General features: G+C 40.8%; 5 protein-coding genes and 1 pseudogene across 12 annotated transcripts; 3 read left to right on the top strand and 3 right to left on the bottom strand.

The window, feature by feature from the left end:
- Window positions 1–13,152: 13,152 nt before the first annotated feature.
- LOC306655273 (disintegrin and metalloproteinase domain-containing protein 20-like) lies at window positions 13,153–26,838 on the top strand (the record flags this gene model as incomplete). Its single annotated transcript, XM_079129669.1, has 3 exons — window positions 13,153–15,358; window positions 15,723–15,781; window positions 26,458–26,838. 3 exons carry the CDS (start codon window positions 13,153–13,155, stop codon window positions 26,836–26,838), a joined length of 2,646 nt encoding a protein of 881 aa, XP_078985795.1.
- Window positions 26,839–52,573: 25,735 nt separating this feature from the next.
- ADAM21 (ADAM metallopeptidase domain 21) lies at window positions 52,574–54,806 on the bottom strand (the record flags this gene model as incomplete). The annotated part of the gene is made up of 1 exon (XM_079126523.1): window positions 52,574–54,806. One exon carries the CDS (start codon window positions 54,804–54,806, stop codon window positions 52,644–52,646), a length of 2,163 nt encoding a protein of 720 aa, XP_078982649.1. The 3' UTR covers window positions 52,574–52,643.
- An 8,774-nt stretch (window positions 54,807–63,580) lies between these two features.
- Window positions 63,581–65,198, top strand: LOC306653277 (large ribosomal subunit protein uL30-like; annotated as a pseudogene). Its single transcript has one exon. The product of its transcript is annotated as a large ribosomal subunit protein uL30-like (transcript).
- Window positions 65,199–99,993: 34,795 nt separating this feature from the next.
- On the bottom strand, window positions 99,994–102,738 carry ADAM20 (ADAM metallopeptidase domain 20). The gene has a single exon (XM_079120704.1). It carries the CDS (start codon window positions 102,585–102,587, stop codon window positions 100,368–100,370), a length of 2,220 nt encoding a protein of 739 aa, XP_078976830.1. The 5' UTR covers window positions 102,588–102,738; the 3' UTR covers window positions 99,994–100,367.
- A 21,526-nt stretch (window positions 102,739–124,264) lies between these two features.
- On the bottom strand, window positions 124,265–194,752 carry MED6 (mediator complex subunit 6). Of its 7 annotated transcripts, none has more exons than XM_079127155.1 (9): window positions 194,622–194,752; window positions 138,500–138,659; window positions 137,245–137,336; window positions 135,517–135,599; window positions 134,823–134,931; window positions 132,330–132,445; window positions 127,948–127,974; window positions 125,268–125,295; window positions 124,265–124,662 (listed from the first exon to the last, which is right to left on the bottom strand). In XM_079127155.1, the coding sequence occupies exons 2-9, from the start codon at window positions 138,526–138,528 to the stop codon at window positions 124,466–124,468; spliced, it is 681 nt and encodes a 226-aa protein (XP_078983281.1). In that variant the 5' UTR covers window positions 138,529–138,659; window positions 194,622–194,752; the 3' UTR covers window positions 124,265–124,465. The 7 variants fall into 7 exon arrangements, with proteins under 7 accessions (XP_078983281.1, XP_078983278.1, XP_078983275.1 ...); XM_079127152.1 differs by lacking the exon at window positions 194,622–194,752 and adding an exon at window positions 143,716–143,955 and having other exon boundaries at window positions 124,265–124,670; XM_079127149.1 differs by lacking the exon at window positions 194,622–194,752 and adding an exon at window positions 143,716–143,954.
- Window positions 194,753–199,764: 5,012 nt separating this feature from the next.
- TTC9 (tetratricopeptide repeat domain 9) lies at window positions 199,765–232,224 on the top strand. The gene is made up of 3 exons (XM_079127161.1): window positions 199,765–200,373; window positions 226,676–226,858; window positions 228,981–232,224. The coding sequence occupies exons 1-3, from the start codon at window positions 199,968–199,970 to the stop codon at window positions 229,058–229,060; spliced, it is 669 nt and encodes a 222-aa protein (XP_078983287.1). The 5' UTR covers window positions 199,765–199,967; the 3' UTR covers window positions 229,061–232,224.
- Window positions 232,225–282,574: the final 50,350 nt, after the last annotated feature.

Here is a 282,574-nt window from a genome sequence, read left to right as displayed (position 1 = left end):
TAGATTATAAGAGCTGTAACCTAATATGAGGAAATCCATTTGATGGATTAATAATTTGAAAGGATCATTGCACTGGGTGTCAACTGTAAACTTGTAGATCACAGTCGTGAGCCTTTGGGGTTTTATATTTTATCCTTGATGATTTGCCTGCTCTCTGCTTCCCTGCTACCATGAGGTGTTCAGCTTTCCTCTGCCATACCCTTATGCCGTGATGTTCTGCCTCATCCCAGGCTTGGAGCAGTGGTCCAGCTGACGATGAACTAAACCTCTGAAAGGACTGAACCTCTGAAATCGTGAGCACAAAGTAAACTTTCCTTTCTCTAAATTGTTCTTTTCATGGGTTTGGAGCATAGCTGCTAAAAGCTGACTAACACAGCTAGCCTCTCTCAGGACCCTGAGATTTATTGTCTTTCTGCCACCCTGTGTCCTTCTGTTCACAGAACATGAAAGGGAAGGACTCCTACATGGATGCCACCATTGCTATGGGGAGTAAGGGCGGAGGTAGAGTAAGAGGCCTTTCCCAAACCCATACTCTTTGTTGGACATCTATAGCTTGGTAAGTGGCTTGCCTGACTATATTCTTTGTTCTTGCTAATATGATATACTGTAGAAGAGAGTAACATTTTCTCCACAAGATTAGCATCATTCAATGAATTTAACATTATACCAAGCATTTTGAAGCAGCAGGCCATTACCACTCCTCTAGTCATAACTTTGGACTCAAGAGTACAAGGAGCTGTTCAGAGATGCCCCAGTTCACTATTGGGAAGCACTATTTCCTCTAACAAACCCTAATTATTCTATTAAGGATATCTTGGCATGGATTTGCCAACCAATCATATCAATGACTCCCTTAGTGCCTAAGAACTGGCTTATCACAGACAAAATGGTGGCAGTCCCTATCACCCATCCTGAAAATTCATCCTGTTCCCAGGTCACTAGATAAGTCCCTAAGCATCAGGAGGATCCCTAGATGGGTTTTTTGGTTTTTTTTTTTTTTTTTTTTTTTTTTTAATGGTTTTTGTTTTCATTTTTTGACTGTTTCACAATATAGGGGTCCTCGACCATTTCATTTTAAGCAAAATGCCTACATTGCTCTAATTACTTCTGAACTATTCCAGGACAACCAGTGCCAGATACCCTTAGCCATCAATGCCCATTTGAGAGTTTGTAGCATGTCCGTGAGAGACATCCTGTCTTCAGGTAATGATAACTTTTACAGCATACCCCCCACCCTGCCCCCAGCAAAAGCCCTAGGTGTCTGTAACTTCCCTGAACCCTTGCCACTGTCAGAGGACAGTTGTTTGCCTACCAACAACCATGTTGGTATATTGGGATCCTCACAGTGATCAGAATTTCCTAACTTTATTAAGCACAGGAATATAATTAACCTTAAATTAAAAAGGGGGTTCCAGCTGATCTTCGGGGACCTCAGGCAACACAGTAAGGGGTCTACAATTCCTAATGGACATCACTCTGTGCCACAGAACTTCTCCATTTCCCTGTGGTTATCTTCTTCCTTCCCCCTACTGTTTCCTGTGGTGGGAATGAATGCCATTTTGGGCCACTAGGTCCATGTAATTAAGACCTAGCCCTTACAAAGCAATAGTAACAAAAACGGCATGGTATTGGTACCAAAATAGACAGGTAGATCAATGGTACAGAATAGAGGACACGGACACAAACCCAAATAAATACTAGACAAAGGGGCCAAAAATATGCAATAGAGAAAAGATAGCCTCTTCAACAAATGGTGCTGGGAAAACTGGCAATCCATATGCAACAGAATGAAACTAAACCCATATCTCTCACCCTGCACAAAAATCAACTCACAATAGATCAAGGACCTTGAAATAAGACCAGAGACCCTGCAGATTATAGAAGAAAAAGTAGGTCCAGATCTTCAACATGTTGGCTTAGGATCAGACTTCCTCAACAAGATTCCCATAGCACAGGAAATAAAAGCAAGAATCAACCACTGGGATAGATTCAAACTAAAAAGCTTTCTCTCAGCAAAGGAAACTATCAGCAATGTGAAGAGAGAACCTACAGAGTGGGAGAAAATCTTTGCCAATCATACTTCAGAGAGAGCACTAATCTCCAGAATATATAAAGAACTCAAAAAACTCTACACCAAGAATACAAATAACCCAATCGACAAATGGGCTAAGGAAATGAACGGACACTTCACAGAAGAAGATCTACAAGCAGTCAACAAACATATGAAAAAATGTTCAACATCTCTAGTAATAAGAGAAATGCAAATCAAACGACCCTAAGATTCCATCTCACCCCAATTGGAATGGTGATTATCAAGAACACAAGCAACAATAGGTGTTAGAGAGGATGTGGGGGAAAAGGTACACTCATACATTGCTGGTGGGGCTGCAAATTAGTGCAGCCACTCTGGAAAGCAGTGTGGAGATTCCTTAGAAAACTTGGAATGAACCCACCATTTGACCCAGCTATCCCACTCCTCGGCCTACACCCAAAGGACTTAAAGTCAGCATACTACAGAGATACAGCCACATCAATGTTCATAGCTGCTCAATTCACAATAGCCAGATTGTGGAACCAACCTAGATGCCCTTGAACTGATGAATGGGTAAAGAAACTGTGGTATATATATACAATGGAATATTACTCAGCCATAAAGAATGATAAAATTATGGCAGTTGCAGGCAAATGGATGAAATTGGAGAATATCATGCTAAGTGAGATAAGCCAATCTCAAAAAACCAAAGGACGAATGATCTCGCTGATAAGTGGATGATGACACATAATGGGGGGTGGGAGGGGTTAGTGTTAGGATTAGAGTTAGGGTTAGGGAGGGGGGCAAAAATGGAGGAAGGAAGGACTGTACAGAGGGAAAAGAGGGGTGGGAGGGGTGGGGGGAAGGGAAAAAATAACAGAATGAATCAAACCACATTACTCTATGTAAATTTATGATTACACAAATGGTACACCTTTACTCCATATACAAACAGAGAAACAACATGTATCCCATTTGTTTACAATAAAAAAAAAAAAAGACCTAGCCCTACTGAGGGTCCTTGTAAAATGGGACCTGGTTCATCCTCTATTACCAGTTAAGATAATCAACATTTTTCAGTATTTTCTCAACAATGCTCTGAACTCACCAAGACTCTAAAGATCTCCACCAGTCATTTAAGACCTTCTGAAAGAAGGAGTCATTGTCTTCCCTTCTCTCCCTTTAAATACCCAGCATTTAAATTAACAGAGGTAATAGTTAACCATTGAAACCTCAGTGCTCTGGTCTTTCCCCACAAAGTCCTCTTCCCTAATATTATTAAAATGAAAGGTGATATCTAGCATGCCCCTGTCATTGATCTAACAAATATGCTTTTTCAAACCTCATCTCTGAGACCAACCTCCCAATTTTTCTTCTTTGAAGGGATACAGTATATCTTTACATAACTGCCTATGAGATATTTAAATAGTCCAGTAGTGGCACATAAGTTATGCCAGCAAGATCTTAATCAGATGACACTGAACTGCTCAATGCCAATATGACATTCTCTTAGGATCTGGTTCACCAGCCATACTCCAACAGGATCTGACTACCAGATGATCAGTCTTCAAAATAGGGACAGGGCTTTGCCCCAAATAAAGTCAAGAGTCTGCTTCTTCATTCAACTTATTAGGCATTATTTGGACCTCTGAAGATAAATTAATTCCTTATATGTTCAAACAACAGCTTGTTATTTTGGTAGCTCCCCACATGCTCAATTGGTCTGACATGACATGTATTTGACCCTTTCAACATGTACTTCACTTATCACTCCTTTGAGACAAGTTGACAAGGTAATCCTAAAATCCATCACATTCAAATAGAAGTTCTGGACACAGCAAGACTCTGAACTAGACCAGTTGGTCACATAATAGTCTCTTCCTTTGATACCACCATGTACCAACTAGTCAAGTCACCAGCCACTAAGAAATATACCTTATGGTTTAGAGCCAAGTATGCCACCATATGGGGGCCCATGGGAGTTTGTCTAGATTACTTCTAGCATACTGTTGCTGCAAGCCCTTGGAATGCCAACTCCTGGCAGCATATTGGGAACTACTAGAGCATATGAACTTCCAGTTAGTGAGAATCAGAACCTAAAATCCCCTCATGCTTTGGGTCAGTGAGAGCCCTCGCTGCTCAATGCAGCAACTAAGTCACTGCTAAATTGAAAATGATAGATTCAGAAAAGGGCTAACCCTAATAGAAGAGTCCTTTTGAAACTACAGAAGGAAATGGCCTCCTATGTAATCAGTTCTTTATTAATCTGCAGGGGTGTCTCCAGTGGCACCCCTTTGCCACCACCCTCAATTCAGTGGGGAGCTTGAGTCCAACTGTTTGAAGCAAAAGAGGACGTTTTTAGAATTTAGTGATGATAGCATGTCCATCAGATTATGTAACTTGCTGGCGAGTGCCAATGTAACTCCTGGTCATAGGTACATTATGAGCAAGGAGGCCTAACTGGCTGAATTAGTGTCCACCAGCCTAGCTAGGAAATAATAAAGTAGGGATTTAAGGAGATGTATGTCCACTCACTGACTCCTAGGCCACAGTCAATTCCCACAAGATTTTCTTATCCAGGGTCATGCTATGGGGCCATACTAGCTGGAAAAACTGATAGTTGTCTTTTGGTCATTTGGGTAACCCATGTTTTGACCTAGACTATAGCCAATATCCTATAGACCCAGTTTAACACACAAGAATATAGAATTGGTGCAAATTGTGAGGTTGAAAGCTCAGGTCAACTTCTGTTACACAGTTCTACCCCCAATAGACTATTTCTCAACCATGCCCATGCTATTTGTGAAATGAAATGAACACTTAGAACTCTAGGCCACTGAGTTAGTGCCCTGTCTAAATAGACACAAACTCAAGGTGTCACTCTCAGTCCCATCTTGGCAAAAATGCACTATTGCAATGTGACCTATGTGCTCAAATAAGATACTAGCATTTGACCCAGGTACCATTCCTAGAAGGGCCTTACTTAACAGTCAATTATATTGGGCTTCCCTCATCCTTCATGGACACAATCACCATGTCCTTACCAAGGTTGACTCTTACACTGGCTTCCTGCTGGCCATACCACCAAAGCTATATTAACATACTTCAGAGTCCCAGATGTCAATGACTGGGATCAAGACTCCAATTTTATAGCCCAGACAATTTAAAAAGAGCTCTTAAAACAGGAATACAATGAAATGTCTCCCTCAAAGTTCAATACAGTGTGATTAATCAAAAGCCATATCATGGAATATTAACTTCTCTTCAAACTACAGGACTGCAGCCAGTAAATGAACCTCTAGTTAAGTGTCACTGTTGCCTGAGGTATTGAGCTCTGACTCACTGCGGATACAATCTCTATTTCAAGGAGACACCAATTGTCCTTTTTTGTAAGAAGAGGAAGGTGACAGTCCATTTTTGGAAGATTACCTTGCCATATACCCCATGAATGTCAGTTTGACCTATATATTCATGGACATTTTGTCCTGCTCCCATCTAAACATGGTTAGAGGCTAAATAGAGGGAAGATTGTCAGTTGTTACCCCTTAATCATAGAGGCTTAGTGGTTACTCTGCTTATTCTGGATTCCCAAAATATCCCCGTATCCAAAGTCAAGACTCTATCAAAATAGGATACAAAGACTGACTAACTCCAGTGCCCCCTCAGATCTCTCACAAGCTTTAGAAATTATAGCTCAGCTTCATTTCACAGTGTGGATAGCCAAGAGAGATGACCAAACTCCACAACTAGTTAATGGAACCAGATTTGCCAATAATGTCACTGGAAACAGCAGCACATCCTTACTGAGGGTCCCCTCAAACCCGGAAAGAAAACAAAACCCAAGGGACCCCGAAATAGTCATGCAAGTCCCAGGGAGGGGGAAAACATCAAGAAAGATGGTTGAATATAGCTGTATATTGTTATAGGTTGCAGTATTGTTTTTATTATTATGTTGGATTCTAGCTCTCATGTGCAATTCTCAGTTTCTAATCATGTAGCCTAACGAATGCTGTAACTGTTCATGGAACATGTTGAGACCCAGGCCTGGCTCTTACACTTAATTATGGGAAGTGGCACCCAAGACTCACTGGGGTGAAAAACTAACATATGAAAACAAACAATAACAAACTGGAAAATTGTAAGCCCAGGTAAACGAAATGTCAGACAGAGTAAATCCCCCAAAATATATTTATTTAGTCAACCTCAAGCAGGCTTTCCTTGTTGCCTCAACCTTACCCTGTAGCCTGGTTCTGGAGATCACCTTAAATGAGGACACTTACATTGACAAGAATGTGTATACCACAGCAACATCTGAATCACTTGCAAATGCATATCTAATCTCTCTACCCTCTAGAACTCTTCTGGCAGTGTCTGGGAGGCCAGTCCAATGTTTGCAATGTATGCCCTGGAGGAGCTCTAAATTCTGTAGGAAATATGCAAAACTTCATAGATCTTTTACTAGGACCCCCCCCCAAAAAAAGTACAGAAACTTCTCATCATGGTCTACTACAGACATAACTCCAGAATATCTGAGTCCTGCAAAAATACTTTAGCATCAGCCAAAGACATTGCTGGACAAGGATACTTCTTCCAGTGACCTTCCCTACTACAGAACTTACAACCAAACACACCACTCACTCACCAGTCACAGGCTGTTAAACATCACAATGCCTGCTATATTGGATCCAAATACAGTCTGCTTTTAAAACTTTGATATCCTGCTAACCATATCATTTTTATTTTTGATGCCTTTGTAAATGGATTGTTTTATTCATTTCTTTTATGAATAATTTAGGGTTAGTGTATAAAACTGCTATTGATTTTTGTATGTTGATTTTGTAACTCACAACTTTACTGAATTTATCAGTTCTCAGAGTCTTTTGGTGGAGTCTTCTTATGCATAAGCTCATGTCAGGAGCAAATGTCTCCCAGACACAGGAGAGACATTACTTTCACCTCTTCCTTTCATGTATATATGTATGTATGTATGTATGTATATATGTATGTATGTATGTATTTTTATGCCTAATTGCTCTGGACTTACAATACATGTTGAATAGAAATGGCAAGAATGGACAGCCTTCTTTGTTCATGATCTTGGAGGAAAAGTTTTCAGTTTTTCACAGTTGAGTATGATGTTTGCTTGGGAGTAAATTTAAATAAGGGGGTGAAAGATTCATACACCGAAAACTATAAAATATTTATGAAAGAATCTGGAGAAGACCTACATATGGAAATACATCCCATGTTCCTGGATTGAATTAATATTATTAAAATGTCTGTACTAACCAAAGCCATCTACAGTTTCAATTCAATCCTTCTCCAATGTAATTTTCCCCCACCTAAATAGAAAACAGAAAAAATGATCCTAAAATGTGTATGGACAGGAAAGATGCTAAATAGTTAAAGTAATGTTAAGTGCATACACACAAAACTTTATCACATTCTCTGATTTCAAAATTATAGTTAATCAAAACAATATAATACTAGCATAAAAATACAATGGAACAGGGTACTTCCTAGAAATAAACCCAAGTATTGATAGACAGTGATTTTTGACAAAGATGCCAAACACACAATGAAGAAGGAAAAGTATCTTCAATAAGTGGTGTCGAGGAACTGGATATCTATCTGTGTGCAGAGGAATAAAAAGAATCCTTATCTCACACCATCTACAAAGGTCAATTGGACATAAATAAAAGACTTTTCCTGAAAGTGGAAATTTACTAGAAGAAAACAGGGGAAGCACTCTGTGACACTGGCTTGGGCAATGGTTAATTAATAGGACTCCAAAAGCACAGGCAAAAATAGACAAGTGTGATTGCATAAACAAAAAATTTTACCAGTATAAAAGACTATCCATGAATTGGGAGAAAATGTTTGCAAACCATACATATGATAAAGGACTAATATTTAGAATAATAAGGAACTCAAACAACTCCATATCAAGAAAACAAATAACCCAATTTAAAAATTAGGAAATATCTGAATAGTCATTTCTCAAAATAAGAGATACAAATGATCTACAGACACATGAAAAAAAAAAAACACTCAATATCCTTAATCATCAGGGAAATGCAAAACCATGAGATATCACTTTACACATGTAGAAGTGATATTACAAAAGAAATGAATAAAGTGTGTTGTCAAGAAGAAGAGGGAAGCTTTGTACTTTGTTGATATGAATGTAAATTAGTAAAGCCATTTTGGAGAAGAGTATAGATGTTTCTAAAACAAGACAAACAAAAAGTAAAAATAGAATTAACATAATCCAGAAATTCCACTTCAGTATTTGTTTTTGCTATTATTTGAGTGAGTTCTCCCCAAATTCCTGTGTTGGGAATTTAACTCTAAATTCATATGTTAATGTATTTGGAGGTGGTTTCTTTGGGAAGTAATGTAGATTAGATGAAGTCAGTTGTGGTGGTGAGGCCCCATGATAACATTAGTGACTTTGTAAGAAGAGGGACCTGAGCTAACACACTTGCTCTAGCTCATCATATGATGCCTTCCACCATGTTATGATGCAGCAAAGCCTTCACTGGTTGTTAAGCAGATTCTCCTAGATTTCCCAACCTCCAGATCCATGAGCCAAATAAATTTCTATTCTAAGTTACCCAGTTTTGGGTATTTTGTTACAGTTACAGAAAATGTACTGATAATACCCAAAATAATTGAAATTGGTATGTTGAAGATTTATCTGCACTCCCATGTTCCTTTCAGCATTATTCACAATTGTTAAGATGTCAAAGCAACCAAAGTGTTCATCACTGCAGGAATGAATAAACATAGTGTGTGACAGGAAATACCTTGAGACTCCTGCTTCTCCGACATTAGAGGTCCAGGTGGCTCTACTGTAGTCTCTGTCACTGTGACCTGCAGGCACTGAGAAATCTGTAGGGAGTACCAGGACACCATAGAAAATGGGAAATCAATGATTCAAGATAATGAAATAGAGATACCTAGAATTCTAATCTTCCTTCCCACCAAATAACCAAAGTAACAAGTGACTAGGTGAGAACATCACAAAGAGAGTGTTGTAGTTCCTGCATTTTGAGGTGAGTGATCATGGGATAACCCTGGAGATAAGCAAGAGAGACACTAAGACCTTGTAAGGTTCAGAGACCTGGGACATCAGCATAATATGAGGGGAAAAAGCACCCTGGTATCTGCCACCTCTTCCACACAGTTGGGAGGATTCTTCCCTTTGAAGGGGTAAGGGTAAAAGAGTCCTAGAAAACTCTCTTGGTATGGATGCTGGTGATAATAGCTACTGGAAAGTGTCACAATCCTTGTAGCTCACTTAGATAAGCAACCTGAAATCTACATAGTAGCTTTATTTGGAAAAGAATCTCACATTATCATCCAATAAACTCTCAGAGTACTGTAACCAGGAGCCATCTTGGGACGTGAATTGTTGTCTGAGTTTAGGCTGCCACAGTGGTCAGAAAACCCCTGCATATTTCCATCTCAGCTACCTCACAGATACTCTGTGGCCCTGGCTTGGGGATAGCTGCCTCATGAACCCAACTTAGCCTTACAGAGTGACTGTGACCTAAGCCCATTTGTTGCCCTAAACTGTAGGAGACAAATGCAACACACAGGAGAATGGAAGGCACTGTCCTCATACCAGGAGATTGGTGCACTTGCCCTCTAAGACCAAGGGTGTGGCCAGGAGCATGTGGACTACTCAAGCTAATGCCAGGCCTGATGTCAGGTTTTCATGTGGTTCCTGCTGCCTCTGCCTCTTGTGCTGCATTCAGGTGCCTGTTGAGGGCAAGATGGAGAGGGAACACAGCAGTCCCCACTGCCGCTTTGTTTTCAGGAACATACTGAAAAGGCTTGAGCACTCTAGCCATCACCTTGCCCTGGGCATGCGTAGACAGGGGGCTTAAGCAGAACTTTGCCCTGCTCTGGCTGTGGTCCTATTCCTGCGTGGGCACCATCACCCAAGCACCAGAGAGAAACATGGTTCTTGCTGTTACTCCACCTACATGGTCTCCCCAACACCTCACCCCCACACTTTGTCTGACCATGCACTATTGTCAGGAATAGGTGTGAGCACCACAAAGGGGGTATTGCAGTTCCTGCCACCACCTCTTCCCATGCAGCATCTGGGTCTGCACCACTGGTTGGAAGACAAGTGATGCAGGACCCTCACCACTGATGGGGCCTCCAGTGCTTTTGCTAGTAGCAACAGTGCCTGAGGAAACCCCCATTTGATCATGTTGGGCTTACCCATGAGTTTCTATAAACATTCTTAATATCTGGCCTCCCATCAAATAAATAGGACTTCATTCTGTATTCCTCTGCACACGGGGCTGCCACCATACTGGGCACCACTAACTTAGTTCAACAATAAAAGATCATTACCACCAACCAGCCAATGGCCATAGACCTATCGTCATACATGCACAAAGACTTCTGAGCCCTAAGGGTCTCATTCTCAGGATTTCAGACATGGAAATTTTGAAACATTTTTCTTCCATCTTCATTCAAAGCTGGCTATTCTGAATTTTTCTGGAGCAGGCTTACCTCTTCCCAGGTGGGAGCTTGTGTTGCTTAGTAATAAGACTTTGAGTACCATAGGCAAGACTAGGTGTGTAACTTCCTAGGACTGGAATTTTTTTTTTTTTTTAAATAGGACCTTCAGCTATTTCACTGCTGTGACTAAAGGACCCAACCAGAGCAATTGTAGAGGAGGAAACGTTCATTTCAGGATTCATGTTTTTAGAAGTCTTAGTCCATAGAAGGCCAACTTCATTTCTCAGGACTTGAGGTAAGGCAGGTCATCATGGCAGAAGAATGTGGTGGAGGGAAACAGCTCACATGATGATCAGGAAGTAGAGAGAGACTCCACTCTTCAGATACAAAATATATACCCCATAGCCACACCCCCAATGAGCTACTACCTCTAGCCACACCCTACCTGCCTCCAGTTTCCATTCAGTTAATCCCAGCAGTGATTAATTCACTGATTAGGTTAAGGCCATAACCCAATCATTTCTCCTCCAAATCTTGAATTGTATCACACATGAGCTTTTGGGGACACTGATCTAAACTATAACAGAACCAAAACTTTATTTAGTACAGTAGGATAGAAAATTGTTTTCCAAATTCTCTAATACAGCAATTTCACTGTTAGAAATTTTTTTCTATGAATATACTTTCTACTATACTCCAAAATATATGTTACAAGGATATTCTCACAGTAGTTTGTAAGAACCAAACAAAATAGGAAGTAAGCTCAAAGTTCATTATTAGGAGACTTCTTGAATACATCTATATGAAAGAACACGAAGAGACCACTGAAAGTGAGGTGAATCTGTAAATGATACCACAAAATGCTCTTCAAGACACATGAAAAAGTCACCCTGCCGCCCGCTGCAGTGAGTTTGCCGCCAGAACACCACTAAGAAAACTATCACTAAATCAGAGCCCAAATGGGAAAGTAGAAAACTTCAATGTAGTTATCTTTGGACACATAAGTTTGGGCAAATCTATCACTGCTGGCCATCTGATCTATGAATGTGATGGGATCAACCAAAAGAATCATTAAAAAAAAATTGAGAAGGAGGTTGCTGAGTTGGGAAAGGGCTCCTTCAAGTACACCTGGGTCTTAGAGAAGCAGAAAGCTGAGCGTGAACATGGAATCACTATCATTTCCCTGTGGAAATTTGAGACCAGGAAGTATTGTATGACTATCATTGATGCCCCAGGACACAGAGACTTTATCAAAAACATAATGACAGGCACATCTCAGGCTGATTGCTGATTATTGCTGCTAGTGCTGGTAAATTTGAAGCTGGTAGCTTCAAGAATGGGCAGACCCATGACATGCCCTTCTGGCTTACACACTGGGTATGAAACAACTAATTATTGGTGTTAACAAAATGGATTCCACTGAGTCACCCTTTCAGGACTGGAATTTTTTGATCATTTTGTAGGTAAGGTTGAATTTGATAAGAAACTTGTTTCACATCCTATATGTTTTCATTTCCTGACATGTGCTCACACTTACACTGCATCAATCACCCCCAACTCAATTCAATTTCCATGAATGCTAACTCTTCCCTCTAAAATCCTGAAGAGATGAGGGTAAGCGCAAAAGGACGGGAGGCAGACCCTGATGAATTCAGAGAAGCCTTTATTCCTTCACGGACTCAAGCGCCGGTGGGACCCATTTTCCGGAAGGGGAAAATGGCCCCCAGATACAGAGAGGATTTAGGTTTTATAGGGTACAGTGATGCATGTGTACGTGCAGTTTTAACCGTCAGAGGCTAGTTGTGCTGGTTAAAACTTTATCACAGGAGGGTGGTTGTAAAAAGGTCAAAACTCATTGTTCTTTCTCTGGGATCCATTGTTTCCCAGAGTTTCAGTATTTGCTGTGCCTCCATTTAGGGCTAATTTGCAATGGGGGACCATCTAAGTTTAGGGCCCATTGTTATTAGGAGAGGGTGCACTGGGAGAGGTTTAATGTTTGGCCAATTTCCCCTCCCTCCTCCTGAGCCACCCAATTCCTCCATTTTTCTTGGGAAACTGTCTTTTGGGAATATTATTTTCCATAACCTTTCAATTAGCATCTACTCTCCATTTTTTAAGATTCCTGACTTAATTACCTGTTGAACCCTTAACTCATACAGGTTTGAAAAACTTCATGTCTTATACCAAAATTACACAAAATCCATGTATTCTTCCCCCACTTATGACTTTATTGTTTACTGTTTCACTTTTTTAATTACAGTGATCACTTGGTTCATTCTAGTTTGGGAGAAAGCTGATAACTGTACAAACATTGCACCAAATCAACTTATTCTTCCCCTGCTTATGAATTCCCTTTAGAATTGGAGATATTTCAGCTCAGATATACACTACCTTTTTTCCAAATACAGCCCCACTTTTTTTCCCTTCCCAAGAAGTCTCAATCCTCAGAGTAAGTAGGTCACTGAGCACAGCATTGTTATGTAATAGCCTCACCCTCCCCGCCACTTCTCAGGGTTGGTCAGGCCTAGAGTCACTGCTGTCCTCCTATCTACCTTCACAGCAAAGTGGATACCTTAGGGACGGTCTTGCCTGCCTCCCACTTGACCTTATTGGCTTTGGGCAAAGCTTCCTTATTCATGGGGCCTGCCTGGGCCCAGAAACCACTGATGGGACTTCTCTGGCTGCATGTCCTCTGGGTACTCCTTTCCCCTGTCTGCTGCTTCCACGTCTTCCCAGGATGGCGCTTCACATCATCTGAGGTTGTGATTCCCAGGAAGGTGCCCCACAGGAGGGGCGAAATTAAAATGCCAAACCAGCTCACCTACAGCATTCGCTTCCGGGGCCAAAGACATGTGATCCACATGAAGCTCAAGAAGAACCTGATGCCCAGACATTTTCCTGTTATTACTGATAACGACCAAGGGGCCATGCAAGAGGACTACCCCTATGTCCCTCAAGATTGTTACTACTACAGTTACCTGGAAGGAGTTCCTGGGTCCATGGCCACCCTGGACACCTGCTATGGAGGTCTTCGTGGAATGCTGCAGATAGATGACTTCACTTATGAAATCAAGCCATTGGAGGCTTCTTCCAAATTTGAGCATGTGGTTTCTCTGCTTGTCTCAGAACACAGATCAGAAGATGAAAGGTGTACAATTGAAGAGGAACAGATAGATGAAGTACTTGAAGAGGTAAACTTAGCTGAAAGTGCTAGAGCAGGCCCTGTTTATTTGTGGCGGTTACACATGAAACACTTGAAACTTCATTACACAATTGCTTCCTCATTATATAAACTGAACCCAAATCAATCCAAGACAATAGACAATGTAGTGATTATAAATAACATCCTAGATTCCATTTTCAAACCCGTCAGTTTTCATGTCTACATACGTATTCTGTGCATTTGGAAGAACACAGATTCATATGATTTGAGAGGCCATGCTATTTCAGCTACGCATGATTTTGGTTTATGGAAATTTTATAACCTGTGGAAATTTTTTCCACATGACACTTCAGTAATTTATACAGCAACTAAGTTGAGAGGTCCAAACTATTATGCCTCCCTTGGAGGAGTATGCAACCCCAACTGGGGAGCATCATATGTGCATGTCTCAAATTATCACATATTTGCGGCTGCGACTCTTACAGCACACACACTTGGTCACGGCATGAGCGTAAAACACGACCACCGAGACTGTGTTTGTTTTCGAAGACATTCTTGTGTTATGAATCCTACGCCTGGTCTTCTAGATATGTTCAGCAATTGCTCTTATGATGATTTGCATCATCAAATACATAAATGGGATCCTTGCCACAGTGTACCTAATATACCATACAAAAATTTTCCTTATGAGGCTAATCGTTGTGGCGACAAGTCTGTAACTCTGAATGAGCAATGCGACTGTGGCTCCCTTAAGGAATGTGCCAATGACTCCTGTTGTGCTACCAACTGTGTCTTCACTACTGGCAGTACGTGTAATGCAGGAACTTGCTGCGAAAACTGTAAATTCTCTCGCGCAGGAAGGACTTGCAGAGACATACTTGGTATCTGTGACCTTCCAGAGTTCTGTGATGGGAAAACACAGAATTGCCCAGAGGACTTCTACGTCCAGGATGGAACCCCATGTTCACCAATGGCTGTTTGTGTGAAAGGAAACTGCAGTGACCGGGATATGCAGTGTCAAGCCCTTTTTGGATACCAAGTAAAAGATGGTTCGCCTGTATGCTATGAAAAATTGAATATAAAAGGCGATCGATTTGGAAACTGTGGACTTAAGGTGATAAGAGGGGGAAGTAAACCTGTGAAATGTGAATCAGATGATGTTTTATGTGGAATGTTGCACTGCGGTGATGTTCGAGAAGTTCCTGGTGCAGATGAGCACACCACATTTCATCACATATTAGTAGGTGACACCAAGGTGGAATCGTGTTTTGGATTTGATACGCACCACGGTGGAGAACTGCCGGAAATGGGGCTTGTAGTGGATGGTGCGACCTGTGGACCAGCCCAGTACTGTCTACAAAAAAACTGCACTTTTTTTCAAGATTTGCCTTTTAACTGTGATGTGAAGACATGCAATTTCAAAGGAGTGTGCAACAATTTGAAAAACTGCCACTGTTTGTATGGTTGGGCACCACCAAATTGTGACCAGAAAGGAGTCGGTGGTAGTGTAGATAGTGGGCCTGCACCAGACTTAATATTAGATCTGCGTACCAAAATACATCTCAGTATAAACAAGATACTAGTTGTAACCCTTGCTCGTATCACTGCTTTTTTTGTTGCAATTTTCTCTGGTGTAGCTTCAAAAGCAGTAACAGTTGTAGATGAGAGAAAGGACAAAGGTAAAAAATAAATACTAATGGGACTCACTGTATGGAGAAACTTACAATGGCACTTGCTGGAAGAAATGATTACTCTCACAACTTCATAATTTTTTCATTCTGAGGTTAGCATCTTGAAGTTGACATCTTGAAATAAAACCACTAGAAAATTAAAAATGGTTTTCTGTGCTTAAATTCACTTAATACTTCATGTCTGATCATATTTGTGAGTGAGTGGGAGAGAGAGAGAGAGAGATAGGGGTGGGGGAAGAGAAAGAATGTGTGTTTTGCTGGGAATTGAACCCAGGGCCTTGCAAATACCAGGCAAGAGCTTGACCTCTGAGCAACACCCACTAACAAGACCATATCCTTAATACTCCTATAGGTGAAACAAATTCTTCGGTTCACTGGAAAGAGAAACTTATTGAAGATGTGGATTCTAAGGTTTCCTATATGTGCCTATTCTGAATCCTGGTCATGCTAGGATGTTCTAGTTTTCACACTGTAACAATCTGTTTCCAATTGGTAAGCATTGGGTTTTTGTTATTTTTATTGTTAGTGGAAAACCAGTGAGCATTAGACTTGTCAGAGATCTGGAGGGAAGACTAAAACAAGCGTGTTACAGGCATCATCAATTTCAACAGCAGTTCTGATACCTGCTGACGAAGGGATTTTAGAGAAAGTGCTAATCTTTCAGAATCTTGAGGACTACATTTAACATGGGAGACATGAAATGTACTTCTCCATAAGCAATCAAAAGGGATGATGGCACCTAAGTAAAGCCTGGCGCATTTTAGCACTGAGTACATGCCAGTGGCCATCAGTCTCATTATCCTTTTATTTTTATTCTTAGCTTGTGCTCAACCTGTGATGTTCTGTGCCTAAAGTCTTTGACACTTTATTGATAACAATCACATGAAAAATCATGGGCCATAATAGAACACTTCTTAATGCTTCTCATGATTGAAGTCATAGGCTGGCACATACAAAATGCCAAGGATTGCAAAAAAACGGCCTGTCTACAAATTGCAGGATGCAGCTAAGCATGGGGCACAAAGAACCACTTCAGAAACAGTGCACATGTTTGGAGTCTGGCCAGTGGTCAGGGTAATACATTCCTCCTTTTTAAGTGACAAGGGTCTCATTTCAAATTTGTCCTCTTCACAGGGAATCTGGATTAGGGTGACCACCAGAGGGGAGAAGAAGGATGCAGAAGGAGAGAATCAGTGGGGTTGCTATGGTGACATTAGGGTCTGTCCATCTTTCTAGAGTTCTGTCAGCCAGCAGTTCTTGCCCAGGTGGCTTATGTACTAGAGCAAGCAGGATGCTACCCTCCAAGAAGGGGCTGAGTCCCTGCTCACTGAGGCTTCCTCACATATCAGTAGGCACATTTGCACCAGTACCTACTGAAAGCAAGAGTGGATGCCCATTTGCAAAGTAGGGATGTTTCTTCTTGATCCAAAGGCAATAAATGAAACTAGAGCCTGTCATCCTAGAAGGACAGTCATGTAGGCTCTGTCTGAGCCTCTTGTTTGCCAAAGCATAACTGTGGGCCTGGACCCCTGCACCTCTTCCTTTCCTCTTTCTCCATATGGGTTGATTTCTTTTCTTTTCTTTCTTTCTTTCTTTCTTTCTTTCTTTCTTTCTTTCTTTCTTTCTTTCTTTCTTTCTTTCCTTCCTTCCTTCCTTCCTTCCTTCCTTCCTTCCTTCCTTCCTTCCTTCCTTCCTTCCTTCCTTCCTTCCTTCCTTCCTTCCTTCCTTCCTTCCTTCCTTCCTTCCTTCCTTCCTTCCTTCCTTCCTCCTTCCTTCCTTCCTTCCTTCCTTCCTTCCTTCCTTCTTTCCTTCCTTCCTTCCTTCCTTCCTCCTTCCTCCTTCCTTCCTTCCTTCCTTCCTTCCTTCCTTCCTCCTTCCTCCTTCCTTCCTTCCTTCCTTCCTTCCTTCCTTCCTTCCTTCCTTCCTTCCTTCCTCCTTCCTTCCTTCCTTCCTTCCTTCCTTCCTTCCTTCCTTCCTTCTTTCTTTCTTTCTTTCTTTCTTTCTTTCTTTCTTTCTCTCTTCCCTTTCTTTCTTTCTTTCTTTCTTTCTTTCTTCCCTTTCTTTCTTTCTTCTTTCTTTCTTTCTTTCTTTCTTTCTTTCTTTCTTTCTTTCTTTTTTCTTTCTTTCTTTCTTTCTTTCTTTCTTTCTTTCTTTCTTTCTTTCTTTCTTTCTTTCTTTCTTCCCTTTCTTTCTTTCTTCTTTCTTTCTTTCTTTCTTTCTTTCTTTCTTTCTTTCTTTCTTTCTTTCTTTCTTTCTTTCTTTCTTTCTTTCTTTCTTTCTTTCTTTCTTTCTTTCTTTCTTTCTTTCTTTCTTTCTTTCTTTCTTTCTTTCTTTCTTTCTTTGCTGGGGATTGAACCCAGGGCCTTGTCTATGCAAGGCAAGCACTCTACCAACTGAGCTATACCCAGCCCCTGATATCTTTATTGATGTGGTTTGTGTTTACGAAGGCCTCCTTGTTTCCCTCAAGCCATTACTGTACTCTGTACTATGGGAAGTTTGTGCCAGTATGGTTTTCTTGATGTTTATCATGTAGTCTTCAAGATAGTAAGCAAACTGTTGTACCTAGGGGCAGCTGTGATCTGCCAGTGTATCTGATATTTCTGAGTAGTATTTGATAATTCAGTTTGCAGATCATAAGCCAAAAAGGCAGCAGTGCCAGATGAGGTGTTACCTGAGTAGTCCCAAAAAGCGGGATCTGATTGGTGCCAGGGATTTGAGACAGACTTATCTGTCATACCCTTGTCAACACATTTTCATTTTCTTAGTCAACATAAAGGAAGGAAACTTCAGAATAAGCCTTTACAGGACTCCCCCACCCCATTTCTAGGACCCTGTCATGTACAGTGGGAGTTCATGTTTTAGGTCCAATGATAATACTAATAATGTATAATAGGGATATGGCAAGGAACCACAAAGAAGACCAAGATCAAGTCTTATTCCTGTGGGAATAGTGAGATTGTAAGAGAAAGAAACAAAGTAGATAGAAGAGGACAGGTATTTGGGAGGGATAGAATAGCAAACTTGTTGAAAAGAGGCCTCCAAAGACCAGAGCCTGTCTCCAAGTTTTCTTGGCTTGGTTCCTTCCTATCAACTGAAATAAGCTGTCCATGGTGAGTCACCTACCACATTACCCTTCTGAGGCGCTACAGGAATGCACAGTGTGTTGTGCTCCAATAACGAAAGGTGTGCTGTAGTTCACCATGGTGCTGTCTGAAATCATGCCATGTAGGGAGAAGAAAGTGATCAGAACTACACACAGAAACTTTGTGCCAGAACATATGTCTAGCCCAGATCTTGCCAGGAGATTGGGTTGATTGGGTTGATTGGGAATTTCTATGGTACAAGCCGTTGGAGATAGCAGGAGAGCCTACCTCTATCTTTGAATTTAGGGAAATCACCTAAACTCTCTGCTCATCCAAAGAACTCCTAAAAACAAATGTAAAATACTGAATTTGGTCTAAAGAAAGGTTGACCAAAAATGATCAGAGCCTGCAATCTCCTTGTTGTGAAAATAATCTGCAAACAGCAGCAGGTCTGACCTCTCCACTGAAGGAATTCATGTTTCTCTGATACATGCTGTTCTTGACCTCAAACCTCCCCGTGTTAGGGGTTTGTCTGCATTTCAAGTAATGAGTTTCCCACAGAGAAGTTAAAGGCTTAATTCATTTGAGAAAATGAGGTGTCATGCCAAGTGAACCACCATCACTTGTGATGAACCCCCATCAGGGCTCATGGTTTCAGAGTTCTCAGTTCATAGATGGCCAATTTCATCCCTTGGGGCCTGAGATGAGGCAGAACATCATAGCAGAAGTGTGTGGTGGAGGAAAGCAACTGGGGACAAGGATACCAAGAAGCGGGGTGGGAGCGTGGAGGGAGGGGAAACTAAGTTCAGCTAACAAAATATATACCCTAAAGGCATGCCCCCAATAATCCACCTCCTTAAGCCATACCCTACCTGCTTACAATTACCACTCAGTTGCCATCCTATCAGGGCGCCAGTGTACTGCTTAGGTTAAGGCATTCATAGCTCAAACAATTCACCTCTAAATTTTCTTGCACTGCCTCATACATGAGTTTTTGGGGGGCACCACACATTCAAACCATAACCCTACCAAAAGCAATGTACAGATTCAATACAAATCTCCATCAAAATACCAATGGCATTCTTTACAGAACTAGAAAAAATAATCCTAAAATTCGTTTGGTGGGGGGGGGGGGGGGAGAAGATCTAGAATAGCCAAAGCAATCCTAAGCCAAAAAGTAGTGCTGGAAGCATCATAATACCTGATTTCAAGTGATATTATAAGCCATAGTAACAAACTGCTTGATACTGGCATTAAAACAGACAGGTAAATTAATGGAACAGCAAGACAGAGACAAACCCATTTAGATACAGTGCTCTAATCCCTGGCAAAGATGTTGAAAATAGACATTGGAGACAAGGCACCCCTTTTAACAAATGTTGCTGGGAAATCTGGTTATCCATATGTAGAATAATGAGCCTACATCTTTTCTCTCACCCTGTGCAGAAGTCAACACAAAAGAATCAAAATCTAGGAATTAGACCAGAAATTATGCAATTCCTGGAGGAAAACATAAGGTTGACACTCCAATGTGGAGGTGCAGACAACAACTTTCTCAATAGAACCCCTAAAGCTCAGGAAATAATGCCGGGAGTTAATAAATGGGATGGCATCAAATTAAAAAGCTTCACAGCAGAGGAAACAAGTAAGAATGTGAAAAGAGCCTACATAATGGGGAGGATTCTTTACTAGCTGCTCTTCTGGCAGAGGATTAATATCCAGAACTCAAAGCTTGAAACCAAAAACAAACAGAAAAACAAAAAGCCAACAATAACCAATGAGCAAATGGGCAAATGAACTACACAGACACTTCTCAAAAGAAAAAATATAAATGGCTAGCAAATATATGAAAAAATGTTCAGCATCATTAGCAATTAGAAAAATGCAGATCAAAGCTACTTTGAGATTCCACCTCACTCCAGTTAGAATGGCAGCTAATAAGAACACAAAGAATAATAAATGCTGGAGAGGATGCGAAGAAAAAGACATTTTCACACTGCTGGTGGGATTGTTAATTAGTATAAACACTCTGAGTTTGAGTATGGAGTTTCCTCTGGAAATATCCTATGTCCTAGCTATAGCACTCCTTGAAGTTTATCCTAAAGAATTAAAGTCCACATACTATAGTGATATATACATACCTGTGTGTATAGCAGTGCGTTTCATAATAGAGAAAATATGGAACCAGCCTATATGTCTATCACTGGGTGAATGGATAAAGAAAATGTAGTGTTTATATACACAATGGAGCTTTATTCAGCCATGAAAAAGAATGAAAACATGTCCTTTGAATGAAAACAGTTGGAACTTGAGTACCTTATATTAAGCAAAATAAGCCAAAGTCAGAAAGTCAAGGGTCATAAGTGGAAGCTAAAGAGGAAAAAGAAAGTGGGAGGATCTTATGAAAATCTAAGGAAGATCAGTAGAGTAGAAGAAAGGGGCCAGGGAAGGGAAGAGTGGAGGGATGGGGAAATACTGGGGAATGATATTGGCCAAATCATATTGTTCAATTGTGTGCATGTTCAAATATGTAACAATGAATCCCACCGTTATGTCTGACTATGAGGCACCAATAAAAGTATGGAAATAAAGAATAAGCTTTAATTTCCATATATCTGTATAATTTCCAAAGTTTTCCTTGTATTTTTAGTTTTATTTCAACGTGGTTGGAAAAGATGATTGATGATTTCAATTTTAAAAAATTTATTGAGATTTGTTTTGTAGCCTATCACATGCATATATATATATATATATATATACATATATATTCTCAATTTGTTGGAGGGAATATATTGTTGATGTTTCTTAGGACCATTTCTTGTAAGTACAATTTAACTCTGCTGCTTCTATGTTTATTTTCTGTGTGAGTCATCTGTCCATTGACAAAAGTAGGCTCTTAAAAATCCCTATTCCAACTGCAACTTAGCATTCCTTTAGGACAGCTAATATTTGCTTTAAAATATTTGGGTGTTCTCACATTGGGTGCATATATATTTAGAATTGTTATTTCTTCTTGCCAAATGTATCCCTTGGTCATTATATAATGATCTTGTCTCTTTTTACTGCTTTTGATTAAAAGTCTATGTTTTCTAATGTAAGTATGGCTTACATTACAAATGCTTTTTCATAGATTCACATTCACTTAGCATATCTTTCTGTCCATCACTTTCAGTTTACACAAGTCTTCAGAGTTGGAATTTCTTTTAAGCCACATATAGTTAAGTATTATAAATTTTATTCATTCAGTTGTTCTATGAATTTTTATCAGAGAATTCAATCCATTTCATTTAGTTTAATTGTTGGTAAGTAATAACTAGATTAATCATAGTTCCAAACTTTCTCCCTCTCTTACAGACTTACTTTGTGGTTAAATTACATACTCAGTAATGTATTTTGATTTATTGTTCATTATTTATTTCTTTATTAGTGCATTATAATTGTGCAGTGAGGTTGATGCAATCAAATGGGCAAAGGAACTGAACAGACACTTCACAGAAGAAATATGATTGTTCAACAAATATATAAAAAATCTTCAACATCTACAGCAATTAGAGAAATGCAAATTAAAATCCACTGAGATTCCATCTCACTCCAGTCAGAATGGCAATTATCAAGAATACAAGCAACAATAAATATTGGTGAAGATGTGGGGAGAAAGGTACTCTCAGACATTGCTGGTGGTACTGCAAATTGGTGCAACCACTCTGGAAAGCAGTATGGAGATTCCTCAGAAAAGTAGGAAAATGGAACCACCATTTAGCCCATTATCCCAGTCCTCAGCGAATACCCAAAGGACGGAAAATCAGCATATTATACTGATGTGGCCACATCAATGTTTAAGCAGCACAATTCACAGTAGCTAAGCTATGGAACCAACCTAGGTACCCTTCAACAGATGAATGGATAAAGAAAATGTGGTAAATACACACAGTGGAATATTACTCAGCCATAAAGAAGAATGAGATTATGGTATTTGCCAGTAAATGGATAGACCTGAAGACTATCATGCTAAGTGAAATTAGCCAATCCCAAAACACCAAAGACCAAGTGTTCTCTCTGATAAGTGGGTGCTAACACACAATAAGGTGGGGGAAAGAACAGAAGTACTCTGTATTAGACAAGGGGGAATGAAGGGACGAGAGGGCAGATGGGAATAGAAAAGACAGTGGAATGAATTGGACATAAACTTCTTATGTTCATATATGGAATACATGACTAGTATAATTCCAATCATGTACAACCACAGAATGGGAAGTTATACTCCATGTATGTATGTCTACTGTCATCTATAACCAAAAAGAACAAATTAATTTTTTTAAGTCGTGGGATTCATGTATATTCATAACATAATTGATCCATTTCATTCCTCAGTATTTTCCTATTTCCCTTCTCTCCTCCCTCCCTCTCCTCCCTTTCTTTACTATAATGGTCTTCTTTATTTGTTTTTAAATTGGTGCATTATAATTATACATGAAAATGGTATTCATTTCATGAATATTCTCACAAGGATTTAGCATAATTTGGTCAATTTCATTCCACAATTTCTTCCCTTCCTATCCCCTCTTCCCTTCCCCTTGATTTCCCTCTTTACTGTTCTCTCTTCTACTTTCATGAGGTCCCCTTTTTATTCCTTCTTTCTCTGTAGATTCTGCATATGAGAAAAAACCTTCAATATCTGACTTGCTTATTATTATGTTTATTATAAAGTTTTGCTTTGTGATTATCATGGACCTTACAAAAATCTTTGAATCAACAACCTATTCTGAAATGATAGAAACATCATAATCACAAAGATTCAAAAAGAAGCATAAAAAACAGAGAAAATATACTTATACATTCAAACTCCAGTACTCAGCCCATTTTGACTTTGGGATGTTCTATTTTATATCTTTCTATCATGCTAATCTCCTAACATATTCATGTGGTACTCTTTAAGTTGTGTTTTCAGTCTTCAATTTTAATGGCTTATGCCCTAAATTTACAATATTAGAACATTTTGAATTTGTCAGTCTAGTTAGTTGTTTTTACCATTGAGTTTTATACATTTTGATGTTCTCTTCTTACCCATCAAAGTCTCTTTCTTTGGGTTCAAACTCCCTTTAGCATTTCTTGCAGGAGAGGTCAGATGGAGATATATTCTCGCGTCTTTTGTTTGGGAATATGCAAAGATAGTTTTACTGGGTACAGTATCCTTGGTTGTTAGTTTCATTCCCTCCAGTACTGTGAAAAATCTCATGTTACACTCTGCTGGTCCATAAAGTTTCTGTCCAGTAGTCTGCTGTCAGGTTAATTGTGTGTTGCTTCTTTTCTCTTGCTGCCTAAAATGATCTTATCTTCAACATTTGAGAGTTTTTATATTACATCTTGGGGTAGACTTGTTGAGTTAAATATGATGGATGACAATGGGCCTTCCTGGACCTGATATTTTTATATTTCTCCAGGTTTGGGTAGTTTTCTTTTGTTACCTTTTTGAATGAACTTTCTACTCCTTGGGCATTCTGAAGTCCCTTATTTGCTCTCTGAAAGCTGACCCCAATGCCCATATACTTTCTTCATTCCTCTTCATTCACTTTCTTTCTTTCTTTTTTTTGACCTCTTTTGTATTTAAGAAGCTGTCTTCAAGCTCACACATTCTTTATTCCGTTTTATCTATTCTGCTATTGATGCCTTCTATCGTGTTTTTGATTTTGCTTAGTACATTTTTCAGCTCGATTATCATTTGATTTTAAGTTGTTTTCATCTGTGTTAGGCTGTTAGGCGGTTGGTGTCGTCTCAAAACTCATCAAGTTTCCTTGAAAGAGTTGTTTCCAATTCTCCGTCTGAGAGTCACTCACAGGGGTTATTGTGTGGTCAGTTTGGTATCTTGTTTTGATGGTTAGGTGAGGTCATGTTTCCCCAAAATTCTTGATTCTTGTTAGTATTCAGCACAAAACGGGGGAATACTTAGAAAGAGTAGTCCATTCCCATAAGTGTCTCTCTGTGTTTAGAGCGAACCCAGAAGTCTCATTAGCAGTCACCAGCCTGAGCGCGGGCACTGCAGAATTTTGCCCAGCTCTGGGCATAATATCATGGGCAGGATATTAAAACAGCCAGCTTGCTTCCCAAGGCATGCCACTAACACGACAAGATTGTGTCACATTCCAAAACTACAGTCTGCCAAGACTACAGTAGCTCTAGAAAATGACCAAGGGCCACAGTGAAATGGACCTATTGCTAAGGTGGACTCAGGAACAAGGCTACTGTAAGAAGGTACAGGTGATGCTGGTTGGAATAAAATCTGAATAGACTGGAGCTACAAGTCTGTGCCTGGCACTGGGACTGTTCCAGAGTCTCTATTGGCTGGCCTGGGAATGGGGGCTGTTAAGACCTGTCCACTACTGAGTTTCCCAGCCCAGCATTGAGTTCCAGGACCAAGTCCTGTACTTTCTACCCCATTACTCACAGCAAATGAGATCTTGCATTATTCTATGCTGCATGATATTGACGTGCCAGTGTGTTGCTCACCGAGGGTGACACTAAGCTTCACCTGACCGCACAGCTGGAAGGACCTGCACAGTCTCAGTTTTGCAGCAGTCCCAGGCTATGGGTAGCAGTGATATAGGAAGAAACGTGCGTGCACACACTGGGGCTCAGGTCTGCCAGGAGCAAGGCAGATGAAGTCCTTCTGAGAACACTGGCCTGGGGATAGCTGTGTTTCTGGACATAGGGACAGTGGTGTCAGATGAAGTCCCCTGAACTCCAAGGCTGACATTAAATTGAGTCACACAGCCATAGACACCTGTGAAGTTGCGGGTGAGAGGGCTTGTGTTCCAGACCACTCCAAACTCTAGCTGTCCCACAGGGGCACAGGTTTCTTCCTGATGCTGGAACAGGTGTAAAGGGTCTCTCTGTGAGCTCTGTCCCGAGTAGAGTTCTCACTAAATTGGCCTGGCTCTGAGCTCCAGGGCAAAGTCCTGTGCTACCTTTTGCACCCTGCCCCCAAGTAGGTGGAGTCCTGCGATCCCTCTGCTCCCCAGTGTTGTGGAAGGGTGGTGGAGGCAGTCCCTTGGTCACCTGACTGAGTTTCAGCAGCTCAGTCTGTGGGTAACGGCAGGAATCCTGGGGCTCTGTTGGCACCAGGTTGCACAGCATTGTGCCTGGTGCTGGGTATTAACACTAAGGCTTGGGAAGAATCAGTTCTCCCTCCACTAAGTGGAAGACATAAGCCTTTCCATGCTGCATTGATTGGAATTGGGGGAGAAGTGATCAGGACAACTCTTTCCTTAGTGCCTTCCTCAATGTGTCTTTCACTATTGTACTAAAATCAGGCACTATGTTCTTTCATCTGACTTCCTTCGCTCTTGTGAAGATAGTTTCTTGGGTGAATACCTGTTCAAACGGGCATGTCTGTGGGGAAGACGATTACTGTAGGGTCTTATTCAGTCACCACACTGGTCCACTTTTTTGCTTAGTTTGTGGAATAAACTTATCAATAATGCAGATGTGAACATTCATAGACAAGACTCCATGTATATGTTCTTAGAACTGAAATTTGCAGATCACAGAGTACGTATTGGTTTTACTTGATACAAACATCTATTAGTGGAGAGCAGGCTGTGCCCAGCTCTGAATTACTCTGTGTTGTACAGAAAAGCAAATTTCAGGCTGCACAGATCCCTGAATTACTCCATTTTATAAAGCAGTAGTTTCCCCTGTGTTACTCCACGGAGCGCAAGTACTATGGTTGAATGAGTTGGTCACGTGTATGGGTGAGCAGATAACCTGCAGATGCAGGACATACAGAACATGTCAAAAGGAATAATCACCAGCTGCACAGCACAATCATTAGACACAAACTGATAAATGAATCATGCTAATAAAAAATGACCACCTGTGAACTTATAAAATTAAACCAGAAGCACATGAATACATGGGTGTATCAAACTCATATCAGAGAAAGGCCTGCCAGCTTACCAAACAGACCAGAAGACTGAATGGTGAAACCCTCTCACCTGAAATGTAAAGGACAGGCACTTGCGGCACTGGTACACACCAACTTGTCACGTTATCGGTCTGCCTGATGAACGTGTCGTGAACGCGACAGGTGGGGAACTGCTGGCTCTGAGCCTGGGGCCTCTCTCAGCTCTACCTCCTGCTGAACTTGGCCGACATCACGACTGCCTGCCCAACTGCCTGCTGCAGGAGCTGGCCTTCCCTCGAGCAGCTCCCCGCTTGAAAACTCTGCCCCTCGACAAGTTCCATGCCCTCCACAAGGTCCCTGGCGGCGCTGTCCCTTATTTGACCACCTTCAGTGACTCTTGCATCCCTCCCCGTGCTTTGCCTTTGCTTTTGGTTCTGTCTTCAAGCCCCAGGGTCACCGTTATCGCTTTCACAGTCACACCTTGACACATATATCATTTTGTAAACTGTGCCTCATGTACTGTAGTATTAGTAATGAAGATTGGAATGAGATAAGAGAACTTATAATTGCCACAGTCATGACACCAAGGGAACTATGAGGAGTCAGAATGAATGTGCTCAAAACTGCCTTTGTCAGTGCATCTCAGTTGACGCTAACCACCTGAGGCGGCTCTGCCAGTGAAGCTGTGACAGGCAGTGACCTGCAGTAACTGAGGGATTAGTAGAGAGGACAGCAGAACACCCTGGAATGGGCTTGGTGGCCTTAGAGGATATGGTCATTGGGCTTCACCCAGGAGGAGTGGGCTCTGGTGGACCCTTCCCAGAAGAAATGCTACAGAAATGTGATGCGGGAAACCTACAGCAATGAGGTCTATCTAGGAAAAAAAGTGTAAAGACAAGAACTTTGAAGATTACTACAACAACAGGACAGGGTGGTTTAAGTTCTCATGTTTTACAGTAATAACAATGGAGGGAAAGCTGTGGAAGTCAAGACCATTCTCACAGTGGACAAATCTTTAGCCAGGTTCCAAATCCTAATCTAAGCAAAAGAAGTCCTATTGGAGTAAAATGATATGAATGCATTGTACCTGGAATATTCTTCATGCGTCACTCATCCCTTAATGGGAAGCACTTTGCTGATAGAAACTGGACACATTCTATATGAAACTCAGGACATATAACTAAGAAATGCAGGAAGGCTTCGGTGATCTTCACTTCTTTCAAAGGCATGAAAGAACAGAGTGGAGAGAAATTCTATGATCATAAGGAAGTGCGGAATCAACTTTTTCTCTTGAAAGTTTTAAAAGGTACATGATATTGCACACTGGAGATGGAACTTATGGATGGAACTTCTGTGGGTAAACCTTTAATTCTCCTAGTTCAGTTTTATGGCACACAGGACTCATACTGGGAGGAAACCCTATGAATATAAAGAATGTAGGAAAGATCTCAGTGATTCTAGCTTACTTAAAAGCAATATTTTTATTGTTGCCAGATATGGTGGTGTGTGCCTATAATCCCAGCAACCAGAGAGGCTGAAGCAGGTGGATTACGGGTTTGAGACCAGTTTTGGGAATTTAGCAAGACCATGTCTGTCGGGTTCTTAAGCCCCCTCTTGCTCTTCTCGACCAGTGGCAAGGGAAGGGGACACTCCCCAACAAGGTCAGACCAGAAAAGGTAGGGCTGACTGACAGCCTGCTCCCAGCCCCCCCCTCCCCCCCAGGACAATCTGACGCATGAGGGAGACCAGTCACAGCAGGAACTCATTTATTGAGGAAGTCACACAGCTTTTATGTAGGGTGGAGGCTAGGCGGGAGCCAATCAGCTTAAAGGTCAGCAAGGCATGGGGGGTTCACGCAGGTGAGAGTCCCATAGGACTGTATGGCAAGCACGAGCTGATCAAGTTTGCGGAACTGTTGTTAACCAATCCCTGATGGTGGTCCGATTATCGTCATTAGCCTTTGAAACCGCCTTTGAGGCCTTGATCTTGTTCACTCGCCAGGGAGTAAGGAGTCAGCCTGAGTTAGTTAACATGCCATTAGTCCCAACATATGTCTCAAAATAAGAAATCAAGAAATCATAAGGGCTGGGAATGTAGCTCAGTAGTAAAGCATTCCTAGCTTCAAACTTCGGTACTGCCCCCCACCGCATGCACAAAACCCATATGTATACTTTTACACACACATACATATTCATATGTGTCTATGAATTTGTAATTACACATGATACTAATTATATATAATGTGATTGTAATATACATAACACAGTCTTAATTGTGATATATTCCTACCTCCACACGGCATAATTTGGTCTTTTTCATTACCCTCTGCCCCCCCTTTCCCTCTCATCTCCCCTCCCCCAAATCCCCATTCTCTATTCTACTTGTCTCCCTTCTATTTTTTAAAATTCTTCCCCACTGTCTTTCCCCTGCTCTGCTTCTATATATGCAATAAGACTTATAACCCTTGACTTTCAGGGTCTGACTTACTTCACTTAGCATGATGTTCTCCAGTTCCATCCATTTTCCTCGTGACTGCATGAAGACTCCTCTATCAACTTTGGCTGGTTTGGGTTAGAGCTGAGAACTTTTTGTACAGAGAAAGGTGCCTAATGGGCAGATATCCTATAAATATCAAAATGTGAAAAAGCCTTAAAAAAGTTCAAAGTCATAAGAGCAATCACTTTAGTGAGAGTCTCCAAGAATATTCACAGTTTGTCAATACTTATGGTGGCTACATCCTGACAAAAATATATGATTACACAGATTATGGAAACATTATTAATTTTTCCAATGCAGGAACGTTTTTCATTTTAACCAATATTTTAAGTCCCACGAAAAATCACACTGGAGAGAGATTTTATCCATGCAAGTAATACCAAAAAACCTATTAAAAACCAATTCATGTGTAATTTCCTAAAAAATTTGCAATATGAAAAAATATGGTAAAAGTTATAAATATATCATGTTCTATAGTGGCTAATTTTTAATATGAATTTATTAAGGTAGGAAGATTAGCCTTGTCTCAGGCCCCAACCCCACTGATTAGCAGAACTGATGTGAGGCTAAGGACCTCCCTTCCACCCTGCCTGCTTGCTGTTACCAGAGGAGCTATAGTCCCCAAAGTGTAAACAGCAAGATGCTGTTTTTCAACAAGATTGTCTGACCACTGTGAGGAGCGTGCTCAGAAACCCAAGTTGGGTCTAGAGGTACCTAATAAGGGAGAGCCCCCCTTTAAGACCTGATGCATATTACTTGCATCTCATACATCTAGGTAAATCTAGGGAAGCAGGTTTTGGTGTACAAACAACAAGCATTTTGGGCAAGGCACAGGAATCTGTCATCCCTTGTTCAGCATAAACCACTCCTAGCACAAAGCCCACCAAAGACAGAGAACTCAGAAGCATATATAAGCCCAGCCACTCTGAGTGGGCTGGCAGACATCTCTGTTCTCTGCACCTATGGTGGCTGGTGCAGCATATCTCCTGCCAATAAACTCTTTTAACTGCTTTCCTTTGTCTTGGTGAATTCTTCTCACTCCCGCAGAAACACTGGCCTTCATCTAAGGTCCTGGGACATCTATGTACATTTAATTTCTTCTTCTTTTTGCAAATAAGATTACATAATCTTTAAGCAATAGTAGATGGATTTAATAGTAGGGGGTGTTTTTGTGATTTTCTTAAGTGAGTTAGTACAATTTTTCTCTTTCTATATGTGGGTTGGGTGAATTACAATGTGTTTCATCATTTTTATTTTTATTTTTACAGACTGCATTTTGATTCATTGTACACAAATGGGGTACAGCTTTTCACTTCTATGATTGTACATGCTGTGAATTAATACCATTCATGTACTCATACATGTACATGGAGTAATGATATTTATCTCATCCCACCATCTTTCATACCTCCATCCCTGCTCCCCTCATGTCCCTTTACACAATCCAGTGCTCCTCCATTCTTCCTTTACCCCCTCCACCCCCTCCTGTTATGTGTCAGCATCCACTTATCAGAGAAAACATTTGGGCTTTGGTTTTTTGGGGTTGGCTTATTTCACTTAGCATGATATTCTCCAACTCCATCCATTTACCTGCAAATGCCATAATTTTATTATTCTTTATGGCTGAGTAATAGTCCATTGTGTATATATACCATAGTTTCTTTACCCATTCATTTATTGAAGGACGTCTAGGTTGGTTCCACAATCTGGCTATTGTGAATTGAGTTGCCATAAACATTGATGTGGCTGCGTTACTATAATATGCTGATTTTAAGTTCTTTGGGTGTAAACTGAGGAGTGGGATAGTTGGGTCAAATGGTGGTTCCATTCCTAGTTTTCCGAGGAATCTCTATACTGCTTTTCAGAGTGGTTGCACCAGTTTGCACCTCCACCAACAACATATGAGCGTACCTTTTCCCCCACATCCTCGCCAACACCTATTATTGCTTATATTCTTAATAATAGCCATTCTAATTGGAGTGAGATGAAATCTTTGGATGGTTTTGATTTGCATTTCTCTAATTACTAGAGACGTTGAACATTTTTTTATGTATTTGTTGATCGCTTGTTTGTCTTCTTCTGTGAAGTGTCCGCTCAGTTCCTTAGTCCATTTATTGATTGGGTTCTTTGTATTTTTGATGTAAAGGTTTTTAAGTTCTTTAAAAATTTTGGAGATTAGTGCTCTATCTGAAGTGCATGTGGAAAAGATTTTCTCCCACTCTGTAGGCTCTCTTTTCACATTTTTGATTGTTTCATTTGCTGAGAAAAAGCTTTTTAGTTTGAATCTATCCCATTTATTGATTCTTGCTTTCATTTCTTGTGCTCTGGGAGTCTTGTTAAGAAATTCTTAACAATGGTGCTGGAAAACTGGAAATCTATAAGCAGTAAAATGAAATTAAAGCCCTCCTATCTCTCACCTTGCACAAAACTCAACATGGATCAAGGACCTCGGAATTAGACCAGAGACCCTGTACCAAATAAAGTGTGTTTCCAATATGGTGTTAGGTTGTGAAAGAGTAGAGACCTCCTTATAAAAAGAAAAAGGGAGAGACCCTCTGATATAAAACAAATATATCTAGTTAAGATTGACCAAGCCAAAATGGGTGCAAATAAAATCTTTGAGTTGTGCTGCTGTGGTAAATACAAGGACAGTACCCGAGATAAAAATAATGTGGCCATGAATTAAGGTCACTGTGACCGTTTCTGTGAAACAACCCATCCCTCTGGAGGCCCCAGAAGTTGCCGGCTTCAGATACGGATAGCGTGGCTCCCCGCCTAGCCCACGCTGCTAACCGCCAGGTGCCGCCTGAAATAGATAAACTGAAGATTGCTGTTTGCATTTCTTGAAAAAAGACCCCTGTTGTAAACCTGCCAAAAGTTTTGTGGTTTTCACTTTTAAAACCAGCCTGCTGGAGTCGCTCCCTTACTTTGGAGCTGTTGCCCTAATGCATCAGCCTGCTTCTTCTCTTTCCCCAAAATAAATTTTTCTCTATAGTCTCTGGTGGTCTCACTATGCGTCGATAACCTGACCCCACAACAAGATTTAATATTTACATAGCTTGTTTTGTGAGTAATGGGCTATTGTAAAATTATTTATTGTTAGTTGTTGTGATTTTCTTACCGGCCTGTGTGACAAGTAACCAATATCCCATTCTTTTTTGGGGAAAAAACTATTTTTACAAAAAAAAAAAAAAAAAAGTGGGGGGACAGAAATAGGTTTGTTTCATTTTCCTTCCTAATAAATTGTAACCTTCAATTTCTAACTATGTAGTGTTTTTTCATGTAGTCTTAATGTTAATTATTATTTTCATTCTTTACTGATAAACTCAAAAATACATAAATGTAAGATCAGATGTGGGTAGCCAAAAAGGAGTCAGATCAAAAGTGGCTGAACAAAGTTTTATTGGGATGGGTTCTCAGCTCTCTCCGCTGGGCGACGCTTTTGTAGTGCGGGGTCGGTGGGAAGCTTGAGGGTTTCTCGTCCTCCTGGGGTTGGCTGGAGATCCCGCTGACTGGCAGGCGGTTGCCAGGCGCCATTACGGTTTATCTGTCAGTGCCTGATTGATTGATCCTCCAAGCATGCGCCAGCGCCTGAAACCGACCTAACATCAAACTCACTTCTCAAAAAATGCTGATGAATGTTATATAACTGATGAATTTATTGTTATTCAATAAATTCTGACATTGTGGAAGTGAGGCAAGAGCTAGATTATGCACAGGAAGATGGAAATGGGGACTTCAGAGACTAGGGGCCCCACCACACCAGATTAAAGCTAAAGGCTAAAGCTAGTTCTGTTTTGTTTTTTGTTTTTAGCTGCCTGACTGGAAAGTTCCACTCCCACCTGGGTACCGGTACATTCTGTCATTAGCCCAGGAAGGCAAGGATACAGTGGTAATGATGTTTCCTTGACTACCCTAACATTAGTCAACCTCAAAGAGTCGATTTTAACTGAAGAAGTTCCTTTGTTTTAAGGAACAAGTACAGGACAAACTCAGGTAAACAAAGACATTAAACCATCCCAAGACAAGAACAAGAAATTCAAATTGCACACTTTCAGTTGAGTCAAAAGGAGAACAAACAAGAGAGACTTTTCGCTGAAAGGTTGTTCCTCATCAGTGGAGTATAATAACCTCCAGACAACAGGCAGGGGTTGGCGTCTCTCTCTTCCGACTCCTCTCTCTTCCCGGGGGGTGGGGGGGGGGGGGGGGGGGGGTCTGCTTTCTTTCTCCTGCTCTCATAAATCCTGTTGCTTATCTTTCTCTCTCTCTTACCCCTGTGTCCATGGATTTCATTCTTCAAATTCACAAGACAGCGCTTGCTTCAGCAGCACATATACTAAAATTAGAATGATACAGAGAAGACCCCGGCCCCTGTGTGTGGATGACATGCAAATTCATGAAGTGCTCCATATTTTTGATAGTGAACCCCGATCTCTCACCCTGCATAAAAATCAACTCCAAGTGGATCAGAGACATAGGAATTAGATCAGAAACCCCGCACATAGTAGAAGAAAATGTAGGCCTAACGTTTCAACACATTGGCACAGAAACTGACTTCCTTAGCAGGACTCCTAAAGCATAATAAATAAAATTTAAAAATCAATGAATTGATGGAATCAAACTAAAAAGCTTCTTCACAGCAAAAGAAACAATTGGGAGCGCTAAGAGAGAGCCTACAGAATGGGAGAAAATCTTTGCCACCTATACCTCAGATATGGCATTAATTTTTAGGATATACGAACAACTCAAAAAGCTTAACAACAACAACAAAAACACCCACAAAAAAACACCCCAATCAATAAATGGGCAAGGGAACTGAACAGCCCTTCTCAAAAGAAGAAATACAAATGATCAACAAATACATGAAAAAATGTTCAATATCTCCAGCATTTAGAGAAATGCAAATTAAAACCACACTGAGATTCCATCTCACTCCAGTCAGAATGGCAATTATCAAGAATACAAGTAACAATAGAAAGTGGGGGAAAAGGGATGCTTACATTGTTGGTGGGGCTGCGAATTGGTGCAATCACTCTGGAAAGCAGTATGGAGATTCCTCAGAAAACTAGGAATGGAATCATCATTTGACCCTGTTATCTCACTCCTCTGCATATATCCAAAGGACTTCAAAACAGTACTATAGTGGCACAGCCACATCAATGTTTATAGCAGCTTAATTCATAATAGCTAAGTTATGGACCCAACCTAGATGCCCTTCAACAGATGAACGGATAAAATGTGGTACATAGGCACAATAGAATATTACTCAGCTATAAAGAAGAATGACTTTATGACATTTGCCGGTAAATGGATGGATCTGAAGACTATTATTCTAAGTGAAATAAGTCAATCCCAAAAGACCAAAGGTTGAATGTTTTCATTGATATGTGGAAGCTAAACCACAATAAAGGGAGGGGGAGAACAATGGGAACCAAAGGAAGGGAGGGGGAAAGAAATTGGAAAGACAGTAAATTTAACATAATTTTCCTATGTGCACATATGAAAATACCTAAGTAATCCCACCATTGTGCCCACCCACAATAATGGGGTCCTAATTAGAATAAGATATATGCCATGCTTATATAATTTTATCAAAAAGGAGTCTACTGTCATGTATAAGAAGAACCAATTTTTAAAAAATCATGTGACAACCCACCCATTCACACTCTGTGTTACAGAAGGACACAAATGTGTCTGGACTCTGTTAATGGCATATCTTCCTAGGGACACTAGGGTGTTGTTATACACCCTCATTTCCCAAATGGAACATTTCATCAGTCGCCCCAACGCCATTCAATTTCTACAAACTCCAATTCTCCCCTCTCAAAATTTCTGTGAAGAGGAGTGTACACTCTCCTTGCTACTAATTAAAGGTGTGTTTTACTTACAAACGATCCCTTGATTCATTTCTTTTTTACAAAATCATGAATTATCCTAAAATTACACCAAACTCATTTATTATTCCCCTACTTATCACTTCTCTTTGCAGCAAGACTTTATAGCCCAGAGATATACTAACTTTCCCGAATACCTCTTCTTTTCCTCCCCTCTCTCTTTTCTCTAGGGCCTCTGCCCTAGGGTATCCAGCTCAAGAGCACAGCCTCCCCTGAGGAGCACAGCATTGTTATGTCACAGCCTGGCCCTCCCCTTCTTCTCTTAGGGGGTGCGAAGCCTATGCCCTCTCTCTGACCTCCACAAGACCATCTCATGATGAAACCTGGTGCTTCAAGAATAGTCTTGCCTGCCTCCCACTTGGCAGCATTTTTCAGGTCCCAGGATCCCTCATTTGTGGGGCCTGACCCTCTGACAGGTACTCTCTGGCTGCCCGTTCTCTGGGGACTCCTCTCCTCTGTCTGCTGCTCCCTGCCGCATCAGGGGGGTGCTTCACTTCGGCTGAGGTTGTGATTCCCTGGAAGGTGCCCCACAGATAGGGTAGCAGTGGGATGCTAAAACCATCTCCCCTATAGCATTTGCTTCTGGGGCCAAAGACATGATCCCTGTACTAATGATGACCAAGGGGCCACGCAGGAAGACTTACCCCTTGCCCCTCAAGACTGTCACTACCTGGAAAGAGTTCCTGGGTCCAAAGCCACACGGGACACCTGTGATGGAGGTCTGTGTGGCATGCTGCAGGTGGATGACTTTCCTTTTCAAATCAAACCATTGGAGGCTCCTTCCAAATCTGAGCACGTGGTTTCTCTGCTTGTGTCAGAAGAGAGAAGCTGAAAGGTGTGACGTTAAAGAGGAAAAGAGAGATCAAGCATTTAAAGAAGGTAAAACTTGCCAAAAGTCCTAGAGCAAGCACGGTTCATTTGTGGCAAGCGTGAAACATTCAAGCTTTATTATACACTTTCTAACTCACTGCACATAATAAATATCACACATATAATATAGAGTGTAGTGAGTATAAACTACAAAATGTATTCTATTTGCTACACAACTTGTGTGAATGCTTACATATATCTCCCATGCTTTTTGGATTGCAAAAATATGTTGTATGCAGATAGAGTTCGATATCTATAATTGCTTTTGTTTTGTGGAAATATTAAGGATGTTTTGGATCGATTCCTCATGATATTTCACTGCTTCTTAGAGAAGATGGAAGGTTGGGAGGCTCAGATTTGGCTTCATTTGTTTGTTATTTCCACAATCCCACAGTGCTGGGGACTCGAACCCCGGCCTCTAGCATGCGAGGCAGGCACTCTATGAGATGGGCTATATGGCCTTCTCACTGCTTCTTAGAGGGCAAGGAATCTTAGGGGTCTCACTTTCTTTTCATCATTTTGGAGTATGCAGCCCAAACTTACAAGTATCATCTATGTTTTTAATCAAGGTATCACTTATTTCTTGACTGAAGTCTTTCAACACAGGCTACAGATGTCCTTGGCTTCAGACATGATGAACTTAATTGTTATTGTTTTGAACAGACATCTATTTCGTGGACCCTGTGTCTGTTCTTTTGTTTATGCCGAGAAATTTTTCTTTTGACAAACTGCACGATAAGCTTTATTCTTGGGATCTCTGCTTGCATGAGTCAAATATTCCATACGATGGTATTCATTGTGTAGCTCCTCATGGTAAAGACAAGATGATAAATCGGAAAAAAGGACTACGGCTTCTTAAAAGGATATACTAGTTGTGAGTGACACGAGACCCGTGGTGCCCCACCCTTGGCACTGTCATGTGAAATGGAAGGCTGCTGCGTGGACCAAAGTCGTGTCTTCCCTGTCGTGAGCTGCAGAGACACAGTTTGCATTTGTGAGCTTCCAGAACACTGAGGTGCCCACAGGCTTTTATATCTAGGGGGAAACTCTAGTTCAGCCTCAGATGTGTGAAAAGAAACTGCAGTGATCACGAAGTGCATGTTAGTCTTCCTTTACTAGACAATGAAAGACGGCCGACCGGCACTCTTGCGAAGTTAGTTCAATGGGAGATCAATGTGGAAACTGCAAGGCGACGCTGGCCCTGGAGGGATGAGCACTCTGAAGTGTGACAGCAATCGTCTTTTATGTCCAGTGCTGCACTGTGGTAGTGTCACACATGTTCCTGGGGAAGGTGAGCACGCTCACCTTGGGGCAGAACTGGTCTGGCGGCTCACTTCTCACTCCACCCAGTCTGTGGGACACCGTCCTGGGGGCCAGAATTCCAGAGGAAGAGAAGTGCCATCATGGTGGGACACGGGAGTGGCAGACAGGGGACAGAAGTTCCCAGAACACTAAGCCCAGGCAGGCCCCATGAGCAAAGGAGTAGATGGCGTAATATTTGGCCCAGGAAAAAAAACTATATATAACAGAATTGTATTTATTAGAAAGATACAGGGTGTTACTGTGATGTGAACTGAAGCAATTTCAGTGGGGTATGTAACAAGAAATAAAATCGCTGCTGTCTTCGTGGTTGTAGACTGACCTTTTGTGACGGGGTAGTATAGACAGTGGACTCCAACCAACAGATAACATGGCACTTGATTCAATGTAGTCCATGGTTTAAAATCTTTAACAGGTTTACTATTTACAGTATTTCTGTTTAACTGTTTCTGTTTTCACTTTTTCTTGTTGCCCTTATGAATATAAATATTATATTATATTATTTATTATATTTATTATATTTATATTAATTATAAATATTATTATAGAAAACATTCAGATAAACTGAAACGTTAGGAGAAAAAACAGAAAAACTTCCAAAATGAATGAAACTTAAAGACCCTCAGGAAAAAAATCCTTTAAGTCAGAAAGATCATGTATGTCTTTTAAATGCTAATGGAAGACCACTTATTAGAGGGGAAGAATCCTAGGGGAAGGATCATTAGTCGCTTTGCTAATCACATAAACCTTTAGCCACTCTGAGGTTGTCAGCTTGAAATAAAATGTCTTGGTAATTAAAATGGGATTTCTGGTTTTTCAAAAAAAATTATTGGTGAATAATAATTGTACAGAATAAGTTGGATTGTGGCACGTTCATATATGCACATGACATGATTTGATTAATTTCATTCCCCACTACCTCCTTTTGCCCTCCCCTCCTCCCTCTCCCATTCCTTTCTCTACCCTACTGGTCTCCCTCCTGTTTCCATGAGATCCTTTTTTTTTTTTTTCCTCTCTAGCTTCTGCATTTGAGAGAAAACATATGAGCTTTGTCTTTCTGACTCTAGCTTATTTCACTCTGAATCCCAGCAACTGGGGGAGGTGTTCACACACCTACATCAGGGCCAACAGTACCTATCTAGCCTGCCCTTCTTTAGTGTGTCAGAGATGGCTCTGAAGGTCTGGCCATGAATCCCAGCAACTGCTGCAGGGGTGTGTGTGCACCTGTGCACTTGCCTGTCACCCCAGGGTTCACAGTACCTAACTAGCCCTGCCCTTCTCCTCTGCAGCATCTGTGGTTCTAAAAGCTCTGCAACAGATCCTACTGCTTGAGTTCTGGACAGATTTAAAAGCTCCAGACTGCAGATAATGTGCACAGGCCCTTGTAGATCTAAACTGTCCATTTTAAAGGTCCTGCTGTCACTCTGTCACAGTCTAGAGTTTCCAACAGTTTGTACCATAATCTCATTTTATGGGCCTGGGATGCTTTTTGGTCAGGGCACTTGTCAACCAAAAACCAAAGGAAAAGGAGGATGTGTTGGTTATTGGGGATACAAAAAAAATAAGAAATTTTTTTTTTAAGTGTAGGGATTTCTGATCTCCCATGCAGACAGCCTAGATGGCTGCCATGATGTCCCTTTTAAGAGGTTCACTTTCCCAGTTCTCACTGAATTCTGAGGGAATTGCCTGGGATTACAGGTATGTTCCTCAACCATGCAGTCTTATGATGCTGTATCTAAATCTCCTTTCTGCTCAGTCTGCTCACCTGCCCTATTGGTAAAGTCAGCATTTCTTGAAATATTTGATTCCTTTTTCTCAGCTCTCCAAGAATTTCTGTTTTAACTAAAACTTTACATCTGTTCATATTCTTTTTTTCCCCCAAAGTCATAGTAAATGCAGATTCAGTAAAAAAGGGAACTGTGCTGATTTAAAATTTGATCTTAATTTTATATGAATATCCTTTTGAAGAATAAAACACTGATGCACTTGTTTCATTGGTTTAAGAACTTACTTTCCAATTGGTGATGTGACAGATTTTTATTAATTATTCATTGTATTGTTAAAATTTAATGAATAAGCATAAAAGTAACATTTTGCAACATGACACAGTAGAAAGATCAAAAATTATGTCATAGAGATGTAAATTACAACAATGGTTCTTCTACCTGCTAACTGTATGATCTTGGAAGGGCATGTAGTCTTAGAGTTTTAAGGTCCACATTTTACATTTAGGGATGAAATGCAATTTTTAAAGTTTTCGTGACAGTCAAAAGAAAACAGCTAAGCAGAGCCCAGAACATTCAGGTACCTAATGTATGCAAGCTACCATCATTATAATTATTTGCATTATTATTCTTGAATTGTGCTAAACCTTGAATATGCCTACTATAATTTCTTTTGGAGTTTTGTCTACATTATAAAACTATCACAATAAGGAGAAATTAGCCACTGATAGATCTCTTAATTCTTTTGGTTATTTAAGTCATGGTATCACTTGTTTAAAATCTTAGCAAATATTGGCAAAGCACAGCCTATTAATTACACAGTATAGATAACTATCTAATATAAATAATGGCACAAAAATATAGGTAAGAGGAAACAGCAAGATAATACATCAGAAATAGTGCACAATAATAGAGTTAGATTTATGCTGTTTAATATCTCAAGCCTCACATCAACTCTGCTTTTGGAAATTTGGAGTCAGCTTGCAGGTAGCCAACATGGGGCAGATAAAGGATGCAGAAGCAGAGAATAGGTTTGCCATTTATGAGAGTGAAGACAATTCATCTTTTATAGAGCACTGTGATCCAGCCTCTCTTGTATTCAGGTTGTATATCTATGAAAATAACCTAGATCTTCATCCATGACAAGTCTGAGCTCCTGTTAATTGTGCCCTTGTAAAACCGTGGCTGCTGCCTGTGCACTTGGTACTAGTACTAAGAACCATGCTAGATAACCATTTACAGACAGGGTTATTTCTTGGTAATCCAAAAACAATTGTGGAAACCAGAGTATGCATTCATAATAGAGAAGTCTTTTCTTTGTGTTTGAGTGGCCTATTGGGACAGTTAGGAGCACAGGGTCTATTTAGGCCTCTCCTCCTCCCTCCACCCTTCCCCTCTCACCCTTCCCATATCTGCATGCATTCCTCTTGATCTGAATTATATTCCTGTAGAGTCTTTTGTTTTTTCTTTGTTTGTCATGCTCTCTTCAAAATGGTGAAATAAATGTTGAAACTTGAGAATGGATATGGTCGGTTGGCTTATTTTATCTTTCTGAACAGTATCTAATATTGGCTTTAGACCTGAAGTACAGTTGATGGAGGCCTCACTAGAGGTATAATTGTAAGACTTAACCTTATTGCCTAAAAGTGGTTCATAGTTGGTTTCTAAAGTATGAGACAAAATTGTCATGCCCTTGTCAACAAGATTGGATTTTCTCCCAGATAGCATCATGGCAAAAATTTCAGGAATGGTATGGTTTGAATATATTTTGTTCCTTCCAAAACCCATATTGAATTCTAAGCCACGTTGTGAGGTTTTAAGAAGGTAGAAACTTAATCTCTGATCTTCACAGGTGGGACATTTAAGAGGTAATTAGGATTAGATATGGTCATTAAAAGCCCCCGTGAGTGAATACTAGCGACTTTATAAGAGGGAGAGACCACATCCCTTGTAAGCACCATTGAAGCATCAACTCCTTCCTAAGATGTTCATTTAAGAAAAAAATGCCTTTATTTGTTTATTTTTAATGTGGTGCTAAGGATCGAACCCAGTGCCTCACACATCCTGGGTAAGCACACTGCCACTGAGCCCCAGCCCCAGCCCTAGATGTTCATTTTTATCTGTTAATAGCTGCAACCTGCTTGTTTCTGCTTCTGTAATCATGCTTGCTTAGAAGCTGCAGCAGGAACCACAGTTGCCTGAAGATGGGGAGAAAAATCAAAGCTACTTGCATGAGAAATTCTTGAAACCTGAAAGTCTGTACTTTATAAAAGATACTGGGAACAAAGAGCTGTGAGAAGACTGCTGAGCCCGCACCAGTGCTGAATTAACCTTGCTCTTCTACATCTCAAGTGCCGCTTGCCTCTTTCCAGTGCCATAATTTTCCATATTTTTCCTTGACATCTTTTGGTGTGTTGGCTGGGAATTTGACAACCATAGTCAGGGAACTGGAGAAAGCTGTGGCTGCTAGACTGGTGACAGATGGATAGGTGCCACCCAGCCACTTGCCGCATTCCGACTCTCAAGTGGCGCTGGCCCCAGCTCCCACTGCTTTCTGAACAAACTTGGAAGCAGAACAAAAGCAGGTGTCAGGATAGGACATCAAAATGGTGAATCCCCTGGAGGCATCTGCCTAAGTAAGGTCCCACCCTATGGTGGAAGGTGAACTGATTGTTGGGACTAATGAGTAACTCAGGCTGACTCCTTACTCCCTGGCGAGTAAGCAAAATCAAGGCCTCAAAGGTGGCTTCAATAATGACGATAAATCGGACCACCATCAGGGATTGGTTAACAACAGTTCCACGAACGTGATCAGCTCGTGCTTGCTTGCCATATAGTCCTATGGGACTCTCGCCTGCGTGAACCCCCCATGCCTTGTTGACCTTTAAGCTGATTGGTTCCCATCTAGCCTCCATCCTACATAAAAACTGTGTGACTTCCTCAATAAAAGAGTTCCTGCTGTGACTGGTCTCCCTGATGCGTCTGATTGTCCTCCGCCCGAGGACTGGAGGACAGTTTGACCTTGTTGAGGAGTGTCCCCTTCCCTTGTTGCTGGTGAGAAGAACAAGGGGGCTAAAGACCCCGACACTGATCATTTCCCAGTGACCAGAGTGTCACTCAGTACAGGGTCTGCTTCCTTAGGAGGTCTGTTTGTCAATTCTATTGTGTGTGTATAGTGGGAAGGGGGCAGGGGCTGGAGTGAACAAAAGTCCCTGTTCCACTATTTTCAGTCTACAGACTCTGAGTGAGTACTAACCTGCTATTCTGTGGTGACCTTATAAGGCCTAAGGCAGTGCCAACCCCTGGGGGATCAAGAGTCCCTTCCTGAAGTGTTGGTCCAGGTCAGGGGCTTATACTGACCTGCCATTGATGCTAAGAGGCCCCTAAATCTCTGTGAAGAGAATAGCCTGGCAGAGGAAGGTAGAGAAAAAGGATGCTGGCAGGGGAAAAGACACCAAAACTCCTGTAGATATCCCTCTGAGTCTTATGTTAAAATATTTTTAAAAGTCCTAGGATAAAAGGGAAAAAGAACTTATGATATGATAGAATACTGTTGATTTTTTTGGACTCTTAAAGCCTTCAATATTCTGACTCAAACTTTAGGCCTTCTCAAGGCCAAAACTCCCTGACTTCTGCCTTCAGGGTTGATGCCAACAATAAGGGGGGAAGAAAATCTGAGCCAGCTACACTGGCTTCCACTCCTCCACCTGCCCTGTCTCCTTCCCCATTCATGCTAAGGAAGGAATTAAAGCAATGCCAAAAGAATATTCAGATTTTATTTCAGGGGAAGAACAAGAAATGATTTGGAGGACAACAATAACAGTTTGGGAGTAATTATGGTCATGCCATTTTTTCCCTCAAAACCTGTCTTGTTTAAGCTCATGGTTTCTGTGATAAATTTACATTTGGTCCTGCATACCTAAATTAATATGTTTTGCTCCAATTAGTCTTGTTTTGTTCAACTTGAGTTTTTAGTCCTTTGTTTTTTCCTGCTGTCTTTGTTCAGGTCAGTTACTCAAGGAAAATATATAAAGTCTTTGTTTCCTGATGGTTTTTATATGTCTGTGTACATCTGTGTATTATATTTCTCTCTCTCTCTATATATATATATATGTATAATATATATAATATAATTTGTATATAATATATAGATATATATCTCATGTATATGTATCAAAATTGACTTATAGATAAATGAGTACTCATAAATTTAATAAAAGGATCCAAGTACTTCTTAGTCCACATGACTTAAACATTTAAGAAAAAATTCAGTTTAAATTGGTTAAACAGATAAGAATAAAAATGTCTTTAAAATTACAAAGCCGTATATTTTTCTAGGTGATCAATCAATAGAGTGTTTGGTTTCTGTAAAATGTTTAAAGATGTAATATCCATTGCTTCTAGGATTTTTCTTTAGCAGGAACAGATGGTTTGTACTGTTAGCTACATTGTCTGTTATCTTCATTTTTATGGTAGCCTAAAGTAAAATTAAGTAAATTAAATTAAACATAAAAGGGCTTAGTATTCCTAAATGTGTTTGTTAGAGGAGACATTTAGTTAATTTGCCAGGTTAAAATACTAAAATATCAATTGCTAAATATAAACTCCAGTACTCCTGACTTCTTGAATTCCATACGATAATATATTTAAGTATTATATGTTTTCATAAATTGGTAAATAAAAAAGGAAAATGTCCCTAATGCTTCAAGAGAAACCACATGTGGTTAATAAGACCCTGACATCCTGACTGATGACACAACTGGTAGAGAAAACTAAAGGAGCTGAGAAGCTTCTCACTAGTCACCAAGAGAAATCCCCTGAAGGATCTTAGCTGACTTTTAACAGTAGATAGGAACTGACCTGAACAAGGTCAATTATGACCAACTTGGTCTTAAACACCTAGAAGGAGAGTTAAAACCAAAGCACAGGTGTACATGTGTTGGTGTTCATTCTAAGGTGACACAATTGGTGATAAAGGGGTTGAAGATCATCTGGAAGTTACAACTAAGCAAACCATGTTAGGAAACCCACCTACACTAGATCAAGCCTTGTCAACTGCTTTGCTAAGGATTAGGTCTCGCCCGAGACAGACACCCCAGAGGCCCCTGAGGACAACAGCCCTGCTTTAGTCACTTTGGGAGCTGACCGATCTACATAGAGCATAAGCTTGAAAAAGCAACTGTTGACTGGAAGAAATAGACGACTCTATGTTTGTCTATTTACCGTGATGTTTTGACACTGCCATGCTTTACACATCTCAGTTGCCACAGTCTTAACCTCAGTTTTCACTTTAGGATTATCAGCAACTGTCCCAGCTGGTTGGCATTGGTTGAAAAGCTTCTGCTAGCAGAACTTTACCTCCTTTTGACGGGATGCTTTGTGACTATTAGCGGTGTTTGATCTGGCACCTATTGTGGACCTGACTCTCTCACCTTGTGAACCCATGTCTTCATGTGACTTGATCAGGCCAAGGTATCGCCACAACCCTCCTTTATCATACCCATTTCTCCTACCGGGAAACTATCTCAGGAACCTACAAGTCGGTTAAAAAGGTCACCCACATCCCAGTCCAGACCTGAACAGTTTAAAACCCCAACAAATTATTTGGAAGATGGTTTCCAACTTTTGGGGAAATTCAAGAGTCTTATAAGTATTGTGGTTTTTGTGTTAGGGGTCTGCCTTCTCCTGCCTTGCCTGGATCTATTTCTAGTTTCATAGAGGTTCTAAGTAAAGGAAAAATGACTGCTCATGATGTTATATAAATATAAACCATTAAATCAGGATGATGCCCTTTGACCCTAAAAGGATCTGAACATCAGGGGGAATATGGTAGAGATTTCTTCAAAGCACAAAAAAAGATACCATGATGCCATCAGTATCAATGTGACCCTTCCACAACTCAGCTGTAACATTATTTTGCCTTCAAATGAAACCCACTCATGGGAACTAAGAAGTCACTCACTTGGAGGAGACTCCCTCAGGAGTTCAAGAACTCCCTTACACTCTTTGGCATAGCCTTGACCACTGACTCAGTTGGTTTCCAGGTCAGGAACTAAACTGTGTCTTACACAATAGGTTGATGACCTTCTGCTGGCCAGCTCAACACAGTCTCAATGCCTACAAGGAACAAAGGCCCTCATTTCCCTGCTATAAGAGGTAGGCTATCAAGTATCAAAGAACAGGCACAAATCTGTCAGAGGCAGGTTTAATACTTAGGTTTTAACATCATGCAGGGACTAAAAGAAAACATGCAATTTGTGGTATCCCTACCTTCACCAGGCATGAAAAAGTCCAAGAATTCCTAGGAGCAACAGGGTTCTGCAAAATATGGGTTCCTGGATTCTTGGACTTGGCCAGACCCCTGTATGATGACTGAAAAGGAGAGAAAAAGGACCAAGCTAGGAGTTGATGTTTCAAATAATCAAGGCCAAAGTCTCCAAGGTCCCAACCCTAGGGTTTCCCAATGTAACCAGAGTTTTCAACCTCTTTGTTCATGAAAAGAAAGGAATAGCCTTGGGAGTCCTAACCTGACTCCATCATGGCCAGATGGCCGCCCTGCCTCAGAGCACTGGTAGCCACTGTCTTGCTGATAAGGGAAGCTGAACAACCTAACACTGGGACAAAAACCTCAATAAAGTTAAAGTCTCATACTCAGTTGTAACCCTGATGGACAACAGAAGGTCACCACTAGCTCACAAATGCAGAAATGGCTCAATATTAAGGGTTGCTATATAAAAATCCAGGGGTAAAACTGGAAGTTGTACAAACTGTAAACCCAGCTACCTTCCTGCTGGGCAAAACAGGGTCCCCTGACCATAACTATTTAAAAGGACTGGAAAAAATATTTTCCAAAAGATCAGACTTGACTGATAGACTGCTCTAGAACAGACTTGATCCTAATTACTGATAAAAGTAGTTTTATGGAAAATAAAAAGAGGATGGCTGGGTATGCTGTGTGTCTGACTCTAAAGTGGTGGAAGCAGAGGCACTTCCCCAGGGATGATCTGTACAAAGAGCAGAATTATGGACATTAATTAGGACATTAGAACTCAGCCAAGACCAGTGGGTCAACATCTAAACCAACTCATATTGTGCCTTTGCTTCTCTACATGTCCATGGAGACCTACACAAGAAAAGAGGACTCCTTACTGCAGAAGGGAGAGGAATCAAAAAACAAGCTGAGGACTGAGGAGATAGCTCAGTTGGTAGAGTGCTTGCCTTGCAAGCATAAGGCCCTGGGTTCAATCCCCAGCACCGCCAGAAAAAAAAAAAAAAAAAGCTGAAAATCTGAAACTTCTAGAAGTAGTATGGGAGCCAAAGGAGGTGACAGTTATCCCCTGCAAGTGTCACCAAAAGGGAGATGACCCAGTCACAAAAGGGAACCTCCATGCTGATGCTGCCACAAAAAAAAAAAAAAAAAAAAAAAAAATCCAAAGTCTTGCTACCACCAGAAAATGCTAGCTCTTCCCAGGTGCTCTCCCTAGGAAGGGAAATAGATTTTAAAAAAAGGAGGAGACAAGGTCAAGACAAGTCGGTGGCTCACATGAGACCACCAAGTTTATATTTCAGAACAACTAGCTTACAGACTGGTCCACCAACATGAACTGACCCACATGGGGAAAGCTGCCATGGGAACCTTATTAGGCCAGTTCTCCCTCATTGCTCATCTCCCAACACTCTGCTGCTGTCTCCCAGTGCTATACGACCCGCTTTCAAAACAATGCTCACCAGGGACCTAATACACCAGCGGGAACACAGCACTGTGGACTGTCCCTGTTTGAGGATATAGAAGTGAACTTCACTGAACTCACCCTGAGCCGAGGATATAAATACTTATTAATATACTGTATATACTTATATATATAGTTTTCATCTGCACCTTCTCAAATGGATGGAAGTCTTTTAACCCTAACTAAGAAGACAAAAAAGTAACGAAGGCTCTTTTGAGGGATGTTATTCCCAGATATGGGAGCCTCTCACTATAGGGTTAGACAATGGACCAGCATTTGTGGCTAAGACAGTACAACAGGTGACGAGGGCTTTAAAATTTTGGTGGAAACTACATGCTGCCCATCGCTCTCTTAAAAATAAGATGTTTGCCCCAGGTAAGCATAGAATTTTTGCCATTTAAAACCCTGTATGGGCAACCACCTCTGCTGGTCAGCTTAAGGGAGACACCAAAGATTCAGGAGACTTAAATTTACATAAACAGCTACAAAGATTGGGGCTCACTATCTTACAAATACGTAAGCGGGTCACAGATAGAATACCCATATCCTTGGGCATAACTCTTCACCTTCATAAACCTGGGGACCAAATACAGATAAAAGACTGAAAAAAGGAGTCCTTAAAATCATTGTGGAAGGGGCCTCACACTGTAGTCTTAACCACCCCTACTGCTCTCAAATTAACAGGAATTGATACCTGGATCTACCACTCCAGAGCCAAACCCACTGGCCCAACTGAGGATCAGGGGAAATGGAAGACAGTCCTTAATCTGGAGAGACCCCTGCACCTGATGCTACAAATAAGAGACAAAGATCTCAAAGCCCAGCTCTGGCCACACTGGAAGCTGGTCAGTCAACGTGCAGCTGAAGCTTGAGGAGCTGACTGGTGAAAGAAATGAACTGTTTTATTCTCTACAAATATTTCCTTACTATTGTATACTGTCTTCCTATTCTCAGTATGTATGCTTACAGCTATTGTTTGCTGTTATTAATTTGGTCCCCCACAGTCCTACCAGATTCCACCTCCTCATGTGACCTACGTATCTGAGTAACTGGATCCAACCAGGGAGGTGCATGGAACCGAGTAACTTATTCACAAATAGATAACCCAGGGAAAGGTATAGAAGAGATCACAGATTGTATGGTGAAAATTGCCCATGTGCCTGTACAGACTTGGAAAGAAAGGGACGCAGATAACTTCTTTGGAGAATGGGTCTTTTAGATAGGAAGAACTAAGACAATAATGGGGGAGATTTGGGCTATATCTTCTGGGTGTCTACTTATTCCTTTCCTCCTGCTCCTTCTAATCAGCATCATAAGGAATTTAGTAAAAACAGTTGTTAAAAAAGAGAAAGCCTCTCATCTATTACTCATGAGAGGATGCCAATAAATGCAAAATGATGCTCTCTGAAGCCTGCAGATGCATCCTGAGCATCAAGAGGGGGGATGGAGGATGGGGTTGTGACTCAGTGGTAGAGCACCTGCCTAGCATGTGTGAGGCACTAGGTTCGAAACTCAGCATCACATAAAAATAAATAAAGTTATCTACAACTAAAAATATTTTTTTAAAAAAGTGGAGGAATGAGGTGGCAACTCAACTCCTTCCTAAGATGTTTATTTTTATCTCTGTGAATAGTTTCATCCTGCTAGTTTCTGCTTCTTTAATTGTGCTTGCTTAGCAGTTGTGGCAGGAACCCGAGCTGCCTGGAGATAAGGGGTGGGGGGAATCACAGCTACTTGCATGAGAAAGTCTTGAATCCCAGAAGTCTGTACTATATAAAATATACCAAGAACAAAGGGCTGCACTAAACTTTTGGAGAAGACTCCGTTGAACCTACACCAGTGCAGAATAAATCTTGCTCTTCTATATCTTCAAGTGCCGCTTGTCTCTTTCCAGTGCCATAACTTTCTGTATTTTTCCATAAACAACACAATGCTCTGAGTTAACTTCAGACTCTGCCAGCAGGATTTGCCTCCATGCTTTACAAAATTACTCCATGACTACTCCAGCTGTGGTTCAACAAATCTAAAAATGACTTCTTGTCATCACTTTGAAGGGAGCAAGAGACAGACCTTGGCATTCATAGGGTTCTGATTCTGCAGATGCACAAAATGCAAGAGGTGTGGGGTCTTGGCAGTTTCCAATGAGATTTCAAAGGAAAGACTGGGAGGCCATGCAGAGACACAGTATATGGGCCAATCTGTCACAGAGGTTCTCCACCAGAATGCCTAGTGAAGCCATGGTGGGTAGGACTGCCATTCCTGAGACCTCAGGAAGGTAGAGTATTCAAAAGTATCCCACGTCAGTCTTGGAAGGCCACAGGCATAAGTCACAGAACAGCAATGTGGAATGCAGACAGCCAAGCCATGGGGACAGGGATGCCCAAGGCCTTCGAGGCCCACCTCCCATTGCAGTGTGCACAGGATGCATAACGTGGACCCTTAAGATTTTATCAGAAAAAAAAAAAACCACACAATATATTAAAAAAATATTAATGTCTGCCCTATTGGGTTTGGATCTTTCTTTGGTCTGATTACTCTTTAGTACTTACCTATTCCTTCCTTTTGAAATGGGAATGTGTACTCTATGCCTGTTCCACCATGGTACATTGGGAGTAGGTAATTTTGATTATATAGGTTCAGAGCTGGAGGAGTTTGCCTTGAGTCTCAGATGACACTTGGTATTTTGGAGTCTGAAATTAATGCTAAAATGAGCTAATACTTTGGGACTATTGGATCGAACAATTGTACTTTGCATGTGAGGTCATGAATTTGAGCGTGGGGCAGGAACCAAATGCTGTGGTTTGAATTGTGGTCTGACCTCTCCAAAACTCATGTTGAAATAAATTTATTTTGTATTGGGGATTGAACCCAGGGGCACTTAACCCCTGAGCCACATCCTAGTCCATTTATTATTATTATTACTATTTTAATTTAGAGACAGGGTCTCACCAAGTTGCTTAGGGCCTTGCTAAGTTGCTGTAGCTGGCTTTGAACTCACGATCCTCCTGCTTCAGCCTTCCAAGCCACTGGAATTATAGGTATGTGCCACTGACCCCAGTTTCTTTTTTTTATTTTTTTATTTTTTATTTATTTATTTTTTCTGACCCCAGTTTCATGTTGAAATTTAATCCTCATTGTAAGATATTGAGAAGGTAGAAGTTTAATCCAACTATGATGTTTAGAGGTAGGTCCTCTGGGAAGTGATTAGGATTATATGAGATCATCAGAACAAAGGCACCATGATTGAATACTGGTGGTTCTTTTTATTTCCTCAAATATTTAACATGATAAATCCTCAAACACTGATCATTTCTTTGAGGGGAAAACATTCAAAATCCTATAAGCAATAGGTCAGTGATTGATCCCAGTCTGAAAAAAATGGGCAAGAGCTGCCCATGGCAGAAAGTAGCATCAGTCTACTGATCATAAACTTTTTAACTATTTTGGTAATAAAAGACAAAAAAAATGTTCTTATTGTATGGCCATCTGTCTCAACCCTAGGAATACCAAAATTTTTAAGGCATGACCATAAATACATTTAAGTCAGGGCCTAGTGTTTGCCTTGCCTGTCTTGTTGCCCATTACAGTAATTATGTCCATCTTGTTTCTGTTAACGATTACTAGCTTTATTTCTACTATTCTGGAATGTTATCACCTCCACTGACACTAGGAAACCTAGTTCTATAACACCACGTCCTTTCAAAATTCCCAGCCGATAAAGACAGTGACATAAGGTTCCTAATGATACCTGTACCCATCTTCCTAGTTCATTTCTTAATGTTTACAGTAGTGCCCCCTAAGAGTACCCCCTAAGTAGTGCCTCTCCAGAAAGAAAGTCAGTAGTCCTTTCTTTAGTCTTTTGTAATAAATCTATTCTAAAATGCCTGCCTCCCTGAGTATTCTGACCTCCATCACATTTGGGCCAAAAGAGTTCTAGCAACTTCACCTTGATGATTACAATCTATTGACATAGCTAAGTCTCAAAGATGCAATAATTTCAGAATCATGTTAGGATAAGTTCAGGGCATCTTTGTAAAGATGTTCAATCCTAAGTGATCCCTTATTTAAAAAGTTTTCTCCTGTATAATCTTATATTGTGATTTCCAAGTAAACTAACTCTACCTAAATCCTTGTCTCTGGGTCAACTTTTGGGGGAATACAAATTAAAACAGTAGATTAGACCCCTGGGTTTCTCATAAGTAAGTTAATTCTACTCAATAATCTTGATAAAATTGATCTAGCCTGAATTAACTCAACCAATATCAAATAACTACACACCCACAAAATGTGCTGCATCTTATAAAAGTTTACAAAATGATTGATTCTAATACATTATCAGTAAATTCCAATTTATCAGAAAATCCATGAAAAATGGCTTATTAAATAAATTGTATTAGGACAACGGACTACTGATTTGGAAAAGTATGTGGTTGGAGTCCTGCCTCATTGCTTATAGCAAGGTAAATTCCAAATTTATGTATAAAGATTGAAGCCAACATTATCCCAAGGGAAAAATGGATTATTTCAAAGTAATCTCAAGCAGAAATAAAAAACCCAGAAAATATGAAAGTAGACTAGATTGGATAAATCTGACCAAAACTCGACTTCAAATATTTTTTACAACAAATAATTAAAAAAAAAAAAAAGAATCAACCAATTGGAGCACTGATCTTTTGTCTCCGTACAAACACACTTAAAGCATGTGAATCTCTGATGCATCTTTTAGGGCCAAGCTTAATCAGATTCTTTTCTTGGTCCATTCTGCCCTGTTTCTATGGCTTCACTCCTAATTCTTTCCTTCTTTCTATCCCTGGCTGGTACATTGTTAGGCCCTCTCCTCAGTCTTTCCTACAGTGCCTCAAACCATAAGAGTGACCACAAAGTGACAGGGGCACATTTATGGAACGATTAGCATTGCATAAAGAAAACACTCTCTCCCAAATATGACATCTAACCTCTATGGAGACAAAAGCAGGAATTTCCCAGGGCCAAGGAGTGGGGGAGAATCGTGAACAACAGTCTGAGAATGGCCGCTGGGCGTACAGATAAATTTGCAGAGGATAATGCAGCCAACACAGCCTAAACGGAAAACGATTGGAGATGCAACGTGGGTGAAGTGCAGTGGGAAAGTCTACCAAAAAGGTCACTTGGCTCACTTCACAGAGTGCCATTCAGAAGGTATCTGGCTAATGAAAAGGGTATCTGATTAGATCTATGTTTTCAAAAGGTAGGCTTTAAAAAAGTGCTGAGGATAGACTGAGGAGAAGACAAATTGGGTACAAAACAGCTAGCAAATTGTATCAGGTACAAATGGGAGCCTTTTAAATGAGCGTATCTTAAATAATCACAGTTGAAGCGTAGTAGTTTTGGAAAGAGGACTAGAGTGATGTCCCTAAGGTGGGGAGATAAAGCATTATTTTAACTTTTCCTAATTTCATACTCCATTTAAATTCATGACCTCACTCAAATATTTGTGTATAAGGCACTGATTCTGGCGTTGGGGATATGAGAGTGAGCAAAACAAATTAAAATAATCCCTTGAGGAGTTTATACTTTGATATTCAATCAAATTCTCCAAAAGGATACCAAAACTGCCAACTTAAGGCAAAGAGAAAGAATAGGCAAGCTTGTCTAGGAAGCACACAAGAAACAAGGTTAGGAGCTTTTATTAAATAAACAACAACTTGTTTACATTTAATAAGAATTCACTTCTCCCTGTTGGTTATCAACTAAACCTAATGAGTTGGGTGGAACAATCATTACCATCCCTCTTTCCAGATTTTTAAACAGAATACCAGAAAATTTAAATAATTTGCCCAAATTTCTAAATGGCAGCAGAGAGGAAGACTCACCCCTGGGCACAATGATGTCTATCTCTTGCCTTTCCCATGAATCAAAAGAGGCAGACAGGTAGCGGGGAAGTGCTGAGGAGTGATATTGGCAAAATTATATTGTTATAGTGTGTGCGCATGTGAATATGTAACAACAAATCCCATCGTTAGGTACAACTCTAAATGTATAATTAGAATGCAGAGAAAAAACACAAAAAAGGACTAATTTGGTTCCCTGGGGAGGGACTGGAGCTTTATTTGTTGCTTAAAATAATGAACAGTAGGTAAGAACATGTCAGGAACTACCTATACTTAACGACAATGCTTCTGTAGACTCTCAGGAATGTGCTCAGTTTCAGGCATGTGCTAACATTTCTGCTGCCAAGAAACTAAAACTTAATGTGTGGGACATCAAATTGGAGATCTTAACTTGATGAGTGGGCATTAGTCTCCTTGGGACTACAATGTATTCGAGGACACATGTAAAGCCTAAGAGTCAACAGAAAAATCAAAACAGACAATAAAAGAATTACAATTTGTGGTACGAAAACTCTTCTTTTTTCAAATGGTGGGCCACTGTCAACACTACCTCCGTAGCCACTATGCAGGCAGTTGGGCGGGGACCACCCATAACCACAGTGGCAGTGATGTTTGTTATTGCAGATCCCCTTCATGTTGCAGGTCTCAGGAAGGCAGTCCTGTGACAGGACAGACAAACTGACACACTTTTTGTGGATGCAGATCTTTCCTGTCCCACAGGCAGTGCCATCTTTCACTTCACCAATGTCAGGTACACCCACCCCTAAATGATGGACTGTACTCCAGCAGGTGACCCCGTCAATGTCAGTGTGCTGCAAAACATAATGATCCTGGAGATGGGGAATGTCGTCCACATTTTCACACTGAACTCTACCACAAAAGATGTCAGACATATTACATTTTAGGTATATTGTGCCATTTATACCACAGTGGCCAAACTGGTTTCCCTGGGAGTTGATTTTTTGGTAGCAATTCTGAGATGCACTCTTTGCACCTTTGCCAAAAATCTCCCTGCACTGTTGGTCACGGTTATTACATCTCTTTTGATAGCAGTAGGCACTGTCACTACAGGGGATCCCGTCCTGCACATACTCATCTTCTGGGCACTGATGGGATGTCCCATTACACCACTCTGGAAGGTCACATTCATTGACCTGTTGTCTACAGAGTCTCCCTGATGGTATGAATTTGCAGTCTTTGCAACAAAGCCCAAAAGCACAAGCAGCCCCAGGCCTCAGAGTGCAGTTCAACAGACAACAAGGATCTTGCTCACACTGCTGTACGGATCCACAGTCACACTCCTCTTCTTTTTCAACTGCACCATTTCCACAGCGCTTCAGCAAAAAGAATTTCCCTTGTTTTGGATGGTTGTGCAGGCATGATCCTTGGTTTAAAGTGGTCTTCCTAAAATCAGTATAACTGCAGTTGGTGAATTTCTCTGCTGGTACTCTGAAAGCACTCATAATGCAACCTTTTTCCCCACAAAAACAGAAAGCCTTATCATGTTGCATACCCAAAGTATGGCCTAATTCATGGGCCACAGTGTTAGCAAAGAGAGACCAGGGGTCTTCTTGGAAATTATCAACTCCACAATCAATAGGAGGACGACATATTCCTGCAACATAGGCTAGACCAAGTATACTTATATGTGAGTTTTTTATGAAAATATGTGCAGCATCATGCTTTAGCTGGGAAAGACTGACTTTTTTCCACTGAGAAAAATCTTCTAAAACCTGTTCTATGTTTTTCATTGGGAAAGCATTTCTTTGATTCCAAATCTCAATGCCAACCAAAATTACATAAGTGCTCAACTGCTGATACAAAGAATCCACTAAATTGACAATAAGAACTACATCCTCTTGCACCTTTGACAAGTTGCTTTGAGAGTAAATGAAGAAATCATGATCTATCACTACAAACAGCTCCAGAAACCATGTGTGGTTCCACCAGGCCCCAGTAGAATTTTGTTTCAGATCTGAGCTCTCAATCATTTCAAATTCCAATTGTTGGCGTGCTATTTCCTTCTCTGTTAAACCACAGGGTGGAAACTGTGTCTCGTTACTGTGCAATCTATAAACCAGGTGTTCAAACGTGGAAGAGTGCCTAATAGGTTCGATTTCATAAGTGAGGTCATTTATTTGTAACACTCCCCGAAAGCCCCCAAAACAGGTACTGAAAACAACTAGAGACTGGGGGGCCCCCTCCACATAACCATGATAGTAACAGTCATCCGGGATGAAGGGGTGGTCTTCCAGGAGGGTGTGCTGCTCTGTGTAGGTGAGCACAGGAAGATGTGCAGCAACCAAGAGCTTCTTGACCCTAATATGGACAATGTGTTTCTGGCCCCCAAATAGCAGGCTGTAGGAAAGCCATCCTGGAATCCTTGCACCTCTGCCCCTGCTAGTCACCTTCAAGGGGATCACCACTTCTGGGGAACTGAGATGTTGGGCGGGCCCAGCTTGGGAGAGGTCAGAAGGGGACAGAGACACTTCGAGCCACAGCAGCAGAAGAGTGATTCTCATGGACGCTCCATCCTCCACCCCCACCATTATGGAGCCATCTGTCCGGAGCAAAAGAGGACAGAATGTGAGGCACTGCTTGTGTGGCTCCTCCCGCTGAGCCTCTCAGCCTGCAGGGCTGGCCTTTCCGGATTTGTGTCCTGGCAGAGTTGGATCATCAGAGTTGCACTGCTGAAAGTGAGAATAAAAACAATGAAATAAATTAAAAGAAAAGGTCGGGGCAAGTGGTAGGACTGGGTGAGGAAAGCAGGAGAGAAAAAGACTGGATTAGCAGAAAGAAAAAAGTGAGTCATGAGTCAGGATACTGGTTTGCATTTGCTTTTTAAAAATGAATTAGAGAGTTGGAGAGTAGAGATACGTCGATACTGGCCATATATTGACAATGGTTGAAATTAGAAGATGGGAACTTACATGATTATCTCAATAATAGTATGAAAATGTCAGTAAAAAGAGAAAAAATAAAGAGACTCTATCTCAAATTGTGCGACATTTGGTTTATATCTGTTGTACTCATGTAGGACATTATTGATAGTGTCCCAATTTGTTTACAACAAAACTGGAGACATCAAAAACAATCACAATAATTCTATGTTGATTTAAATGGCCTTATGATTAACACTGTTTTCCTTTATTTAGAATCTCATTATATTCTCCATTTTTCATAACTCTGTCAGACTACAAGGCCCTTGACTACAGGTGTAATGACTTTCCTTAGTCATTAAAACAGCTCAAATTATCTGTTTGCTGATGACATGATCCTATCTTTAGAAAACCCAAGAAGTCCAGAAGACTTCTAGAGCTGATAAATTTAGTAAAGTAGCAAGATACAAGATCAACACACATAAATTAATCACTTTCCGATACTTAATAATGAATCTGTTGAAATTTGGAAAACTATTCCATTAACAATAACCTCAAAAAAGAAAACCTTGAGAATTATCTAATGAAGGATGTGAAGAACCTACACAATGAAAACTATAGAACACTGAAGAAAGGAATTGAAGAAGACCTTGGATGGAAAGATCTCTCAGGTTCTTAGGCAGAATTCATATATCAAAATTACCTTACTACCAAAAGCATTGTACAGATTCAATGCGATTCCCATCAAAATACCAATGAAATTCTTCACAGAACTGGAAAAAGCAGTTCATTTGGAAAAATAAGATGCTCAGGGCAGGCCAAAGAAATCCTGAGCAAAAAGAGCGATGCTGGCGGCATCATGATACCAGACGCCAAATTATACCACCAAGCCATGGCAACCAAACCAGCTTGGAACTGGAAGAGAAGAGAATACAGAGATTAGCACGTTATCTGATACTAGAAAAAGTTTCCCAAAGCACACATTGGAGAAAAGATAGCATTTTTTAATAAATGGTGCTGGGAAAACTGGATATCCATAGTAGTAGAATGAAAATTGACCCCGTCTCTCATCCTGCATGAAAGTCAACTTAAAGTAGATCAAAGATCTAAGAATTAGACCAGAAACCCTGCAACGGCTACAATAAAATGTAGGCCGATACTCCAACATTTTGGCAGAGGAACTGACTTCCTTAGCAAGACTCCTGAAGCATAAGAAATAAAACCAAAAATCAATAAGTGGGAGGGCATCAAGTTAAAAAACTTCTGCCCAGCAAAGGAAATGATAATATGCACAGAGAACCTACATTATGGGAGAAGATCGTTGCCACCTGCACCTCAGACAGGTAATTAATATCCAGAATATGTAAATAATGCAAAAAGCTTAACACAAAAATGAATAATCTAATTAATAAATGGGCAAAATAACTAAACAGACATCTAAAGGAAGAAATACAAATGGTCAATAAAAACATGAAAAAGTGTTCAACATCTCTAGCAATTAGGGAAATGCAAATTAAAACTACAACTGAGGTTTTATCTCACTCCAGTCAAGAATGCAAATAATAATAAGTGTTGGCAAGAAAGTGGGGGAAAAGGTACACTCATAAATTGCTGGTGGTTGCAAATTAGTGCCACCACTCTGGAAACCAGTATGAAGATTCCTCAGGAAAAAAAGAAAAAGAAAAAAAGAAAACCAGAAATGGAACCACCATATGACCCAACTATCCCACTCTTCAGTATATATCCAAAAGATCTAAAATCAGCATACTACAGTGTCAGAGCCACATCAGTGTTTACAGCAGTGCAATGCATAATAGCCAAGCTATGGAACCAAACTAAGTGCCCTTCAACAAATTAATGGATAAAGAAAATGTGGTATGTATATATAATGGAGTATTATTCAGCCTTAAAGAAGAATGAAATTATGTCATTTGCAAGCAAATGGATAAAGCTGGAGAATATCATGCTAAGTGAAAATATAATATAATATATAATAATTTTAATGTTAATATATAACAGTGTCACAGTATAGCAAAGCACTTCTCATAAGGGAAGCAATTAAGTACATAATTTAAAAGTATAAAGAAAGCATATTATAGAAATGTGTCAGGAATTAATGTAAGTATTTGGGGAGTTTCAAATTTTGTGATAATTTATGGTGTTTTTAACCTTACAAATTTTTAAATTCATAATTTGTTGTGATTTTTCTTATGCTAAATAAATGTTTATTTGCTTATTTATTTTTACATTTGTAATTTTGTGGTCTTTTTTTTGTGTGGGCACCCCATCCTGTAGATAGGTCAAGTCCAAAACTTGATTCCATTCCTATGATAAACCTATTGCCAGATGTTAAGTTTAGTTTCTCATAAGAACATGATTTCTCAAATCAAAGTGGATCAAGGACCTAGGTAGTAGACCAGAGACCCTTCTTCACAGAAGAACTACAAATGGTCAAAAAATATATGAACAAATCTTCAAAATCTACAGCAATTAGATAAATGCAAATTGAAACTACTCTGAGACTCCATCTCACTCCAGTCAGAATGACAGTGATCAAGAATACAAGCAACAATAAATGTTGGTGAGGATGTGGGGGAAAAGGTATTCTCATACATTGCTGGTGGGAATGCAAATTGGTGCAACTACTCTGGAAAGCAGTGTGGAGATTTCTTAGAAAACTTGAAATGGAACCACTATTTGACCCAGCTATCCCACTCCTCAGTCTATACCCAGAGGACTTAAAATCAGCATCCTACAGTGATACAGCCACACAATAGCCAAGTTTGGAACCAACCTAGGTGCCCTTCAATAGATGAATGGGTAAAGAAAATGTGGTGTGTGTGTGTGTGTGTGTGTGTGTATACACAATGGAATATTACTCAGCCATAAAGAAGAATGAAATTAGGCATTTGCTGGTAAATGGATAGAAATGGAGATTAAGTGAAATAAGCTAATCCCCCTCCAAAAAAGGGGATTCTCTCTGTTATGTGGATGCTAACCCACATCAATGGAGGGTGGGGAGGGGAAGAATAGAAGTCAATTGGATTAGACAAAGGGGAATGAAGGGAAGGAAGAGGGAAGAGGGAAAAGAAGGACAGTAGAATTAATTGGACGTAACTTTCCTACACTTATATTTGAATACATGACAAGGGTAACTCCTCATCATGTACAACCACAAGAATAGGATCTTAATTAGAATAAGTCATACTCCATGTATGTAGACCAAAATGCATTCTATTGTCATGTATATCCAAAAAGAACAAATAAAATAAGATATAAAGAGAGGGCTATGGCTCAGCAGCAGAATGCTTGTCTAGCATGTGTGAGGCACTGGGTTTGATCCTTAGCACCACATAAAAATAAATAAATAAAATAAAGGCATTCTCTCCATTTACAACTACAAAAAAATTTTTAATAAAAAGAACACAGCACAGTTTCTTATGGCATCTTTAATCACATCAGTCTGAAAGCCTTGAACAGGATACATGAAAAAGGAAGATCACTAACCTAGTATTAATTAGCGCCTGGACTCCTGGACTCTGAATCCATTCCCAGGCAATGCTTTCTTTACCCTGACTCAACATCCTCTACACCGCCATACACCTTTCCCCATGCCCTCTGGAGACTTCCTTTTATGACAAAGGGAGAGAGAGAGGGAGGAAGGGGAGACAGAATAAAGGAGAGTACGAGACTAAACTTCATCTTCAACCTCCTTATGGAACGCTCCCTACATCTACTAAATGTATTAAACTGAAGCTTCAGTAGAAATTACTGCTCACCTGAAGACTCACTCTAAAGAAACCCCATTCCCAGAAGCCCACACACTACATGATCTAGGCTCCTGTCCTCCACAGCCTACAGAATCAACACCACATCATTCGTCCTCTGACATCTGACTACACTTACTTTTACATTTCCCATCAACCACCCCATCACCCTGGCACAAATGTCATAGGCTTTGACACCAAACTGATAAAATTATTCTCCACCAAAAATCCTTCCCTTATCCTAGCTAATATCCACAAGTAAACAATTTGTCTGAAAATCAAGTTTTTCATTTTAACCTTTTCAATTCTTCTTCAGTGCTTTTTAGTTTACTTGCTCACAACTACAATCTCTCACACCTGCATGAAATTCTTATATCCTATTCAATTTACCAACAATTTAAATCTATCTACTCTCCCTTGTTCCTGCAATTACCTATTCCTCAAATAGTTGTCTTTCATTGTCTCTCAATCTTGTGCACTTGTTCTCTATTCTGCTTGAGCTAAAGTTACCAGTTCCATCACTTCAACCACTATGCTAAAACCTCTAACTCCCTAAAGTCTTACTGCTATAGTTTAGATATTGAATGACCCTAAAGATTTATGTTTTAAAGGTATTATCTCCCAGGATGACACTATTGGGAGGTGCTGTGAACATTTTGAAGATTGGACCTAGAGGAAGGTCCTTAGATCATGGGGGGGGTTTGCCCTTATGTGGGATTGTGGGACCCTAGCCTATCTTCTTTCTCGTCCTCTTCACTCCTTGGCTTGTGGTTTTGTTCTGCTGTGTGCTTCCCACCAGAGCCATCCAGCATGCCCACCAGATGCCTAAAACAATGGGTTTACCTAATCATGAAATAAACACCAAAACTGTGAGCCAAAATAAACCTTTTCTCTTTCTAAGTCACTTATCTCAGGTATTTTATTACAGTGATGGAAAACTGTCTAATACACAGACTCAGTACAAATTTGGGGGCATAATTCTGGCTACATACTTTTTCTAGTCCCACATAAAAGCTATCCATGGTCAAGTTATCTACTTCTTTAAAAAGGAAATCAAAACAAAAATTAAGAATTTTCACATTATCCAATGCTCTATTCTGGATACCAAACTCATGCATAGAGCCAAACTTATGAATGACTTACCAGTAGAAAAAAAAAAATAGTAATTTCCTTGGTCCTCTCTGTCCAGGTAATTCATACAATCCTTGTCAATGAACAAAGATGTGTAACTGAGACCACAGAGAACTCAGGTGATTAAGCACTAGATTCAGCTGCTTAGCCACAAGAATTTTTCACTACTATATAAGCAACAACTGACATCTTGCTCTGGCTCTACCATTTCTATAGAACTTTATTTCTGAATTCAATACTCTTAGAATTGGATAGCCTTCTTAACTTCAGCTTATGTTCCCCTAGAGTGTTGATTCACTTATGCTTCATAAATTTGTTCATATTATTACACCGGGGAAGACTGATTAATTATTTTTCACTATTGAAAGAAATTATAATTTTCTACAGCAAGATCAAATTCCACCTCTATCATCAAATCTTTTTAGAAATAATATAGACATTAATACTTAATACCCTCTAACATCTTTGTAATTATCATATTCAATACATTTTATATTATAAAATCTGCAAACCTGCTACTTTGTTTTATATACAAATTTTTAAATTGCATCTCCCATTAGACTATTTTTTAAAAATATGCTCAAATGGGTAGTTAAGAATTTATGGAATATTTTATTTATGCTACATATAAATAAAGTAACATTTCCAAAATGTCCATTGTGAAGTTATTAATGTTCAAGTGACAAGTGATAAACATTATACAGTTTAAATGAATTAACAGAACTAAAAAGCTAATTATGGATCAACAGACTGCTATGAACCTTACAATGTTCATTTACTTTTTTGAAATTTTTAGTGAAATGTGTACCTTAGCCTAACTGAACTGTGGTTTTGGAAGCAATGAAAGCTTCCAAAAGATGTTTGATTTGATCTCTCTAGCTTTAGAAAGGAGTAATTTGGTTTTTCAATTTTTTTTTTTTTTTTTTTACTTTTAACATTAATTTTAAAAAGGACTTCTGGTTCCAGACAAGGTAGACATACTTCTATTAGTCCTGCTAGGTACAGATAAAGATATTGTAACTTAAACATGAGAAGGGTCTGAAAGGTGGGAAAAGGATGCAGACAAGCTATGTACCTTGGGTGCTAAGCATTAACACTGGTGATTTCTCTGGATTTTCTTTTAACCTTATTGCAGTCAGGAGAAGCCTGTAACAATTGCCAACGCATACCAAAAATCCCTAAGCAAAGTTTACTTACTCCTGCCAAAGAACCCCAAAAGAAGCAGTCTTGCAAGACAGAAAATTTAGAAAACAACCACCTTCTCCAGCCAAATATCGAAGGAAAACTTGTATCTCCACACGCACCTTCATAAGCAAAGATATGTGAGTTAGACTTCCAAATTCACCCAGTTTAAAAAGGTGCCTCTCTGCTCCCCCAAATCGGACTAGTGTCAAAGAAAGCAGAACAGAGCCCTGAGATTTTCATCCCTGACATGTAGCAATGAGGTCCTCATTGCGGTGTCAGAAGAGGGCATTAGGGCAGCTTTGATGAGTCATCTTTGAACCTCCCAGCTAGGTATCAAAGACCTAGAGGAGAGTCTGAACTTTCATATCTAAACAGCAGATATATGAGATGGCTCAAACCCCTGGCATATCAACAAACATTAGGTGACAAATCAGGACATACACTTATCCTACTAGTGCAACATCGGAGGATTACTGATAAAAAGAAAAATTTAATAACACCTAGTTATTAAATCTGGGTGTTTAATAACACCCAAAATATTCAGAATGTAATGGAAAATACACTTTATACAAAGAATCAGGAAAGCCTCAACTTAAATGAGAATGAACAATGAACAGATGCTGACTCTGAGATAAATACAGATACTGGTGATAATCGACTTTAAAATTGACATAATAAAATTGCTCTACAAACATAACTGAAACAAAAGGTGGGAAAGAGTTTTAAAAAAAGAATTAATATCAAAAACAAACCTGAGAGTGATATCAGCAAGATGGTGGAATATGATTTTCCAATGCCTATCCCTTTAAGAAACGTAAGTTTGAACAACTATCCAGGAGACAAGGAAACAAGGTGAGAGACTACAGACATATGCATAGCACAGAATAAGAAGACACAGAGAAGAGCGTATGAGGAGCATTTTCACATTATTACATCACCTCTTTCTAGCCCCAGGCTGACAGCCGAAAACCCTCCAAGTGGTGAAAGAGAGGGAGGCAAGTACCAGACTGGGTCAGATCCCAATGCTAGGCCCACTCCAGTAAAATCCATTGTCAGGCAGCCCCCTTTGCCTCACACTTCATAAACTACATCCACAGGCCTGGCCCTGAGGTTCATCCCAGCTCCAAGCTGGTCCCTACAAACCTATACTCTAAGTTGGCAACTACAGACCCCCAGATCCAGACCAAGACCTCAGACTCAGGCTCCAAGCCCACCTCAGACTCCAGACTGAATGAAAACAAGGCCAACCCACATGACCCAGGCTTCAGGTCTGTTCCAAAACTGGGCAAGCCCCTGTAGCCTCATATTCTAAGCCATCTCCAGCCCCACCCCAGTGCTAGTCATCATCTGCAGATAAGCTTTTAAGCCAGACCCTCCAGATACATCTCCAGGCCTTTCCAGTGTCAGGCAGACCACCATAGTCCCATGCTCCAGAATAACTAGTTCCCAGGCCTGTTACAGCAGACTCAGAGTCAAGGCCCATGCTAATAGACTCCATCACAGGCATACTTACCACAGACCCAGGGTCCAGGACTGCCATTGTTGAACTAGCCTCCAGGCTGGCCCTGGTAACCCCAGGATACAACCAAGCACATCCACATGGATCCAGCCTCGAGGCCCACCCCAGAGCCAAGCCAGACCCTATGGCTTTAGGCTCCAGGATAGCCCACACAGCTTCAGGTTCCAGGTCATCCCTTTTAGTTCTTTATCTGAAAGCACCAGGTCTCTAGGCTGGTCCCCATAGCCCCAGGGTCCAGAGACCCTAGAGGGTTTTGGCACCAGGCCATCCACACAGGCTAAGTTTCCAGAACCACCTCTGCAGATCCAGGCTTTAGGGCCCACCCCAACACCATGCTGTTTCCTATAGATTCAGACTCTAAGTTTACCCACATAAAAACAAGCATCAGATCCACCCCAGTGCCTGACCAGCCTCTGTGCTCAGCCTTAAGACCCATAAAATGCCAGGTTAGCCCCTGTGAAATCAGGCTTCAGGCTGTCTCACGTGAATATAGACTCTAGGCACATCCTAGTAGTGGACCCAATATCCAAACCCATCCCTGCTAACCTGAGTTCAAGAACTGTCCCCAGTGGATTGGATCAAGGTCAATGATCCCTAGACCTGTTGACCTGGCCAGTAGGCCTGAGAACTAAGCAGCAAGCCAACCAATGGACCATACCAAAAACAAAAAACAAAAAAAAAAAAAAAAAAAACTGCTCAGAATCTCTGAACAGGCTAAATGATAAAAGACTTTCCCAACCAAACCCAGTCTGCAAAGACTTAAACAAGTCCTTACTTCAAATGTGCAGATAGCAACATCTGACCAGAAGAATCATGAACTGCCTCTTTTTCTGGTTGGAACCATGGAGACTGCCAAAGAGAAGAAAAAGAAGGTTCCTGCTATGACAGAAACCCTTAAGAAAAAGTGAAGGAATTATGCAGAGCTGAAGATAAAGTGCCTGAGGAAGAAGTTTGCCCAAAAGATGCTTCAAAAGGCAAGGAGGAAGCTTATCTATGAAAAAACCAAGCATTACCACAAGGAACACAGGCAGATGTACAGTATGGAGATTTGAATGGCTAGGATGGCAAGAAAAGCTGGCAACTTCTATGTACCTGCAGAACCCAAACTGGCATTTGTCATCAGGATCAGGGGTATCAATGGTGTGAGCCCAAAGGTTCGTAAGGTGTTACAACTTCTTGGCCTTCGCCATATCTTCAATGGCACCTTCATTAAGCTCAACAAGGCTTCAATTAACATGCTGAGGATCGTGGAACCATATATTGTATGGGGGTACCCAAACCTGAAGTCAGTGAATGAACTAATCTACACGTGTGGCTATGGCAAAATCAGTAAGAAACAAATTGCCTTGACAGATAACGCTTTCGTTGCATGATCTCTTGGTAAATATGGCATCGTCTGCATAGAGGATCTGATTCATGAGATCTACACTGTTGGAAAATGCTTCAAAGAAGCAAATAACTGGGGGTTTCAAGATGGCAGACTAGAGGGTGGCTGCATTTCATGTTGCTCCAGGACTGAGGATTCAAAAGAGGAGATATTGAGAGACTTGGGACCAACTCAGAGCCGCCGGGTGAGTCTCTCCCGTTGGGGAGGCATCCCAGATGGGGCAGTAGTCCCGGAACGCAGGGAACTTTGTGAAGTAGAGCTGCCCGGCGAGACATCCCTCCCCCCGGTGGAGCAGTGAACTCGGACAACTGGGAGCATCGTAGAGGACGCCACTCAGCACAGCGCTGGGACTCAGAGCAACCACTGGGGCTCTGGGCAGCTGCCCAGAGGAGGAGCTGCATGGAGAGCTGTTTGGACTCAGAGCGACCGCTCCTGAACACCGGGGGGCTGCCTGGAGGAGGAGCGCGGTGGGTTGCTTGGACTCGGAGTGACTGCTCCTGAACACCCGGGGGGCGGCCCGGAGGAGGAGGAGAAGAGCAGCAGGTCACTTGGACTCGGAGTAACTGCCCAGGGCTATGGGCGGTTGGCGGGAGGAGGAGGTGCGCAGTGAGTTCCTTGGCCTCCTAGCGACCGCACCAAACACCTGGCGGCTGACCAGAGGAAGAGGTGTGTGGTGGGTCGCTGGGACTTGGAGTGACTGTATGGGGCTCCAGGTGGCTGCTCAGAGAAGGGGCCACAGAGCCAGGCAATTAGGTGCAGAGCAGGGTCCCAGGACCTAGGAGGCTTCTTGGTGGAAGAGCCCCACAGAGACACGCTTAGGAGCGGAGCGAAGGTTCCAGGACTGCGGGCAGATTCTCTGAGGAGAGGCAGCCTAAGGAGACTCGTCTGTGAAGGGTGAGTCTCCCAGATCCAGGAGGTAGGTCCGGGCCCCTGAGAATGTTGCAGAGGAAGGCAACCCAGCCCAGGCGGTAGTTGTGGATTGAGGGGAACCTCTAGGAGGAGAACTGACCAGCGAGACCTTCCCACCAGGTGAGTCTTCCCTGCTGGGTGAGGTTTTCCCACAAGGATGGTAAAATCAGAAATACAGGCCCAAACAGGCCTTGCCTCAGCCTGCAGCCTAGTTCCCCTTTGAATGACCATTGGTCAACAAGTGGTGGCACCTCTGCCCACTAGCAGGGAATATACCCCACCTGAAGGCCACCACCCCTGGAGAGGCAACTTCCTTGTGGAGCACCGCACTATCAACTTCCTCCAAGACTTCAGCCTACTGAAGGCTAAGAGGGGAAATACTAGAAATCTTCAAGGATACTGTAAGTCAATAGAGGAAATCTGCAATATCTCAGCAGTCCACTGATACCTGAACAATATGAGAAAACAAGGAAAGAAAATGCCCCAAACAAATCTAGATGTTACCTCAATAAAATCCAATGACAGCATGGCAGAAGAAATGACAGAAAGGGAGTTCAGAATGTACATAATTAAAATGATCAGGGAAGCAAACGATGAGATGAAAGAGCAAATGCAGGCATTGAATGATGAGATGAAAGAGCAAATGCAGACATTGAATGATCGCACCAATCGACAATTAAAAGAGCAAATACAGGAAGCAAAAGATCATTTCAATAAAGAGTTAGAGATATTGAAAAAAAAACAAACAGAAATCCTTGACATGAAGGAAACAATAAACCAAATTAAGAACTCCATAGAAAGCATATCCAGTAGGATAGAACACCTGGAAGACAGAACCTCAGACATTGAAGACAAAATATTTAATCTTGAAAACAAAGTTGAACGAACAGAGAATATGGTAAGAAATGATGAACAGAATCTACAAGAATTATTGGATATCAAGAAAAGGCCAAATTTAAGAATTATTGGGATTGAGGAAGGCCTATAGAAACAAACCAAAGGAATGAACAATCTATTCAATGAAATAATATCAGAAAATTTCCCAAATCTGAAGAATGAAATGGAAAATCAAGTTCAAGAGGCTTATAGGACTCCAAATACACAAAATTACAACAGACCCACACCAAGGCATATTATAATGAAAATACCGAACATACAAAATAAAGACAGAATTTTAAAGGCTGTGAGAGAAAAGAACCAAATTACATTCAGGGGGAAACCAATACAGATATCAGCAGATTTTTCAATCCAGACCCTAAAAGCTAGAAGGGCCTGGAACAACATTTTTCAAGCCCTGAAAGAAAATGGATGCCAACCAAGAATCTTATACCCAGCAAAACTTACCTTCAAATTTGACGATGAAATAAAATGCTTCCATGATAAACAAAAGCTAAAAGAATTTACAAAAAGAAAGCCAGCATTACAGAACATTCTCAGCAAAATATTCCATGAAGAAGAGATGAAAAACAAAGAGGCAAATCAGCAAAGGGAGGAATTATCCTAAAGGAATTGTCAAATAAAGGAGGAACCAAGTCATGTCAAAAATAAATAAATAAATAAATAAATAAATAAAATTTTAAAAATGAACCAAATGACTGGGAATACTAATCATATCTCAATAATAACCTTGAATGTTAATGGCCTGAATATATCAATCAAAAGACATAGACTGGCAGATTGGATTAAAAAGAAAGATCCAACAATATGTTGCCTGCAAGAGACTCACCTCATAGAAATAGATACCCACAGACTAGAGGTGAAAGGATGGGGAAAAACATACCATGCACATGGACTCAGCAAAAAAGCTGGAGTATCCATCCTCATTTCAGATAATGTGGACTTCAAGCCAAAGTTAGTCAGAAGGGATAGAGAAGGACATTTCATACTGCTTAAAGGAAGCATAAATCAGCAAGACATAACAATCATAAACATCTATGCCCCAAACAGTGGCTCATCCATGTATGTCAAACAAATCCTTCTCAATTTCAGAAACCAAATAGACCATAACACAATAATACTAGGTGATTTTAACATGCCTCTCTCACCAATGGACAGATCTTCCAAACAAAAATTGAACATAGAAACCATAGATCTCAATAACACAATCAATAATTTAGACTTAACTGACTTATATAGAATATACCATCCAACAAAGAGGGAATACACTTTCTTCTCAGCAGCACATGGATCCTTCTCTAAAATAGACCATATATTATGCCACAAAGCTAATGTTAGCAAATACAAGAAGATAGAGACACTATCTTGTATTCTATCAGATCATAATGGATTGAAGTTAGAAATAAATGAGAGTAAAAAAACAGAAATTACTCCAACACCTGGAGATTAAACAATATGCTATTATATGATGAACGGATAACAGAAGATATTAGGAAGGAAATTAAAAAATTCTTAGAGGTAAATGAGAACAAAGAAACATCATATCAAAATCTTCGGGACACTATGAAAGCTGTACTTAGAGGAAAATTTATTTCATGGAGCGCATTCAATAAAAGAAGTAAAACTCAACAAATAAACGACCCAACACTACAGCTCAAAGCCCTAGAAAAAGAAGAACAGACCAACACCAAAAGTAGTAGAAGACAGGAAATAGTTAAACTCAGAGCTGATATCAACGAAATTGAAACAAAAGAAACAATACAAAAAATTGACAAAATAAATAGTTGGTTCTTCGAAAAATTAACAAAATTGATAAACCATTAGCCACACTAACAAAGAGAAGATGAGAGAAAACCCAAATCTCTAAAATTCGGAATGAACAAGGTAATATCACAACAGACAGGTTGAAATACAAAACATAATTAGAAGCTATTTTGAAAATCTATACTCCAACAAAATAGAAAATTTCGAAGACATCAACAGGTTTCTAGAGACATATGAATTGCCTAAACTGAACGAGGAGGACATACACAATTTAAATAGACCAATTTCAAGTACTGAAATAGAAGAAGTCATCAAAAGTCTACCAACAAAGAAAAGTCCAGGACCAGATGGGTTCTCAGCCGAGTTCTACAAAACCTTTGAAGAAGAGCTCATTCCAATACTTCTCAAAGTATCCATAAAATAGAAGAGGAGGGAACCCTCCCAAACTCATTCTATGAAGTCAATATCACCCTGATACCTAAACCAGGCAGAGACACATCGAGGAAAGAAAATTTCAGACCAATATCCTTAATGAACATCGACGCAAAAATTCTCAACAAAATTCTAGCAAATCACATACAAAAACATATTAAAAAGATAGAGCACCATGATCAAATGGGTTTCATCCCAGGGATGCAAGGTTGGTTCAACATCAGGAAATCAATAAATGTAATTCACCATATCAGTAGACTTAAAGTCAAGAATCACGTGATTATTTGAATAGATGCAGAAAAAGCATTTGATAAAATACAGCACCCCTTCATGCTCAAAACACTAGAAAAAATAGGGATAGTGGGAACATTCCTTAACATTGTAAAGGCCATCTATGCTAAGCCCATGGCTAATAACATTCTAAATGGTGAAAAACTGAAAGCATTCCCCCTAAAAACTGGAACAAGGCAGGGATGCCCTCTTTCACCACTTCTATTCAATATCGTCCTTGAAACTCTAGCCAGAGCAATTAGACAGAACAAAGAAAATAAAGGGATACGAATAGGAAAAGAAGAACTCAAACTATCCCTATTTGCTGATATTATGATTATATACTTAAAGGAACCAGGAAATTCCACCAGAAAGCTTTTAGAACTCATAAGTGAATTCAGTAAAGTAGCAGGATATAAGATCAATGCACATAAATCTAATGCATTTTTATACATAAGTGATGAATCTTTGGAAAGAATAATTAGGAAAACTACCCCATTCACAATAGGTTCGAAAAAAATAAAATACTTGGGAATCAATCTCACAAAAGAGGTGAAAGACCTCTACAATGAGAACTACAGAACACTAAAGAAAGAAATTAAAGAAAACCTTAGAAGATGGAAAGATCTCCGATGTTCTTGGATAGGAAGAATTAATATTGTCAAAATGGCCATACTACCTAAAGTGCTATACAAATTCAATGCAATTCCAATTAAAATCTCAATGACGTACCTAACAGAAATAGAACAAGCAATCATGAAATTCATCTGGAAGAATAAGAAACCGAGAATAGCTAAAGCAATCCTTAGCAGAAAGAGTGAAGCAGGAGGTATCACAATACCAGATATTCAACTCTACTACAAAGCAATAGTAACAAAGACGGCATGGTATTGGTACCAAAATAGAAAGGTAGATCAATGGTGCAGAATAGAGGACACGGACGCAAACCCAAATAAATACAATTTTCTCATACTAGACAAAGGGGCCAAAAATATGCAATGGAGAAAAGATAGCCTCTTCAACAAATGGTGCTGGGAAAATTGGGAATCCATGTGCAACAGAATGAAACTAAACCCATATCTCTCACCATGCACGAAACTAAACTCTAAATGGATTAAGGATCTCGGATTCAGACCAGAGACCCTGCATCTTATAGAAGAAAAAGTAGGTTCAGATCTTCAACATGTTGGCGTAGGACCAGACTTCCTCAACAGGACTCCCATAGCACAAGAAATAAAAGCAAGAATCAACAACTGGGATAGATTCAAACTAAAAAGCTTTCTCTCAGTAAAGGAAACTATCAGCAATGCGACGAAAGAGCCTACAGAGTGGGGGAAAATCTTTGCCAATCATACTTCAGATAGAGCACTAATCTCCAGAATCTATAAAGAACTCAAAAAACTACACCAAGAATGCAAATAATTCAATCAACAAATGGGCTAAGGAAATGAACAGGCACTTCACAGAAGATGATTTACAAGCAATCAACAAACATGGAAAAATGTTCAACATCTCTAGTAATAAGAGAAATGCAAATCAAAACCACCCTAAGATTCCACCTCACCCCAATTAGAATGGCGATTATCAAGCATATGAGCAACAACAGGTGTTGGCGAGGATGTGGGGAGAAAGGTACACTCATACACTGCTGGTGGGGTTGCAAATTAGTGCAGCCACTCTGGAAAGCAGTGTGGAGGTTCCTTAGAAAACTTGGAATGGACCCACCATTTGACCCAGCTATCCCCCTCCTTGGCCTATACCCAAAAGACTTAAAATCAGCATACTACAGAGATACAGCCACATCAGTTTTCATAGTTGCTTAAATCACAATAGCCAGATTGTGGAACCAACCTAGATGCCCTTCAATTGATGAATGGATAAAGAAACTGTGGTATATATATACAATGGAATATTACTCAGCCATAAAGAATGATAAAATTATGGCATTTGCAGGCAAAGGGATGAAATTGGAGAATATCATGCTAAGTGAGATAAGCCAATCTAAAAAAAACCAAAGGACAAATAATATTGCTAATAAGTGGATGATAACACATAATGGGGGGTGGGAGGGGTTAGTGTCAGGGTTAGAGTTAGGGTTAGGGAGGGGGGCAAGAATGGAGGAAGGAAGGACTGTATAGAGGGAAAAGAGGGGTGGGAGGGGTGGGGGGAAGGGAAAAAAATAACAGAATGAATCAAACAACATTACCCTATGTAAATTTATGATTACACAAATGGTACACCTTTACTCCATGTACAAACAGAGAAACAACATGTATCCCATTTGTTTACAATAAAAAAAAGAAAGAAATATGAAAAAAAAGAAGCAAATAACTTCCACTGGCCCTTCAAATTATCTTCTCCAAGAGGTGGAATGAAGAAAAAAAAAAAAAAAGACACCCATTTTGTAGAAGGTGGAGATACTGGCAACAGGGAAGACTAGATTACAGGACTTATTAGAAGGATGACCTAATGTATCAACCATCATATTTTTTTGTAATCTGGTCAGTTAATAAAACAGTACCTGCTCTCAATGTATTGGTGAGAAAAAAATAAATAAAAGGATCATGAACACTCAGGAAACATGATACAACCAAAGGAACAAAATAATACTCCAGTGATTAACTATAAGAAATGAAGGTTTACAAACTTCCCAACAAATAATTAAAATGAATCATCTCAAAGAAGTTCAGTTCACTACATGAAACTAGAACAACTAAATGAAAGACAAGAAAATAATATATGAATAAAATTAGAAACTTAACAAAGAAACCATGAATTTTTAGAGTTATAGAACACAATGATTTTTTTAAAAATGCTATAGAAAGCTTCAACAGAGACACAATCAAGTAGAATTGTCAAGCTCAAAGATAAGTTAAAATTGCTCAAAGAAACAAAAGTTAAAATGAATTTAAAAATTAAAAAAGATCAAGGGAACCAATATACACAATGGATGTTTCAGACAACAAAGAAAGAAAATGGAATAGACTTCATAAATAATAAAAATATTCAGTTAGAAGGTACAGAGCCCTCAATTCAGTACAATCCAAAACCAGACTACACCAAGACATAATAAAAATGTCAAAAATTAAGGACACAGGATTCTCAAATCAGCAAGGAAAGAAAGACATATAAAATATAACACAACTCCAATAAGACACATTTCTCAGCAGAAACAATTCAGCCTAAGAAAACATGGAATGATATATTCAAAGTATTATTGAAAAATAAAAAACCCTGTAGAAAAGCTATCCTTCAGTAATAAAGCATGCAGAAAGAATTCCCCAGAAAAATAAATGAGGGAGTGCACCATCACTAGCACTGCTTTACAAGCAATGCTAAAGGAAATTCATCAATTTAAAAGAAAACGATGCTAATTAGTAACATGAAAACACATTAAACTATAAAACTGCTGGCAAAATTAAGTATATAGTCAAATTTAGAATGCTCCAATATTACTATGTTAATGTATAAAATATATCGTTAGTATATAGGTTAAAAGAGAAAAAAATTACAATAATTAAAAGCTACAAAAATTTGTTAAAGGATAAATAATACAAAAATTAATAAATTATGATATAAAAATATAAAACAGGAGGGTAAAACTAGCATTTTGTATGCAATCTAACTTAAAGTTTTAACAGTTAAAATAGCTTGTCATAAGATGTTTGATGTAAGCCGCATGGTAACCACAAAGCAAAAACTTACAGCAGATGAACAAGAGTTAAAAAATAATAGGACAACTTTATCACCAAAATAGTAGATAGAATTTATCTGGCTTCACTTTTCCCGACAGGCAACCAATTACAATTACTAATGGCCCAGTTATCATCTGGAAATCCCAGATCTCAAACCTGAGGCTATGATGATTCCTTGGGTTGCAGGGCACTGACACACTGTAAGTAGATAGTAAGAAAAATGGATCTTTCTAACCATTATCTACCTTCTCAAAGCTCAACAGAACCATGAAGAGAAGCCCCTTTGTACTCACAGTGTCTAAACTGGAAAAACTGAGATTGAGGTAGGCTGCAGTAATACCTACCATCCTATATTACTTTGTCAAAAAAATTCCTTTTTCAGTCCATAGGAAGCATCAGGAATGTTCACAGGGTTAAAACTCCTATCAATAACAGAATGAATCAAACAACATTACTCTATGTAAATTTATGATTACACAAATGGTATGCCTTTACTCCATGTACAAACAGAGAAACAACATGTATCCCATTTGTTTACAATAAAAAAAAAAAACTCCTATAATCAGCTAGAGACAGAGTACTGGTGGGGCTAACAACACTCAGTGTAGAGCACTCTTGTTCTATATTTTGGTCAGAGAAGAGGCCAAATCAGGCTGAACAGCAACAGTAAGAAACAGGTTGCATGTTCCACAGATGCTGGCAAAAATCACTAAGAGGCTTTCCCACGAATGGTCTAGGTACCCATTTGTGATCCTCTCAGGTCCACCCGGGTTGAATACAACACCACAGAGAATCAGTATAACCCCACAGCAATCTTGGAATTAGGGTGTCATCTAATGCTCAACAGTTAACCTACACAGGACCTCAGACAGATGAATCCTGGAAAGATAAACAAAGCTATCCAACAAAGAATGGGATAAATACTTAATTCTTGAAGACAAAGATGTGTATACGTAAGAATTTAGAGCAAAGAGAGAACCAAGATCTCAACAAATGGAAAAAACTAGGTGCCAGTGACTGACGCTAATGATATGGTATTGTGTGCTTTGATGCCAAGAATATAAGTAGCAGCTTGAGGAAACTCAGCTAACTCCAAAAGAATACATAAAAAACAATTCAGAAATTTATAAGACAAATTTAATAAAAAGATTGAAATTTTTTAAATTAAACAGAAATCCTGGAGCTGAAGAGTAAGTAAACAAAAAGAAGAATGCAATGGAGAGCCTCAGTGGCAGAATTGATCAAGCAGAAGAAAGAACCAGTGATTCTGCAGACAGGTTGAAAATACATAGTTAGACTAGAAAAGAGAATAAAAAGAAGCAAAACTGATGGAATCTATAGGACACATCAGAGATAAACATAAGGATCATTTTGGGTTCAAGAGAGACTTTAAAAGTGACAAAATGGCAGAAAGTATTCAAGGAAGTAATATAGAAAGCTTTCAAAACATCAAGAACAGGTGACTCTACTTTCTGTACAACCAGAGAAATGAAAAGCTATAACCCATGTGTGTACGATTAATCAAAAAATAATAATAAAAAATAAAGTACACTTATTTTCCACATTAAATAAAACAAAAAGAAAGATTTAAATATTCAGGTACAGAAAAGTCGTCACTAAACAGATGCAATCCAATGTGACAAACCTAAGACATATCATAATCAAACTCTCTAAGCTTCAAGACAGAGAGGCTTCTCAAAGTCTCAAAATAAAAAGAAGGAAATAAGATGTAAAAGATGCCCAATGTGCCTGTTAAGATATATCTTCACAGAAACCTTGTGAGTCAGTAGGGAAAGGGATGATATATTCAGTGATAAAAGGAAAAAAAAAATGCCAACAAATAATACTGTGTCCAGAAAATATAGTCTTCAGAAATACAGGAAAGATAAAAGACTTTTTCAGAAAAACAAGGAGGAAATTTATCATCACATGACCCTCCTACAAGATAATGTCAAAGGGAATTCTCCAAAGTGAGAGAATAGGGACCTTGATGTGTAACATGAAAACAAAATTAAAATTTACTGGTTGAAGTATACAAATTCAGAATACTCCAATATGGTAACTATTAAACACAAAACCAAGGAGAAGGAATATAATGGCAATGATTTGCAAAGAGACAAGCAATATTAAAAGATGTAAACTAATATGTCAAAAATTCAAAATGTTGTTGAGTTTTGTGTCCTTTATTTTTATCAAAGTTGTGTCAGTTTAGAGTAACTTGTTTTAAGATTTTTTTGTAAGCCTCATGTTAACCACAAAGTAAGCACGTAGATACTCTGCAGATAAAATGAATCCAAACCATCTTACTAATGCAAATCATTTAACCACAAAGGAACATGATAAAGAAGAAGAAAACAGGATATTATCTTCAAAACAACTAGGAAACAAGTAATAAAATGACTGTAATAGGTCCTTACCTATTACTGATTATCTTGAATGCAAATGAATTGAATTATCCAATTAAAAGACAGAGTGACTGGAAGAAGGAGGAGAAGGAGGAGGAGGAGGAGGAGGGAGGAGGGGGAGGAGAAAATGACTCATTTCACTAGAAGGATATGCATAGGATAAAAATGAAGGATATAAAAAACATGTAAATGGAAACCCAAAAGTGTCAGGAGTAGCTGTACATGCATCAGACTTTAACAAAAGAACTATTAAAAGAGATTAAGAAGGGCATTATATAATGATAAAGGAGTCAAATACGCAGAGGACAAAACAATGATAAATACATATGCACCTAACACAGAGCACCTAAATACAAAAACTGAATACTAACAGGCTTAATGGGAAAGATAGACAGCAATACAGTAATAATGGGAGGGGGCTTCAACACCCTCAGTATCAGCAATGGATAGATTATACACAGAAAAATCAACAAAGAAACTTCTGAGTTATACTGTACTGTAAAACAAATGGACCTAATACACATTTATAGAATGTTCCATCCCCAATATAAATAATACACATTCTCAACAGTATATGGGACAGTCTCCAGGATAAATCTGTCACAAATCCAGTCTCAATAAATGTATTAAAAAATTGGAATCCTATAAAGCAACTTTTCTGCCACAAGGCAATAAAATTAGATATCAATAATGAGAGGAATGGTGGAAACTCTGCAAATACATGGAAATCAAGAAACAACCAATAGGTTGATGAAGAACTTACAAAGGAAATTTTAAAATTTTCTTAAGGCAAGTTAAATGAAAACATAGCATGCTCAAATATATGTAATATAGCAAAAGCAGTGCTAGGAGGGGAGTTTATAGCTTTACATGCCTACATCAAAAAACAGAAAGATCTCACACTAATATTGCACCTCCAGGAACTAAAAACACAAGAACAAAATCCATAGAAGGAAAGAAATAACAAGTAACAGAACAAAAATAAATGAAATAGAGACTTAAAAAACAATGCAAAATGACCAAGAAAACAAGAGTTGGTTCCTTGAAAAGACTGACAATTAGATTTAAAAAAAGGACTCGTAAAATAAAAATTATAAAGAAAAATGAAACATTACAACTGATAATACAGAAGTATATGGATCATAAGCGACTGTTGTGAATAACTTTATGGCCATCAACTACAAAACCCATAGCAAGTGGAAAAACTCCTGAACACATACCAAAATTGAATCACGAAGAAACAGAAAACCTGAACGGTCAATCATGAGTAAGAAGATTGCATCAGATATAAACAAAAACAAAACAAATGAACAGACACACAAGCAAACAAAAAACCAGGGCTCCATGAGAGAAAAGCCCAGGACCTGGGGCTTCACTGCTGAATCCAACCAAACATTTAAACAAGAACTAATACCAAATTTTCACAAACTATTGGAAAGGAAAAAGAAACCGCAGTAAAGGAGGCAGTTCTTTTCAGTTTAACAGTAAACTCATGATATGAGGTCAGCAACACCCTTTACAAAACAGACAAGTTCACACACACACACATACACACACACACACACACACAATTATGGGCAAATATCCCTGATGAATACAAACACAAAAATATCTTCAACAGAACACTAGCAAACCAAATTCAATGTCATATTAAAAAGCTGATTCATCATATCATATGGGATTAATCCATGGAATAGAGCAACATATGCAAATCAATAAATGCTGATTTTGCATCAGTAGAATGAAGGGATACCCCATGTGATCATTTCAATAGACATAAAAAGCATGTGATAAAATTCAACATCCCTTTATAATTAAAAACTCTTGTAGGGCATGGTGACACAGGTAATCCCAGTGACCCAGGAGGCTGAGGCAGGAGGATTGCAAGTTCCAGGCCAACTTTAGCAACTCCGCAAGGCCCCAAGCAACTTAAAAAGATTCTCTCAAAATTTAAAAAATAATAATAATAATGAGATGTAGCTCAGTGGTAAAGCACTCCTGGATTCAATCCTGGGAGCAAAAAGCAATAACAAAAACCTTCTCAACAAACTAAGAATAGAAAAAAAAAAAAGACACCTTAACCTACTGAAAACCATATAAACCAAATCCACAGCTAAGACCACATTCAATGGGGAAAAACTGAAAACTTTTTCCCCAAAATCCGGAACAAACAAGGATTCCTACTCTCATCACTTTTATTCAACATAGTACTGGAAGTCTTACCCAGTGAAATTTTGTAAGTGAAACAACAGGCATCAAACTTGCAAACAAGGAAATCAAATTGTCTCTATTTGTGATTCTTACATGTAGAAATCCCTAAAAATTCTACAAAAAATTACCCTGTTAGAATTAATCAGCAAATTTAATAAAGTTGAATGATACAAAATCAACACGCAAAAATTAGTAGCATTTGTATATAAAAACAGTAAATTAATAGAAAATTTTAAAAGGAAACAGTTACATTAACTATAAAAAAAAACTAGTAATAAATTTAAGAGGTTAAAGATCTCCAAAATGACAACTACAAAACACTGAAGAAAACTGAAAAGAACACAAATAAGTGGAAAGACATCCATGTCCATTCAACCTAAAGATATCTGCCAACACATCCCTAACAAAATACCACACTTAAACTGAAATTTTTAAAAATGGCATACTTTACTGAAATAAAAAAATTTCTCAGATTTATGTGGAACCATAAAAGTCCCAAAATAGGACAACTAAAGCAATTTTGAACAAAATGCAAAAAACTGGAGGCATCATAATATTTGACTTCAAAATATACTACAAAACTATAGTAATCAAAACAGCATGGTACTGGCATGAAAACAGACACAGAGACAAACTGAACAGAATAGGTAATCCTGAAATGAACCCATACATTATTAAGTCCATGATTTTTTACAAAAGTGCCAACAATACATATCTGGGAAAACCCAGATAAATAATAAATGTTGCTGGGAAAACCAGATATCTTGTGCCATTTGTAGAAACATAACACTAGACTCCATCCCTCACAATATAAAAATATCAACTCAACATGGATTGTAGATATAAATGTAAAACCCCAAACTATGAAACTATTAGGGGCTGAGGTTGCAGCTCAGTGGTAGAGCATTTACCTAGCATGTGTGAGGCACTGGGGTCAATTCTCAGCACCACATATAAATAAATGAATAAAATAAAGATCCATCAACAATTTAAAAATTTTTTAAATAAAATAAAACTATTAGAAGCAAACAGGAGAAATGCTCTATGATATTGGTCTAGACTATGAATTTTTATTCAGTAACTTAAAAGCATAGGCTACAAATACAAAAATAGAAAAATGGGGTCATATTAAACCAAAAAAAGTCTGCACGCCAAAGGAGACAATTGCAGAGTGTGGAAACAACCTACAGAATGGGAGAAAATATTTGTAAGTGGTACATCTAAAAGGGGATTGATATCCAGAATACAGGGAACTCAATAGTCCATACCAATAATAATAATACAATAAAACAGGCAAAATAGCTGATTAGATACCTCTTAAAACAAGACATATAAATGACCAACAGGTACTTAAAAATTCTTAATATAATCAACAGGGAAATGGAAATCAAAACCACAGTGAAATATCACCTCACTCTAGTTAGAATGGTATTATCAAAGACAAATGGTAAATGCTATCAAGGGTATGGAGAAAGGAGACCTTTTATATACTACTGGTTGGAATGCAAATTAGAATAGCCATTATGAAAAACAATACAGCAATTTCTCAAAAAATTAAAATAGAACTATTATATGATTCAGCAATTCCACTACTGGAAATGTACCCAAAGGGCATGAAATCAGTATGGTGAAGAGATATCTGCACTCCCATATTTATTGCAGCACTATTCACAATAGCCAAGAAATGGAATCACCATAACTGCCATGGACACATGAATGGATAAAGAAATTTGTTATATATACACAATGAGATACTATTCAGCAATAAAAAGGAATGAAATTCTATTGTTTATGAGAACAGGGATGAACCTGGAGGACAAAATGTTAAGTGAAATGTGCCAGATACAGAAAGACAAATACTACATGACTTCACCCATATGTAGAATCTAAAACTAAGATCTCATAAAAGTAGAAATAAAACAGTGGTTATCAGAGGCTGGAGAACAATATAGGAAAAATTGATTAGTAAGTATAAAGTCATAGCTAGATAGGAGGAATAAGTTCTGCTGTATTATTACCAAGAAGGGTAACTATAGATAATAATAATGTATCATATATCTCAAAATAGCTAGAAGAGAGGATGTTGAATATTCTCATTTCAAAGAAGTGATAAATATTTGAAATGATGGACAAGTTAGTCTCATTTGTTCAATGAGCAATATATCCATGTATCAAAACATCACACTGTAACCCATAGATGTAGTTATTGTATGTTGATTAAAAAGGAAAGAACAAAAATTAAAGCATACCATTATGGAATATCAAAGAAACAAACAAAAAAAGAAACAAAAGATCTATAAAACAGCTCCCCAAAAATCCATTAATATGACAGTAGCAAGTCCCTATCAATAATTACCTTAAATATAAATGGATTAAATTCTTCAATCAAAGACAGGTGATGAAAAGATCAGAAAAAAACAAAACCTAACTATATGCTGACTCCAAGATACTCAATCACCTATAAAGACAGGCATAGGATGAAAGTAAAGGAACAGAAAAGATATTCCATGTAAATGGAAATTTTAAAAAAACAGCACAAGGGGCTGAGATTGTGGCTCAGTGGTAGAGCACTTGCCTTGCATGTGTGAGGCACTGGATTTGATTCTCAACACTGCATATAAATTAATGAATAAACGGTCCATCAACAACTAAAAAAATATTTTAAAAATAAATAAGTCTCATTTTAAAAAAACAGCAGGAGTAGCTATTTTTTATTTTTTAGGTAAAATAGACTTTAGGTAAAAAACTGTAAAAAGAGAAAAATAGGTTATTATATAATGATAAAAGGATTAAATCAAGAGGAGATAACAATTATAAATGTATATGCACTCAACATTAGAGCACCTAAAAGATTAATAGATCTGAAGGGATAGATAATTGGCAATACAATAATAGAGGCTTTCAATAATGAACAGATCATCCATACAGGAAATCAATAAGAAACACTGGTCTCAAACTACACTTTCGACCAAATGAACCTCTTAGACATGTACAGAACATTTCATTCAAAAATGACAGGATACACATTCTTCTCAAGCACACACAGACCATGATCGAGGAAAAATCATGTGTTAGGCCACAAAACAAGTCTTAAAAGAATTTTAATGACTGAAATCATCTTAAGTGCCTTTTCTGACCATTAGGTTGCCAAATTGGAAATAAAAATCAAGAGGAATTTTAGAAAAGTCAAATAAACAAATATTTAAAATTAAACAAAATGTTCTTGAACAACAAAGGAATCAAAGAAAACATTAGAAAAGTTTAAAGATTGAAATCACATGAAAATGGAACATAACATACCAAAACCTGTAAGATAGAACAAACATAATACTAAGAGGGATGCTTATAGCAATAAGTATATACATTAAAAAAAAAAACAATAGGTCTCAATAAATAGCCTATTGATGTGTCCCAAGGTCTTAGATAAACAAGAACAAACTAAACTCAAAATCAATAGAAATAATAATGGAGATCAGAGTAGAAATAAATGAAATAGAGACTAAAATAACAATACAAAGGATCAATGAAATTAAGAGTTAGTTCTTTGAAAAGATGAAAAAAACTGAAAAATTCTTAGCTAAACTAACCTAGAGAGAGATGATCCAAATAAATAAAATTAAAGATGAAAAACAAGACATTATAATAGGTACCACTGAAATTTCAAAGAATCGATAGGGAATATTTTGAAAAACTGTATGTCAATAAAATGGAAAATATAGAAGAAATGGACAGATTTCTGGACAATATGACCTAACAAAATTGAAGAGGACATAAAAAAGCCTAACTAGTTTGATAATAAGTAACGAGATTAAGGTAATGATAAAAAGTCTCCAGATGAAGTAAAGTCAGTTATGGCAGCCAGGAAGGAGAGAGGAAGACAGACAGGAAGATACAAGAAGGGTACAGGAACAGATATAGTGACCAAGGACATACCTCCCAGAAGTGATCTATCTCTTTAAGACACCCCTCCACTTGCCTATAATTTTTACCACCTTCCTGTAAATCCATTAAAATTACTAATCCATTTGTCTAATTCACTGAACTTCTGTCCCCACCCCTCTGCTTATTGTGTGTTAGCATTCACATATCAGAGAAAACATTCAACTTTTGGTTTTGGGGGTTAGCTTATTTCACTTAGCATGAGTCTCCAGATCATCCATTTACCAGTGGACATCATAAAGTCAGTATAACTAAAAAGAACCAATAAAAAAAAAACCAAACACCTGATGTTAGCTGGTTTTTAACCTGCTATGTCAACTATGACACATGAAAGACATATGTTCATCGGGAGACATACTGCAAACTTTGAATGGAACTAGAAACTATAGTGTTTTGTTTTGTATTGTTTTGTTTGGTACTAGGGATTAAACCCAGGGTGCTTAACCATTGAGCCACATCCGCAGTCCTTTTTAGTTTTTATTTTGAGACAGGGACTCACTTAGTTGCTTAGGGCCTCACTAAGTTGCTGAGACTGGTGTTGAACTCAACAGCCTCCTGCCTCAAGTTCTTGAGCTGCTGGAATTATAGGCATGCGCCACCATGACCAGTGAAACTATGGTCTTTATTAGAGCCAAATGCATTCATTTAGCTTAGATTATTGACAGTATGACTAGGCTCACTGCTCTTAAAACAAATACATCCAGGAAAATTGAAAAAAAAAATTACTAATCCATCAAATAGATTAATCCACCAATGAGGTCAGAGTTCTCATGATCCAATCATCTCACCGCTGAATATTAATGGCTACATTGCATCAGCTTTTGGGGCACATTCGAGATCCAAACCATAATATAGCTACTATGGAAAACAGTATAGAGGTTCCTCAAAAAAACTAAAAATAGAACTTCCATGTGATTTAGCTATCCCACTTCTGGATACACAGTTGACGGAAATGAAGTCATCATATAAAAGAGACACCTGCATACTCTTTTATTGTAGCACTATTCACTATAACCTTGCAGCCTAGGGGTCTGTCAACAAATGAATGGATAAAGATAATATGGTAATATGGTACATACACACAATGGAGTATTATCCAATCATAAAAAATAAAATCAGGGCACAGGCGTTGTTGCTCAGTGGCAGTGAGCTGTAGCTCAGTGGCTGAGCACTCGTCTAGAATGCATGAGGCACTGGGCTAGATCCTCAGCACCACATAAAAATAAATAAATAAAATAGAGGTATTGTGTCCATTTACAACTAAAAATATTTTTTTAAAAAAGAATATCATGTCATTCATAGAAAAAATAGATGGAACTAGAGATCATCATATTAAGTGAAATACAGTCAGACACAGAAAAACGAAGATCACCTCATTTTCTCTCATATGTGGAATCTAGAATTTTAAAAAGATGATCTGAAAGTAACAGACTACTAGGGAAGGGCAAAGGGGACTGGAAAGAAGGGGGAAAGAAAAAAGAATAAGAAAGGATAACAGAAAAGAAGGATACAACCAAAGCACAATTATGCATGTATGGAAATGTCAGTGAAATCCATTAATAACTAATAGGGTTAATAATAATAATAATAATAATAATAATAAATATTTATAGAAAACAAAAGGAAGATTTTCCTGAGTCAGTATATTAATAAGCTTTTCATTACTATAATGAAATACCTGACACAGACCATTTAGGAAGAAAAAAGGTTTATTTTAGCTCAGAGTTTTGGAAACTGAAAAGTCCAAATGGTATAACACAAACAAGGCCTCAACTCAACAGCATTACCTCATGCCATGGAATACACTAATGGCAGGAGCATGTTTCAGGTGTAAGAAAGTGTTTTCATCTTAAGCCAGGAGCAGAGAGAGCTCAGTGGAACCAGGCTTGATCCTTTTATAACAACACTCTCATGAGAACTCAAGGGACCCTATGAGAACTACCTTCCAAGAGCATGTCCCCAGCGAACTAAGAAACTCTCAACTAGGTCCCATCTCCCAGTAGTAGCACATCACTGTGGACTAAAAAATATACAGAGGTGAGGCTTAAAGCAAAGTGCACTTGTCCTCTGTTTCTGGCTTTAAAGAAATCATTTCCCATGAGTTCTATAGCTGTGAGAAAATGAAACATGCAATTAGCTTGGAAGTAGGTATCTCCCCAGTACAGCCTTTGCTAAGACTGCGGCTTGGCTGGCACCTTCACTGTAGTCTTGTGGGACCCTGAGACAAGGACCTAGATAACCCATGCTCAGATTCCTCACCCAGGGAAACTGTAAGGAAATAAATGTATGTAATTTTAAGCTGCTAAGTTTGTGGTAATTTCATAGCATAGAAAATGAACATACCGGTTTCAAGATGGCGGCCTAGAGGGTGGCTGCATTTCATGTTGCTCCAGGACTCAGGATTCAAAAGAGGAGATATTGAGAGACTTGGGACCAACTCAAAGCAGCTGGGTGAGTCTCTCCCGTTGGGGAGGCGTCCCAGATGGGGCGGTCATCCCGGAACGCAGGGAACTTTGTGAAGTAGAGCTGCCGGCGAGACACCCCTCCCCCCGCTGGAGCAGTGAACTCAGACAACTGGGAGCATCGTAGAGGAGGCCGCTCAGCACAGCAGCAACCACTGGGGCTCTGGTGGCTGCCCAGGAGAGGAGCGAGGAGGAGAGCTGTGTGGACTCAGAACACCGGGGCGTGCCCTGAGGAGGAGGAGGAGGAGCGCAGCCACTTGGATTCGGAGTGACTACACCAGAGCTACAGGCGGTTGCCAGAGGAGGAGCTGCGTGGCGAGCTGTTTGGACTCAGAGCGACTGCTTCTGAACACCGGGGCCTGCCCTGAGGAGGAGGAGGAGAAAGAGGAGGAGGAGTGCGGCGGGTCATTTGGACTCACAGTGACTGCATTAGAGCTCCAGGCGGCTGCTCAGAGGAGGAGGCGATTGGTGAGTTGTTTGGACTTAAAGTGACTGCTCCTGAACACAGGGGGGCTGCCTGGAGGAGGAGCACGGTGGGTCGCTTGGTCTCGAGTGGCCGCACCAGAGCTCCGGGCGGCTACCCAGAGGAGGCGTGCAGCAGGTCACGTGGATTCAGAGCCACTCAGAGCCACCGCTCCTGAACACCTGGGGGGTTACCTGGAGGAGGAGGAGGAACGGGGCAGGTCACTTCAACTTGGAGTGATTGCCCAGGGCTACGGGCGGTTGGTGGGAGGAGGAGGCACGCAGTGAGTTCCTTGGACTCCTAGTGACCGCACCGGAATACTGGGCAGCTCTCTGGAGGAAGAGGAGTGCGGCGGATCTCTGGGACTCAGAGCGATTGTATGGGGCCCCAGGTGGCTGCTCAGAGGAGGGGCCGCATAGCCAGGCGATTAGATGCAGAGCAGGGTCCCAGGATCTAGGAGGCTTCTTGGTGGAAGAGCCACACAGAGACACGCTTAGGGGCGAAGCGAAGGTTCCAGGACTGCAGGCAGATTCTCTGAGGAGGGGCAGCCTAAGGAGATTCATCTGCGAAGGGTGAGGCTCCCAGGCCCAGGAGGTAGGGCCGGGCCCCTGGGAATTTTGCAGAGGAAGGCAGCCCAGCCCAGGTGGTAGCTGTAAATTGAGGGGAACCTCTAGAAGGGGAACTGACCAGCGAGATCTCCCCACCAGGTGAGTTTTCCCTGCCGGGTGAGGTTTCCCCAAAAGGACAGTAAAACCAGAGACACAGGCCCAAACAGGCCTTGCCTCAGCCCGCAGCCTAATTCCCCTTTGCATGACTATTGGTCAACAAGTGGAGGCACCTCTGCCCACTAGCAGGGATTATACCCCACCTGAAGGCCACCACTCCTAGAGAGGCAGCTTCCTTGTGGAGCACCGCATTATCAACTTCCTCCAAGACTTCAGCCTACTGAAGGCTAAGAGGGGATATATATAGAAATCTTCAAGGACATTGTAAGTCAATAGAGGAAATCTGCAATATCTCAGCAGTCCACTGATACCTGAACAATATGAGAAAACAAGGAAAGAAAATGCCGCAAACAAATCTAGATGTTACATCAATAAAACCCAATGACAGCATGGCAGAAGAAATGACAGAAAAGGAGTTCAGAATGTACATAATTAAAATGATCAGGGAAGCAAACGATGAGATGAAAGAGCAAATGCATGCACTCAATGATGAGATGAAAGAGCAAATTCAGGCATTGAATGATCACACCAATCGACAATTAAAAGAGCAAATACAGGAAGCAAAAGACCATTTCAATAAAGAGTTAGAGATATTGAAAAAAAACCAAACAGAAATCCTTGACATGAAGGAAACAATAAACCAAATTAAGAACTCCATAGAAAGCATATCCAGTAGGATAGAACACCTGGAAGACAGAACCTCAGACATTGAAGACAAAATATTTAATCTTGAAAACAAAGTTGAACAAACAGAGAAGATGGTAAGAAATGATGAACAGAATCTACAAGAATTATTGGATATCAAGAAAAGGCCAAATTTAAGAATTATTGGGATTGAGGAAGGCCTATAGAAACAAACCAAAGGAATGAACAATCTATTCAATGAAATAATATCAGAAAATTTCCCAAATCTGAAGAATGAAATGGAAAATCAAGTTCAAGAGGCTTATAGGACTCCAAATACACAAAATTACAACAGACCCACACCAAGGCACATTATAATGAAAATACCTAACATACAAAATAAAGACAGAATTTTAAAGGCTGTGAGAGAAAAGAACCAAATTACATTCAGGGGGAAACCAATATGGATATCAGCAGATTTTTCAATCCAGACCCTAAAAGCTAGAAGGGCCTGGAACAACATTTTTCAAGCCCTGAAAGAAAATGGATGCCAACCAAGAATCTTATACCCAGCAAAACTTACCTTCAAATTTGACGATGAAATAAAATGCTTCCATGATAAACAAAAGCTAAAAGAATTTACAAAAAGAAAGCCAGCATTACAGAATATTCTCAGCAAAATATTCCATGAGGAAGAGATGAAAAACAAAGAGGCAAATCAGCAAAGGGAGGAATTATCCTAAAGGAATTGTCAAATAAAGGAGGAACCAAGTAGTGTCAAATAAATAAATAAATAAAATTTAAAAAATGAACCATATGACCGGGAAACCAAATCATATCTCAATAATAACCCTGACTGTTAATGGCCTGAATTCATCAATCAAAAGACATAGACTGGCAGATTGGATTAAAAAGAAAGATCCAACAATATGTTGCCTACAAGAGACTCACCTCATAGAAAAAGATACCCATAGACTAAAGGTGAAAGGATGGGAAAAAACATACCATGCACATGGACTCAGCAAAAAAGCTGGAGTATCCATCCTCATTTCAGATAATGTGGACTTCAAGCCAAAGTTAGTCAGAAGGGATAAAGAAGGTCATTTCATACTGCTAAAGGGAAGCATAAATCAGCAAGATATAATAATCATAAACATCTATGCCCCAAACAGTGGCTCATCCATGTATACAAATCCTTCTCAATTTCAGAAACCAAACAGACCATAACACAATATACTAGGTGATTTTAACACACCTCTCTCACCATTGGACAGATCTTCCAGACAAGAATTGAACAAAGAAACCATAGATCTCAATAACACAATCAATAATTTAGACTTAACGGACATTTATAGAATATACCATCCAACCAAGAGCGAATACACTTTCTTCTCAGCAGCACATGGATCCTTCTCTAAAATAGACCATATATTATGCCACAAAGCTAATGTTAGCAAATACAAGAAGATAGAGACACTACCTTGTATTCTATCAGATCATAATGGATTGAAGGTAGAAATAAATGAAAGAGTAAAACACAGAAACTATTCCAACATCTGGAGATTAAACAATATGCTATTATATGATGAATGGATAATAGAAGATATTAGGAAGGAAATTAAAAAATTCTTAGAGGTAAATGAGAACAAAGAAACATCATATCAAAATCTCTGGGACACTATGAAAGCAGTACTTAGAGGGAAATTTATTTCATGGAGCACATTTAATAAAAGAAGTAAAACTCAACAAAAAAACAACTTAACACTACAGCTCAAAGCCCTAGAAAAAGAAGAACAGACCAGCACCAAAAGTAGTAGAAGACAGGAAATAGTTAAACTCAGAGCTGAAATCAATGAAATTGAAACAAAAGAAACAATATAAAAAATTGACAAAATAAATAGTTGGTTCTTCGAAAAAATAAACAAAATTGATAAACCTTTAGCCACACTAACAAAGAGAAGATGAGAGAAAACCCAAATCTCTAAAATTCGGAATGAACAAGGTAATATCACAACAGACAGGTTGAAATACAAAACATAATTAGAAGCTATTTTGAAAATCTATACTCCAACAAAATAGAAAATTTCGAAGACATCAACAGGTTTCTAGAGACATATGAATTGCCTAAACTGAACGAGGAGGACATACACAATTTAAATAGACCAATTTCAAGTACTGAAATAGAAGAAGTCATGAAAAACCTACCAACAAAGAAAAGTCCGGGACCAGATGGGTTCTCAGCCGAGTTCTACAAAATCTTTAAAGAAGAGCTCATTCCAATACTTCTCAAAGTATTCCATAAAATAGAAGAGGAGGGAACCCTCCCAAACTCATTCTATGAAGCCAATATCACACTGATACCTAAACCAGACAGAGACTCATCAAGGAAAGAAAATTTCAGACCAATATCCTTAATGAACATTGATGCAAAAATTCTCAACAAAATTTTAGCAAATTGCATGCAAAAACATATTAAAAAGATAGTGCACCATGATCAAATGGGTTTCATCCCAGGGATGCAAGGTTGGTTCAACATCAGGAAATCAATAAATGTAATTCACCATATCAGTAGACTTAAAGTCAAGAATCACATGATTATTTGAATGATGCAGAAAAAGCATTTGATAAAATACAGCATCCCTTCATGCTCAAAACACTAGAAAAAATAGGGATAGTGGGAACATTCCTTAACATTGTAAAGGCCATCTATGCTAAGCCCGTGGCTAATATCATTCTAAATGGTGAAAAACTGAAAGCATTCCCCCTAAAAACTGGAACAAGGCAGGGATGCCCTCTTTCATCACTTCTATTCAACATCATTCTTGAGACTCTAGCCAGAGCAATTAGACAAATCAAAGAAATTAAAGGGATACGAATAGGAAAAGAAGAACTCAAACTATCCCTATTTGTTGATGACATGATTATATATTTAGAGGAACCTGGAAATTCCACCAGAAAATTCTTAGAACTCATTAAGTGAATTCAGTAAAGTAGCGGGATATAAGATCAATGCACATAAATCTAATGCATTTTTATACATAAGTGATGAATCTTTGGAAAGAATAATTAGGAAAACTACCCCATTCACAATAGCCTCGAAAAAAATAAAATACTTGGGAATCAATCTCACAAAAGAGGTGAAAGACCTCTACAATGAGAACTACAGAACACTAAAGAAAGAAATTAAAGAACACCTTAGAAGATGGAAACATCTCCCATGTTCTTGGATAGGAAGAATTAATATTGTCAAAATGGCCATACGACCTAAAGTGCTATACAAATTCAATGCAATTCCAATTAAAATCCCAATGACGTATCTTACAGAAATAGAGCAAGCAATTATGAAACTCATCTGGAAGAATAAGAAACCCAGAATAGCTAAAGCAATACTTAGCAGGAAGAGTGAAACAGGGGGTATTGCAATACCAGATCTTCAACTCTACTACAAAGCAATAGTAACAAAGACGGCATGGTATTGGTACCAAAATAGAAAGGTAGATCAATGGTACAGAATAGAGGACACGGACACAAACCCAAATAAATACAATTTTCTCATACTAGACAAAGGGGCCAAAAATATGCAATGGAGAAAAGATAGCCTCTTCAACAAATGGTGCTGGGAGAATTGGAAATCCGTATGCAACAGAATGAAACTAAACCCATATCTCTCACCATGCACGAAACTAAACTCAAAATGGATTAAGGACCTCGGAATCAGACCAGAGACCCTGCATCTTATAGAAGAAAAAGTAGGTTCAGATCTTCAACATGTCGGCTTAGGACCAGACTTCCTTAACAGGACTCCCATAGCACAAGAAATAAAGGCAAGAATCAATAACTGCGATAGATTCAAACTAAAAAGCTTTCTCTCAGCAAAGGAAACTATCAGCAATGCGAAGAGAGAGCCTACAGAGTGGGAGAATATCTTTGCCAATCATATTTCAGATAGAGCACTAATCTCCAGAATCTATAAAGAACTCAAAAAACTCTACTCCAAGAATACAAATAATCCAGTTGACAAATGGGCTAAGGAAATGAACGGACACTTCACAGAAGAAGATCTACAAGCAATCAAACATATGAAAAAATGTTCAACATCTCTAGTAATAAGAGAAATGCAAATCAAAACCACCCTATTGTTCCATCTCACCCCAATTAGAATGGCGATTATCAAGAACACAATGAACAACAGGTGTTGGAGAGGATGTGGGGAGAAAGGTACACTCATACATTGGTGGTGGGGCTGCAAATTAGTGCAGCCACTCTGGAAAGCAGTGTGGAGATTCCTTAGAAAACTTGGAATGAACCCACCATTTGACCCAGCTATCCCACTCCTTAGCCTATACCCAAAGGACTTAAAATCAGCATACTACAGAGATACAGCCACATCAATGTTCATAGCTGCTCAATTCACAATAGTCAGATAGTGGAAGCAACCTAGATGTCCTTCAACTGATGAATGGATAAAGAAACTGTGATATATATATATATATATATATATATATATATATACACACAATGTGTGTATATATATATATATATACACAATGGAATATTACTCAGCCATAAAGAATGATAAAACTATGGCATTTGCAGGCAAATGGATGAAATTGGAGAATATCATGCTAAGTGAGATAAGCCAATCTCAAAAAGCCAAAGGACAAATGATATCGCTAATAAGTGGATGATGACACATAACGGGGGGAGGGAAGGGTTAGTGTTAGGCTTAGAGTTAGGGTTAGGGAGGGGGGCAAGTATGGGGGAAGGAAGGACTGTATAGAGGAAAAAGAGGGGTGAGAAGGGTGGGGGAAAGGGAAAAAATAACAGAATGAATCAAACAACATTACTCTATGTAAATTTATGATTACACAAATGGTATGCCTTTACGCCATGTACAAACAGAGAAACAACATGTATCCCATTTGTTTACAATAAAAAAAATACATTATAAAAAAAAAAGAAAAGAAAAGAAAATAAGCTTCCAGATGGCAAAAGCAAAAATGGAAAAAAAAAAAAAAAAAGAAAAGAAAATGAACATACTGCTGGGTACGGTGGCACATGCCTGTGGTCCCAAGCAGCTTGGGAGGCTGAGGCAGGAGGAATGAGAGTTCAAAGCCAGTCTCAGCAAAAGCAAGGTGCTAGGCAACTCAGTGAGACCCTGTCTCTAAATAAAATACAAAATAGGTCTGGGGATGTGGCTCAGGGGTTGAGTGCCCCTGAGTTCAATCCCCATACCAAAACAAAACAAAACAAAACAAAACAAAAACACAATAAAACAAAACAAACAAAAAACAACAACAAAAACACCTCAAACACTTCACATATCTCATCTGCCAATAATTTCTTTTCCAGGGACATACTATCCCAACTCATCACTCATTGCAGTTTTAACCACTAGAACACCCATCTTGTGCCAGGGCAAGAGGGTCCCTATGCCAGTTCCCTCCCTGCAGCTGCATCAGAGTCTGAAGCCACTAAAAGCTAGCCTCTAATCTCAGAATAGTGGAGACAATGCAACTTACACACAAGAGCAAAGAATAGGCAGTTATCCTGTATGGATAATAAAATGGCAAAATATTGGAAAGGGAAAAATGTATTGCCTTAGGCACACTGTACTACCTTATGGGACTGCACACTCTTGGCAAAACCTCAAGAAATAGTGCAAACTTGCTCCTGGAATGGCTTCTAGAAGCATAGAAAAAGAATGTCCACATAGTGCAACTGGAATACCTGAATTGGCGTGATGGATGATGAAGGGATTAAAAGATTCTTAGAAATGAGCATGGTGAAATAGATTTGTTAACTTTTTTTTTTTTTCAGTATCAGGGAATGAACCCAGGGATGCTTAACCACTGAGCCACATCCCCCAGCCCTTTTAATATTTTATTTAGAGACAGGTCTCACTAAGTTACTGAGGCTGGCTTAGAACTTGCAATCCTTCTGCCTCAGCCTTCTGAGTGGCTGGGATTACAGGCATGTGCCACCACCCCCAGCTAAAATAGATTTGTTACATATGACCAAAAGGGCCATCAGATATAAATGTTCTGTGCAAATGTCCACAGAACACATCATTTACCAGGGGCATAAAGAATGTGCTGGTGATAGGAATACCAGAACTACTGAAATGTCCAGTGCCGACTCTGCAGGCCAGGCCTGAGTGTGAGAGGATATGACAAAATTCGGCTATTCACTATTGCTATTAGTGACAATATGACTCAGACACAATAGAAGTCAGGGAGCAATACCTAACCATTCTTATCATAAAGAATGGCTAGATCAGAATGGCAAGTAAGACTTAAGGACATGGTTAATACAAGGATCCTTAAGGACAAAATAGATGGGGATCCAAGAATGACACTATTTTATTCTAGTCGAATAAGGCAAGGAGAGATGACAGGTGACTGGCAAGTAGAGAGCAATAATCTCCCCCCAATTTAATCACTTGTCCTATTTCTGGACCTGAACTTCTTTCCAACATGACACCACTGTCTGAAGAGGTAAACAGGACCCTAGAAAAGATTCTGCATCACCATGGCAAATATAAGCAATAAGGATTCCCCCATCCCTTCACCAAAGGCAACTATGGCTACTTACTCAGATAACTGTGCAGGGGAAAGGGATTGCCCAGAAGGCTCAGGGCTATTGGACACAGGGACAGAACTGACAGTGATATTCAGGAACTCAAAGCATTATGATGGTCTTCCTGTTAGAATGAGGCTTATGAGTACCAGGTAATAAATAGAGTTAGCAACATTCCAACTTACAGTGGGCCAATGGTCATATGAACCCAGGGATATGAAAATTCTCTCACCCTCTGTCATAATTTAGCATACAGAACAGACTGTATGGATACCCTGTAAAATATCATGCTCATCTAGTATAGATTTCTTGATAAAGGGGTACTAGAGATGGTGATCACACTGAAGGTCTTGATAAGACACATGATTTTAGAAGGTAGAAGCTACTCTGTGAAGAATAAATTGTGACCAGTGATAGGCTACATCAGTTAAAAAAAAAAAATTCTTTTCTTCTTCTCCTTCTTCCTCCTCCTCCCCCTCCTCCTCCTCCTTTTTTTTTTTTTTTTTTTTTTTTTTTTTTTTTTTTTTTTGGTACTAAGGATTGAACCCAGAGGCCTTTTACCACTGAACACATCCCTAGCCTTTTTTATTTATTTTTTTAAGACAGGGTCTCATTAAGTTGCTTAGAGCCTCCCTAAATTGCTTAGGCTAGCTTTGAACTTGTGGTTCTCCTGTCTCCACCTCTTGAGCAGCTGGAATTACTGATCCCCAGATGTTGGGACTAATGACAGGTTAACTAACTCAGGCTGACTCCTTACTCCCTGGCAAGTGAGCAAGATCAAGGCCTCAAAGGCGTTTTCAATAATTAATGATGATGAATCAGACCACCGTCAGGGATTGGTTAACAACAGTTCCGCGAACTTGATCAGCTCGTGCTTGCCATATAGTCCTATGGGACTCTCGCCTGCATGAACCCCCCTGCCTTGCTGACCTTTAAGCTGATCAGTTCCCACCTAGCCCCCACCCTACATAAAAGCTGTGCGATTTCCTCAATAAACGAGTTCCTGCTGTGATGGGTCTCCCTGACGCGTCTGATTGTCCTCCGCCTGGAGGGCTGGGAGCGGGTGGTCAGTCGGCCCTACCTATCCCGGTCTGACCTTGTTGGGGAGTGTCCCCTTCCCTTGCCAGTGGTCGAGAAGAGCAAGGGGGCTTAAGACCCCGACACCCAGATCAGTAAATTTTTTAATTATCTAAGTCTCTGGAGTATGCTAGGTTAACCCTTCCGAGGATGAAACTATTACATATTTCCCACCATGAAGAAGGAAACACAATGCCTAGGGACTGCTTTGGTTTACAAAGGTAGCAAATTCTGTATTTAGGACTCAGCTTTGGTCCTTATATTTAATAACATAAAAGGCCACCAGTTTGGGGCTGTGGATGTAGCACTGTTGTAGAGAACTTGACTATCACACATAAGACCCTGGGTTCAATATCCACTCTTGGAGGTGGTGGGGTAGGCTGCCAATTTTGAGAGGAATCCAGAAAAGGAAAGCTCTGTACTGCTCCAGGCTGTAATACTAACAGGCCTTAACTTGACCCTATGAGGTTGATGCTATCAGTGGCAGAAAGTATTCTGAGTGGAGTTTATGGCAAGCCTGAGTAGGGGAATCACAGAATATGTCTCTAGGGTTCTGTACAAGCGTATGTCTTCTGCAGAAAAAAAAAAAAATCTGCTTTTTGAAGAACTCCTGGCATGCTACGTGGCCACTTGACAACATCAAGTGACTATGTGATCACAGAAGGTACCTGACCATGGAAAACCAAGTGGTCATATGGTCAGAAATATCAGTTATGAGTTGGGTTCTATCAGTTCTATCAAGTCATAAAGTTTGTCAGTAATAATCTCTCATAAGAAGTGGCAAATGCAGGTTCAAATGTAAGCAGGACCAAAGAACATTACAGGGTGTCTGAGCAGGTAACCAAAGCTCCATTGCATGGGCCCCCTCCTTCAACCTAAGTTCCCTGCCATAGGGGGAACTGTACATAAATTACTGAAGAAGAAAAGTCCAGTGTGGGTTTATGGATGAGTCAGCACAATATGCACATATAACTAGCGATGACGATCAGTTTTATCACATAGGCTGTCTCAGAACTGGATTTAGACAAATGCAAGAGAGGCAAAGGGAGACAAGGGTTTTTAAAGGTAAAAGTAATATTATATAAATTACTTTTAGGGGCTGGGGAGATCGCTCAGTTGGTAAGGTGCTTGCCTTATAAGCACAGGGCCCTGGGTTCGATCCCCAGCACCAAAAAAACAAAACAAATTACTTTAAAACAATCATCCATGTATAAAAGGATCAATAATAAAATTGGACAGGATTGCTGTGCAGATGTCCTGGCAGAAGTATTTTCTATATAAGGATGCAGTAATCTTTGTGCGAGGTAGTGTTCTGGGCAGACTCTTGTGGCAGTTCTTGTTATTGTGCATGGGAACCCTCCTTTCATGGCCTTGCCCAGCTCCATTTGTCAGGATTTGACATAAGTGACTCCAATTGGAAACTTTTCCAATAGATTAAAGACTTAAATGTAGGACCTGAGATTGTAAAAATTCTAGAAGAAAATAGAAGGAAAAAACTTCTTGACTGGCCGTGGCACCAAAAGTATAGCTAACAAAAGGAAAAACAGACAACTGAAACTACATTAAAAAGCTTCTGCACCACACACATGTGAGCTTGTGCACACACATATAATCTCTTACAACTTAACAGCAAAACAACCAAATAACCTGATTTTTATATGTTAAAAAAATAATTTTTCTCCAAAGAAGATTTACAGTATGTTTTCCTCTAATTTGGGATTGAGCTATTCCTCCACCAAAAGTGACAATAAATTCTAGCCTTAACCTATTGGAAGGTCCAGGGGATTTGGTCATGAATCCTTATAGTGTGCCTTTGACTTCTTTATGCTGGCAGATGGCTTAATGTCATGGCGTCCAACCCATGACCAGGTGTCTCTCACGGGAAACTTGTTTACATGGCAAATGACTTTGTAGCTCTTGTCTGCCCTATGTCTAGTTTACTACTGCCAAAGTACCTATTCTACAAAAGAGCCCTGACCAGTAGAAAATATTCTGTTGTGGTAGTCAGATGAAACAGAGAGGAGGCAACTTATCAACATATGTGAAATAACAAGCAATTTCAGAGAGAAGAGGGCAGCATACCTCACAGCCAAGGTGAAGGAGAAAGCTGTACAGGACATATACACTCAACCAACAGGTGAGGAACAAGAGATGAAACAAGAGATCTAGGGCCTAAGTCTTTATTGGGGTCCAGAGTGCTACCCAAGCACATTTCCCATGGGAAGTTCTAACAGTGGGCTTACAGCAACCAAGTACAATTTCTATGGAGTCACTGTGACTAAGAAGTGATCACTATGACATATTTGCACAGTCCAAATAGGTTATGTGGGGGATGGGTCAGTGGGGCAAGACAAGTAGGCAATCACATAGGGAAATATCAACCGGAGCCTGTTATATAAGGCAAACCTCTGGATTGATCACAGTGAAAACTGGGGAAAAGTAGAAAAATGGGAACTGTGTCAAGGGAAGAATGAATCAATTAACACTGATCAAAGGGTACACAGTTTCACCTTCAAGATGAATAAGTCCTGGAGACCTACTATAAAGCACACTATAATACTTAGTTAACTATATTGTACTGTATTTATAAAAATTTGTTAAGAGGACAGATTGTATGTTAAATGTTCTTTAAAAAAGGAGGAAAGAAGGAATTTCTAGCGACAATAGTTCATTTCAGGGAACTGTATAAAATGATTTTATTGGTATACAACTTATCAAACTCACCAAGAAGTTCCATCATGTACAGTTTTTTGTACTGTAATAATATCTCCATTTTTTGATAGTCTGGATATCAACTGTCCATCTCTGAAAGGACTTCTAAGTTTCCTGCTATCTGGTTCCAAGATTCAAAAAAATGCCTTTAAGGAATTTCTTTTATGGTTCAATCTTAAATTGCTTCTGTTATTTCACATACTTTGAGTTGCCTCCTGTCTGTCTGACCTAACTGCAGCACCAGGGTCTCCATGCATGCAACTGCCCGGAACACCTTCCAGTGGGATGAGGTGTGGAGGTGGAAGCTAGTGATAACAGGATCCTAACCCTGTGCAGGTCTGGGCTAATATATGTGCTTGTGTCTTAGATTTTTCCAAAAAAAAAAAAAAAAAAAAAAAGTTGACCAATAAAAAAGAGAGTTTAAAAAGTTGAAATAGAAAAGTGCTTATAGAATATAGATGTAAAAGAAAAAAATATTGTGTAGCTAGAAGTCAATGTGTGATTTAAACTAAGTGTTCTGACAAGTCAGAAAGTTAAAAACATTTTAGTTTACAAAGTCAAAGTAACCTAAAGTTACTTTATTATTGAAACTATAATGTACTCAAAATAAATATTTTTTAAATTAAAAAATATTATGAAGAAAGAAAAATATCTTTTATAAATGAAGCATGGCCTAGGTGTCATGGCTCCAGCAGTGCAAAGCACTGTCCCAGGCCACTGCATTCACTCACTGCTCACTGACAGACCAACTTCCAGTCTTACAAGTCCAATTCAAGGTAAGAGACCTCTGAAAGTTTATGATTTTTTCTCTTTTACACTGCACTTTTAATGTATCTTTTCTGTGTTTAGATACAAAAGAATAATTGCCACCATCTACAGTATCAGTACAGGAACATGCTGTCCTTGGAACAGAAGCCACAGACTAGCCTAGAGCCTGGGTGTAGGAGGCTACACCATCTGGTCTATACCAGTTCACTCTATGATGTTCTCTCTAGGACAAAGATCCCTCATGGCACATTCTTCAGGACATATCCTGTCATTAAGTGACGCATGACTGCGCTGAAAATGGGCCGTAACTTCTTCACAGAAACCTACAGCCGATATTGAGCATGATGGTACCACCAGGAAAGTGAAATATCCACACATTTCAGGGATTACTAATCATGTCTGAAATGACAAGTTCACTGGGGCACAAACCACCATTCATACTGGAACTAATTGTTACTCTAACAATTAATGGAGCTGGGGCTCAAGCTTGTTTCAAATGGGGCTTGGTGGGCTTGAAGGCCCTCAAGGGGTAGGTCGCCACAGTTCCTGAACTCAAAATGGGAATACTCATGCTTAACAACAGGAAAAATCTCCCACTAAATACTGGACCCATGGTGTGGCGTCTCTTTTAGTCAAAAAGATCACACGTGTGTGCCTCATGTCCCCTCGCCTGCATTCAAGCCAGTAGACTTACAGAAATGCTGAATTTTAGGGAACTGCAGAAACTACTCCCTTTCAGACTTAGAAGATATGGGTAATGACACGTATTTGATATGTGCGATGCACAATAACCATCATGATGCAAATATATTTAACCAGTAGGTAACTATAATTACATTCCCTGTTTTAGACATAGTATGTTAACTAAACAAACCAACATAGCCAGAGTCAGCTATGTAACTACTTCTCAGAAAATGCCTTTTCCTCTATACAATTTTAAATGCAACCAGGAGTTGTCTGAAGTACCCTGGCTAGACCACTGATACATTTTTAAGGTCTCCTATCAGCTCTCCTGATATTTGCCACAACTTCTTCTCTAGTCATCCTTCAGAACATCACATTGGTTCACTCCTTTAATTATATTAGTATGACTGGATCAGATACATGTGCAGAGTGTTGTTCTGATTATCAGGACATGCAATAAACATGTCTGTGGAAGATACATGGAAACTCTATGCTAAAGAAAAACACACTTAAAACATAAAACACGTCTTTGAAGAAAAATAGCATAAAGAGATACACCATGAAAACATTAACCAAAAGAAAGCTGATTTAAAACCACATCATAGCAAGGCACAGTGACATACACTTGCAATCCAAGCTATTTGAGAAGCTGAGGCAGGAGGACTTCAAGTTCAAGGCTATCCTTGACAACTCAGCAAGACCCTGTCTCAGGATAAAAAATGTAAAAGGAGCTGAGGATGTAGCTCTGTGGTAGAGGGCCACTGGGCTCAATTCCCCATATATACTCCCCCCAAGAGGGGGGAAGGGTTGGAATTGGCTCAGTGGTAAAGGGCCCCTGGGTTCTAGCCTCAGTGCCAGGTGTGTGTGTGTGTGGGATACATATTAGTGATAGAAAAGGTTAAATATTAACAGGATAAAAGAGGTATATGTTTATGGTAAGAGTGATGATTCAAGAGGATTTTGTATATACTCAAAAAATATTTTCAAAATATCCTAAATAAGCCAGGTACAATGGCATAGGCTCAAATCCCTTGGGAGGCTAAGGCAGGTAGATTTCAAGTTCAAAGCCAGCCTCAGCAACTTAGTGAGGCCTAAGCAACTTTATGACACCCTGTCTCAAAATAAAAAATAATAAGGGCTGGGGATGTGTTCAGTGGTAAAGTACCTCTGGGTTCAATCCCTAGTACCGGAAAAAAAGAAAAAAAGAAGAGATTTTTAAAAAAAAGAGGAAAAAGAAAAAGAAAAAATGGGAACATCAAAAAGTAGACACAGGAAAATTCAAAACTTAGTGGAAGATGTTAATACATCTTCCACGGCCACAAATAGAAAATATGAAAAACTATTTTTTGGAAAGAATAGTTAAGCAACAGTAATCAAATTAATCTAGACACACACATTCACCCCAAAACACTATGTCAAACAAATATAGAATATGCATTATTTTCATATTCACCTGGGATATTTACCAAAATTAATTCTCAGCTATTGCCATACTCAGTAAATGTCAAAGAATAAAATTGAATATATGTTTCTTAATCACTGCAGAATTAAAAACTATAACAAGGAACAAGACAAAAAAGTAGCCAGATGTTTTAAAATTAAAGAAACACCTAAATAGCCCATGTTTGAAACAAAAAATCAGAATGGATAATGGAGGATATTTGGACTGAGTGCTACTGAACGAAATCACATTAAAAAAAAAAAAAAAAAAAAAAAAAAAAAACCTTGCGGGATGTGGCAATGGCCATGAATACATAGATGGAGAATTTTAGCTTTCAGGGTACGTATCAGAAAAATCTTTAAATTGAAAATATTTTATCTGAGCTATAACCAACAAATTAGAGACACGAGAGTCAAATAAAACTTTAACAGAGATATAAGTACAAAACAGAGACATTAAAAGCAAACATAAAATGGGAAAAATCAATGTAGCCAAAGCTGGTTGCTTGAATAGAATAATCTTGATAAATCACTAGCAAAACTACTTCAAGACAACACTAAGAAAACACAAGCAGATAGCATCAGGAAGGAATGAGGAAATGCCACTGTATTTCCCACAGGCATATGAAAAGATATTCTGAAAAAAAATATGCCAACAAATAGGAAAGCATAAGTGTCTCGGATTAATTCCTTGAAAACCACAATTTAATAAACTAGGTATACGAATAAACAAAAACTAAAGAGCTCTCCATCTCTGAAAGAGAATTAATCTGTAAACACAGATTTCACAAAAGACCCTTATCAAACTTAGAACTTCAAGGAAACAATCACACGGAACAACAATGAAGGGAGAAGACCAGAACAATTTATGCCGTATAACTTTCATACCAGAGCACAGGTATGAAGACCCTGCCACTGTGGTCCAGGGAGGAAAACATCTGAGACACAACATTTTCTCCATTATGTTTACCCACATTGGCTAAAGCAAGTTTGAGGCCTGAAACATAATTTAATTTCTTTGTCTGCAAAAACTGGCTTCATTGCCATCCAATACCTGACCTTTCCAAATCTTCATCTCTAATAAACATCTTGCATTCTAAATTCCAATTCACTGCCTGTTTCTGGAGCACTCAACCTACCGGAATGATAACTACAAGAAAGCACCAAACATGCCCAGTGTCAGGAGAACACAGGGAAAGGTTGGGTTCATTAGAGTAGAGGTGATTAAAGGAAGACCCCTGCAGAACAGGTACCCGAATCTTGGAGGAGGGTACTGGTGCTTCAGGTAGTCAGAGGAAAACCACTCAGCTAACCCCAGAGCTGCAACACAGATCTCTGAGGGGCCAGTGGTCAACCTCTGCTGGTACATCTTTGAAAATATGAGAGTGGTTCTACTAGTGACAACCAAATGGAATCCAAAGCCAAACAGGGCTACTGTAAATGAACGCAATCAAATTAATGCCGATGGTAATATTAAGTACTCAGGAAAGAGGTAAGAAAACCCTCTTCTCCCCTCATCCACCTCTCCAGGCCTATTTCTTTTGCCCCTTTTTGACAAAGCTAAATGTGCCAGACACAAATGGGTTTTAGAGGCACATCCTGGGAATACATAGAATAAAGAACTGAGGGGGGCTGGGGAGATAGCTCAGTCGGTAGAGTGCTTGCCTTGTAAGCACAAGGCCCTGGGTTCGATCTCCAGCACCCAAAAAAAAAAAAAAAAAAAAAAAAAAAAAGAACTGAGAGGTCTGGAATAGAAGGACAAGAGCTTAAAATCGTCTTTGGTCAGAAAACAAAAAGATAACTTCTGTCCAAGTGTGGGTTGCATGCCTGTAATCCTAGTAGGTTGGGAATTTGAGGCAGGAGAATTGCCAGTTCAAGCCAGCTTCAGCAACTTTGTGAGACCCTGTCTCAAAATCAAAAACTAAATGGGTTGGGGATGTGGCTCAGTGCAGAGACCCTGGGTTTGATCCCTGATGTCCCCAAACCTCAACAAAGACAAATCTGGGGAAAATGAACCTTTAATGTTGCTTAATACGCTAAAGAATATGTAAGAACAGGGTGGGAGTCCTTTGCCGTAATGCCTACAGCTTATGATCCTAACATGACAGACCTGTGAATTTTTGTTGAGAAAGGCATGTCCTCATATTTCTCCATATTAAAAATTAGAGATCATTTAAATATGAACCTTAGCCTTCTTCTTCTTCTTCTTCTCTCTTTTCTTCCTCTTTTTTCTCTTCACCTTCTTTCTTTTTCACTCCCATACAAGGCATAAAGAAACAGCATAAAAATAGAATAATCAAAATAAGGAACCATAAAAACACTTGGCTCCAGTTTCCTATCCCATTTCCAGTCACATTTAACTCTGGCTTGTGGTTCTCAGGAGCTGGACCACTATCTTCACTTCCTCCATTGCCTTTGTTCTTACAGTCCGGAGGTGACCAGCCCCAGTCGCAGTGACAGTGCTGTTTATTATTACAGACCCCTCTCTTGTTGCAGGTCTCAGGCTGACAGGTTTGGGGCAGTTGAACAATACTGGCACACTTCTTACGGATGCAGATCTTTCCTGGAGCACATGATGTGCCATCTTTTACTTGACCAATATCAGGTATGGACATCCCTAAATGATAATCAGTGCCCCAGCAAATGTTATCATGCAAGTGAAATTGATACACTGTAGAATGTTGTGGGAGAATGGGAATTTTGCTCACATTTTCACACTGAACTCTTCCACACATGATATCAGGTTTGAAACATTTGGTATATATTGTGCCCACAATATCACAGTGTCCAAAACGATTTCCTTGGGTGTTGATTTCACTGTAGCAACTCTGAGACGCACTCCTTGCACCTGTACCAAAAATCTCTTTACACTGTATATCATGGCTATTACATCCCTTTTTGTAGCAGAAGTCACTTGCAGTACAGGGGATTCCATCCTGTACATACACATCATCTGGGCATTGATGGGATGTCCCATTGCACCACTCTGGAAGGTCACATTCACTGACCTGTTGTCTACATAAAGTCCCTGGTGGCATGAGTTTACAGTTTTTGCAACAAAGACCAGAAGCACAGGAGGCTCCAGGACTCAAAGTGCAGTTAAACAGACAACAGGGATCTTTTGCACACTGATGTACAGTTCCACAATCACACTCCTCTCCTTCCTCAGCTACTTGGTTTCCACAGTACTTCAAAGTAAGGATATTCCCTGCATAAGGAGGAGGATAAATACATGCATTTAAAGTATTGTCCCAAAAATCGGCATAACTGCAGTTGCTAAATTTATTTGACACCTTTCTGTAGGGATACATTATGCACCACTCTAATGCACACACACACAACTTAGTGTCATGCAACATACCTAAATTATGACCAAGCTCATGGGCCACAGTAAGTGCAAAAAGGGACACTCTTTCGTTTTCAAAAACATCTACTCCAGCGTTATAAGGATTTTGGCATATTCCGCTAACATAGGCAACACCAAGTTTTGCGCCAATCAGTTCTTTTATGAAAAGATGTGCAACATCATGTTGAAGACGGGCATTAAGTTGAAACTGTTTCCAAACTGTAAACGCCTCCACAACTAGGTCTAAGTCATCACTGGTAGAAATTGGGTTTCTTGTACTCCAGATTTCAAGCCCAGTCAAAATTACATCAACTTCCAAAGGGTAATATAACGAATCCACTATATTGACAGCATTAAATACATCCAACTGCACTATTGACACATTACTTTGAGAGAAAAGATATCTAACATGGTCCACAACCACTACTAGCTCAATAAACCGCTTGTGGGTCCACCAGCCCACATAAGAACTTTGTTTCAGAGTGAAATTATATGACAATTGCAATTCCAGTTGACGTGTTATTTTCTCTTCTGTTAACCCACATCTCATAGGTGGGAACTGTGTCTCATTAATGTCTATCTTATACACCAAGTGTTCAAATGTAGCAGAAAGCTTAATTGGCTCAATTTCATAGGCAAGTTCGTTTATCTGTAGCATTCCTTGAAAGCCCCCAGAACAAGCACTGAGGGCAACCATGGACTCAGGGACCCCCTCCACAAAACCATGATAGAAGCAGTCATCCTGGACAAAGGGCTGATCCTGATGGAGGACATGCTGCTCTGCGTAAGTGAGCACTGGGAGGTGTGGAGAAAGTAACAGCTTCTTGGCCTTCATGTGCACAACATGTCTGTGGCCTCCAAACCGCAGACTATAGGAGAGCCAACCCAGAGCCTCTGCACCTTTGCCCCCGGTGATAACCTTCAAGGGGATCACCACTTCTGGGGAGGTGAAATACTGGGAGGGCCTGGCCTGGGAGAGGCCAGGAATGCACAGAGATATCCCAATCCAGAGCAGTAGAAAAGTGACCCTGAGGTGCACCAGAGTCTCATCCACTGCCATTATGGAGCTGTCATTGTGGAGCCATCTGTCCAGAGAAAAAGGCAGAGCATGAGGAACTGCTGGTCTGGCTCCTCCCTCTGAGCTGCTCAGAGTGCTGGGCTGATCTTTACGGGTCGGTTTCCTGGTAGAGCTGGACCATCGGAGCTGTAGTACTGAAAGTGAAAAGAACAAGAGCTGGAATGGGGTGGGTGCAACAGGAAATGTGGAGCTTTGAAGAAATAACATGCATGGGATTCACATATTCCAATGTAAATGTACATATCTATGTATATGTCTGTGTGTGTTTCTGTATAGAAACACATATACATATATATGTGGGCTCCCAGAGATATAGGAAAATGTGACATAGGCAGATGACTGTCAAACCTGGATCTTGGAGACATTAAGATTCATTACAAACTAGCTTGGTTGGTTGATTTTATGGTGCTGGGAATGGAACCCAGGACTTTGCACACGCCAGGCTAACCTCCAGTTCTATACACTGTTATTTAAATACGTAAATTTATAATAAGTTTTACATTTTGAAAAGATCTGTCTTACCAAATTTCTCTGCCTCCCCCAAACTTACTGGCACCCCACACCTTCAGCAAACATGTGAATAACCCAGACAAAACCCATCATTCTTTGTCACTTTCAGTTACTTTATTATGCAGTTTGCTTTAGCTCCACTTCCCCGGCTGCACCCCAAACATCTATGTAGACCCAATTCTAAATTGACAGTCAAAAGGCCCCACCTAAAGGTCTCACAAGTAATGGAAGATCTCCTCCAATTGATGAATTTTTATCCTTGGATATTCAGAACAAAGAAGGTATACTGATGAGGTGACAGGTGGGGGAAGTTGTTGGGTGCAGGGCACGCAGCCACCTGCCTCCAACCACAGCTTGGAGACAATAGCTTGCTCTCTGAACAGCCCACCACCCTCCTGTTCTAAATCCTAAGAGACTCATTTTGGTCACTCAATATAAACTCAAGTCTAGTTTTCACATGGCTCGTGGCTTACCTGGATCGATCCATTTCAACTTCAACTTTCCAAGGAAAGCTGCATGGAGAAGAGTCAGCCTAGAGTTCATTAAAAAGTTCATAAGACCACAGCGAGTGGACTTTAAAATCTCATGACTATTGAAAACAAACTTCCTCTCAGGTAAAAGTTAATTTGGGTCATTTACTGACTTTGCCCCAAATGCCAAATTAATAATTTGCCTAGTCTTTGAAATCAGAGTTAAAAGAAACTTGGAGACACATTGTTACCACCTACTGTGGGCCTAAATGTAGTAAATAAGGACATAACTAGGATCAGCAGCAGAGCATGAGCAGTAATCTTGGCACTGAAAGACAACAAAGCCAGGTACCCATCTAGGTAAGATTCCAAAACCAGCGAGTGACTAATGAATGCCACAAGAGGAAACCACTGTCCCCAGACGAAACCTCTTAGGGAAAGCATTTCTGATAAAGGTGAACTACAATCATCCATCACTCTCTTCATCATATCCTTGGTATTTATCAGAGTTTTAGATAATAAAAGTTGGAAATGGGTAAATTGAGATAGGATTGTGAAAAAGACTCAAGAGAAGATAATAACATATATCACACATTGTCAAAAACATGAGGTTGACAGAAGTTTATTGAGAGGAATCTCTGTGACAGACAAGTCTTTGCCATCCATGCATTACTCCAAAGACAAGTCCCTAAGGAACACTGCATTCCCAAGGATTACATGAACCCATGTCCATTCCACATTCCTTCCTGACATGACTAAAACTTCAATCACCATGAGAATCTCCTTCTGGATCGATCATTAGCTCTTTTTTTTTTTTTTTTTTACTTCAAAGAGCTATTTCAGACTCCTCAAAAATGCCCACCTTACCATGTCTCCATTTAGTCATGACCCATTTCAACACTCCTCAAACATGGGTCACAAACCATACTAGGTCATGAAATCAATTTAGGAGTCCATAAGTAAATGAAACACAGTAGAGTAGAAAATATCAGGCAGCTCCACACACATATGTAACTTGCTGATACATGTCACCAAAAAATCAAGTGTTCTTATGCTATTAACTATTTTCTGAACTACGAACCTGAAATTTATAGTAGGCCTGTTAAGCTACCGATGACATTCTGCACATTATGTTCCTTCATTCTGAACTGGCATCCTAAAGAGTTCTGCCAAGAAGGGCACTTGAAGGAGACAAAAAACAAAAAACAAACAAACAAAAAAATACCTCCTAAAAGATAAATACTACCTGTTCTCCTGTTTGGGGGTACTCTCTGCATCCTCCAACCGCATGGAGTTGCTCTGGTGATGACATTGGTTGGTGTCACAGACCCAGAGAAAGCTTCATCAAGTCCCCTCAAAGATATAAGAGCCAGCAGACGTGTTCTCTCCTCAGAAGTCTGAGAACTAGCAATACCTGAGCAACCAACAGCAGCCTGAGTGTCCCTTTCTCAGATGTTCCACCACCAGCTCTGTCAGACCAGGGTACAAATACCTTGATGCCAACCCCAACTCTGTAGCACCCTCCCTCAGATCTGACTGGTAACTTTGGGAGGACCTTCCCCCAAGTCCCTCAGGTACCACCACTGCCTCAGCATCCCTTTCTATGAGGTCCAGGAATCAGTTGTACCTTTCCTGAGTTCCCAAATGACCAGCACCACCTAAGCAATGCCCTATCCTCCACATTCTGGGGCAACATCTATGAGGCCTATTATAAAAGCATCTGGGTGACCACAACCCCAATCTCCTGGAGAGGCAGCTCCTTTGAGAACTCCTACCTCCTGTACCTCAGTGTTCTATTCATTTCCATCCTCTAATACCTGTTCGGAAACTTCCTATTGTGATTTCTCTTGGTGAGTTTCTCTGCTCTGGACTGGATCTCGACAGATACAGCACCTGGTACCTGGACTGATACCGAGAGAGAGGGAGACAGACAGACAAATGGGCATCTGGGATTGTTTTGCACACGTCCATGGCCTTAAACACACTGCTGAACTACCACCCAATGGGAGTGAGTATGGAGTGCCATCACAATTAAATACATTTCCAGTCACTGTTGATTGTGATGAAGTGCCCTATTGTTGCAAGTGTCAGGGGTCCAAGTGACTATTGTGATGATGTCTGTAAGTGCCTCAAGGACTAGGGGTGGGCCAGCTTGGACAACAGCACCAAGACCTTACATTCTCAGATCAGAGAGTTTATAGAGATGGACATGAAAGAATCTCTTCTTTGTTTTAGCCACAGGACCAAGCTCACTGAAGATCAAAAAACTGTGGAGAATCACAATGTGAGTTAAACACATACATTTCCTGACATACTTGGGGGACACGTTAGATCACTAACAGAAAAGGAGCAAACTTGGGGATTTGAAATGAGGAATTCCAGGGGGACTTGGATGGTTCCGAGCTCTACGGTCTGAGAAATCTAGCTGAGACCCTTTAAGAACTTCAGGTGAGAATCCTACCCTGCAAGAGGATGCCTACTCTCTTGAAACATATACCTAATGGCTTTACACATAAACTAGAATATCTCAACATGTTTCTGTGGATCAGGTTCAACTCTTAATTAAGAGGCAGTATCCTACAATACATAATATTTGGAATTCTTCACAATATATTTTACAAAGGAAATCTATAGAATTCGTATTAATAGCAGAAAGGATAAATCATAAAAGATTCAGAGCATGTATTTCATATAAAATTCAACAGGAATTTGTAGTAATATAATAAATAGCTCCATAATATAGAAAGTCAATCTCGAGATACAAAAGAAAGAGAAAACTACAATAGCCACTTGTGGAGATTAATATTCTTCTCTCAGCATTTATGAAAATCAGATAAAAACATAAGGAAAAAGTTTTGGTAATCTAACTGAATTAACTAAATTGACATATATACAACACAAACAATTGCAGCACAAATTAGGTTCAAGTGCACATGAAGTTTTACCAAAATAAATGATATCCATGGTTATAAGGGAAATCTGAATAAATTTTGAAAATAAGGATTTTGCAGTCTACGTTCCCTAATCCTCTCAAAATTATAAAAGAAAATGGTATAAAGGAAAAAACATATTTAGTTGCTTCAATATTAAATAGCCTTCTAAATAACCTAGGGTCCAATATGATGAAAATATATAACTCAACCCTTTTAAAATACTAATTATATTCTCTATAGAAATAAACACCCCTAAATATTGTAGGGAACTGAAAAAGACCCACAATAGCAACATTTTATCTGAGAAAAAGGAACAAAGCTAGAGACATCATAATACTTGATTTCAAAGATACTACAAAGCTACAGTACCCAAAACATCATAGTAGTGGCATTAAAAAAGGAGCCACATAGGCCAATGAACACAATAGAGAACCTAGAAATAAATCCACATATTTATAACAACTTTTCAAAACAAGTACCATGAAAATATATTAGAGAATGGAGAGTCTCTTCAATAAATGGTGCTGAGGAAAATGGATATTCATAAGCAGAATAGTAAAACTAGATCTTTATCTCTCACCAGTTATAAAAATCATCTCAATGGCCAAAGACTTTAATGTAAGACCTAAAACTATAAAGATGTTAGAAGAAGACATAAGTGAAATCCTTCAGGTCATTGGTCTCAGCACATTTTTTAAAAAATAATACCCAAAGAGCACAGGAAACAAAAGCAAAAGTAGATAAACAGAATTGCATCAAACTAACGGGCTTCTGTAGAGCAAAGGAAACAACAGAATGAAGAGACAACCTACAGAATGGGAGAAAACATCTACAAACTATGTACCTGAATATATAAGGAATACAACACATCAAAAAACCAAATAATGTGACTTAGATAGGCAAATGATCAAGAGACATTTCTCAATGAATAAACAAATGGCAAACAGGTGTTTGCATGGGGCGGGGGGAAGTGACTATGGACTGAGACCTCTAAGTGAGTCCAAAATAAATTTTCCTCTTCTAAGTAGTTTTTCAATCAGGTACTTTGGGCAAAGCTAACACAAATTGTTACTAAGAAGTAGGATTGTTGCTGTAACTAACTTGACCATGCAGTTTAGAAGCCTTGGAAACAGTTTGCAGACGGAATTTGGAATAATTTGGAAATGCAGGGTAAAGAATCCTAAGAATGATATAAGCAGAGCTTAACAGGCAATTCTTTAAAATTTTATTTTTCTAATTTGTTCTTTTTAGTTATTCATGACAGTAGAGTGTATTTTGACATGTTATACATATATGGAATATAACTTCCATTTCTTGTGGTTGTACATGATGTAGAGTTGCACTGGTCATGTATTCATATATGAACACAGGACAGTTATGTCCAATTCATATTACTGTCTTACCTATTCCCATCTCCCTTCCCTTCCCTTCATAATGGGCACTTCTGGTGGGAGTTCAGAAGATCAGAATTCCATTAGGAATATAAAGACTGCTCATGAGTTTTTAGAGTGGAGTGAGGACTCTATTGGGAATTGAACTAGCTGTCATTAGTGTTACATTCTGGCAGCAAACTTGTCTGTTTTGCCCATGTCTTGAGACTTTGTGAGGCTAAATTAAAGGTGATGCACTAATTAAACTGGCAGAAGAAATTTCAAGGCAGCACAGTATTCAGATGGTGGCATGTGTGTTACTGGCAGCTTTTTGCCAGGTTTACTGTGATAATTAGGAACAGAGAGCAGAAAAGACTTTTTAAACTTGCAGTGTGGCAAGAAAAGCAAATGTAAGATTAGGGTCAAAGAACTTGTGGTTGTGTAAGAGATTACCACCTCTAAAGAGAAACTAAATATGTAGCACAAAAACCAGGAAAGATGTCTTGAAGGTATGTCAGGAATCCAAAAAGCCACATCCATCACAGGTTCATGGGGATAAAAATGAAAATTCATTTAAGAAAAATTGAGACACTATGCTCACATAGGGGTGCCTAGGAGGGCGCCTAACTACTGCTCAAGCTGGTGGCAGACCTTGGTGTCATCCATGTGGTGTTGGTTCTGCAAGAATGCAGGATACTGGAGTGAGGGGTTCATGGAGGCTTCCAACAAGATTTCGAAGGAAGGCCTGGGCGACCAGGCAGAGTGTGGTAGGATCAGAATCCCTGTGGGCAGTCTGTGAGAAGGCGATGCATGAAGCTGTGAGAAGGAAGCTCAATCTGCAGAAGTCCTTATTTGTCATTAACTTACTTTGAATGTACATGGATTGAATTCTTCAATCAAAGACAAAGTCACTGAATGGATTAAAAAAAAAAAAGACCCAGTTATATGCTGCCTACAAGAAATTCACTTCACCTACACAGACATGCATAGGATGACAGTGAAGAGATAGAAAAAACAATTCCATGTAAATGGAAAACAAAAATGGCAATGGTAGAGGCTGGAGATGTAGCTTAATGATAAACACTGGACTAAGTAGGCTTGACCCTAGGTTTAATCTCCAGCATTGCCAAAAGAGCAAAAGCAGGAATAGCCATACTGAGATAAAACAGACTTTAGCTAAAAACTGTAAAAGAGATAAATAATAATATTATATGATAAAGGGGTTAATACAGCAAGAAGACAAAACAATTGTGAACATATATGCACCTAATATGGTGTACATTAATATATAAAGCAAATACAAACAACCTAAAGGGAGAGACAGACTACAATGCAATAATAGTAGATGAATGGATAAGGAAAATGTGGCATATATACACAATAGAACATTTTTCAGGCATGAAAAAGTATAAAATCTTGTCATTTGCAGCCAACATGGATGAAATTAGAGATCATGTTAAGTAAAATAAGCTGGACAGAAAGATCATATGATCTCATTCATAATATGGAATATTAATAAGGTGAGTCCACAGAATAGTGAGCAAAATAATGTATACCTGAGACTATGAAAGGAAAAGAGGAGGAGGATAGGTAGAGATTTCTTAATGGGTACAAACTTTTAGCCAGAAAGAGTAAAGTATTGATGTTCCATGCGTAGAGGATGATTATACCTATCTTAGTCAGCTGTTTCACCATTGTGATGAAAGGACCTGACTAGAACAACTGGAAAGGAGAAAAAGTTTATGTAAGGGCTTACGATTTCAGAGGTCTTAGCCCACAGAAGACCAGCTCCATTACTTGGGGCTCAAGATGAGGCTGAACATCATGGCAGCAGAGTGTGGTAGAGGGAAGCAGCTCATATCGTGATCAGGAAGCAGAGAGAAAGGTCTCCACTTGCCAGATACAAAATATATACCCCATAGGCACACCTCAGTTAACCACTTCCTCCAGCCACACTCCACTTGCCTCGAGTTACCACTCAGTTTATCCCATTAGGGATTAGCTCACTGATTAGGTTAAGGCGCAATCATTTCTCCTCTGAACCTTTCTGCATTGTCTCACACTTATGTTTTGGGGGACACTTGACATCCAAACCATAACAATACCTAACAACATTATATTATGTAATCCAAAGGAGCTAGAAGATCTGAATACGCTCATCACAAAGAAATGAGAAATGTTTGAGACAACAGATCAACTAATTATCTTGAGTTAAACAATACATGTATAAATATACCAAAATATCAGTATACCCATACAGATGTATAATATCATCTGTCAATAAAAATGTTCTTAAATAGCTGAAATATGGAAATAATCCAGATGTCCATTAACAGATGCATAAACAAAATGTGAGAAAACACACATACACATACAATGCCACTTTAAATAGGAAGGAAACAACACGGATGAACCCCAAAGATATTATGCTAAGTGGAATAAACCAGGCACTAGAAAACAAATTTATTTCACTTTATGAGGTAACTAGTATAGTCTAATTCATAGATTCAGAAATGGGAATGGTGATTAGCAGGAGTGGGGGGCGGTGGCAAGAAAAGGGAAGTTTAAGGAGCCAAGCACTTTAGTTTGAGATGACTAAAAAGTTTTGGAGATGGATGGTAGTAACAGTTGCATTACAAGTTCTATTTAATGTTCATGAACTTAAAAAATTAAGATAGTAAATTGTTACGTACATTTTACCACAATTTAAAAGAGGTACACAGATTGACAAGGAAGTAAAACTTTTTATTTAAAGATATCATGATCACAAATATAGAAAATCCTGAGGAATGTACAAAATAGGCTACCAGAATAATTGAATAAACCAAGGCAGGAAGATATAGGCCCATTATATGAAAAACAAGTGCACATCTATGTACTAGAGAGAAACAAACCAAATTTAAACACCTTTCACAATAGCATTAAAATATATTATGCAACAGGATAAATTTCACAAAACAAGTACAAGAAATATACTTTAAAAATGCAGTTTTGCTGAGAAAAATTAAACCCTAAACCAACTGAGAAATATATCATGTCTGTGATTAAACTGTTTAAATGTCAATTCTCCAAACTGATTTACAGGTTAATCCCAAGCAAATGGAGGACCACAGTCTTTAATGTGTACAAGATTATCTTCATAAACCGAGTATAGGAGAAAGAATTCAAACAAGACAAAAGTATTAACAATTAAGGAAAAGATTGACAAACTGAACTATATTAAAATTAAGACCTTCTGTTCATTTTTAGGCCACAATTAATAAAAAGGCAAGCCAGAGTGAGAAAAGACATTTGAACACATGTAACTGACAAATTAACTTCTACCCAAAATATACAAAGAACTTTTGGCACTCTAAAAGACAAAAAAAAGATGAAGCAACTGAAAAAAAAATGTGCAACACTTGAAAACATGTCATAAAACCAGATATCCAAATAGCTATCATATAAATCATATAAAAAGATTCTCAACATCAACAGTTACCAGAAAATAAAAATTGCAACCTCAATAAGAAACCACTGAAAACAAATCTTCAACATGTCGGCTTAGGATCAGACTTCCTCAACAGGACTCCCATAGCACAAGAAATAAAAGCAAGAATCAACAACTGGGATAGATTCAAACTAAAAAGCTTTCTCTCAGCAAAGGAAACTATCAGTAATGAGAAGAGAGAGCCTACAGAGTGGGAGAATATCTTTGCCACTCATACTTCAGATAGAGCACTAATTTCCAGAATATATAAAGAACTCAAAAAACTCTACACGAAGAATACAAATAATCCAATCAACAAATGGGCTACAGAAATGAACAGACACTTCACAGAAGATGTACATTCAATCAACAGATATATGAAAAAATGTTCAACATCTCTAGTAATAAGAGAAATGCAAATCAAAACTACCCTAAGATTTCATCTCACCCCAATTAGAATGGCGATTATCAAGAACGCAAGCAACAATAGGTGTTGGCGAGGATGTGGGGAAAAAGGTACACTCATACATTGCTGGTGGGGTTGCAAATTAGTGCAGCCACTCTGGAAAGCAGTATGGAGATTTCTCAGAAAGCTTGGAATGGAACCACCATTTGACCTAGCTATCCCACTCCTTGGCCTATACCCAAAGGACTTAAAATCAACATACTACAGAGATACAGCCACATCAATGTTCATTGCTGCTCAATTCACCATAACCAGATTGTGGAACCAACCTAGATGCCCTTCAGTTGATGAATGGCTAAAGAAACTGTGGCATATACACAGTTAATGGAATATTACTCTGCCATGAAGAATGATAAAATTATGGCATTTGCAGGCAAATGGATGAAACTGGAGAATATCATGCTAAGTGAGATAAGCCAATCTCAAAAAACTAAAGGACCAATGATCTCGCTGATAAGCGGATGATGACATATAATGGGGGGTGGGAGGGGCTAGCATTAGGGTTAGGGTTAGGGTTTGGTTTAGGATTAGGGATAATGAGGGTGGTAAGAATGGAAGGAAGGAAGGACTGTATAGAGGGAAAAGGGGTGGGAGGGGTGGGGGGAAGGGGAAAAAAAACCAGAATGAATCAAACAACATTACCCTATGTAAATTTATGATTACACAAATGGTATGCCTTGACTCCATGTACAAATAAAGAAACAACATGTATCCAGTTTGTTTACAATAATAAAAAAAAAAAGAAACCACTAAACACCCATGGGAATTACTAAACTTTTCTTTGTATAGTCAACATTGCTGTAGTTATATGTAACACTCATATTTTTGTGGTTGAAGCATAATGAAGTATAAAACTCTGAAAAACATTTTTTTGGCCTAAAAAACCATAATCATTTATTATCACTCTTAGTTTGTATGAGTCAAGAATTTTTTTATTGTTTATTTTTAATTTTTATAGACTACATTTTGATTCATTGTACACAAATGGGGTACACTATTTCATTTCCATGGTTGTACATGATGTGGATTCATACCATTCATGTAATCATACATGTTCATAGGGTAATGATGTCTCATCCCACCATTTTTCATCCCCACCCCATTTCCTTCTACATAATCCAAAGCTCCTCCATTCTTCTCTCATTCCCCACACCCTCCTCCCCCATCATATATTATTCTACACTTATCAGGGAAAACATTTGGCCTTTGGTTTTTTGGGATTGGCTTATTTCACTTAGCGTGATATTCTCCAATTCCATCCATTTATTTGCAAATGCCATAATATTATTCTTCTTTATGGCTGAATATATTCCATTGTGTATATATACCACAGTTTCTTTATGCATTCATCTGTTGAAGGGCATCTGAGTTGGTTCCACAATCTAGCTATTGTGAACTGAGCTGCTATAAACATTGATGTGGCTGTGTTACTGTAGTATGCTAATTTCAAGTCCTTTGGGTATAAACCGAGGAGTGGGATAACTGGGTCAAATGGTGGGTCCATTCCAAGTTTTCTGAAGATTCTCCACACTGCTTTCCAGAGTGGCTGCACCAATTTGCAACCAGCAATGTACGAGTGTACCTTTTTCCCCACATCCTCGCCAACACCTGTTGTTTCTTGTGTTCTTGATAATCGCCATTCTAATTGGGGTGAGATGGAATCTTAGGGTAGTTTTAATTTGCATTTCTCTAATTACTAGAGATGTTGAACACTTTTTCATTAATTTATTAATCACCTGGATGTCTTCTTCTGTAAAATGTTTGTCCAGTTCCTTGGCCCATTTATTGATTGGGTTCTTTGTATTTTTGGTGTAAAGTTTTGTAAATTCTTTATAAATTTTGGAGATAAGTGCTCTATCTGAAGTGTGTGTGGAAAAGATTTTCTCCCATTCTGTAGGCTCTCTTTTCACATTATTGACTGTATCCTTTGCTGAGAAAAAGCTTTTTAGTTTCAGTTCATCCCATTTATTGATTCTTGCTTTGATTTCCTGTGCCTTAGGAGTCTTGTTAAGGAAGTCTGATCCTAAACTAACATGAAGATTTAGACCTACTTTGTCTTCTATTAGGTGCAGGGTCTCTGGTCTAATCCTAAGTCCTTGATCCATTTTGAGTTTAGTTTTATGCAGGGTGAGAGATAGAGGTTTAATTTCATTTTCACATGGATTTCCAGTTTTGCCAGCACCCTTTGTTGAACAGGCTATCTTTTCTCCATTATATGTGTTTAGCTCCTTTGTCTAGTATGAGGTGACTATATTTATGTGGGTTCATCTCTGTTTGTCTTCTATTTTGTACCATTGGTCTGCTGTCAATTCTGGTGCCAATAACATGATATTTTTGTTACTATTGTTTTGTAGTATAGTTTAAGGTCTGGTATTGTGATACCTCCTGTTTCACTTTTTCTGCTCAGGATTGTTTTGGCTATTTGAGGTCTCTTGTTCTTCCAGATGAAGTTCATGATTGCTTTCTCAATTTCTATGAGGAGCATCATTGGGATTTTAATTGGAATTGCATTAAATCTGTATAGTGCCTTTGGTAGAATGGCCATTTTGACAATGTTAATTCTGCCTATCCAAGAACATGGGAGATATTTCCATCTTTTAAGATTTTCTTCAATTTCTTTCTTTAGTGTTCTGTAGTTTTCATTGTAGAGGTCTTCCACCTCTTTTATTAGATTGATTTCTAAGTTTTTTTTTTTTTTTTGAGGCCTTGTGAATAGAGTGGTTTTCCTAATTTCTCTCTCAGAGGATCATCACTTATGAATAGAAATGCATTAGATTTACACATATTGATTTTATATCTTGCTACATTGCTAAATTCATTTATTCTAGAAGTTTTCTAGTGGAGTTTTTTGAACCCTCTAAATAAAAAATCATGTCATCATATAGTGACAGCTTGAGTTCTTCTTTTCCTATTTGTATTCCTTTAATTTCTTTGGTCTAATTACTCTGGCCTAGTGTTTCAAGGATGATGTTGAATAGAAGTGGTGAAAGAGGGCATCCTTGTCTTGTTCCAGTTTTTAGAGGGAATACTTTGTTTCTCTCTACTAAGAATGATGTTGGCTGTGGGCTTAGCATAGACAGACTTTACAATATTGAGGTATGTTTCTACTATTCCTATTTTTTCTAGTGTTTTAAGCATGAAGGGGTGTTGTATTTTGTCAAATGCTTTCTCAGCATCTATTAAAATAATCATGATTCTTAACTTTGTCTATTTATGTAATGATTTACATTTATTGATTTCCAGATGTTGAACCAAACTTGTATCCCTGGGATAAACCCCACTTGATCATGGTGCACTCTCTTTTTAATATATTTTTGTATGTGATTTGCCAATATTTTGTTAAGGATTTTTGCATCTATGTTCATCAGGGATATTGATCTAAAGTTTTCTTTCCTTGATGAGTCTTTGTCTGATTTTGGTATCAGAGTGATTCTAGCCTCATAGAATGGGTTTGGAAGGGTTCCCTCCTTTTCTATTTCCTGGAATACTTTGAGGAGTATTTGTATTAGTTCTTCTTTACAGGTCTTGTAGAATTCAGCTGAGAATCCATCTGGTCCTGGGCTTTTCTAGGTTGACAGGCTTTTGATGGCTTCTTCTATTTCAGTGCTTGAAATTGATCTGTTTAAATTGTGTACATCTTCCTGATTCAATATGGGAGAACCATATGGCTCTAAAAATTTGTCAATGTCTTCGATATTTTCTATTTTGTTGGAGTATAGATTTTCAAAGTAGTTTCTAATTATGTTATGTATTTCAATGGTGTCTGTCAGTGATCTTTCCTTTTTCATCACAAATTCTAGTAATTTGAATCTGAATTATCGTATTGAATCTTCGTTAGTGTGGCTAAGGGTTTATCAATTTTGTTTACATTTTCAAAGAACCAACTTTTTGTTGTCAATTGTTTGAATTGTTTCTTGTTTCAATTTCATTGATTTCAGCTCTGATTTTAATTATTTCCTGTCTTCTACTATTTTTGGTGTTGATCTGTTCTTTTTCTAGGATTAGTTGTTGACTTTTTATTTTTTTTAATGTATGAGCTCAATGCAATGAACTTTCCTCTTAGTACTGCTTTCAGTGTCCTAGAGATTTTGATATGCTGTCATTGTTCTCATTTACCTCTAAGAATTGTTTTTATTTCTTCCCTGATGTCTTCAGTTATCACTGCATCAGTCATTAGCATATTATTTAGTCTTCAGGTGTATGAGTAGTTTTTGTTTGTTATTTTATCATTGATTTCTAAATGCATTCCATTAGGGTCTGACAGGATACAAGGTTGTATCTCTATTTTTTTGTATTTAATGGCTTCTTTGTGGCATAGCATATGGTCTATTTTGGAGAAGGATCCATTAGCTGCTGAGAAGAAAGTATATTCACTCTATCATGGATGAAATATTCTGTAAATGTCCATTAAGTCTATATCATTAGTTCTACAGTTTTTTTGTTCAGTTTTTGTTTGGAGGATCTATCCAGTGGTGACAGCGGGGTGTTAAAGTCCTCCATTTAGTCTGTGTGTTTTGGTCTACTTGATTCTTAAAATTGAGAAGGGTTTGTTTGATGTACATGGATGATCCATTGTTTGGGACATTAATATTTAAAATCATTATGACTTGGTTTTTTATGCTTCCCTTAAGCAGTATGAAATGTCCTTCTTTATCCCTTCTAATTTAGGTTTGAAGTCCACTTTATCTGATATGAGGATGGAGACCCCTGCTTTTTTACTGGGCTCATGGGCATGGTATATTTTCCCCCATCCTTTCACCTTTAGTCTGTGGATGTCTTTTTCTATGAGTCTCTTCAAGGTAGCACATTGTTGGGTCTTTCTTTTTAATCCAATCTGCCAATCTATGTCTTTTAGGCCATTAACATTCAAGGTTATTATTGTGATATGATTTGTATTCCTAGTCATTTTGGCTTATTTTTGGTTTTTAACTAGACTTGGTTTCTCCTTTGACTGGCTTTTCCTTTAGGGTAGTTCCTCCCTTTGCTGACTTGTATTGTTGTTTTTCACTTCCTCTTCATGAAATATTTTGCTGAGGATGTTCTGTAGTGCAGGCTTTGTATTTGTAAATTCTTTTAACTTTTGTTTATAGTGGAAAGATTTTATTTCATCCTCAAATCTGAAGGTTAGTTTTGCTGGGTATGATTCTTGGTTGGCATCCATGTTCTGTCAGAGCTTGAAATTGTTCCAGGCCCTTCTTGCTTTTAGAGTCTGGGCTGAGAAATCTGCTGATATACATATTGGTTTCCCCTTATACACAATCTGAAGCTTTTCTCTAGAAGCCTTTAAAATACTATCTCTGTCTTGTATGTGAGGTATTTTCATTATAATGTACCTTGGTAAGGATCTGTTGTAATTTTGTGCACCTGGTGTTCTGTAAGCCTCTTGTGATGCTTTCTATTGTGTTCTTTTGCTTCCTGCATTTGCTCTTTTAACTGTTTACTGGAATGATCATGCATTGCCTGCATTTGCTCTCTTATATCATCTTTTTCTTCGCAGATCATTTTAATTATGCAGATTCTAAACTTTTTCTGTCATTTCTACTGCCGTGCTATCATTGGATTCTATCAAAATAGTATCTTGGTTTGTTAGGGACATTTTCTTCCCCTGTTTTTTCATAGTTTCTGTATATTCCCCTCTAGCAGTGAAGATCAGAGGTACTGAAGTTTCCCCCCTGCAAGCTTATTATGACCCTGCAACTTTCTAGTACCTCTCCTTTGAAGGGGAGATCGATATTAGTAGCACTCAATACAGAGAAAATGCAGCCCTGAACCAGACAGCCCCTATAAAGACTTTAACATTATTGTAATAAACAGGATAAGTTCAATTTTTATTTACAGTATTTCTAGTGGTGAATGAAGAGGATAGGGAAGGGTGTAGGATGTAAGTGAGTACATAGAGGTATCTGTCAAAGGTCCTCCAGTCTCCCATAGGTGTCTCAGGAAGGGAGCTGCCCTTCCAATGATGGTGGTCATGCCTTCAGGAATAATTCAAAATGCCTGCATCAGCCTCCAAAGAAGCTGGGAAGCCCCAACAAGGGTGCAACAAGTCAGTGCAGGCAGGCGGAGTCTGTTTGCAGTGGGGGTGGTGGGGGTGGCAGGCGGGCAGGCTCAGTGTCCATCATCTGACCATGGGGTGGGGGGCACCTATTTTTATTTTTAATTTTTGCTTTATATATATTTTTCTCTCCTGGTCCCCTTGATTCTATTTTCTTCTGCTAATAGCCAATCTCTATTGTTCTTTCACTCTTCCTTTAATCTTTTACTTCTGTCTTCTCTCTTCCTCCCTCATAATCATCACATCCTATATCACCCTGTCTACTATTTGAAAATGTAAACCCTTTTGCAAACTTGCTGTTTATATTTCAGGCAGTAACTGATTATATCATTTCTGTTTATTATGATAATTAACACTGTAGACTTCATAGTAGGAATATTTAGTTTAATGATGTAAATTGTTGGCATTGGTTGCTGTTATTACTTATCTTCCCCTAAACAGTGAGGTAGTGGAAAACTTAAGGGACATTATAAGTCCACAGGATAGAAATTCTACTACCTCATATCCATACTGTTAAAAAACATAAAAAAGCAAGGGAACAAATCACCCCAAGCAAATCAAGATACTCCAATAACAGAATCCATCGATACCACAGTGGAAGAAATGCCAGAGAAGTTGTTTACAATGTACATAGTTAAACTGATCTGCAGAGTAAAGGATGATGTAAGAGAGCAAATAAAGAGACAAAGATTCTGGGGGGTGGGAGGGAGACAGAAATATTCAAAATAAAGGAAACAATAAACCAAATTAAAAATTCATAGAAAGCATCACCTGCAGACCAGACCACTCAGAAAACAGAACCTCAGGCAGTGAAGGCAAAATATATACATCTTGAAAACAGAGTTGACCATGGAGAGAAGCTATTAAGAAACCATGAACAGAAATTCCAAGAATTATGGGATACCATGAAATCTTACCAAATTTAAGATTTATCAGGATAAAGACATGGAGATATCAACCAAAAGAAATACACAATCTTTTCAATGAAATAATATCAGAAAATTTCCCAAATCTAAAGAATGAAATGGAAAATTAAACACAAGAGGCTACAGGGCCCCAAATGTGCAAAATTGCAACAGACCCACACCAAGGCACATTATAATGAAAATGTCTAGCACACAGAAAAAGGATAGTATTTTAAAGGCTTCAAGAGAAAAATATCAGATTACATACAGGGGGAAACCAATAGGGATCTCAGCTGATTTCCCAACCTAGACCCTCAAAGCTAGGAGGTCCTGGAATAACATATAACAAGCTCTAAAAAAATGGATGCCAACCAAGAATCCTACATCCAGCAAAATTAAGTTTCAGATTTGAAGATGAAACTTTGTAATAAACAAAAACTTTTGATGATAAATAAAAGAATTTGCAAATAGCCTGTACTTCAGAGTGTTCTCAACAAAATATTCCATGAAGATGAAATGGAAAAAAAAAAAAAAAAGTAAAAACCAGCAAAGGGAGGAACTATACTAAATGACTCGTCAATCAAAGTTGAAACTAATTCAAATTAAAAACCAGAAATAAACCAAAATGACCAGGAATAGAAATCATATCTCAATAATAACCTTAAATAATAATGGCCTAAACTCATCAATTAAAAGACACAGACTGGCAGAATGAATGAAAAAACATGACCCAACAATATACTATCTCGAAGAGACTCACCTCATAGGCAAAGACATCCACATACTGAAGGTGAAAGGATGGGGAAAAAGTATTACATGGATCATGTAAACAAGCAGGGGTTTCTAACCTCATATCGGATCAAGTGGACTTTAAGCCAAAGTTAATCAGAAGGGACAAAGAAAGACATTTCATACTGCTTAAGGGAATTATACATCAACAAGACATAACAATCATAAATCTTTATGCCCCAAACAATGGTGCATCTATGCACATCAAACTGTTTTCAATTTCAAGAATCAAACAGACCGCAAGATAATACTGAGTAACTTTAACATGCCTCTATCACCACTGGATAGATCCTCCAAACAAAAACTAAATAAAGAAGCTACAGAAGTAAAAAATACAATTGAGTAATTTAGCCTTAACAGACATGTATAGAATATTTCATCCATCAATGACTGAATACACTTTGTTCTCAGCAGCACATGGATCCTTCTCTAATATAGACCATGTTATGTAAGCTATCATTTATGTTGGTATACAACTGTAATACTACCTTAATATAGTTTTAGCATCTATGGGGTTGTTTTGATAGCTCCCTTTCCATTGATATTAATTTTTGTGTTCTTGCTTTTTTTTTTTAGACTTGTTTATCAAATTTTAGCTGTATTATTTCTTTTCTATTTCAAGTTTTTGCTCCTACTCTTATATTTTCCTTCCTACTACAAAACTTGAAAATAATTTGATTTTTATTCTAGCTCCTTTCTGTACAAGTACTTTAACTTATAAATTTTCATATAAGTACTATTTAAGCCGGGACCCTGATATTTTAAGCTTTTATTATCACTTAGTTCAAAGAACTTTTTATTACTTCTCTGTGCTTTCCTCCTTGACCTCTGAGATATTTGTGAGTGCACCATTTAATTTTGAAACAGTTGACATGTGGGGGTGGGGCCCTATAAATCTTAAGGTGATTGATTTCTAATGTAATACATCATGCAGGAAAGTCTGAATGATTTCAATTTTTAAAAAAGTAATGGAAATGCTTTTTACATTGATTGCATTAGTTACATACATGTCAAGGGATCAAATCACATACTTCAAATATGTGCATTTTATTGTACTTCAATTTTACCACAATAAATCTATGGGGGGAAAATGTGACAAATGAGGAGTTACTATCTTTATGTTAAAAGTTCACACTTAAGTAGAAAATAAGCAAAATGAAAGTTTATATAACATGCTGCCTTTCATGTAAGGGAAATAAGAAAAATATCTACTCATTTATGAACACAGAAACACAAGTAGAAACTTGTTAGGTTGGTTACTATATTTTTTTCCCATTTTTTTATTAAAAATCATAAATTTACATAGGGCAATATTGTTTGATTCATTCTGTTATTTTTTCCCTTCCCCCCACCCCTCCCACCCCTCTTTGGTTACTATATTATTAAGCTAAGAGTCACTATAATGAAATCCATGATAAAAGCTACTTATGTTGCAAAAAGAAATTAATTTTGGCTCAAAATTCTGGAGGTACAAGTCCAAGATTAGGCAGTCCCAATAGTTTGGATCTGTAGTGAGGGGGGCATATCATAGTGAGATCACGTTTCAGAGTGGATACTCACATCTCAAACCAGTAAACAGAGAAAGAAGAGAACAGAATCCCACAATGTTTTTCAAGGGCAAGCCAATGACTTAAGGACCTTCTACTACACTTCACTTTTTAAAGGTCCACAGCACTTCCCAATACAATTTCCTTGAGGACTAAGTCCTTATGTATGGCCCTCTGGGGGACAAACTTCTAAGCCATAGCAGTTATCTTGAGATTGTAAGTGGGAATGAGATGGAAAGGAAAGAAGATGGGAAGAAGATGGGTGTATACATAAAATCTCTCTTGATGTTTAAAACTATGTTAACATTTCACACACCCCCAAAACAAAACAACTGGACAAAAAGAAATCATAATGAGGGGAGGAAAAAAATTGAAAATAAGATTCAAGACATAAAACTGAACTGAACCATCTAATAAACGAAGACCATAACCATAACCATACTGACAAGGGAAAAAAGAAGCCAAGAAATTTTTTAACACAGTACTGAATTGTACCTTCAGAATAAAGATCAAAAAACAGCTAAGCCTACGGTTAACTTTCACTAGTGGCTATTTTTGCAGTGCAGACATACAGATTAGCTATTCTAAAATGACTTTGCTATTCTAGGATTAAGCAAATAAACATACTGTAAATAATGGCAGCCAGAATTCCCAGAATTCTCATCAATGTGGTAGAAGCTTACCAATATAAAAGAAAACAGTGTGAACCTTGTGATGATGGATGAGAAGTGAAGGCATCAGTGTAAACCAATGATGGCTTTTAATCTAGACAGAAGAGACAGATAAAGATGTGTGCGGATATCTGTGTATTCTCTTACGTGTGTGTGTATGCTTTTTTCCCCCATCAGCTGAGAGGGCCTACAAGCAATAACAGCCCAACAGCAATGAGCACACTTAGCTCACATCATGATTTCCACAAATGCCATTCTCTAAAAGGAACAGGAATCTTCAAAGAAATATTTCATTTCAAGGTTGGGATAAACCTGGAATATCTCACTATGATAAAAAGCAAAGAAAACACACAATAAATGATGAGGTCAAATCACAAAGACACAGGAATTGACTTAAAGGGGATCATGTTAGCCCAACCTGGGACAATTTGCACATGAACATAAATAATGAATATGAAGTAATATAATCTAATGAATAAAGTAAGTATTTAGAAGTCCACAATGAAATTAATAAGTAGTAGAGAAATGAAAGTGCTTACTTATAGCAGAAAGACAATAAACATAAAGAAAATTATTTGGGTACCATAATAGTAACAAATAACACAGGCAAGAACTATCAATGGAGGCTAATTAAAGGATAAAAGTTTGAAGAATAACAATTACAGAGTCTTAAAAAATTTCCCCACAAAATACCTACAACTTAAAAAAGGAAGTATAAATTTATAGTAACTTGGCAGGCACTACCTTTACCAAGTGATCAACATTAACATCATCAGAAATGGGACAAATTAACATGTGCTCCCATAAGCATCTTTTCTGTGGTATTCCTGAAAAAAAAAAAAAAAAAATACACGAGGTAAATTTAATCATGAGGAATATACTAAACAAACTCAAATGTAGACATATGTAACAAAATAATTGGCCTCAATTCTTAAATATCAAGGCCATGAAAAATAAAAGACCTATTCCAGATTAAAGGAAATTAACAGAGACATGATAACTAAAACCAAATGCACAATTCAGAATTCTGTTTTACTATAAATGGCATTATTAGCAACACTGACAAGATGTGAGTAAGACAACAGACCACTTTCATTTTGATAACTATATTTGACAAATGTCCTTGATTTTAGGAAATGCATACTAAAGCACATAGGAAAATGGCATGACTGCAACTGAATCTAAAAAAAAGTGTATATGTATTACACACACACACACAGAGTAGCAAGTGACAATAGGAGTTAGAGCCAAGGAAAGGATATCTTATGGAAAATGTTATTATATGGGGAATTGGGGTACATGAAATTCTTTGTACTATTCTTATAACTTTCCTGTACATCTAAAATTTTATCATAAAGCTAAGCAAAAACAAAAACAAAAACCTCACAGAAAACCAGACATTTCATAAAAGCAGAAAACAAAGATGAGAAATTTTTCCACCACTTTAAAAATAATAAAACAGTGTTTGCTGCTTCTTATTGAGCACTAAAAATATAAGTAACAATTCTCTGTGGCAGGAGATTAACCTGATACTTTCATAGTTTGCCACTTGATTACTCCAAACCTTGTGAGAAAAACAACTTGGCAAAGGCAGGTGGCTGGAGACAGCTATTAGACTGCTGGAAGCACGTTGGCTCTGACCCATCTGGCAACTCTCACTGATGGAGGAGACTGCCTCTTCAAAGGCTGCCCCGTGCGGGCTGCTGGAGGCAGCAGAGTCGGACAAGTCATTTTATATATCCATATCCCTCCCAGTGGACAAATGAAGAATTAGATATCCCTCCTGATGATGAAGACTGAAAGTATAGACTCAACTCTTCATAAGAGCAAGGTGAGAATTTCAAGAAACTATGGACTTCATAGTACATTAAAAGTTGTAAATTTAAGTGATTTGGAAAAACCAAAAAAAAAAAAGGATTTGGCCAAATGGGAGGGGGACTTGGCAAAACAGACTAAGAGCAATAAAAATACAGAGCCTAGTGATATTTGGAATATCCAATATTTTGATATTGGAATCCTTTCCTAAAAACATAAACATAGAAAAGGCATTAAACACAAATTTAATCACTGAAGTCTCCCAATAGAACACAGGAAGTTTAGGAAACCTGAGATATAATCACTCAGAGGAATTATTTAGTCACTAAAATAGATGTATAAAAACTAAGTAAATGTGGGGAAATTCTTAAAACAGACATAACAATATGATGAAGTAAATGTACGAACAGAATAAAGTGGCTTAAAAAGTTATCTATGTACAGAAAAATGAGTCAAAATTCAGAACACTCTTGCAGCTGTAAGATGATGATATCAGTAAGTTTTTTCCTTTCCTTTATCCCCAAATTAATACTGAGGAATATGCAACTATACAAGAAAATGTGCTTAATTACTACATTAATACTAATCCTTTGTGTCCTCAAAGTGCTGCTGAAAATTTTCACAAATAATAGTAAAAAGGTAAAAGCCATGAGGAAGCAATATATAAATACCTTTATTTTGTCTTTAAAGTTATACTCCAGTACACATGTGAGTAATCAGGCTGCTCAAGTCCAGATCATGAAAGGTTACAAAAGAAACTTAGGAAATATTCACATAGGAAGCAAGACAGGGATAACATCCTTTCTTAAACAAGTACACTGCACACAAATGAGAGAGCTGTGGACCAAGTGCCTTAAAGCTCAAGAGCCTACCATAGTACCGAGGTTTAATAATTGACAAGAGGAGTCTTGCAAGCTTCTCTTTTGTCCAATCCTCACTGAAGTCTCATCCGTTTCTCGGGGGGACCTTTTGTGGTCACTGTCTGTTGGACATTCTTTGTGGTTTCCTTCTCCTCGGATTTTACAGTTTCTGGTATAGGTTCTGCCTCTTTCTTTGTCTGATCCACTGGACAGCAAACGTAGATTTGTTTTTTTTTTTTTTTTTTTTTTGTTTTGGAGAGGAATGAAGATAAAAAATGAGATAAATTTAGACTATGGTTAATATGAATGGCTCGCTCTTTCAAATTCACTTTTAACTGCAATCTCAATTTCCACATTTACCTGTTCTCTCAGGCACATGTACTGAAGAAGCTCCAGTTACAAACCTAATAAACTATTATTAACTCAAGGAAATGTACAACACTAGACAAGAACACATGGCATTTAAGCCAGACATCATGTATAAACAAGATATACAATTATTCCATCAGTTTTACTGACAGTTCAATTCCTGTGAAAAAAATCACATCAAATAACCTGTTTTTTCATACATCCTCAATATACCTACTCCTTCCACCCAAAGGATGATATTAGTATTCAGCTTTTAAATACTAGTATCACTATCACAAATACAACATCTACTGGCAATTCAGCAGTTCTCAAAGGTTAGGAGTGACAAACTACAAAGGGAGAGTCTAGGACAAAATGACCACGGCACATCTCACATGCATTAAACAGGTTGTTTGGTCTATCAAGGTTAATAAGAGTATCAGATGAACCATACCTGGAACAGGCTTTTCTCCAGACTTTTGCTGTAATTTAAAAAACAGGGAGGGGGAAGAAAGAAAGAGGAAACAGAACAGGTCAGGTCAGTTCAGCAAAGTTTTCTTCTTGACTTTACAAATCTTATTAAAATGACACCCCCATCCAAATTTGCATTATAAATAACATCATGAAGAAAAATTACTGTTCAAGTACCATAAAAAATTAATCTGTCATTTTCCACTTCTCATACCCCATTCCAGAAAAGACAAATCTAAAACTAAAACAGAATAAACAATCATAAAAACCCTTGAACAGCTAACAAAGCCCTCTGCTTTCACAGGCTAGTTACAATGCTTTACAAAAGTGTTTAAGTAGAATCCAATGAGAAAAATAATGGAGACTTTCAAGACATAAACTATAAGAAGAATGAAGTCTGCAAGCATGGGAACTAAGGAGAGAAAAGAGAGATTTTCGTACGAGCATAAGGCATGTGCTAAGTGTACCATTAAAAAAATCAAAGTGCATAGCGAGGCCCTAAGCAACTCAGTGAGACCCTGTCTCTAAATAAAATATAAAAAAGGTCTGGGGATGTGGCTCAGAGGTTAAGCACCCCTGGGTTCAATCCCCAGTACAAAAAAAAAAAAAAAAAAACAAAGTGCAGAAATTCTTTAACTTGATTAGGCTCCATTGTCCAATCAAAGTTAAATGCTCTAAAATACCTTCTTCCTCTTCAAGGCTCACAACTTACTACTCCCTCTCAGTCAATGACACTTTGCATGCTATGTTTAAAAGCAAAATGTCAAAACAATAGGAGGCCAACACTACTTCCAATCTCCTTTCAAACTTATACCTTTCATACACACATGCACGCACACATATATATTTAAGTATCTCAGAAGAAAAAAATAATTTCTAAAGTTAATGCCTTCATCTGTTTTCTAAATTTCTTTCTGAATTTAGATATCCTCCCTAAACTTTCTTATCTATTCCTATGACTCAAGACTACAAAATATTCTGGTGTCACATGCTCCAGATTCATGTTGTCAACTGCCAAATTGCCTACTCCAACTGAAAATACTGTGAACATCTACATTTGACAAGACCAAAAGCTGAGCTCCATATTTTTACCCATTGTGCAGAAAAGGGTTACTGTGGAAAGCCCGAGAAAAGCCTGCTTTGCAAGGTTGGCCCTTGGCTGGTACCTAGGAAGCTGAATTTTGGGCGGGTTCCCACCATTCTGTACCTATTAACAGTGGCTCACTATACCTAGATTATTTGCAAAATGTAATTTATGCTGAATATCCACTTTCCTTCAGAATTATGGAATTTTGGTATGTATTATACAAAAGAGAAGGTATATGATGAACCCCTCTCTTTCTCTACCCCAAAACAACAACAACAAAAACAAAAACCTTGGGAGCTGAGTCTCTAATGGATTTCCCAGAGCAGAAATACACATAAGTTGTTGCATTCTTGCTGTTAAGAAAGAAGTACAGGGCTGGGGAGACAGCTCAGTCAGTGGAGTGCAAGCACGAGGCCCTGGGTTCGATCCCCAGCACGGCAAAAAAAAAAAAAAAAAAAGAAAGAAAGAAGTAAATTCTGTATAACCTCTCATGGGAAGGAAAAAGTACAAGGAAGCCTGTACATGGAATCCTCAAGACTCTACCTGTGTCTTTTTCCTTCATGATCTGGCTGTATATCCTTACCGTATCACAGAAATAATTCTCAGTCATTGAGTACAGACAGCTATATGATGACAAGTCCTGTAAGTCTTTCTAGCAAATATCCAAAATATGAGAGTGAGTAGGGGAATCCCACACACAGTCACATATCACATATCTTGCGAGTATATCAGGACTTAAATATGTCTAAAGTAATTTGGGGAACAAATAATTTTTCTTACTTTAAAGCAAGAGGGAATGTATAAAGTAACATTGAAAGGAATGAAAAATTTGAGATGGGAAAATTTTTATATAGCTATTCTGAAGCATATGAACACTATGAGACACTGAAATAATGTCATTACCAACCAAAACATACACTAACTAATGTTTTCTAGTGAATACTGCTGAACAAACTAGTAGAATATGTATGAGATGAGCAAAAAGAATGGGAGTGCCTTTCTGATCAAATGTAATGAAAAGGACTTGGGATAAACTTCACTGAAGTAAGACCCTACCATGTTCTAGCAGATTCTAAAAAATTTAAAAAAAAATCTGAAAATATACTCAGTGCTATTCTAACTCTAGCAGTAACAATAATTCAAATGCAGAAAAAGAAAGACATCAAAGAAGCAGTCAAGACTTTGATGTGCTCCTGTGCACCCCGATAAACACAACATGCATAGGTACCAGAAGCCCAGCTGTTAAAAACAATAGATAAGGAAAAGTTAAATTCTGAGCTACAAGTGTTTAGAAGACACTTGGTAAACAGGAGTTCAGATGAGCTAAAAGTTGTCCAAGGAGACTCTGAGTAGACTATTTGCATCTTTAGGTTTAAGTTAAGCAGAAAGCTTTTTGGTAGTTCTTGAGCTAGCCATTATTTTCCTACTTTTGTTACATATTCTCTCTTTGGGAGTTAGCCATTGATCCCTGGATAGTTAAAAGAAATGTGGGGCTCAAGAAAATGGCAACATAAGTGTGTATGCTGTCAAACCTTTAAAACAAAAATGTAATATTAAAAAAAAAAAAAAAACTTACTGAAACAATCTGAGGTCTGCAATTTGCCTGAAAATAAGTGGGAAGAAGTGGTAGAAAAAAAATGAGCCATGTTTGATGAATGTTGAACCAAGGGAATAGGTACCTGAGAGTTTCTTTGTTCCCTCTTTTCTTTTGCGGTACCAGGGACTGAAGCTTAGGCCTCATGCATACTAGGCAAGCACTCTACCACTGAGCAATATCCCCAATCCCATGCTTTTCGTTATTCTATTTTTGTATATTTTTGAAATTTTCATGTTTTATAAGGTAAAGCTTTTTTGTATTAAGAGATAAGCCTATATCTAGCTCGTCAGGATAGAACAGCACAAATGATTCAAGGCAGAAAGAGTATTCAGCCAGAAAGAGTATTCACTCACCACAGGACCTCGGAATCCAAACACAGAAGTTGCTGAATATTTTGAAGGTCGTTCAATGTAAATAGAACCCTAACAACTATGTTTCAACAAAAATCTACTGTTTTTCCTATATTATGAATTTTGGTTAACAAATAATACCTAGTCTGATTCTAGGCCTCAAACATCAGAATCACCCTTAATGCCAATCTTACCAAACCCAGCCTCCAAATTTAAGTTATCCCAACTGAAATACCTCTATCCTATGGCCACAGAATAAATTTAGGGTTTCTTCAACCTAAGTTCCCCGACTCTAAACTTCAGTCTCCTAAGCATCCCCTATACTGTTATTAGTTATCTTTGTATAATACAAAGAGACAACAGTAGTCCCTCTTATCCATGGAGGAAATACCTGCCAAGACCCCCAGTGAATGCCTTAAAATGTAGGTACCAAAACCTATACATACTATATTTTCCCCACACATACCTATGATAAAGTTTAACTTCTAATTTAGGCATGATGAGATTAACAACAATAACTATTAAAATAGAACAATTACAACAATATATTGTAATATAAGTTACATGAATGTAGCTTCTTTTCCAAAATCTTACTGTACCATACTCACACTTCTCTGATGTGAGGTGATGCCTACATGATATGATGAAGTGAGGTGAATGACATAGGTAATGTAACATAGTATTAGACTACTATTGACCTTCTCATGATGTCTCCTTAAATCAACTTCAACTCTGCTGTAATCAAGTTCTTCATCAGCAAACAGCCTCTCCAGTAATTTTTATATTCTTCAATCCAAACCTATTCCTAAATATGTGTATACATCCCTTACTTCCGGTAAATGGCTAAGTATCACTAATTTTAGGAGTCCCTTGTCGAAGTCTTCCTATAGACTCAATGCTTTCTGGTGCAACACATTGTTCATCAGAATGTATTTATTGTTCTAATCTTCCACTTACAAATTTAATAGCTTTTGCATCTTAATTAAGCTCTTAAACACTAATGTTATAACTTACAGTTTGACGTATGACAGTAAATCTAACACAAATTTCTCTTTTCCTTACTCACATTTTCACAGATAGATCTATTATTACCATAGATTTTAGCAATCACAGTATAAATTTTCTTTTTCTTTTTTTAAGTTGAGAATGTTCACCTTTTCACTTAAGGTAAGTACTTTACAGCTTTCTCTTTAGCATATTCATACTTTCAGCATTACTATTCTTGTGCTTTGGAGACATTAAGTAAAATAAGAGTTACATGAACACAAGCATTGTGATGCAACAACAGTCAATCTGAGAACCAAGACAGTTACTAAGTGATTAATGGGTAAATAGCATACATAGTGTGTATCTACTAGACAAAGGGATGATTCATGTACTAGGAGGGACACAGCAGAATGGCATAAGGTTTCAACATCTACTCAGAACAGCATGCAATTTAAAACTTTGAATTATTAATTTCTGTAATTTTCCACTTAATATTTTTAGACCATGGCTGACTATAACTGAAATTGCAGAAAGCAAAATCATATATAAAGGGGCTACAATACATTACATCCCATAACTACTTTTAAAAATCCAATAGGTCTCTACTGCCACAATAATAGAAATATCAGCTGATCACTAAAAATGACCATGAAGGAAGAGAATATTCTAATATACTAGTGCTTTGGGGTATGCACTTAAAGTGTATACATAAAAGGGCTAGGGCTGTAACTGAGTTAGAGTGTATGCCTAGCACACATGAAGCTCCGAATCTGATGTACAGAAATATCAAAAAGCATATGTACATACATGTACATGTGTGTATGTATATACATATATATGCACACACGTGAAATATTTACCACTGATTTGACTTGTCTCTAATGATAATAGCTATTATTTAAATACTGCAAGTACCTCTGAATGCAGATGGAAGCTTGCTATGTTTATGGAGGTAGTAATGGGTTACAGATTTAAAATAGTGAATCCTGTTCTTTAGGAATAAACCCAAATTTTTTTGCATGGCATACAAAATCCTTCTCAACTTGACCTTGGTTCATTTTGAAGCCTCATCTTCCATTATTCTACCCTTTCCTTCTACAAACAAGAGTAAACCCTCAACGCATTTTCGGGTTTCTCATTACATGTTTACTAACACCCTTTACCTTTCTGGTTTTCTATTACTGTTTTTTAGATCAGCATTATTCAAAAGAAATATGAGTGACGCATCAATGTTTATAGCAGCTCAATTCACAATAGCTAAACTATGGAACCAACCTAGGTGCCCTTCAACAGATGAATGGATAAATAAACTGTGGTATATATGGTGTACATACACGATGGAATATTACTCAGCCTTAAAGAGGAATTAAATCATGGCATTTGCCAGTAAATGAATGGAACTGGAGAATATTATGCTAAGCTATTAAGCCAGTCCCAAAGAACCAAAATCCCAAAGGTCAAATGTTTTCTCTGATATGCAAATGCTAATTCACAATAAAGGAGACAGGGAGAACAGAGGTATTGTGGATTAGACAGAGGGGAGTGGAGAGAGAGGAGGGGGCACAAGGCTAGGATAGTAGAATGACCAGATATTATAACCCTATGTGCACAGATGATTACATGACCTATGTAACTCTATATCATGTACAACCAGACAAATAAGAAGTTATACTTCATTTATGTTTGATATGTCAAAATGCATTCTACTGTCTTGTATAACTAATTAGAATAAAAATATCTATTAAAAAAAGAAATATGAGTGACAAATGCAAACAACATGTAATTTTAAGTTTCTTAATCACATTTTTAATAAGAAACAATTAAGTTTACTATATTTCATTTTATAAAATACATCCAAAATTTTTTTTTGGTATATGTCTTTAAAATCCAGTATGTTGTACATTTACATCACAATTCAATCTGGACTAGTTGTAATTCCAACACTCAATACATGTGCCCAGTGGCTATGTACTGGACACTGCATATCCAGGTATTCTTCCCTCAGGCTACTTGGTAAATACTCACTGAATAAATGGTCAACCACAACTAACCTCTTACATCCTATAGTGGATGTCCATCACCTGGCACGCAGCTATAATTCATTCATTTATTTATTCAATGAACACTGTTCCATTTTCAAATATAATTCACCAGATTTTTCTAAACTGGCTTTCTTGTCCTATGTTCCAATTTGCATCCTCTGCTCCCTTCACTACATATAACCATTCCAGTAACACATATTTCTCACTACGAAAGAGTCAGCAAAAGAGGAAGGGGAGACCTGCTCTGAAGTCATCCACAGTACGAAAAACTTCATTTATTTTAAAACTACCTTTGAAAATTCCTATAGTTTCTAGGAATAATAGTATAAACAAGCAGGGGTGTACACAATCTTACAAGTTCCATAAGAACAAAAACTAACCATGAATACAACACATTCATATAATCCATCTCTTAATCACTTGACGTCAAAAGTTCATTCAGTAGGATGGAAGGTGGGTTTACTATTGAGGTTTGAACTTTCCCCTCCTAAACCACACTGCAGAATTCAAAACTTAAATACCAGTATGGTGTAACTCAATTATTATTCCCAATTGCCCCTTTTATCAGACCAAATCCTTCATCACAAATGTTCTATTATTTTTTGTTACAAAAGAATTCCATCATTTAAGGAGCTTAAATACCTACTATAACAGGCTAGAAAGGCAGCGCATGTAGAGTAAAAAGAACCTAACTTTTATATTCTAGTTTTGTTACAGTTATACTTCCAGTAATCTTTTGAACAAGAATATTATCTACATGCCAGCCTTCTAGTTTGCAAGATTTAATAAGGAACTAATGTTCTAATCTACTCCCTTCCACTTCCTCCATTTAGTCTTCTGATACCATTCCTTTGATTCAGAGGTAATTTTTTAACTGTTCAGAAAAACCAGTAATCTTAGATCATACTTGAAACAGTTGTCAATTTAAACATGTATATCAGGAAAGAGTGTCAAATTAAAATTAGCCACACATTGTCATTACCTGCACAAATTTGGGTGGAAATTTCTGTCTAAGATCTACAAGTAAAGCATCCACACGTTGTCTCTGAAAAATAGAGCTTGGTTCTTCTTTCCTTTTGGCTTTAGGCTTGACTTTATCTATTAAAATATGAGATCCAAATCAAATCATTGCCTACTTAGTTTGGTGTATCATAGTTTACAAATCTTGACCCACTTAGAAATATTCATACTTCATTGGTATAGTGGTGTGGGTACTGGGGATTAAACCCAGGACTGCTTTACCCAGCCCCAACCCTTTTCATTTTTTATTCTGAGACGGGGGCTCACTAAGTTGCTTAGGCCTCACTAAACTGCTAAGGTTGGCCTGGAACTTGTGATCCTCCTGACTCAAGCCTCCTGAGTCACTGGGATTATAGGCATGCATCACACCAGGCTCAAACATCGTTATTTTCAATGGCTGCTATGCCAACACAATTCCCCAAATATGCTAAACACAGCACATCACAGCATATATAAAGGGAGTGTTTGTTCTCTCTTACCTAAATGAAAAATTTAAAAAAAAAATTTTTTTTAATTTTTGGCAGTACTGAGGATTGAACCCAGGTGTGCTCTCCCACTGAGCTTCATCCCCAGTCCTTTTAAATTATTTATTTTAAGACAGGGTCTCACCAAGATGCCACGGCTGACCTTGAACTTGCAATCCTCTTGCCCTAGCATTCCAGATAACTGGAATTATAGGAGTTCATCACTCTGCCTAGCAAATAATGTTATATTCTAAAAGTAAAGAAGCTGATATACATGTCTTTTAAAGATACCCAGTTTCAGTATAAAAGCATGGGTAGACATAAGAGTTTTAAGGCTTAATGACCTAAATCAAAATCCAGATTCTTGATTTGAAATTGTTTTGTATTTCAAGCATATTGTATGGTCTTTTTCCAAAAAATCTACTAGTAGCAAATAGAATAAGCATGTCTCACAAACTCAAGTTACCATGCTCAATTATAAAGATTGTGATTCACTGAACAAAACAAAAACAGAACATGAAAAGAGGAAAGAAAAAAAAAAAAAAAAGAACCTAAAAGAAAAATTCTGAAGTTATTCACATATGAGACTTAGGCTGGTAATAGGGAGGCTATTGGGGAACTATCTCTTAATGAATGGTTCTGGGTAAGTACTACTACAAACTTCCTTAGGGTAAGGCAAAACAGCCCATGGGCCAACTTCATTCAACGAAGAAAAACTTTCCAACATCAAATGTTGTTGCCTGCACCTACTAGAAAGAATTAAAATAACTATCTGAAAAAACATTTTATACAAACGCTACCTTTCCCATAGTTATGTATTCTGAGTTGTCATGCTCAGAAAAGGAAATGCCAGAAATAGAAATATTGCTTACAGACACATTTCTGGGAGTAGGTTTTTCTGGTAAAATATGGTGAAAAGATGTTATAGTTTGAATAGAGTTGTCCCCCAAGAGATCCTGTGTTAATGCAGGAATATTCAGAGTTAAATGATTGGATTATGAAAGCGATAACCTAATTGGTTCATCAGTTTGAGTAGACTAACCTTATGGTAACTGCAGGCTGGTGGGGCTTGGCTTGAGGAGGTGGGTACTGAGGGAGCACCCTGAAAGGGTTCATCTTCCCTGCAGCACCTCCACACTCTGCTTCTCTGCAGTCATGAGGTAAACAATTTTCCTACACTACTGCCCTCCAGTCATGATGTCCTGCCTCACCTTGGGTCCAGAGCAATGGAGTTGGCTGACCATGGCCTAAATCTCTAAAACTATGAGCCAAAATAAACTTTTCCTCCTGTAAGTTGTTCTTGTTGGGTTCTTTGGTCACAGCAACACAAAGCTGACTAACACAAAAACAGTAATAGATAAGAACCATGGGAACTAGGGAACCTCTAGGTGATAACATAGAAGGATCAGAAAAAAGCCTGGTCATCTGGAAATGGAACTCTAAGGGCAACCCCTCAATTCCCTACTTTGAAGAGCAGAGGACAAAGGGCTCCAAATTCCAACATGACTCAACAGTTAGGTAAGCAGGAAGTATCTTTGCTTATTCTTCATCACTGTTTCTCCTCTTTATGCTCCAAATATTTTAAAACCTTAAATTACCTTCACAAAGATTATCATCTGACAGATTAAATTTATATTCCTACATGAAAGTTATTATTACCACCTCTAGTATATGAATCACAAATGTAACAATGTCATCACCCTATGAAAAAGTAAAGCATACCTAGAAAACATTCACAGTCATCATCCTAAAGAAAACAACTTCTGTAATTCCAGCAATGCTGGAGGTTGAGGCTAAAGGATCACAAGTTCAAGACCAGCTTCAGCAACTTAGACCCTGTCTAAAAATAAAAAATAAAAAGGGTTGGAGATGTAGCTCAGTTGCAGAGAACTTCTGGGTTCAAACCTAGTATCACAAAAAAAAAAGAAAGAAAAGAGTTTCATCCTCAAAGGCTCAAAAACCATTTTAGAAGGGTCTAGGTGTCTACATACCTTGCTCTTCATGATCTTTGAAGTGCCACCAATATCCTTTAGAAGGATGATATCGACAGTATGACATAGCTTCATCAAAAGCTGACTGAATGCCATGCACTGCAGTAAGCTTGTAATAAGAAAACAAATTATAAATTTCTTACTAGGTCAACCAAAATTTCTGAAAGTACATAATCACAAAATATTACATATGCAAAGACAGTAATTTTCTATTTTTAAGAACTTAATTAAATTAGTATATAACTGGAGCTATACTTTGAATTGGTTCCACGATTTTCCAGATACCAAAATTCACATATACTCAAATTCTTTATATAAAATGTATTAACCTACATACTTTAAATCATTCCTATATATTTTAAGTCATTTCTAGATTACTTATAAGAACAATATAATGCTATGTAAATAGTTATTACAATGTATTGTTTGGGAAACAATGACAAGAAAATAATCTGTACATGTTCAGCACAGGTGCCTTTTGAGTATTTTCATTGTACAGCAGTTAAATCCATGGATGTGAAAACTGTGAATATAGAAGGCCAAGTGTGTATATTAGCACTGACTTGGTCTACAGTAAACAATGTTTAAGACATTCTAATAGTACTTTATATCACTTACACAGAAGAGCTTCTACTTGGTTCCTGGAAGCAGGGCAGCTACATTAAAAGTTTTCTTCTGTGTTAAGAACACTTACCACTCTGGAGTTTATAACTGATCCCAAGTCTGGTGCCTGATAGATCACTCCAGCAATGATATAGTAATCAGCTAGTGGGATAACTAAAGCAGAAGGAAAACAAATGTTTATGAACCAGCTAAGAACACAAACTACTAGATTTTCATAAAAAGAACAACTAAAATTTGACATTTGCCATATTAAATTTAGGCAAGGTTTGGCCATTCCTGTTTTGTAAATTAAGTGGTTCTAGAAAATAGCCATACCCATTCATTACATATTACTATGGCTGCTTTGGCAATAATTGAAAATCTGTCAGTCTATAAAGCCCACAAAGCCTAAAGAATTTACTCTTACCACATGACACATGCCTATAATCCTAGCAATGTGGGAGGCTGAAGCAGAAAGATTTTAAATTTAAGGCCAGCCTTGACAACTCAGTGAGACCCTGCCTCAAAATAAAAAATAAGGGCCAGGGTTGTGGCTCAGTGGTAGACCACCTGCCTAGCACATATGAGGCCCTGGGTTCAATCCTCAGTACCACACAAAAAATAACTAAAATAAAGGTTAAATTATTTTAAAAAATAATAAAAATAAAAAGAGCTGAGGATGTAGCTCAGTGGTAAAGCAGGTTCGAACCCCAGTATCAAAAAAAAAAAAAAAAAAAATGTACTCTCTAAGCCCTTTGCAGAAAAAGTATGTCAACTCTGACAAGCGCTGCTTTTCAAACAAGTACATCTAAATCATATTAAATCAGTTTAATGTGCACCTGGAGCTCATTAAAAATGAGATAGTGCATAATGCATTTCTAACAAGTTTCCAAATATTGCCAATGCTACAGTCATTCAACCTAACTTTTGGGAGTTAAAACTTTAAAGCAAAAGACTGTGCCCCAGGGCTGAGTCCTAAGGAATATGATAGTTGCTATTTAGCCCAGTGCCATTCTAGGCAGCTTCTATACCCTGAATTCTTTCACATGGCCTTGCCTTTCTTCTAAGGTTCTCTGATTCTCTGTAATGCCTCCATTTTAAAAATAAATTGGATTCTGGAACTGCAACTGCTTTAGTAAGTCATTCTCTGAAATCAATACTAAGAGTTGTTCGTAAATATTTTGATGAGGGTATCTAATTGGGAGCTGTAGCGGACACAGCACTATCTGATTTCTTATTCTACTGGTTTTTAGAGAGTCATCATTGGGCATGTTGTAAAAGTCCCAGTGTCCAAGCACATGACCAGTGGCTTTTTAAACATTTCCTAAGAGAGAGTTTTGCCTGCTGTATCAGCTTGCCTAGACAAAATGTACAACTTGAGTATGCAGGCACCTTATTTTCTTCTAGGAGTCTGGAATTCTGTGGAGGATTCCTCAAAATATATTCTGGATCCATAGTCTCAAATGGGTTTCTCTCAGCAGACACAAACATGTGACCACATCTCACTAGTGAATGGAGAGCATACTTAGTGTGTTTCCTCACAAGAGGGAAAGCACAGAAAATTTACATGTGGATTCCTATAGACCCTACCTCATAACGTCTTTTTCCATTACTAATCTGGATGTGCATCCTTACTGTACAGTCATAACAAATCTTGGCCATGAGTACAATCACATGATGAATCTGATGGGTCCACCTAGAAAAGTACTAAAAATTATGTGGTCCTGGGGACCCAGCAAACAGAACTCAATCCAAAAACAATAAGAAATAAACCAAGGTATTTTTAAAGAAAATAATGCCTGCAGTTTACACACCTTACCTTGAGCAGGGGACTGCCGCTGTTGCTTCCGAATGATGAAAAGAATGGGCTCCTGAGCATGTAAAAGGATGTACTCAACTCCAACCATCTGACTAAAACAGACAAACCCAGGAATCTCTGAATGCCTACAACGTTACTATCTAAGAGTAGCAGCAACATTTTACATAGGATTAAAACTGCCTGTGTTTGGTGTTAAAACCTGGCAGTCAAAAAAAACTATTTTCCTAGGTAGGTGATAAAAAGTTAGATTGTTTGTTTGTTTTGTTTTTATTTTTGGTACCAGGGAGTGAACCCAAGGGAGCTTAACCACTGAGCCACATTTCCAGTCCTTTTTAATTTTTATTTTAAGGTAGGGTCTCATTAAGTTGCTTAGAGCCTGACTAAGTTGCTGAGGCTGGTTTGAAATTGCAGTCCTCCTGCCTCAGCCCTGATTGCAAGCCACTAGGATTACAGGTAAAATTTGTTTCTTAAGCAACAAAATTTTTCCTACAAAAATTCACCATGAATTTAAATCTAAGTATTTCAGCCAAAAAAGTAAGTTGAAAGTATCTTTTTTCAAAAAGGCATTCAAAATACTATGGTGCTTCCTAGTCAAGAAGACCTATAAATATACATTAAAAAAATATAAAAATAAACATGAAGACCCTACTGTATATTTTACCCAAATAGAAAACATCAAAAACCATATCCTCACTCTCATCGCATTTTTTTTGACCTGCCACAAAAAGCCATTCAAAAATGCCATAAAAATTTAATTTCATAAAAGCCACCCCCATGATACTTTGGGGACAAATGAAGAATTATACACAGTTTCAGAAATGTTTGTAATAGAAATAAATTCTTGATTATTTTGCATCCTAAGTCTAAAGAATATTGCTCTGTGTTTAAAATTATATTTTCTTTATTTGTCATACAAAGAAAAACCTATTACAAATCAGGAAACATTAAATTAGATTTAAAGGGGCAATAATCAAGATTATATGGTTGAGAGGAAGATGCACTGCTAAAAACACACATCAGAGCAACATCTAAACTTGTTATTTTAAATAGACATTATCGAGTTATTCAGAAAAGACTTCTAAGTTACAAGTGACTACTAACAATTTCCTTGAATGTCATATTTATACAAATGCAAACAAAATTTCAGTTTCTCTACCAAATATTCTACACTGTACTTCATGATCCAGGGCTTGAAAGAATTGTGCACTGCAAAATCTCTAGTTGGCAAAGATGCTACCTTCTTAAAATAACTTACTTCAAGTGTTCTAATGTTAGCCTCTGCATTTTGACCACTTCATTATTACATGTCCTGTCATAAAAAGGATTACTTCTTTCTGAAAAGTAATCCAGGACGCTACCACTGTTCAAAATGGGGATCCAAGAGCTGTCAACCCAAGAGATTCCCAGCAGATTATCTACAGGAAAAAAAACATATAATAATAAAGAATTAGAAAAGCAAAAGAATCCAATCCAAGAGACATCCTCATGCATCTACTGTAGCAAGCACTATTACTATAAGAATAACATGAATACTAATCTGTGTACTTAACAGAAGAGAGAAGTATGCAAGAAAACAATGACAACACAAAATAAAGCATCAGAATATCTTAAGTATTAGAATGAAAGTATGGATAAATGAGTTTTGAAAGCACAGAGGAGGGATAAGAATACCTAGGGAATGGAAAAGATTTTTCATTGAGGGGAGGTGGACTTTAGCTCTGTTATGTGATGATAAACAGGGAATCACCACGGGGAAAAGAGTAAAGTGATTACAAGCAGAACAGAGAAAGGTATGAAAATACACATATATGTTTAATATACATATATTTTTACTTACACGGTAAATACACGTATATGTAAAATGTGTTTAAAGAATAATCTGATTAAGTGAAGAAGCATTAAGATTAGAGATCTAGAAAGTTCTTTTTAAAAAAGTGGAAATCCTATCAGACATGGTGGCACGCCCTTGTAATCCCAGTTACTCAGAATGCTGCAGTAGGAGGATCACAGGTTTGAGGCCTAGGTAACTTAGATCCTGTCTCAAAATGAAAAAGAAAAAAAAAAAAAAAAAATGACATGGAGCTCCGCAGTAAAGCACCCCTGGGTTCAATCCCCAATGTCCCCCAGACAAAAAAGGGGAACTACTGAGTTTTTATTTGTTGGCAAATAATTCAAAAATTTCAAACACATCCACAGTCAACAGTTTTGAGATCTCTCAAGAGGAACAATAAGTTTGGAAGCTATTATGTAGACAAGATGATAATGGTGTAAAAATCAGGGGGCAGTTGATTAAGTAAAATTCCCTTTTTATAACCACATTGTTTCATATTCCAGAGTATTAATTAAATTTTTAAAAGACATAGTAAATAGCCACCTTGAATGAATGAGCTTTTATTATCTATTGGCTATGACAAACAGGACTAAAACAAGAACATCAAAATACCAGGCATGGTGGCACACGTCTATAATCCCAGCACTTGGGAGGCTGAGGCAGGAAGATCCCAAGTTCAAAGTCAGCCTCAGCAACTTAGTGAGGTCCCAAGCAACTTCACGAAACCCTGTCTCAAAATAAAATATAAAAAGGAATGGGGATGTGGCTCAGGAGTTAAGTACCATGAGTTTGATCCCTGATACCAAAAAAAAAAAAAAAAAAAAAAAAACAACTATATAATACTAGTTGAAAAACTTCAGCATCTGCTTCAGGTATCTTTGAAAAAGTCAGAAAAACAAATTCAAGGTGACAAGCAATTCTGAGCAAAATTAATCAAATGAAAACAAAGTTCAAATATTTTTTAAGTAAAAATGTAAAATGTGCCTTGTGTGTTGAAAATACAGGTAGAGACAAACAGATGAAGTATGCTAATGACCAAATATAGAACAGAACAGGAAATAACATTTTCTGAAAATGACATTTTTTTCTATTGAAAGGCAACTTACGATAATAATTACTCTCAGTTTTAAATTCAATGGTTCAATCATTAACATAGTTTTACTTATAGCAAAACAAATTACACACAGATTTTTAATTTCCTTAGGAAATTGTCTCTCTTTCTCCCTAAAAATGTTTCTTGTGTCCTTAACTTTCTAAGCATTGTTGCTGTCTTCTCTACCAGGCTCTCAAAATTTCAAATCCTTATCTATTAATTTTCCATAATTGTTGGTAGGTAGGATCTATAATTATACATACTAGATTATATATGTAAAACAGTACACTGTAATAGCCAAATAAATTGTCAAATATGATGATAGTGGTGGTAGCCTTTTCTCTGTCCTACAGCAATTTTTGCACATTTTTGTTATTAATACTCATAACTCAGAAATATAAATGTGCTTCCATTAAATTGTGATTTTTACTCATTAACAACTAGTACAGGACCTGATTCACAGTAATGAGCAAAAGCTTATAAGTTCACAACTGAAGGCCAAGGACAAGTATGATGTGCTTAATTAATCATACATCTTTATCAATTCACTAACACAGACTCCAACATTCGAGGATGTTCATCTTCAAAATGGCTGATATTAAGAGTATGGGCTATGGCTGGAAAATAACAAAATTATCTATTTCCACTAGGAAATTGTTACCGCCCTACTCCAAACTACCTCCTAATCACCACATATTACAGAAATGGCCTCCTAACAGATTTCTCTAATTCTACCCTTGTCCTCCTCCTTCAATGGTTTCAGCAGCCAACGTGATTTTTGTTAGGAAAAAAAAAAAAAAAAAGTCAGAATATGTCATCCCTCTAGTGAAAACCTTCCATGACTCTCCATTTTACTCAAAGGAAAAGCCAAAGACCTTACCCCAGCCTATGATACTTCTCTAATCCAATCTCCTTCCTACATCCTCTCTACTTCACCTCTAGCCATACCAACCTTCTTGCTCTAAGATACACTTCTATCTTAAAGCTTTTTCTATAACCCTAACAAATCTAAATAAAAAGTAAAACATCACAAAAACTAAATATCTGAATATAGTCTTATGGAGTAAATGTCATCAGCAAAACTACATAGTGACATACTTGAAGTACAGCATTCTAACAAACTGAAAGTAAAGAAATTAGGCATTTGAAGTAATCACTTATAATGAGAGACAAACAGGTAAAAACATGATCCAGAAATCTGACGATCACTAAAGAAGTATAAATAAGTCTTCTAGTCCTCAATTTGATTAATATAGAAAAAGGAATCTCACAAATACTTCAAAAATCAAGTATAAGGTTGGACTGTATAGAGGAAAAAAGGGTGCGGGGGGAGGAAAAATAACAGAATGAGACAAACATCATTACCCTATGTACACATATGATTACACAAATGGTGCAACTCTACTTCATGTACAATCAGAGAGAAACAACTTTTTCTCATTTGTGTACAATGAATCAAAATAAATTTTGTGTACAATGAATCAAAATAAATTTTTAAAAAATCAAGTATATACACCCCCCCAAAAAAGCCACCCAAGGTCAAGAATTAAAACGTCTCACCTCCATATATTTATTCACTAACTGAACAAATATTTGAATATCTCTACAGTCTAGCTGTGAGAAAGAAACAATCCTGCCCTCAATAATTAGTGGGTGTTCAATGGAAGGTATTACAAACTCAAAAATAAAATTTACCACAGAAGACTGGGGTTGTGGCCCAGCAGTAGAGCACTTGCCTAGCATGTCTCGGCATTGCACATAAATAAATGAATAAAATAAAGGTCCATCGACATCTAAAAAAATTTTTTTTAATTTACCACAGAAACATTTCATGTCCAGACACCCATGGGGTATGAACTCAAGAATAAGGTGGCCCCACAGAAACATATGAGGGAAGAGACAGTCTTTTTAACAAATGGTGCTGGGAAAATTGGTTATCTATATGTAGAAGAATGAGACTAAACCCTTATTTCTCACCCTGCACAAAAATCAACCCAAAATGGATCAAAGACCCATGATTACACCAGAAACCATGCCACTCCTAGAAGAAAACTTTGTGTCAATACTCCAGCATACAGGCACAGGAAACAACTTTCTCAATAGGACCCCTAAAGCTCAGGAAATAATGCCCAAAGTTAATAAATGGGATGGCATCAAATTTAAAAGCTTCTGCACAGCAAAGGAAACAATTATGAATGTGAATAGGGAACTACAGAATGGGAGAAAATCTTTGCTGGCTACTCTTCTGACAGAGGATTAATATCTAGGCTATATAAAGAACTGAACACACACACAAAAAAGAATAAATGGGCAAATACACTTCTCAAAAGAAATACATGAATATATGAAAATATATGAACATATAAATATATGAAATATATTTATATATGAAAATATATATAAGTATATGAAAAAATGTTCAATTTCATTAGCAATTAAGGAAATGTCAATCAAAACTACAGTGAGATTTAATCTCACACCAGTCAGAATGGCAGTCATCAAGAATACAAATAATAATAAATGCTGGAAAGGATGTGGAGAAAAAGGAACACTTTTACACTGTTGATGGGATTGTAAATTACTACAACCACTATAAAAATCAGTATGGAAATTTCTCAAAAGACTAGACAGGGAACCACCATTTGACCCAGCTACACCACTCCTCCATATTTATCCTAAAGAGTTAAAAAGTCTTTCTACTACAGTGATACATGTTTAAAGGAGCACAATTCACAACGGTCAAACTATGGAATCAACCTAGATGTTCACCAATGGATGAATGGATAAAGAAAATGTACACAATGGAATTTTACTCATCCATAAAGAAAAATAAAATTATGTCATCTGCAGGAAAATAGATGGAACTAGAGATTATTATGTTAAGCTAAATAAGCCAAACACAAGTCAAGGGTCGTTATGCTTTCTTTCATATGTGGAAACAAAAAAGAGGAAAAAGGAAAAGGGGGGCATCTCTTGAAAATCAATGGGAGATCAGTAAAACAGGAAAAGTAACAGGGGTGGGAGGCGGGGAGGGAGGGAACGTGCTGGGGAGTGATATTGACCAAATTACATTGTCATATTGTGTGCATTACGAATGTGTAACAACAAATCCCACCATTACGTACAATTATAATGCGCTGATTAAAAAAAAAAAAAACTGGGGAAAAATAACGTGACCCCAGGACAAGTCCCAAGATATCAATCAAATCGTCAGCTCATTATACCATTCCCCTCTCTGCCCAAAGGCCACCCTCGCCCCGATACAACAGCCCCAACAATGCTGCAGAGATGGATATGTAGAACAGTACTGCAGTTCTGAGGGCTCAAAGCCCAGGGCTGCCTCAAATCCCTTCCCTTCAACGCTTTTAAAAGACCCGTCAAGAACTGAGGAAAAACTCTTCGCCAGATTAGAGCCTTGGGTCGTCCACAAAAACTCATTCAAAACTACTTGAGAGTCCTGACAAAGGACTCTGAACCTTGCCCCACCAGCTACAAACCCCCAAACCAGTCCACAAACAGGGGACAAAGTATTAACAGCATATATTACCTCGGATATCCACCGCCGCCATGATTGCAGAAGCGCTCGTAGATTCTCTTTCCGGCGCAGAGTAAACGTAATAACTATTACGACAAAATATGCGGGTTGAATACCTTACGGATGGTGAGGAGGGACATTAAGAGTCCACAAGGGGGTTAGCGGGGAGAAAATTGCACTAGAGGCGCGAAGCCCGGAAGACAGGGCAAAGCAGCGGCGAGGCCGGGAGATGGGCGGGGAAGAAGGGGGCGTGGCTCAGCGGTGGTAGCCGGAGCTGGGAGCCGCGGGGTGGTAGAAGGGTGGAACCCGGCAGTGGGAGGGGACGGGGAGCTGAGGGGCGGGGCCGGAAGGTGGGCGGGGTTGGGAGGTGGGACCGGGTCAGTGGTGGTAGCCCGGAGCAGAGAGCAGAGGGGTGGTAGAAGGGTGGAACCCGGCAGTGGTAGGGGACGGGGAGCTGAGGGGCGGGGCCGGGAGATGGGCGGGGTTGGGAGGTGGGACCTGGTGGTAGCCCGGAGCAGAGAGCGACTGGGCGGTAGAAGGGTGGGACCCCGCAGTGGGCGGGAACCGGGAACTGAGGGGCGGGACCGGGAACTGAGGGGCGAGGCCGGAGGCGGGAGCCGGCCGGGAGGCGGGAGCCCGCCGGGTAAAGGGGGCAGAAAGGCTGGCAAGCAGCTGCAGCGAGAAGCTGAAAGGTGAGGGCAGGGCCAAAGGAGGGTCCAACACTGGGAGGACTACTGGAAAAAGACTTGGGAGACTTACAGGGAAAAGGAGGTTAAAGCGGGGACCGCTGCAGGTTCATCACCGAGGAATTAGAAAATTTATTCTTGATCTCTCAGGACTGTCAAAAAGATAAATTCTGATGCTGCAGAGTTAGAAGTGGGAGCCACCCTAGTTTCACGTGTATCCAATGAGCTGTTAGATATAAGAGCTACTGTACATTCTGTTTTTCACCCTGCTCCAAAATAATGAGCTGAGACTGGACATAGGATTTGAGTGTGGTCAGCTTTTATGTGACTAAACCCCTTAAACCAATATGAGGCCAAAACTTCACAAGGCCTGGAGTAAACCATTAAGATTAAGAAAGAATACCCAGAGCGATGGCACAATACCTGTGTTCCAGGTATTCTGGAACAGGTCGCAAGACTTCAGAGAAAGATTCTGTGGTATGGGGAAAACCTCAGAAAAGATTCAGGCTTCAGTGTGGCTCTGTAAACGCAAAATGATGGCAATACTGCAAACAAGGCGCAGAGACTGAGAAGTCTCAAAATCTGAAGAAGGGATCTGGGATGGGAACCTACATCTTCAAAAACAGCGACTATGAAAGCTGCCCCCAGAATTTAACCATAACCCAGGAGGACCATGAATTTAATTGGGATTTTCTACCTTATAGATGGGGAGTTCAATTTTTAAAAATCTTAATATAATGAAAGTATATTGCTTATATACTTCAATTTTTTGACTTGGGTTTTTATACCTCAGATGTTATGTATAAAACAAGTGTCCCAATGGAAGTATATATATATATATATGCACTGAACATAGTTTTGACAGCTGGAAATACCAAGTTTTTTGTTTTGATTTTGTTTCCTTGTATTGTTATCAGGAGAGAAGGAGATTAGGAAGAAGTGTGACAGAATGCACATCTGTAGATAATAAAACACTTGGTAAGTATGATAAACCAGGCCTGGCTGCTCAACCATTATCTTGTAGGCAATGGGAGAAATGTAATTGAGGTTCAAGTTTAGAAATTATGAAGAACAGCCTGTGCTTTGTTCTCCATAATGAATAGAATTATAATTTTCAGGCTGTGCCTCACCCTGAGTTACTCCCATTTTGTAAAGCAGTCGTTTGTCACTCTGAGTCTGACTGCCAAGGTAAAATGATGCTATACCTTGTATATACAAGTAAACAACCATATCTGCCCAGCAAAACCATAAGACACAAGTTGATGAATCATTTATTTGTGCCTACTTATTAAACTAAATCAGGAGCACATGGACATGTGGGTGTCTGCAATCACTAGACACAATGCTCTCACCTAAGACCCATAAAACGAAGAACCCCCTCCTAAGATTGGACACAAAGCACCCTGACCCCATCACCTGGTTACTTGTCTCAAGCCTTGCCCAGGAAATTCTCCCCCAGTTCTCTGTCCCCTGGTTTCAGCTCATCATTGTCTCTCCTGCCTGGAACACTGACACATGAATAGTCCACTCAAAGCAGAGACTCTGAAATTGCTATCAGTCCTCTCCTGACAATTCTGGGGAACCGGTTCATTAAAATCCTTACCTGCTTTCTGCCACGGACACGCGACAAGAAAGCATGGTTAAAGTCTGTCTTCCTACTGCCATCATGTCTAAATCAGAGTCCTCTAAGAAGCCCAAACAACTGTGGAAGCTGTTCATCAGAGGGCTGATCTTTGAAACAACTGATGAGAGTCTGAGAAGCCATTGTGAGCAATGGGGAACACTTACAGACTGTATGATAATGAGAGACCCAAACACCAAGTGCTCCTGTGGTTTGTCACTTAAGCCACTGTGGAGGAAGTGGATGCAGCCATGAATGCAGGACCAGCAAGGTAGATAGAAGAGTTGTGGAACCAGAGAGAGCTGTCTCAAGAGAAGATTCTCAAAGTCCAGGGGCGCACTTAACTGTGAAAAGATCTTTGTTGGTGGAAGACACTGAAGAACATCACCTACGAGATTATTTTGAACAGTATGGGAAATTTGAAGTTATTGAAATCATGACTAAGGCAGTGGAGAAAAGAGGGGCTTTGCTTTTGTAGCTTTTGATGGCCTTGGCTCCATGGATAAGACTGTCATTCAGAAGCACCATCCTGTGAGTGGCCACAACTGTGAAGTGAGGAAAGCCCTATCAATGCAAGAGGTGGCCAGTGCTTCAACTAGCCAAAGAGGTTGACGTGGTTCTGGAAACTTTGGTGGTGGTCGTGGAGGTGGTTTTGGTGGAAATGACAATTTTAGTCTTGGAAGAAACTTCAGTGGTCGTGGTGGCTTTGGTGGCAGCCGTGGTGTTGGTGGACATGGTGGCAGTGGGATGACCACAATGGTTTTGGTAATAATGGAAGCAATTTTGGAGGTGGTCAAGCTACAATTATTTTGGCGATTACAACAAACCAGCCATCAAATTTTGGACCCAGGAAGGGTGGAAGCTTTGGAGGCAGAAGCTCTGGACCTTATGGTGGTGGAGGCCAATACTTTGCCAAACCAAAAAAACCAAGGTAACTGTGGTGGTTGCAGCAGCAGTAGCTATGGCAGTGACAGAAGGTTTAAATACTGCCAGGAAACAAAGCTTAGCAGGAGAGGAGAGCCAAAGAAGGGACAGGGAAGCTACAGGTTACCACAGACCTGTGAACGCAGCTAAGCACGGTGGTGGCATGGCCTCACTGCTACAAAGAAGACTATACTCATGTTTATGGGCAAAAAAAAAAAAAAAAAAAAAAAAAAACCTGAAGGACTGTATTTGTGACTAATTGTATAACAGGTTATTTTAGTTTCTATTCTGTGGAAAGTGTAAAGCATTTCAACAAAGGATTTTAACTTAGACTTTTTTTTAAATGTAATGGTCTGATCATATCTCTGAATAAATGTGTCTTAAAAAAAAAAAAAAAACCCTTATCTGACCACCTACAGTGACTCTTTGCATTCCTATCTGCTCTCTGTTCTTGCTCTTGGCACAGCATCCTTTAACAAGTTGACTTCCTTAACCCTTTCTTAGTCTTTCTGTAACATATACATATATGTCATTGTGTGAAGTATGATATATAACTCCAGCGTTATTAGAATTTAAGATGGAATAAAAAGAACTTGTGATGCTAGGCTTATGACTATCAAGTGACTCACGAGTTCTAGGTGAATACCAACTGATTAAAGTGGTATAACTTATGAATTTATTGTTTAATAAGTTCTGACAGCATGGAAAGACCCAAATGCGTCGTCTATGTTAATGGCATAGCTTGCTCACAACAGGAAAATTATTTGAGGAGGATGAGTTGGAGATATTTATGAAACTCAAAATGGGCATCCATTTAGGAAGTTCTCGCAAACTAAATGATGTCTACGCTAATACAAAGGAAGCAACAGGGAGAGGAGAGAAAGGGTTTAAAATATTTATTTGATATGATCAAAGAGAAAATTAGCAACTAATAGATAATAACTAATACAGCCTGATTAGAGAGAGGAATTAAAAATGAATCCCGAGCCCGGCACAGTGGTGCACATTCATGATCCTAGCGGCTCAGGAGGCTGAGGCAGGAGGATTGCAAGGTCAAAGCCAGCCTCAGCAATTTAGTGAGGCCTTAAGCAACTCAGTGAGACCCTATCTCTAATAAAAAAAAAAAAATACAAAAAGGGACTGAGTATGTGACTCAGTTGTTAAGTGCCCCTGGGTTCAATTCCCAGTTACCGCCCTCCCCAAAAATAATGAATCCCAAGGTTCTAATTTATAAGACCAGGTGCTATTAATCATATTAGGAATAACAAGTAAAACAGGCGTAGATGAAAAGGGGAATTTTTTTTTTTTTTGGAACATAACTAAGTTATTCGTGAAGTGTCTGTAAAATATCTTATACACAATGCAGACCATACAACTTCATTCATGCAAAGGTTCTGAATAAAAAGAGAAAACATGGTTGTTTCATGTGGAGATCCTACCAGGAAAGCATTGTAGCAAATATTAAATCTGCATGCAGTGTTTTCTCTTATTTTGTGAGAAAAAGTCCAGTTATTTCACATGCAGATGAGGACATAAAATTGCCTAGGAATTATGGAGGAGGTACTTCTAAAGATTATCCTAGAAACTCTGAGACTGGCTCCAGTGGTCCTGGGAGAGAGATGATATCATTTTGTGTGTGTGGGTTTTAAGGGTTACAAGAAAAGCTACATCACCCCTGTATGGAAAATGCCAAAACCTGACCTGAGACAATACTTTTGAAAGTGACTACTTCATTTTGGAAGCAGCTATAATTGTAAACCAAAAATAACTAGATCACTAAGCACTTTAAACCTAGAATTCCAAACACAGAGCACAGATAACCTTACCCCAAAAGAAACAATCTTCTTCCCTCAATCAGTGTGGACTTACTACTCATTGGAGGACATTCATCATTGGCTGTGAGATTGTATGGCACTACACTTTAAAGAAGACTCCATGAGGCATCAAATAGCAAAGGCAAACTAAATGGTCAGAATCCAAGATGGCATTAGGAGGTATCTAGCAACCTTCATACTCTTTGAGCTAATTTTGGAGTGGAGCAAAGATCCTTGACTACCAACTCTTACAGCAAGGAGTAGTTCAAAGTCAAATTACCACATCCTAAGTGATAATCCCAGCAAATCGTGAGAAGGGGTAGCTGTGCCAATAACTTGGAAATTTCTTGCTGTCCTCTTAGGGACTTATGAGTAGAGGATTGAACAGAGACCTGAATAAGAATACAGGGAAGGCAATTGTAATTCCTAGACGGTATTAGTAATAAAATTGCTCCTAGTATTCTCATATTGTCTTTTTTTAAAATTTTTTTTAAATTTATTTTTATTGTAAACAAATGGGATACATGTTGTTTCTGTTTGTACATGGAGTAACAGCATACCATTTGCATATTCATACATTTACATAGAGTAATGATGTTTGATTCATTCCGTTATTTTTTTTCCTTCCCCCCACCCCTCCCACCTCTCTTTTCCCTCTATACAGTCCCTCCTTCCTCCATTCTTGCCCCCCTCCCATGCCCCATTGTGTGTCATCATCCGCTTATCAGTGAGATCATTCGCCTTTTGGATTTTTGAGATTGGCTTATCTCACTTAACATGATATTCTCCAATTTCATCCATTTGCCTGCAAATGCCATAATTTTATCATTCTTTATAGCTGAGTAATATTCCATTGTATATATACACCACAGTTTCTTTATCCATTCATCAATCGAAGGGCATCTAGATTGGTTCCACAGTCTGGCTATTGTGAATTGAGCAGCTATGAACATTGATGTGGCTGTATCTCTGTAGTATGCTGATTTTAAGTCGTTTGGGTATAGGCCGAGGAGTGGGATAGCTGGGTCAAATGGTAGGTCCATTCCCAGCTTTCTAAGGAATCTCCAAACTGCTTTCCAGAGCAGCTGCACTAATTTGCAGCCCCACCAGCAATGTATGAGTGTACCTTTTTCCCCACAACCTCTCCAACACCTACTGTTGCTTGTATTCTTGATAATCGCCATTCTAATTGGTGTGAGATGGAATCTTAGTGTAGTTTTGATTTGCATTTCTCTTATTACTAAAGATGGTGAACATTTTTTCATATGTTTGTTGATTGCTTGTAGATCTTCTTCTGTGAAGTGTCTGTTTATATCCTTAGCCCATTTGTTGATTGGATTATTTGTATTCTTGGTGTAGAGATTTTTGAGTTCTTTATATATTCTGGAAATTAGTGCTCTATCTGAAGTATGAGTGGCAAAGATATTCTCCCACTCTGTAGGCTCTCTCTTCCCATTGCTGATAGTTTCCTTTGCTGAGAGAAAGCTATTTAGTTTGAATCTATCCCAGTTATTGATTCTTGCTTTTATTTCTTGTGCTATGGGAGTCCTGTTAAGGAAGTCTGATCCTAAGTCAACGAGGTGAAGATTTGGACCTACTTTTTCTTCTATAAGATGCAGGGTCTCTGGTCTGATTTCAAGGTCCTTGATCCATTGTGAGTTGATTTTTGTGCAGGATGAGAGATAGGGGTTTAGTTTCATTCTGTTGCATATGGATTTCCAGTTTTCCCAGCACCATTTGTTGAACAGGCTATCTTTTCTCCATTGCATATTTTTGGCCCCTTTGTCTAGTATGAGAAAATTGTATTTATTTGGGTTTGTGTATGTGTCCTCTATTCTGTACCATTGATCTACCTGTCTATTTTGGTGCCAATACCACGCTGTTTTTGTTACTATTGCTTTGTAGTATAGTTGAAGTTCTGGTATTGTAATACCCCCTGTTTCATTCTTCCTGCTAAGGATTGCTTTAGCTATTCTGGGTTTCTTATTCTTCCAGATGAATTTCATGACTGCTTGCTCTATTTCTGTAGGGTACGTCATCGAGATTTTAATTGGAATTGCATTGAATCTGTATAGCACTTTAGGTCATATGGTCATTTTGACAATATTAATTCTTCCTATCCAAGAACATGGGAGATCTTTCCATCTTCTAAGGTCTCCCTTAATTTCTTTCTTCAATGTTTTGTAGTTTTCATTGTAGAGATCTTTTACCTCTTTGGTTAGATTGATTCCCAAGTATTTTTTTTTTTTTGAGGCTATTGCAAATGGAGTTATTTTCCTCATTTCCCTTTCAGCTGTTTCATCGCTTGCATATAAAAATGCTGTAGATTTATGCGTGTTGATTTTATAGCCTGCTATTTTGCTGAATTCATTGATGAGGTCTAGAAGTTTTCTGGAGGAGGTTTTTGGATCCTCTAAATATAGAATCATGTCATCTGCAAATAGTGACAGCTTAAGTTCCTCTTTTCCTATTCGTATCCCTTTAATTTCTTTGGTCTGCCTAATTGCTCTGGCTAGAGTTTTGAGGACAATGTTGAATAGAAGTGGTGAAAGAGGACATCCCTGTCTTGTTCCCGTTTTTAAAGGGAATGGTTTCAGTTTTTCTCCATTAAGAATGATGTTGGCCATGAGCTTAGCATAAATAGCCTTTACAATGTTCAGGTATGTTCCTACTATCCCTATTTTTTCTAGTGTTTTGAGCATGAAGGGGTGTTGTATTTTGTCGAACTTTTTTTCTGCGTCAATTGAAATAATCATATGATTCTTATCCTTAAGTCTATTCACATGATGGATTATGTTTATTGATTTACAAATGTTGACCCATCCTTGCATTCCAGGGATGAACCCCACTTGATCGTGGTGCACGATTTTCTTAATATGTTTTTGGATACGGTTTGCCAATATTTTGTTAAGGATCTTTGCATCTATATTCATCAACGATATTGGTCTAAAATTTTCTTTCCTTGATGTGTCTTTTCCTGGTTTGGGTATGAGGGTGATATTAGCTTCATCGAATGAATTCGGTAGGGTACCCTCCTTTTCTATTTCCTGGAATACTTTGAGAAGTATTGGAATGAGTTCTTCTTTGAAGGTCTTGTAGAACTCGGCTGAGAATCCATCTGGTCCTGGGCTTTTCTTGGATGGTAGATTTTTAATGGCTTCTTCTATTTCATTGCTTGATATTGATCTGTTTAAATCGTGTATGTCCTCCTGGCTCAGTTTGGGAGGAGCATATGTCTCTAGAAATTTGTCAATGTCTTCGGTAGTTTCTATTTTGTTGGAATACAGATTTTCAAAGTAGCTTCTCATTATGTTCTGTATCTCAGTGGTGTCTGTCGTGATATTTCCTTTTGCATCATGTATTTTAGTAATTTGAGTCTTCTCTCTCCTTCTCTTTGTTAGTGTGGCTAAGGGTTTGTCTATTTTGTTTACTTTCTCAAAGAACTAACTTTTTGTTTTGTCAATTTTTTGAATATTTTCTTTTGTTTCAATTTCATTGATTTCAGCTCTGATTTTAATTATTTCCTGTCTTCTACTACTTTTGCTGTTATTCTGTTCTTCTTTTTCTAGGGCTTTGAGCTGTAATGTTAGGTCATTTAGTTGTTGACTTTTCATTCTTTTCTGGAATGTGCTCCATGCAATGAATTTTCCTCTTAGTACCACTTTCGTAGTGTCCCAGAGATTTTGATATGTTGTACCATCATTCTTATTGATCTCTAAGAATTTTTTAATCTCCTCTCTGATGTTTTTTGTTATCCATGTTTCATTCAATAGCATATTATTTAATCTCCAGGTGTTGGAGTAATTTCTCTTTTTTATTTTGTCATTGATTTCTACTCTCAGTCCATTATGATCTGATAGAACACAAGGCAGTATCTCTATTTTTTTTGCATTTCCTAAGGGCTGCTTTGTGCCATAACATATGGTCTATTGTCGAGAAGGTTCCATGTGCTGCTGAGAAGAACGTGAATCCGCTCGTTGATGGATGGAGTATTCTATATATGTCTATTAAGTCTAGGTTATTGATTGTTATTGAGTTCTATGGTTTCTTTGGTTGGATTTTGTTTGGAAGATCTATCTAGTGGTGACAGCGGTGCATTAAAGTCACCCATAATTATTGTGTTGTGGTCTATGTGATTCCTGAAATTGAGAAGGATTTGTTTGATGTACAGGGATGCACCATTGTTTGGAGCATAAATATTACTATCGTTATGTCTTCCTGATTTATGGTTCCCTTAAGCAGTATGAAATGTCCTTCTTTATCCCTTCTGACTAACTTTGGCTTGAAGTCCACTTTATCTGATATAAGTATGGAAACCCCTGCTTTTTTACTGAGTCCATGTGCGTGGTAGGTTTTTTCCCATCCTTTCACCTTTAGTCTGTGGATGTCTTTTTCTGTGAGATGAATCTCTTGCAGGCAGCATATTGTTGGGTCTTTCTTTTTAATCCATTCTGCCAGTCTATGTCTTTTGATTGATGAGTTTAGGCCATTAACATTCAGGGTTATTATTGAGTTATGATTTGTATTCCCGGTCATTTGGCTTATTTTTGGTTTTTAAGTTGGCTTGGTTTCTCCTTTGAGTGGTTTTTCTCTAAGGTAGTTCCTCCCTTTGCTGACCTACATTGTTGTTTTTCATTTCCTCCTCATGGAATATTTTGTTGAGAACATTCTGTAGTGCAGGCTTTCTATTTGTAAATTCTTTTAACTTTTGTTTATCATGGAAGGATTTTATTTCATCTTCAAATCTGAAGGTTAGTTTTGCTGGGTATAGGATTCTTGGTTGGCAACCATATTGTTTCAGAGCTTGAAATATGTTGTTCCAGGCCCTTCTAGCTTTTAGAGTCTGGGTTGAGAAGTCTGCTGCTATCCGTATTGGTCTCCCCATATGTGTAATCTGATGCTTCTCTCTCATGGCCTTCAAAATCCTATCTTTATTTTGAATGTTAGGCATTTTCATTATAATGTGCCTTGGTGTGGATCTGTTGTGATTTTGTGCATTTGGTGTTCTGTAAGCTTCTTGTATTTGATTTTCCATTTCATTCTTCAGGTTTGGGAAATTTTCTGATATTATTTCATTGAATAGGTTGTTCATTCCTTTGGTTTGTATCTCTGTGCCTTCCTCAATCCCAATAATTCTTAAATTTGGTCTTTTCATGATGTCCCATAGTTCTTGGAGATTCTGTTCATGATTTCTTACCATCTTCTCTGTTTGGGCATCTTTATTTTCAAGACTAAATATTTTGTCTTCATTGTCTGAGGTTCTGTCTTCCAGGTGGTCTAGTCTGTTGGTGATGCTTTCCATTGAGTTTTATATTTGGTTTATTGTCTCCTTCATTTCAAGGATTTCTGTTTTTTTTTTTTTTTTTTTTTTTTTTTTTTTAAGAATCTCTATCTCTTTGTTGAAATGATCTTTTGCTTCCTGCAGTTGCTCTTTCAGCTTATTGGTATTATAATTCATTGCCTGCATTTGCTCTCTTATCTCATTCTTTGCTTCGTGAATCATCTTAATCATGTATAATCTGCAGTCCTTTTCTGACATTTCTTCTAACATACTGTCATTGGATTCTATTAATATAGAATCTAGACTTGTTTGGATCATTTTCTTCCCTTGTTTTTTCATGTTGTTCATATATCTTCCCCTTTAGCAGTGCAGATCTGGGGTATTGCAGATTTACCCCATAGGCTTATAGTGGCCCTATAGGTTTCCAAAACCCTTTCTTTAAGGGGAGATCAATATTAGCAGTGCCCAAATCAGACACTATGCAATCCTAGACCATATAGCCCCTATGGGGACAATAACAAAATTGTCATAGTAAACAAAATGAGTTCAAATATTGTCTTCGGTAAAACAAACAGGTTTGCGATAAGGTCTGCAGTTTCTAATGGAGGACAAAGAGGATGCAGAGGATTGTAGAGTGTTGCGGAAAACTGTTGTTGTTTGCAGACAGGCTGCTTCAAGCGGCTCGCGCCACTCTTACAAAGACTGCGGCTTCTTTGCCCAGCGGCTCCAAGCGGCTCCGCTTACGGAAAGCCGCTTCTCACGCTTTCAGCCCTACCAGCAGGACAGAAGACACATACTCTTTAGAAGTTCATGAAGCAGACAAAAACGAACTAATGTACACAACACTATAACAACAACAAACAGAAACCAAACAAGAAAAGGTAACACAAACATTAATTTACACATATTTGTTATGGGATGTCCTTTGCTGTCTCTTGTGACAGCCTTTCAATATATTCTCTCTCTAGGAGAATCTTCTGTTAATAATCCCTCTCTAGGGGACTCTTCTGTTAAAACCTTAAGGCCACCGTTTCCTCAAATAGGGAAACCTTCTCGTTAATTATGCTAGCGAAACTGTTTTTTTTTTTTTTTTTTTTTTTAATAACTGAGCGCTCACCAATTTCCAGTTCAATCCTCGTCTGATCCCAGTCCAGGCCACAACTTACGGAACGCCGTGGCTTATTCCCCGGTCGGGCCACCACTTGCGGAAAACCACTGTTGTTTGCAGACGGGCTGCTTCAAGCGGCTTGCGCCACTCTTAGGAAAGACCGCGGCTTCTTTGCCCAGGGGCTCCAAGTGGCTCCGCTTACGGAAAGCTGTTTCTCGCGCTTTCAGCCCGACCAGCGGGACAGAAGACATGTACTCTTTAGAAGTTCATGAAGCACCTTCCCCTTTATTCCAATAACACCCTCAATATATAAGCAGTCTCATGCATAAGCAATTGTAACCAGATGTGTCCATCCAATCCTGTTAAAGGTCAAACAGTCACTCGCTCGAGCATACATACGTAGTATATCTGTCCACGTGCTAGGCAGCTGAACTGATTATAATACAGCCAATTGTAAATGTGTTCTGCCTTTCTCCATGCATATTCAGAACGTCGTTTGCTCTCTGCCAGTCGCCATCTTTGGATGCATGTGCCGTAACCCTGGGCCCCCGGTTCCGCCCGCCACAGAGTGTGGCTATTAATGGGATAAGAAAAGAATATACAGAAGTTCTAGAAAATAGAAAGGGTGAGAGTGTAATCAAAAGAAATCGGATATTAGCATGCAAAAAAGGGAGAAAGAGACTCTGAGGGAACAGGTAAACAAAAGGAAAAGAGAGCAAGAAAAGTAAAGAAATAAAAACTTACATTTTTAAAAAAGGAGAAAAAAGAAAATCTACTGTATAGCAGTCATATACTAATGAAACCTCCCAGTGTTCAGTAGCCTGATGTATGAGAGGTACCTGACAATGAGCTTCAAGCCTCCAGCAGGTGTCGCAGGATGGGATTTGCCCCACCTAAAGATCGGAGCTATGGCTTCCAGGATTATCCAAGATGGCTGTTCTGGTTTGAAATGTGTTGGCAAATGGGGAGCTGCAGCTCAGGGGTGGACGTGGTCAGCTGGAGGTCCTAGAGACGGAATGCAGTTGGTCCGGCAGGGGTCCTGGAGGTCCGGTGTGTTTGGTGTGGTTGTGGGATCCTGGAGGCTGGGTGCAATCAGTCGGTCTGGGGTTCTGGTGATAGGGCGCAGTCAGTTGGTCTGGGGGTCCTGGCGGCAGGGAGCAGTCAGTCGATGTGAGGGCCCCAGAGGCAGGGAGTGATCCGTCCAGCTGAGGGATCCTGGAGACGGGGCTCAGTCAGTTCGGCCAGGGGTCCTTCGGGGCCTGGCTGTTGTCTCAAAATGGCAGCAGCCACATGTAATCAAACCTGCAGGTACTGTAACAGTGAACTTCCAGGTGACAGCAGGCAGCTGGTGCTCCACTGGTGGTTGGCAATCAGTTTGCTGACTGTTGTCGGACGATCGGAAGGTGAACCTCGTGCGTTGGGTGATGGATAGGTGTAAGGCAGGCGATGGACAGGTGAGAGGCAGGCAAATGGCGGATGATAGATGCCTGACAGTGAACAATCTGCACTCAATAAAGGCGTTGATATGCTGGCAAACTGCAGGTCATCACAGCAGACAAATGGGATAAACACCAGGGGATCGATAAGCAGCAAAAACTGCCTCCCTCATATCGTCTTTTTAATCTGAACTCTCTCTGCATATATGTCTCTCTTTTTTTTTTTTTTTTTTTTTTTTTTTTTTTTTTTTTTTTGCTGTGCTGGGGATCGAACCCAGGGCCTTGTGCTTGCAAGGCAAGCACTCTACTGACTGAGCTATCTCCCCAGCCCTATGTCTCATTTTTTGGTCATATTATTTCTTCTCTTTTTTTCCCCATGGTTAATGTCACCAAAGATTTACCTAATTTGATTATATTTCTTAAAGAATCAACATTTACCTTGATTAATCTATTGAATCTTTTTCTATGTTGCTTATTTCTGCTCTCATTTTTATTCCTTCTTTTTCCTTTAGCTTTATTCTGTTGGGGTTTTTTCCTAATCTAATGAACTCTTAACTCATTAACATTCCTTTATGAAGCATGTAAGACATGCTTAAAGACATACTTTTATTGTATACCTTGAGTTTTGATGTATAGTGTTTTCATTATGATTCAGTTCTAAATGATTTTAGTTTTGATTCAGTTTTTTAGCCTGTGAGGTACTTTTATGTCTTTTAAATTTCTGAATACATGGAATTTTAAAATTTATCTTTTTAGCTGGGCACAGTGGCACACACCTGTAATCCCAGAGGCTCAGGAGGCTGAGGCAGGAGAATCACAAGTTCCAAGCCAGCCTCAGCAACTTAGCAAGGCCCTAAGCAACTCAGTGAGAACCTGTCTCTACATAAAATATTAAGAAAAGGGCTGGGGATGTTGCCCAGTGGTTAAGCACTCCTGTGTTCAATCCCCGGTACCAAAAAAATAAATAAAACTTTATCTTTTTGTTATTAGCTTCTAACACTATTACATTCTTTTCGGAGCTGTTCTGTGTGATACCCATTCTTTGATATTTATTTATATTTGCCATATGCCTTATATGAATACATATGGTTAAGAAGGAAATATACTCCTTATGTGTCTGACACAGGATTTGGCAGCATCTTTATTTTCCTGGTCTCCAGGACAACACCCCACAACTACTCTGCTACCTCTCCAACCATTGTTATTCTATTAGAATCCTGGCTCCTTTTCCTATCTTTTATTCACAAGTTCAGCAGGCCTGAATTCCATCCCTCATCTTTGCCATCTTCCTGCTTTTTATTCTCCAGGTGGTCTCATTCACATAGAGGTTCCAATGTCCATCTTATGTTAATATACTTGCAAAGTAGCCTAATCCAGACCTCCCTCCTAAACTCCAGGGTCATATATGAAACTGCCTGTAGGATAGCTCTAATCTACTGTTCTCTGTCCCAGACTAAAGATTTTCACTCTTCTCTGTAGTCTTGATCTTACTTAAGAAACCTTTCTCTCTTTCCTTACTGACTACATTCTACCTTGCACCAGATCTTACCATCCTTCTCATACACCTCACTTAAAACAAGATTCTCCTTTGCATTTCCAAGGCTACTTTTTTAATCCTAACACCCATTCTGTCTTGCCTGAACAAAATTATTGCTAGGGGGTTTTATTTATTTATTTATTTTCCCCCCTGGTACTTGTGGATTGAACCCAGAACCTTATGCCTGCTCAGCAACCACTCTACCATTGAACTACATCCTTCACCCCTGTTTTTCTTTTTTTCTTTTTATTTTGAGACAGGGTCTCACTAAATTGCCCAGGATGGCCTAGAATTTGTATCTGGGATTAGAGGTGTTCACCACCATACCCGGTTTAGGATAATTTTTTTTTTTTTAATTCTGTTTCCTTGCTCTAAAAACTCTACTGACTTTACCTTTTGTCTGTAGGATGACATTTAAGTGGGCCCCAACTACTTTTCAGCTTTACCCCAAACTGGGACAGTAAGGGGTCACCATGGGGACTGAAGACAAAAAGAAGAAGCCTTAGTCCCTAGCCTGTCACCAGTTAAAAGAATTGTATGCAGGAAAACATCTGAGGCTTAACCTGTCATTCCTTAAAATTGGCATGCAGTTTTTCCTTTTCTTTCCACTTTCCATTCCACATTTATCAACAATCTTATCACAAACTTCAGGATGGCCATAAGATGAGGTGCACCATAAAAGTCAGAACACTGGAGCCATGATGTCTCCAAGAACAAACCAAATGACTACTGATCCATATCTTCCTCAAGGAAGAAATTCCTTGAAAAACTACCACACTCATGATCAGTGGAAAATTACCAGACCCTCTCCTACCCCAGCAACCCGATACAAACACTTGTTCCCCTGTTTGGGAAGTGGCCCCATCTCTCTCTATTGATTGTCTCCCCTCTCCTTGAGATAAACCCTCCTCCTCCTCAATCAAATCTCTGCCTGTGTGTTCTGACTTTTTGGCTCTATTTCAATTTTTTTTCTCAGTCATTTCATAGACAATATTTTACAAGCATATTCTATTTCATTTCTGTTGTAATCAGTCACAGGCTCCTGTCTCTGGCATCAAAACGACCACCCTACACTGTGAATTCCTACAAACTCAGTGTCCCTCAGCTTCCAGCCTGCATGAAATGTTTGTGTCTTCAGGCCTATGGAAATGGTTCTACCTGGAAACTTTAAAGGCTGTTCTCTCCCTTTCCTCACTCACAGCCCAATACACAGGAGAGCAAGAGTGTATGTACACACACACGCACACACATACACACATTCACCTGGAAAATTCTACTCTTATGTAAGCAAGATTAGGATGGGGGGAGGGACTTAAAAAGATTTATTACTTTGCAGATGCTGACGATTCATAATTAATGTAATTTTAGTTGGAGAGGAATATGTGGGTAGGGAGAAGGTAGAAAATAGTTAATAATGTGTGGGTAGTCCTCATCATCCTCTCTCTTTTGACTTGTTAAGGAAATTTTCTTAAGCCCCCACAAAATTATAACATGCTATTTTCCACTTCTTCTCAGACACTTAATTGCCCAGGCATATGGGTGATTCTATCTCCCAATCCACATTCATGTTACTTTCTCCTGGGATTAGTTGCCTGGTAACCCTGATCCCAGGCTTTCCTTTCTAGTAATTACATTTTTTTTGGATTCTCCAATCATTATCTCCAGCTGAGTTTTCCTACAGTGTTCATTTTATTTATTCTAAATCTAGAATATGTAGACATAAAGAAATAATTTTATTTTCTTAGAGTCATGCACAGCATGTGTTTATATAAGACCATTAACCAAGTATTTATTGGTAGAAGAAAATTTATGGATTTATGTCCTATTTCCTGCTAGATGAAAGTGACCCTTTCCCTGAGAGTCTCAGTCCTTCTGAGTATGGCTTTATGTGAATCTTATATACAATGTGAACTGATTCTGTATTTTCTTGTGACTATCGAAAGTAAAATTCAGTATCATTTCACAGATCAGGATTTTTTTAAATGATTAAAACAGCCAAATAAACCTTACAGATTGGAAAAAAGGTTTGAAACGACAGACTGTGTACACAGTATCTTCTCTCACATTATCAGTCTATACTTAAGTTATTCCCAAATTATGTGCAAATGAAGAACATGCATGATTTTTGTATATATAGTACACCCACATAAAATGTGAAACCGTATCATATATGCTAGCATTCAGACATTTTAAAAAATATGCTATTTATAAATGTGAGACTATCTTTCTGGTTCATGGACAAATCACTCAAAAACAATTTGTCATCTTGGTCTTCATTTATTTATTCACTCAGCCGTTAGTTTTGATTGGGTACAGAATGGCCATTTAAACCAACATGGTAATACAAAGTGGGAAATGATGTAATAAATGTTACGGGTTTAGAGAAGACCAATCAACTGAAAAGTCTCAGTCAAAGTATGAAATTATGGGAGAAGGCTTCTCTTCTTAACTTGCTTAAATTCATATTTTAGATGAATGAGAGATACTTGTACATATGTATATACTCAAAGATGTAACAATTTATATTTTTGCTGCAAATGTATTACCCCCTCTTACAAGAAAATTGAAAACACAAAAGAGGTTGTCAGATTGCAAAGCAAGATTAGAAATCACAGTGCTATCTGTGGTATTTTAATACAGAACGGAAATAATTTTTTTTTTTTTTTTTTTTTTTTTTTTTTTTGGTGCCAGGGATTGAACCCAGGGGTGTTTAACCACTGAGCCACATCCCCAGCCATTTTGTAAATTTTATTTTTTATCTAGAGACAGGGTCTCTCTGAGTTGCTCAGTGGTTTTAAATTGCCGAGGCTGGCTTTGAACTGGTGATCCTCCTCCTTCAGCCTCTGGAGGAGCCACTGGGAGTATAGGAGTACACCACTGTGCCTGGCTCAGAATGGAAATAAAATTCGACTTTAATGTGTAGTTAAAATTTAAAAAACGTCAACTTTGAAATGAGCATGAATAAGTCCAAAGTGGTATTAAAAGTGGCCTTACATGTACAAAGTCTATAAAAGTATTTTCTCTATGTAGACATAGAAAACCTAAGAAGAAAGACTTTATGAAGTTAGAGTCTCTATCTGGGGATGTTAGTGTTGCTTGTTATTAAAGGAAAGTACTCAAAATACCTGAGTGGACTCTAAGAATTCTTGAAATTCAAAAGCTTGACCTGGCCTAATAGTTCCCGAGTGAATAAGACTTAATAAGATCACTGCCACGTGGCAGTTGAGTATAACTTGTTCAGGCATACTCCTTCAGATATAGCTATAAGAAATATAAAGGAATAAACAAACTAGACAAACTAGAATTGGTCATGCCATTACTTCAGTTAGTCATTTCCCCTGAACTAATATAATTCTAAGCATAAAACCATTTAAGCTAAAATATAGCAAAGTTAAAATACAACTGGGTTGAAGACAATGTAAAAATAAAAATAAGAGTTAACATTGACATATTAAACACGACACACCAAACCCAGTCCTGTGCACTGTAGAAACCTGTTGTATTTGATCCTCCCAACAACCTGATGAGGTATTTATTATTAAATTGTCCACTTACATGCCAAGAAACAGAAGCTTAGGGAAGTTAAACAAGTCAAGATGACAAACGTGATCAAGGGGAACCTTACTCTCCAGGACCCTTACCCTTTCCCATTTTGCTCTCCTGCCTTTAACACTGAACACAACCAAAGTTTGAACTTTGTATTGAAAGTGTGATTTTCGGGGGGCTGGGGAGATAGCTGGGGGGCTGGGGAGATAGCTCAGTCGGTAGAGTGCTTGCCTTGTAAGCACAAGGCCCTGGGTTCGATCCCCAGCACTCCCCCCCCCCCAAAAAAAAAAAGAAAAGAAAAGAAAAAAAAGTGTGATTTTCCTTGGAAAGGAAAGGAAATGGGTACATTGGTTTGGGCTGGGGGAATAGCTGTTACAGTCACAAAAATGGGAGGGATTTTATTCAAAGAGGACCAAGCATATTGAACCTTGAGCATACATTGTGACAGTGGTGGACATTGAGACTGGAAGGAATCCATGGGCGCCGCTGGTTACAGATGTTATTTGCTTAGAAATTCTGACTTGATCCAGAAGACATTAGCTAGTCAACAGAGGCCCGTATTGGAGAATGAGGATTTACATGTCAATGAGAAAGGTGAACAGGACACATTATATTAAGCAATAATCCCTAACAATCCAGATAAGAAGTGAAACTAAGGCAGGGGCTATCAAAGTAACGAAGATACAGACGTTGGTCATCTGTCTAAAAGGAATTTGCTTCCCAACTCTCTTAGGCCCATAGGTGGAAGCACCTCATTTGTCTGTTGGGTAAGGTAAGCAGCTAGAAAGCAGTATGGAGATTCCTCAAAATACTAGGAATGGAACCACCATCCAGCAATGTCATTCCTTGGTATTTATTCAAAAGAACTAAAGTCAGCATTCTACAGTGTAGGAGGCACACCAGTATTTACAGCAGCACAACTCACAATAGCCAAATTATGAAAACTACCTTGGTGTTTTAGTCAGCTATTTCACTGCTGACTAAATGATCTGACCAGCACAATTATAGAGGAGGAAAGGTTTATTTGAGGGCTCATAGTTTCAGAGTTCCTAGTCCATAGAAGACCAGCTTCATTCCCTGGGGCTCGAGGTGAGGCAGAACATCATGGCAGAAAAGTGTGGCAGAGAAGCAGCTCACATCATCAGCAAGCAGAGAGAGACTCCACTCAGCAGATACAAAATATATACCCCAAAGCCACACTCCAATTCCCACCTCCTCCAGCCACACCCTACCTGCCTCCAGTTATCACTCAGTTAATCCTATCAGGGATTAATTCAGATGAGGTTAAGATTCTCAAAACCCAATCATTTCTCCTCTGAACCTTCTTACATTGTCTCACACATGGGTTTTTTGGGGACACTTCACATCCAAATCATAACACTTGGTGTCCCTCAATAGATGAATGAATAAAGAAAATGTATATATATATTTACTCAGCCATAAAGGAGAATCATTATGTCATTTGCTGGTAAATGAATGGAACCAGAGAATATCATACTGAGTGAAATAAGCCAGACTCAGAAAGTCAAGGGTTAGATGTTTTCTCGCATATGTGGAAGCTAGAGTCAAATAAGGAATTTAAAAATGGGTGAGGGGGAGGTCTCATGAAAATAGAAAGAATAACAGTGGAATAGAAGAAGGGGATTAAGGAAGATGGAGAAGGGACAGGAAAGGAGAGGAACTACAGAATGAAATTGACCAAACTATGCTATGTACATGTATAAATGTATCACAGTGAATTCCACTTATATGTATAACTATAGTGCACCAGTTAAGTATAAAATTAATAGCAGAAAGACCAAGAAAATAGAAGAAGCAGATAAGGAGAAAGGGAAGAGGGAAGAAGAGGGATATTTTTTAGATAGTCCTTAGAGGGATATTTTTAAGGACTGAAATGGAACAAATTATGTCATATGCATTTATGAATATATCAAAATGAACCCTAAAATTACACATAACTGTAATGCACCAATACAATTTTAATAAAAAAAGGGGTAAGTGGTCAGCAAAATAATTCTGCCTTGAATTTTTCACACATCTCTATTTTCTGCCGTGGGGTATATTTTTACTAATTCAGATAGGAAATCATCACTTGTGACTTTAGAGGAAAGAGTAATTGCAAAGTCATTAGGTTTCCTGAATGGGAAAGTATAATGTATTCTAAGAAAATAATTGAACCACCATGGGGCAACTGTATAATTTAAAGCTATGAAGTGGGTCATTGCTTAGTGTCCCAAATCTAGTCTACATGTAGCTCATTCATAATCACACTCCATCTGGCTAAAACTAGTCATGTTATTCTGTATGCCAAGAAAAAAATTGTTTTAGAAAAGCAAGAAAAGAAAAAGTAGGATTCTAAAAATATTTGACCTTCCTCAGTCCTACGAGATTCACTGCATCAACTTTCACCACAGGAGACCTAAGTATCAGCACATATTGTATAATTTGAGAGCACTGGCAAGAGTCTCCCCTCGTCTGACTCAGAAATCTCTTCAATGTGTCCCCCAGTTTCCATTCTCTTTACCTCTCACTTAGATTATTATAATAGACTCCTGATAACTGTCCCTGGCTCTGGATTATTTTCCCCACTGGAATATTAAATAAACAACAGGAGAAAAAGAAGGAGCTTCTTTGGAAGTCAGATGTCTAGAATTGGTAATTGAAATTCATGGGAATGCACAAGATATCCTAGATAGTGATACAGTCTTTAAAAAAAAAAGCCAATCTCTTCTACTACTGGCCTAGGGAGAGAGCACATATCCATTTACTCAATAAATAATTATGATGAATATTATTATATAGTTACTATAGGAATTAAAATATTCTACCTGGGATATAATGGTGGTAATGGGATGGAGATCTCAATGATGATGTCACACAGGAGGTCACATTTTAGTGAACATAAAGGTGAAGAGGTGTTTCCCAGATGTGGTCAAGAAAATAAAGGAGAGAGAAGGTAGGAGGAGAAAGAAAGAAGGGACAAAATATGTAGGCATGAAGCATCCTGACATATACCAAGTTTTGCAAGCATTTCCTGTGTCTGGAAATTAGGAGTACTAGAGAATAATAATGAGAGAGACACGTACAAGATATATAGCAAGAAGCAAATTGAAGGCCAGTAACTGGAGGCCTTGTATTTTTCCATGTAAGTACTTTGGACTTCATCCTGCAAGCAATAGGTGAAGCATTGGAGAGTTTTACTTAAGAAGTAACAAGATTTTTGTCTTAGAAAGCCCAATCTGGCCATTTTATTAAGAATGGACTGAAGGGTATAAGTGAACACAGGCACAACTATCTATAGTCAAAGCAAAGAAAGAATTTGGACCTGAACCGGGAAAATAGCAATGAAATGAAGAGGAAGGAGTAGATGTGATGGTTATTAAGGAATTTGAATATAAAGAACTTGATGAGAGTGAGAAAGTCTAGGTTGACACCCAGTTGTTTGACTTGGGTGAAGGGCGACTAGCATTCACTGAAATAGAGAGTGAGGGAGAAGGGGGAAGTTTTGAACCTAGTGAGGTGACTACTGAACTCACAAACAGTGAAATCCAGATGGTTGTTGGAATAAGAACTAGAGTTTAGGAAAAACTGTGGACTAGTGTTATGCACATGGGAGATGTTGGAAGCAAAGAGAAAATCATCTTTTCTCTCTGTAGTCCTGCCAATGACTTCACTCATGACCTTGTTATCTCTGTTGGTCCATTAAAATTACCTCCATATTGATTCTTCCAGTTCATTCTTCACATTGCCATCAAAGTGATAGTTCTAAAATATATATATATGAATGTATATAATAGTTATGTATACTAGAATATATATTGGTTTTAATTAGCTTAATATATTCATGTATATGTATAATATAATATATATTTAATATATAATATATTATATCATATATATTATATAACATATTTATATATATATTCATATTCTCTCACTTTAAAACTCTAGTAACTGGCTACACATCTGCAAAACAAAACCTATACTTCTTGCTTTGGGTTTTTTGTCAGTTAGAGAATAGGGTAGCCTCACTAAAAACATCTGTTTTTATATGGTGATGTCTTACAGGAATTTCACTCTTTATGATTACTCCAAGGAAACCGTATTCCCATCCTATATGTTGCTGATCATGCTGTAGAAAGACGTGGACCCTGAGCCTCCAAATTCTTAACAACTTATCCTCTACTGCCACCATAAATCTCAGAAATGTCAGCTACATCTTTGGCCTCAAACCCCAATGGGAGATTCAGGAGCACATCTTGGAGTCTGAGGCATCTAGAGGTGAGCCACCCAGACTAGTAGTTTTAAGAACTCTAAATGAAATGCAGACAGAGGAACTTCCTTGGCCCCTCACTCCTGCATCTTTTCCTTAATCATTACTTCAAATCTTTATCACCTTAGTGACAATTTCAATAGCTAAAAATGACTCAAGTGAATAATGGCCAGCAAGAGTTCTTAGGATGTGAGCCAGATTTCAGACTGTCAGCAGCTATTCCAAACTGTACTTGCAAACATCTTTTTGTTAGGCGATACTTAGATTCCATGCACAATTTTTTATTGTGGAAGTGGCACTGGGGATTGAACCCAAGGGCGCTCTACCCCTGAGCTCTGTCCCAGCCCTATTTATTTTTCATTTTGAGATAGCATCTTGCCAAGTTGCCCAGGCTGGCCTCAAACTTGTGATCTTCCTGCCTCAGCTTTACTGGAGGAGTTTTTAAAGACATTCTTTATTTCTTCCCTGCTGTTAAAATGCAAAAAATCAATCTGCATTAGAAGTGTGGGTAAAGTTTACATTTTGATGATTGCAAATCAAGTAGAGCTACTGCGGTAGCTTCTCCTTAGATGGGATATCCCGTTTTCAGTTCATCAACCCTGACCCAGTTCAATCATGTGGAGTAAGCCAGTGTTTCTCAACCATTAAGATGCATGCAAATCACCTGGAGAATTCTGTTAAAATTCTGATTTATATTCAGTAGGTCTAGGGTAAGGTTCTAGCAAACTCCCAGGTAGTTCTGATGCTACTGGTCCAAGGAAACACCCTCGTGGTGGCAAGAAATTTGGCTAGGTAGCATAGTAGTTAAGTGCTTCTTATGACATCAATGGTCTGATTTTAGATCCTAGTTCAGCCACTTACTGGTTCTAAGTGGGAAGTTCCCTTGGAAAAGTTCCTGTGTTAACTGTGCCCCTGCTTCCTCATTTACAAAATTGTTCTAATAATAGTTCTTAAATTAATATGCATAAGATTGAGTTATTGTCTGTGACAGTTCTTAAAAGAGTACCTGACACACAGTAAAAATTTCAATAAATATTAACTATTATTATTTATTATGAATGTTACTGTGGTCATTCCCATGCTTAAAACTGTGAAATGTTCTTCTCTGTCCTCAAGATGCAGTCTCAACTCCTGGGGATGACTTACAATGTCTTTCACCATCTGCCTTCTATTTTCCTCTCTAAACTCACCTCTAAGCAATCTCTCTTTTGTCCGTAGAAAGTGCACTCTCATCCTGATCCCTCTGCCCACGGATATCTTAATAATACCAGTGATGGGAACTTCTGACCCCATGACAATGGAAATGAAACTGGGAAAAGAACACAAACACACAGAAGGAAGAGGTGGGAGGCTTCGTTTTGGAAAATTCAGGCTGACCCCTGAAGAAAGGAAGGAGCTATCTTTATCTATCCGCTGAGGGCGGCTATGCTCTGTTATTTTTCCACTGGAGAAGTTCTAGCATCATCTTGCACCTGGTCTCTCTGGTTGACTTGAAAAAGAATAGGAAAGTTGAGGAAGGCACATTCCATACAGTGCTGAAAGGGGGAAGAAGGAGGGAAAGATTTTAGAGGTTTACAGGTTAAGAATTAAGGCCTGAGAGCTTATCTGCCCTTTTGTCCCTCACTGTCTTATTCCCCAGTGATTTTATCCTTCTTATTCTTAAGGGATAAAGGGTAGACCAGGTCTCTGTCTTCTCATAGCTTCTTTCTATTGATATGGATGTTGATACTACCTATTCTTGGAGGTTATGAAATCTCTCACTGCCTGATCAAAAGGGGACAAGATCGGCACAGCTTGTTTTGGTCTGTGATGGTTCAGAAACTGTGGGTGAGCATCAGCTTGACTGGAAACCGGTGAAGTCTGGAAGACACAAATCTGACAAGCATATTGAAGAAGCAGAGACCAATGATCAAAAATAGAATAATGATGACTAAAGGTTCTAAAAGTAGTATAAGCCAGGCAAGATGAGGCAGCATTTGGCAGATGCCTGCCATAGATCCCTTCTAGTTTTATTTATGTAGCCATTCAACTTCCTAGTATGTTTCCTTAATGTCAACCTCTACATGTCCTATGTTTACCTAAGCACAACAGATACACTTTAGGAGCGCGCAACCCCTCCCTGCTCATAAGAAAACTTATGTCCTCCTATTTTCCATCACAGTAATGGCTAAGGAATTTAGTGCAAGCTGTAGATCAACCAGGTGCATCTGCTGTGTTTTTTTCCTATTTGCTCAAGGACTTTCTAATGTTACTTTCTGGCAAGTGAAGCTGTTCCAGGGAGCAAGAGATAGGACTGTCCCCATGGCTTCTGAGGAACCAGTCCTGTGGCACACTTTCACCAGCGTGTACTGAAGCCCCTGGGTTTTTGGAGATTGTTATCTGTTCAGGGATGGCATGTCCAAGGTTACTTTACCTAGTAGCACCATCGCTGCTATCTCCCTCAAACAGCTGGGCCATCCTCCAGCCACAAGGTTTATCTGTTGGGGAAAATGGGCTACTGTTCTTGGGTCCCAGCTTTGGGGTTAGGACCCCTAAAGGTGAACCTGGTTTTCTGTATATGACTTTTTTTCCCTCCATATAACAGCACATATGTCTTTGGCTATCCTTCCCTGCTGGGCATTTAAGATTGAGTAGGGAGCCCTGTGTCAGCCTCTTTTCCTATTGGTAAGGTCAGTCAAAGCTCTCTAGGAGTTACTTTTGGGGCTTCACAAGAATCCTCTTGGCTCCTTTAGTTTTTTTCTTCTACCAGCTGTCTCATCTTCCAGGACAGGTCAGGGTTGTACTGATCCTATGGTTTCTCCTGGAGGAGAGCTCCCTTTCCAATGAACCTCCTCTCTGCAAAATGTGCACTGGTTGGTTCCTGGTCTCTAGGGTTCTTAAGATCCCCTGATCTTTTCTTTTTTTTTTTTTTTTTTTTTTTTTAATGTGGTGCTGGGACTCGAACTCAATGCCTCACACCTGCTAGGCAAGCACTCTACCACTAAGCTTAGGAGAACCCTTTAGAGGGGACCTGTCATCCCCTGATCCTAAGTGGTGGTGGAAAGTAAGAATAAACACATTGGTTGTACTCTAAGCCCTTTTATCCTTCTTGGGTTTGGCCTCTAAGTCTTGGTTGTTGAACACCCAGAAGGTTAGTTCCATCAGTCTTGAAGAGGGAGTAATGGGTTATAATTTTAACTTTTGAAAATTTCATAACTACCCCTTCCATTAAATAAGGGTCAGTGTCATATCCTATCTGTCCTATAGGTGATGGATAACCTCTCAAAATACTGTTCAGGTTGTTCTGTTAGAAGTTGTACTTTTTGCAAAATATTAACAGGCAAGAATTACAAAGTTTTACATGTACAATACAAAATAAAACTAACAGGAGCAAAACAAATCAGTTCGTATAGTAGTTCTAAACCAAGAAACATAATTTTTATAGTAATACATTTATCAAAGATAGTTAAAGAAAACCCAATTTGTTTGGGGAAAAAAAAAAACAAGTCTAGTCAGAGAACTGTTTTTTAGAGGACCTTTTAGAGTTCTTTTTATAAATCTGTTGCAAATGTTTTAATGAAAAGTCAAAACTGTGGTTAAAAAAGACTTAGAACAGCCATGGTTAGAATTTTGAGGAAAGTTTAGCAATTGAAAAAACAGTCTAGTTATTTCCATTGCAGACAACATTTTTAAAAATATTTTTAGTTGTAGATGGACACAATACCTTTATTTTGTTTATTTAGATTTTTTTTAAATGTGGTGCTGAGACTCAAACCCAGTGCCTCACACCTGCTAGGTAAGCTCTCTACCACTGAGCCCCTGTCTAAACATTTTAACATAACAATGATGACTGAGAGCAGTGTAGAAGAAACATCAAGCTTTCCTTATTATGTTTTTCAGAAATACATTCCCACCCCAGTGTAAAGAATAACAATTTTGAGTCCAATGTGGTGGCCCAAACCTGTAATTCCAGCAACTCAGGAGGCTAAAACAGGATCAAAAGTTCAAGGTCAGCCTGGGCAAATTAGCAAGACCTTGTTTCAAAATAAAAAAGGCTGGGGATGTAGCTCAGTGGTAGAGTGCTCCTGGGTGCAATTCTCAGAACAAAAACACAAAAGCAAAACAAAAACCCCAAGCCCCATAATTGTCATGTGTATCTTATCAGCAATAAGTTTACTTTTATCTAATTACAAAATATTAAATGACATAAATACCTATTTAAATTTATGATTTTTGTATCTTACTTTTATGTCTTAAAAATAAATGAAATGCTAAAAAAAAAAACCAAGGTAGATGTGGTTCTCCAATAGAATGTTCTTGTTTACAGATGTACTCCCTAGTTGACTACTGCCCAATCTTTCAATTATCAAAGTAGTACTCTTTGGAATGGACAGTGTTTGGGCATGTCTAATTATTTTTGTTCAAACATGAGGGTCGTAATACAATTAGGAACACACAAACATAATGCTGTGAAATGTTTTCATTACTAACAATTTTTGTTTGGAGGACATAAGCTCAATTAAAGCATTGTTTGTTTGTTTGTTTTCAGTACTGGGGATTGAACCAAATTCTTATACATGGTAGGCAAGCGCTTTACCACTGAGATACATCCCCAGCCCTTTAAAAATATTTATTTTTTAAATTTTGAGACAGGATCTCACTAAGTTGCCCAGGCTGGCCTCAAACTTACAATCCTCCTGCCTCAGCCTCCCAACTAGCTGGGATTACAAGCGTACACCACAATGCTCAAAGGTAAAGTGTTTTCTTAAGCACTGCATTTTAGAAAGCTTGTATATTTAGGGAACACAAATATATTTAACATCCAAAAAAGCTAATAATATTTAGCATCACAGTAGTGTTTTATATATTAACTTAGCTTTTACTGACTCTAATTCTAACCCTAACACACACACACACACACACACACATTCTGACAAGGGTTCTGAAACAAAGAATATTAAAATTAACCAGTTTTTTTTTTTTTTTTTTTTTTTTAGCTGCTATCAAGTCAATCATCACAAACATAGCCCAAACGCCAGACTAACGGACATAAGAATACATGAAACAATTACATTAAATCAGAGTACATGTTCAGGTATAAAGGAAACAAGTGGAGAGCCAGAGTAGGAGAGGGAAAAGGGGGAAGGTAAGAAAAAAAGGAGTAAACCACAATCAGTTAGGGGACTTGAACCCCTTTCCATGTGGCAGGGGAACTTAATTTCCTTTCATGTGACACCTCAGTAGTAGACTCAAACCCCTGCCAGTCAGCAGACTCAAACTTCCTTCTACTTGGCAGTGGACTCAAACCCTGTCCCATAAGCTCACCAATTACCTCAGGGGATCAGGCCTGCTTTCTTGTTGGCAGCTTGCAGGGTGATCCGCCTTGGTGAGACCCTCCCCATGAATCAACCAGGAGGCGGGAACCCCTTCCAATACGATGGAGATTTCATTCCACAACAGAGATATCTGACTCCCCAACTCAAATGGGGGCTATAAGAGGGCAGCAAGCAAGAAAGAAAAGTAGAAAGGAGGAGGTAGAGGGAAAGATGAAGCATTGCTTGTGGGGTGGGAGACTGGAGGCTTACTGTCAGTGACTTTGGAGGAAAGAAGATCTGGGCAGCCATATTGTTGCGGGCAGAGGTCATGTCCCGGGATACCAAGTCCGACAGGTCTGCCCCCTGACCTCATTTCCCAGGTCCCACTAGAGTCAACAAATGGGGTCAGAGACAGGAACTTCTGAGGATAGAAATGAAATTGGGCCAGAGTACAAACACACAGGTGGGGCTTTCAGTGGGAAAACAGGGAGGTCTTCACTAGGAGGAGAAAGGGGACAGCCCTGATGGAGAGAATGTTCAGGCTGGTCTCTGAAAAGAGGAAGGAGCAGCTGAGGTGAGCGAGGATCTGGCATGTTTCCACTGGTCACCGGTATGATAAAATTTTAAAGGAACGTCTTTCTTGTGGAAGATCCTTGGAGACATCTTGGCATCATCTTGCATTTGGTCTCTGTGATTGACTTTAGAAGGGTTGGCAAAGGCACATTCCACACAGTGTTGAAACAGTGGGGGAGGGGAGGGAAAGGTGTTAGCAGGTCACAGGTTATCTACTAAGATCTGGGAGTTTATGTGCCCTTTTATCCCTATCTCATTTCTACCTAGAATATCCTTCCCTTTCTTGACCTAGTCAACTCTTAGATGTCCCTTGAAGCTTAGTTGAGAAAACTCAAATTAGCTGAGTTGAAACTCTTCCCATACCTTCCCCATCACCACTGTGAGGTAGGTAGCTCTCATACCCACTCCTATAGCATCCTGAGTACATCTCTGTACTCGGTACATATCACATTGTATTTCAAGGGTCACATTCTCTCTCTTTCAGAAATTCCTGCAATAGTAGGTTTTAAATAAATGTCTACTGTGGAGTAAATTGATACATGATAAAATATGGCTATTTGGTGCTATTTCTGATCTCTGTTGGTCTGAATTCTTTGAAAGACCTCTTCTTTTATGGGTCCTGGATTTCTGGCCTTTAAGGATTTAGCCCCATCCCCCATGTCAGGGATATACACACATTCATCACTGCCACGACCCTGCTAAGTACCTGAAAGAAATACAGCAGACACTGCAGAAGCTTTAGTATTCTCAGATTCAAGAATATGACTAAGCAAGGTACAAATACTAGGATCAATCATCAGCTAAGTGACTAGCCCAGCCTAGCAGATTTAGACCTAAAGTGAACAGACTCAGTTCAAATTCATGCTGGACACTTTCTGTGGACCATTTCCATTTAACTCTGCATAACTCACTTTTATGGCCTGTGAGACCTCTTATGATCTTGCCTTTGTCCACTTCTCCAGCCAAGTCTCACTACTGTATGTTCCAGCCACATGGGCCTGTTTTCACTTCCTGAAAGACACAGCTACCTTCTGCAGAAGCTTTCCACAACTTAGTTCATTGACCTCAGCTGCATCCTCATCCCATGTGACACACACACAGTCTCAAAGCTATCTCTGCCTCCTTTTCACCTTCTGAATGTAAGACCTTTGAGACCAGGAACTTTTTTTTTTTCACTACTTTATTTCAAACATCAACTATAGGGCTGGGGTGTAGCTCAGTGGTAAAGAACTTGCCTAACATGCACAAAACCCTGGGCTGGATCTCCAGCATCAAAAAAGAAAAGGAAACCTAACACCAAAAGTAGTGCTTGCAACATGGTAAGAGCTCAAGGAATACATGTCGAAATTTGTTGAATCAACTCCTCCTCTGAGGTCTGTGTGTCAGAAATGTCTCTGATGCTTGCCTCCCTCCCCCTTCAATTCTCTGAGTTTCCAGCTGCACTTGTTTGTACTCCATGACACCTATCACCGATTATAAACAGTCTCCTTTATTTACTTTCACTCCTGTGTTCTCGCCAATAGATACTAAGTTCCAAGAGGAAAGGAATATTAATTTTGTTCAACGCCTAGAACCCAGTAATTGGTGGATAAACATTTGTTCTTTAAGAATTGCTTAGTGAAAATTAACCAGCCAAAGAATGGTGGCACTATTATTCCATTTTATTTGATATGATAAACAAAATCCTAAAAAGGTTTTAAGGGCCCTTTGTAACTTTAAAATGAAAGAAACAGTTAAGTGTTGACCACAGCAAGCTGGAAAAGGAAAGCACATTCGATTTCATGTGGCTCATTTTTCTCATTTTCCAGATAAGGAAATTTGGTACCTAGAGGGAAGGTGATGTGCACCACTAGTCAGTAGCAACGTTAGAAGTAAAACCCAGGCTTTTAACCCTCAGCCCAGTGTTTTTACGGCATGATTCATCCTTCCAAGAGTAAAATTTTATTAAGTAGCTACCCTGTTGAGTGGACTTTGACTGACGTGTCAAAGAGAAGCTAGGCTTTGGGCAATGGTTTTTCAGCTTTAGTTGCACATTGCAATACCTAGAGAGTTCTAAAAAAGTACTAATGCCAAGGACCCAACCCCAGAGTTTCTCAGGTCATTAGGTTAAAAATGCTCATGCCTAGTTATGGCTCTGACCAATTAAATCAGACTTTCTGGGAATGGGGCCTTCAAGACTTCATTTCTAAAGCTCCCCAGATGAGAACCACATCTTCAAAGAAAGACAGGGATGTACATATGTGGATTCATCTAGTTACAGAGCTCAGCACCCATGGCCTACATCAGCCCAATCCCTAGACCAGGTTTCTTCCATGATTATCAGTCCTTGCAAGTGTCTCTTGTAAAGAATCATCCCCAACTTGTCAAGTCACGCCAACTCTACTGGCATGTCTGAATCAATTAATAATATAGTATGTAAGGACTTCTGAGAGATTTTCATTGCCAAGTTTCTAAAAATCCAAGATAGGGAAGAGGCAGGGTTGATTTCTCTATGACATTTTCTGCCCAGTGGAAATTATGTATGGTTAAGAGGAACAAAACATATAAGCTTATAAGAAGCAAAAAGCTACTGAATAGAAACTCATCTACAAAAGAAGACTCCCTGGTATTTTGACACTTATGCAAAAAAGGAATAGGGATATTTTTAAAACCTCAGATTACATTCATTTCAAAATATTTAAAGGATTTCACAGACTATACCATCTTTTTCTTTTAATAGCCTATGTTATCCCAGACTGTTTCCAGAGACCAGGAGAATTTTTGACTGCTGGATCTGATCCCCTGGTAACATCTCCAGATGCTTTGCTAAGAAAGCAAGGCAGGACACCTGAAGCTATCTGGTAGCCACATCAAAGTCAGATGCAGATAAAAGAATGTAGACTGCTATTTCTTAAGATCAGGTTTTTCCATTTATAAAGTTGTATTTGGGCTTAGTCACGAAAATTACATTCACTTCTATTTAAGCTCATGTGGAGTTCACTTGTAGCCAGTTTCTGGGGGTGGTGGTAGTAATTAAAACCAATTACACAAAGACCTAATTTTGATAATTTTGTACTGTCAACAAATGACTCACAGTTTTGGTAACTGCAGCTGGTTAGGAACATTCTATGGGGAAACTCTCACCTTGCATCATACCTTCTCAATGGTGGAAGCTTGCAGGGTGAGGAAGGGGTGCAAAAAAGTGATCTCTTTAGGTACGCAGCACACTTGTTATGTGACTTATAAACAAATACACTGAATATCCATGGAATTAACATTTCAGGGCAACTACATATATATAATTTCTTTCATACAAAATATCCCAAACAGGCAATTCTACAGAAATACAAATAGAAAGCTCATTAGCGATTGTCTTGGAATGGTGGAAATAGGGGTAGGAGGTTTGGGGGGACAGTATTTACTAATAAATACAGTGTTTATTTTGGGGCTGATGAAAATGTCCTAAACTTGAATGTAGCGTGGTTTACATTCTGTGCATATACTAAAAGCCATTGATTTGTATACTTTAAATGGGTGAACTGTATGATTTGTGAATTATTTCTTAATAAAGTTGTTTTTTAAAAAAAGCTTTCCTCAAAAAAAAAAAAATATGAGCAGGGGAAGTCAGTTAGAGGCGGAAAAGAACTCCTGGAGGGACCAACAATTAAAAAAAAAAATTGAGAAGTACTTCTTTGAATCAAAGAACCAAAATTTCACTTTTGATCTCTATTCCCAGCCCAAACAGCAGTGGTGAAAGATCATCCCCACTTAGCCTGGGTGATGGCTTCTGGGTTGCTCTACCCAATTCAGACAGTATTCCATGGGCCTCATCTCTACCAGTAGGTGGAGTCTGGAGTGAGTGTTGCAGCGCAGAGTCTGGTCTCCATGAGTGATTGCGCTGAGGAAAAAGAGTGAGGGAGTCACGCCTGATGGGGATTTGGGAATCGCCGCAGTTACCTATTAGAAACTGTCTCCAAGGTTTCACTCAGCCACAAAGAAGAATAAAATGATGGCATGTGCCAGTAAACGGATGGAAATGGAGAAAATAAGCCAGACTCAAAAAAAAAAAAGTCAAGGGTTGTATGTTTTCTCTCATGTGTGGAAGCTACAGCAAAACAAAGGAAAGAAGGCAGCTGGGGAGAGGATTAGGGATTGGATATCAGGGAGAGACAGGGAAGATCACTGAAGCAGAAGGAGAACGAGGGTGAGGGGAAGGAAGGGAAAGGGGAAGATAAATGGGATGAATCTAACAAAATCGTATCATATTTTTATATAAAGCAAAAGGAGCTTCACCTTTATGTACAGGTAGAAAAAAGGAAATTTAGTAGAGGAGGGAGAATAGGAGGAGAGAGGAGGGAAGGAAAAGAGGGGATGGAGACTGAAATCAAATTCCTTGCATGTATGATTTTGTCAAAATGAACCCAAATACTATGTATAATTTTAATGCGCTAATATAAAAAAAGAAACTGTCTCCAAGGACTAGGTGTACAGTGGAGTGGTACAGGCCCTGGGTTCACTCCCCAGCACCAAAAATAACCAAAAACAAAATGGAAAAGCAAAAACCAAAACCCCGCAATCTGTCTCCTGATAATGGGTTGCCTGGACCACTAGGGGTGCCCTAACACAAAACTCTCAAAGTTGGCAACGCAGGCTAAGTCCTCAGGAAGACCGGCTCAGGTGGTTCACAAGCATGGCTTTTATTAGGGGGTGGTCTGGGAATCCACACTTGTGGAAGAGAGGGGAAGGAGGCAGGATTCAGCAGAGGACTGAGCTGACTTTAAACACAGGCTTGACAATGGTCTGCGAATACTAAAAGTCATTGATTGTTCACTTGAGTGTACAGCAAGAAGGGCTCTGGAGCTGAGATGGCCTTTCAGAGCTGTCCCAACGAACATCATTCCTTCTGGAAGAGCGATCTGTGTGGCTCATCACAGTCTTTGTGTTAACTTTCCATCACTGTGACCAAAATACCTGACAAGAACAACGTAGAGGAGGAAAAGGTTATTTTGGCTTGTGGTTTCAGAAGTTCAGTCCACGGTGGGCTGACTCCATTGCTCTGGGCCCAAGGTGAGGTAGGACATCATGGCAGACGGGCATGGTGGAGGAGCACTGCTCTGTTTATAGACACACAGGAAGCAGAGAGAGAGAAGGAGAAGAAGCTACAGGGAAGACTCACCCTTCCAGGGTCTACCTCCAGTGACCCACCTCCTCCAATCACCACCCACTTGCCTTGAATTACCACACAGTCAGTCCATTCAAATTAAGTTGGACAGATTAGGTTACGGCTCTCATCATCTAATCATTTCACACCCAATTTTCCTGCATTGACATAGGAACTTTCGAGTGACAACTCATACTCAAACCATAAGAGCGCTAACCCACTCAACATTTCACAAGGGTCAGAACTGGTGTATTGAAAAACTGGACAACAGCAAATGACCTCTAAGATGGATTCATCCTCTTAATCTCAGGACCATAATGAATTTTCATGGTATATATTTATTATATAATTAATCACTATCACAAATAACACGTATAACAAACATATTGATATTTTGAGACAAAATACATGAACCCGCCATCTTCAAAGAAGCCACATCCATCCACGTAAGGATAGTTAGCAAACACTACCAACAGTGCATTTCAATACTACATATCTATATGTCATGTTATTTGACATACAGTCTGCTGGGGACTTGATCTTTGAATTCTCAGTCTACAGTAAAATGAGAAATAAATTTCTATTCTTCATAAATTATCCAGTCTTTGGCATTTTGTTATAGCAGCAAGAATGGACTAAGACATAAATCAGTACCAAGAAATAGGCTGTTGCTATAGTGAATACCTTAAAATGTAGAAGTGGCTTTGGAACTGGATAATAAGCAGAGGCTGGAAGAGTTTACAGAAGGACAGGAAAAGCCCATATGCCTTGAACAGAGCATTGTAGATGATTCTGAGAGGTCAGAAGAAAACTCTAAAGGCTGAATACTCTGAGATTTCTTAAGTAGTAATGATCAGAATGTTGTTAGAAATATGAGCCATTCTTACTATGAAGTCTTGGAAATGAGGAATAAGATATTAGAAACCAGAGGAAAGGACATCCTTGTAACAAAGTAGCAAAGAATTTATCTGGACTGTTTGTGTCCTTGCAATTTGGGGAGGGCAGCTCCTAAGAGCAATAAACTATGGACACTATTTGGCAGATGAAATCTTTAAAGTGAAGTGTTCAGAATGGTACATGACTTCTCTTGACTGCTTATAGTAAATTGCAAAATGAGAGAAACGAATAAAAGATGGAATGTATAATCAAAAGGGAAGAACTAAAAGATTTGGGAAATTTTCAACCTGGTAGTTTTGTAAAGAATTTAAAAAATATATCTTTGGAAGAAAATACCAAGAGAATGGTCAAATAATTGTCTTGATAAGAAGACTAGTATGGATCGAAGAAAGCCAGATGCTATTATCAGGACAATAGAAAAAAATGACCCTGAAGGCACCTGGGACAAATTAGTGGCTGTCAACACAAACACCAGCACAGGCCCAGAACTTCAGCCTTAAGAACAGACAGGCATCACATGAGGGACCCTGGGCACCCACAGGATCTCAGGACCCACTGTTGAAGCTGCCTCAACTTTCTTCTCCACGCGTTCAGGCACAGTGCTCCTCTGCCACATTAGCTGTGCCTTAGGCATGAGCAGCTGTAGCTTGGGCTGCCCCTCTAGAAGGCACAAAGTGTCAACTTGGTGGCATCCGTGCAGTGCCAGTTCTGCAGGTGTGCAAGAATAGCAGACATAGCCACCTCCACCTAGATTTCAAAGGACACCCTATAGAGCCTTCAGGCTAAGATGGGGAACTGCCACAGGAGCAGGACCACCACAGGGAGTCCCCACTGAGGCATCACCTGGTGGAGAAATGTGGGCAGGCCTATTACCAAAACCTCCACATCTGTAGAGCCTCCAGCATACAACACCACCCTGGGAGAGCTGCAGGGCCCAGACTCTAACTCCCGAGAGCTACCGTGCAGGCTGTGCCCAGTGAAGCCCTTGGGATGGAGCTGCCTAGATCCTTAGGGGCCAAACCTCCACCCTTTGTGTCCCAAAGAAGAACATGGAGTTAGAGTATTCCACAGTCTTAAGATTGAATGTTGTTTACCTTGTTGGGGTTTAGATTTACCTGGGATCTATTGTACCTTCTTTCCTATTCCTCCCTTTTGGCATGGGAGGGTCTATCCTAAACCTGCCCTGACATTGTATTTTGGAAGCACATAATTTACTTGATTACATGGATCAAATAAGTATCTGAGTATCTCCCACATCTGATTCAGGTGAGAACTCTAGGCTTTGGATTTTGGTGCTGAATGAGTTAAGATTTTGTGGGCCATTGGGATGGGACAAATGTGTTTTGCACGTAAGAAGGATATGAATTTTGGAGGCCTGGGGCAAAATGCTATGGCCTGTGTTTTCCAAATTCTTAAATTGAAATTTAATTGCTAATATGATAGTAGTAAGAGGTGGGGTCTTAAGGAGGTGATTAGGACTTGAGGGCAGAGCCCTCATTAAAGGGATCAATGTCCTCATGGAGAGAGGCTTCAGAAAGCTCCTTGACCCTTTTTGCCCTCCTTTTTGCTACGTGAAGATCAGTAATGAGGTATCATTTTGGAAGCAGAGAGCAAGACTTTACCAGACACCAAATCTGGAATTCCCAGGCTATTCCTGGGAGAATTCCTGATATTGGAATTCTCCAGAACTGTGAGAAATAAATTTCTGCTCTTTATAAATAATGCAATTTTTTTTTTTTATATAGCAAGAATGGACTAAGATACTTGGCAAGTTTTGTACATAAAGCACATATTTATTTGGCATTGAATTTTTGTCTTCAAGTATAGCTACCACTTAAGTCAAATAGTTATTGGGCTTAGTACTATAAAAATTTCATTTTAACTGTCTTAACAAGCCTATGAAATGGATGTTATTATTATTCTCATCTTACAGAGAAGAAAATTGAGGCAAGGAAGCTAAGGCAAGGTTTAAGTGCCCAAAATCACATGACTGATGAGTGGTGGAGGCACATTTGAATCAAAGCTGTCTAACTGTAGGCTCTTACCCTTTGCCACTAAGATTGACCACCTCTGAGATATGCTAGTCTGGTTTCTAAACGTGTTTATTGCAGTTTTAATTTTTTTAAATATAAGGAGCTGGGTGCAGTGGCACAGACCTATAATCCCAGAGATTTGGGAGGCTGAAGGAGAAACTTAAGTTCAAGTTCAGCCTGAGCAATTTAACCAGACCCTATCTCAAAATGAAAAATAAAAACGGCTGGTGATGGAGCTCAGTGGCAGAGCACCCCTAGGTTCAATTACAACTAGTCCCCCCAAATTATATGTGTGTGTGTGTGTGTGTGTGTATATACACACACACACATATATCCTTTGAAATCCTTTCTTTTGAAGTGGCATTTACACAGATAGCTTAATTATGATTAGAAATGAATAGTGTTTAGCCACCATCCAGGTCAAGAAAAAAAAAAAAAAAAGGCTGTCCTTGAGGACTCCATCTAACAAAACACGTAAAAGACCTCTACAAGAAAACTATAGAATACTAAATAAATAAACTGAAGAAGACCTTAGATGATGGAAAGATCTCCCAGGCTCTTGAATAGGCAGAATTAATATTGTCAAAATGGCCATATTACCAAAATTGCTATACAGATTTAATGCAATTCCTATTAAAATTCCAATGAAATTCTTCATAGAAATACAAAATGCAGTGATGAAATTCATTTGAAAAAAATGAGACCCAAAATAGTCAAAGCAATCCTTCACAAGAAAAGTGAAGCAGGAGGCATCATAATATCAGACCTTAAATTTTACTACAGAGCTATAGTAACAAAAACAGCATGGTATTGGCGCCAAAACAGACATGAAGACCAATGGTACAAAATAGAAGACACAGAGACAAACCCACATAAATACAGTTATTTCCTGCTATACTAAGGTGTCAAAAAACATACATTGGAGAAAAAATAGCCTCTTCAGCAAATGGTGCTGGGAAACTGGAAATCCACAGGTAACAAAATGAAATTAAGCCCCTATTGCTCACCTTATACAAAATTCAATTCAAAGTGGATCAAGGACGTAGGCATTAGAACAGGGACCCTGTGCCTAACAGAAGGAAAAATAGGCCCAAATCTACATCATGTCAGCTTAGGAACTGACTTCCTTAATAAGACTCCTAAAGTACAAGAAGTAAAATCAAGACTCAATAAATGGGATGGAATCAAAATAAAATCTTCTTCACAGCAAACAATCGAGAATGTGAAGAAAGAGTCTACAGAATGGGAAAAAATCTTCACCACACACACCTCAGATAGAGCATTAATCTCCAGGATACATAAAGAACTCAAAAAACTTAAACCACAAAAACAAATAACCCAATCAATAAATGGGCTAAGGAACTGAACACACACATCGCAGAAGAAGAAATATGATTGGTCAACAAATATATGAAAAAATGTTCAACATTTCTAGAAATTACAGAAATGCAAATCAAAACTACACTGAGATTTCATCTCACTCCAGTCAGAATGACAATTATCAAGAATATAAGTAACAATAAATGTTGGTGAGGATATGGGGGAAAAGGCACACTCATACATTGCTGGTGGGGCTGCAAATTGGTGTAACCACTATGGAAAATAATATGGAGATTCCTCAGAAAACTTGGAATAGAACCACCATTTGATCCAGTTATCTCATTCCTTGGTTTATACCCAAAGGACTTAAAATCAGCATACTAAAGTGATGCAGCCACATCAATGTTTATAGCAGCTCAATTCACAATAGCTAATCTGTGGAACCAATCTCGGTGCCCTTCAAGAGATGAATGGATAAAGAAAATGCGGTATATGTACACAATGGAATATTACTCAGCCATAAAGAAGAACAAAATGATGGCATTTGCTGGTAAATGGATGAAACTGGAGAATATCATGCTAAGTTAAATAAACCAATCCCAAAGAACCAAAGGCCCAATGTTTTCTTTGATATGCAGATGGTAATTCACAATAAGGGGATGGGGGTTAGGGAAGAATAGAAGTACTTGGATTAGACAAAGAGGAATGAAAGGGAGGGAGGGGGAATGGGAATAGGAAAGACAGTGGAATGAATTGGATATTACTATCCTATGTGCATACATGATTATGCAACCAATGTAATTCTACATCATGTACAACCAGAAGAATGAGAAGTTATACTCCATTTATGTATAATGTGTCAAAATACATTCTACTATCATGTGTAACTAATTAGAACAAGTAAAAATAAACCAAAAAAAATGATAATAAAGGGCTGGGGGCATAGGGACCTAGCTCAGGGGTGGAGCACTTGCCTATCAGGTGAAAGATCCTGGGTTCAATCCTCAGTGGAGCAGGAGAAAGGGGGAGGAAGAGGAACCAAATTACTAGCAGATTGATTGAACTGTTTTTCACTCCCACCTGCACGGTGCGAGATTTCCCATTGCTCCCCATGATTCTGTTTGTTTAAAAGACAGACTTTTTGTTTCTTGAACTTTGCATATTCTAGCTACATTTCCTTTTTCCACTGTATTCTGCCTCATAGAGAAGAAAACACTTCTGAACTCTTTATGAGAAGTTAGTTCAGTAAGGCTCATGAAAAATTCTATACTTTGGATCTTAAATGTCCTCCCCCCACCGAAAAGCCCCCTCCCCAAAGCCTTCTTCCCCAAAATGGTGCTATCCGGAAGTGGTGGAAATTTTAAGAGGTCGGGCCCAGTGGGAGATCTTTAGGTCACTGGGGGTGTGCCTTTGAAGAGGACTACTGGACTCCAGTCTTTTCATCTTTTTCTCCCTCTTTTGCTTCCGGGCCGTGAGGGGAGCAGTTTTGCCTCACCACACACTCTCACCGTGATGGACTGACTGCCTTGGACCCAAAGCAACAGGATCAACTGAGCATGGACGGAAACCTCTAACACTGTGATCCAAAATAAACCTTTTAAGTTGACTAATTCAGGTGTTTGTATTAGTAACAGAAAGCTGACTAATACATAGGGAATGAGGGAAAAGACAAAACCCAGGAATTCCCTAGAGAGTCTTTGTCAGTTTAATCGCCGTCTCTTCAGAGCCTTGTACACAAGTGTCACAGATAGATGAAGAATTTTCCATTTTCCAGGCTATAAGAAAATCCACCATCCAATAACCCACATGTTGACCAAAACCTAGAAGTTTAATGAGATCTTTTCCACAGGTGTTCTATATGATCAGTAATGAGGCATTCAGTAGATTTGATCTGTCTGAGGGTAAGGAAGCTTAAGAATGAAGGCTCCTCAAGGGAAGAGTTTTGCCTGCTGTCCAGAGCAGGATCAAATATAGTAGGTATTCAATACATTTTTGTTGGTTATTCAATGTGAATATAGTGTGTGTCAAATGTAATTTCTAATTATTTCCATAAGAAAATTAGTGACTTTATAGGTTCTTGAATATGTAAGGTATAGAAACTTTTGACATATCAAGCCATTGTTATAGCTAATGTTTCAAGACTCCTGAATCAAGCATTTGGATCACTCTCTTTGCCATAGGTTATGTGCACTGGACCAAGCATGTAATGATTCCCAATTACAGATTTGTAGGAAATGCAGATCAAGATGTTCAGTTTCTGATTACATTGTTATGTTAGTCAGCCTTCCATTACTGTAATAAAGTAACTGAGATAATCAATTTAAAAAGAGGAAAGATTTATTTGGGATCAAAGTTTTAGAGGTTAAGTCCATGGTCAATTGGCCCTGTTGCTTTTGATCCTCTGGTAAGATAGAAAGAACATCATTGTGGTAGCATACGGAAAAGCAAGCCCACGGCAGTCAGGAAGCCAAGGGCAGAATAGGAAGGAGCTAGGATCCCAGGATCCCCTTCAAGGGTAGTCCCAGTGACTTCACGTCCTCTCATTGGGTGCCACCTCTTAAAGTTTCCACAAGTTCCAATAGTGCTGTTCTGAGGAAGACACCTTTAACCTGTGAGCCTTTGGGTGACATTCAAGGTCCAAACTATAAACAATGTTGACATCATCAAACATGGCTGATTTAACCTTAAAAGAACTACACCACAAATTGAAATTTTTGTACTTGTATTCATTCTTTCATTCATTTAAAAATGTTTACAATGTAACCCCCGTGCCAACCATTGCATGAGGCAATAGAAAAATAAGAGCGAATAAAATACAAATGGTCTCAAATTTTCAGTCTAGTGAGATATACGGACAAAACCACTGATGATCAGAGCTCGGATGGAGGAAGCGTTAGTCTGAGAGCACGATGAGAGAGCATAAAACACCCGGAGGAGGAGGGGCAGGGCCTCCTGGAGGAAGGGATGTTTAAGTAAAGATGATGAAAGATGAAATAATGGAAGAGCAGGAAGGGTGTGAGCCAAAACCAGGATGCACAAGAGAACAAGAAAGACATTTTCCTGAATAGCCAGAGCATAGAGTAGGTGAGAAGACTGCAAAGAGGACACTGGAGCATAAATTAGGGGTGGATCATGGTAAACTACATCAAGGAATTAAGAGCAGTAGGGCGCTAAAGAAAGATTTCGAGGAGGCAAGTGATAAGGTCAGATTTGAGAGAGTTACTGCCAAAATCCAAGCCCACAAAGATAACCTATGGTAATTAAGTGTCAATAAGAGTAAAAAGCAGTGATCTAAAATGATAGATATTTAGAAGATGGAATTGACAGGAACTGGTAAAAAGCATTGGGTAAAGCTGGATATGGTGAGGCATGCCTACAATCCAGTGACTCCAGAGGCCGAGGCAGGAGGATCACGAGTTCAAAGCCAGCCTCAGCAATTTATTGAGGCCCTAAGCAACTTATGGAGACGCTGTATCTAAAGAAAAATATAAAACTGTACACCAAGAATACAAATAACCCAATCAACAAATGGGCTAAGGAAATGAACAGACACTTCACAGAAGAAGATGTACAAGCAATCAACAAACATATGGAAAAATGTTCAACATCTCTAGTAATAAGAGAAATGCAAATCAAAACTACACTAAGATTCCATCTCACCCCAATTAGAATGGCAATTATCAAGAATACTAGCAACAATAGGTGTTGGTGAGGATGTGGGGAAAAAGGTACACTCATACCTTGCTGGTGGGACTGCAAATTAGAGCAGCCACTCTGGAAAGCAGTGTGGAGATTCCTTAGAAAACTTGGAATGGAACCACCATTTGACCCAGCTATCCCACTCTTTGGCCTATACCCAAAGGACTTAAAATCAGCATCCTACAGAGATACAGCCACATCAATGTTCATAGCTGCTCAATTCACAATAGCCAGATTGTGGAACCAACCTAGATGCCCCTCAACTGATGAATGGAAAAAGAAACTTTGGTATATATATACAATGGAATGTTACTCAGCCATGAAGAATAATAAAATTATGGCATTTGCAGGCAAATGGATGAAATTGGAGAATATCATACTAAGTGAGATAAGCCAATCTCAAAAAATCAAAGGATGAATGATCTCCCTGATAAGCAGATGATGATACGTAATGGGGGGTGGGAGGGAGGCAAGAATGGAGGAAAGAGGGAATGTATAGAGGGAAAAGAGGGGTGGGAGGTGTGAGAAGGAAGGAAAAAATAACAATGAATCAAACACCATTATGCTATGTAAATGTATGATACACAAATGGTATGCCTCTACTTCATGTACAGAGAAAGAAGTTGCACCCCATTTGTTTACAATTTAAAAAAAAATTTAAAAAGAAAAATATAAAAAGGGGCTGGGAATGATGTGACTCAGTAGTTAAGCACCCCTGGGTTCAATCCCCAGTACCAAAAAAAAAATTTTTTAAATAAACAATAAAAGCAAAAGCATGGGTGAGAAGAGGGACAACTATAGATACCTAACCTGGCAGCTGGGTGAACAATTTACTGAGATATGAAGACTGACTTAGAGAAGGAGGTAGAATAGTTGGGTTTCATTTTAGGTGCATTTCACTTGAAAAGGAAGTGGATTATTCAACTGAAGGTGTCAACTGGATGGACAAATCTAAGGAAAATCCATGAGCTCCACATGTCAACTTTGAAGCTCTCACAGCCACCAAGCTCACAGTGGGGCACGGGCTGTGTCAGTAACGTGGAAGGAAAGAGGTTTGACGAATATTTCTTATTGCCTTTCCATGGGCTTGACTTGACTTGACATCCAATTCTGGCCACCACGTCTTCCTTGCTGAATGAGGACTTCACACACCTGTCGTTTATCATGATGCAGAGCCTACCTGATGAGCGCTTCGAGATCTGTTTCATTCCAGGTAGCTCACTGTGTCACTAAGAGTCCCCATAGTAATCCCCACCCTGGGCTGCATGCAAGAAAGTGGATTTACAGAGGGTGGCAATGAAGGTCACATTGTTTGGAAACAAATAAAATCTGGCTTTTTAAGTGTTTGAAACAGAGTAATGCTGGAAACGTTTTTTTGGTAACTGCCACAGACACATGATAGTCCCACCCTCCACCCCCATTTTAATCCTAATTCATCATTGCAAAAATTTAGCCTTCTTCCAGGAAAGAGCCCAGTCTAGACTAGAATGGTGGTGAGCTCTTGCCTAAACATAAGTCAGGTTGACCTCGGTGGTTTAAAAATATATAAACATTTGAGTTCAAATTCTAGTGGCTTCCTCCAACATCACACTCATCTATGTGCCTGCCTCCCCCACCTTTAGAGAGCACTAAAGTGCTCATCTAGTTTGGGGTTAAACCTCTCTTTCAATTTTAACTAAATAATAACCAACAACAACACTTTACCTTTTATCTGTTTTTGTTGTTGTTGATTTTGGAGGGGGTGGTTAAACTGGATTGGTAAAGAAGGCAATCACAGTAAACTGAAGTGAAAAATTTTCAAATAAATATTGAGAATGGTACCCTCCTCTCAAAGTCTCTAAGATAATGAGCTGTACTTGGACACAGATGCATCTGCTTTTTTATTTTTATTTTTATTTTTTTGTACCTGTCCTCTAGCCGTCTCAGGCCTCAATGCCCACAGTAACTTTGAGTTGCTCTCGCAAACCCTGCCCCCATTCAGGTCTATCCTTTCTGATTGTGAACCCTGTTTCAGGGCGTCCTCTTCTCCTTCATACTAAGGTGGCCTGATAATGCTACTACTTTGGCGATGACATAATATCAACTCAAAACAATTGAGTTACTTCTACTTCTCAGCACAGAAAGTACTTGATGAAGATAGAAGAAATCTTCAACTATAGTGCAACTTAGTTGCTGGAAAACAGAAAGTAAAGGAAGATTAGGAGAGGATAAAGAAAGAGGCAAAGAATGAAGGGAACTTGCTAATAAATTTTCTCTATGCACTATACTATGTGCTTTCATGCATTTCTCTCTTAATATTAACCTTCAGTAGTCTTCTTAATCCCCATCAGGGAACCTGAACTTTTCTTTATTATAAAAGTTCAGAGAACCCTGGATTCCTGGTCTTAACAGGTCAGGTACTTTACATTCCCCATATAAGATTATCTGGTACATATAAGAGATTTAAGTGAAAATGAAGCTGTGTGATCATTATAATTCTTTTTTTTTGTTCGACCCACCACTGTACTCAAATACTTCTCAGGCTCACACCCTGGTCCTGAGGTTACCAACAAAGCTTCAGCAGCCTAAATGTGGAAGGACTCGGGCCAAATGTAATGAAAGGAAATAAATAATGGATGATTAACTTGGCTGGTGACAGACTGTTGCAGAAGTACCAGGATCTGCAGGAGCACAGACTCAATTTTGCAGGCCTGAAGAGATCTTGGATATGAGAGAAGGGAAAGAAAACATGGCCATCTTCAGGGGTGCCCTGATTAGAAGACCACATTCCACTACTATCACTGGGCAACCAGAGTGATCCCACACAATCCCAACAAAAATACTCAACAAAACACGAAGGAAGAAAGTAAGAAGGGAAGAGGGAGGGACGAAAAGAGCTACAAGACAGGCAGGAAACAGAACAAAATGGAAATTTTAAGTCCTTCCCTGTCACTAACGACTTTAAGTATAAACAGATTAATCTCTCCCACCAAAAGACACGTCTGGAGGGGGAAAATGGGCATAGAGATTTAAGAAGCTGAAAGAACTCCAACTTGGGTAAATTCAAAGAGTATCGCAACAAGACACATTTTAACCAAACATCTAAAGTTAAAGACGAAGAAGATATCTTGAAAGCACCAAGAGAAAAGCAATGTGTCACACAAAAAGGAGCTTCCATAAGATTAGCAGTGAATGTTTTCTCAGCAGAAACTACAGGTTTAAAGGGAGTAGCAAAACATGTTCAAAGTGTTGAAAGAAAAAAAAAAACTCAATCAAGAATACTCTATATGCCAATAGATAATGTTTTGTTGAAACATTTTTTGTGTAAGATCAAAAGAAATATTTGAATGTCATTTTTATCTTTGCTCTGTCTTTTGTAGGTATTGCTATTCAGGTAATAATAGTCTTTAAAATGAGTTGGGGAGTGGTTTTTTTTTTTTTTTTTTTTTTTATTAAGAAGAGATTTGTGGGAGTTGGGGTTGTGGTTCAGTGATAGAGCGCTTGCCTAGCATGTGTGAGGCACTCGGTTCGATTCTCAGCACCACATAAAAATAAATAAAATAAAGGTCCATCAACATCTAAAAAAAATATTTTTTTTTATAAATGAAGAGATTGTGTAAAGTCGTTGTTAATCATTTTCTAAATGATGGATAAAATTCAAAAGAAAACCATTTGGCCTAGGTACTTCATTGAGGGTAGATTTAAACTATTATTTCAATTTATTTAATGATTATAAAACTATTTCAGTTAACTTTCCACCTTGGTTGGCTTTTACAATTTGTAATTTTTAAAGAAATGGTTCATTTCATTTCATTGGTTGCATTTCTGAGCACAACATTGTTTATATTCTTTCATTATTACCCTTTTTGTTAATGTCAAGATGTACAGAGATATACCCTGTTTCACTCCCCCCCAAAACAAACAAACAAACAAACAAAAACTGTATACAGAATAACTTTCCTTCTAAAATGAAGAAAAGGAGTTGGGAACATAGCTGAGTGGTAGAGTGTTTCTTAGCAGGCACTGGGTTTGATCCCAGAGGCCCAGAGAGGCAAGGGGTGGGAGGAGAGGGGGCAGGCGGGAGAGATTGAGATTGATTAAGACTTTTCAGGGACCAAAAATGGAGGGAATTCATTACCAGTAGCCCTGCCTACAATAAAACTAAAGAAAGTCCTTCAAGTTGAATGAAAGGACAGTATGCAGCAACACAAAGCCATATTAAAGTATAAAGTTTTCTGATAAAGGTAAATACATAGACAGAGAAGCGTGTTATTGTGATTTTTTGCATAGAATATTAATAACCAAATACAAATCTATATTAATAAGTATATAATGTATAAAGTTATAATTTGTAACATCAATAACTTCTGGGGAGGGTAGAATTGCAAGGATGTAGAATGTTTTTTGTATGCAGCTGAAGTTCTGAGTATGAGCTGTTATAAATTTAAAATGGAATCCTAAAACTTTATGATGTTTTTGTTGCAAAGGTAACACAAAGAAAATACCTTTAGCATATACACAAAAGTATATGAGAAAAGAATCAGAACATATCACCAACAAAAATAATCAACAAAACACAAAGGAAGAAAGTAAGAAGGGAAGAAGGAGGGACCAAAAGAGCTACAAGACACGCAGGAAACATTGAACAAAAAATTGTAAGTCCTTCCCTATCACTAATGACTTTAAATATAAACGGATTGATCTCTCCCACCAAAAAATCAAACAGTAAAACTCAACAAGAGTTTTTAAAAAAATAATCAACAAAATTAACAAACCCTTAGCTAGATGAAGGAAAAAATGGTAAAAGACCTAAACAACATAAAAAATGAAAGGGGGGAGCTAAAAGCAATGCTACAGAAATGAAAAGGTTTGTAAGATAATGCTGTGAACAATCCATGCCAACAGATCAGATAGCCTAGAGGAATGGATAAATTCTAGAAATGCCCAATCTACCAAGATGGGGTCATGCATTAAAGGAGAATATGAAAGACCAATAGTAGAAAAGGAGATCAAATCAGTAATCAAAAACTTCCTAACAAAGAAAAGACCAGGACCAGATGACTTCCCTGTAGCATTCTACCAGACATTTGAAGAATTTAAAAATCTCCTCCTGAAACTCTTCTCAAAAATTGAAAATCAGAGAACACTTCCAATCTCATTCTATGAGACTAACAATACCCTGAGACCAAAGACAAAGGACGACTACCAGAAAAGAGAATTAAAGATTGAATTCTTGTCAAATTCCTTGACAAAATACTAGCAAATTGAATTCAACAGCACATTAAAAGGATTATATATCATGACCAAGTGGGGTTTATTTCTAAAATGTAAGGATAATTTAGCACATAAAAATAAAGAAATGTAAGATACCACATTAACAGAAGGCGGTCGGTGGGGGTGTGGTGTATTATAGTACTAATCAACATACAAAAGTCAGCTGCATTTCTGCATACTAATAATGGATATACAATCAAAAAATAATGAAGAAAACAGTGCCATTTTTTAACAGTATCAAAAACAGTACTTAAAGTGAACCAAGGAGGGAAAAGACTTGTACACTGATAATTACGTGAAACACTGCAGAGAGAAACTAAAGATATAAATAAATAGAAAGACAACCCTTATTCATGGATCAGAAGACATAATATCACTTGGATGGTCATATCTGCAAAGAATTGTATAGAGTCAATGCAAACTCCATCAAAATCCCTAACAGTATTTTTTTTTCAGAAATAGAAAAATTCATCCTAAAATTCATATGGAAACTCAAGAGACCTTGAGTAAGTCAGAATAATATTTATTTTTTTTAATTTTCTCTTTGTCAAAGAATATTTATCTTATTTATTTTTGTGTGGTGCTGGAATCAAACCCAGTGCCTCACATATACTAGGCAAGTGCTCTACCACTGAGCTACAACCCCAGTACCAGAACAATCTTTTAAAATAACAATAGCAGAGAACTCACTCTCTCTTCCTGATTTCAAACTACTACAAAGTGATGACTAAGCTATTTCAAAGCTACAGTAACCAAAATGGTAAGGTACTGGCATGCCAACAAATAGACCAATGGAATAAATCTAAAGCAAATAAAACAAACAAAAAGTGGGTGGAGTTTCCTCAATAAATTAAAAATAGAACTACCATATGATCATAGTTCTGGGTATGTACCCTAAAGAATTGAAAGCAGGGTCTCAAAGAGATATTTGTACACCCATGTTCACAGCAGCCAAGAGGCAGAAGCAACACAAGTGTTCATAGAGAAATGCACAGAGATGCAAAATGTGAATATTATTCAGCTGTTAAAAGGAAGGAAATCCTGTCACTTGTAGCAACATGGATGAACTTTGAAGACATTTTGTTAAGTCAAACAAGCCAATCACAAAAAAAGAGAAATACTTACTGTATGATTCCATTATATGAGGTATCTAGAGTAGTCAAATTTGAATAAAAACAGAAAGTAGAATGGTGGTTTCCAGGGGCTGGTGGGGGCAGAGAGAGGGGAGTTGTTTTTAATGGGTATAGAGGTTCACATTTGCAAAAAATTCTGGAGATCTGTTTCACAATAATGTGAATATACTTAATACAAGTGAGCTGTGCACTTAAAAATGGTAAATAAGATAAATTTCATGTTATGTTTTTTATCACAATTTTTTTAAGGTTGCAAGTGTATGGGGGAAATTAGAGTTAGTGTTTAATGGTACAGAGTTTCAATTTTGCAAGATTTTGGAAAGAGTTCTGGGGATGGATAGTGTTGATGGTTACATGATGATGTGAATGTACCTAATACCAGTGAAATGTACACTTAAAAGAGGTTTTAAGATGGCAAATTTGACTCGTGTATTTTAAGACCAAATAAAAACCTGTGTCACCCTTAACCATAAATTCACCTTAATTCTAATTGTGTTCCACTTTTCTTGATGTAGCACCTTCAGACTCCATTACATAAAATATCCCCAAAGGTATACCAATGTAAGTAAGTAAAATACAGCAAAAGAGGTAGAGGCATGGGGTAGATCAAGGAACCACCACAGGCTAGAAAACTAGATTTGAGACCACATACATAGGAACAATGCCCCAAATCATGTCATTAAATAAATCATAACCATTCATATGCCACTACCACCAGATGCTGTCACTAGCAATACTGTCAAAGCAGTCTGCAGTTCCCTCCTGCAAAAGATTAAAACTCAAAACAACATAATGTGGTAATAGAACAGTCCAATGGAAACTTCCTGTTATCAGAGTAACTTCAAAGAAAATTCCCAGGACCCAATAATATTTTAACATCTTAAAAATGCATTGATACTACTGTTCAACTTTAAAAACAAGAGATTAAATTTACAGAAAGACAAGAAACCTAAAGAGTGTTGTGTTCCAAATTCCTTTCAATGCCCTGAATTTCACTTGACTTTTGTAATAAAAATGCACACTTTTATATGTTATTGTGATCACTGGTCAACTTATCTCCTTCTATTTTTCATTTGATATTATACAAATGCCTTCTGAAGTTCTAGTATGTGGTTAGGTACAATGAAAAATATAATGCCTATTTTTCTCTTAAAATAGCCAGCCTCTAAAATGCCCACCAATATTCCCCACCTTCTGGTACTCTGTGCAGTCTCCTACCAATGTGTACCCAGATTGGTCTGCATGACCAAAACAATTCATCAGAAGTGATGATATGTCAGTTCTAAGACTGGGTTGTAGGATTATGGATCTCTGAGATCTTACTCTGCAGGGAACCAGGTACTGTGTTGTGAGTACAGGAGATTGTGTTGAGGAACCAAATGAATATGTTCAGCCAACAGCAGGAACAGAGGCCTCCAGCAACAATGAGTGAATTTGGAACCGGAATCTCCTTCAATAAAGCCTTCAAATACCTCCAGTTGCAGGTAACAGCTTGACTGAAACTTCTTAAAAGAACTATAGGCCTGGGGATATCACTCAGGAAGTACTTGCCTAGCATGCCCAAGGCCCTAGGTTTCACCCTAAGCAAAGCAAAAACAAACTCACAAAATTTTAGCTAGAATTACCCAAGTTAAAAGCTCCCACAGAATCTGTAGAATTGTTTTAAAAATAATAAATGATCATTTTAAGCTGCTAAGTTGGTGGGCAATGTGTTACACAGGTGAAGATAATTAATGCATATCTCTACCACTTCTGGAGGAAAGGAGAGAGAGAGAGAGAGAGAGAGAGAGAGAGAGAGAGAGAGACAGAGACAGAGACAGAGACAGAGAGACAGAGAGAGAGGGAGGGGAAGAGAGAAAGAGAGGGAGGGAGAGAGAGAGAGCTCGAGAGCGCATATGTGCTGTTCATGCTATAAAATGTTAAATGCCTGCAGTCAGAAGCTGTAGCTTATACTGTCAGAGGATCACAAAAATTTATGAGAAACAGAATGACAAAAAATCGACGTGCTCACAACCTGACCTACTTCACCAGTCACCCCTGGCAGGAGTACCAAAAATTTCCAATGTAAAAGAACAAAAGAATGAGTGTTTTCTAGGTGGGGGGCATGATTGGTTATCAGCCACATGTGACAGCAGCCCACAGGGTTGCAGTAGGTAATGAATGAAAAAGGCAAATACCTGAAAAGGAACATATAAGTTAATGTTTTTTGCATTATAAGCAATAGTTCAAAGTAGTTTCAGAATAAAGGCTAATTCTTTGGTTCACATACCTGGGACATCCAAGGTTGTGCCTATCATTAAAAACCACTGGATCTTAGAACTTAACTGATATTGCTGGAGCTCTGTCTCTCCCTCCCCTCTTTTTTGCTCTATTGTATTTATTTTTTTCAGATAGGCCTTCTCCAAGTACTGAGCAAGATAGTTCCCATTTCACAGTCTCCCAACTTAATAACCTGAATGGAAAATAAACTTTCTCTCAATATCTGTGTATAAATCTCAGGGACAACTGCTTCTAGTCTGTTTCTAGTTGATTTGCCTGCCCTTCCCTGAACCAATCGTAATGATACAGGAAGATGGAGGAACAGGATGGGTCTGAGCCTGGAATACGTGCTACTGAGTGGGAAATGGCATGGGTGCAGGGAGTGGGCAGACAATTCCAGCCCCCATGGAAGAGGGGAACGAAGTGACCCCCAAGGAAGGGATGCTAGCAGATCCAAATAACTAGCCCCCAAAGGGGAGTACAATTGACATTGGAGATGAGGGGCATGAAGTGGTAAGATTGAGTAGGGAGAAGCAAAGAGACCTTATTTTCTAAATAAGGCCAGGCTGGAGGGGCTCTATAATTATAGAGATTTGTTGTTGGGGTGATGGGGGGAGATGGGATGGATTAAAATATGAGGCTCATAGTCATGATACATCTATGTATCATGAAATAGTTTTAAATCTTCCACTTTTCCACAGAGGACTATTTGAAGATTAAATATGAATAAAAATGGATGATGGGAGTGCTATAATTTTCTCACGTAAATCATGAAGTTCAGTGCCATTCGAAAAACATCCCCAAGATAGCTTTGATTTGGTTGGCATGTGACCATAGCCTGAAAAGCTTCGATCGTATCAAAGAAATTCAAATACATGTTTCGCGTATGCTCAAGAAGCTGAGCTGAAGGAAGAGACAAAGTAGCATCAGCCATCCGTTTAGGAGGTACGCAAGCTCCTTCGTCTCCTAAGATCAGTGGGCAGTGTGAGAGTCAGAGACTCCAGGAAACAGAAATGAGATCAAGAGCCAGGACAGAGACAGTGCTTTAAACCCCTAAGTCCAGCAGGAACATGGTGCCTTCTGTCGCTTACCACACAGCTCTTTCCTTCAAAATTGTCCCACATGGTCTTTTCTAAGACACCTACCCACATAGCTCAGCAGTGAGAAGCTACCAGGAGTTGTGTGACCACCTTGGGATGCACTGCCATGAGTCAGGGCTTACCTGTTAGGAATGGAGAGGTTTTGAGGACCTTGGACCCAAATGAATACTAGACACCTGCTGGGACTCAATCCTCTTTCACGTCTGTGAGGTTCATGAGGAAGCAGCACATTCAAGACTCACTGAGATGAGAAATCAAAATACCATTTTATGTTCATCTGAATAAATGCCCAATTTATTGAGAGTGCAGGGGTCTAGGAAGCAAAGGTCTCCAAGGGTCTTTCCTTCCCTATGACACACCAGAATCATCTCACCCTGATCCTGCCACATTAGACAAGAAATACAGTCAAGCATGGTGATGCACACCTGTAATCCTAGCCGCTGGAGAGGCTAAGACAGGAGGAATGCAAATTTGAGGCCAGCCTGAACAGATTAGTAAGACCCTGTCTCAAAATGAAAAATAAAGCGGCTGGGACTGGGGCTCGGTGGCAGAGTGCTTGCCTAGTATGTGCGAGGCCCTGGGTTCGATCCTCAGCACTGCATTCAAAATGATCTAATAAAATAAAGGCATGCTGTCCATCTACAACTACAAAACGATTAAAAAGAAAAAGAAAAAGAAAAAGGGTTAGGATATAGCTTAGTGGCAGAGTGCCCTTGGGTTCAATTCCCAGTATCGGGGGCAGGGGTGAGAAAGAAAGAAAATAAGAAAAAGACAAAATAAAGAAATGAAAGCAATAAAGCATGCTAGGCTATGTTTAGGGAAGAGAAAACGAGAGGCCACATTCTAAGAGGAGGCCCTGACTCAGCTTACCTGTTCCTGCGACATGAAGTAGAAGAGAAAGCTGAATGGGGGATCATTACTGCTCTTGTTAAGTGGGACCAATTTATTTCCTGGAATTTGACCAATCTACTGAACATTCCCCTGTGGGAAAAGGTAAAGACTTGGAGAGAATGGGAGACACAGACTTTCCTGTCCTCCAACACCAGCTCCTCCTAACAAGGGCCATGGACCCACAGTACCTGCATTGCCTGGTAGCTTGTTAGAAAGGCAGAGTTGTGGGCTGGAGCCTACACTGATGGAATTAGAGAACTGCCTTTTTAAGTGAGGTCTCGAGGCAATTCATACATATGTTGAAGTCTGAGAAGCACTGAGTTTCTGACTCTTAGACACATGCTCAAGTTTGCTGTCATTGGATCTTTGATCAGGTCCTAAAACAGTGCTGTACATATGGTCAATAGATAATGAAAGAAGGTTTGGGAAATTCTCATTGGCGCTTATTTACTTCCATTTGAAGGGAAGAGATCATTTCTGAAAAGCTACAACACACTTATCCGTGAGTGGCTCAGACAGAGACAGAAGTGTACTAAAAACAAGCAAATAAAACATTGTCAGACGCACACACAGCTCTGCCGAGTAGGACAGATGGGCATAGTAACTCTCCTCTCACTCCATCCTCCCGCCCATAATATTTCCCTCCCCTTTTCATTCGTGTTCTCCTTCATCTGAACGAGTACTAAGCGCTGGTGTTGCGTCTGCTTTATACATAGTGTGGTACCACGTGGGATACCTGTCTCTTGCAGCCCTGTCCCTCAAAGTAAAACTCTCAGAATGAGGTACTGTACCACTGAGCCAGGACATGGGGCGGGGGTGGGGGAATCTGTTGTGGCACATTGATACTTCTCACCTTTAACGATGATGACCATCTGGTCATGGTAACCCAACTCATGTCTTATTTCCAACAGTACCAAATCCCAGGCCTAGATGCTCACCCAACATCTGTCTTCTGTGTTCCTTTCCACCTGAGTAACTTTGCACACTGGTAATGGTGAAGATTCAGAGCACCCAGCCCCCAATTTCTTCTCTCTGTTCAACTTGATAGACTACTTAAAAGTCAAAAGGGCCAGGGGTTGGCAAACCTTTATGGATTAACTGGAGCTCTGTCACAGCATTATTATGGGATCCAAAGATAACAGAATTTAACCAGCAACAAAGTTACCACCTGTTGAACACTCACAAGGTGCTTGGCAACAACCCTATAGGTAAGAAGCATCCCTTACTTAATAAGTGGAAAATTTTGAGGTTGTCTAAAGTTGAATAACTTGCCCAGGAAATAGCAAAGCTAGAATTCCAGCTCGCACCTGTCTGAGTCCAAAGCCTCTTAACCACTAAACTAAATGAGTGTCTCATTTGTCAGAAACCACCACAGATTGGCTCTGTGAGTAGAGAATCATTTACCCTCTCTGGGGCTAATGTGAGGATCAAGTGGGATTAAAGATGTTAAAGCACTCAGAAAAGTAAGGTACTCAGAAAATGTAAAGTATGCTTTAGTGCATTAAGAGTGTGTCCAACTAAAAGCCCTCTCAGTTCTTTAAAAACAGCAACTACAATTGTGAAAAATATTCACCTGTACAGATATTCCAGTAAATCTGATAAACATTTTTGAGATATATTTTTATTAATCAAATTAGAAAATATTTTTAACAGGTTCACCCTTTATATTGGTAATGCTGTGAACCTGTACACTACTAGCAGAAGCACAAGTTAGTACCACCTTTCAAAAAAGCAAACTGGCAATAGGTTTCAAGACTTTCTTGGTTGTCACAGTGTGTTTCCCAGATCTGCAGCATTAGCGTCACCTGTGAAAACTGTTAGAAATGTGAATTGTAGGGTCTCTCTCCACACCAACTGCATCAGAAACTCTGGGAGTTGGGTACAGCAACTAGGACTTCCATAAGCCCTCTGATGGGTCAAATGCACTGCTCTAAAATCTTGCTACTCGAAGTGTAGGCCTTGGGTGAGTAGCATCAACATCAATCAGAAGCCTGTTAGAAATGCAGAATCTACAAAATCCTCAACCTATTGACCTAGAAGGTGCATTTTAACAAGAATACCAAGTGATTCACATACCTATTAAAGTGTGAGATGCTGCACTGCTCTACAAGTTTTGAAAAAATAAGAGAAAAAGCACTCCAACCTCTACGTTGTCACATAGATGCATTCTTTATTAATACTTTGATATGATTCCTATCAATTGTTTATTACATACCTGTATTTCTACAAAGTGTTCTAATAACAAACATCAGGGGTATGGGACAATACATATAATTTGTTCCTGTCTTTTAAAACTTTATACTATATGTGATTGAATATCCCTGTAAATATTTTTTGTTGCTGTTGTTGTTGTTTGGTACTGGAGATTGAACTCAGGGACCCATGCTTGCTAAGCAAGTGGTAGTTCTACCACCGAGCTACACCCCAGCCCTTGAAGTCTCATTTTAATGGCTGTATAATAGTCCATTGTATGTCTGTCCATAATATATGTAGTCAATTTTTTTATATCTAATCAGATTTTACTATTATGAATACCACATACAGAGTGCTTAATTTGTGTCAGGCACTGGATTAAGCAGTTCATCTATAATTATTAATTTAGTCCTCATAATGACCTTGTGAAATTGTGCTATCATCACCACTATTTTGAACAGCAAGTCAGAGACTTGTCTAAGACCATACTGCTAGTAAGCAGTGTATCTGGGATTTAAATTCAAGCGATCTGGCCCCAGAATCTATGCTCTTAACTTCTTAACTCTCTTTATATTTAAAAATTTGTTCTAATTCTTTTTTCCCTATAAGTAATTGTCAATGTTTAAGAAAGTCTGTGTGTGTGTGTGTGTGTGTGTGTGTGTGTGTGTGTGTGTGTGTGTGTTACTGGAGATGGAGATGGAACCCAAGGCCTCATGTGTTAATTAACACTCCACCCCTGAGTGGAAAGAAAGAAAGGGCACTTAAAATATAGCTGCCTTCTTCACTCCCTACAAAATCAAATCCAAACTCTTCATCCAAAAGCCTCGATAAGGGATGGGGATAGTAGCTCAGCAATAGAGTGCTTTGCCTAGCCTGAGTGAGACACTAGGTTCAATCCCCAGTACTGCAAAATAGCTAGATTAAAAATTAAAGTTTCCATAATTCATCAGAATCATTTCCCACTACTTAGGCCACAAAATCAAACCACTGTGTCCTAAATGCACCTGAGATTTCAAACCTCATGATTCGTATGGGATTTCCTCACTCTGGCTGATATGTCACTCTCTTCTATTTTATGTCCAAATCCTACCCAGCTTTCAACGCCTCCAGATCCACCACTACTCAAAAAGCGCCTCCCCCACTCCTCCTCAGAGGGCTGCACCCAGCACTGTCTATTCCTTCCCAGTGACACTTTCCAAACTCCAACTGGAGCAGTGACTACTGGTGGGTGGTGTATGTTCCCTAGTAGACCGGGAGTTTCTTGAGGGCAGGGGAGTAACCTGCCCATCTCCGTCTGCCTCTCCCAATCCCCAGCAGACAGCTGACCCTTGAGGATGACTAAAAGAATGAAGGAAGGAAGTGAGCCTCCCAAGGAGGGGCACAGAACTGTCTAGTAATGGAAACTGGAACCGCAAACCCGCCAAGCCCGATGACCAACAGTAACAGGTGTTTCCATCTATGTGGTCTGTGATTCATTCTGCACAGCTGCGCACTCACAGAGCGTAAGCCTACAGCCTCCTGGAGTACAACGCCCCACACGCTGACGTGCACACCGTGTTCGGGCCGCCCGGAGACACACCTCGGCGACAACCTGGATCCACAAAAAACGAGGCCCTGCCCCCTTCAGATATTCATGCCTTACTGCAAAAACACCAAGAAGCTGTGGTTGTGTGTTGGGCTCACCGCTGCATCTTTTTGGTTTTTAAGGAATCTCTGGAGGGTGAGCCCGCATGCATCTCGTCGCTGCCCACACACACACACACACACACACACACACACACACACACCACCCTTCCCCCATTCCTCTTTCTGACTGGGCGCGCCTCCGAGGGCTGGGTTGAATGGGAAAGAGCGAGGCCGTCTTTGTCACCAATTCTCCCCTCCTTGGAGCAAGCCAAGCTTCTTCCGGGTCAGTGGCGATCGCCGCCACCCTATCAAGCCCGCGGGTCCCCCAAACCGATTACCCCGGAGCGCGCGCGGGCCGGGTCGCCGCCGCCGGCAGGTTGCGGAGGGGAGGAGGGCGGGGAAGAGGGCGGGCTGCGCGCGTGGGGGAGGGAGGAAGGAGGGAAGCCGCCGAGGGGAGGAGGAGCAGCCTCGGCAGCTGACGAGGAGAATGGGAGTGCGGGGCGACCGACCGCCGCGGGCTGTCACGGCCGCAGAGGAGCCCGAGAGGCGCGGGGCCAGCGCCCGCCGCTTTTAAACCCGGGAGGGCGCGGCGGCGGGCGGATCGCGGCGCGCTCGGGCGGCGGCCGAATGGAGAGGAAGGGCTCGGCGGCCGGGGCCAAGGGGAACCCGAGCCCGCCCGCGGCCGGCGAGGGGCAGCGGCCGCCGCCGCCACTGTGCGTCCCGGGAGGCAGCGGAGGAGCCCCCGCGCGGGGCCAGGCTGGGGCGGCGGCCGAGCCCGCCGAGCTCATCAGGCGCGCGCACGAGTTCAAGAGCCAAGGGGCGCAGTGCTACAAGGACAAGAAATTCCGCGAAGCCATCGGCAAATACCACCGGGCGTTGCTGGAGCTGAAGGGGCTGCTGCCGCCCCCCGGGGAACGGGAGCGGGACTCGCGCGCAGCCTCCCCGGCCGGGGCCCCCAAGCCCGGCCGCCTCACGGAGGAGCAGAGCAAGACGGTGGAAGCCATCGAGATCGACTGCTACAACAGCCTGGCAGGTGAGCCGCGCCGCGCCCCCGGCCCCTCCTCCGGCCGCCCGCCGGGTCTGAGGCCCGGGCCCCCGACCCAGCCCCTCGGGCGTCCGGACCGCTGCGGCGCACCCGCGGTGCAGCCTCCGGGCTGTGACCGTGCCGCTCTGGGAAGGAAGGAACCTGGGAGGGAGGCGCTTGGGAAAAAGTGTGACTTTCAAGATGATGCCTCCCAAAGGCCTTAGACACCTCGCGTCCTTTTCTTTGCATACATCGTTCATCTCGCATTTAAATGGCTGGACGGACAGAAGGCGACTCGCTGGCTGGCGACGGCTGCTACTGCTTACGAGTGGACTTGGGTCCAAAATGCAGAAGCAGCGCCCTAGGTGGGGCCCCTGCAGCCCCTGCTAGCCCAGCGTTTTCTTTTGAGTGGGTACTAAGGGTGGCCCACGCACCTGTCCACTCTCCTCAGGTATCACTGGCTCCAAAGTTGGCCCTCACCCTCCATCCCCAACTAACCGCATCCCTCTGGGAAAGGTCCTTCTCCAAGTTCTTTGACCCCAGCAGCAAAGGGGAGTTTGACAGGATGCCTTTCCAATCTTGAGCAAAATGGATTCCAGAATGCCACTTTCTTCTTTCTGAGCTCTGCTGGAGCTCCCGGTTGCCAGGTGAAGATAGAAGTCTCAAAGGAAACCTAGTTCATGGTTGGTCTTAAACTCTGCTGCATTCTTGCTCTCCTTTGGGCTAAGAATAGATGTACATCCAGAGTTCACTTTGGGGATGAAGTCAAAGTCAGGCATTAAAAAAAATTAATTTAGGCATAGAAAATTTTAAGTCTGTAAAACAAATCCAAAAAACAAACCAGAAAAACGAAGACCCTGGGTCTTCCCAAGGCCTTCTGTGACAAGGTGAGAGTTGTTGGAAGTGGCAACAGCTTTATGTATGAATTACTCTCTCTACCCCTTTGGTAGGATTTTTGGCATGGTCAAGCTTCTCTGACTAAATAAAAGTCCATTTCTCCTAGTTCCTTTCCCTTGAAGTTGCCTAAACTATCTAGCAACTGTTAGAATAGGGTAGCAAAGCTGTAATATGACTGGATGTGGCTGGAATGGTGGATGTGTCTGGGGGCAGGCACATGGGAGATGAAAATAAACAACTGCTAAGTCTGCTCTGTTCCCAAGTGCAGATCTGCTGTGTTCCCTTTGCAGTTTCTAGTACTCATCTACCTCTGCCTTCCCATAATGTCATGTGCAGTATCATCTTTAATCAGGTAAAACCCAGTCCAAGGAAGCACTTTGTAGTTTACAAATTTAAGGGATTAATAGCAATAGTAATAGTAGCAACTTGTAGAAATGGTGGTACTGATAGCATACTCCTACTAATAGCATCAAAGGAGTAGTATAGCAAAGATGGAATTTTTCAATCCATTACAAGATACAGTTTGACTCCTTTTTTTTCCCATAAGTCTCTCGCATATTGGCTGCTGCCTGATGAATAGTTAAAGGGCAGAGCAGCTGTGGGTAAAGGAGAGGTGCTCTGGATCACTAATGCAATGATTTCAAAGTAGTAATGGACCTTTATATTCAGTGTTATCCAGAATATTGTAGAACCATCCCTCACCCCTTATTTTTGGTTACCAGCCAGCGGTTACATTTCTATGGTGAAACCAAAGATGTGTCCTTGGTCAGGCCAGCCTAGCAGGGCGGGACTGATATCTGGACAGCTCCTCCACTTCCATCCCCACCCCCACACACTTTGGAAAACTTCCTTGGTGAGAGAATGGAAAGCAGTAGTAGCAGATTTCCCCATCTGCTGCCTTGGGCACTGGCAAAAGGCAATCCTCCAAAGGCAATCCTCTGGTCATCATAGACTGATACACAGTGTCAGTATTCTCTGGGCCCCTGTCTTCCATGAGCCCAGCCTCGGGTGGTCTGCTGAGCCCCTTACTTCAAAATTTCTTTGGTAGCTCTTAGCCCTGGTGACCAGGAGAAAGAACTGCAGTACCTTGATTTCAAGGCTCTGTTTGGGCTACATACTTCCAAATGTTGTCATGTCTCACAAATAATCACTTTTTGAGTTAATTTTTTGAGTGATTAAAAGATGAGCAATCTCATAATCTGATATAGAGCCAATATCTGTGTCCTGTGTAGGAAATTCAGCAACTGGAAGGAAGGTTCTGCAGAGAAGCAACTTTGGGGAGAATAGAAGCATGGTGTTGTTTTCCCTGGGGCGATGCATAAAATCGGTTACCACTATCTCAGAAACCCCCAGCTAATAGCAAAGTATCCTTCCTGTGGGATTATGGAAGTAACTTACAATATGTTTCCCTTTAGGAAATACCAAAAAGTTTAAAGAAGTAAATACAAAATTACTTCTAATCTCACCACCTAGAGAAATCCACTGTGGTATATTTCCTTCCTGTGTTTTTTTCTTTCTTTTTTTTTTTTTTCCTGCACATAAATGTAAGTTGTTTACAAAGCTGAGACCCTCCTGTATGCACAATCATGTGTCCTGCTTTTAATCCCACTTGTTATGTTGGAAGCATTTTTACATCTCATTAAAATATTTTCATAGTTTTAGATGACAACTTAAAATTTTTAAACGTGTTTACAGTTATTATTGGAGAGAAAGGAAGGAAAGATGATCACTGTTGCTAGAGGTGGAACAGTGCATCCTGGTCCATGAGATACCTTTTCCCCTGGGTGCCTGCTAAAAGGAAGGGGACCAGCCACTGCAGGCTCATTTTGGCAGAAAGGCATCTGACCCTTCCATCAGGGCTGTGATATCAGGTAGGAGCACACCGAAGTCTCTGCCCTCCTTCCACACAGAGCCATGGATAGAGGGAGAGCTTAGGGTTTGGAAGGAACTTGAACTAACTCAGAAGTACCTGAAGAATTAGGCTGTGTTGCTAAGGGCAACTGTGCTCCAAACAAGAGGTAGCGTGAGGTTTCTGGAGGAAACTTAGCTTCAGCGAGCCCCTGTACGCTGCCTGAAACCTCCGAAGGAATGGCAAGGGGGCAGCTAGAATGTGCTAGGAGATGTTAGCCTAGAAACCTATCTGGTTGGCCTGAGGGGCCTGCATGAAACTGCAAGCAGTTTTCAAAAGGCCCCAGGTCATGATCTGACCTAACTTGGATTTGTTTTTGGTCAGGAGGAATCCGGCTAGTTGTGCAAGACCCCTAGATGTGATTTTGCATGTCTTATTTTTTTTTAATTTATTTTTTATTTTTTTAATTTTTTTTAATTTTTTTATTTTTTTGTGGTGCTGGGGATCGAACCCAGGGCCTTGTGCTTGCAAGGCGAGCACTCTACCAACTGAGCTATCTCCCCAGCCCTGCATGTCTTATTTTTAAGAACATCAAGAAAAGAGATGGGAACCATTCTGTTCCTTGAGATTTTCAAATGGTTCTGATGATTATTAGAGAAGATGTTCTGAACTGTCTGGAGAGACTTAGGAATCTGTGCTTACCAAGGCCACAGAGGAAACATGTATTGGCCTGTTGAATGACTCTTGTTGACCTTGAACAAGAAAGAGGACTCCTCTGGGCCTTGGAACCCCTTGAAGGGCAGAGCCTTTTGCTGCACATCTGTTCCTGTGGTGGCCCCATCTGAGGTCTGATCAAAGGGATACAATGCATAATGACTTTGTTGGCATCCTCCAGTGGTATTCAAGACTCAAGTGCCAGCAGGAGAGATGGATGCCAATGGAGCACGACACTGAAACCAAAGGCTGGGACTTGTGCCTCTATCCCTGGCATGCCTTGTGACCTTGAATAAGCCCCTACCTCTTTGTTCTACCCTCATTTTTCTATTTATCGCTATGTCTGAGAGAGTTTTCTTTTCTTGTTTATTTTACCAAAGGGGTAGAGAATACCCCTTGGTCTCAACTGAAACCCCAAGACAGGGGTATGACAGGGCCTTGAAAGAAATCCTCTGTCTGAAAAGGCCTGGGATGGTGCCTTCTGAAAAAAAGCTTCATGGACAGAGCTTGAAGCCATTGGCCCTAGCATCAGGGCAAGTCATATAATTTGCAGGGCCCTGTGCAAAATGAAAACCTGAGACTCCTTGTTCAATAGTCAGGGAAACCATGTCATTAAAAGTCCTGAAAGATAAAACTTCTCTTTCCTTTCTTTCATGGTTTTTCTCTCTCTCATCTATTTTTTATTTGCTCTTTAGCATCCCTACAAGTAAAGACAATTAAAATTTTAAATTATTGGCATGAATTTTACTATTCATCTGCATTTTGTGCATGCCAGTTTCAAATGAAAATATCAAAACACTTGTATGTGGAATCATAACAATTAACACAATTCTTATTTTGTAGCTCATACACATGTAAGTAATTTATTCTTACTAGGATAGTGAAAATGCTGCACCAAATGAACTTTTAAAATCTGTCTTCTCTGTATGTCTGCTTTGTGGGCATATTTTATATACACGCTTTCTGCCGGGCTTTGGAAAGGTAAAGGAGCTATAGGTTACCATACCCTTTCCTTTTGTCACAAGTGGTGAACTAGTGTGGAAAAGTAACACAAATAAGGAAAGATGTGATGGGGATCCTGGGGGGGGTTGTGTTTCTTAGGACACTGCGTTTTCTTTCTGCATTTGAAGGAATTTCTGATTTAAAGGAAGAGTGTGGCCTCCTGGGACTGTCAGCACGTCCACTTACTTAGTTGTAGATAGATTACCTTTTTCTTGAACTTCCACCGAGTCTTGAACTCTCATGCTTCATGAGTCTACTGGAATTCTGTGTTCAGGGGGCATGGTAAATGCATACTGAATGGGGCTACATTCACACCTGTTGCCTCTGCTCATGCCCATGTTTCACCGGCCCATCACATTTCACGCTCAAAACACTAGTTCAGTGATAAAATTACTAACAACTTCAAGAAGGCAACAGAAGTACATCAAACAGTAGAGAGCCCTTCCGAGTATGAGACCCTCTGCAGCCACATCTGTGGCCTACTCGTGAAGGCAGCCCTTTAGCGGGACACCAAAAAATGAATAAATGTCTACATCTGAGGTAGACAAAATGAGATACAGGTTCTGAGGCAGATTCCTAAAAACAAAGGGTACTCAACAGAAACTGGTATAGAACCAGAGAATCAAGCATGGAGATAGATGAATTACAAACGCAAAAACTCAATATTGAAAAGAAAGTCAGAGCTAAAGACAAGCAGTAGCCTTGGAGCTGGAAAACTCATTTTTTTTCCTGGGGTCAAGGTTGGTCAAAGGAAGTGCAAAAAAAAAAGGGGGGGGGGTCTCTTACTAAGATGCTCAGCCAGGATCCTGCCACTTGGAAGAGAGAGTTTGGCCAAGCATTGTTGATCCAGGACAGTTTCTTGGATAGTACCTTGGCCAATAAATCTTAAGGACCCTGTAAATGTAGCTTCAAAGACCATCTTCCAAGGAAGGATGTGAACTCAAAACTTGGAGAATGCTTACTGGGAAGGTACTGGGAAGAATATTTTGAGTTTAAACTTTGGCTGAGTTTCTGAAACATCTTAGTCCACCTCCGATGGCAACATGTTAAGTGGTTTTTAGCCAGAAACTCTGTAGGACATCTCAGAATTAGACTCCCTACAGCCAAAATATCCAGGAGCACCCCATCCAAAATAAAAAGACTTGGCTGCAACGTAGACAGAGAGAATGACCAAGTTATGGAAAAGCCTAAATTTGCACCTAGAGCTTCTCAGGTTTGGAGTGATCTCCAGGTACAAGTTCTCTCCGTCTAGCTGTACTCTCTCACCACCAGTCTGTGCTTACTCCAAAGAGCTAGGGTGAAAACAAAGCATTTCGAACAAACTACCAGAGAATTCCCAATTCCATTTGGTATGTCAGATGTCCATGTTTGGAACAGAGTTTTCCATTTTCACCCAAGTGATTAGGATGGATCAGTCCCAACCACTGAGCAGCAACCACAAGTGCTAGCACAAACAATGGGATCAGACATTAAAAGACCAAAAATAATACTACAGAAGATTAAAGCAGTTGAACCTTTCTAATGAACTTGCACTTCCTTGATATTGCACCATTAGCAGTGTAAAGTTCATTACCTGTCTCTTGTTCACATATACAGTTTCATGTCAGCATCAAAATGAGACCATGTCCAGTAGGACCCCAAACCAACAGTTCCTCAGTTGTTGTTGTAAGGGAGCAGGATGTTAAGTGCCAAGAAGGGCTGACTTGATCTAGAAAAGTCCCACGTTGAAATAGATCCAAATGGACCTCCCCTTCACCTGTCTGTCTAAAGGACTTTAAAAAGCATCCCAATTTCACAAAGGGCTTACACAGAGGAAACTGTAGCACCACTGTTTTTCTTCCATGTCTTTTCTTCATGGAAAGAACAAAAGTACAATGTGGTGTTAACTAGTAGCTCAAGTTATTAAAGAGAAAATTCTGAGGGCAGATTTGGATGTAACCCCAAACCTTACATAGTGCATGATTTCCTTGTCAACATTGCCAGCTTGTCATCCAGCAAGAGCTAGGCATTTCCAGTAATAGGGGTACTCACCACCACCAAACGTGAACATTGGACAACCACCATTTCTAAAACAATAACCATAAGAATGATAAAAGTAACAGTAATGACAGAAAAGACTACCATAACGACCTTGGCACATAATAGGTACTCCACCAATGTGTTCAAAATGAATGAAAATGCCTATCTCATGTTAAGGAGCCAATAAATCCATTAGTATTTATTGAGCACCTACCATGTGCTAGGTCCTGAGCTTGGGGACTGGACAGAGAGAAATGAAAATGATGGGCAAGGCCCCTGTCTTCAATGAGCTTACATATTTATAATTTCAAATTTCATTTGATCCATAGATCTTTGTAAGAGAGAAAGCTCAACCTTGGAACAGTTCATTCATTTGCCCATGGTCATGTAGTACCATGTGACAAACTGGGATTTCTTACCTGCTGGGTCTGTAATTCCAGAGCCTGCAATTTTAGCCATTTACCGCACAGCTCCTTTCTTAGGTACTAAGATTTTTCTCCTTGAAATTTCTCTTGATCCATATTCTCCCTTGGAAGCAACACGGAATACATCTCTTGCAAAGATGTATCACTGTTACGAGGACAAGCCTTGACATTTTGAGGACAGCTTCCTTGCCCATCATTTCTTCTGGAGACTAAACATTCCTTTACTGTGCTTGTGCCTTGTGGGATTAGGATTCCCATTCTATGGCCATCCTGGGTGGTTAAGTGTCCTGCATTCTGAAAACAGGGCATAGTATCCCTAGGTTCTCCGCTGTCATTAAAAAGGTCACCTGAATTTGTGTGGATAAAGAAGAATGAGGAGCCCATGAATCAGAACATTTAATAGGCATAGAAATTGCAGAAGCCCTATCCACACCTTTCCCTCTTCCCTTCCCGCCTTGCTCCCAAGTGTGTGCATTCCAGTTGGGAGGGCTTGAGAAATCTAAGTGGCAGTATGACGAGTAGGTGTTCATTTTAGCCATTAACCAAGACACCTCTCTCTCTCTCTCTCTCTCTCTCTCTCTCTCTCTCTCTCTCTCTCTCTCTCTCTCTCTCTCCCCCCTCCCCCCCCCTCTGGTGCTGGGGATTGAACCCAGGGCCTTGTGCATGCCAGGCAGGCACTCTACCAACTGAGCTCTACCCCCAGCCCAAACATTCCATTCTTTAAGAACACAGCAGAAGGGGCTGGTGCTGTGGCTCAGTGGTAGAGCACTTGCCTAGCATGTGTGAGGCACTGGGTTCAATCCTTGCTTGGGAGATAGCTCAGTTGGTGGAGTGCTCACCTTGCAAGCACAAGGCCCTGGGTTCAATCCCCAGCACCGCAAAAAACAAAAACAAACAAACAAAAAAATAAATCCTCAGCACCACATAAATATAAACAAATAAAATAAAGGTATAAAAACACAATAACATAATTAAAAAAAAAAAAAAAAAAAAACAGCAGAAGCCTGGCTTAGTATAAAGGGACCTGGACTACAAGTTCTGTCTTCGACTTGCTATGCGTCTCTGGCCTCAGAATTTTACCTCTTGGGCCATGCATGCTTTTCTGATTTATAAAAGCCCAGGGTTGGATTCCAAGATCTCCAAGGTCCTTCCCAGCTCTTAAAAGATAAATCCCCCATATTATTCTTTGCTGAACTATGTGGCCATTACAATATTACATAGACTGTAGTAGTTCTAAGTGTGCTTATAGAGACCAGTCTCCAAAACCTAATAGAATATAAAAAGGCAGAGTGCAGAACAGTGTTTGACATGACTTCCTTTACATAAAATTTAAAAAGAAAATAAATATATATGCTATGACCATATTTACATTGGAGAAGATTATCTGAATCATACCAGGGAAGCAGTTAATAGATTGCCTTTGAAAAAAGAAACTGAACAGAGAACTGCTTTTTATTTTAAATCTTTCTGTCATGTTTGACTTTTCTCACTATATGCCACATGACTTCAATTTTTTAAAGAGAAATGATGACATGGGTTGTCTATGTAGAGAAATTATGAGTGGTTTTTCTTTCTTTTTATTTACTTGAAGACAATCTAACTAATAAAAGCAATTTTGACTGCTATTCTGAGTCTTACCTAAGTCTTGACTATCCTTGTCAGACAGTAACAACAAAGACGTCAAAAAAAGTTATCCCAGGACTGATAATAGGACTCACATCCTTTTCTGCAGTGCCCACCACCCCAAGCCACATACAGAGCTAGATCCTAGGAGCATGGTACCCCACAGGGCAGGGGATGCCCCCTCTGGGATTCCACTGCATATTAGCAACACTTTGAATCTACTGGTGAGGCAGGGTAGAGAGTTAGGTCAGAGCCTGTGCTATAAACTGGTTCTGGACATTACGATGTATCTCCAGTGTTTGGGAAAGAATGGTATGAGTGTCCATCTCTTGCATCAGCCCCTGCATCTAGGAGATCCTGCCTATAGGTAGCTCAGAAGGAGCAGCCAGATCACCCAGAAAGAAGCCCTCTTATGCACTGATATTTACTGGACACTCGCCATGGCTCTCCACAGCCCAAACCTAAACCCCCTGTTCATCTCAAAACACAGAGTGGAGGCCGGAGTCAGGAGTCCAAGTTCTGCTGCTAACCTGCCCTGTAACTCAGCAAGTCACACGTCCCTGAGCTTCATTTTCCCCATGGGTAAACACTGGGAGTTGAATCACATGATCTCCAAGTCCCCTTTCAGAAGCGTTGAACCATCCAGGATTTCAAAGGGCTTCTAACCTTTCTCCCTACTTTGACCTGTCTCTCAGGAAACAGTCAGATTTAGGGAGAGAATCTTCCAGTTTTGCTTGGGTGGTGACAAACAACAATTCAAAGACATCAACCGAGATCTCCAGCCCAACCCTTGCAAATCTGGGGCATAAACCAAAACAAGGACCTCACAACCTTCAGTGATACTAGGATTGAACTTTAGGTTTCTGAGAAAACAACATAAAGGGGCTTCACTCAATATAAATTGTTATCTGAGCCCTGGAATCTAAATCAGTGACCCCAAATACTACCTATTGCTGTTATATCTTTCCACATGATTAAAAAATTCAGACTTTGACCAAGTAGACATTCAGCATCAGAATCCTGGCAATACTGGCTACATTAGGCCAGGAAGTCCCCGTGGCAAGGAAAGAAAAATAAGCTTTTGAGAACTGGACAAGCGAGGGCAAGCATTTTGGAAAACAGGTGCCAGCTGTGATAGCATCTCAGAGAGTGACCATCCTTAGCCCAAGGCTGGGAGTCGGAGCCAGATCTGAGGGTTTGGGGATGTGATCCTGGGCATGTGGCACACTCTGAGTCAGAATTGAGCTTCCTTCTCTATAGGACCTGCACCCCCTGGTTACGGAGACCACACCGCACTGGAGACTTGAGTGGACTCTTCTCTGATAGTAATACAGGAAGGGCTGTATCCCCACGTGTGCCAATGGGGACAGGCAGGAAGAGACAGCACAGAGGAGAAGATGAGCAGCAGGTGTAGACCTCAGGAAACCCAAGGGCCATGTGGCATAATGGGAAATGGTCTTTACTTAGTGTGAGAGGATCTGCATTTGAATTCTGGCTGCCCCACTCATTACTCCATTGACCGGGACAGGTCAAAACCTCTATAAGCTTCTGTGTCCATTACTGCATGAGATGCACGTCCACCCCCAGGATTGTGGTGGTGGTTAATCCAATGATACAGGCTCATATGCCTAGCACAGTGCCTGGCACATAACAGATGCTCAATAAATGATGATCCTGAGTAAATCTGACTCCTGCTCTAATATGTATGAAGACAGAAAAATATATGGCAGGAAAAGAAGAAAGGACACAGCTAAGGGAGGCTTTGGGGAACCTGGGGAGCAAGTGAGCAAACGAATGAGAAGGAAAGAGGGGTCAGGGAAGTTGCATCTCCTTAAGTGACTTGGAGGTGTGCCAAGTGTGATCCAAAAGCCTTTTTGGTGTGGTAGTTTCCTTCAGAGCCAGGGAGGTAGAGGGAAGGAGCAGGTGAGCTCCAACAGGACCAGGGGCCTGCCCTCAGAGCCTGTGTGCCTTCCATCTTTTCAGATTCAGGTCAGTCCAGAAAGCATTCAGTAACTGCTGGATTCCAGGTAGAGTTGTCTCCAGCCTGCAATCGTGCGCATCTCAGTTACTGTGCCTGTTCTCAGCCTCTTTCCATACTCTGCCCCAGGGTCTTCCCTGTCCCTTCCTTTGAACTGATCCAACTGGGTAAGGCTTTCAGGGTCTCTCACAGGTGAGATCTGTTTGGAGTCTGACAGCAGAGAGTAAGGGTTCATGGGGAGGATCTAGGCTGTGATCAGCTGGGTCCCCAGGGGAGCTTAACCAGGAAGCAAGCAAGCATACAGGAAGGAAGGGGAATCCAGGAAGGCAGAGCCCAGGGGTGGGGGATCATGAGACCGGCTCCTCGTGCTTGCACTGCCTCCTCACTGGTGCCAGCTCCCTCAGAAAGTCCCGGCTTTGTCAGGCCTCCTGGGAGTGAGACCACTAGTGGTTAATGTCCCTTGGGCCCCCAAATGGGTGCTTCTTCACTAAAATGGCCCCAGACCTCTCATGACCCCAGATATCCCCAGAGCAGTGCCCTATGAACAGGCAGTGTGCTTTCTGATCACGAACTGCAGAATTGTTTTTCGTAGCTCATCTTCCCCCATCTTTAGACCTGATGAGGTTTTTTGTAATTTCCAATTAGAAAAGTAAAACATTTTAAGTTAGGTCTGGGGATGCAGCTCAATGGTAGCATGCATGCCTAGTTACATCCTGAGCACAGCAAAAATGCCAGAATGTTGTCATTGGAGAAGTCACTGAAAATAGAAAATGAATAATAAAAATCACTTGTCAACCACTACCCCAGGATGACACCTCTTACCTATTTGGGTTTATTTGCTCCCGGTCTTTCACATGTGTATATATATAAATTTATATGGAAAGCACCAGTCAGTCCACTTCAAGATTTACCTTTCTCCAGTTTATTCAGGAAAGAAGTGGTTTGTCCTCCATGTGCTGGGGACATTTTGGGGACCGTCTCCTGGTCTCCTTTTTGCCCCTCAATCCTCATAGAATTTAAAATATGGAGAAGGATGTATGTAGCTTATATGCAAATACTATGCCACTTTATATAAAGGACTTGAACATCCACAGATGTGGGTATCTACTGGGGATACTGGAATCAGTCCTATATGGATATCCATGGTGACCGGTTAACTATTAAAATGATGGATGAAAAAACAAGGTGAAAGGCTAATCTAAAATCCTGTAAACCAAAAGCCTCCGTTGATAGTCCTTGAAGGGGTACTGGGATGCCAAAGCCTGAGGTTGGTTCAGGTCTCTGATGCCTGTCATGTGACACTGTTCAACAAGGAAGGCGCCTGCCTGGTTGCTATGGCAGCACACTTAGAAGTTATCCGTCTACAGCGGCTCCTCAGGTTCAGTCTTGATCTCGAGGTGACAGACAGGGAGAGAAGGCAGGCGTGGGGTCACCCAGGCTCACCGTCCCTGAGTGTCAGCCGAGGACAGTTCTGTTTCCTCTCGCTGCTACTTCCTTTCACATTCCACGGTCACCACCACACCAGGCTGCAGAGTTACTCCAGGTTTCACCTGAGGCTAAGGGATACCGATAGTAGAAATTCTTACTCCTAAAACTCAGCTGCCCTGACTACCAGGGATTTCTTTTCAAGCACTCACCTCTTCCGTCAGGTTCCCGCGGCCTGCCAAGCTGTTGACTCTTGCTCCTCCTGCCCCTCTCTCCTTCTCAGGTTTCCCCACTCTCAAATTCCTCTCCTTCCATAGGCACCGCAACCGTAACTCTTTTTCTCATCTGCCTAATTTGCCATTACTGACCTCCAAGCTTCGCCTTAACCACCTGAAGCAACTCAACAGTGTTCTTGAAAAATAGAATTTCTTCCCTAAGGGGAGCTTTGATTCCAGCTATTACAAATTCTTTTCCCTGAGACAGACAGACAGACAGACAGACAGACACACACACACACACACACACACACACACACACACACACACGTCTCACACAAGTCATACTGCATAAACTTTCACACCCTTCATTTTCTCTGCTGATGTTTTCCATTGAAGACATTTTTCAGGGGAAGCTATTATTCTCAGCATGATTGTCATGGTTCTCCAGTGTCCCACTGTTTATTTCACCCATCACTGATGGACATTTAGGTTATTTCTAACTCTGCCATGACACACAGGGCTGCCGCAGAGAGGCAAGGGTAGCATCCCCTGCTCGCAACAGGTGCACCTGCAACTGACTTACCCTGAACCTATCTGATGAGATGATAGGAGGATGGGAGAGGCACGGGGACCAAGGGATATGTCACCAGGGCCACCAGGGAAGGATAGGAGAGGTGGTAAGAATGGGGGACGCATTCTTTGATGTCTAAAAAGACAATGGGCTGGCGCTTTGGCTTCTGAGATTCCCCCCTGACCCTGGCTCAGTGTTTCTGATAATGGGCAGGACATGATCTTGGCCAGAGCTGACAAGAGAAAGATAATAATGGGCAACAGTTTTCTGCTGAATATCCTCATCTCATTCCAAATGACCAAACTGACCTCTCCAAAGTCCCACTGCCAAACCCAAGAAGGAGTGTTAATGAGGACTCCGGAAACCCTGGTCCTGTCCCCCTGCCCCACCACTGCCTTCTTCCTCCATCACACCCAGATCAAGAGTGAAAGGTAGGAGCCATAGATGGGATAACTTCTAAGTGCACTGCCATAGCAACCGGGCACCCTCTTGAACAGTGTCACAGGACAGGCACCAGAAACCTGAGCCAACCCCAGGCTTTGGCTTTGCAGCAACTTGAGCAGATTCTAATGCCCCTTTAAGGACTATTGGTCTATGCCGTTAGCTTACAGGATTTGATGTAGACTGGCTCTCCACCCTTGCTTTTTCATCCATCACTTTTATGGTTCTATGATCATCTCTGTGTATTCATGTAGAATTGGCTCCAGTGTCCGCAGCAGGTACCAAAATCTGTGGATGATTAAGTCCTTTATATAAAATGGTATTTGCATATAACCTACACACACCCTTCTCTATACTTTAAATCATCTCCAGATTATTTATGAGACTTAATACAATGCAAATAGCTGTTATACTGTATTATTAAGGGGAAAATGACAAGGAAAGTATTACATGTTCAATATAGAAGTTAATTCTTTTCCCCTGAATATGTTTGATCCAGTGTTGGCTGAATCCGCAGGCGCAGAATCTGCAGACTTGGAGGGCTGACTATGCTCACCAGCAGAGGGTGGATAGGAATAAAAACTCCTTGAAGATGTCAATATCTTCGAATGTTTTCCATTTTCCTTGTGAAGCCCTAGGCACAGGCCATGAAGAGTGAATCTTGACTGACTGAAGTTTACTAAGAGCATTGACCAGAATCATGGAAAGATGGTGGGAGGGAAGCAGATGCTCTGGTAGGGACCTCATTGCTGCAGCATCCTTGTGAAGGATTCAGAAGGTGGGAGAACAAGGAACAGCTTGGTAACGGTGGAAGGAATGATTTCCAAAGACAGCGTTGCTGAAGCAAAGAAAACAGAAGAGACTTTGGCAGTGTGTTAGAGACCAGCAAGTCAAGGTGTCCACCCTTTACCTCTCCTCTGCTGGAGCGACTCCCGGTTAAATAATCCTGGCTCTCTCTCTCCCCAAGTTGAGTGGGCTTAGAAAGTCACTTAGCTTCCCAAGCCTCAGCTTCTGGAAACAGGGCTAATAATACCTATTTCCCAGAGCTTCTGTGAAAGTCAAGTGAGTTGTAAAACACTGCCTGTCAGGTGTTGCTACCTATTCAGCATGACCGCTATGGTAGGTGCTAAGTGTGGGTTTAAAGATACCCCAGAGTTGTTTGTCTGGAAGAGCAAAGAAGATGTATTTCTTTTTAAAACTTTTTTTCGTTCTTTTTAGTTATACATGACAGTAGAACGTGTTTTGACATACATACATGGAGTATAACTTCTCGTTTTTGTGGTTGTGCATGATGTGGAGTTACACGGCTTGCATATTCATGTATGAACATAGGAAAGTGATGTCCGATTCATTCTACTGTCTTTCTCACCCCGCTCACTTTCCCCCACTCCCCCTTGTCCAATCTGGTGGACCCCTCCCCTCCGACCTATTGTGGGTCAGCATCTGCATATCAGAGAGAACATTCAGCCTTTGGTTTTTTGAGATTGGCTTATTTCACTTAGCATGATAGCGTTCCATCCATTTAGCAGCAAATGCCATAATTTCATTCTTCTTTATAGTTGAGTAATATTCCATTGTGCAGAGGTACCACATTTTCTTTATCTGTTCATCTGTTGAAGGTTGGTTCCATAGCTTATCTTTTGTGAACTGAGCTATGAACAGTGATGTGGCCATGTCACTGTAGTGTGATGATTTTAAGTCCTTTGGGTATGGGATAACTGGGTCAATGATGGTTCCATTCCAAGTTTTCTGAGGAATCTCCTGACTGCTTTCCAGAATGGTTTCACCAATTTACAGTCACACCCGTATTGTATGAGTGCACCTTTTCCCCACATCCTTGCCAACATTTATTGTTACTTTTATTCTTGATAATTGCTATTCTGACTGGAATGAGATGAAATCTCAGTGTAGTTTTAATTTGCATTTCTCTAATTGCTAGTAAGATGGAACATTTTTTCATGTATTTGTTGACCAGTCATATTTCTTCTTCTGTGAAGTTTGTTCAGTTCCTTAGCCCATTTATTGATTGGGTTATTTGTTTTTCTGGTGTTAAGTTTTTTGAGTTCTTTACATATCCTGAGGTGCAGGTGGTAAAGATCGTCTCCCATTCTGTAGGCTCTCTCTTCACATTCTTGATTGTTTCCTTTGCGGTGAAGAAGCTTTTTTAGTTTGATGCCATTTCTCTGTTAGTCAGCTTTGTTGCGGCTGTAATGAAAAGACCTGACCAGCACAATTGTTGAGGAGGAAAAGTTTATTTGGAGGCTCACAGTTTCAGAGGGCTCAGTCCACAGAAAGCCAGGTTCATTCCTTGGGGCTCAAGGCGAGGATGAACATCATGGTGGAGTAGTATGGCAGAGGGAAGCAACTCACATGGTGATCAGGAAGCAGAGAGAGAGAGGGAGAGACTCCACTCTCAGTTACAAAATATATACCCCATAGCCACGCCCCCAGTGAGCTGCTTCCTCTAGCAATACCCCACTTGCGTTCAGTTACCACTCAGTTAATCCCATCAGGGACACCTTGCTGATTAGGTTAGAATCCAAACATTTCTCCTTCTTGCACTGTCTCACGTGAATTTTGGGGGTCACCTCACATCCAAACCATAACAATTTCATTTATTGAGTCTTGATTTTACTTCATGCACTTCAGGAGTGTTGAGGAAGTCAGTTCCTAAGCTGACATGATATAGATTTGGGCCCACTTTATCTTCTAGTAGGCACAGGGTCTCTGGTCTAGTGCCTAAGTCCTTGATCCCCTTTGAGTTGATTTTTGTGCAGGGTGAGAGATAGGGGTCTAATTTCATTTTGTTACATATGGGTTTCCAGTTTTCCCAGCACCATTTGTTGAAGAGGCTATCTTTTTTCCAATGTATGTTTATGGTGCCTTTGTCTAGTATGAGACAGCTGCATTTATGTGGCTTTGTCTCTGTGAAGAAGATATTTCATAAATAACTGCAAAGATGGGCATCTCCTGATTTGAGAATGTGACTATGAAAAATTACTTTTTGTAAAATGGAAAGGGCCTCCTTGATGATTGCACCTGTGGATATGGCTTTATTAGAGAGTCCCCAACATGTTCTGCAAAAGCCTTGCCATTTGGCAAGAGTGTGCTACAATTTCTAGGTATTAAAAATATAAATTAGAAGTAGAGGGAAATTCCCTGATCTTGATAAAGAGCATCTACAGGCAAACTAAAACTCACTTCATGATGAGAGACTGAATGCTTTCCTTTATGACTGCTCTCCTAGGATACCATGGTCATTAACTCCACTCCTACATTTTTGTTTGTTTTTGTTTTTCTTTTCCTTTCCTTTATGTATTCTTGGGCATTTTTACTATGAAAATAAAAGCTATAAATGACTGTTCCTAACAGCTCTATTCATAATAACTTATAATTGTGAATATTTATAATTTATTCATAATTTATAAAGCTTGAAACAACCCAGATGTCCTTCAGCAGGTAAATGGTTAAACAAACTGTGGTACATCCATGCCATGGAATACTACTCAGCAAGAAAAAGGAACTACTGATAAATGAACAATTTTGATGAATCCCAAGGGAATTATGCTGAATGACAAAAAGAGTCCCAAAAGATTTCATACTGTATGGTTCCATGTGTATGTTTTTAAAATGACAAACTTTTAGAAGTGGAGGACAGGTTAGCAGTTTTCAAGGGTTATAGAGGAGATGGTGGGACAGGAGAGAAGTAGTTATAAAAGATGACTGAAGGGATTCTTAGAGTAATGAAACTTTCGCAACTTGACTTTGGAGCTGGAGAAAGGCAGCTTACTCATGAAAAAATTGTATATAAGTGAGGATATATACACAAGTAAATACAAATAAAGCTAGGGAAATCTGCGTAAGATCTCTGGATTGGATCATGACCTGGATGCTGTGCTATCATTTTATAAGGTATTACTATTGAGGAAACTGGATAAAGGAAAAGGCGATCTCTCTGTTATTTCTTACAACTGTATATGAATCTTCGATTATCTCAAAATTTTCAAGTGGAAAAATAATAATAATAATTTGGGAGTTAGTTTCGCAAGTACCAGCTAAGGTAGGGGCTGTTTCAGGAAGAAACCAGAAACGTGTCCTATCAACTCTAATAGTTTAACAGTAGACTCTTAGTGGAATTGGAGATGCTGGTGGTTTAAGAACCTGAAAGAACGATCCCATAGCGGTGGAAACTCCACACTTGGTTTTGTTTACTTGTTTTTTGCTTTTCTCTCTGAATACAGAGAAGGAGTGGAGTGGGAGGTCCTGGAGGGTTGTTAGGAAACGTCCAGGGAGAAGTATTAACGTGTAGAATGAGTACAGTGTGCCATCGTTAGGGATCACACTTGAGTCTCAGAATCATGGATGAGACAGACATCATTACCCCATGTGCATGTAGGATTACACAAACGGCGTGAATCTACATCGTGCACAACCAGAGAAATGGAATGATGTACCCCATTTGTGTACAGTGAATTAAAATGCAGTCTGTAAAAAATAAAGAAATAAATATAAAAAAAAAAGAAGAAGAGGCAGAACCAGTGCCACAGGAATGCCTAATGTAGGAACTGAGTTAATGACCATGGTATTGGAGGAGAGCAGTACTCATCACCATCGAGAGCACAATCTTAGGTGCTCAGCTTCCATCCTGACTTTGACACTTACTAGCTTTGTGACCTTGGGTAAGTGACACAGCTTCCTTTGACCTCTTTCTTCCATCTAAAAAAAAAAAAGGATAAATACTAGAACCTCCCTCATGGATTCATGTCCAGGTTAGACAAGTTGGTGCTTAGAACAGAGCCTGTCCACTTGTGCTTACCACAGATTCCCTGCTCTTCCTCCTCTTATGCTTCTGGGAGAGGGTGGGCACTGCCCACTGGTGTAGAGTCAGATTCTCCTGAGCTTACCATGGGCGCCTCATCCTTCTCCCCGTGTCCCCATCTCCTGGACCCGAGCTCCTGTGCTACAGTGAGAAATCTCAAATCATTAAGAAGAGAAATGTCTAAAATGGCACAAGTTGACAGACTGGGAACCATGGTCTGCTTGCACAGATTTCCTCACTCTAGGACTTGGCCACGTGACGTGTGAGCCCTGTGGGAAATCCTGGGCTCTCCCATTGTGACCTGCTGGATGGTTCTCAACACACACACACACACACACCCCTCTAGGATGCTCTAGGATGTAGGTGAGGAGGCCCACTGCAGGAGCCACTGAGGACTTACCAACGTGGATTACTGAGCTCCATCTGAGCCCTTTGGAACACGTGTCTCTGCAGGTGGAGCCTGGAAACTCCATCTTAAACACCCACGTCATGGTGACTGGAGAGAAGCTCACTCATCTGAGGGTTCTCCGGATGTCAGGATCTGGTACTGATGCAACACTGAAATTGTTTCTTCCTGCCAACTTGCCTTGAAGGAAAAGGCAGGTAGCAACCATTATTACCTTTTTTTTTTTTTTTTTTAACCATTTTACACTGAAACCCTGAGAGGTGAGGTGTTTTAACCTAGGAACACAAGATGAATTGCTGGACTGGAGACATTGTCTTTAGTTAACCAGCTCTGAGGCACCTAAACTGGCAACTTCTCTGCCTCATAGGCTCTCTTGTGCCCTAGAGAGTCAGGAAAGCGCCTAGTCATATTATTTTTCCCTGCTCCCTCTGACTTTCTGAGCTAGCTCTCCTGAATTGTCAGCACTCCAGGGGAGCTGTGGAATCCATTCATGGTGAAGGAAGGGCCTAGGGCAGGCAGCACTAGTGTCTGAGTTTAGAGGTGTGAGGGGTTGGGGTCGACCCAGCGGCTAATCTGTAAGAGAAGAAGACAGGCCCAGAACTCCCTCCCATCCCCAGCACCCAACCCCTTTCTGACTTCAAAGCTGCTTTGGTAATGTTCTCTGTATTTACCCAGCCCAGTATGGAAAATACCCCTTTGGAAGGAAAACTGAAAGTAAAACCAAGCATCAAACCTAGATTTGAGAAGCATTTGGAGCAAGTAGGTGTTTATGTATTTCTAGACCAAGAAACAAAAATGGGAAATCACTGTGACTGCAAGGGTTTTGTGTACGTAGAAAAGAAAATCAGCATTTTCATGGAAAGGTGAAATTGTATTTATCTGACCTATTCTTGAAAATCTGCCTTAAATAAGCCACAACTTTGTGTACATATCATACACTGTGTATATGACTCAAGATGGAAATTTTCTCCAACTCATGTCCGCATGGCTGTGCAGATCAGAGTTAGTAAGTGTCTTCCTCAAGAACCAGTATTTACGAGCATCAGTTTCGTCTCAGCACTGTGTAAGGCATGCACCATGCATTGATCACCTCATTTTGTCATCACAAGGGCTCCCACAAAGCAGCTATTACTATCCTCAGTGAACACAGGGAGAATGAGACCCAGGGAGATTGAGTAACGTCCCTGTGCCCGAGGGCCCGTGCCGGTAGGTGTAGAGCTTGCATTCCAGGCCAGGACTGATCTGCAGCCAGGCACGCCAGCGCTGGCACAATACTGTGTGCCTACTTGGTTTGGTTATGATCCGTTCCGGGTGTTAAGTACTCTGCAGGTCCCAGTCTTCTTCCCCTTTACTTCTGTGCCATTGCTCATTGAAATAAACGTGACAAGAAATCAAGTCATTTGACAAACCTGGGACGCCACTTCCTAGGCCTGCCTCACAGGGGACCAGCAAGGTATATTCGTCTCCTAGGGCCGCTGTAATAAATCAACATGAACCGAGTGGCTTGAAATGACAGGAATCAGCTCCCAGTTCTGGAAGGGAAGAGTCCACAGTCAGGGGTCAGTAGCAATGGCTCCTTCCGAGGGCCGTGAGGAAGAGCAGGTCCTCGCTTCTCTCTGAGCACCTGGCAGCCTCAGACACCCCCCGTGTGTCTTCATGTCAGCTGTCCCCTGTGCCTCTGTCTCTGTGGCCAAATTTGTTTTTATAAGGACGCCAGTCATAGAGGATCAGGATCTACTCTGATGGCTTCCTTTTAACTCGATCGCCTCCATAAAGACTCTCCTCCCAGAAGAGGCCACATCCTCAGGTACTCAGGGTCAGGACTCTGACCCACAGCAGCGAGACCACTTGAAGAGCAGGCCCCTCTTCCTCACTCCAGCCCTCGTGGGTCCTTCCTTCCCGTCCAGCCCCTGCTTCCCGGCTCTTCAGCAGGTAAAGGCAAAGCACAGTGAGTGAGTCAGCCATGAGAAGCCAGCCAGCGACTCCATGAACTCGTCCCTCCTCGGGTTGGGGTTCCCTGCCTCGCATGCCACTGGGTGGCATTTTGCCCAGGCAGCCACTACGCCCTGCATGTACCAGGAAAAACAAGAATCTGACCGGAGCCTGGGTGAGGAGGACCTGGCAGGCCGCAGCCAGAGGTCTTGGCGCTTGCTCTGGAGAGCTCCAAGCCAGGGCCCTTCCCGCCTGTGTGCACGGCCGGTCAACAGAGCCTTCAGTCACCGACTCTCCAACTTTTTGTGGCCACAGACCCCTTTGTGGAGCTAAGGAAGCCTGCAGTCTCTTTTCACAGAATCATACCCTGTCCACCCAACTTGGCCATAGAGGAGGAGGCTCCCTGGAGGAGAATAGTGGTTAGAGATTTACAGCCCCCGATTCTGGTCCTCCAAGTTCACCTTTCTCTTCCAGGTTGCCCACCATCGCCACCAGGCTCAGGGAAGTCTGCGTCCCCTTCTCGCATTCCTTCCCAAGTGTGGAGAGAGGTTGTCTTGATCCTCTCTGGCTTGGCCACTTCCGGCCACAGCATTCATTCAGACTTTTTAGAAGACCCAGAGACCAGAAGGTCTACAACCTTCCAGAGTGCTTCCAGATGTGGTCATCTGGGAGCCCAGGCTGTGGTGACAAGCCCACTGCAGACTTAGCTCCTGTCCTGCAATTCCCTGAGTGACCGCATCTTTAAATCCAGATATATATTCAGAATTCTGACCAAGTTTACTCTCCTGTTTCCAGGAACAAGCTCGGTGCCCAATCAGTCCAAGACCTGCCTTACCAATTCCACAGCCTCCCTTCAGGAAAAACCCTGCCCCAGAGCCTTGCCTTAAAAAAACCACATCAGATACTCATCCAAGCTTATGCCAAAAAATTCACAGAGCAGGAGGGGAACAGTCTTAGAGAAGCCCTCTTGACCACTGCCTTCCCAGTTCTGATGTCACTCCAACAGAAGATGCCACACCTTAACTAATAAGGAGGGTGGAATTCCTTTTGAAGAGGAACCACAGAAACAATTATGTTCTTATGTTAAGCAGCAGATGTTTGTATTTATAAGCTGTTAGATCTAAAGGTTAGCTCTAAAGCTGTTAGATCTAAAGCTGTTAGATCTAAACTAAAGATTATTTAGTGAGGTGTAGGCTCCTCATTTTGCCAATAGGAAATCAAGGCTCAGAAAGGAAAAGTGTTTTTGGTAATGTTGGCTAGTAGCAAAGGTGAAAAAGAATCCAGCTCTTTCATTCTTCTTTATGGCTGAGTAATATTCCATTGTGTATATAGACCACATTTTCCTTATCCATTCATCTGTTGATGGACGCCTAGGTTGTTTCCAATGCGTGGCTATTGTGAGTTGAGCTGCTGTAAACATTGATGTGGCTGCATCACTGTAGTATGCTGTTTTTAAGTCCTTTGGCTAACCCAAAATAAGGGAGGTTGGGGAGGGGAATAGTAGAAATCCATTGGATTAGACAAAGGGAAACCAAGGGAAGGGTTGGAGGGAGGGGAATAGGAGGAACAGTAGAATAATCAGACATAACTTTCTTAGCCTTGTATTTGAATACACAACCAGGGTAACTCTGTGTCATGTACAACCACAAGAGTGGGATCCTAAATAGGATAAGTTATACTCTATGTATGTATAATTTGCCAAAATACATTCTACATTATGTATAACTAAAAAGAACAAATAAAAATTTTTTTCAAAAAAGGAATCCAGTTCTTCTCTGCCCAGTCCAGGACTTTTTAAAACATTGATACGCGGCAGGTAGCCGAGGATGGAAGCCTCATTTCAGAAACAGAAATTGTGTGGCCATGTGGAAGTACCCTTCTTGGTTGTCAGTAAATCTTAAATGACAAGAAAGATCTGGATGAAAGGCTCTGACTTTGCAAATGTGTACACAGAGGGAGAGTCAGTCTGAGCCGCTCTGACCACGCTGGCCAACTTTGCCTCCGGGATGCACTGGGTCAGTCCATCCCAAATCCCGCTTGCGGCCTCCACCCGAGTCACCCAGTCGTCACTTCCTCGTCCCAGTTCACCCTTGCCTTAGGAGAAATCCCAGGTGCCCAGCTCTGAGTGTCCTGGTTTCCCGCTTTTCCAGAATTACCTTCTCTCATCCTTCCCCTCCGGCTCTCTGCTGAACCTGGTATGGCTTCTCAAAGTTCCTCTAACAGGCCACGTTGGTGCGCTCTGTCCTCTCTTTCTCCTTTGTCCATTTCACCTAGCTTGTGATTCTCAAATGGGTGATTTTACCTCCCCAGAGGATACTTGGCAATGTCTGGAGACTTTGGTTGTCACAACTGGCACCTAGTGAGAGGCCAGGGATGCTGCTAACACCTGCAATGCCCAGATCATCCTCCCATAGCAAAAGATTATCCAGCCCCAAACGGTTCTGAGATTGAGAAGCAATCAATCTTTAGATCTCAGCCAAAATACCACTTGTTCCAAGAAGGCTTCCCATGACACTTGAGACAGAGCTGAGGGCCCTTCCCCGCTTGGTGTGCTTCCACCCGCCCTTCTCCTTCCTGGCACTTAGCTCCCGGGTGACTGTTTGAAATCATGTAACATCTGCCTTCCCCACCAGTCTGTTGGTCCAAGAGGTCAGAGTAGGCTCTTGGTCATCACCTGATCCCACTGTGCACTGTTAGGCATCTTTTTGGGGGACCCTGAGAACGGTAGAGCACAGATAACCTTTCTTTCTCCCCAGGGGTGATGAGGGCTCCTGGGGGTCCCAGATGCAGGCCACAGTCACCCCAGAGGTCAAATGCACAATCCTGGGAGATTGACAGAAATGGGCTGATATCATAACTCCACCACCCTCTAGCTGGGTGACCTTCAGCAAGTCGCTGAATTTCTTTGGAACTCCATTTTATCATCTATGAAAGAAACATAAAAATAGAAGCCGTTTCACAGAGTTGTGAAGATGAAAAGGCATAGAGTATGTGAAATCCTGAGCTCCAGCTCCAACACTGGGTATGGGATGAATCTCTGTGAGGAAGACATGCTGGGGGACAATGCTGCTTATTTTAAATACCTGCTGCAACCAGGTCCTGGTTAATAGAGTTGGAAGGCTCTAGAAGCAGCCTGTCAACCTCTTCTTTTTAAGTCCCTAACTCTCAAGTGTGCCTGGGAAAACCCCCATCTTCCCTAGCCCCTGGGCTTGTTATATCTATCAACAGCTCCCCTCCCAAAGCTGAGGTACCTCCACGTCACCTGCAGGTAGGGCTGAGTCCAGACTGTCTCTCCCTCCTCCACCCCCACACCCTCTTAAGAGCCCTTACCTGGCGCCATGGCTTCTTATCTGGATTCTACCTCCCAGCCCACCTTTCTCTGGACCATTTCTTAGTCTCACTGGGCCCAGCCTGTGATGTCAGTAGGAACCCCACACCTTGAAAACCATCCTGGTCCTGCCACTAACCATGTCTAAACCCTGGCCACAACAAGGTACCCCAGTTCCCACAGGCTTCCCTGCAGGGAATTAGAAATGATTTCAACAAAGGAATCCTAGAAATGGATTGCTAGAGTTCCTGTTAGACTGGGGGACCGGTGGAGGGAAGAGAGTTTCCCATTTCCAGCCCTCCGAAAGCTTCCTTTCCCACTCTTAGACGTTCAGAAACTGTTTTTAAAAGAGACAAAGGTCAGATTCTACACTGACCAGGTCAGCAAACAGAAGCACGCGTTTGAAGATGGAGGGCTGGACCGGAAGAGGCTGCCGTGCCTGCTCAGAGAGATATCAGACGGGCACGGGGATGCTACACACAGGAAATCCTTTGGCTCTGGGAGCAGATGTTGGAGCCAAGTCTGGCACAGGTGGCCGTCAGTGGTGTTCACACCCAGGAACCTTCTAACAGAACCCCTCCCTATCTGCAGAGCTCCAACAGCCTCAGACCCCCACCCCCAGTCCCCACCCTGCTGGGAGACCAGGAGGGGAGCTTGTAGCCTCAGCTCCTGAGAAAGGAGCCCCTAGTGCCCCAGTAGATCTTGGTTCTGGGTGAGCAGCAGCTGCCCTGGGGGTGAGCACCCTGCTGCCTGGGAAGTTGACTGGCTTGGCTTTCTGCCCTACAGCCTGTGAAACCGGACAGGTCAGTTTCTGGATCGCAGCTGATTCCCTTTCCCTTGCTGCTTCTCATCCCTGTAACTTGAGAGTTGATGCGGTTTACCTCCTCCTCACTCTGCAAAAGGAGGTTTTTCATAGTTTTTGTTTTCACAAAATGTGTGAGGAAAGGTCCTCTCTCTTAAAAATAAGCTTAGTGATTCTGACACCTGGGAAGTTATTTAAGGAATCACAACAACTGAAGTTAGACCCCTCGAGAGAAAAATCAGTGCCTCACCTCTACCCTGAGGACACTTTTTCTAATTGAGTACAGAAAAGGAAACTGGCTTCAGCGTCTCTCCTCACCCCATTCCCTGCCCAAAGGTCTTGGGGGAACAAAAAGTTTTGCCCCCTTTGTCTCTGTTTAAAATTTATTTTGAAGAATAGGAAGTTCCCTCTTTGTTCACTTGGTACCCAGCACAGTTAGACATCTCCAAAGTGCACACGTCTTTGCCCTTAGTCAGTGCCTACTAAATATACGAGTGATCTAAGGGAGGCGGAGGTGGCCCAGCAGGCCCTTAGAGTGACACATCTAGGGCCCAAATTTTCAAATACTTTCCAGGGCTGTTTAGTCCCTCCAGGGACAGCCTCACCTTGGTCCCAGCCCTGTGGCTCAGACCTGGTGAGGAAAACCTTCAAGGAGAGACAGTTTAGCCAAATCTGTTTATGGAATAGAGAGAGGTCCCCACTATGGGCACCTGCCAGCCTTAGCTTCCCCACCTGGGACACACAAGTCTCTCGTGTTCAGAGGAGCACCTTGTATGAGCTGGCCACTAGTCCATCAGAAGGTCCCTGCTCACGGGAACTGCAGAGACAAATAAGTGTGAAAGGGAAAAATAAAGATTTTCCTGTGGGATGTCAGAAGCAGAATTCCAGTGATATTGACCAGTTACTGTCTGAGCACCGGTGCCAAGCCCCGTGTTACATATACTTTGTGGTTATGATTTTATATAATCCCCCAGCAACTCTATAAGGAAGAGCCAGACAGCTTGGTTTAAATCTCATCCTTGCCTCTAACTGTGTACCCTTGGGAAATTTCTCCAGCTTTCTGAGCCTCGGCTTCCTTACTTATAAAATGGAAATAATGAGAAGTACCTACAGCCTAGTGTTCTGAGGAGTCCATCAGGTAAGAAGTGGCAGAAGGTCAGCATTCAACGAGTATTAGCCTTGGTTATTATTGTTACTATTTTTGTTGCCTACAGTAACTTATTCCTAGGGCTGCTCCAACAAAGACCCACGAACTGGGTGGCATAAAGTAATAGGAATGTATTGTACTGGCAGTTCTGGGGGCTCGGAGTCCACCATCAAGGTGTTGGTGGGGTGGTTCTTTCAAAGGGCTGACAGAAATCTGCCCTGTGCCTCCTAGCTTCTGTAGCCTCAGCTATTCCTTGGCTTGTAGGTGGCTGTCTTCTACCTGTGTCTCCTCATATTGTCTTTCCTGTGTGTGCGTCTGTCTCTGTGTCCATATTTCCCCTTTTATAAGGACACCAGTCTTATTGGATTAGGACCTACCCTAATGACATCATCTTAACTTGATTACCTCCGTAAAGACCCTATCTCCCCAAAAAGGTCACATTCTCAGGTACCAAGGGTCAGGACTCCACCATGCCTTTTAGGGGTGACATCACTCAACTCATAAGGCAAGGCTACATCACGGGCTCCAGGTCACATAGCTTGTTGGTGATGAAACTGGTCCTGCAGCCCAGGGATGATTAGCTGTCACATTGCAGGGTTTAATCCCAGTGGAAAGCCCGACACTGCCAACCTCCTCTGCAGAGAAGGAACTGAGGAGAGACAGGTAGACAGCTGCCAGCGCCTTGACAGCACGTTCCGTTCTTCTCCCTCCACAGCCTGCCTGCTCCAGGCTGAGCTGGTGAACTACGAGCGAGTCAAGGAGTACTGCCTCAAAGTGCTGAAGAAGGAGGGGGAGAACTTCAAGGCCCTCTACCGGTCGGGCGTGGCCTTCTATCACCTTGGGGACTATGACAAAGCGCTCTACTACCTGAAGGAAGCAAGGACCCGACAACCAACAGGTAAAACTGTGGTTACCGCCTTCCATTGGCACCCTCTGGCAGCTCCTGGGGCCTGCTCCCTGCAGCTCCCATGGCTAGCAGGGCCCGGTGGGGGCAGAGCTGCAAATCAGGGGTCCGGTGTGTGGTGAGATCTGGAATGAGGAGAGCACACAGCTGTGCATTCAACTGGGGTCTGGGTTCCAAAGAGCATGGGCACCTTTCTCTCCAACAAACTACAGAATGTTTTGCCTTTTCCAACTCAGAGTCCAATTATATTCATATATTGACTCAGTACATGTTGAATTTGTACCATGTACCACAATTGTGGTGGGCACCAGGGATGGAGATGAGAAGACATGCTGCCTACCCCTGAGGAGCTCACATCTGGGTGGCAAGTGAGCATGATCTCTACCATGAGATCACATGAGCTCATGAGCTCTCCCAGTCATTCACTCATTCGCTCTTTTCGTGTTCATTGAGAGCATGCAGCGGGCTGAGAACTATTCTAGGAGGAGAGTAGTAGTGGCTCAAGGAATTCACATTATAGTGGAGAAAGAAGGACAGTTTGCAAATGGACAAATAGATGATATAGTTTTTAGCAGTGGTAAATGCTCTGAAGAAACTAAAGCAGGGAAAAAGAAGTTCTGTTTTAGATCAGGTGATCAGAAAGTGCCTCTTTGAGGCGGTAACATTCAAGCAATGCCTTTGATTTGATGTTGCCAATTGTTGTTCATATGGTACATTTTTTTAAACGCAATCCTCCTTCCATGAAGTCTTTAAGAACTTTAGGATCCATTTGCGAATGTCCATATGAATACTTTTCTAAGAATACCTCTTTATTTTTATGTGATATTAATTTGTTTTCTGTATATAAATTGTGTTACAGCAATTCTACTGTAAGCAACTTAAGGACTAAGAACTGGACTCAAGAGAATGTTCTTGAGCACCTACCATGTGCCAATACCATTCTGGGTGCTGTCTGGCACTTTTAAACATGATATAGTATTCATTTCTATTTCTGGAAGTAGATATCCTGAGTAACCCTGTAACTATTTTCCTCTGACATATGCAGAGCTAAGCAATTGTTCCATGTCATGCTCTGCTCAGTAATTTGAGGAATGGAATTGAGGGGAAATGCCCCAATTGTGGAGAGGTGGTTGTCTGACCCCACCTATAAAGACAAAACTAAGACAGTGAAAAAAGTCATTATAAACTCTTCAAGTTAAAAAAAAATCACATTCAACTAATATTTATTGATCATTGTATTAAACACTTTTAGACTTATTCATCTTGGTCCTCGTGGCAACTTTGTGAGGATAGTATTCTAAGCCCCAGGAGAGCCAGGCTTTGGAATCGGACGCATTTACTGTGCGTCTCCTTGGGCATCTTACTTGATCCCCAGGTCCCAGTCTTCCCTTTTGTCAATGACGATGAGGATTAAAACCCTGCAGAAGTGTAGTGAGGATTAAATGAGATAATGGAGGTTTAAAAGCTGACACAGCCAGGCATGGTGGCTCACGCCTGTGATCCCAGCTGCTCCAGAGACTGAGGCAGGAGGATCATGAGTTCAAAGCCAGCCTGGGCAACTTAGTGAGACCCCCATCTCAAAATACAAGTTTTGAAAAGGACTAAGTGTGTCAATCAGTGGTAGTGTGTGATCCCCAGTACCTGAAGGAAAAAAAAAAAAAAAATTCAATGACAAGCAAACTAGCAAACAAAAGCAACATGAGGTAGGCATTCAAAAATGAAGGTCGTTTCTTGCAGGTGAGACTTTAGGATACAAGAAATTGGTAATTTATCTAAGGCTAGTCTCCAAGTGGAGTTGCAAGTAACTGTGCTGATTTGGGGATGACTAGGATTGCTCTTGCATAGAAATGGAAAAGAAATTCTCCTCTCCTCTCCCTCCTGCCTGCTCCCTCCGCCCCTCGAGTCACAGTGAGCTGTCCACATTTCTAGGGGAGGTGGTGAAAGAAAAGGCCCATATCTGGTTCCCCTCTCAGCCGCCACCATGGAGGGCAGAGGGACCTTGGCTGAGTGAGTTGCCTGCCCTGTCCCCGAGCTGCAGACCAGCTTTGCCCTAGTCTGTGTAGATGCAGTAGTCGCCCTACTGGGTGTTCCCTAAGGTATGTCTCTCCCCTCACAGACACCAATGTGATTCGATACATCCAACTGACGGAGATGAAGCTCAGCAGATGCTCCCAGAGGGAGAAAGAAGCCATGTAGCCCGGAAGCCTCTCCAGAGACACCGCGCCTGACTGAGGACTTCCAGGCACCCCCTGATGGAGAGCCCCACCCTCGGTTCTGTCCCTTTCCCCCCACATCGTCCAGCTCCCCTTCTTCCTCCCATTGCTGCTCAACTCTGTCGACTCCCAGTGTGAAGAGAGGGTGAGAAGCACATTTGGAGTCTGGTGGGCTGCCCAGACGTGGAAACATCCTCTTCTCTGGCAGGTCAGCGACGGAGAGGGGCCGTCTTCTGGAGAACACCTAGTAGGGCGACTACTACATCTACACTTCTGCTGGGGAGGAGCCTCACAGGCTGGGAATGCTGGGAAGCCTGCAGGCACAGAGCCACGTCTGGACCCTGCTGTGTGTGCCTGACAGACCAGGGCATGTTAAGGCAACTGTACCAAATCCAGGGCCGAAACACAGATTAAGCCAACCTAGAGACTGGACTTGTAACTGGAGTCCCCACCCCTGTCACCTGAGCCCCTGCCACCCTTCCTCACTTGTCTTGGCTTGTGCTTTCTTCTCTCTGCCAGGATTCACATGCCATTAAGGCCCACTCTCCGTGCCCTCTGGTGACCACACACATACCATTCCCCCAACTCCTAGCCAGTAGGCAGCTGTGACAGCAGAAGGGCAGGGTGAAGTGGGCCAAGGGTTGGGGCAGGGCAGACCATGCCGGTGACAGGGGAGGGAGAGATGATGTGTAAGGGAAAGCGCATTGTGTAGGCTGGGGGATCCCACTGGTGGGACTTGTTAAGTGTAAATAAAAACAAATTCCCAGGCAGCAGTTGCTGTCGTTTCTGTTGGGACCTCCCACCCCCTCATTTTACTTCCTCCCCAATCCTCAGCCAGAGCTGCTTACAACCAGGCAAGATGGGCTTCCCCTAAAGCAACTGGTCATTTGTCCAGAGCTGTGCGCAGTGCTGACTGCCGTCTTTGTGCTTCACAGAGTGGGCTGGGATGGTGGAAACTGCCCTGGGGCTTGGCTTTGTGGGAACTTGTACAGCCTCTTTTTGAAGAAATTATCTGGACTCCATATCTAACACACATAAAATGTGTTCAACAAATATTTGTTGAATGAATAAATTATAACTGCAGACTGACTCTCCTGCCTTAAACTAATTTTATCCCAGCCTAGTCTCCCGATACCCATGCTCTTTATATCTTGCCATGTTCAGTCAAACAGAAACACTTACTGAGGGCTTGCTGTTTGCTCATTGTCATGCAATATGCTGTGGGACGCAGGATGTAGTCCCAATCTTCAAGGAGATTGGAAGAGTTGAGAAATGCATGGGAGATTACTACCAATGACACCTTTAATTTATACGATGCTTAAACATTCTCAAAGCACTTTCTGTGTATTTTTCGTGTGATTAGTGAGACAATATTGTACAAAATTAAGCTATATACAGATGCAATAATGTGAATAGTTAGGATTTATTAAATGCACTATCTTCAGATCTTTACATGGACAATCTCATTTCTTCCATACAGCTACTCTGTGAGATACTATTCCCGTGGGATGGATGAGAAAACTGAAAACCAGAAAAGTTAATTACCCTAAGGTTGCATGGCCTTAAGGGACAATAGCTAGGTTTTGAACCAGATCTGACTCCAGAGTTCTAGCTAGTAATTATGCTATACTTAGTTGACTCTATACATAGTATGTTAGGGGTTACAACTATTTGAGAACAGGACAATAGGCATTAAGTTGAAATTTTTTCACTATGTCAGTGGTGGTTCATGGGCCCCCTCCTGTATTTATCCAAGGCAGAAAAAGACCAGAGACCAGAATCTCCAGTGCTCAGAGCAGTGACAGGCCAGCAAAGACAGCTGAGATCCAGCAGTTTTTCCACGTATTGTCCATTCTACTTACTGATGAGGCCAGCACATATCTAAGCAACCCACCTAGCATTCCCCACCCCATCCCAGCACTGGGAAAAGATTACAATTATAGGTACAGACAAAAAGGAAATGCAAAGTTAATTATGGGTTATTTGTTTAAGCAGAGGCTCTGTCACTGCAAGATCCAATCACTGCCCAGGGGCCCACAAGCCAGCAACATAGGTTATATTCACATAGCTCCCCAAAGACTTTCAAAGGGAGCTGCAGGAAGGTGCTAGAAATATCCAGGGGTCCACAATTGCTTACCTGTAACTCACCCTCTGGAGAAGAGGAAAAGAAAAAAGCCATTCTAGATGCCACATTCCCTGCTTCTGTTCCCCAACCCTTACCACATCCTTCTCTCCTCTTCCTCCAAAATGGCTTCAATATGACCCCAATCCCAAACTACCCTCAGGCTGAGCATCAGTATATTCACACAGCTCCCGCATTCCCAAGCCTTCAGCCCTTAAAGTTCATGAGTTGACAAACTGTTTGTTAGAAGATGAAGGATAAAGATGAGATCAGAGGCGGCCTGCCAAACCAGTTCACACTGGCAGGGTCTTTGTTCCTCATGCAGCTGGAAGGACTCTGAGTAACTATTTCCAACATGGAGGCAGGAGAGAAGTCTTGCTTAAATGTGTGCATTGGGACAAGACTGGACAGATAAGGACAAGACTGTTACCATCTCAAAGAGCACACTTAGAAACCAGAACTAGGTGAGGACAACCTCTCAGAGGCTCACAGAACAAGAATACAAGCCATTGGCTTGTCTGGTGACTTAGAGACACATGTTTAGTGGGACTCTATTCACTGTGACCCAAACTTGAACAAACTCCCTGCAAAAAGCTGCCTGGTGATGGGTTGATGATGGAGGTGGTAGGGCTGAATTTTCTGTGCATTTGTCCAACATAGTGCTGTTAAGCAAAATCAGGTTTCATTTAACTTCACTAACACTCCAGCTTCCTTCTCTCCACCCCTCTTAAAAACAGGGACTGTGATTTAATTACATACTTTTTGGATGTCACTGTTGAACTATAGACAGAACATTAATCATGAATCTGACCTGCATCATCATCTTCTGCCTGGACTTTTGGGATAGATTCTTTGAGGAAAAAATTATACTTTTTGTTTAATTATGAAAGTCTCACATGTGTATTGTAGAAAATTAAGGAAAAGAAAAAAGAAAAAAAATGACAAAATTCAACTCATAAGCCTACTACCCAAGAACTGTATCTTTTGTTCTTTTCGGTATAAATATATGCACACACATGCACAGGTTTTTTGTTTGTTTTGTCTTTTATGAAAAAAAAAACTGGATCACACTGTATATAATCTTTAATAGCTTACTTTTCAAAATGCATATTTATATTTTAGAATAGGTAATACATACACAGATACAAAATTCAAAAAGTACAAAAAGCTCTATAATTGGAATAACTCTTCCTTCCCTGTCTGCCAACATCTAGTTTGCCTCTAATTCTGGAATATCCTTTCAGAGATACACATTTTTTAACATATATATATATATATTCTTTTATCACACACAGTGGTAGCATATTGGACACCCTGGTTTTTTTTTCCTCCTTTTGTTATTTCACTTAACATATCCTGAACGCTTTGTGCATGTCTTCCAAACTTTGGCAACAGCATCTTCACTGTATGGATGAACCCTCGTTTTGCAATCAACACCCATATTTCTTTTGTTCCCAGGCTTTGTTGTAAATAACAGTGCAACAGACATCCCTGTAGCTGATTTTGCACACACCTATGACTATTTCCTTAGGATATATCCAAGAAGGAAATTGCTTGACTATTTTGAAGAATTTTGATACATGTTGCCAACTGCCCCCTAGAAAGTTTGTACCAAACCACTGTCCTATTTGCAGTCTCCAGAGTGTCCTGATTCCTGCAATCTCTACCAATTTGACAAACAAAATAATAGTATGTCAATCTTCTTTTAGTTTGGATTATTAGTGAATAACATTTTCATGTGCTTATTGACCATTTGTACTTCTTTCTTTGTGAATTTTCTATTTATTTGATATTGGTATGATTATTATCAATTTGTAAATTTAAGAATATTATTTTTGTCAAGAAATGCTGCAAATATGCTTTCTAAGTGCTTTGCTTTCAAATTTTGTTTATGGTGCTTTTTGACATACATAAATTCTTAATTCTGCAATTAATTTGTTCCTCTGTTGCTGGCTTCTCCTGCCTCCAGTTTCTTCTCTCAGTTCTACCAGCGTGACCCTTCTCAAACATGATCTGATTGTGTTGTTCTATAGCTTAAAAATTTTTCATGGCTTCTCATCACTTTTAGGATAAAGGCCAGACTCCTTAACATATAGCTCCTTAACATATTTCTTTCATGCCTTTGCTCCCTCTGACTTTTCCAGGCTCACCACCTGGTCCTCTTTCCAAGGAACACTGCGTTTTACTGTCCCAGAGCCCTGAAACATTGAGCTGGGTCTGTGGGACTCCTCATGCTGTTCCCTCTGCCCCCTTGTCATTCTCCATCCCTTCCACCCTCTCTTTGCCTTGCTAATCCCTATAAGTCTTGATCTGGGTTCACTGCTCCCAAAGCAACACCAGCCTACCTCTGCCCAGCATGTGCTTCAAATAATTGGAATTGCCTAGTTGGATTCATCTCTCCTACCATATGGATGCTCCTCAAGGCAGGAACTGTGGTCGATTTATCTTTGCAGTCAGAATTTACAGAGGTTGGGGGTGTAGCTCAGTGGTAGAGTGCTTGGCTAGCACGTGTGAGGCACTGGGTTGGATCCTCAGCACCACATTAAAATAAATAAATAAATAAATGAAGGTATTATGTCCATCTAAAACTTAAAAAAAAAAAAGTTACAAAGATTTTTCAGCCCAGTGCCTGGCACATTATAGGTACTCAAAAGCTATTGGGCATTGAGCCTGCCACAGATGAATAATGGATTTAGCAGCAAATGTCACTTGTGGTAAATTCAGGACTGGACTAGATCTGTACTTCTGAGAAATGAAGAAGTCCTGGGAGACCTGGGTCAGCAGAGAAGCCATGTGCTCCAGCCCTGTGCCTCCAAAACATCACAATCACTTGCAAGGGCTTTTTGAAAATACATCATCTCAGGCTCTGCTTCCAATCCCAATGAATCAGACTCACAGGGATAGTGCTCAAGATACTAAAGCTTTTTAAAATGTTCTGAAGTATTTCTGATGACCAGGCATTTTGAACAGCCACCACTGAGGTAGACCAGCAGACCCATTTTAGAGCACTCGGCTCCATCATTTCAAATCATATGACTTTTTGGAAGGATCTTTGTTTGAATCCAAGATTTACCATCTATGAGTGATTGCGACCCTGGGGAAGTGGCTTAACTGTTCTGATCCTTTTTTCCTAACCTGCACATGGAGATAAAGTTATATCCCTTTAGAGGATATGGACAGGATTAAGAAATAACTGTCTCCCAGCTCAGTGCCTGCTACAGAGCAAGCACAGAACAGATATGCATTTCCTTCCCCACACCTCAGCCTTCCCCACACAGTGTGGCTGCTGATCCCTGTGTGTTTGCCTTCCATATCCCGCACTCTCCACTCTAGGAGGAAGGTCCTTCCGACCAAGCCCTTGGATTGCTCCCTGGTCAAACAGGACAAGTGCTTGGGAGTTGAGTAAGGGACAGAGGAAGCCCTGCACTCCACCCCATGCCCTCCCCCAGGCATAGCAGACACTCTCCAGCAATCAGTGGGATGATTCTGATAGCTTTCAGAACCTACTATCCTGTCACATCCAAAGAGCAACATGGGTTTCTTCCAGACAGTCCACCCTGAGGCCAGCAGTCTCTGAGCTACAAGAAGGCAATTGTCTGGAAACAGAGTGGTCATTTCCCACTCTCCTTCCAGCGCCCTTGGTATCCTCATCACATGCCTCAGGGCAGGAAAGACAAGACTCGTTGTGAGGTCAAATAGCTGATAGGCAGCTGCTTTGATTCGGATGTCCCACCAGCTCCTGGTTCCCATGCCTGCACCAGCCCAGGGCGGCTGCAGAGGCGGGGGAAATGCCTTGGGTCCATCAGGCGTGGCATAGTTCAAATCACCAAGTCAGCATGAAAAGTCCCACTCTAAATGGACTGAAATTGGATTCTATTAAAAACCACATTCAGCGAGGCCCTTGGCTATTAATATTTGCTAAGACATGGAGGAGGGAGAGGAGGCGGAGGCCCCTGAAAAAGGCTGAGGATCTCAGCTTCTGTTAAATTACTTGTTTGGAAGGGAGCCTACATTTGAAATGTAGACTTGCCCTGTTTTCAAAGTCTCACGGAAAGTATCAGGGCTGGAGGGAAGCTTGAAGTTCAATATATCCACCCTCTTTTCTTATGGATGATGGATCAAATCCAGAGAAGGCTAATGATTTATTCAAGGTCACACGGCCTGTAAGTAAGTAGCAGAGTCAGAACTGGAACTCAAGTCGGTTTCCTGACATTAAATTTAGTACTCTTTCCTCTAACCCAAAATGCACTTGCAAAGCACCTAACTTAAAAAAAATTTATATATATATACACACATATATATGTGTGTGTGTATGCATAGATACACATATGTGTGTATATATATATGTAAATGCTGTAAAAATATTCTCTTCTAAAGAAAGAGGTTGCTTTATAGTCACTTATTCCTTTACTCAATTTATCTTTGCAGTCACTTTCCTAGGGGCTTCAATGGTTAAGAGTATTTTCTCTGTTTGAGGGGCTTATAATCTACAGGGGAGAGAGAAAAGTAAACAGGCAGGGCCAATTCTATGTAAGAAATGTTACAAAAGCATCATGGGCACAGATGAAAGGGAGCATCTGTACCAATCCTGGAGGATCAGGAAAGATTTCCCAGAGGCAGAGCCAGCTGGGTGGAGCGGGAGTAGCTAGAGATGGGCAAGCTTCAGAAGAGGCTCAATGACAACACTGTGACTCCCTTTCCTGGATATAACATAAAAAGGTGTGACGCATCAGGAATTGTCTTCCAGTATTTTTCCTGGGTTTTCTAGGCCTAAGCTTAAGCAGTGCCACTTCTATTACCTTCATAGGTCCAAGGACTGAGAAATCACCTCAGACCCTGCACCTGACTAAACCCCCTCCTGGCTAGCACAAGGACAATGGCTAGGCATGTTTTCTCTGAATGCAATCAAAAGGGCTTTAAGATCTATGATTTTCATACAGGGAAAATCCTACACCAGGTTTCACAAATGTAGGTCTAGAGGCACAGATCACAAGCACCTTGGATGTACCCCGTGTACCCCGTTGTTTATGGCCCTTCCGTTTTCTCACATTGTAGCCTCTTTATTTAGAACAGTGCAGTCCATTAGGAAAATAAAGTAAACCACCTATGTGATTTTAAATTTCCAAGTACTTATAGCTTAAAAAGTAAAAACAAAGAGGGAAATTACTTGTAATAATGTATCCTGAACAAAAAATAAAATTCAGAAAACAACCAAAAAGAATCAAACACTCAGGAATAAATTTATCAAAAGGAGTATAAAACTGCTGGGCGTGGTAGCACATGCCTATAATCCCAGCAACGTGGGAGTCTGAGGCAGGAGAATGGAAAGTTTGAGGCCCTAAGCAACTCAGTGAGACTTTGTCTCAAACTGAAAACTAAAAAGGGCTGGGGATGTAGCTCAGTGGTAAAGCAACCCTGGGTTCAATCCCTAGCACCAAAACAAAACAAAACAAAAAGAAGAAGAAGAAGAAGAGGAGGAGGAGGAAGAAAAGGTAGGAGGAAGAAAACTAATGCTCTTGAAGATAAAAAAAACATTGTTGAAGGAGATTTAAAAAGGAAACTAAATAAATGTAAATATAACTCATAATAATTGCAAGACAATATTATTAAGGTACAAATATTTGGGCTAGGGTTGCAGATCAGTGGTAGAGGCTTGCCTACCATATGTGAGGCACTGGGTTTGATCCCACATAAAATAAATCAATAAAATAAACGTATTGTATCCATCTACAACTAAAATTTTTTAAAAATACAAATACATCCTAAATTGATCTACAGAGCCAACAAAGTTTTATCAAAACTTAAACTGATTTTATTTTTTTTTAGCAGAAATTGACAAACTGATCCTAAACTTCATATAAAAATTAAAGGAACCCAAAATACCTACACACAATACAAATCCAGAAAAATAACAGAGGACCCATACTTCCTGATTTCAAAACTTCAAAACTTACTACAAAGCTACAGTAATCAAGACAGTGATACTAGTATCAAGACAGCAGTAGTCAACAGAATAGAAATAAGAGTCCAAAAATAAATCTTTGCATTTACAGTAAATTGATTTTCTATAAGAGTAATAGGACAATTCAATGGGGGAAAAAAAGAATCTTTTCAACAAAGGATGCTGGGGCAACCGGATAGTCATGTGCCAAAAAATGAAGTTAGATCCTGGTGCAGTGGTGCACACCTGCAATCCCAGCAACTTGGGAGGCTGAAGTGGGAGGATTGCAAGTTCAAGGCCACCTTCAGCAACTTAGTGAGACTCTCAGCAACATAGCAAGCCTCTGTCTCAAAATAAAATATTTTTTAAAAGACTGGGGATAGATGGGGATAGATATGACTCAGTTGGTAGAGTGCTTGCCTCACATGTACAAGGCCCTGGGTTCAATCCTCAGCATCATGAAAAAAAAAAAAAATGCTGGGGATAGAGCTCACTGGTAAAGTGCCCCTCAGTTCAATCCCCAGTACCCCCCCCCAAAAAAGAAAAAGAAGTTAGACCCCTGCCTCACACTATAACACTATATACAAAAATCTACTTAAAATGTATCAAAGGCCCTAAATCTAAGAGCTGAAATTGCAAAATTCTTCATGACATTGGATTAGGTGATGGTTTCTTAGATATAACACCAAAACACTAGCAACAAAAAAATGATAGGTTGGACTTTATATCCATTAAAATTAAAAATGTGCTTCAAAGGACACTTTTAAGAAATGACAACCCAAAGGATGAAAAGAAATTGCAATTATATAACTGATAAAAGGCTGTCTAGAAATATAAAGAACTATCACAACCCAATAATAAAAAGACTACCCAATTTAAAAACAGGCAAAGAATCAGAACAGATATTTCTCCAAAGAAGATATGCAAATGCCAATAAACACATGAACAGATGATCAACATCATTAGCCATTAGAGAAATGCAAATCAAAACTAGGATGAAATATCACTCCATAGCCATTAGGATGGCTATCATCAGATAGACCGAGAGCAAGGGTTGTTGAAGATGTAGAGAAATTGAAGTCCTGCTGGTAACACGATATGGTCCAGCAGCTGCTGGAGAGAAAAGTTTGGCAGTTCCTCAAACAGTAAATCATAGAGTAACTCTATGACCCAGCAACTCTACTCCTAAGTTTATGCCCAAGAAACCTGAATCCATATCCATACAAAACCTTTCATGCTAAGCTGGGTGTGGTGGTGCATGCCTGCAATCCCAACTACTCAGGAGGTGAAGGCAAGACGATTATAAATTTGAGGGCAGCCTGGGCAATTTTGCAAGATCCTAACACAAAATAAAAAAATAAAGTTAGGGATGTAGCTCAGTGGTGGAACACTTGCTTAGCACTCACAAGGCCCTGGGTTTAATCCCCGCTACAGAAAAAAAAAAAAAAAAAAAAAGGAGGAGGAGAAGAAGAAGCACACATATATATACATTAATGTTCATAGCAACATTGTTCATTGTGACCAAAGAGTGGAAACAACCCGAATGCCCAGCAAATGAATACTGGATGAATAAAATGTAGTATATCCACATATCATTCACAATAAAAAGGAATTAGGTACCAGTACGTGCTAAAAACCAACCTTGAAAACATCATGCTAAGTGAAAGAAGTCAGTCACAAAGTATCACTTATGGAATGATTCCACTTATATGAAATCTCCAGTAGGTACATTGTAGAGACGGAAAGTAGATTAGTGGTCGCCCAGTGGAAGGGTTCAAAGAGATGGAAGGAATGGGAAGTGGTGGCTGAGGGGTGCAGGGGTTTCTTGTTGAGATAATGAAAAGTGATGGTGTTGATCCATGCACAACTGTGAATGTTTTAAAAGCCATCGAAATGTACATTGTAAATGGTGTACACTGTATCACAATAAAACTATTAAAATATTTTATTTAACCCAGTGTATCTAAACCATTACCATTTTAGCACAGAATCCACATAAAACTACCAGCTCCATGCCCTACCTTCCTTTTTTCATGATGCAGTGTGTAATTCATACTTACAACCCATTTCCATTTGGATCAGCCACATTGGAATGGCTCAGCAGTTGCATTTGGCTAGTGAATGCCACTTGGGAGAGCAAAGTCGTAGCCCTTCAAGGAAGATCCTATGAGGACTGAACAGTCACCAGATTGCCAGAGCCTTCCTGGTTCTTTTAATCCTGCTCTTTCTGGAAGTTTCACCGGCCCCACCCCAAACCCTCCTCTGGCAGCTGCCATTGAGGAGGGGCAAAGTGAAGGCTGCGCCAATAAACGCAGTGGGTGGACAGCTCTGCTCTGCGGGCCTCCCCGATGGCCCCGTGCTGGCCCCACGTCCCTTATCAGGGTTCAACTTTAGATGTCAGCACTAGGGGTTATTCGTCTTGTTTATGGAAACGGGGATTCTAACAGTAGCATTCTCCGAGTATTACCACGAGGATGAAGTGTGATCAAGTATAGAAACGCTTTGGATGGAATCTGGGACAAAGTAAGCATTCTTCAGTATAAGCTAATTACCGGACCATGAGAGTAAAGATGTCATTCATTTTGTCTCCCAGTTTTAGCAGAGTGCATGGCACGTGGTAGACCCTCAGGAAACTATAACTCTCCGCATTGGAAGCCTAAGATATCCATAACAGGTGGTTCTCCAGCCGCCCCCTGACTACTTCCAGGGAGTCCTATGTCCGAGACAGCCCATTCCGTTTTTAGGTAGTTCCACTTATTGGAATCGACTTCCTTACACTGGGCTGGAATCTGTCTTTCAGTAGCTTCCATTCACAACCTGCCTTTGATCTGTCTAGAGCAAGATGATCATCTTCTCTTCAGCATGACAGTGTGGCAAATATTTAAAGACAGCCATCTGCGCTCTCTTTGTGATCTGATTTCCCAGCCTGAATGTCCTTTGTACCTTCCATTTCCCTGCTCCTGACAGGCTTCCCAGCTCTGAGACTTCTTTTTCAGTCTTGCAAGGTGGCACATTGGAACCATGAAAAGACCTTCATCCTCTCCCTCCCTTTGGACTGCACAGGTGCCTAGCTTTTCAATTTTTCTTTTTTTAACCAGATCATTTCAAAGTGGGCATATATGACTTTATCTTCCAGTTATACCATTGACTTAAACGTTTTAATATTATATTATTGAGTGATAATTATGTACATTAGTTCCCCACGACCACCATCCCCATCCACAATTTCTCACTTAAAAAATTTTTTTAATTTGTTCTTTTAGTCATACATGACAGTAGAATGTGTTTTAACATATCATACACACATTCCCATTTTTGTGGTTGCACATGACGATCCACAATTTCAATCTCTGCTATTTCAGTTATTTGTAGATCAACTGTGGTCTGAAAATATGAAATAGAAAATTCCAAAATTAAACAATGCTGTTAAGTTTTAAATTGTGTACTGTTCTGAGTAGTGTGACAAAATCTCACACAGTTCTGTTCCCATCTACCCAGGAAGTGAATCATCCCTTTGTCTAGTGTATCCACACGGTATATACTTCCCACCCATTAGTCATTAGTATTTCATTATCAGATCAATTATCATGGTATCACAGTGCTTGTACGTAAGAAGCCTTTATTTTACTTAACAATGGTCCCAATGCACAATAGCAGTGATGCTGGCAATTTGGATTTGACAAAGAGAAACCACAAAGTGCTTTCTTTAAGCAAAAAGTTCTAAGTATGATAGAATATTTTGAGAGAGGTCACATTCACATAATTTATTACAGAATACATAATAATTCTTCTATTTTATTATTGGTTATTTTCATTAATCTCTTACTGTGCCTAATTTATAAATTAAACTTTATCATAGGTATGTACATATAGGAAAGAAACATAGTTATGTAGGGTTTAGTACTAACTGCAGTTTCAGGCATCCACTGGGTGTCTGGAACATATCCCCAGAATAAGGGACAACAACTGTACTATAAATGAATCTACTTCTGCACCAACACACCAATCATAAAGTGGAATATCACTATCACCCCAGAAAATTCTCTCATGCTGTCATCCCAATTGATCTCCTACCCAAGCCCCTAAAAACTAACCCAAACAAACCCATGGATTAGTTCTGCAAAGACAAAAATTGTTTTTAATATTCATATAAATGGAATAATATAGTATTACAACTTCTATATCTTAATGCAAAATTTTATTCCTATTAAATTTACTCACTGATTTCAGTCTTCCCTTATGGTCCGAGAGGGCATTTTGGTCCCGATTCTACCATTCCTGTCTGCTCATTTCCTCGGCTTCATGCCATCTACAGATTTAGTAATAATTCTTTGTGTCCTTAATCTGACATAAGACAAGAACAAAGATGGAGTCCCAGGGTACTTAACTAGAAACCTCCTTTCAATTTTCAAGTTTAGCGGATGAGAGCTGTTCCGGAAGCACGGGCCAAAAGAAGGCACAGGAAGAGGGTCTGGACTGATGATCAGGATTAATTTACAGGGGACAGGAAATGGCTCCCCTCCATCCTTCTAGCTTCTTTGGCTGAGCTACGAATTAAATTAAATTGAGAAAAAACATTTTAATTATCTACATGTGCACAAGAGTCCCACAAAAAATATGAGATTCCAAGAGCTAGATCTTTGGAACTTATATAACATCCTGAGTGACAGAAAGGAATAGGGGCTTGGGGCTTCTGCAGGGCAGAAGTGGAGGCAAATTATGGAGCAGGGGTGAGTAGATGTTGCTTCATTATGCAAGAGAGAGTGATAAATGTCTAGAAACCTCTTCCTGATATAGGTACCTTTAGTTAATGAAAATTTCCTTTATAGATATAAAATCCTTTTACATAAGGGCAGCTGTTCAGAGCTACCTTGTATCTGCAGTTTCCCAAAATAACCAGCTAATCATCAATACAGCAAAGAGGTACATTCTGGGGTGACATGGTCTGGTCTGCTGTCATATTTTGGGGTATTGCGTCCTGAGCACCAGCACCTCCAAAGAGGGAGATGAGGACCCCAGGGGAATGTGTGCTGGGGGAGGGCAGGGCTCAGAGAAAAGTCTAAGCAGTCACACACATAAAGTGACCACTCATGTGGAAGGAGGAAAACACCCCAAGGGGAAGAACTGAGGTCTGGTCAGTCACCAACAGGACAGGGCCTTGAAGGTTTCCAAGGTCATCTGAGGAATCATGAGCTAAAGCTATTGTCTGGTCTGGTTTTATGTTTTGTTTTGTTTTGATTTGTTGTTTTGCTAAGTCCTAAATGGGGTCTGGCAGCTCATAAGGAAAACTATTTTCCTAGATTTAGAAGCTACTGAAATTGTGAAATCGCAGACAGCACTTAGTCCCTTCCCTCAACCTGACCTCAAAGCAACCAGGCTGTGGGTACAGACTGAGTTCAGGCAGGGAGGTGAGAGTGGGAGAGGGTGTTTGGAAGATATTGGTTTTTTCAATCCTTCAGGGAAGAACTCAAATAAAGCAAAGGCCACTTTATTAAAATGCTCCTTAAATTTTTGTTTTGCATTTCTTTTTTTTTTTTTTGGTACTGGGGATTGAACCTAGGAGTTCTTCACTGAGCCACCCCAACCCTTTTCAATTACTTAGGGCCTTGCTAAGTTGCTGAGTCTGGCCTCAAACTTGTGATCCTGCTACCTCACTCTCCCGCATTGCTGGGATTACAGGCGTGCACCACTGTGCCTGGCTCATTTTGGTTACTTTTCATCTCGCATGACCTGTAATGTTTCTTTGGTACAAACATGGGCTTAGCAATGCAGGTTTCCTCTGACAGCAAATCTCAATTTGGATCTGCCATCTTTAAACTGGTGACCCAGAGTTTGTGGCAGACTTCATTCACCTTCCATTATTTCACCTAGAAATGGGTGAAGGTAAGTTATAAATCCATCAGGGTATCAGAGTCACCCCGGAAGCATTTTAAAGACTATAGATCCAGGAAACAGTATTTTTTTTAGAAACTGAAATTCTGATCCTTGTTCATAAACCGATATTTGGGAACCACTGAAGTACTTTAAGATCTCTTATAGTTTTATTCATTTGTTTGTTTTGAAATGGGTCCTCACTAAGTGGCCCAGGCTGGTCTCAAACTCCTGGGCTCAAGCAAGCCTCCTATTTTAGCCTCCCAAGGAGCTGGGACTGCACAGTCCTTGGCTTAGTTTCAATATTCTAAAAACGTATGTTAGGATATTTATACTAGCTAACCCCAAGCAAAATTGGTCCTTCTTGGTCCAGACAACTATTGGCATGAATTAATGTGCATGACGGTAAAGGGATGAAGATAAAGACAATAGCATCTGACCATCAGGCACGGTTACAAGTTCCTGGTAGACTGGCACTTAATGGAAACGTCTATTGTAGGAAATGAAGAGATTGTAAAAGCTTGTCAGTGGCCCCTTGGGCACAACGTCAGTAAGCAAGGTCCTGACTCTTCATCCGCAGAGGCTCACCAGGTAACTTAAGGTGCTGTCAGAGCTGGCCTTGAACACGTAGAAGGGTAAATTCTTTAGCGTTCTCCATTCCCCTTCACTCCTTGCAACCACAGCTACCTTTTGAGCCATCATGCCCTGCTGTCCTAGCCTGTGTTTAACCCCAAACCTGCCCAGATTTGCATAAGCTTCTAATTAAAAGAACCCAACAATCTCTTTAGAAAAAGGTTAAAGCAAAAGAGGAAAGAAAACTGAGTGTGTTCCAAAAGCCAAAACCCTCTTTGTCGATCATGTTGCTCACTTTGCAGATGACAGAACAAGGCACAGACCACTGGCAGGTCCAACGAGCATGGTGGACACAGTAAAAGCCCTCTTAACCTGATTCCCAGTCCTTCTGGTGCCCACTGCACAGAGACCTGACAGCTCCACCCGGGACTGCTGGAGTTTGCTTGAACTGATTTCCCGCATCCCCTTGCAGGTGGCAATAAGGGAATTTTAAATAAGACTATTAATAGAAGTTATGCATTAGGGAATGTCTACTGAATCTACTAATGTAGGAACTATGTCTGGTGATTGAAACTTATGATGAATATTGCTGGTGTTACAGGGTGTGTGTGTGTGTGCGTGCACATGCATGTGCCAAGGTCAGGGACATTTGATACATCAAAGGCATATTGATGATGTGGTTTCCTCCTGTTATTGGTCTATAAAAAAGACTTTATTCAGAGACAACTCCACTAAAGCATAAAGGTCATTAAAATTAGAATGTAATCAGGTTCTTGCCATTACCTGATAGTAGTGACCTGCTGTAAAGCATTTAAGAATCTCAGCAGTTTTCACCCCCACCCCAACAACATTAATTTACCCATGAATCACCTGGGGATCTTGTTAAAAATGTAGATTTTGATTCATTAAGTCTGGAGCAGGGCCCAGGATTCTGCCTAACAAGATCCCAGGTGATGCTATGCAGCTGGTCTGTGGACAACACTCTGAATAGGAGGGTACCAAGTGGCTTGAGTCCCAGGCAGAGACAGACAGCCTGCAGAGTCAGCTCATTTCCATTCCTATATCCAGACACTCCCTTTGACCATATCTCTATCTAGCCACATGATGTTTATAAATAAACTACGGTATTCTTAAGTGTCGCTGAGACTTTGGGGCATTTCACCACTCCAAACATCCTGGGAACCCGAGTAGAGACTTTCACATACCAGCTGCACCTCCACCCCTCCTAACCTCTAAGTCTTCTTCACACAACCCCAACCCATCCCTTATAACCTATGCCCCTAACCCTGCCATTTACCTCCTTATTTTCCTCCCTCCACAATAATCCAGCCCTATAATCGGAAACATCTGTAGTGACCATGTGCCAGAGCTGTGTTTTGCTCTCTTTCTTTGGTTTGTAAATGTCACCTTATGAGGCAGCTATTATTTTAACCTCCATGTTACTGATGAGGAACTGGAGACCCAGTGGAGTTAAATAAATTACCCAAAGTCACACAACTAAGTGGAAATACCAAAGTGTCAACACTAGCTGTCCTACTCCAAAGCCCACGTTCTTGGCCCAGTGTGAAGTGCAAAGTTGTATCCTGGAATGTCAAGGGCTCTTCTCAGCCTCACTTGTACCTGGTCCTAAGCACTCTGGCTACTTTCGACCTCTCCTTGGCCTGGAATAAAACTGCATTAGGTACTGAATGTGCAGGATGAAGGCCTGACTTTAACTTTGTGCATCTTCAGCACTTGAGAAGTTAGTTAGCTGAATTGACCTCTGAGATTTCTAGCCTCCCCTTCTTGAACCTCAGGGCCATTGTCCCTGGGACCACCTGATAACTCTGTTTCCACTCCCTGCAGAAGCCTATGCCTTCCTTTGTTCTCCACCTGGGCTTCCCTTCTACATTGAAAGTGACTTCCAAGGAAAATCGGACACGTGTTAGTGCCTCCGTATGTGTGAGGATTTTTAGGGAGTTTGCATTTTAAGACTTAACACTAACCAAAGGAGAAAAGTCTCAGAGAGCTGTGGCCTGAAGGGTAAATAGTTGTTATAAAGGGGAGCTGGGCATGGTGGTGGTGTATGCCTATATTCCCAGCTAATCCGAAGGCTGTAGCAGGAGGATCACAAAGTCAAGGTCAGTCTGTTTCAAAATAGAATTTTTTTTTTATATATTTTTTTATTGTAAACAAATGGGATACATGTTGTTTCTGTTTGTACATGGCGTAAAGGCATACCATTTGTGTAATCATAAGTTTACATAGAGTAATGTTGTTTGATTCATTGTTATTTTTTCCCTTCCCCCACCCCTCCCACCCCTCTTTTCCCTCTATACAGTCCTTCCTTCCTCCATACTTGCCCCCACCAACCCTAACTCTAACCCTAACACTAGCCCCTCCCTCCCCCCATTATGTGTCATCATCCACTTATTAGCAATATCATTCGTCCTTTGGCTTTTTGAGATTGGCTTATCTCACTTAGCATGATATTCTCCAATTTCATCCATTTGCCTGCAAATGCCATAATTTTATCATTCTTTATGGCTGAGTAATATTCCATTGTATATATATACCACAGTTTCTTTATCCATTCATCAATTGAAGGACATCTAGGTTGGTTCCACAGTCTGGCTATTGTGAATTGAGCAGCTATGAACATTGATGTGGCTGTATCTCTGTAGTATGCTGATTTTAAGTCCTTTGGGTATAGGCCAAGGAGTGGGATAGCTGGGTCAAATGGTGGTTCCATTCCAAGTTTTCTAAGGAATCTCCACACTGCTTTCCAGAGTGGCTGCACTAATTTGCAGCCCCACCAGCAATGTATGAGTGTACCTTTCTCCCCACATCCTCGCCAACACCTGTTATTGCTTGCATTCTTGATAATCGCCATTCTAATTGGGGTGAGATGGAATCTTAGTGTAGTTTTGATTTGCATTTCTCTTATTACTAGAGATGTTGAACATTTTTCCATATGTTTGTTGATTGCTTGTAGATCTTCTTCTGTGAAGTGTCTGTTCATTTCCTTAGCCCATTTGTCAACTGGATTATTTGTATTCTTGGTGTAGAGTTTTTTGAGTTCTTTATAGATTCTGGAGATTAGTGCTCTATCTGAAGTATGATTGGCAAAGATATTCTCCCACTCTGTAGGCTCTTTGTTCGCATTGCTGATAGTTTCCTTTGCTGAGAGAAAGCTTTTTAGTTTGAATCTATCCCAGTTATTGATTCTTGCTTTTATTTCTTGTGCTATGGGAGTCCTGTTAAGGAAGTCTGATCCGAAGCCGACATGTTGAAGATCTGGACCTACTTTTTCTTCTATAATCTGATTCCGAGGTCCTTAATCCATTTTGAGTTTAGTTTCGTGCATGGTGAGAGATATAGGTTTAGTTTCATTCTGTTGCATATGGATTTCCAATTCTCCCAGTACCATTTGTTGAAGAGGCTATCTTTTCTCCATTGCATATTTTTGGCCCCTTTGTCTAGTATAAGAAAATTGTATTTATTTGGGTTTGTGTCCATGTCCTCTATTCTGTACCATTGATCTACCTTTCTATTTTGGTACCAATACCATGCTGTTTTTGTTACTATTGCTTTGTAGTAGAGTTGAAGATCTGGTATTAAAAATAGAATTTTTGAAAGGGCTAGAGATGTAGCTCAGTCAGTGATAAAGCCCTTGCCTAGCATGTGTGAGGCGCTAGATTCAATCCCTAGTACCACAAAATGAAAGGGGCTTGGGGAGATGGATATTCCAGGCAGCAGGACCTATTCTTATATGTGGTAGTTAACCAATAAATGCAGATGAGGAAAGGAGTACCTTTATTTAGGTTCACTGGGAACCCATAGGGAGAACTCCCTGCAAAAGCTCTGGCCTCTCTTCTTGCCTTTAATCCAACTCTAAAAAAAAAAGAGTTAGTTGTTTTGTTTTTTTAAATATGTACTTAAAGTGTAGAGTGTCTTCTTTTCTCTCCTAGCCATATGAGTTGATTTTGCCTTTAATTAGGTATTTTACAAGTAAAAATAATAATTCTACCAGGTGCCACTTAAAGAGGAAATCTGTGATTTCCAACCAAAAGGCACTTGTTACGAGCAGAGCAAACGCGTGGGATCTACCTCCTTTACCCACCCCCGGGCTCATTTGCCAGTTCAGACTTGTACATAGCTTCTCCTTCTGGAATTGCTGGTAGCCACTGGGGTCTGGCCTCTGACCTCTGGAGCCCTGTCAGAACCCAGAGCTTTGGATGGGAAGGCCACACGTTGGTCTCGTGTGGAACCCGGGAACGCCACCCTTTCTCTCTGGTCCCCAACCCCTTGACTACTCTAAGCTATGGGGAGCTGCGGCTGGCCTCCTGAGCGTGAGCAAGCAAGAGGACAGTAGCACGATCAGCTGACGCAGCTGACAAGGTCTAGAACTGGCTGATGCCTTTGCACCACTGAAGAGAAGCCTACAAATAGAATAGAGTAGAATGTAGAAGAGTGAGGAGCGGGAGCTGGGAATACCCTGGGAAGTCGCAATCACCAGTACAGGCCAAGAGCAAGGGCCAACCAAACATCCACTTTCATCCACTGAAACATCCCCTTACCTCTGGGGGCAGGCACTAGAGCCATCTGACTGATGAGTGTCACTCACAAGAACACTTCCGCTCAGGCTCAGAGGGGAGGCCCACTGACAGGAGAATGACAGCCGGGTGGAGGTGTGGGCAGGACATTCAGTGTGTGAGTTTTTATGTGGAAAAGCGTGGGATTAGACCACGGGTCGAGCATTGGAGCCAAGCCTTTTAGCCAGTGCTTCGCCTTGCTAGAAAAACGAAAGGGGGGTCACTTGGTCAGTGACCTGGATAGGACCTAGCTTATTTGCAAGAAATAAAATCAAGAATCAATAACTGGGATGGAGTCAAACTAAAAAAGCTTCTTCACAGCAAAGGGAACAATCAAGAATGTGAAGAGAGAGCCTACAGAATGGGAGACAATCTTTACCATCTGCACCTCAGATACAGCATCAATCTCCACGATATATAAAGAATATATCTTTAAAAACTTCATACCAAAAAAAAAAATCGATAAATGGGCAAAGGAACTGAACACACACTTCACAGAAGAAATAGGATTGGTCAACAAATATATGAAAAATGTTCCACCTCACTAGCAATTAGAGAAATGCAATTTAGAACTACACTGAGATTTCATCTCACTCCAGTTGGGATGGCAGTTTTCAAGAACACAAGTAACAAGAAGTATTGGCAAGGATGGGGGGAAAAGGCACACTCCTACATTGCTGGTGGGACTGCAGATTGGTACAATCACTCTGGAATGCAGTATGGAGATTCCTCAGAAAGCTTGGAATGGAACTATTTCACCCAGTTTTCCCACTCCTTGGCATAAGCCCAAAGAACTTAAAATCAGCATATTATAGAGATATAGCCACATCGATGTTTCTATAGCAGCTCAATTCACAATACCTAAGCTATGGAGCCAACCTAGGTGCCCTTCAACAGATGAATGGATAAAGAAAATGTGGTATATACACATAGTGGAATATTACTCGGCCATAAAGAAGAATGAAATTATGGCATTTGCTAGTAAATGGATGGAACTGGAGACTACCATGCTAAGTAAAATAAGCCAATCCCAAAAAACCAAAGGTCAAATGTTTTCTCTGATATGTGGATGGTAATCCTCAATAAGGGGAGCAGGGTTAGGGAAGAATAGAAGTACTTTGAATTAGACAAAGGGGAATAAACGGAAGGGAGAGAGGATGGAAATAGGACATTATTCTCCTATATTCATATATGAATACACAACCAGTGAAATTCCACATCATGTACAACCACAAAAATAGGATCTTAATTAGAATAAGTTACACTCCATGTATTTATAATATGTCAGAATACACTCTACTCATGTACATCTAAAAAGAACAAGTAAAAAAAAATGGGAAAAAAACCTAGCTTATTCTAAGAATAGTCACCCTGAGTTTTTTTTTAAGTAATCTCTAGCATTCAGCAAAGTATTATTGAGCATGCAGTTACTCGTTCACATGTGTGTATCCCCTTTAGACAGAGTTCCTCAAGGACAGAGACCATATGGCTTTTTCGCTCTTGCATCCTTGATGGTAGTAGTGTTCATGACCCAATGGCCTCTCAACATTTCATAGGCAGGGGGAAGGTTACAACAGTAAAGATCAACAGGAAAAGGCAGTTGAAAGCCAAGCCTTAAGGTGAGGGCAGACTGCTCCCCAGGTGCCCTAATGAAAGTCTACTTTTCCTGGGTCTCCACTGCTCACTTTGTCCCACCCAGCTCCTTATCATCTAAACACACAGCTTTTGCACCCAAAAGCAAAAATCCCTAAGTAATCTCTAATTCCAGGCTCTAATTCTGACCACGTTAAGTCTCGATGGGAGAAAAACAACTGTGTGGTGTGTGTCTCCTCCTCTGATAACCCCATACAGAGCACCCCGGAGACCAGCCTCTCTCCCACAGGGGACCTTCAGGAAATATGGTCTTCGGGGCCTTGGTGCCCAGTTCAGGAGGACTGGGGTGAGAATTTGAGAATTTGGGCACGCACATCTTTGGCTTGAAGGAGTGACTCCAGGCTGGTTTCAAGATGGCTGCGAGGACCTGGGTTACCACAGAAGAGAAATTCCCCATCCACAGCTGGGAGAGCTCAGATTCTTTCTCCACATCCCCTCCCACAGGGCCGATGGCCCAAATGAAGCTAGTGGGGGGGGGGGGGGGGGGCGGGATGACCAGGTAACACCCCAAACATGGACAGTCCACTTCTTCCCAAATGAAAGTCATCTTTGCCTGTGTTTCACATAACAACCCTGGAGCTGATAGAGAAGTTTCATTTATTTTCTGAAAAGACAACTCACAAGAAAAATGAGAAAAAAGACAACTGGGCACAAGGAAATCATATTCTGCAGGTGTCATCTTCCCTGGCCCTGCACTTCTGCTGACTCACTCCTGCTTGCCTCAGAGATAGGAACTCTGCTCGGGCTCAGAGGTGAGGCCTGTGGGCAGGACAGTGATGAGTTTGCAAGCCTTGGCCTGGAAGCCTAGCTCAGAGGCATCCTCTATCATCACGCCGTCTGGGAGAAATGCAATTCACCTGTCCCTGTTGATTTATAGGAGGCTCAACTTAAAAGAATGAGGACTCCAAATAAGCCAAAGTCCAGAGAAAGAAATATCGCAGACCCAAAAAAAAAAAAGAACTTTTTTTTTTTTTTTTTTGCGGTACTGGGGATTAAACCCAGGGCCTTGTGCTTGCAAGGCAAGCACTCTACCAACTGAGCTATATCACCAGCCCCCAAAAATGCATTTTTATGGGTCAAATTTCACAGACTTTGGAGGCGGAAAGGAGCTGATCTAATTGTCCCCATGAAAGCAATGTAAGGCCCGTGAGCTCTTCAATGGCCCTTCCACACATTTCTGAGTTGGCAGCTCAATCCCAAGACTCTTAAATTTGTACCCCAAAACTAACAAGGAAAAGAAGTGACTTTTGGACTTCACTGCCAGGTGACTAAATTGGAAGAGACCTGCAGCCACAATAAAAAGTCCTCATGCTTTTCTAAAGAACTGGATACAGAGTTTCCTGACCCCAGTAGTTATGGCTGTGATCCCAAGCAATCTTTCAATCCTTGGGTCTCCATAAAAAGGGAGCAATCCCTGAGCATATTTGACAGAGACATGTTTTAGACGGATTGGTTGGCAAGAAGGACCTGTGCCAAGCTATATTTTGAGGGCCTGCCATTGGAACTTACATCACTGCTAGCAGAGCAAAGCAATAGTTGAGCAAATTCTGTCCATTCTACTTTCAAAATATATCTAGAATCTGACCACTTTTCTGTACTCCTTCTATCACCACCCAGGTTAAAGACATGGATTCTAGCTCCACAGCAATACCCTCCAAGTAGACTCACTCCTCCTGGAATCCAGCAGTCTATTTCAGTGTGACCCTACTAAAACTCCATTCAGATCACGTCCCTCCTCTGCTTAAAACCCTCCAATCGCTTCCCTCACACTCAGAGTGAAAGCTAAATTCCTTACTATGAACTACAGAGTCCAACAAGATTTGGTCCTATGATGCTGATTTCATCACCTGACACTCTCCACCTGCTCCAGCAACACTGGCCTCCCTGAGAGGCCCTGATGATGCCAGGCAGCCTCCCACCCCAGGGCCTGAACGCTGGCTAGGCCCCTTATTCAGAATTTTCTTCCCCGCCCACCCCCAGATGACATGGCTAGTTTTATAACTTTTTTCCCAATGTCTTTAATCAAAAGATACCTTCTGCTAGGCATGGTGGCACATGCCTGTTATCCCAGCATCTTGAGATGCTAAGGCAGGAGATTGCAACTTCAAGGCCAACCTGGGCAATTTAGCAAGACTGTCTCAAATTAAAACATAAAAAGGGCTGAGGATGTTGCTCAGTGGTAAAGCATCCTGTATTCAATCCCAGCACCCCACCAAAACAAACAAAAAGACACCTTCTTAGGCCCTCTTGGCTACCCCACTTCTCCCACCTGTCTGACATTTCATACATGTAATTCTCACTTTATTTCTTCTCAGCATTTAGTGCTTTTCATTATCTGTTTTATTGGTCTCATTTATTGTTTTCCTTTCCCACGAGAGTACGAATATGGCTGAATCTCCAGCACTAGAACAGTACATTGCACATTGTATGGACTCAACTAAAGAAAGAATGAGTGAAAGGATGGTTTAGGTAGCCATCATGTGGTAGCAGTGACTTTCTCTCCACCTGGGAATTAGGAGTCAGGCCCCCTGAGCATCCACAACCCCAGTTGTTGACAGCCCTGTCTCCCTAGATAGATCAACAAATGGAGCCACATTGCCAGTACTCACACCCCTTTGGCCTGTTCCTCCTGTTTCCTTCCCTGCTCAAACCCACCCCACCTCAGGGATCATCCTACCAACTCAGTGAAACGTACCTTAAATAATAGCAATTATTCAACTAATGGCAGCACTTGCCATGTATTGGCCACAATGCTAAGCACTTTATGTAGAGTTCTTATTTAATATTATCCCCATCTTGACATGATAAATTGAAGCTTAGAGATAGCGTTCAACAACTGAGTGATTTTTCTCTTCTTTGAGAAACTCTGACTGACGCCCAAAGGTGGGCTCAGGCCTGCCCTGAGGAGTAGAAACCAGACCCCAGCAGGGCTGGTCCATTTCTTTTTCCCAGAAATGCAGATTCAGATTCAGAGGCACATGTCCTCACTGTGAGGCCCTTCATAAAGTGGGACCAGAACACCCTAGGCTGGTGGAGAAAGAAAAGACTCCAAGTGTGTTAAAAACACAGACGGAGAACTTTGCAATTCCAGAAAAAGCAAATAAAGCCTTGATCCACAGAGGCTCACACCAGACCTTGTCCTTCAAGACCCGCCTGAGTCTCCAGCTCTCAGTTTTATGAGACTCTTATTCTTCCAATTAAGTACTCCATTTTCATTAAGATAAATCAAGTGACTTTCAATGATTTGGAACCAAAGAAGCTTGTCTCAGAGAAGTTGAGTCCTTCCCTGACATCACAAGAAGGATGAGCGGGGCTCCAAAGCCCATTCATTTCTGTAAACACCAATTCATTCAGACTTGATCTGCTTCCTCGTGGCTGGCTGGAAGGTTGTGGGGCTTCCTCACCAGATTCCATGGCTTTATTTTACCTCTTTCCACACCCAGTACACCCACTCCAACTGAGGTTGGAGTCTCCTGCAGGGCAGCCTCAAGTGGGACAGGAATTTCACGAGGAGAATGTGGAGGAAATAGAGGACAGCACCATTCGGGTAGGGGTGGGAATCCCAGGGCGACTCCATGTTTTACTGAGTGTGGAGTCTGAGGGAGAAGGAGACGCCAGTGCTACTTCTCCACCCAGACGCAGCTAGACCCACCAGTGGGTGAAGAGGGGCGTGGCCAGGAAGGAGGGTGGGGACGGCTTAGCCTCTGGAGTGGGGACTTCATCCATGAGGCTTCCAGGTCCAGCTCTTTCCATCACCTGCATTCTTCTCATTCAGACTCGGTGCAAAGATGCCTCCAAGCCAGATGAAGCCCAGAGCAAAGTGGGTCGCAGGCTTCCCTGGGCAGAGCGATTCGCGGCAGCTGCTCCCTTGGAGCCACTTGATGTCCGCAGCTGCTCCCTTGGAGCCACTTGATGTCCGCAGCTCCTGAAGCTCTGTTTATTGACTTTGTTTATTTCTCTAATTTGTCAAGTACTGTCTGCAAGCTCCAGCCTGCCTCCTGAGCGCTCAGCTTCTCTTTCGCCTCGCAGGCTTCACCAATTTGATTAGCACGCTCTGCACTCCATCTTTCAAGTCATTAATGAAAATACTGATGAATACTGGGTAAGTCAGTTCCCTGGGGCCTCTCCCCCACCCCATCCTCTTCCTGTCTAGCTAACAATCCTCTTTTCAGATAACCTTGGCCCATTGTTAGAGAATTTTTGTTCACTTACTCATTTATTCATTTTCTAGGGCTAGAGGCGGTGGCATAATGGTGGGCACGTGGACCATGCTTAAGGACATCACACTATTACAGTTCTGAGCTGTGCTGGGGAAGCAGAGAACCTAGGACAGACTTCAGCCCTCAACAGTAAGACTGAGACTTAGAAACAGAGGCCACTTATGAAACACTTACTGGTGTGGACTTTCTCCATCCCTTGCTGGACATTATCCACGCTAGGGGGGCAGCTGCTGGTAATAATTCTAAAGATGTTAGTAGGGATTCTAAAGTCAAAGTTCCCATTCTGGCTCTCCTACTTACTAGTTTCTTGGCCTTGGACAGCCCTCTGTAAAGTTAGAATATTACTTACCTCATGGGGTTGTTGAGAGGATTTGAATTATTAAATAAGATGATACAGAAAAGGTACTTGGAGCACTGCCCAGCACATAATATGCATTCAACAAATGCTGGTGATTATTATTTCATGTAATATGATTACCCCATATGAGGTAAGTATTATTATCTGTGTTTTACCCACAAGAAAGCTAAAGCTTGGAGAGAATAATTTGCCCAAAGTCTTATAGCCAATGATGAGACTAGTGTCCAAGTCCAAATCTGTTTGATTCCAAATCCCACTTGCTTTATTATTGCCACCTGGAAAGAAAGAAGACATGCATAAATAAGTATTTTATAAACTAGAAAAGCAAATGAGGTTGTAAAACACAAAATGTTTTCATGGCACATAGTAGGTTCTCAACCAACCCTACCAGCTGATGATGCTGACGATGATAAGGTTCCAAGTGTCGTACTGAACTTTAGAAAGAGTTTTAGGGTGTCAGAGGACAGAGGGAGATTATTTCAGAGCAGAGGAACAGTTAGTGACTGTCATGGCTGGGGAAGGTGGCATTTGAACGGAATGGGCGTGAGTGGGACCCAGTGCTGAAAGGGAACCACAGGCGCAAAGGCATGCGGGTGGGAATGTGCGGGTGTGTTTGAAAAGAAGCAGCAAGAAGTTCCATTTGGCTGGTATGTGGCGTATGAAAGGCACCAGTTGAGACTGAGCTAATTCGAAAGGCACCACAATGGCCTTGATGAGCCAGTCCTTGACCAAAACACTGGCCAAAGCAGAGGGGTTTCTCACAGTCCAAGAGTCTCTGAAACTCTTCTGGGCAAAGAACCACAGAGGGCTTGGGAGATAAGGCACAGGGTCTCTTTAATGTTCAAGCAAGTAACTCCCAGCGTTCCTACACAGGCAGGGCTAACATTCAGCCAACGTGTATATAAATGTAGATTTTTAAAAAACATTCAAGCATTTTTCTTCCAGGCTGGTAAATGGCACTGCCCTGAGCCACTGGAGACCCCTTCCCCTGGACTTCAGGTCCTCCTTGATACCCTGCCATAAAATGATTTTATGTCTGGCACTATTATGAAAATCACCCCAGGGGCCAGGGGACTTGGCTTGAGTATACTTTTGCATAGCATTTTACTTGAATTGAAAAACACAACAATCCTATCAATGAATGGGGAAGCAGGCGTGGCATTGCTGAGACCGCGTGTAAGAGAAACAGACCCGGACACTACCCACTGGCCTCAGATATTCCTCAGGTTAGGTCCTTGCCAGGAGCTCTCTCCCTGCTGAGTCACCGGGGCTGGGGCCCAGCCCTGCCCAGCCACATGACTGTTGTGTGGGAGTCTTGTTCCTTCCTGAGCTCAGAGAGACCACAAGGTCTATTTCAGGACACAGATGCTGCCACCACGCTAGGTGCACACCTAACTGCTCTTGTGAGCTCCAGGTTTTCCTGCAATTCTTGGCATCACATATCTTGGATCTTGCCATTAGTTTGGCAATGCTTTAGAAGGTGCTGGAAAAAGAATCCTAGAGTTGGTTCTTGGGAGTTTGGGCTGAGGCATTTCTCTTCCTCATGAACCAGTGGTGGACTGGTTCGGCTGTTCCTCAGATCCTTTGGATGCCTGAGTTGAGAACAGGGAAGAGGAAGGAAGCTGGGATCTGCTCTTTCCTTGGCTACAACTTCTCCTGCCCAGAGCAATGGCCTCTCTCATCCCTGCAGTTCAATTTGATTGCTCCCACTAACCACAGTCAGCTCCTCTTACCCACAGCCCTTCACAAAAGAGAGTCATAACAGGGAGGAGAGGATTCCGCAGGCGGAGCCCTGATGAGGCAGGGCCCACAGGCAGGTCTGCTCTCTGGGCAGCTCCCAGGATCATGGATGTGGGTGATGCTTCAGGGTGAATGAATCCTTGAGTGCCGGCCCTGTGTGCCATCTGCTGCTCCTCCCTTGGGAAGATAGCCCCATCACTGAGTCAGGGACACCAGAAAGGATCTCCAGCAGCTGCCCTCCTGCTGGATAAAGAGATTGTTTCTTTAGTGAAAGTCAGAACTTTCCATGCCTCCCCTACAGCGAAAGCAGAGAAGACACAGGGACACCCTGACCTCCTGCCCCTCAGGTGGGGCTGCTGTCAGCTGTCAGAGGCTTTTGCAAGGGGCTTCTCCAGAGAGTGGAAACAAGGGCCCCTGGATGATATTAAGGACCTAATCAAGGGCACAAGAAACAGAGGAGGCGTGTATAACTAATTTTTTTAAGATTAAAAAAAAGAAGAAGAAATGGAGGCCGGAAGAGACACCTGAATGGTCTTCATTAGCAATCAGCCCTCTGTGGGCCACAGGTCTGGCCTGCTCATCCTCAAGCAGGTTCCTGGGGCCACATACTCAGCCATTCAAGTCCTCTTCTTGCAACAGCCCGTGCTCCCTGTTCTCCTAGGCTGCTGGGCCTGGTGGTTGCCCTGTGGTCCTGGATTGTTGGAATAAATCAGCCCTTTCTATTCCAACCTCAAATATGCTTCTTTTCGAGTCTGCTGTGCTGACTTGGGCACTGGCTCAGTTTTTCCTGATCACAACCAACATTGGCCTGGCCATTCTGATGCAGCAGACACTGATCTGGCCTCCCTCCTCCTCAATCAGGTCACCCTGCGATGCCCGTTGATTCAGATGCCATGGCTTGGAAGGGGACCTCTCCTACCAGCAGGACTCCTTATTGAGCCATAGCACATCAAGTGTTTTTAAATTTAATTAATTAACTTGTTTATTTTTGTAGCACTGGGGGTTGAAACCCAGGGGTGCTTTACTACTGAGCTGCATCCCCAGCATTTTTATTTTATTTTATTTTTTTTGAGACAGAGTCTTGCTAAGTTGCCCAGAACCTGGGATCCTCCTGCCTCAACCTCCTGAGTCACCAGGAGTACACATATGCCACTGTACCTGGCTTGACCAGTTTCCTAAAGGCATGAGATGCCAGGAGCCTCTCAAAAGGGCTACCAGGTCCTGGCAAAGAAAGGAGCCAGGAAGCAGAGCTGGGGACCAAGTATGCACACTACTGCCACAGGGCCCAGCATGCTGGTTCCCGGACCCTGAAGCAGGCGGCAGACTGCGGGGACAGGCACAGACCAGGGGCAAGGAAAGGGAGGAGGGCCACCCCCACAGCCCCTGGGTCACCTTGTCAACAGGCCAGTGTCCTTTGGAAAATGCTCCAGAGAAAACAGCAAGAGTGAGACAAAGGATTTCCTTCCTCTTCCCTCATGTTAGGAATTCCCTGGAGGTTCTCTCAGGAGCCATGCGTCTGTCTTTGTAACAATCCTAGACACTGGTCGAAGTTTGAAACCACCTTAAAAACAGGAAATGGAGCAAGAAGCCAGATAAAAAAGATGTGCCAGAGTCCGCTGCCCTGGGAGCTCGCTGGTTCTGGTCACGGTGGGCAAGGCTGAGGAACAGATTTTTCCATGCTGTGTTTGATGGCGTGGGAGCTTGCACTGACAGCCCGGGGTCAGAGGAAAACGGAGCTCACCAGTTAGGGAGAGGGAGAGTGGGAAGGAAGACAGAGAAGCAGAGGCAGATAGGAGAGGTGGGGGTACAGAGAGGAAAGAGGGAGGCTGGGAAAGGAGGAGAGAGAGGAGGAGGCTGGGAGGAGGGAGGAGAAGAACAGGGAGACATGGACTCATCCCTTCCGCCTCATTCTCTGGGCTCCCCGTGAGCAAGTTCATTACTGGCACCTACATTCTCTGTACTCCACCCCTCCAGGTTCTTCCTGTCTCCCCCTGGACCTGTCCCTGGATTCCAATAGTCTTCTTACCTTTGGTTTCTCTCATGTCCTGCTTATCTTTCTCACCACTCTAGGGTGACTTCCTATAATAATTTTTGCATGACATTATTTTTATCCTATAATCATTTAATTCCTAACCTCCCCCTTTAATTCCCATCTCCCAATTTGGTGTCATAAAAAGACACGAGCAGCCAGGCAAGGTGGTGCACATCTATAATCCCAGCTACTAGAGAGGCTGATGCAGGAGGATTGCAAGTTCAAGACTAGCCCAGGCGACTTAGCAAGATGCTGTCACAAAATAAGAAATAAAAGGGGCTTGTGTGTGACTCTGTGGTAGAATGGCCCTGGGTGCAATCTCCAGTACTGAAAACTTTTTAAAATAAATAAATAAAAAGAGATGAGTGTTTCATAGGCTGGACCTCAGGTTCCAACCTCAGCACTGCTGACATTTGGGATGGCTGATTTTTATCACAGGGGCTGTCCTCTGCATATTTGGATGTTTAGCAATATGCCTATCCCTCCCTCACTACTCCCACTTGTGGCAACCAAAAATGTCTCAGTCATCAACAAATGTCTCCTGGGGGACAACAATGCCTCTGGTTAAGAACCCCTGACCCAGATTCAAATTCTGACTCTGTCACCTACTAACTGTGTTCCCTGGAGTGAGCGGCATCATTTCTCTGAACCTGGTCTCCTCAACATGAACACAGGGCTAATCACACTTACCTGGTTGAGCCGGGGTGAGAATTAAACAAAATCATTCTAACAGGTAACACACCTAACTTATTTGTTCTTTTTCTCAGTCGCCATTCTTCCATCCCAAAGGCCCTGGTAGTAATCATCACATAAAGTACAAATCAGAGAGTCTACCACAATCTAGCCCTCTCCTGGAAGTATTAGTTAGAATTTAAATTCACCTGTTATGATAACAGATAATAGAGCAGTGGATTAAACTAGACAGAGGTTTTCCCAAGTGGAATAGAGAGAGGAAATCGAGCCAGACTCATCCTTTTTTTATCAGGAACCTGCTTCCGCAATGATGGCATTAGCCTATTCATGAGGGTGGAGCCCTGGTGGCCTGCTCACCTCTTATCTGTCCCCACAGTGCAGTTCAGGTTCAACGTGAGCTTTGGAGGGGCTGCTCCAACCGTAGCAGGCTTCAGTGTATGAATCGGGATGGGGCAGGCGCAATCTTCAAGCCCACAGCAAGCACACTGTAGATGCCCAGGAAATGTTTCTTACCTGATTAAGAGAAAAGATAAGCACGCTTGACTAAGGGCTGCACACAGGACTTCCTGCTTGCGTTTCGACCTGGCTCCTCCTCCTCTGGCCTCCTCTTTGGTTTCTCAGACTCTGTTCCCATTCAGTGCTTCTCGTTCTTCTCAGGCTGCTCCTGCTTCAAGTCCTTTATGAGTTCCTCTACCTCTGACCATCTTTTAAAAGCTGAGTGTTCCTCAGCGATCTTTCCTCCTCCCTCTCGGGTCTCTCCATGTTGATCTCATGTGCTCCATGACTGCAGCCATCCTTTGTATCCTGATGTTCCCAGATCCCTCACTTCCGCACCCACCTCTTCTGAACAGCTCATTGAAAGCATTAACGGATCTATTTGGATATGGTACTAGTAGCACCGTCACCTCAATATGCCCCAAACTGCAGCACTTACCAGCACCCTCTTCCATTCTCTCCACCAGGATGGTCCATGCTCCCAGCACACAAGTGTGCACACACACACACACACACACCCTTCTCTTGAGCTCCTCAACCCTAAGCACTTCCTCAGGGTTAAACTTTCCCTCGCTCCTATATCCAACCCCCCAGTCCCATTAGTTTTGCCTTCTCCATACTTCTTTCCATCCCTCACCATTTTACTTTGGGCCACTGTAATCTGTCACTTAGATGACAAAAACAACCTTCTTTCTAATTCATTTGCTTTGAATCCACTTTCCTCTTCATTCCAACCGATACTCTGAAACATAAATGCAATTCCATCACTCCCCTGATGGAAAATTTTTAAGGACTTACCATTGACCTGGTACAAAAATTCCAAATTCCTTAGTCTGGCAAGAGAATTCTTCATGCTCTTAGCCTTCTCCACTGAAGTTCATCTTTCTCACCCAGAGCTCTACACACTGAACACTCCCATTAAATCACATCACTTCTGGTTTCCCAACAAGTCGAGGCTCCTTCAGCCTCCAGCTACTTCGCCTGCCTGGACTCCTCTCCTGCTTCCTCTTCTTCCTGGTGGAGTCTTATGCACATGTAAGACCTCAGTTCAGACACTGCTTGCTCAAAGAAGCCTACTCATCTCCTGAGAACCAACTCCTCTGCACACCCTTCCTAGATCGGACTCTGTCCCCTACCTTCACATCTATCCACACGCTCCCTGAAAGCTCCTTCCCTACACCTGAGTTCCACTTACATCTGTTCATAGCTTCACTAAAGCCTTTATCATGCCGTAATTAATCTTTGCACTGCTGTCTCTCCTGCTAGTATGTGGGTCCCTTCAGGACAGAGCGTACTACGTCTCATTTCTGTGCTGGAAATCTCTGTCCTTCCACATCCCCTCTCTACCCGTCTCTGTCCTTTTGAACCCCATGAGGTTGACCCACACGAACTACATCAACAGAGAGAAGAGCTGCACACTGGAGAGAAGAGCATAGCTCAAGGTTTTCCCATCACCTGCTAGATGAGACCCTCAACCATAGGTCACAGCTGACTTCTCCACCTGACTCTGCTTCAGGACTCTGGAGATTTCCTCTCCTGATCCCCTGCGCCTGGATTCTGCACTAGCCCGTGCTTTCCTCAGGCTGCCCTACAGGTTTTTGAAAATAGTCTCTTGATGAAGCTCTCCTTACTTTACAAATTATCCAATTTAAGTTGGCCAAGACCCCACCAATTTCTTCTTTTAGTCCCTGGCAAAGAGTCCAGTGCCTAAGTGGTGAATGATTAGATGAATGAATAAATGAACAATGAATTGAGGAAAACAACCCAGGTCAATGGCCCACTGGCTTATTCAACCTCCATTTCACAAGGAGGAGAAAGATTTCTCAATTTAGGATGCGGCACTGAAGTGAGAGAGCTTTAGGGTCAGCAAAGAAGGGGATCCTCAGGACTCTGAGCAGGTGGTATGTCTGGGGAATTGGCAAGGTACTCTTCGGCAGGTGCCTGTCTGTACATGCAGACCCCAAGGTTTCCAGGGGGCCAGACTCCCAGGAGGGGGAGTTCATTTACTGCAGCGACCCTGTGTCGGGAGGCTGGGGAGGGCTCTCAGACCTTCCTTTTCTTTCTCTTGGTCTCAGTCCTAGAGAAGGGATTGGAAAATCACTGGATTGTGGCCTCTTCCATCCTCCCCCTCAAATCCAGCAGCCTGAAATTCAAGCTCTAGAGGTGTGGGCGGGGAAAGGCCAGCGGTCATCAAAGCAGGGTGGACGGCTATGGAGCAGAGCCGGCAAGGCCACGGCCTGCGGGCAGGAGTCCCTGTGGTGACTCACACACCACACAACCCGGTGTCCTCTGACATTCCCAGGGAGTTGAGGCTGGAAAGACCTCAGTGCTCACTAAACCCGCAGAATCTGGCGCCTGGGGAGGAAAACTATTGTGTAAGATTGCCCGACAAGTCAGGGGCCAAGCGATGTCACGCCCCAGGTCTCCCCACAAAATCACCACCTCATTTGCCACACCGTGCTGGCTCCTAAGGACAGGGATGCTTCTAAGATGTCAGGTTTCCATGGAGGGGTCAGGCCCACAAAAGAAGAGAGGCAGACAAGCACCCAGGGCTGCTACACTGCGGAAAACGTGGACTCAGTACTGGTCGGGCGGAGGTCCACCTGGGGCACGGGCCGTACCTTGCAGGGAAGAGTGCTGGCTCTGAGCTCACGCAGTAGGACCTGAACTGCGTGTGACCCTGAGAGGGAGGTCAACTTCAAGAATACTCACCTCAGAGGATGTTTGTGGAATCAAATAAAGTGATCTTCGTAAAGCACTTAACACAATTTAAAACCAACACTGAACAAGCATTTAATACATGCTCTTACTTATATTTGTAGCAATTGTCTTGTTTAATGACTCACAGTTTCCTTTTAAGAGAGGAAGGTCATGAACTCAAGTAAGTCACTTGTTGAAATGTATGTATTCATGTGTGTTAAGCGTCCGCCACAGGCTGGACACTGTGGAGATACAGCAGGAAATAAGGGCAGCAAAAATCCCTGCGCTCAGGGAGCTTACATTGCACTGGGGAAGACCACAGACAGAAAACAGAAGTCAATGGTGTAAAATGCCAGAGAGTAATTCCTACCGAGAAAAATAAAGCAAGGGAGGGGGTGGGTTGAGGGAGGCACAGTTGCAGTTCAGAAGGAAAATGATCATGCTTCTACACAGGGCCATGGAAAAGCCTGAAGAAGGCAAAGGTACAGGACCATAGATCCCTGAAGGAAGAACATTCCAGAGCAAGGGAAGCATAAGTGCAAAGGCCCTGAGGCATGTACCAAGTGTGGCTGCTCCTACAGCTCCATGGATTCCATGTCTTCAGCCATGGGATTTAAACAACCACGTGTCAAAAATACTTGGGGAAAAAATGCATCTATATTGAACATGTATAGAACTTTTTCTTATTGTTAATCCTTAAACAATACAGTGTTAACAACTACTCTTGTGTAGTATTTTTATTGTATTAGTATTGTAAGTAATCCAGAGAAGATTTAAAAGTAGATAGGAGGATGTGCGTAGGTTATATGCAAATATTACACCATTTTATGGAACGGATTTGGGCATCGGAGGATTTGGCATCCATGTGTCGGGGGACAGGTCCTGGAACAACTCTTCACAGACACTGAGGGACTCCTGTATTGTAAGGAAAGACTGGAGGCTAGAGTTCTGAAACAGAGGGACACAGGGAGGGGCATGAGTAAGAAAAAGAGCCAGTGCTGTAAAGTGTGGTGCTAGGAGCTGTGGTTTAAACCCAGAACTGATTCCTAAACCCTCACCAGAGAGGATCTTGTGGGCTCAAAAACAGTTACCAGGAAGGACGGGGTAATTCCATTTGCAAATAAGTATAATATCTCTATCTTCAAGACCAAGACTCCAAAAGGTAAGTTTGAAGAAGGACAAGAACATGTGAAGAGGGCCAAATAGAATATTTGAAATGAAGCATCCAAGATATCCAGACCTTAAGCAGGCACAAATGCTTTTTGATCCCGAAGGCCTTCAGATATTTTATCTTTAGCCACCTCTAAGAAGGCAGCTCCTTCATTGACCTGGGAAAGGGGAAACTGAGGGTCTTGAAAATCCTTTACCTATCAGGGCAGCAGCAAGGTCCAAAGCCTAGGTGCAGAAAGCAGAGCAGGTGGTAGGTGGCCAGGGGGTCATAGTCCTTATTCTTGGGCAATCTTAGAACCCCCTATGTTATGGTTTGGATTTGAGGTGTTCCGAAAAAGCTCATATGTGAGACGATGCAAGAAGGTCGAGAGGAGAAATGACTGGACTGTGAGAGCCTTAAGCCCAGCAGTGAATGAATCCCTGGTGGGATTAACTGAGTGATAACTGAAGTGGGTAGGGTGTGGCTGGAGGAGGTGGTCCCTGGGGGACATGCCTTTGGGGTATATATTGTATCTGGCCAGCGGAGTCTCTCTCTCTCTCTCTCTCTCTCTCTCTCTCTCTCTCTCTCTCTCTCTCTCTCTCTCCTATCTGAGCATCATGCAGGCTGCTTCCCTCTGCCACACTCTTCCACCATGATGTTCTGCTTTATCTCAATCCTGGAGAAATGGAGCTGGCTGGCTGTGGACTGAGACCCGTGAAGCCGTAAGCCCCCAAATAAGCTTTTCCTCCTCTACAGTTGTCCTGGTCAGGTCTTTAGCCACAGAAGCAGACAGGTCGACTAAAACACAGTGTGCGCTGGTTTTCCTGTCCTGGGAGGAGGACCTCCTTCTTCCCACCCACCTCAGAGGATGTCGGGTGGATTAAAGAACCTCTTGAAAGGGTTGGCTTCCACTCCAGATAATTGTCAGGTAAGTGCACAGGGTCTTCATGGTGGCACGGGCCTGTGCAGGCAGAGCTGAACAGAGGAAAGGGCTCCCTCTGGGAGGGCAGGAACTCTTACAGGCCATTACGCGGCCCACTAAGTAAGTGGCGACCTTCGCCAAGGTGAGATGGCTTAAAAAGTGAACTGATATCTACCCTTTCACAAGGTTCTCTGGTTACCTGTGCTATAATGTTCTCTTCTCTGTCCACGAACCCTCTACAGCAGCATCACCTCACTTCTGACAGAAAGACTGGAAAAACAAGCACAGATTTCAAAAAGCATGGGGAGGGAATTCAGGGGAAAGGAAGGGGGATGGGGTGAGTGGAGAAGAGGTTGCCCTAGAGCCAAAGGAGGGCCTGGGGGTATTCCAGAAAGGGCCCTGTGATCAGGATCCAGAGCTAGTCATTTCCAAACACCACCGTCCCCGGTGGAGTGGCCTTGAACAAGTCAGTTCATGCGACCGGCCCTCAGATTTCTCACAGAGAGAGTGAAACATAGTTACTATGTTCATATGCAGCTCTACAATCCTATGATTTTAAGCAGAAGAAATTGCATGAAGCACTTGTAATAACCGGGATGGCTAATAACTGGGCTGAGATGCTCAATCTGTTTTGGATCCAGAAACTCCTCCAACTGAACATCACTGCCACAGCCAGATTTAGACCTAGATAGGGATTTTCACACAGACCACACATGGAGACACACACACACACACACACACACACACACACACTTATTGGGGTTGGCTATTTTTACCTGGAAAATGGGGGCCCCAGAGGGAAAATATACAAATAGAGCTGGGGACACCTCCACACCCAGTCCCTGAATTTTAATATCAGAGGATCATTATCTTAAGTTGCCTCAACAATTCCGTATCCCAGCTGGTGCCAACTGAGCCCTCTTGCTTCATTATGTGCTTATAGCTCCACCATTTAAAATCCTGGCAACCGTGTTCTCTGCAATTAAAAATAAACTAACCAACAGGCCTTCATTGTGCCCCCGATACTTTGTTAGAGTTTTTTACTGCTGATCCCCCTTTTCCCCATGACACTGCTGTCACTAACAGCCTCTGTCCCACTTCCCAAATGCCTGCTGATTACTTTCCAACCTCAGTCAACAGGCCAAGGGTCAGACTTTGCTTACTCTCAGCCTGGGCCTCCAGGTTACCTTCCTCCCATTTTCCTCAGTCGAGAAACACAAGATTCCAGAACTAGGTTGGCACTGTTGAGTGGATTTTGTATCACCAGTGACTTTGAAGATTGAAAGTGAGGTGTTAGCCTCGAACCAAGAGGAGCTTTCATTCATAATCAGCTTTTCCAGGTTTATGAGTAAAAACTGGAATTTAACAATCCTGAGTCACTACTAGCCAGATTCACAGGAGAGAACCCTGAATTCAGAGCACTTACTTCCCACACATACCCCCAGAGCAAACATTAGTCCGTCCCAACTACAATGTTTTTTTTTTTAAAGATTGAACCTAGGGCACTCTACCTCTGAGCTACATTCCAGCCCTTTTTATTTTTTTGTTTTGAGACAGGATCTCACAAAGTTGCTGAGGTTAGCCTCGAACTTGTTATCCTCCTGCCTCAGCCTCCGGAGTCACTGGGATTACAAGCGTGTGCACCACAGCGTTCAGCCCAACTACACATTTTTTGGGACCCCCTAGGAAGCAGAAATGTGATCAGGCTTGAAGTTTAATCCTTGAGCAAATGTTTCCACTTCACTGGGGAGGAAAGAGGGCACTGTGTATGTTTAAGGATGGAATCTCCACATCAAAACCATCAGCACATTATATTGTTATATTGTGCGCATGTACAAATATGTAACAACAAATCCCATCATTAAGTACAACTATAATACACCAATAAAAAATGTGGAAAAAATTCATCGGCACAACCTGGGTACTCTATTCCAAAAATGATGAACACTTTTCTCCTTCTTTTCATGTCTGGTGCCAAGACTTCAACCCATCATTATTTCTTGAACTTCAGATGGACAACTGCATGACCTCTCACGGCTGCAATGACTGGCAGGCACTCCAGCCAATCCCTCCTCCACTCTACAGCCGGAATGATCTTTGCAAAAATCAGTAGCTGATGTCACCCCTGGCTGAAAACTTTCTACTTGGAACAAAACTCAGATTCTTTACCAAGGCCTACACAACCATGGGTACTCCTTTCTTGATAGACTCCGCATCTTTAAGATCTTGGCTTCAATCAGTGGTCCTTGGGACTAATTTCTCCCCACAAAGGACATTTGACAATGTCCAGAGACATTTTAGGCTGTCACAAATGAGAATAGGGGGTGCTATTGGCATCTAGTGGACCAAGGATGCCGCTAGACATTCTACAATGTACAGGACAGTCCCCAACAACAAAGAATTGTCTGGCCCCAAACGCCAGTAATGCCAATATTGAGGAATCTGGCTTAAATTCATTCTTCAGAGTGCCTTTATCTGACCTTCTTTATCTGAAGTTGCTTCTGTATCCTGCTAACTACAACCTGTAGTTACGTTTCTCGTTGTTGTTTGCATAGTGATTATAAGCTCCACATCTCAGGCTACATACAGCTCTTGTTCAACTCTGTTGTCTCAGCACCTATCACTTAGTTGATGCTCAATACATATCATGCAGAGAAGAGGGACAGGAAGGAAGGGGAAAGGGGCAAAGACAAGGGAAGTCACGGTGACACAGCATCCCCACCCCCTCTGAGCCTCTCCTGGCATCCTGTGCACCTTCATCTGCATGTGGAAAATGTGCCATTCAACTCGGCCAATTGCACTGACCATGCTTTACTAGACAATAAGCCGAGTGGACCTAGAAAGCTTTCAGAGTCTGGGGGCGGGTGTGGGAGGATGGGCATGAGGATGTTACTTTTTTTCAGAATTGTTTTTTTTTTTTCTCTAACAGGTGCACTTGAGAGAAGAGTCGTGTCTATTTCAGTCTCCACTGTCACCCCAGCACCTTGATTCATGCCTCCTACCCAGATATTAGGTCCCCCAAAATATGTCTGAGTAAATACAGAGGAAGACACACTTAAACCCCTGGCCTGCCGAGGAGGGGAGGGTCCCACATCACACCCACTTTTCTGGCAGCTCATGAGCTGATTTATGAAGCCAGACCCTGAGCTCCAGTGCTAGCTCTTTTTACTGGTGGCCCTTCCAAGAACATTGCCAATAAAAACTTCACCTGTGGAAGAGAATTTTGTCCTTTGTCACGTATTTCAGACCGCTTCTGAAGGGAAAGCAAATGTGGCTTCAGATTTTCCCAATCCCCCCATTTCTAGTTCCTCACACGAAGTCAAAGTCATCCTATACTATCTTGCCACCAAGAAGCCTAGCTAACTCCCTCAAAAGTTAACTCTCCCGCCACCCCCCAGCAGCCCGCACCCCAGCTGCTTCCTCCCCACCCAGCCTTCCAAGGGCCCCTGAGAACAAGCTGCAGGCTGCGGAGGTTTCTACCAAGCACTCCTTCCAGGGAAAACTGTCAAAATTTCACTTTTAAACCCCAGAGATTAATGTTATCTTATTAGCAACACAAAATGGGAAAGACTGAGCTCTTTCAGTTTAATCTGCTTAGTTTCCAAGGCTGCAGGGAGCTTCTCCAAGGAATGTGCTGAGCTTCTGTTAGCGGGAGTAACAACAACAAAAAAAAGCCCAACATATTATTTGGCATAAACCTATCTGTCTAATTTACTTTGCAGAAAGTGAATGATTAAGCCCAGGTTTGTACCTTTTTTCCCTATAGATTCTACAAATATCATTAATATTAGGAAATCTTATATTGTACAGCTTAGGATCACAAATAGCAACTTTATATTCTCTCTCTCTCTCTCTCTCTCTCTCTCTCACACACACACACACACACACACACACACACACACACACACACACACACACACTCTGCTCTTTATTCTCATCAGCACCATCTAGTGGTGTTTCACATGTTCTAACACTCTTATTTTTTGGTACCAGGGACCACATTCCCAGTTCCTTTTTTTTATTTTGAGACAGGGTCCTGCTAAGTTGCTTAGGGACTCGCTAAGTTGCTGAGACTGGCTTTGCACTTGTGGTTCTCTTGCCTCAGTCTCCTGAATCACTGGGATTACAGGTGTGCACCACCATGCCCAGAATATTCTAACACTCTTAACAGTTACTGAAGACCCCAAAGAGCATCTGTGCATGTGGTATAGCTATCACAACTCAAACACTTTTTTATAATTTTATTCTTTATTTATGGCACTGGGAGATTGAATACAGAGCTTTGCACAGGCTAAGCATGGGCGGTACCACTGAGCTACACCCTCAGACCTATTTATTTATTACTTATTTATTTATTTATTTATTTTGTAACAGAGTTTCACTAAGTTGCCCAGGTTGGCCTTGAACTTGAGACTGTCCTGTCTCAGACTTCTCATTGTTGGGATTACATGTGTGTGCCACCATGCTTGGCTATTGATTCATTTTTAAGTAACAGTAATAAATCCACTAAATGTTTAAAAGAAATATCATTTTAATGAAAAAAAAAACTTGTTTTCTAAATCAAAAAAATTATGAAGAGTGACATTATTCTATACTTTTGCACATCTCTTTAATGTCTGGCTTAATAAAGGATCCCTAAATTTCCATGTTCAAAGTGTTTCAATATCTTGTTTTAGTTGAGACATATGAAGAAAATCCTCACACCAATGTGTAGTTGGAAAGGAGAGGGGTATTTTAATAGCCTTTTGAGATAATTGTGGATATACTCCTTTGATAGGACACCAAAACTCAACAAGTGTAGTTTCATCAAGCTTAGTTGAACTTCTTGTACTATATTATGTTAAAATTCACTGGTCTTGGGCTGGGGCTGTAGCTCAGTGGAAGAGTGCTTTGCACATGTGAGGAACTGGGTTCAATCCTCAGCACCACATCAAAATAAATAAATAAAGATATTGTGTCCATCTACAACTAAAAAATATTTTTTTAAAAAATTCAATGGTTGGGCTGGGACTGAGGTTCAGTGGTAGAGCACTTGCCTAGCAAGTGTGAGGCACTGGGTTCAATTCTCCACATATAAATAAATAAAATAAAGATCCATCAACAACTAAAAAAAAAAAAAAATCTTAAAAAATTGAATCATCTCTCTTGGACTTTAAGTGGATTTTTAATGTATGATTTTGTAACTTCATTCATCATCATTTGGGAAATATTCGTTCTTGGAGTCATACAGCTCTTCCTAACAGTGACACATTTCATTATATGACATCCGCAAATCACATTCCTTAATATCACTAGCAATCTCATAAAAAGTCTTTGAAGTATCAAGAAACTGTCACGCTCATGATACTCACACTTTCCAAAATCCTGATTTTCACTTGTAAGCTTGAATTTTATCATTGGTAACAAATAGAGTTGTTTTTCTTCATTTTCAAGAAAACATATGCCAAGTAAGTCTGAAATCTAAGTCTGAGTCTGAATAACCATAGTTTGCTTGACAATTATTCTTTCATTTCTTCCATGTAAAAATAATGTTCTATGAGGAAAAAAAAAAAAAACAGCCAATGCAGTCCACAAGCCCCTCCATCAACAGGGGCTTCTCCCCCAGTCAGCCTTGTCCTTCGGTCTGCAGCCTCAGTGCTTAGTGTGAAAGTTGACTCCATGTGCTGTAGCCAGGGGTCAGGATTTCGAAGGTCAGGTGACCTTGAAACAATACTAAGTGCTTTATCGGGAACAGTTTCAGTGGCCCGATATCTCCATTACTCACAGTGCCTGGCGGTGAAGAATACATGGAGTGCTGGCTAGGTGGGTGCGCCTGCCCTGTCGTGTGCTAAGGTGCCAGGAGTTTTCCCTACCGTGTCAACACAGTCAAAGAGGTAAATGGTTTAGTGAACACAGTTTTGTCCTCACATATCCTCAGGGATCAATGGACCAAACTTTGAAAACCATTATTCTCCTAAGACAAAATTCCCCACAAGATGGGTTGTGGGCGCAAGGAGGGAGGGGCAGTTATATTTTGAGTTCAGTTTCATTTGCTCAGAAATGGGTGCAGGGAGCCACCCATGGCTTGTAGGTGAACCCAGCTTGGTTGAGCTATTAGACAGGAGGACCTGGCCTGAGTCATGTGGTTATCCTGCATTGGTTCACCGCCAAAGTTCAAATGCAAGCCCTGGATGTGGGAATGACCCGCTAGAACAAAATGGCTTGCTTAACTCCACCCCCTATCCTGTTTTTCTTGAAGAAGCTCCTACCAGTCCCCTTTTCATCTGTACCTCTATAAATAAAGCAAGCGCTGGCTCTTTCCTTTATTAGCACCAGACCCTTCTGAATGGCTCAATCGGTCATGACCCTGCCTTTAAGATAATTCTGTCTTCTGTCATTTTTTCTGATAAATAAATGTCATAGCTTTTATTTCACAGCAGCCTATCCCTCCTACAGCAACCCTTTCCCTCGCCCACGCTGGACATGGGGCGAGAGACAGGCCCAAAGAAAATATTCCCATGCATGAAAGCCACCCCTTGAACCCCTCACTCCACACGTTATTTCCCATTGCCCACTTCCCTTCCTGGTTCCCCATGAAGTCTCCTTGGAGACACCCATTTTCCTCACCCTGTGGGGGGATTAAATAGAGCAGCTAGTACCTAGCTGGGAGCACCTGCCACCTCTACAGAAATTTGTCCTTTTCTCTCTCAGTCATTAGCTAACCTTAATCACCATGATAAGAAAAAGCTACCAGAACAAAGTACCCTGCAAGATGAGGAATGCAAGATAAACAAGCTGGCAGAAGATTTAAAACAAACAAGCAAACAAACATTTACATGGGTTGTTTCCAAATACTTTGCATTCTTATCATCAGCACCCAGGAGCTACTTAAATCTTACACACCCTTCAGGGCTCAACTTAGACATTACCTCTCACCTCTGTCTCTCTGTTGATTTCTCTTTCTTCCTCCCTCCACATAAGGATTTAGACATAGAGGGTTACATTTAGATACAGATTCTCAGCGCCTTAACTGCTGCCTTTCCTGATTTTTCCCACTAGATGGTCAACTCTAAAAAGGCAGCACTCTTTTTCTGCCTCCTTCACTCTCACGGGTTTTAAAACACAGAGGTGACCTGCTGATAAGCTTTGGTTTCAGGTGGAAGTTTGTAGATGGGGCCTGCCTCTCCATGCATCTTACTGCCCTAAGAGTGCCTCACCTGTGACATGTCTGACCCCAAGCAGAATTGGAATTGCCTAGGACCCCACATCCCAGAGAGTAGGCCTCAGTAAATATTAATGAGAGACTCAAAGGGCCATGTCTTTTCTTTCCAGATTGCATAAGGCTTAGAGCAAGATGGGGGTCCATACTTGTTTAACTGACTTTCGCCAACCATGGCACTCGGGACTTCTTTCCATTTGCAGGTGTCGCATGGTGCTTGGTAAACATCTTCATTGCATTCCAGGTAGACTGCCATCTTCCAAGGGCAGAATCGGACTTCTATTGCATTCTTCTCTTTCCCTTTCCTTTGCCCAACTCTCCCTTGCCACTTTCCCCCAAAGTCCACCATTTAATTATGTGACCACCATTTAATCGCCACCATTTAATTAGGCGATCGTCTGCTCAGATACCTGAGTGGGTAGCAGAAAGTGCTCATGAGGAGGATAACCCTCTCTCAAGCAGGCGGCCTCCATACCGTGGAAAGCAAGTCTTACAGGAAGTAGAGAAGGTCTCAGTATTATTGGTGGCAAGGATTAGAGGCCAGGAAATTGTAATAGGAGTTTGGGAAGGTAGATAATGTAGAGCCGTCCCTCCAGGTCCCTTCCTGCAGGCACCGGGGTGTGACATGATCAGACCTGTGTTCCAGGAGCATATAGAGTTCCTAAGGTTGATCTTCTGTCCCAACCGTCCCCCTAATCACGAAGCATCCAATGCCTTACACTGGAACTGTACACCAGGCCTCCTGAGTGGCAGTGTGTGATCGTGCCAGGAGGAGGAGCCAGGCAGAGCAGATACCCACCCTTCACTGCCACCCCACCCTCTGTGCCAAAACATGTTCTCCAACTTAAGCTAGTTGGACTAGATCGGGTGGGGACTGGAGGGCTCAGAGGATTAGGACATCAGTTCCAGCCTTGAATGAAGCACATTCCATAGTCAAGTAAACAGGGTGTGGTGAACCCAGACCCTGATCAGCTTCTTTTGTGGAGGTGTGTGTGCTTGTGTTCTGATCTGGGGCCCGGCGTTCCCACCCAGCTGTGCCCTCTGGGAGACCTGCGTGGCTCCTCCTCCCTTAGAACCCTCTCTGTTCAGGAGTCCTCACTGGATTCTGCTGGTAGTCTGCAGGTGACTCTTCTGGCACCATCTCTCCACTAGGGGGCAGGGATGAAGAAAGGGGTAAGGAATTTCCATTAGGATCCAGAAGCTGGTCCCAGCCTTGGCCCCAATTGTACTTTTCAAGACTAGGGCTTCTGGCGTCATTTTTTATTTTGCTCAGGGTAGGAAGCAGCCTTAAAGCAAGTGGCCTGGGCCTATGGAACATCTGTAGAGGAAACTAATATTCTGAAAAAGTCTCCCCAAACCATTTCATTTGCTCTTGTTTTGCTGAATAAAAAAAGTAACCTATGACCAGGCACGGTGGCACACACCTGTAATCCCAGCAGCTCTGGAGGCTGAGGCAGGAGGACTGAAAGTTCAAAGCCAGCCTCAGCAACTGGGCAAGGCCCTCAGCAACCTGGAGACCCTATCTCAAAATAAAATATTAAAAGGGTTAGGGATGTGGTTCAGTGGTTGAGTGCCCCTGGGTTCAATCCCTTGTACCAAAAAAAAAAAAAAAGTTTGAAAAGTTCCAAGAGGTCATTTTTAAACCATCTGTGATACTTCTCCACAAAGTAATACCTGACTTTGTCTTTTTCCTACCAAGTGTATTTTTTTTAAAGATGAAAACATATTTTCTGTATATCATTAGAATCAAATTGTTTTTGAAGATCTTTGTTATCCTGCCCTCTAACTTATACTTTACTGTTTCCTCAATTATCCTTGAATAATCTAAGTTTAGTGACTATATAATAGCTCATTTGGTTGATGATAAAACCAGAGATAGGAACCTAGGGTGAGATACTGAGAGTTTATTTTTTTAAGAGAAGAGTGTTACCTGATACAAGAGGGAGCAGTTTTACCATCTCATACCTCCACACCCCTTCACACTCTAGGCCTCAACTCAGGTGCTGTCTCCTCCACGGAGTATTCTGGGGAGGCCAGCTCAGGCTAACCCAGCCCGTGTGCTCCCACAGCACCCTGAGCATACGGCATTAGAGCACTGGCCACATTGTATTAAACAGAGTTCTTTATATTTCAGTCTCCTCCATCAGATCATAAGATCTCTGAGTGGCAGGGCTCCATCTGAATGAATTATAAATTTCCAATGTCATCTGGCACCAGACAAGAGAAGGCATTTCACCAAGGCCTGGTGAACAGGAAGTCAAAACACTCTCCCATTGCAAGGAATTTGGACTGTTCCTTAAGTGGTCATGCTCTCTCTTTCTCGTATTCTTATGTTGAGTGAGGAAGAGGGTAGAGATAGACTGAAGAAAAAAAAAAGGCCTTGAGTCACTAATAGTAATTTGAATGCTCTTGTAAATAATGTCAGTTTGACTTGTAAATAAATCTTTGTCTGCATCTGACTCTTATGACACAATTGTAGATGCTAGAATCAGACAAAACCCAGCTCCATGATTTGCTAGTGTTGTCCTGGGCATATTGACTCTCTGACCCTCATTGTCTTTCACTAAATTGGAGATAATAATGGATGTTGAGATGTTGTAAATGAGATCATGTAGTGTTATGGTTTGGATCTGGAATGTTCCCAAAAGGCTCACGTGTTGAAAGTTTCATTCCAAATGCAGCAATGTTCAGAGGTGGGATCTTTGGGAAGGGGATTGGATCATGAGGGCTGTAACTTCATCAGCAGATTAATCCACTGATGGATTCGTCATTTGATGGCATTATTGGGAGGTAGTAGAAATGGTAGGAGGCAGGCCCCAGTTGGAAGAAGTAGGTCACTGGAAGGGTACATCTTATCCCTGGCCCCTGCTTCCTCTATCTCCCTTCTGGTCACCATGAGGTAAGCAGCTCTGCTCCATCTTCTCCACCATGATGTTCTGTCTCACCACAGGCCACAGCAAGGGAGCCAGCTGATCATGGACTGAAACTGTGAGCCAAAATAAATCTTTCCTCCTTCCATTTGTTTTTCTCAGGTATTTTGTCACAAAAATGAAAAACTAAACAACACATGTAGTTCAGGCCTTAGTGTAGTTCTGGCATATTGGACTAGTTGTTATTATAAGAAATTACTGGGCCCATGTTAGAGTTCTCAGGACAACATGAGCAAACAGCTTTCCAGAAGCACACAGCAATTGTTACCCATGCTAACAGCATATGGCACCTTTCCATATGGTGCCAGCAGAGTTTGGTCTGCTTTATGAGAGTTATCTGGATCCTGATCAAACTTACCTTGAGGTTCCGCACACAGTCCCAGCATCCCGCATGAAATTCTGCCTCAGTCATTCTTTCCCAGGTGTCAGAGAATGGGGCAAAGAGGTTAGGACTGAAATGAAAGGTCACAGCATTAAAGTACAAGGTTGTCTTAATTTTTAAGTTCAGAAGCTGTTTTTCTACCTCTGGTTGAATGATAAAGTAGCGGGTAGGGGACGTAATGGTAAAATACAGGCCCCAGCAAGAGTCCTTCTGTCTACTCCATCCTCAGCTCCACCCAACCCAAAGTCATCGAAAGTGGCAGCACAAAGTCTGCTTTGTGACCAGCTTGCTCCAGAAGAGGAAGTGGCTCACCCAGTGTCACACAGCTGACAACTGTCATTAAGAGGATCAGAGACACAGGAATCCTTGACTTTCGGCCAGCAGATGTATCTGCCTGTCTATAGCTACATTCACGTTTGTAGTCCCACAACCTCACCAGGAAGGTCGGGGTACAGGAAGGAGCAGGAGGTAGCACACACTCACAAGGGGCTCAGGAAATCCAAATCCATGACCTATGGTAAGATCAAGTGTGTGAAAACATCGTCATCGGACAGGTGCTGCTCAGCAGCATCTCTCTCAAGGCCCATGGCCTTGTTGGGGGCTCGAGGAACCTCAGAGAGCCTGCTCACTCACCACCCCTTTTCTGCATCTCCATCTTGCTTCATTATTTTAACCTACGTATAGGAATTCTTTAGGAACAACCAAGTTAGTTGGACATCTGGTTTAATTAAACAGAAAAGGGAAAGGACAAGTTTACAAAGGACCATGGCAAACCAGAAGTAATTCATTATAACAGTTTTATTCAAGTCTCTGTGTGCTCTGGTGCGGGGACCAGGCTGAGATCAGCATTACACTGTAATACAATAAGAGGTTTAGCCATTGAACCAAGCCTGCTTGGCATCCCTAGTTGACAATTTACAGTACCTCGAAAATAGAAGGAAAAAAAAAAAAGAAAGAAAGAAAGAAAGAAAAAGCCAAAGGAAAGAACCCACTAAGTTTCCTTCAGGACTTTTCCATCTTTAAATATTGTTATGGCATACAATAACTTAAATCCCAAAGCAAAAATGGGGATTTAGGACACAGGGTCAAGTCACGTGGATAAGACATTGGTGCAAAGAAGATCTAGGGATGAAAATGAGTTGCTAATTACAGAGGAACAAGCAAACACATATGTCAACTTTCACTTTACCTGGACTCAAAGGACCTAAGATGAAAATCTCAAAGAAAGCATTTCTGTGAATTAAGTAAAATCCATCTCCAACTCATTTACTTAAAAATCCTCTAAAAAGGAATCTTAGACCATGCTACGTCTGTGGGTGGACATGTGTGGTTGCAGACAAACGTGCAGAACAGGTAGTGAGAGGAAGCAGAGGGAAACGTGAATGAGTTTATCACCTGCTTGCTAGAGCTAGGTACCAGGGGCCTGTGGCTCACTGTGACACAAAGGCGGCGGCCAGATTTCAAGTTCCCCAGGAGGAGGAGACACACTACAGTAAGGCTTCCAAGCTCAAATGGGGATAAAGAAAAGTGGGGTGAAGCTGTAATGAAGGGCCACAGCGGGGCAACTATGGGCTGGAAAGAGGCCCACAGCCTTCAGGGGTGCTGGCAGGAGAGCTACAGATTTGAGCTACTTGTTCAGCTTGGTGTGGCACAAATCCCTGAAGAATTGTGGAGAGGAAGTGGAGTAGACAGCTACCAGGAGCAGAGAAGTAGCTGCGCTGTAGGAGGCGGCGAGTCCAGCCACACAGGCAGATGGCAGATGAGCCGAGGGACACAGCTCCTCCTTGGACAGAGGACAACCTCAAAGCCTAGACTGGCCTGGGCAAGGCTAAGTTCATTTCACAGCTTCTGAACAGTGGCCTAGAAATGTGCTCAGAGGAGAAAGAGAGAACATTAGAACCACCTAGATCAGCAAATGGCTTCCCAGCTGCGTGACTCAGGCAGGTCATATAACCATCTGAGCCTCAGTCCACATAGCCTCAAGTGGGGGTAACACCTCACTCCCAGAATTACTATAAGGAGCCAAAAAACATATGTGTATAAATCCTGAGGACAGTGCCTCCCACATAGCAGAACTTAATGGTTTCTTATCATTTATTATTAGCCCCTATATCTAGGCCAGGATAAATCCATGCCTCACTCTGACAGCGATGAAGAAAAGGGCCACAGCCAACATGGCTTTTGAAACTTGTGGTTGAATAAGTGGGGAGAGTGAAAAGATGCCAGAGATAATTTTGAAGGCTCACTGTCGGGCCAGTGCTAGGTAGGGATTGTGCTCTTATCATGTGAGGGCCGAAAACCTCCATTCACTGCTGAACCCTTGAATCCAAAGATGCCCCAAAGAGGTTTCAGATGAGACTCCACAGGACCCTCTCTGCAGTCATCATCACAACCTCCTACCCAGAGTGGCCTCTGAGAGCCTGAGGAGCAGCCAGAGAACACCAAGGAAAGGCTGCCCCGAGTTACAGGTCCCAAGTGGAAAACGGGGTGCTTCACTGAGGTTAAGTCAACGCCTTCCTATCAGATGTGAACATTCCCAGAGAGCTTCCGGCCTCACTTGGGACTCAGGGGAAGGGAGTCCAGGAAAAAAAAAAAATGAAAACACATACTGTGCTTCACGATGCTGCCGAAGCCCGTTCACAGGTCCAGGGGAGGTGTAGGCAGGGCCAGAACTAGCGGTACTCACCTTAGAGGTAAATTTAAGGGGTCATCAAAAAACTAAGTAATCAAGGGATAAATCATATTTCAATGCAGTACTCTAAAAAAATAAAAAATTAAGGTAAAAATCCATGATGAACACAATATCAATATATTACGCCAGGCTCTGCCCAGATAGGTGTCTAAGTAAGGACTTCAGACATGTGGACAACACATTAACTTTTGAAAACTGACCTTCAACTTCAGCAAGGGCAGAACAAGTAACAGCACATCCACCAGGCTGTTGCTTGCCAGGAGTCTTCTTACAGCCATCTGACCTGAGTTCAGAATGCCAGGAGGTCTATCTACCCCACACATCCCAGTGAGGAAGTCTTGTCTCTGAACCCCTGGCCTACAGTCCAATATCTAAGCTTGAGACATCCATCCGGTTGTCACACCCACGTCTGCAAATCAGTCTAGTAAACTAGCCAGTGCGTGTTTGCAGGGAGGGCAGGTCAGACTGGTCAGGAGGGAAGATGAGTCAGGGGGAAAGCGGGTCTGTTTCAGGGGAAAAGAGAGGTGTGGAAAGGCTCCCGCTCTGCTAGCCAGCTGGGCTCTGAGGCTCCAGTTTTCAGCTCAAAGTCCAAAGCAGGTTCAATATAGTGGACGCAGGGAACCACAGGTAGAAAGAATTAGGAAGGGCCAGTCCTACAGGCTTGAGCTCTGGGAAAGAATCCAACATTCTAGAGAGCCAAGACCAGGACTCCCCTAGTACTTAGGGAGGTCAGGGTCCTTCCAGCAACAGACAAGGACAGAGTGGGTGGAGCCTGTCACCACCTCGTCTGGATGAACCAAAATTCTTAGATACAATCTGAGAAAATCAATGAGAGACTTATCTGGCCTGAAGAGCCAGTCAAAGCCGTGGGGTTGGGTCAGGCTAGTTAGGCATCTGTTAATCAATCAGTCAGGATTTCAGCTCACCTCCCACCAGCACCAACACCAGCACCTGAGGTGGAGAGCACCCAGATGGCAATGCCAGGAGATAGGTCTCCTCAGAAGCAGCAGTGGGGTTTCCTTTATATGGGGGTTTTTATTAATTTGAATTAATTATTTTTTGTACTATGGATTGAATCCAGGAGTGCTTTATCACTATGTTACATTCCAGTCCTCTTTATTTTTTATTTTGAGAAAGGGTCTCACTAAGTTGCCAAGGCTGGCCCCAAACTTGTGATCCTCCTGCCTCAGCCTCCTGAGTCACTGGGATTCTAGGTGAGCACTCACACTCCATCTTGAATTCTTGATCTAGGAAAACATTGTTTTGCCTGAAAGAAGAGACATTTGGAAATGTGTTCCTAATAATAACCGTATCTTGACAAGAAGTCATTCTCCAGTCAAGCCAAGGAGGCAAGTGATACCATATGAAGTATGGGTGAACCATATGAAGCCACCAAGACTGGACGGTTTTTGACCCATGACAATACATACATTCACATACATTCTTTTCTCCACCAAGGGAAGCGATCTAGCAAGGTGAGGCTTTTCACTGTTGGACCTGGAGCTCCAGGACCATATATTTAAGTGACAAAGTCTTAATATATTATTTTTAGGCTGATCCCTAACTCCTGGGCTCAAGTACTCATCCTACCTCAGCCTCCCAAGTAGATGGGACTACAGTGCATGCTACCGTGTCTGGCTAGACGTTAGAAGGGCTTCTTTAGCTAGGGAAGGCAGTCACATCCCAGTTCATCTGGGCTCCTGAGGCCCAGAGGGGGAAAGACATTTGCAAATTCATAGCTAGTAAGTGGATAGCTCACATCACCAGGTTCTTACTACCAGGTTTATGTTCACAATGCACTGGGGGCTATGCCCGCCTCTGCCCCAGGTTCCCAATATGGCAAAGTTCTCAGGAAATGTTTAGACTGCACAAACAGCAGGACTTGCTTCTTCCCCTGAGTCCTTCCAGAGGGGGTGAGTGTCTCCAACCATCTCTCCTCACTACCTCATTCACAGGCACAAACTCAAAGAAACACACCGTGAGAAGTGCAAGGTTCTGCATTCATGGGGGCCACCAGACAGATGGCTATTTCAACCATCCACCCTTCAGTCCCAGCTGCTCTTTGCTCTAGGAAAAGTAAACCTGGGCGGGGCACAGTGGTGCATGCCTGCAATCCCGTGGACTCTGGAGGCTGAGGCAGGATGGTCACGAATTCGAACCCAGCCTGGGCAACTTAGCAAGACTCTGTCTCAAAATAAAAACTAAAAAGGGCTGAGGATGTAGATCAGTGGTAGACTCCCTGGGGTTCAAACTCCACTACTGGAAAAAAAAGAGAGGGAGGGAGGGAAAAAGAGGTGAGCTCGATGAGTTAGGAATGCTCAGGAGGAATCTTCTTTGCCTGAGGGGGTCGTTTCCAAGGTGGGCACTATGGAAGGTCAAATCAAAGGTCAGTTCTAGATGTAAAGGGGGTGTCTTCTTGTGTCCCTGAACAACACTGGCCTGGGGGGAAGGGGCTTTGTGAGGAACCCCATACCCTGATGCATGATATCCCACAGGCAAGGGGACCCTTTCCCAAAGATCCTCCAGTAGCAACTGGCCTTATGATACCAGACTGTGGCTCTTGTCCAATCAGACTGTAGTGCTGACCCAAAAAAATTAAGAGAGAGAGAACTGTCACTCTGATACTGGCACCAAACTGCCACCTCCCATTTCCTCCTCTGTAAGACACAAATGGTGAGGATGGTCACCCTGCCAGGTGAAGTGGGGGGGTCAGGGAAGAATGTGGGTCAACACCAAGTGCTACACAGCGTGGTCGCAGAGCACGTGCTGGCCATGGTGTCCATTAGTCACACGGAGCCAGCTCCAAACCACTCCTCTTCCAGAAGCCAAAGGATAAAACAAAAGCAAAGTCCCCTGAGGCCAGGGTGGCAAGAGCCACTGTCACCTTCAGCCAATTCATCCTGCAGTGATGGAGGAAGCTTCCTCTAGAGGCGGCAGGGAGCCCTGCCTCACTGACCTTCTGCCACTGCCCTTGTGAGGGAAGCGTGTGATAACGGCTTTCAAAGGAAGGGAACCTGAGAGGGGCTAAGGGGCAAGCCTAAGGTCACGCAGGGTGGCAGTATGGAGCTACCGTGCTCAGCCTCAGAGCCTGACTCGACAATCAGTCCACACGGCCTTTTCATTTCTCTTCGCTAGAATCATCTTGAGGCATTCTCCCCTTCTGTTCCAGAAAGCATGTCAAACATAGAAGGAAAATGATCAGGAGGCAAAGCTAGCACTACTCCTTGTTGCTCGAACGTGGGATGTCGGTGTCACCGTCATTACTGCCAGACCCGAGGGGCGCCGGAGGATGCTAAGATAAGAGCAGCCACCAAAGCCTATGGGAAAGAAAACCTAAGGACAACTTAGACATCTGTTCAGCTCCTGGCAGCAGATTGGATCCCCAGGGGGTCAGTGGAGGACAATCAAGTTCAGAATTAGCAAGAGGAGCTGAAGGACCCAAGGGGATGGTGCAGAGAATATACAACCTACTCCTGTCACCATCTTCCATGTAGTGACACCTGGTAAGAGCAGGACAGTAGTCTCTAAGAAGAGGGGAGGGAAGGGAAAGGGGGAGGCTGCTCAAGTGGCCTCATCCGCAGTTTCAAGCCTACTCCTGGCCACGATCAGAGAGCAAGGAAACCTGAGTGGACAGAAGCCCACTCGAAACACTACTCTCTAGCTCTCCACGCCATCACCAGCCTTGCCCCAGAGTGGCAGGCAGGGGTCAGGCTTGGAGGACTGACAGGTGGGGACTCCTCCCTATCGCCCTGCAGGATCACAGCAGCATCTTCAGAATAACACAGCTCTCACGTCTTCCAGGTCCAAGTATTTCCCTAGCAAAGACCCAGCCTTCCTCTGTCTTTCTCCTGGGTGGACGAGTAAGAACTGGATTCAACCCTCACTTAAGGGCAGGTGCCTGTCTTGCAGTTTACGCTGTATCCATAACACTATGTCTTTCCAAGAAAGGTGGCCACAAACTAACACAATGACAAAAAGTAAAAAATGAGCAAAGGAAAAATCCCTGCCACAGAACACGGTCTAGAGCCGGCATGATTTGGCTCGCCTGTGGGCTAAAGCCTATCTAAGGCTGTTCAGCGGAGCCAAGGGCATACAGGTCACATTCATGGCTTAGGGGCTGAGGCTCTGGAAGGCCCAAGGGAAGCACACAGCCATTTTCCCTAGTAAGAGTGGAGAGTCCTCACTAGGTTGGCTGGAACTGCTCATAGGAATCACATTTTTTCCTCTCCTGACTGAGGAGCAGGGGTATGGGGGAAAACGTAACCTCATACAGGGCTGGGGATGTGGCTCAATGGTAGAGCAGGCGTGGGGCCCTGGTTTCAACCCCCAGTCCTGAAAGAATAACAGTCACCTCATATATTGACTTCGCTGAACCAAGAGAAGGAGAAAGATGAGATGTAGTAAAAAATCCTGGGTGACAACACCAGGAGTCAGGGGCCCTCAAGCCTCGGTGGGGTCCTTGAACCAAAGGGCGAATGGGCTCATAAAGGAAGGAACACTGTGGAAACCAAGGTCTCCTCTTGAGTCCTCCCCAGGGCAGGACTTCTATCATAGTTACAGAGAAAGAGCAGTGACCAAATTTGTCCCTTGTGCCAGGCGCACCACCTACCCACCCTGGCATCCAGACAACAAACAAGAAACCTGCAGATGGTCCTCCAACATCACCAGAGAATATTCCATGAAAAAGGCAGTAGAGCAACATTTAGAGTCTTGATGGAAGGGGAGCAGGACCTGAGGAACGCACTTCCAGTCAGGCTGTTACTGCCACATGAAGATCACTGTTCACATACAACACGAGAAGCCTCAGAGGAGGAAGTGAAGAAATATGAGACGTTTTTACCAAAGCTCAACATTCAAGTTCAGGACACAAATACGGGACAAGTCCGAGTTGGCCTCTGTTGTCCTTTATACCCAGCTCACAGAGCAGAGCCCAGCAAGAGGGCTACCTGTGCACAGAGGCAGAGGTGGCCTTGGTCAGTTTCCAGTCCTTGGGACTTGACGGCTATTATACATCAACAACTCACTGAACACCTTAAAAACAGCATCAATTTGCCACGACCATTTACAGCGGGTATTACGAATGGTGTCACAAAACGAATGGCCTGGTTGAGAAGGAATCCCCACTTTCCAACTCCCAGTGTCTAGGACCTACCCTGTGTGCTATTCTGGCGCACCGAGGAGAGATCTACCAACCAACCACAAGACCTGAAGCCCATGAATTCCAGGGATTGGAGGGAAGACCAAAGGAAGG

Source organism: Sciurus vulgaris, assembly GCF_902686455.1.
Source record: "Sciurus vulgaris genome assembly, chromosome: 2".
Classification (NCBI taxonomy): Eukaryota; Metazoa; Chordata; class Mammalia; order Rodentia; family Sciuridae; genus Sciurus; species Sciurus vulgaris.
The sequence above is the reverse complement of the archived record's forward strand: the minus strand, read 5'-3'. Positions and strand labels throughout refer to the sequence as shown.

Coding starts and splice junctions, on each gene's coding strand:
- MED6 (XM_079127149.1), bottom strand. CDS start 143,737: ATGGCGGCGGTGGATATCCGAG. Junction 138,660..143,715: donor GGCGGCGGTGGATATCCGAG/GTAATATATGCT, acceptor TTTTTCCTGTAG/ATAATCTGCTGGGAATCTCT. Junction 125,296..127,947: donor GCAGACCTCAGATTGTTTCA/GTAAGTTTTTTT, acceptor TTTAAATTACAG/CAAAAGTCTGGAGAAAAGCC.
- TTC9 (XM_079127161.1), top strand. CDS start 199,968: ATGGAGAGGAAGGGCTCGGCGGCCGGGGCCAAGGGGAACCCGAGCCCG. Junction 200,374..226,675: donor CTGCTACAACAGCCTGGCAG/GTGAGCCGCGCC, acceptor CTCCCTCCACAG/CCTGCCTGCTCCAGGCTGAG. Junction 226,859..228,980: donor AAGGACCCGACAACCAACAG/GTAAAACTGTGG, acceptor CTCCCCTCACAG/ACACCAATGTGATTCGATAC.
- ADAM20 (XM_079120704.1), bottom strand. CDS start 102,587: ATGGCAGTGGATGAGACTCTGGTGCACCTCAGGGTCACTTTTCTACTG.